Below are 288,358 nucleotides of genomic sequence, written 5' to 3' on the forward strand. Positions count from 1 at the left end.
TGAAGAATATATATTGAGGACGGTATGAGAATATGACGAAGATATCAGCACTAATGTTGGCATCCAATTTTCACTTTGTATTCGTCCTCAATCCAAGTTTTTATAGTTGCATCTTTGACTTTGGAACACTGAAGTAGACAATCCATACGGACAAGTTGTCTAATTTTTGAAGAGCACAGTTCATGAAGAACCCACAGAGTTTTCTACAGATTTGAAATATTTTTGGCACAGGTTTAATTGATGTGGTATTACATGTTACACATAAGATGCTATTACTTGCAACAACCAGTCCTTTCAGCTTGGTTTGGTTAAACAATTGTTGTATTCCATAGTAATAAGTGATGAACCTCAGTGCAGTATGTGTCTAAAGACAACTAAGTATATTTTCATACTAAAACTGGCTACAAAGTTTGGAATGCAACTAGCTCTATGCATAGCCAGTACAGTTGTATCGTATGTTTTCAGTGGATTGACTGATGCTACTCTAGGATACTTGGGCCTCATAAGCCTATTTTGGCAGCCTCAGTCTCTACAGTAGGCGCGTATTTTCAGACTTCCGTGGCGATCATCGTTAGTGGCAGTGTTGACTGCTCAAGACAGATCCCCTTGATGGTAGCCTACTCAACTCTGATTTTAATTACCTCTGACTAAGTTTGATTGCTGTTCAAATCAAGAAACATGTTTTGGCATTCTTTTGGTTATTTGACTACAGTGTATAGAAATGTATCAATTAGGTAGAGAGGGGCTATAATAGTGGCGTATTATTCGAACGTCTTAGAGCCAATAAAATTATCATAGATGAAACAAATTAGATCTTCAAAAAGAAAATTCAAGTGTTTTTCTCTCCTAATCCTGTGTTAGATTTGTAAATAAGTAGAAACAAGGGGAAATAACTACTTTGAAACTTGTTCAATGATTTTGAGACCATTGGACCAAGTAATGCGTTCTTTATATGATTATGAAATATCTTGAAAACAAAATGACGATACAGGGCTGTAATTTAAACGTTTTTGCTTCTCGTTTGCCAAAGAATGTCTGTACCACAATAAATAGCAAGATTCGTTCATAAGTGCTCCTATGAATCACAGAAAACTTCGCAAAATCTTGTGGTATACATTACTTTCTTACAAGGATGGAAATAGTCACTCTAGGGATTTCGTATTATAAACACTTTGCCTTATGGATGGTAAGCAATTAACTTTCTTTACAAACATTTAGATCTGCAAATGGTAATTCTAATTGTAGCTTATAATTGAGCAAGGGTCTGAAACTAAAACCCAACTTTGCATGGTAAGAGACTTAGCAATGAAGATGCTAAGGAACTTGGTTCATCGTTAGAGTGACTTGGCTCAAACTGGCCTTTCATTGAGTTGATCAAAACAATCATTAATCATTACACTTTGTAAGAGCAGAACATTGAAGTAGATAGTACATCAAAACATTATACCAGATTAAAAATCTATAATTCCGTATGCTTAAGCAGTTTTAATAGGGAAAATACTTAAACAATTCTAGAGAAATCTATGAAATAACGTACTTGCTATTCCAATTTGAGTGCACATTATTTATTTTTAGCTAAGACATTCAAAAGAAAATCACCATGATAACTGAAGAGAGATAATTGGACAAGCTCGACTTTGATCATTAACGTCATAAATAACAATATTCCATAATCTCGAAGACACAACACTTAAATATAGAATTTCGATGAAAAATCTGTCTGGGCCAGAGGGATTGGGAAATATGAGCATATTTTACCATGGTATTTATAGAATTATGATTTACAAGTAGAAATGACACAAACAGGGTAGTGTGGGAGTGACCGTTGTGTCATAAATGTCTCCAACCTTTATGGGCTGATATATGGCCCGTTAAACGAAACACATACACCGAGCGTGCAATAGGTTTTGTAAATGACCTCAGCTTTGGCTCATTCTGTCGTGTGAGTTGCAGTATGTACCCTCAGTGCTAAAACTCGAACCTGTGTGAATAAACTCGGTATTCAGGGTCATAGTAGCAGCAAAATGGCGAAATAATATTTTCCTGTATTTGATTACTAAAAAAAAATTACCCTCCCTGATCCAGCAAACCTAAGTACTTGTTAAACTAATTATATTTAAATAGAAAATAAATGTTATATTTTTAAGTAGACATTTTAGTGTAAATCCCATCAGGCAAATGGAAATTCGTTTAGTCTGCAGGTTTGCTGCGGCGGGGGTATTTGATTCTCTTTCGTCTATTTCAAACAGTTGTGAAACAGATAATTTTTTTCAAAATTTGAACAAAAGCTAATTGAAAAAATGTAATAATTATGGTTTTGTTTTTTTTCTATTTGGAACAATCATTATTTACTTACAAAAGCTAACCCTCGATACCTTTGACATCCCGGTGGCGTCGTATGAGAGGTTTTCAGGGAAACGGACATTCTCAAATTATTACCGTGTCCATGATCCTTTGTGTACAAGGTAAACCCAGTCGGTTTAGTATGCATTATTGTGACTACGATGAAAAATATAACAGTTTGATATACAGAAACCGTCTCTCTCTTATTATTATAAATATTAACTAGCTTTCCTAATCGAGCTGGGGTAGCTGAGTCGTTTGTATTCCTCTCAATCCTCCAATGCTACCCTGAGAAACGTCAGTCGGCTTTCTTTTTATGCTGCAATAATGTTCCCAGTTGTCACGGATCATTTTATTAATGGTTCTGTCTTCTTTACTAACATATATTCACAGATCATCATTTGACTCCATAGTACCCTATTCCTGCTGTCAGTGGATCAATTAGACTTTTAGTGTGTCACAAAGCACCTTTTTCAAACTTTACATTTCTTGGACCTACTTTTTCTCAGCGGAAACTACCGAGTGTCTTTTTACCTCTAGAGTTTTAAACACATGAGTAAGTCTCCGCTATCAATGGAACCATGTGACTCCAACGGTTATTCCTGGAGAAATATTGTCACCGACATCGCGTCGTGGCTGTGCGCCAATGGAGGGAACTCCGCCACATTCCCACACGGAAATAGGCTCTTCTTCTTCTGCTATACAGGAAACATGCCTCTCAGCCACTGCCACACTGATTTTGATTCATTTAGTCTCGGTTTTCAAAAGGACTATATTTAAATCGATTGTCTCTAGGACCATGTTTGTGGGTGGTATCTTTCCGGTTGTTGTTAAAGCTTGAATGTGGTTACATTGGTTTATAGGTACGTTATTAACGTTAATTTGAGTTAATGAACTTAAGTTATTGAGTGGTTGAATCAAAACTGTTGATTTTAACAATTTGAGTACTCGATTAAATTTTAATACAGACGTTGGTCTCGGTAGTTTCTAATGGTTTCTGTGTAATATCTTCATGTATAAAGAACAGTTTCCTAAAAAGCAAAAAAAACAACTTGTTATTGCAAAGTTTATGTTGTTTATGGTTTAAATTGTCATCTCTATAGCTTTACTCGCCTAATTTAGATTGACACATTATTTGCCTTTGAAATATGTATGAAGTAATTATTTAATTGGTCTAAAACTTTACGTTAATGAACATTTTGACTTATAGTTCATAAAAAGAAAACAAACATTAGTATTTAATTAACTAAATACTTATTTTTGTTCTATTTAATTTCAAGGTATTGTCGTTAAACAAAATTTCAAAAATGTAAAATGTTAATCATAAGAAAATCTGTTTAAACGTAAAACATACTTCACCACCTTCACATTGTTGATTGCAACTTTTGTGATCCGTACAAACTACAGTATTTCATTCACACCAATATTTTATTTATATTCTCATAATATTAAAATTAAAAATATCGTAATATTAACACAAGCATCTAACTTTTTTTATGTAGCAATGCAACATCACATGGATTGAAAACGATTACATAATAATATGTCGTGGGAAAACGGGAATTTCCGCATTTGCTAAAGTTAAAATCGTAATTATTCATTGAAAACTTGCATGTTAACTTATATCAAACATCTGACAAACTCATTTAAACTTTGTTAAATTTTTTAATGTATATAACTAAACATCGAAACTTGTAATAATTGTACATACATTGGTTACAAGATTGCCAATTTTGCGATTTTCATTTGGAGAAATAACACACTGCAAGATTTTCTAAAATAATAATGTATTACAAAATTAACTTGTGTGTGAAACCTAACACAGTTTAATCCATCGTAAATCAACATCCAAACGCACAAACGTATAAACTAAAACATAAGTCTTTGATTAAGTAGATTGCAACATAATTCACCGCGATGTTGTCTCTGTCAAAACATCTTCTTTATATTTGCCTCCAAAACTGCTGGCTTATGTTTATGTCTCCAGGGGAAGTTGTAGATAACAGTGGCAGAATCGTTGCACTAAACGGATCCTCTATGACATCATGAATTATAATTCTTCTACTGTGTATTCCATTACTTTTAGGAACCTTTTTAGCCTTCGTCGAGTTTGCTTGAGTTACCCATTCAAAGTCCGTAGATGCTGAAAACATTTGGCTGTTGATCGGATACTTGCTGGCCGACTTTATCCTGGGCCTTTGCAGTGTTTTTGTTTCTTCTGTAGTTACTTCATTGGTGTACTTCTTCGTAGGAGAGCTGTTGTATTTGTGACTCCCCACCTCCTGCGATTCTAAACTATCAAACGGATATGTTGGTATTTTGTGGTACATCTCGGCAAATATCTTCCCTGGATACGGATCAGTCGGCGTGACTTCATCGGAAGAATCGTCAATGCTATACTCTTGGGTACCATCTATCGTCTCGTTAGTCTTTCTATTATTAACTATCCTGCTTTCTGGAACTAAATGATCTTGTGTCGGTTCTGCAACAATTTTTGAACTGTCTTTAGGTTTTGGTTCATATGAACTGTGATACCCTGCGGTTCCGTTATTCTTAGCTCTTCTAGCAGGAATCAACTTCTTGGTCGGTTTGCGAGTTGAAGTATAGTCCAAGTACAAGTCTTCGTCGTCATAACTACTTCTGTGTTCTGGAACGTCATCGTCGTCTCGATAATCTCTAAACCCTTCTTGGTCTAGTAGAGGTTTCCTGGCTTTGACCAGCACTGGGAACGGAATCATCATTTTCTCCCCGGAATATCCGTCTTGTCTGGCCTTTACTGAACTATCCAACACGAGAGCCAAAGGTTTTGTCAGAGGAATAATATACGGGTTGTCAAACCTGATGTTGAAGTCCTTATCCATAACCAACCGAGGGCTTGGAGGTTGGTAGTCGTCCGACCTGATGCTTCTTTCGGAGAAAGAGTTTCTATTTATGTCGAACCTGACTGGTAGAAAGTACATCTCACCGTGGTTGAATCTTGGAGTTCTTTTCAGCTGGGGTTCCTCTTCCTCCCTCTGGACTCTTGCAGAGTAGACTCTCGGAGAGTCAGGTGTTCGATGTCCTGGCCCTGGGAAGCGGAAGTTCTCCTTGCTCCTCTGCGCTGGAGGTCTCGCGTACAGTCCACTGAAGGGGTTGCTGATCATCTCCAAGACATCTCCTTTCTTCTCTCCTCGCACCAACACCACAAGACACACCACCACCCACACGCTCGCTGCAGATGCCATGATTCGACTGTCTCTCTAGACCTTCCTCACTACGTTTTGTTTGATGGTTATCACTTTCTTCACCGCTTCCGTCATGTTTCCTTCCTCGGTTTCGCCACGGGATCAGAAGTCACTCGACCAATCAGGAGCAATTGCCCGAACCTCCTTGCCTCGTTGACGGCGGATTTGTTTGTGATGGCTTGAAAAACGTCCATGCATTTGTTCACTTTCTGATCGTAATCGTCTTCCTGATTCCCTCTCGGTTGCTTAGCAGGAAAAGTTCTTAACTGTGCACAGTAAAATACAAACAGGAAACAAAGGCAATGTGTTATGGTCGTTCTTTAACTGTCTTTTTAATTTTATTTAATATGTATTCGTGGTTTAAGAAAGTAAACGGGCAGCTGATTTTGCAGCCCTAGGGATGTATAAAACCTCGGTTCCTCGCCTCGATCGTAAAACTTGAGCTTGTGCCGAAAAGAGTCCTTTTAGGCCCTAGTCATGAAATATACTATCACTAGCCGCTATACAAGTGCCTTGCAACGGGGTCAAGATGCAGAAGAGACAATAATTTTGGTTCCTTGAAAATAATGACAAGCAGCTTGTGAAAACAATTATTATGTCCCCAAGATCTGCTGTATGTAACTTATTTAGACTTTTATTAATTTGCTATTAGTACTAGAGTGGTCTGCCGTTACACTTTAGACGCATAAATGAGCGAAGCATTATTTAAAGATTGTCAATGGCTAAGGCAGCTAACACCCTTCAATATGTTCCCTTTCAACAGATTCACCGTTTGTTTGCCCGATATTATTTACATTCTAAAGAATGACAAATTTATCTGATAGTTCATACTGTACCTTTGTAGTGAAACTGGCCATCATGACCATTTGCTTGTACTTTGTAAATGGGCATAGCAGGATGTACTCGTGCAATCAACATTTGTTCTACAATCGTCAGGTCAGTTAATTCGTTCAGGACACTTGACACATCCATATTATTTAACGCCGTGAATTTAGTTGCATTTGAACGACAACGCGAACAAATCGGTGGTTGGTTTGAAGCTGTTAGTTGTTGGCGATGACAGTTAGTGCTAGTGTAAAACTGTTGTGCATCTAATTCATGTTGGAATTGATTAGCTAACTGTCTATCATTAACAGCTTCTTCCACCACTGCTTCATCTGGTTCTTCTCGTTCACGACACCACTCTCTTTCAATATTTGCATTATCGGTGCGACAACCAATATTATGACGTGGCCTTTGAGGCATGCTCAAAACAAATATAGCAAAACTGTTACTTCCATTGTTAACTGTTACATTCCAACTTTAACCTATGATGAAAGTAAACATTGAAATGTAAATAAAACAGTTACAAACAATTAACATATGTTTATCTTTTTTAAATGAAACGAGATAAACCCATATGTCATAAACCCAATATAATTTTTCTCTCAACTTACATTAAAATAACAAGCGAAATTGCGTGACTCGTAAAATAAAATCCAGAAGGAAATTAGCAAATATTTTTTACCAAAACATTGTGCTCAGTATTCTTTAGCTGTTGGCCAAATTTCATATCAATTAATTGGTCAAGCCATTACATTCTGATGCCCTTACAAAGAAGTTACAAAGTGAGGGGAAGTGAGCTTCGCTCAATTAACTGGCTACATAAACATAACAGTAAAAAATCCTACTTTGACAGTTCTCATTTTTAACCGACTTCCCCACTACCAACAAAAGGAGGAGGTTCTCAATTTGTTTGTGGCGATGTTTTTTTTTTTCTATGTATGTTCACCAATTTCTCTGTGATTCTTTTACCGATCAGTGTGGTTCCACCACCAAAATAACCAGGAGAGTTTCTATTTGGTACCTTATATATTATGTTTAAGTATAATATTTGTTTCGGTGAAAAATTCTGAAAACCTTAAATATTCAACATTTATTTTGTTTACATTTGTGCAGATTGTTTACATTTGTGCAGAGAAGGCAATAAATAATGATAACATTCCTACAGCTGTTAGTTGAAACCATTTAAATGAAGCTAGAGACAATTCTTCATGAAACAGTTGCTTCATATTGATCAATAAACTATTTCTTGCCATGCATTTTGTTTTGGTTACTATAAAAAATGTATTTTTAACGTTTGATCTGATAATATTATTTATATTTTTATTTATTTATTTATATATTTATATTTATATATTTATGTTTTTCTGATAATATTAGTAATATATTCTCTACCCAGTTACTATAACATTTCAATAATATTATGCCTACTTCGGAAAGTCCTAGAGGAAGATGATTTGCAATTTCGACTAGGCTATATCTTGAGCAAACAAAACCCCCTACATGACTTACACCACTTTTAGCTGAACCAATCTTTCATATAATATTTTCCAAAGGTACTATACGTGTTATCAACCAATTTTCCACTTTTGAGAGATTTTTTAGTGCTGGTAGCTGAGGAATAACTTTCATATTGTTCCAAAACGCTTGAGACGTTACTGTATTTCTTTTTATAATGTAGAAGAAGCACACCGATTTCAGGAATTGATGATGTCTGACATTTCAATGTATCAAGAAAAGACAATTAGTTTTTCATTAGGCCTAATGTAATGGACAACACTTTCTTTCTTAAGGAATATCTAAAAATGTTCATTTTTATACCCATTGATTGTAACCTGAACAGGTGACTCAAGCAGTTTTAAAATAATGATTGTTCTGTGGAACTTTTGATTGTTTCAAATAGTTTTGCTTGTCAAAAAACCTCAAGTAATTAATATATAAAAAATTATACAGTCACTAAAAATCATGAAATAATTTATTTTTGTAAAAAAATACAACCGACTTCAAACGCTCTAAAAAGAATGAAATAATTTCAATAAAGTAAACTTATGTATTAGGCAAGATCACGTATTTCAAGTCGGCGCGGCTCAAACTGCAAATATGATTGAAATTAAATATTGTGTGTGTATTTTGAAAATCAATAAATTGCATCTGGATAACATAAATATATATAAAACATACTGAACTGTTTTGTTTATATATTAAAGGAAATATTTTCTTGTATTTTATGTTTACTTCACAATAAATGCATTATGAAAATAACACACACAAATGTTCTATATGAATAGGAAAATAATTTAGTTTGATATTATGATAGGGAAAAGAAGCTAGTTTGGTATTAAAACGTTACTTTTCCATGTTAGAAACATTTAAATGCGTTATAATCTTTTTAAAGATGCTCGTTAATACCACTATAATGCCGATCTCTGATTACGGTAATAAAATAACACTTAACGCATAACTATGAAAAAGACATGCAGATTAACAACTTTAGTTATAGATAGTCACCTCCCTCTTTCAATTTTGTATCAAAAATCATCATAGAGCCGCGCCGACTTAAAATACGTGATATTGCCTAATACATAAGTTTACTTTATTGAAATTATTTCATTCTTTTTAGAGCGTTTGAAGTCGGTTGTATTTTTTTACAAAAATAAATTATGTATCACAGCTTTTTATTGCTGCTTGGTATAAATTAGCTGTTGTCATAAATTTAAACAATTAGTAGTACTGCACCCTGTTGGTAAACCTATTATCTGTTTAATGCTATTGAACATCACAGAATCAAATTGTTTAGCTGAAACAGCTTTTAAGTTTCTTCAATTCCATTTGCAAGTACTCATAAGGTTAAAAAGGGGAAACACCAAGGCGACTGGGACGGAGCCGTTTGGACGGATCACTAAATTTATGGTGTATAATAAACCTATTGCATGAAATTCTACACGTATGTACCAAGTTTCGTGGCCATCGGTCCAGCAGTGTCTGAGATTATCACTGGCAAATATACAAACACACAAACAAACCAACATCTTCTTTTATAAATATAGACAAATCTAAGAACCTTAAATAAACAATTTTACGTGGATAACAAAAATATTTGCAAACAACATCTATAAAAAATCAAAAACAGTTTGCTAACAAATTACTGTTGTGAGAGTTCCGGCAGTGTGTAGGGCAGGTGGGACGGTGGGCGGAACGTGGGTCTGCACGTGGGCCGGGGATTTCGGCAAGGCGCCATCCGCACCACGAACACCTGGGGGTGCAGAGCCCTCGGGGAGGGTGGAGGATGATCTGAGGAGTGGCGATGACCCTCCGGAGGTCCTGTAAGGGGTGAAACTCCCGGAGTACCGAGCGTCATCCTCCTAGCAACTCCTGGAGCCGAGACGTGCGGCCGAGGTCAACACTCTGGAATGTACGCGACACGTGTCAAGACCTGCACAGATGGTACAACAAGAGAAGATGAACAACTGGTGAGATAATACGTCGTAGAATTGTTAATCCAGGTAGTTCAAGGGTTCACTTCGTATACTAAAGTAGAAGTAGATATCCCTAGCTATTTTGCACTCGTAGGATGTGCTGCTACTGATATTGGTGGATTCGGAATAAAACGGTGTTTATGGTTTTTATCGGTGGCTTCTTTGAACGTAGGCTACAAATTGAAACGGGAAACGCATTTTATCTTTTGGACGTTTATTTAGTTATAGGAAATAAATGGTAACACAAAACTGCTCTAAAATAAAATTTTCAGAATCTTACATGTTCAGGAGTCAATTATACATTATTTTTGTAGCATAAAGAACTATTCAGCGTTATATATATGACAGTCATACCAGCTATGAACTTGATATTCTAAATAGGTTAAGTAATGATATCAAGTAGTGACATGTAATTATTTGAGTTTTAATTCTCAAGTGGCAAGTTATTTGGCATACCTGTTCAATGACTGACAAGAGGTACCTAGTGAACTAATAATATTACATAATTAAACTGGTAAACATTCAATTATTAGTACAAAAGTTGAATGGTGAAGAGAAAAAGAATTTGCTCCTGGTAAAAATGAGTCAAAAATAAACATAATAGAACAATATTGGGTAGAAAGAGCAATATAAGTGAAGTTATGTGGTGGCAAAAAATAAAGCATTTCTCGCCTCTCTGCCTTGTAGATTTGTTATACAACGCACAATGACCCTTTGAAGATTTGCAACGGTACTTGTTATAAAATCACAAAGACATCAACCTTTGAACAGACCAAATTGAACTTTACACTTCTTCACAGCTCATATCAATGTCATCGCAAATAAATTTTATCAATGTGTTTTCCCGTGCTCCAGAGTCGCGTAAATATTACCCATCTGCCACAGTTAGATATTTCTGGACGTCTTTGATATCACGAAATATCGGTAAATTCCCGGCCAAATATATACTACGGGATATAAGGTCCTCCAAAACTCTAGCATCAACTATATTCACTACTGAATTTAGTAAAAGTTCATCTCAAAAGCCATTGTTATCTGTACAAGTTCCAATATAAATTTAAAAAAAATACCTTTAGTCATTGAATATAATATAACACTATATTAAATAGTGTTGTATAATCAATGCCTTAGTGTAGAGGCGAAGTTATCTAAGGCTAGCAAGACATTGCTACCACTTGAAATATGAACCTGGTACAAGGACTTTTCGCTCGCTGAAGGCTGTTGGGAATTCCGTAGTCATGTAATTGATCACCAATTCACAGTAGTTAAAAGAGAGTCTTTAATATTAGGTTCAGTGATAGATACCCAGCAGAACGTTCAATATTGTGAACAGCAGAACGTTCAATATTGTGAACAGCTTTAAGAGCTTGTATCAAAGATCTGAGAGAGAGCTTCAAGATCTGAAGCCCCCCGCACTGAAAGCCCAGGAGGGGTAAATGAAATCCACCTCCGATCGTTGGATATGTCACCACGTCCTCGATACGACGAAGTATTTTAGAGTGAAGCTGTAAATGTTGTATTAGACCGATTATGCAAGTAAACTTGGATGTATAAAGATGTGGTAACAGCCGACAATATAACTATAATGTTCCGACTAGTGAAAGAGCCGACTCTGTCCTTCCGATTCAGGAGTCGGCGTCCAGAATCAGAGTTAAGTGATTCTGAGGTTGATTGATGCTTATTAAAGGTGAGGCGGGAGCTGGTGCCACCGGCGAGAAAAAGCCAACAGGTTTACTGATTGTCAGGTATCTGGGCGCCTCGGTAGCGAATGTGTAGCACGTGGGTAGAGTCTGCTACCTACACTTGACACACACACACACACACACACACGTGTCGGTGGACCGGTCTCAAGTACGTGGTACAGATCACAGATCCTGGTGGGCAGAAGAGGCGAGGGGCGCCCTGTATCTCGTCACTCGCCCGTTGATTCACTCTTCGCAGATACTAAACCTTTAGCCTACAAATGTGGTTAGCTTCACACGTCCTTTAAATGCAAGCTATAATTGGCGTGATTTGTCTAAGTTTTATTGTAGTACTCAATTTTTTCAGTGTATCTATTGGAAGACTCTTGTTATCTTAGGATCAATAATTGGTGTATCGGTTACTAAGCTACTTTAACTTGGGTCAATGCCACAATTTACCAAAGAACGATTGGCGTTGAAACTATCAAAGTAAGTAGGTATAGGATTCGATACTTTTTCTTAATTCATAAGATTTCTTTTAATCCAGAATAAACGTGGAACTGAATATGATATAATAATATAATCCAGAGTGTAAGAGTTCTGTTGGAACTGCCTACGATCCATAAGAAACGTAAAAATCACGCGATAAAAATGAAACATGAAGGAACACGGCCATAAAATAGAGTTCCAAGATATCAATATGAAAAATGGACATAAATAGCATTGAAAGGTATTGATATCCAATCCAAGCAGGGAAATTATTGATTATACAATAAATTAGTTTAACGTAGAGATCTTTGTTACTCTATAACAGAAATCCACCACCAAATTACATTTCATCCATACCATCTTCGACTCCCCGTGTCAAATATACATGGGACAAATTAAACAAGAGAATTAATCGTAGACTCATAATATCTGAATAAGTAGTTTCATATCCATCATGCTAATCTCGCACAGTCAAAAATTAAACACCTCACTGATCAAACCGCATAATTTCAATCTCCAAAAATGTTTAAGCCAAGTTACAAACCAATTATGGATGTCTGGAAATCCTACACCTTGACTATGCTCAGCTGTCACTGTCATATCATCAGTAGAGCGCGAAACATATAATAACATACAAGGGTGCCTTCAGCGACAAACTGACCTTTGATAACCAGACAGGCGTTGGTGTCAGTAATGTGATGTGGCTTACAGCGATTTCCTACGTTTTGGGAGAGATTGGTGAAACAGCTGACGGATGTGAGGGTTGATCAAAAGAACGACTCCGAGAGAAGGATGCTGATAAAAGGATGGTGGTTCGATCAAAAGGTTTGTAAAGTGGAACTTGGCAATCTTGGGTAAGAGAACATTGAAAATGAGAATTAAGCACAACAATTCTTACTAATTGTTTTACACAGTAGGAAATGAACGCGCAATATACAGATTAATGCATCAGGAACTTATAATTTGTATAATGCCTCCACGAAATTAACTCTGATATGTTGCTATCTTTAGGAAAATAGACGAAGGGGAAATGCTTTAGGTCATCGAATAAGACTGTGAGCGTATTTTGAAATCCGATTCTTGATAGTATCGTTTTAAATACATAGAAAATTGTCGCTGAAAGATTATACTGTGATTAAGACTACTCAAAATAGCATTAACATAACTTGAAGACCAAGGCGAGTATTTTTAACTGTTTCGAAATCAGGGCTATTGTAAATATATATTATATCAATAATAGAATGACGAGGATGAAATTTGGAGCTTTGCTTTTGGCTATAATCAGCTTTTAGCTATGTTCATTTTAAAGCCCACTGATCAATGACAGCTGGGTCCAGTTTCGACCCATTAAAACCCACTGGCTTGACTACTCATCATGGATCACATTACAGCTGGTGTAAATGAATCGATCCTCTAACTGGTCACAAAGCATAACCAGCAACACAGTTTTCTTGCTCAAGCTCTTTATCTCCTCCCGTATAATAAAGTTTGCTCAAGACTAACGACTGTGACAATCCACAACATCCGGGCAAGTGTAAATAGCGACAGGTGGAGGTCGCCACCGGCGCCGTGTGACGTAATAAGGTCAAGTGTTTCATTCACAGAGTTGTGGTAGTTGTGAATGAAAGTGGAAGGCAAGGTTGGGTGTGTTGTGCCCACTACCGACCTGGATATACTGTTGTGTGGGCAGCGACTCACTGGGGACAGCTTTCTACCAGGGAGTCGACTGAATGACAAGTGATTAGGTAAGTGAAGAAAAAGGATCATAGCCAAGATAGAGGAGGTATTTGAAATCCAGTCACATTAAAAGCCTAGCAATTCTACTGAGGTGTTTGAGAGAGCTGCGTGAAGAAACTTGAAACTCGAGAAGAAGCTTGGGTATCAAATGACGTTTCATAGTTTCATGTAGTTTCTTCGTAAACCTTAAAATATTCAGTCCAATTGTTTATGATCGCTTAAATGTGACAATCCTTTTTTCAGACAACCGCGAATCTCGCTTGGGCGAAGATCTTCACTTAGCCAAAAACTTTTCACATTCACAAAAAAGATCAATCCTTGTCTTACAGTCGTACTGATGGTACATCTTCTGCAAAACCTAAGAGACAAAAACTTTCATATGAAATAATATTTCGGATACTAGCTGTGTGCCCGTTCTACGGACGGGGATCTTGTAGTCAGTTGAAACCTTCTTATATTCAGAACAGTAGTTGGTATGCATAGACTGGGACGGGTGGAGTCGTCCTGTAATCCAGCTACTAGGAGGTCACGAATTGTGGATATTTGTAGGCATGTATTGTGGATGCGATACTCTCTGGTGTGGATTAACGTCCGCACGAGTGAGTACTACGACTATCCGCAGTACTATCCTTATAATTAGACCAATTCGTTTATACCAAGGCGAAAATGTGGTTTCGGATTCCACTACAAACTGTAGGTCCCTTAGTTGCCATTAGCTGTATGGGCTATTAATTAACAGCTGTGTCTAAGGAATATGTCGGCCTTAGTCACTAACAAGACTACAAGATCGCACCACTCATCCTACACTCATCTCCATTCATACTTGGCTTAAAATACCTACTTTGTATGGTCGCCATTTCATCGTAAGGTATTAAAAGTATTAAGTATTAAGTTTGAATTCTTCCAGATATGCTGGCCAAACTATTACAGGAATACATATACACCTTTGCAAATACAATATCTGACCGTTTCAAGACAAAATAAATGCTTTGAAAAAACAGCTTTATAGATATAAGAGGCATAACCCTAACCCATAACACTGAGAAATAAGGACATTAATGCGTTACCTACAGACATACACACAAAAATACAGAATTGAATTAGGACATTTGCTACGCTTTAACCAAAGCAAAGTACGTATAAAATTAGTATTTGAAATCTTTGTTATACAACAAAGATATAAGATATCTTATAAAGATATATAAAGATATCTTATAATTTGTATAAGAATTGCATTCAACATCCTCGTTAGACATAAAAAAAGGATGAACCATAATTATTACGAATCAGAAAGACTTTGTGAAAGTTAAGTCCCTTCTTCCACAATAATGACAAATTCAGTGATGAACCATTATAAAGCTGTCTTAAAATGTAATTTTTCAATTGAAAAAGGACCAAACCCAAACTACATTCGGACTAATCAGCTCTTCACTTGTGCGAGAGTGTAAGACGCTCATTACAGGTGGGCTTGAACGTTGACAACAGGAACTATTAGCATGCACGGCCACAATCAATTGTCGGCTTTCAACGCTACAATGATAAGTGTTGATAAGGTGAACAATGTGACAAGAGGGAGAGGCGAAGGCCGTTCAGTTATCACTGTAATCTATGTGGGGCTGCAGCGACGGTAGTGGTGTTCCTCAGGGTTCCGTCCTTGGCCCATTCCTCTTCGCGGACATCTTCACCGGACATTGGTGTGTTCATAGAGAATGGTATTTTGTAACAAATTATTGTTCTTAGTTGGGTAAACAGTGATTTCAACCTATCCTTACTTGCCAAGCGACCTAGGTGGAGTATTTGTGTTGTATAATTATTGTTCTGTGACTAAATGGTAGGGTGGAGGCACACGTAACTGAAAAAAGCTTTCCTTCTGAAATTTCCTTGTGATTTATCACATATGGACTAATTAGGTGGGTAGCTGAGTTATTACAGTGCTTGCCTAACGTAAAAAATGCCGTTTCCATTCTTAGTTATGAGCTGTTTTGATGGATCGAAACTGGGACCACTTGCACCTGATCACTGGGCTTTTACTAAATTTTCCTAGCAAAAGAAGCAACTGATCTTAGTCACAAAGCTATATAGGTAGCCTAACTCCATTCTACACTCACTCTTCATTCATAATCATTTGAAATACGCACCCAAGTGTGGGTCTTAGTCTAAAGTAGTTTATTAATTAATTCCATTGAAAGGGGGAAATGGTTGTACAAATCGAAATAACAATAACGCATCCACATTTACGTAAATAACCTTGACCTTCCAGGGTAATAAAGTGTTGAAAGTTATTAAATCGTATGTTTTCACAATTTTTTAAACTAGGCTAGGTATTTACCAAATTCAAAGTATCGTCAGGTACCTCTTTGCAGTAAAATCGGAGGGAATGTTATCAGAATGTTTAATCAAATTAGTTTCAATTTTTAGGAATCAAACAGTTACATTTCTAATTGTGTGTGTTGACCAGAAGACCACCCGTATCACGGTGTCCAAGAATAGTCGGTGGACGGAGCGTGACCAGAGAAACGTAAACATTCGCCGGACTTGGCGACGCTACGTCAGTCTCACTGCTTGACCTGAGTAAACAAGCTGTGCAGAGGGAAAATTGTACGTAAAATGTATCATAAATACTTTAAAACTTTGACGAGTTTCCAGCATTTTAATTTAAGGCGTGGTTTTGATGCCAAAATGTTCCAAACACTCTTCAAGAGTTTCGTCCTTTCAGTAACCAGGTCTGATATTGACGGGGCTGCGACAGAATCTTAACAAAAGGTATTTGTATTTAACATCACAGTTGAGGGTGTAAAATTCTAGGGCTGGATTCTTGTAGCATGTTTGAAGGGGTATGGTGGTTTTCTTGACGAACCCCCCAGAAAATCAAATTCAAAGGTCTTACATCTGAGGAATGGTCCATGAATGATTTAAACAAGCGGAGGTGTTTTCCTAAACATTTTTTTGGTCTAAGACTTGAATTGCACATATTTAAAGTCATTGTCCCTCATTTATGATTTTTGATTGAGTAATACAGTATCCTAAACACAACTGATTCAAACGATCAATAGGTCAAATTAAAGCCTATAATTTACTGATTATTTTAAGTCTAAAACATAAACAATGCTGGACCTATTGACTTTTAATTATAGAAAAAAATATATATATATTTTTATGTTGGTTGTTTACCCTGTGTTTGCTTGGAATTCATCAGATTTGAATAACTAAATGAAAGCCTGTATTTCACTGAAGGTTCTTAGACCAAAAATATAGGATTTTATAATCATAACCGGTGAAATACATCTTAAATTCAATGTTATTCATTGGGACCCTTGGTTGGAATGCATCCAAACTGGAAGATCTTTCAAACAAAGATTTTAAGAACATATAGCCTACCTAAAAGATCACAACATCAGCTATCCAGTTATGCCGAACATTTAATATCACAATCACACGACTACACATCTATTAATAAAAACATGAAAATAATTGCAGTTTTATCACTTTTTATTCAATTTTAATTTTAATTTGATCAACATGACTAGTTTTTACTATTGTGATTCTGACAGTGTTTTAAAGAATCTTTTGACATACCACAATGTGTTAATACCGGTACATTGATGATGTGGTTGCATACAATGACCTGACTATGTTCTAAGGAACGAAACTAGTTGTCATACCAGCAACTGTGGTTGGATAAGGTAATTATTATATTTTATCAATTTAAATTCAAGTAATAATTCGAAAATAAATTAACTTGACTTTTTGGTCGAGCAATACAGTAGGTAAATATATTCTGATGTTTGATGTGAAATCTATGTGTGCATACATTCAATTTGGGACCTCAATCATAAAATCGGTCGGGTAGAAGAGCCAAACGAATTCGGAAAAGAAAACCCAATTTCTTAAAATATATAAGATTTAGCATGTTTATTATCTCATTAATTTAGTCTCAAAGAGTGGTGGAGAGTGGTTATGTTGAAAAATACAGTTTATTGCAAGTGTTAGTGTCTTTTCCAACCTAGTTTTTCCTCAGTTGGTTGAATTGCAATAAGATCATTCTAAAAGAGACACAGATGGTGATGCACTATACTATTTATTTTTGTGATTTCTGAAGCAGCTTATGTAGTATAAACCCGTCGTCCAATTCTGTAGTAGAGAACAACAAACTATCTTGATCTTAGAGTGGTGGATTGGATGTCCCAGACCGTACACATCAAAGTAACACATTTTTGACACTTCATAATGTTTCTCGCAGGTTATATTGAGATGAATATTAAATTCGGAAAGTCGGTCCACTCAGTTATTTATATTCCGGTTGACTAAATTTGTTGACAAAACTGTGTTGGATTTCAACATATTAAACAATTCACATTGTGAATTTGGATAGTAAAGTTGTGTAAATGGAAACAAATTTGCAAGTAAGCTGAAAGTACCGTGGATTTTAAAATCCTATTAATATAATTTTGTTTACCCATAAACAATCATAATTTTAAATCTCGAGGCGGGAAAATTGCTTCAGTCGCTAAATGAGGTGGAATCTCATCAACGGCGGCATTGTCGAATTAAAAATGTAAATTAAGATGTATCCAGCAGGCTACTCAGTGGTCAGTCTTGCATATTGATGAGTGGCCAGGCGAGGAGTGCTTCAAGGATACGCGCTAGGTCCGATGTTGTTTTTGTTTCTAAATACTAAATGAAAACAAATCTAAGAATGTAATTGAGAATTCTCATTCCTCTAAAATTTTATTCAATGTTAATAGTCAGAATACATAAGATTCCCCATCCTAATACAATAACAATAAATCTTTATTGGAATATAAATATGGCACAAGTGCAATGCCATGCAAGATAAAATACAGTCAAAACCAATCGTAAGGTACCTAGATTTTTACACACGAGCTACTTGTATACACTTCTGCAAACCGTTTCAGAAACATATTTTTAAAAATCGGAATATACTAACAGTGCGTTTCGATTTGGCTAAACACTATCATAGCTTAAACATACTTAGCCTACACGTCCAAGGAGCGTTGAGGGCAATTTTAAGCTGATAGTCTTATTTTTTTCGTAGAATATTTTACATTCTATAAGGTCAACAAATATTGTTGGATACTACTTGTCTTACTCTAGTTATTGCTGGAAATAGTGGAACAATTAGTCGACATCAATACACCACAGCGATGTCATGGAACCCACGTGAAATCAAGCTGCTTCATGTTTTAAAATATGATGAAAAGACTACATTCAGTAACCAAAAGCAATGCAAGTATTGCAACTACTATTATCAATGCTTGAATCATTGTTTAATCATCCGATGGACCTGTGTGCATAAACGCATTTAACTGAGTACAAAACTCTTTACGAGGCAAAACTAGCAAAGCAATACTCTTCTACATTTCAAATACTATAGCTTAAGACAGTTGTTGATGAACAAAACTAAATATTTAAAATCATATTGCAATAAACAATAAAAGTAGCCTAGTTAAAACCAACTAGTGTCGTCTCTTTTCACATACGGATATTCAACTAAAACATTATGTTTTAAATTACATTTCACATTTTAAACCACTTTAAGCTGGTCAGCATCTCTGAATCTTTAGTACCTTTTATAGAAATAAACTAAAAACAAGGGGGTGCAAAAACAAAAGTTTGAAAATGACACTTCAATCGTATAAATTGGTTAAGAAGAACGGGGAAAAAAGGTATGTTACAGAGAACCCCCCTTTGTATTAAGTTTTTGGATGTTTTCTTCGCCATATGGTAATCTCGTACAACCTTCAAACTTCGCAGGAACAGAAGTATAAAACATGTAATGTAAAACAAACACAATGTTTACAGTCCCACTCACATTTCGCAAGATAACAAAACATCAGCTACCATTTGCTCAGCTGTTGTTTTCTCTGTTGGGAACTATTAAATTTCACAGTAGTAAATTTCAGTGCGAAACAGGTCTATAAAGTATTGATACGGAGAGTGTAGGAGGACGGGGAGCGCCGGCCCATCCCTCCCGTGACGTCACACCGGCCAAGTGATGCGATGGTCGAACTCGAATATCGAGAACTTGTACTCGCAAATCCGGTTCCGACTTTAATTTGTTACAGTATATCGTGAATGTACTACTCATTGAACGCATCCAAATATTCGTCTGTTTTGATTAATTTAATTCACGTGTCTCAGCTGGTCGAATAACATAAATACACATTTTAGGTCTAAATCCCTTACAAAATGATATAATTGATATTTTACGAAAAACTACAGAAAATAAGTGATTAGTACATTTTACCCCGTGTAGTGGGTAAAAAGAGCTTTAAAATGACACCTCAATTGTGAAAATTGATGAAGAAATAAGGAAGTTATGGCCTACCGACAAAACATCACTTTAGCAGTTACAATATATATATAGTTAGTTTAAAATGAGATGAAAATATATTGACTTCAGCTGATTCATAAGGATAAAACATATAAACAGTGCTCGATTTGTAAAAAATGAGGTGCCGGAACTGTAACCTATTTAATGTAATTAGTACCTATTTATGCCAATATGTTATCTTTCGTAAGAGAGGTACCGTAACTCCGTTCCGTCGTGTTCCCCCTCAAATCGAGCACTGCATATACATGCTTGATCACATAACATGCCAGTATGCCTAAACTGACAATTGAGGGATAAAAAATAAATAAATAGTTGAACACATTAATATACAGAGGGTAGTACAGAAGCACGTTTATTTTGTCGAAATGGTAAAAATAATATGAGGTCATAGTGGATCATTGCAACAAATAATAGAACGTTATTAGAATGTCAAATAGAAAATACCCCCGCCGCAGCAAACCTGACGCCTAAGCGAATTTCCATTTGGCTGAATTGATTTTCAATTGATCTATTTAAATAACATTAGGTTTAACGAGTACCTAGGTTTGCTGATACAAGGAAACTAATAAAGTGTGTGTTTTAAGTAAAATAATTATTGCTTAGTATAAAATGAATATATTTGCCAAGTTTGATCAAAAGATATCCATAAACAAGCAAATTACAACATTTTACAATATTCTCCATAAGAATAACATGGGAATTTTAAATTTACCATTTTTTTAGTTTTCTCCGTAACCAATAACCGTACAAAAACACTTTGATATACTGAATTGTTTGTTTTTTTAAGCTCTTAAAGAAGGTTTAGAGAAAAATTGGGAAATTTTGTGTTTTGAGGGTCAAAAGTGAGAAAAACCAATTTTTACCCCATAAAACCCTGTTCCCATGGTCCGATCATGCTGGATCGCGAACTCATTCAAGTTTATCCCGCCTTACACCTTCAAACCAAATTTCATCAAAGTCGGATAAAAATTACTCAAGTTATCGTGTTCACGGACACACACACATATATATATACATATATATATACATATACATATATAAAAATTTGAACGAGTAGTGTTTTTGGCCTCTGGGGACATCAAAATGAAAAAGTAAATCGGCCCCGGGCCTAAGTCTTACCATGAGACCTACGGTAATAGCTACTTCCCTATAGGGAAATTCGCTAAAACCAACAAAAACAGCTGTATGATATAACGAACGTCTTTTAAAGTCACAGTTGTACAAGCAATGGTACAAGTTTAATCATAATAAAAAGACAATTTATATCAACAACTAACCACGAATACTAGAAAAATACCGGTACGGATCATAAACATCAACAAATGACATTTTTGATCCGAAAGTAAACAAACCCCCTATACTAATAGCATTAATTATCATAAGGTTTTGTTTACTTTCGTGCCAAATACGTCATTTGTTCAAGCGGGTTTTTTCTAGTACACGTGCAACTAACTATTTGTGTTTGTAACTATTTGTTCTTTAAAACACTTTTAAATCAACATAAAAATTTGAAAATTTAATACTTCAAATCTGGTTTAAATCAAAGAACCGATCCATAATCTATAATCAATTGGATACCATTTTCCTATCCATTCAACGGTTCATATTAGACAAGAATTTTAACAATACATTTAAAATTCAAAATCACAAAAAAGAGCCCAAAACATATGTTTCTGGCGCCTTACTGCAACAATAGGAAACTAGCTCCGCCTCTCTCACACACAGCTGATTAATTGCTACGATTTCTTTATTTAAAAACGACGTGTGGGTTGATTCTGATTGCTCAAATCCACCTTTCCTCTGCCCACTCTTCGCCTTGTCCTCCTCTACTAAGATTTTAAAATTATCTGCTTACTTTTCTCTCTAGTTCTGCACGTAGGAAGCACGTATAGTGTTCAACTCTATGGATATTCTACATTTGCAAGTTTGCTACTTATGAATGATGCAAGTTTTGTTGCAATGCATCATTAAAAAATAGGATTTGCAGCATTATATTGGGGTTGGAACACATGCTGCTAATTTACTCATTTATTTATTTAGCAAGATTAACATTACAAATGCATTAGCCAAGTCAAATTTACTAAAAATAACTATTAACTAACTTTTAAAATAATTAAAATTAAAATTCATTAGGACTGTCCGTCAGCGAGAAAGGCGCGGACACTGTAGTAGCCTTTACCCACGAGAAATGACCTCAAGTGCCTTTTGAAGCATCCCGGATCTGATGTGGACTTGATTTGAAGTGGGAGAGCATTGAACAGTTTGATGGCATTATAGTTTAGATGTCTTTCAAAGAATGTGGTTGAATGGGCTGGAATTCTCAGATTGAAAGTATTGCGAAGCAGATACGAGTGGGTGGATGTGGTGTGGAAATGAGAATAATTTGACTTCAGAAAAGTGAGGACTTCTAGAATGTAAATACAGGGAAAAGTTAGAATTGCGGATGATTTAAATACAGCTCTACAAGTTTGTTTGTAGGGAAGGCCATGAATTATTCTGATAGCTCTCCTTTGAAGGCGAAAAAGGAAATGGGTTCTTGTGCTTTCACCTCCCCATAGTGCAACTGCATATATCATGTGTGGATAAAGTACACCGTAGTAAGCAGTAAGAAGTACATCTTTGTTTGAAAATTTTGCTAGTTGGCGCAGAAGAAAAATTCCTGAACTGATCTTTCTACAGACAGAATCAATGTGGGGTTTGAAACACAAGTTCTCGTCCAACAACAAACCCAGGAATTTTACTTGAATTTAACCTGAATGGTGTAAACATGTGAAAAAACGTGTAAGAATAATTACTATTACTGATTTAAAACGACTTATTTACATTACTAAAGTGAAGTAAAGACCAGATAAATAACATCTATTAATAGTTCGTCATTGCAGCAAGGGAGGGGTCTTGGGGCTGGACTTTGATATATTAAACTGTCAAGCATCACAGGCTTTGACATTACCCATCCTAGACTGACTGTTACATGCTGTCACACATATCATATTCAATTTTCCGGAGTTTGAACATGTTCAAAGCGATCCAACGGAAATTAGTTGACAGACACTAAGAGAGAAACTGCAGATTGACGTAGGATTACAGACGTAGAATACGAAAAGCAAGTGAATCTTTTATAACTATAGTTCGGCCGCTTAGAAAACGACCTCCTCCAGCATTGGTTTAGCATTAGCGCGCAGGTCGTTTTCTAAGGGGCCGAACTATAGTATTGATTCCATTTTAATACTCTATCCTATATTATGATTGTCATTATTACCGAAAACATTACTTTTGAGGCAGTAACGCCACCCAGGTGCGTATATTTTTATCTGAATATTAATGCATGATTGGTTTAGACCCATAGAGTAAACATACTTCTTCAAGATTGATTATCACGGAACGAAGACTAATTAAAGTTGATTCCATCCGGTTTAAGCATAGTGTGTTTTGTTGTTTAATTGTTTTGTTTTTTGTTTCAAATCTAGCCTTAAACTTTCACCAACTAACACGATTTTTATATGAACTAATGTGATTTTGTTAAAACTAATGTTTTATTTTGTTTACATTAGTTGTCGTACGACCATTTGGCGAATTTCTCCTATAGCGAAGAAGCTATTTAGGCCTACCGTAGATGACACGGTAAAACCTAGACCCAAGACTGATTCTTATTTCATTTTGATGTAAGAGGCAAAAAACACTATTTGTTCCAATTTATGTGCATTATACATGTAGGTGTGTGTGTGTTAGTGGACACAATAACTGGATAACTAGATTAATTTCCGGTCCGATTTTTATGGAATTTGACATGAATGAGATTTTTCACTTGAGTTCGCGAACCAGCAAGATACGAGTCATAGGTATTTGATTTATTTTAAATTAGTTTTTTTTCCAATTTTACCTTTTGTAACATGACACAGTTTTACCATATCTTAGAACTTGAAACAAATATTTTAGTACAACCAGACGAACGGAAAATGGTTTAGTCTGTAGGTTTGCTGCGGCGTCATGGTTTTCCAACTGCTGGCTTAGCTGACAGTTATTACTTCCTCAGCTACAGACCTACGACACAACAGGTACATAGTTACAGCTGCTCCCACCTCACTCAGCTGTGCTGTAGGCAGCTGTGACGTCACTGGTGGCTACCAACAGCAGACCCACGGCCAGTGAGGAGGCACTAATCGACAAAGAGAATATCAAGTCGTAAAAATGGTTTAACACATTTGTAACGTAGAATTTTCTATATAGATTTTGAAAACGAACACAATTAAACCCATTAAACGCAAAATACGTTATTTCAGACCAACCTTATCTAAATACATGTTATTTAGATATCAATTGATCGATTGAATTTTGCCAAGATTTTCACCATCCTCTCCTTTCTATTCCAGGGGAGCGAGCTCACACAATGGCAGAGCACGGGACATCGTTCATTGAGGTCCAGGCAATCAACAAAGGGTTAGACGCAGACTCAACCAAACGTTGAGGCGCGTGGAAGTCTAGGGTAGACCGGGATTGCGCCAGTTATATAAGGGTTAAGAAGATCAGCCTGGCACGCACCGGGATTGCGCTATCACTATCCCAGGTTGCCAGGTAATAGGGCGGAAGATGGAATGTAACATAACCTAACCTGATAATGAAGGGAGAAACTAAAGTTTAACTTGAAGTATTTTCTGAACTGAAGAAATGCATCATTGATGACGGTGCGTTTTGAGAGGGTAGATTTGGCAGTGGCACTTTGCCGGTGACTACCTGGCACTAGTGGCGCAATCCCGGTGGACCAGAAGTCTACACTCTCGGTCTGTATTGGAATCTTTCGTTCTGAAAGGAAAGTAATCTTTCATGTAATTACTGAAAATTTGGAATAAAATGTTTAACTTGATTTTTATCTTGAAGCGGTCTGCAGGCTTCACGCGCCCATGATCGCTGAGTATTTTGGCCGGGGCTGGGCGGCGTGGGCTCGGCCACCATATGGTCACATGACCTTGAGGCGCCCACCTTAAGTGCTTAGTGCATCTCCCACACTGGTAATTGATTGTCCACCCAAAACGCGATATATTCAACAAATAAATCAACTTACAAAAGGAATTGCGATTAGTGTTGCGGGGTTAAAAAAAAGTCATTTTGGTCTATTGTTATTTGTGATTTCTAAAACACCGTGGTGCTCTACGCTGAATTTTTATTTCAGGTTTAGTGTTGCCTACAGTATTATTTTGAGGCTTCTGATTGGCTGAGGGAACATCATTACCGCAACGATACGGATTTACGCTAACGGCCTCGGTGGTGTAGTGGATAGAGTGCTGGGCTGAAAATCAGAAGGATCTGGGTTCGAATCCCACCAGTAGCACTATTTTTTGTATTGGACTTTTTCATTATCAACACGTTTGGTTGGTTTGGTTAGGTTATGATTGTTTAATTTTATAATTAAAACATTATAAAATTGAATTTGACCTAATTATAGTTTTATTTTATGAACAGAAACATATTTTCGAATAAAACCTTCATTCGATTTTTCATTATCAGCAAGTCTGGTTAGTTTGGTTAGGTTATGATAGTTTAATTTTATAATTAAAAATTATAAAATAGGATTTGAGGCATTTATAATTTTATTTTATGAACACAACTATTTTTTCGATTAATAAACCTTCATTAGATTTGTTCATTGTCAGCACGTTTGGTTGGTTTGGTTAGTTAATGACGTTAATTTCACAATAAAAAAAACTATAAAATTGAATTTGAGGCATTTATAATTTTATTCTATGAACAAAACTAATTTTTCAATTAGTAAACCTATATTATAGTCAATCAGAAGCCTCTAAATGACACTGTTGGCAAAATAAATCCTGAAAAACAAATTGTGCTTCCTCTACAGTACACGTGTCTCTAAACGTGGTTGAAGTGGAATGTTGGTTGATGCTTGGGTGGATTGAATTACAATATTTTATTTAAACTATGGTTTAACCATAGAATAAACGTATTGATTTATCGTTTTTAGATGACAATTTTAAGGTATGTTTCGGCCCAGTATCTAGTGGGTGTTTAGTTTACTATTTATATCTGCATTGGGTTTGACCAACGATACAGTATATTGCTATACCGTTCTGTAGTATAACCTTATGCTGATGGTGCAAAAATTGTGATATCCACTCTAAGACGACAGACACATTTCAGAGCACTGAAATGTAACCAGCATTCAAACAAAGATCGAAAAGAATTCATAAATTACAATAGGATGAGCAGTAGAGCAGTTTAGGAAATCAACTGCCCAACTGATTCAAGTAACATGACATTGATTATATTTCCAAAAATAATCCATACAAAGAAATCTAGGTTGTAGGGCTATTAGTCAGACATTCCAGATAAGTGTTTAATAGAGAAAACTTAAACCTTCAAAATATTCATGGTAATAATTACAGGAGAATTTAATCACTAACAACAGGATGAGATGTTAAGTGTTGACATTATTTTTGTAAATATGATACGGGAGCAGGGCACAAACACAGACTGGGGATTAGCTAAAGGAAAATTTTGTGTTGGAAAAGCCTTATGTACAAAACAGCACACCAAAAGGCCAAAATGCTGACTAAATGCTATTACTGTGTTCTAGAAATATGTTCAAACAAGTCCTTGTTTAGTTGGAGGATAGGATGTAACTTTAATTTCAATGTATGGAAGTTATTGTTCAGTAAAACAATAAAACCTAGTACTAATAGCGACTTCAAATTCAAAGTAGCTACACATAAATAAGCCAACTAGTGTTGATCCCTGAGGAACCCCCTGAATGTGGGACGTGGCCGCAGGGATTTTGTCACGGGAGTTATAAAATCAACAACTGGACGACTGCCACAGTCTTGGCTCATTTGGGCTTGATAAACAAGAGCGCTAGCTGACACGCGAAACTTTCCTGCTGTCTCCAGATTTTGTTATTTTTGTTTATATTGTATGAAATGTATTGGGAACAAGTAAGTGCCATCAACGTTGAATACTGCTTACTTAAACGACTACTCTTCCTTTTGGAAAATCTGAAGCTTGCTTACATGAACATTACTAATCATTACTATTGATTGCATGGTAAACATTCTTTTTGTGTAGTAAACAATGTAATGATGGATTTTTGCAGGTGATAAAACATATAACAAAAACAGGTCGTCAGTGTCTGCCTGCATGTCTGTGAACATGGCTGCAGACCACTGTGATCCGATAATTTTGATGAAATTTGGTATCTGGGTACTAGTCCTTGTTATTCCCATCCTGGTGTTCTTTCATTTTTTTTCTATAAACCCTACAAAATAACGGAAAAATCTAATTCTAAATCAAACAATCCAACGAGTTTTAATTAAAATTTACTATGTTATAGCTCATTCTATTAAAATGGTACAACCCAAATTGCTGTGAAAATTACAATTAAAAAGTTGTTGCAACTGTTGTGATTTTCCCCATGAAACACCATAGTTGCTCTCACCGCTTACCAATGATAAGCGTTGTTGGCAAGCCAATGGCTGAGAGTATGTGTCGATTGATAATACCATTTATTTAATATAATATCAGAGTATAATCGATGGTTTACAAATAGAATGTTATGTGAAATTCTGTTTTGAAGTTGGTTGGATACTGTGACTAGAAGCAGATAACAAAACACACAATAAATGAACCAGACAGAACTAACATGTTATTCAGCTGATCCATAAGGATGGAAAATCTATAAGAGAATCTATCTATAATATTAAAACGAAACAGTGTTTTTTTATTTCACGATTCTGAATTAACCACTCGACGGATTTTCATGATTTTTGTGATGAAAGAAAGATAATTTTGAGAACTAGGGAATTTCGAAGCCATAATTTTAGTTTAGGGTTCCAGTTTTTTAGAAATTAAGTTTTAATTTTCAAAAAGTCTAGCAGCCGACGGACGAGTTAAATTCGTTTTAGTGGTGGTTTAACTAACAGCTGGTTTCTTAACTGTCATTGAAATGTTTATGTTACAATTTGTTTGTATACAAAAATATTGATCCAGAGTTTACCTACTCACTATTTCACTTTAAAATGCAGTTTATTACCTACCGTAAAAGATCTATGTTATCAGGAGATTATGTAATTTTGAACTAAACATTTTAACGTATAATCAAGTTTTGTCATAAATACAATCCGTCTAAGTATAAGTGCTTAATCCTTTAAGATATGAGTGGTTTACGTGTTGATACATCTTTTTCTAGATGTTTGAATATAAGTATGACTGCATACAGTAGCCTACACATGAAAAATGTCAACCGGTGTAGTAGGTCTCCAGAAAACTGACCAGTAAGCTGCAGGGTGTCAGTAGAAACCAAAATCAATTCATACCATATCATAACTATCCCAGTAGTACTTAATGATTCAGAAACTCGATAAAGGGGTACATTCCAAAAGGCTCGGATCTCGGATGGGCTGGGCAGGCTTTGCATGGCGGAGAGAAGATACTTCAACTTTTAAAAGTGTATTCCAAGGAGTACTACAAGGTAGACGACCACTTTGAAGACCAAGTAATGAAAGAAATCTTCAGACTGGTATCTTCCTTAGAAATGGCAGGGATATAAGAGAACGGGAGGCCAGGATTATTTTAGAGGTTTCAGTGGCCAAGGTGGTAAAATAAGGTACGGTAAGTGATAGTAGGCCTATGCAGTGGAAGGTGGTATGTAGCAACTGTACTCAAATCCAGTGTGTGTGAATCGGCCACCAAGTTGTAAACTAGCTGTTCTGAATCATATACAGTTTTAATGGACTACTCGATTCCCGTACGTAGGACGGGCCAAACAGCTCGTACTTATAAAAGTCAAATACCATTCACCGACTCACTTGGGATGGTGAATTTTCTTTTTGCTACTGACTCAACATGAAATGGAAGAGGAGTGTAAATAAATCACAAGATAAAAATAATAATGGATATAGTTAACATATAGAAAACATAATCTATACAAAATGTATTTATCGCTTGGGCTGAACGTATCTGAAGTTGGGTTTGGATTTGTCGTTCTTGTTCAAGTTGTTGTAAAAGCCAAGCCCTCCACCTCCCGTCCTCTTACGTGGTCTTGAGTTCTTGGAGTTTAACACTTCTGTAAAAACTCATTAAGGAAAACTCACGGAGATTGTTTAAATGTTCTTAGATCTAAAAACTCTAACAAAGTTTGGTAAACGGGTTGGGTTGTGTTACAGAGCTGATTTCTGAGCTATAATTGATTAGACGGCTACATGTAACATGTGTGTGTGACCATATGCATTATCCAGCTTTTGTTTTAAAATTTCTCTAAACGATACTGTCCCTAAAAGGTATCACACAATGGCATGATTCAAAACACATTTCTTTGAAAGTAGTTAGCTAACAGGATTTTACTAACGGCTGTACTTTCTTGTAAGCTAATTTTGGTGATGAATTTTCACGGAGATAACTTTTAAAGAGAAATCATTAGGTTGATCATCAACTGGACTAATGTCCGATCCAATTTAAATACCTGGCAAGATTTCTGGCATCCTAAACGTCAACAGTCTAACAGTCTGTCTAACCACTTTGTTACTGAAAGCTACCAAAAATTTCCAATACAAATATAGACAGCTTAAAATTAGCTTTAAAATCTGGCCGATGTCATCAACAATTACCAATGGTTATTCTGGCTATTTGTGGTGAACAAAAGGATACGCAGATCAACAGCAGGAGGCACTGTGAAGCCGAAGGACTTGGCAACCATAGCCAGGTCTAGGGTGGCCACATCGAAGATGAGCTTCAGATGGTGGGAGTCGTAAGCTCTCACATATGCCTTAAATGCCTCCTTTGCGGACTGGTTCAAGAAGTAGTTCTTGGCAATCAGCTTCTCCAACTGAAACAGATAAAAGAATATTTTACTCTTAACGTCTTCAAATGCAAGAAAATTAAAATTAAGATCTACTGGACAGATGCAATCATAAAATACTAGTACTGTAACTGTTAAGGCTTTACGACAAACCAAGATCGTAAGTAAAACATTAAGGAAAGATGGAAAGAATATACATTTACATGTTTTTATCAAATGCAACACAAAAGGGAATTTGACTAGAACGACTTCAAATGGCTCTAAATAACTTAAATCATTGTCCAACCGTAATTTCAAACACTGATATGAGGCCAAAGATGGCCAGGATTTCATAAGTAAAATAAAGAAAAGAGAGTTTTTATGGATTGGACATAGGAGGTCAGCGATAATTGTCACAGAAATCCACTATAGGATCATTGTCCCCGAAAATCATAACATCATTATGATCATCAATATTGCAATCATCATGATTGCAGCAAAACACGTTCCCTATGATTCCCTATGATAGTTCCCTATGATCAGAATAAAACGTGATATCCTGCGACCGCAGCACAACACAAAATATATTATCTTTGACATACAACAACATTGAAAAATAACCAAAAGTTGTTAATACTTGGACGTTTGACCTAAGGCTATTGGAAAGTTTTCCTAATTTTCCGGTTCCATGCAGTATTCCTGTAATATTCAGAGTCCTGAAAATGTATTTTTATCAAGTTTATTTACAGTATTAAGTTCGGCTGGCTACACCATGTCTCAACCAGTGCTACCGTTGCTTCCAGTAGCCAAGTTGTGGCCGTGGTTGTTCAGTAAGCCAAACGACTGTGACGGTGACAGAAACTACCTCCCGAGTTGTCATTTCCTGCCTGACTCCACCCTTCCTGCGTCTTCCCCTCCGCCCACCTTGACGTGAAATTAAATCAAGATAATCACCATTCCACCATCTATATGCTGATTGCTCTACTCTGTTGCTGTACTCTGCTCACTTCCATTATTTTCAATGCCACAAATTTTTCTTAAGGCTGTGGTTTCCTAGACGCGTAATAGATGCGCTGCGTGTGCGCATCTAAGACGCAGCACACTTGTCTTATGGAGTTTCGTTTAAGCGGTTTCCAAGGCTGCGTATCTAATGCGCGCGCATCTAATACGCGCGCACCAATAGCTGCGTATTTGACCGACTGCTTTCAGAGCAGTCGAATCTGAGTTACGCTGCGTTTTAGACATGTCTTGTGCAATGGATTCGGAAGTAAATGTTGTACAGAAGGCAAAATTCTGCAACAACGACGGAAAATTGATTGAATTTGTCTCTTCTAATGACATATTATGGAAGTACTTTGTTCATACAATTAAAATGTTATAGTATTATATTTCATATCATTCGTTATGTAGTGTTAATTTCCCCATAATGTGTAATTTCAATATTCAATTCCCTTGTTACATGTTCCCTACAATTAATTAATTTGTCCTCACATATTTTCTTATTGTTGTTATTAGTAAATAAACCTAATCTTGACAAATATTCTTTTCAAGTCAGCACAACACCAACTCCCAAATATAAGAGCCCCCATAATTATTTTAAGAACTCCTGAACATCTTAGTAATAAGCCTATACTGTATTAATTACTATCATTGTACCCAAACTTCTTACGGGGTTGGCGTATACGTATAAAATGCTTATTGCAGTTATCTTGTAAAAGGTATTTTCATCGATTCGGTAAATCCCGAATAGGTAAATATAATAACAGTAAAAGCAAAGTTGGATAGGGTAAATTAAGATTTATTGTTTACATTTTAAATTGACATGTTTGCTTTAACAGTACAGCTAAAAGATCCACGAGGGCCACGTACAGTTCCTAATCATGTACTTTTTACTGCTTACGCTTCTTAAAAGCTTTTAATACCAAAATATCCATGTAATTATCTAAATCATCGTATAACATCATAGTAGCCACTAGTTATCTCTCCCGTGACCTACGCACCAACCATGTGTATTGTACGCAGTCTAGGAAACCACTCACGGCAGCTGCGTTTTTGGACCTTGATAAAAGACGCAGCGCATCTAAACCGCTGCGCATCTATTACGCGTCTAGGAAACCACAGCCTAAGAACAAGATTACCTATTCAATTGTAATATTTAAAATGTGTATTGTAAGATGTGTCATTTTATGTAGTTAGCTATATTTTATCTTACTGTATTTATTAACTGACTATGCTATAAACCTTAGCAGTTGTATGACTTTGTCAATAATTTGAGAAAATTCTAAGGACAATAAACACATTTAATTTCATTTCATTTCTGTAGTCTATATGCTTCATCTAAACACATTCTTATGTCACTTTCTACAAAAACAGGCTCTGTATCTTTTTGTGATACATTGTAAGTTTTAAAAATATAGTTTATGGTTGGATCCAGATTAAAATTGTATACGAGCATATAAATTAGGCCTACTGTTTTATTCACCATTTCAATTTTAAAAGCTATAGAAAACCTAATATTTTGAATTGAATAAATTAAAAGACGCACCTCAAAGCAAACAATGCAGTAGGCCTGTATGAGTATATTATGTTAAAGTACTTGGGGGTTCTTCAAGTGGTACACAGATTGTGTTTATGAGTTATTCTTGCAGTGTACATCAATGTTGATATCTACATAAAATTTAGTTCTTTATATTCTACTATTTTTAAGATTGTTGAATTGTTTTCAAGGTTAGTCTGATGTGCTATTATCATAGACAAAAAGAATTAAATTAAGACCGTCAGCTGTGCTGCGGTTACCATAGGTTCTGGCGCACACCGCTTGGAGCACTATGTAGTTACTTCGTACACGCTACTTAAACTACAGCGGTGTGCGCTGGAACCCATGGTAACCATGGTAACTGCAGCACGGCTGACAGTCTATTTAATTCTTTTTGTCTATGCTATTATTGAAATGTAATAAATATCCCCACCAGATTTCAATTTATTCTATATTTTTCTAGTTAAATTTTGTTATGAGGTGGTTAAATTTGTATAAAGGTCAGTTTATTTGTGCCTTGAATTCAGTGGACAGTTTGCCAAAACATACTGTAGCCTAGTTTTTTATTACACAGTATTTTGATCAAGTTTCATTTTGTAATCATAATAATTTTAAACGTAATTTAAAAATCATATACACTTGATTCTTCATCAATTTAGGGTTTTGTAAATAAGAGTAAAATTCAAATTGTTTAAGCAATATTCTTTATCCTCACACCAAGTGTGCATTTATACAACATAGTTGCAGCATGTAAACCTAATTAATGCCGTTCGTAATCCTGTCCACCTCTGCATCTGCACGGCTAGTGGCTACAAATACTCTACATCCCTGTAGCTGTGACTGGACAGATTACACCATAAAACACCATAAACCTGTCACACGGAGGTAATTGGGGGACTCAGGTGTCTTGACATACGGCTTCCTGCTGCATTACACTTACACTGCATGGTCAAATAATGCACACATAAATCTGGGTGACTCAACTCGTCTATTTAGGCCGACTTATAATACAACAGATCGGGTTTTATATCATTTTGATATTAGCGAATTTCTTATATAGTGTATAAGCTATTACTGTAGGTCTCGTGGTAAGAGGTGGACCCAGGACCAATTTAATTTTTTGATTTGAAGTCCCCAGGAGAACAAAAACACCATTTGTTCAAATTCATATATGTGTGTCCATTAGCGTGATAACTTAGGTAACATAAAAATCACCTTATTTTAAAGAAATTTGGTACAAATATGTAAATTTACATTCAAACATTATTCAAACAAATCCAAAGAACCATCATGATCAAACTATGGGAATGGGGTTTAATGGGGTAAAAATTGAATTTTTTGTCCCCCCCCCTCCCCCAAAAATTAAATTTTACAACTTCTTTCTATAAAACTTTGTAGGGATTAAAAAAAAAAATTGTACATCAATGTGTTGTAAAATTTAAGGTTACGGATATACTTCCCAAAAAATGTACATTTAAAATCCCTTGTTATTGTTATGGATAAAAAGTTTTAGGTAATTAAAGCAGGAAACTGTTTTAGTAAGATTATTTATAGATATATTTTGATAAATTCATTTATTTCATACAATATTTTTCCTTCCCTGTAGCAGCCAACTTAAGTATTCGTTAAAATTAATGTTATTTAAATACAAAATAAATCTGACAATTCCCAACATAATCAAACCTCATTATGTGCTAAGTATGAAAACACAATTTCAACACACACACAATATCAAAATTTCAGCGTGGAATGTAAATGTAACACGTTTGCACTTAAAGCTTGAAAATTAAAACTACGAAAGAGAATGATTCATTATATAATATCACTTTAATAAAGTGGTGACATAAACGAGTTGCCAAGCAGCTTCATTAATGACAAAAATCAGCTGTTTTGAACTAGAGACATTTATTACAAGCCTAATGATAAAGGACTTGCCTGTTTCTTGACTCAAAACTGCTAATTAAGGTAATCAAAAAATGCCCATACAGTTTTTTTACCAAACATGAAATTATTTTTCAGTCAATCCATTTTTTGAAGCTACCTACAAATTGAACCAGGAAAATGGCCAAACTTTTTGGTCCTGGTTCATAAGGACCATCAGTTTACATCCTTACATGATAATGTTCTGGGAAATGCAATATCTTTTATGGAAACTACTTTTTCTATGTAAAAAACTTACCTTAGAGACACTTCATTAATAATTGTTAATATGATTTTTCTTCAGATAAAGCAATTTTTAAGCAGATTTCATGGTATACTGTTTGACACCAATATACATTTTTTTCATATTAGATTGTTACCTGATTCAACATTACATAAGCACACCTGTGAGGTACAAATGAAGACATCAAGTGGTAAAGCTGCTAAAGCCGTAGAAGACTGCCTTACTGGGCCACTAATTGGCTGCAGCCAGCTAATGTAGGCGTCTCTATTGGTTGAATTGTTATTTATAGCTGAGTGTTTATGTTTCCTCAGATGGGCTGTAGGTGACGCCACTAAATCAATGTGTTGTAACATGCCAAAGGCGGGCTACAGGTTGTACTGAGGCAAGTGTCGTGTTCTGACATGTTTAGCCAAACAAGTTAGGTAATATTGTGGTAATTTAGTAAAAGGTTAATTGATTAATTAAAAAATCATAATGTGAACGGTATTCACATACACATTTCAGATGGTTCTTATTGCTAGGGGAAAATATTTTATCATTCACAGCCCCGCTAGTCCTATAATGCAAAAGGAATAACCCTAGGTAAAAATAACCCCTATAAGATCACAAAAATCTTTTCTTTTCTCACAAATAAAGCTTGAGTCAGAAAAAGATTCTTATGTTTGCTATAGAATAATTTGAAACACTAATGGCAGTAAAAAATTCAAAAAAATTCAATAATTATATTTTAACCGTTTTTCCTACTCCACTGAAGAGGGTTTCCTTAAGGGGGTTTGGTCGAAAATTTTCATGTCTGATTTTTTGTTATTGTTCAGTTGTACTAAAAATTAGAGATACAAATATATAAGAAATTTTTTATTATTTTGCATATTAAGCGAGATATGGAGCTTGAAAGTAGTGAATTTTTCATCTTTGGTACCAATTCACAGGGAGAATGGGTAATGCGATTCTCACCAAAATTGGCATTCAGGTGTGGAAAAATAATAATCACTGGCTACGTATTTCAATTTATAAATTCAAAATTTGTTTAAAATTTTTGTCTTTTAAAATTTTTTTTAAAAATTGAATTTTTTTTTAAAAATAGCTGTTTGTTTTTGGGGAAAATTTATATGTATGTTGGAATTTAAAAAATGTGATATGTCAACTAGTTTGGGCTGTGAATTCGACCCTATGATGCCTTGCGCTGTCGGAGCACCACTTGGCTTGATCAGTTAATTGATAGACTTCAAATGTATTTTAGCTATGTTTTGAGCAAATAAGAAAATCATAATCGGTTTTAGACAGTGACAACGGGGGGTTCTTCCGATTAAAAAGAGAAGAAGAGTGTTTGGGGGACACCGCTACCACCATCTAATTCTGCATATTAGATTTAGTTACTTATTTGCAAATGACTTGTTTTTATAAGATCAACAAACTAGTTCATAGAGATATTGTAAATTTTTTTGTTAAAAGTCACCAATGGGTAACCAACATTTTAACATTATAAGCCCCCAAATATGAAACCCCGTTCCCATAGTTTGATCATGCAGATAGGCAAACTTGTTCAAATAAACATAAGTTTAAACGTTCAGACCTACTCTGTTCCAACCCAAAAACACTCTCATACACTCATCTGTAATTTGGGTACCCGAGGCTGCACCATGTGCATTTCACAAATTTTGTCAGAGTTTCACAATTTCCGAGGTGATGCAACAGTGTTAAGTGCGAGGAGCTAAATGAGGCATGCCGCTGGACATGACACTTCCCCCCGGCATAACTGTCCGACACTTACATATCTCACTCAGTTTAATTATCCGGTATACATTGAATGTAAAATGTGTGAATCTTCACTGCTTCAAATAGATTGCTTTGAAATATCTATTTACAAGTTAGTACATACATTACCAAAAGTTTAAAAATAAGAGCCGCTAAACATAAAATGAAAATTGGTAACAGCCCCTTCATTTACTTTCTGGTAGCAGAGAGTCCTAAATTAATGGCTTATCAAACATATTTGTGGTTATTGATAAATTATTGTAATTGGTAGAGGGATACAAATCCAAAAAGGAAATATCATTGTCTCCTTCTGCATTATATCATTTAGTATCTATGCAATTCCATTGTAGGCCTAGGCCTACTTTAGTCAGATAAAATAATATCATAGGCCGTAGAATCAGTAAAAAATTTAAAGGGGGGCCACCAGTTGACCGACAAGATACTTGGTCGTCTTGCCACTAGACCGTCTTTTTTAATTAAATAGATAAATACTGAAAACCCGTACGTCGACAAGTTATTTCATCGTCAGTCCAGTTGACCGGCCTGTAAATCTAAATTATTATACACGAGAAACCAACTTGTCGTCAATCCTCCCGACCGACTTACCACTTGCTCGTCTTTTAGGTGGGGATGTGTTGAGCGGCAGTGCCGGCGGCGCGCGCAGCTGTGGAGTGCACTGCAGGCGTACCAACTTCTGTATCTTGTAGTGGCGGTTTTCATTCCGACGATTTTCAGCTATCACAATGCAGCGGACTAGCGAGGTTTTTATTACGTGTAATTGTTTGTTTCTCAATCGATATTTTGTTATACACAGTACAGTGAATATAAATAGGCCTATATTAGTTTACTTCAATGAAATAAATGTTTTATTTAGCTAAATAAATAAAAATACGCCGATTGAACAAATAAAATTGTTACAGACAACAGGAAGTCCTTAATATGATCAAAAAAGTGTTTATCTTTATTAAAAAATTACTGAAATTTGTAAACTTACTGCTGGCGACAAGGGTGGTGCCATGCATAGGTTTATCAATAAATAAGATAAACATGGACAACCTTATGCAGCTATAAGTCAGGAAACATTTGTAGAAACATTAAAATGCAATACCAATTTATGAAATATGATAAAATATTTACAGGAAATGTTGATTACTGTATATACATCGTGAGTATCTCCAGCAGTTACACACTGGTGATCTTTGAGTTGACTCTTTTAAACTCATTGAATATTACTTTTTTCGTTTTGAAATAAATTCTGTAATACTTTGAAATTGCTCGAATTCGAGCAACATGTACACGAGTTTGAATATTAAATTAACTAACATATTTATGTAATAGGAGGGTCAAATATTGTGAACAGTGGTGAGGTAACTACCGTTACATTTATTCAATTGAGAGATAAATACAAATTGATAATACCGGTTATTTAAAGCTTTGTTGTATATTTTTCCCTCTCTTAAAAAAATAAAATAAAGAATGAATTTAGACTTTTGGTGACATTAGTTTGTACTATTTCTCCTTAAATGACACTGCTGTCTTGGTAAGCAATAGTTATCTCGGTAAACTATTTATTTGCTGAAGTGCACAGTGTGCTACTTAGCCTGAGAAACATCTTTTGTTTTATGATTTTGTTGTAGGCCTATTGAAAACCTTGTCTAGAAGGAATTCCCATTGCCTGTGTTACCGGGGAGAAGTTTTTCTTAGTAAAGTCTGTAGACGTCTTCGGTTTTACACAGAAACATGTAATTATAATTGAAGAAGTACATGTTTTATCCTGTCACGTTGTTGCGTGGACAATACTATGGTGATTCAATTCTGTGTACTTCAATTGTCTAACTGGCCCTAACTGACGCATCCTTGTTCTTTTTTTTACTAAATAATGTAGTCTTTACTTCCGTGGATCTTTGCGTTTTATTGTGTAACTGTCCTCAAGTAAGTCTGTGTTCTGAGTAAGTACTTCAAATGCACGGCACTACTGTATATTCAGATTTTCTAATGAACTAATATAAGGATAAAAGGAGTATAGACATGTATGTATGACAGAGTATGTCTACTCCTTTTATCTATGGTACTATTTCCAAGTTCATCTGGACGACCCTGCAAAACGTTTCTAGTAAAAAAAAATTATTTGGTTTATGTTTATGAACTTGTATGAGTGTTGTTAACTAAAGCTAAATTCACATCAAATTAATTTATTTAATTTATTTTAATAGTATTTCTAATTAATTTCAGTTTTAAGAACATATAGTAAATAAATCCTTGTTGAAACGGCTGTACTATCCATGCAATTATTGTCAAACTATATGTTCAAAGATTCCTGGACGGCAATGTTATAATACTAGTTGGAGCAGAGGTACTGGATCCAGGGTTAATACAGTTTTGTGACGTAAGGTATATCACTGCAGAAGTAGTTAGCTCAAGAATTATGACGCGGATGACAAAGATTGGTAGTTTTTTCTATAATAATCAAAAAAATTATCAAACCCCAAGTACATAAAATCATTCACAGTTTTTTTTTCACAGTCTATTGAATAGCCTGCAGTTAAGTTCACTCTAATGAAGAATATAGACGTGGCCAGAGTTCCAAACTATTTAAGTAACAACTGTTTACATGAACTATCCTAGTGTGCAATGTACTTATTGAATTTTCATTAGTAATATATCATGGCTATATCGTAAGTATCAAAAAAGTATCGTAAAAGTATCAAAAGATAGTAAAACGAAAACGAAACAATCAACCAAGACCAGTGACCGAAACAAGTGTCGAGCTGGCGGCGCCGCGCCTACCTCGGGATTCCCCGAGGGCATTAATTCATCTTTGAAGTAACACCGGTAACACTGACTCACTGGCCGACACGGATACCCGCCTACCACCCCCTTTGTGTCGTCACCCTATGACCACCGGTCGGTCAGCCACCCATCCAAGGAAACTCTAGACATCGGCGGCTCTTTGTCGTTCGTTGACCAGCGTATTTTCTAGAGTTGAATGTAGGCCTATACCCTCACTCACACCAGGGAATAAGTAAACTGTAGTAGTTTTCTTGTTTATGAAAATATTTGCATCAAATTAGAAAAAAATCATTTATTTATTTATAAAATGTTATTATTTTACACACAAAAAACACACTTTTACCCTCCCTGTTGCAGCAAACCTAAGTACTTGTTAAACTTATTCTATTTAAATATGGAATAACTGTGATATTTTCAAGAAGTCATTTTAGTGTAAATCCAATCAGGCAAATAGAAATTTGCTTAGTCTGCAGGTTTGTTGCGGTGGGGGTATATTTCGTCATAAACTCTTTTTCCACTTAAGAGTCTTCAATAGTAACCGACGAAAATTATGACTGTTATTAGTTTTTTAACAAGTCATTTGTTTATATGTAACTCCTGTACTTCTTTGCAATTGCTCGATTTCGAGCAACATGTACACTAGTTAACCTATAATTTTATACAATAGCTAAAATATTCCACATTCCAACCAAATTTCTGGCCGAAAGTAGTTTTTAATTGCATTTTAATTGAATGATTTGTAACGAATCGAATTAAACCATAACTGTGGTTAATACTTGAGACTAACAATTAAGGGACACTAGGTTCTAAATACTACAAGTGCAGAAGGGCACGGTACCCATTCGAGCCGTGTCCATATTTTGTTAAATTAATAGTAGTTTACAGCAACTGGATAAACATTTTACAATACTTATGTAGAAATATGTGCATGATTTAGAAAGTCATTAAGCTGGAAAACTGCAATATACTACAGACTTTTCAGAGAGGTTACGTATTCATTCAGCTTAGTGAAAACATAATATAGATACGTATACAAATAAGAACTTGAACTCTTTGAGAGCCATTGAATGTTATTAGACGAAAAGGGTTGCGCATGTTTACTAGCGCTACTCAGCAACAAAAACCATTTAATTTATCTCTAAAATGTATATTCTTAAAGTGCACTGAGCAGCAGCCTAAAAAATCTATGTAACTTACCTATATAGTTACAAAATACTCAAACTCGCATTGTGACATTATAATTCGGCTAATATTTCTCCAACAGATAATTCATCTACAGAGAAGAATTTTATTGTACTCTTACCGTGTCTAATAACATCCAAAGACAAAAACCTTGCCTAAAAATGGTACCTGTCTTAACAAATTATTTGCAGTGGCCTATATTACGGACCGTGGCTCACTGGTTGGTAACATTATTGAAAATAACACGACATTTTGGCTGTAAAAATGGCCCAATTAGTAAATACTATTTAAGCAGCTACTGTCATAACAGAAAGGTCATATTCCTTTTAAACTAGATCACATCATCCTTTATAAGATACGTTGATTAACAATGCATGTAAACGTCAATAAATTACGTAACAGCCAATTTATTTTTTTGCTTTTTGGAAATGCCAAATTTCTATGTAATTTCCATTATTTGTTGCCAATGAAGCCACACACCCATATAAATGAGGAGACCCCTAACAGTTCAAGAATAAAAGCTAACTTCACTTCAAGTATATTCCACTACACCTAACATTCCGTAGAGAGATTATATTGACATCTTTATGAAATTGATAAGGCTGAGACAATTAACTGACATCCCCCATGTCAAGGAATTCCAGTTTTAACAGTAACCCCACAACCAATTAATTTCTCAAAACTGTGCTAGAGGGTTATTCATTGGCATAGAAGTACGATATGAACTGACGCGACGTGACGAAGGAAAAATCAAACTTACGCTGTAACTGATATACCTTCCTTTAAAGTTAAAACATGTCTTCCCAACAAACAGATATATTTTTCAAATAAAATCATAGATTAATATGCATTAGGCTACACTGATGAAATCACGGAAGTGTTTAGCTACAAAAGATCAACCAATACTATTTTAATACTATTTAAAGGTTCTTTCAAAGGAAGAGATACCAGATTAACATATTAATAAAAACTCCGACTACGTACAGTATGGGAAATATTTTATTCATTGAATGATCAACTATATTTGGCAACTAACGCAATTAATATCATTTTAGCGAATTTCCCCTATAGGGAATAAGTTATTAACGTAGTACTCATGGTAAGACCTGGACCCAGGACCGATTTACTTTTTCGTTTTGAGGTCCCTAGAGACCAAAAACACCATCCGTTCAAATGTATATATATATAGATATATATATATTTATACATAAATATACATGTACATATTTATATATATATTTTTGGATTGGTTTTTCTATGATTATTCTAAAAAACTCCCTCCAAAAAGTTAACATAAAACAATATAACGAATAGAGACTAATCACACTATAACAATGGAACAGTTCCAGAATTTGTGTAAAACTGGTTTACAAATTGTTATACTGTACTGTATATACAACTTTGTTTTACTTGGGGTTTTCTACGAAATAAACTAAAACAAAACTATAATGCGACAAGATGGTAAGGTCATAAGAATACTAGAATGATAAAATCGTCCATAAAACAACCACAAAAAAAAAAAAAAAAAAAAAAAAAAACTAAAAACCCCGCCTATGCCGTTTGAGTTCCAGTAGGGGATGGGACTGGTTCTGAAGACTAGGAGTTTCCTTGTTTGTTAGGCATTTCTAGGAAGAGGCACTTTCTAGTTTACAGCCCCAATGTGCGGCTGTTTAGTTTGATCACATTGTTGCCGCCCTTTTCGGGACACTGGGGCGGTTTGGGAGCTCGAGCCCAGCTAGTACGCGCCTAGTGTTGGACGCGCCTAACTTTAGTCCCCGGACCAGAAACCAGGCTTGGGAGCTCGCGCCTAAGTTGAAATGGTCGTAGATCAAGTATAGTCGCGCCTAAGTTGCAGCGCGGCTAGATGGACAGGGAATCGCGGGTAATTCAGGTTTTGACGTTGGCAACGGCCATTGCAGAACCCGTTACCGTTGACAACAACAAAAGATGAACACTTATTGAAGATGGATAGGTCTACTATTTAATCGTGGTATATCAATGGTGGCTAATTAGTAGACTATGGTGTATGTTTCTGCATTGTACCATTGCAAAAATGTAGTTTTGTAAGATCGTTGTTTTACATCGCAATGACTGAAGAACCGTAATTGTTTATATTAAATTCTTTTTAGATCTAACTTTATTTTCACTTTACGATTTATAATTATTTAATCAGTTGTCCTTAAGTACTACTAGTTGTCTTTTAAGTACTACACCTTATAAATACGTACAGAGCAACATAATATTAACATCGGAAACTCGGTTTCATGCAATAAAAAGCTCAAAATTAAACAGGAATTTCCCAGTATAATATAGGGGTATTGACAAAAAAAATAATAAAAAGTAATTGCGGAGGTTATGATTGTCTGAAGCCAAGGTAAATGTAAAAAAATCTTTTAATACAGTACTTAGAAAAAATTGTTGTCAATTTAATAGTATATTACGTTACTAGTCCTGAAAATAAGTGTTTACCGGACGAGTGTGGTCGTTCCCGTGCGAGACGAAGTCGTGTACGGGATTACCATACGAGTACGGTAAACACATTTTGGACGAGTTACGTACGATAGTTTACGCCATACTACTTAATTCGTAGAAACCCTTATATATTTCCACCAACTAAAGGACTAAACATCACCAGTCATAACCTCTAAGAGAGGTTATGTTTTTGTTTATAACCAATCATTGCCACGCAAATACAGTATAATCAGCAGATTGGTGTCCGGTAAAACTCATTGCAGAACAGTATTAAGCAATGAAACCCCATTTGAATAAGCTGGCGGCAAACAGCTGTTTTCTGGACTAAATCCTTGCGTGGGAAGTTCGTCAAAATAATGTAGTGTGGCTAAAAATCTTTTTTTACATGACACTCTTGTATCCAATTTTCCTAGGGAAGTATCTATTACCGTAGGTAGCACTTATTTCCGGGACCGATAAACTTTTCCATTTTGATGTCCCTAGAGGCCAAAAACACTGTTCGTTCAAAATTTTATATATGTATAGCCTATATATAAATGTATTATATATACGTCCATAAACGTGATAACTTGAGTAAATTTGTCTGATTTTGATAAAATTTGGCATGAAAGTGTTAGGCGCGATTCTCCTTAATGACTTCGCGAACCAGCATGATCAGACCAAGGGAATCCGGAGTATAGGATAAAAATAGTTTTTTTCTCAATTTTAACCCCTATAACATAAATCATTGTCTTTAAAATATTTCAAAGAGTAAAGAGTATTTCAAAGAGTATAACAAACAAATTAATATCTTATAATGTTTTGTACGGTTATTGGCTACAGAGACTATTGGTAACATTTTAAATTTTAAATTCCCATGTGATTCTTATGGAGAATAAGTTAATTGTTCTAGTGTGGTCGTTTATGGATATATTTTTATGAAACTTGGCAAATTTATTTATTTTTTATAAAGCTCTTAATATTTTGGTAAAAAACACACTTCATTGCCTTCCCTGTAGTAGCATACCTACACGTAGGTAGTTTTAGTTACTTGTTAAACCTAAATATTTAAATAAATTTAATTGAAAGTCCTGTTAGATTATTGGATATTCGCTTTTCTGTAGGTTTTCTGTGGCGGGATTATTGATATACTGTATTTATTTTCTTATACTCCAAACAATCTAGGTACTACATTTCGATGTAACTAGCACTAGTCAATGACACTAAACTGAGCTCAATCACAACTCAATAAAAAGAAAACGAAAATGACTGTGAGCTATTTGCAGTTTTTTATGTTTTGTTTATTACCTCTTCACTCTTTCGTAGGGGGCGAGTGGGGGGGGGGGGGGTATGTACGTGGTAACTAATTTTTTCATAGCTAATAAAATATTTATAATTAAGGCACGGGTGCTTATAACCAAACTGTCAGTTGAAATAAATTCTATTCAGGCTCCATATTTTATTGAAGTTAACAGTAAAAACAAAAACAAAATAATATTTCGTTAAATTACTTCCCGCGAGATTTTTTTTTTTAATTTTGAACAACAGAAACATAAAAAAAACTTTTATCAAATATACTTTGAGGGTAATGAAATTGTTCGGAATTTAATAACGAATTTTAATATAACATTCTTTTACTTAATATGTAATCAATTAACTTGCTAATGAGCTAATACCGGCATGATGTCGACTTAGACCTGCCCCCTGGCAGGACTAAAGTTGGGGACTAAACTCACTGATTTTTATGACGAAAACATATCACTTAGTCCCGAAATTGGTCTCCCAAACCCACCGAGACTATCTCTTAGGCTGGCACCTAAGTCTACTTGACTCCCAAACCAACAATATTTAGGCGCGAGATTATCCCTGCACAAGTTAGGCGCGCGCTTTACTGATCCCGAGCTCACAAACCCGTTTTCGAGGCGGCAGCCTAAAATACCGGAAATATCCGGATTTAGTCGCGGACTAGCGCTAATACCGAGCTCCCAAACCGCCCCTAAATCATAATCTCCACAAAGGCAACACACAACACTACTAAACTTACCCATATTCGAAACAGATGGCTTTTAAAAACATTGGGCCCAATCAATAGATTTTAAAGTACAGAATTTAATTATGACATTTAATATGATTAAAATCTTAATCTAATTAAATTAAATTTTAATTAGAGTACAGGTAAAATAAGCATCGCAACGTAAACAATGTCAAGCGTAAGTATTTTATGACGGTTTGCTAAAAAAATGTTAATTTAAATGTGTTAAAATTTTGGTAGCATGAACTAACGTTTCGGAATCCAGACAGATAACGCAAAACTTATACAGTACGGTATGACATAAATTATAAATTAAATGTAACATGACTGTAAAAAATAAGATGGGACAACAACGATAATTAAGTTGTAAATAGTGATTTTGTGTTGTCTTCACTTGATGTTGATGTTCATTATCTGACAAGGTTTAAGTAATTTGTTTCTGTTTAGTAATGTAAAATGTGACAATGTTTGATTAAAACACAAGTATCAGGAGACCAAGCTTGCTCGAGGTGTCAGGTTATTTCATAAGTAGCGATGCATATTTGGCTAAATACACTCTCGCCAATTCAGTCAATACAAAAAGACTATTTTAATGCCTATCGTATTTCGTATTCGTATTTCAGGAGAAGACCTCTCGTTCATCTTTACATGCAAACACTACGTAAAATACCTTCTGGGCCGTGACAGACAGACAGAAATTGAGATAAAACACTAAAAGCTTTTTAATGTATAAACGCAAAAATAACCGAAAATAAATAATTCTGAACAGTGTACAGACAAAACTCTAATTTTATTTGTGATCAACTACCGTACATTAAAGTAAACAAAAATCAGCTGTGTGTGGTTTCTAATGCTATTCTTATGGAGACAATGTTACGTTGTATATAATTTTGTGTTGAAATTTGGGTAAATTAACTATTTTTCCCGCCGTCACGGGATCGAGTCCTTTAATTTGAGCCCTCTCCCGTCCTTCTACGACTTCCCAGTCACCCACAATTTTGAGGTAAAGACCCGCGGCTTACGTAATAACGTAATTAATATATAGATATGAGGAGTCTACTTGTATGGTATAATGTACCAATCGTAATAGATGAAATGATTGAATCCATTGCTAAACAGCTGCTTATTTGCTATAGCAGAATTGAAAACAATCTCATTTCGATAGGTTATCTATACACAAAACCTTATTCGTTTTCTAGTTTAGTTTGTTTATTAATGATGCATATGACGAAAAATATAGTTCACCACACGGGCAATTTTCAACTCTCGCTCATTTACCGACCTCGGCTTTGCCTAGGTCGTAAAACTTGACCTCGGGTCAAAAAGAGTCACTTGAGGTCCTAGTGATTAAATATTCTAATAAGATAATTGTTTTGACGCTATTATGCAGTTTGTAACAACTGTAAAAAATAAAGATGTTTGAGTAGCCGACCCTGTAAGTCAACATAAAGTTTAAATGAGTGTTTTAAAGTTTGTTTGATATTTATGCCTATGTTAGTAATTAACAATGTTTAATATTTAGAAAATCGTAAAAAAAATTACTTTAATAAAAACTATTGTTATTGTAGGCGTACCACTATCACACACTGTACACTACTGCAATGTCTTGTTTGTGTTTTTATGCCATATATTAGGGTCTTTTGTTTTATGTATCCTTTTGTGTTCCTTGTTCACTTATAATAAATCAACATTAATAATTAATTATAATTAACAAGGGAAATCTAATTTTTTAACACCTTTTACAACTAAAATTAAGTCTATTTGAATGATTAGCCAGCTGTACACTTTAATAACCCCAGTATTATGTATTCGATATTGTTACTTATGCATTGTAATTACATTTTAACGTTGGTCAATTTTAGGAAAGGGTTTGTCAATCATTAAATTTTAAGTTGTTATTTCATGACAACGTAATACGAAGTTGACGTACCACTTTAGCATTGCTCTGCATTTTACCCAGAACTGAAAGAGTAATATTTTTTTTATTACAATTAAATAATATCTCATGAACTGTCATGCTGTAATAGCTAGTTTCCGGCGTAGGGCTATGGGAGTAATAACACCCTGGATGCCCCAAACTCGTGCCGATTATTAAGTATTGTGTGAACCCAAATCAGCTATTATTATTTCTTTTTCTTCGCCTCCATACTAGGTACATGGCTAAAACCTTCTTTTGCCGTGGTGTTAGCATCGCAACTACTGAGCCACAACTGAACAGAAAATAATAAATATTCAGGCGTGAATAATATTTTAATTAATAACTATAAACTTTTTAAAACCTCATACCATCAAAAGAGTACCAGTTGGAGCAAGGTAATAAGAAAAAAACCTATAGTTTACCCAAGAATTGAGAGTTTTAAAGCAGGAAAGAGCTAAAGACCACCTACAGTGACAGTTCCATGTGACGTCAGGCCTCTGCCAGACCATAGGACACTATACATACAACATACAACCATGATATGAGTCATGATGACATACTGTTTTTTGGTCAGATATTGTAGAGATTTAAATCATATACATTGTATACTTATTCCCATACTGATGGGTTGAGGCGTTCGAAAGTTATGGGACTTTGAAATCTCAAATTTAGACAACTTTCTTTACCCAGAAAATCATATTTTCAGTCTTACAGTATTTTCAATTAAATTCTCAACAGTTGTTACAATTTGTCCTCTTGATTTAATGTTTAAAAATATTTCAAACCTACATCCTTATTCCTTATAAAGTAAAATTCAGAGACATGCCGGGAGACAGCTATAGTGTAAGAGTTCCTTATCTATTATCAGGCTCATGTAACCTATATCCTTGTCCTTCTACTGTCTGTGCTGTAGTTTGACCAAGTTCATACAGCACAGGTCAGTTTCATACAGCACGGACAGGATATAGGAATATTCTCAAGTCATTAATTAAACAAGCCAAGTACAGTTTTTTTCAAAAATAAAATCGAAGATGCAGACGGAGACTCCAGAAAATTGCGGCACATCGTAAATAAGGTTGCAGGACGTCCAAGTAGGAAGAAGAAATTCCCAATAGAAGCATTCTGCGCGCACGATGGCACTGTCACCTCTGACCAGATAATAATTGTATGCAATAATTTAGATTCAATTTAATTATTAATTAAATTAATTTAATTATTAATCATTCCCTAAGACTTTTGAAGCATGGCTTTGCATAATTCCATATTCACTTGACATTTCCCACCCTCCAACTTGCCTCCACTTCCTCTACGTCGTGTACCTGTTTCCATCATTCCCTAAGACTTGTTAAGCATGGCTTTGTATTATTCTATAGTTACTTGACATTTCCCACACTGCAGACCTTTTGCCCTTGCAACTTGCCTCCATTTCCTCTACGTCGCGGACCTGTTTCTATCATTCCCTAAGCCTTTTTAAGCATGGCGTTGTATAATTAATTCCACAGTCACTTGACATTTCCCACACTGCACACCTTTTGCCCTTGCAACTTGCCTCCATTTCCTCTACGTCGCGGACCTGTTTCTATCATTCCCTAAGCCTTTTTAAGCATGGCGTTGTATAATTAATTCCACAGTCACTTGATATTTCCCACACTCCAGACCTTTTGCCCTTGCAACTTCCCTACACTTCCTCTACGTCGTGGGCCTGTTTCCATCATTCCTCAAGCCTTTTTAAGCATGGTGTTGTATATTTCCATAGTCACTTGATATTTCCCACACTCCAGACCTTTTGCCTTTGCAACTTCCCTCCACTTCCTCTACGTCGAGGACCTGTTTCCATCATTCCTCAAGCCTTTTTAAGCATGGTGTTGTATATTTCCATAGTCACTTGATATTCCCCACACTCCAGACCTTTTGCCCTTGCAACTTCCCTCCACTTCCTCTACGTCGTGGGCCTGTTTCCATCACTCCCTAAGCCTTTTTAAGCATGGTTTTGTATTATTCCATTGTCACTTGATATTTCCCACACTCCAGACCTTTTGCCCTAGTAACTTGCCTCCATTTCCTCTACGTCGCGGACCTGTTTCCATCATTCCCTAAGCCTTTTTAAGCATGGCGTTGTATAATTCCATCGTCACTTGACATGTCCCACACTCCAGACCTTTTGTCCTTGCAACTTCCCTCCACTTCCTCTACGTCGTGGACCTGTTTCCATCATTCCTCAAGCCTTTTTAAGCATGGTGTTGTATATTTCCATAGTCACTTGATATTTCCCACACTCCAGACCTTTTGCCCTTGCAGCTTGCCTCCACTTCCTCTACGTCGTGGACCAGTTTCCACCACTCTGATACGTCTCAGGAAGCAAGTGATACAAAATATGCCACAGAACATGAACAAGACGCAAGTGATACAACTAACTACAAGAGAGCTCAATGACGAAACTGACGAAAAATCCAACGCAAAACCTGGTACATATATATATATATGTATATACTAGCTGTTGTACCCGTGCTTTGCAACGGGAAGAGGACACAAAATACAAACATTTTGATCTTTACATTTGTTGTATAAAATAGTTACACATATAGGCTACCACTTTTAGAAACAAAATTTGGCTGCACTTTAGTATCTGTCCTACACTCATAACAATGAAAAATATCGATATAGGCTATGGATTATTCTATATATTCATTTAAATTAATAGTACTGTACCCTGTCAGTAAACTTTATAACTTGTTAATGCGAATTTAATATCACAGAACCAACTTGTGTATTTGAAACAGCTGACGAAATTCTTTTATTCGTTTTAAATATTACTCATAAGGTTAACATGGGAAATTCCAGAGCCACTGGGGCGGAGCCCGAACGGACTTTTGAGATAAGAATGTTTCTATATGTTAATCGGGAATGTGAGCTATCATCACACCAAATTTCAGCCCAATCCGGCCAGTATTTTCTGCGTTTACTTGTCACAAACATACATCCATACATCCAAACTTTCTCATTTATAATATTAGTAGGATTAGTAGGATATATATATATACTATAATACCATATAACCACACTACAAATTTAATTCTACAATATACGGTACGTAGTTTTATCCAAACAAACGATCAAAAACCCCGAATGAAATTTTTAATTTACTCAATAGTCAATGCATATAAGCGAGTCTTATCTTTCGATGCAGATTAAATAATACAAAGGCAGAGGAATGCGCGAGACCAAGGACAATGTCACGGCACGGTTGCTATAGAAACGACGCAACGAGAATTAATTGCGCGCCAACGTCAACTTAACGCCAGACTGTATAAACACGCCGCGTGTGTAGTGTTCGACGGAGCTATAGTACTTTCAGTTGGCAATACTGGCTTCTAGCCTCGAGTGAGGTGGTTCAACCATGAGAAGCGCCTCAAACTCCTGGGTAATCCCCGGTTAGCTCCTCCCACTCTGCCCCCTATCCCCACCTAAAAGACGAGCAAGTGGTAAGTCGGTGTGGAGGATTGACGACAAGTTGGTTTCTCGAATATAATAATTTAGTTTTACAGGCCGGTCAACTGGGCTGACGATGAAATAACTTGTCGACGTACTGGTTTTCAGCATTTATCTATTTAATTAAAAAAGACGGTCTAGTGGCCAGACGACAAAGTATCTTGTCGGTCTACTGGTAGGCTCCCAATTTAAAAGCTTAGAGCATTAACTTTTTTTATAAAATCACTTTGTTGTTTAGAAGATTTTTAAACTTGGCAAGGCCATGTTTTATTATAAATAAAAAATACCGGTACATATGAAAAAAAATGTCGTCAAACTAAAATTCTTTGTATTTGGCGTGGTTAACGGAGCCACATATGAATGAATAATGGAGTAATCTAAAAACTAGTGTTCTAGAATAGTTTTAAATTACCTGTTCTGTTAAAAGATTTGTGTTTACTAGTGACACTTTTATAGATTCAGATTTCTATAGAAATTTATTTGTGTGTGTTAAATCTTGCATATATTTTTAATAGTTCTGTCCTATCTTGCAACATTGTCTAGGTGACATACGTATGTTTCTGGGACTTGTAAAAAATGAAGTGTGATCCAACATGTCATGTAATCATTAATCAGAACCATTTCCGATTAATCCAGTGATCTAGAGGCGACTAATCATGAATCTTGATTTCCGACCAACATGCAATAAAATTATACAGCCGTAAAATTTATTCGGTTATACAATTTTTTAATATGAATATTAGCTATCTTTTTTTGCCCACACTTATTTTCATTAACGCCTCACCGTCCGTGTAAATTTTAATAACATGGCACAAGTTGCCATTTAAACCCTGTAAATTGTACTCGATGGCGGTATTTAGCAGCAATTTATTACTTTTTAATGCTTCTAAATAAGGCTTGCATTCTTCTTCACAGACTCCTGCTAAGAGTGCTGGTAAACAGCACAATTATTTTGACATAAATTTGCATGGATGATGCCAATGATTATCAGGGTAGGATATCAGGCTGATGTTAAGAGAGATGTAGATTGTATCTGGGGGCAAAATTTAATGTGATTCTCCACAGTCTTGTTAATTTGCATAATAACTACAGTTTAATACTCTTAACACGTTATGTCTTCAACAGCAATAAAAAGGCTAAAATAGGCCCTTGAACCATAACACTAATAAAACAATATTAACTGCATATTGAGACAGAGCCGTGCAAATGTGGCTTTGTTTTTTTATATGATTTTATACATGTGAAGAATATTTAGTGGAAACACTTTTGATCCAAACAATAAAACCATTCTTAAGCCTAGTTTAATATTTTTTTGTGTGAATGGACCTGACTATAGCTTATTCCTAAAGTAGAAAAATTGTATTTCAAAATTAGTGAGGAAATGGCTAAATCTGTTTCCAAGAAGAAATTCAAGCAATTTAAATTTACTTAAATTACAAGTAATATAACTAAATTGTTTCCCAGTAGGTTGTACCATAGATAAAACATACCTATGGTTGTACCATCAACACTACAACGTATTAACATGTCAACCAATGAAAACTAAACCTCGAGAGTGGTGACTCAGAGCTGAACAAACATTAAACCTATATTGGTAAATGGAACAAAACACAATCAACACACGTTTACGGTTATTAACGTAGTTATATTAGCATAGGTTGCTGTAAATAACACACAGTAATAAGTTACGGTGTTTCTAGTAGTCAAAGAAGTTAACATCCGTGGTGTTTAGTACAGTAATGTTAAGTGGTTTCCGTTAATACAGAAGCAGTAAAACGTGTTTCACAAGCGACAATAAACTATTCTGAGTAGTGTGCCACTCGTGGTATAAATAATGCAGTTTCCGTAACTTCTCACATTACATTGTATAAAAAGATATTTTAGTCTGTGTGAGGTACTAAATTTATGTTGACTGCACCGTTCTAGTTGAGTAGATTTTGTACATTGTTTACCTTTATGTCCAAAAATGTTTTCCTTCTTGTTTTCATATTCATATTAACATAAGGACCAGTGACGCACATATGCAACGGCTGGTTTCTATCCATAGTCTACCGTCGCATATATGTGTCGGTGTTCCAATGTTTTTAAAAAGCTTACATCTTTGTAACGGTCTATTTTAAGGCACTAAATTATCTGCAGTGGTCAAAGGGATGTCTGTCGCATATCTGCGTCGCTTGGTGCCGTCATACGATAGTTGGAAAAACTGTTCTTTACTTTGCTGCATCACTGTATGTATGTATGCTGCATTATCCCATGTAGCTTTTATATTTGTTCAATTATAAACTGTTCTTGAAAAATATGGTTATTTTACTTATTTTCACCTAAAAACATAACCAAAAATGAACTTTTGCATATATTACATGCACATATATTTCATGTAAATGTTTCGCATATCATATTTCTAAAGAGATTTAGTTTAAATAACATATTATTTAAGAATAAAAAGAAATAAGTAGAAAACAAGTAGATTGGATTTTTAGTTCGAGACGAGACGAGATTTTTTATTTCTCATCAAATTTCGAGACGAGATCGAGACGAGATTTCTCTTCTCATACACAACGGGAAATGCACGTTCGAAATTTTTACCTGATTTTGTAACATTGTTAGATGACTGTTTAATACAAAAATAATGATAATAGGCAAGAATATTTACAATCTTTTATTAAATAACATCAGCATAACATTTTTTTATTAATCACGCCTAACTTATTAAAAATGCCTACGATTAGGAAACATGGTGATATCAGTTAGGATAGAGTTCAACTTATCCTAAAATAAAATAAATCATAAAATAAAAGCAATATTAATTTTTATAAAATAGTTACTTGTTTTGACTTGTTTTATAGTAATAAAACATTCCTCACACTGCTTACACTTAACAAAACTTCTCAAATGTTATTAAAGTAATATTATTAAAATAATTAAAGTAATATTTACATTAAAAGAATTAATTAAATAAGAACGCCTTCGCAAAGGAAACGCAACTACAACACGCTCCTGTATTGCGGGTATTGCATTGACTTTCTGCAGGCGTTTTTAATTTTTTTTTTTAATTTTTGTTTATTCTCGTCTCGATAAAAATCTCGGCCAAAAAGAAATCTCGTCTCGTGTAACGAGATTGAAAATTTCCCGAAAATTTCCCGAAAATTTCCCGAAATTTTGAGACTTGACCATCCCTACAAGTAACAAAAAGTGTTAAAATATTACACCATTGAAAGTTGTGTTATTGCATTTATATGGAAGGTATTATGTAACAGCTTTTGTTTTTTATTTGTTTTATAAGGCTACAAAAGAATTGTTTTCTTACTCTCCCTGTAATATTAGACATTGACAAGATATATTATTTTCATTTGTACTGTTGGCAATATTGTGCAACAGATGTCATGTGGTTGTTTACGTTCTTGATGTTCAGACGTTTGTGTTTGTACTTTCAGTGGTAATAAGTCATTATAACTTAGTAACGGATTTATTATTATGTTTTATAAATGGGCAGAGTACAAACTCAAATATTACCCGTGCAAACGCCATTTAAAAAAAAAAAATATTTTTATTTTATGACTGTGTTTTTTTTTTGTTTTTTTTTGTGCATGGATAAATAATGCAAACATTTATTTTGAGAAAAATATTTTTGTATCATGTATGGTTTAAAAATTACAGCCATAAACGATCTTCAAACTGAAATAACATAAAAACCAAGTAGGTAAACAAAACTACTGTGTTTTGTGTTTTATTTATAAAAAGTTTTTTCAATTCTAACAAAACCAAATTTAAGAAAATTTTATTTGAACATTTTATGTGAAGTTATATGGTGTGAAGTTTCTTGAATTACTTGGGTAGTTCGAGTAGGCTTGCGATATTTATAAGCTGTACTGAAATATGTCATTGTCCGTGTGATGGTTACATCTAGATAATTTATTTTTATGTTCTGTTCTATTTCATTATAAAATTTTATTTTTCGGTGTTTATTAAGAAACTTGGTAAAAGATTGGTTAGCAGGCATTACCTTTGAGGACGCGTATCCTTTAAGTTAAGTCTTCAGCGTATCTCTGGTAGAATAAAACTTTATCTCTATATATTTAGATGTTTTGTTCATTATGGGCGTTGTTTCTTCATAGTTTCAAAGTTGTTGAGAAATAGTTCAGCTAATATGCTGGATAATGGTGAACCCTAATTGCCAACCCTTCTTTCTGGATGTAGTAATTGCCTTTGGTATTCAAAGTAGTTTTGTTGCAATGTTTTTAGCGAATTTCCCATATAGGGAATAAGCTATTACCGTAGTACTCATGGTAAGACCTGGACCCGGGACCGATTTACTTTTTCGTTTTGAGGTCCCTAGAGGCCAAAAACACCATCTGTTCAAATTCATATGTATATATTTATATATGTGTCCGTAAGCGTGATAACTCGAGCAAAAATCATCTGATTTTGATGAAATTTGGTACAAACGTGTAAACCTACGTTTATTCGAACGAGTTCGCGAACCAGCATTATCAGACTATGGGAACAGGGGTTTATGGGGGGTTTTATGGGGCAAAAATAGGTTTTTCCCATTTTTGACCCTAAAAACTTAAAATTTAGCAATTTCTTTCCAAACCATTTTGTAGAGCTTAAAAAAACAAATAGTTTAGTATATTGAAGCGTTATTTTGCGCCTAATGGTTACGGAGAAAATTCCAAAAGACTGTAAATTTAAAATTCCCATGTTATTCTTATGGAGAATAAGTAAACTGTTGTAGTTTGCTTGTTTTTGATCATATTGTGACCAAATTTGGGAAATGCATTTATTTCATACTAAACTATTAACATTTTACAAAAAACACCTTTTACCCTCCCTGTTGCACCAAACCTAAGTACTCGTTAAACTAATGTTATTTAAATATAGGGAATAAATGTGATATTTTTAAGGAGACATTTTAGTGTAAATCCAATCAGGCAAATGGAAATTTGCTTAGTCTGCAGGTTTGCTGCGGCGGTGGTATTTTTTTTCCTATTAATTCTTTGATTTAGTTTCGGCATAAAGTGTTTCAGCCAGCCTTTTTTTTAGTATTGCAATCAATTTGTTGACAGGTGTGTTAGTGTACCTACATGTTTCAACATCAAGATGATGCAAAAAATGTAGTTTGACCGGATGGACGGTCTAGAATTTTTAAGATTATTTAAAAATCTCGTTTTTTTGAGCAAGATTGAATTTGCTTCAATACTAAAAAAATTAAAATTACTAAGAATGCCTTCGCAACAACAGTTAACGCAACAACAACACGCTCCTGTATTGCGGATATTGCAGAGCCTTTCTGAAGGCGTTTTTTTTTAACTGTGTACAACGGTAAAATAAGTTTATCCGGTAATTTGTTAATCTGTTATGACCCTGGCTATTTATACAGGATATAACGATTTTTACTGTACCATTATCATCGAGATCAGAAGTCCCCCACCCTTATAGACTGTTTTTTGTGATATCGTTAGTTATAGTGTACATATTACAGTTGTACATTTAGGATGTTTTATTTTCATGATATTTTTCTCTTATCTATTTCATAACTATTTAATAGATCCTGTAAGCTTTTGCTATTCTGTAAACATTTTTTGTATCAACCTTTGTAATAAATAATTAGTAATTGCACTTGTAATTAATTAGAAATGTTGTTTTAATACCGGTAGTACTTTATTGTTAATTATTAACCATTGTCAAACCATTTGTTGATTAAATTATTGGTTTTGAATAATTAAATAACTAGTGGCGCTGCGTAGCGGTGACATGAGCAGCACTCGTAAGTCGGCCGCCGGGCATGCACTGGCCGTACGAATATCGCTCGTAAGTCGGCGCCAATGGGTTAACACTAATACCGAAACCCTACCTAGGCTGACGTTAACCGAAACCCCCGGTCTGTGAGACCCCATTTGAAAAATAATGGACCCCGCTTAGAAACACACAAACCAAAACCCCCGGTCTGTGAGACCCCATTTGAAAAATAATGGACCCAGCTTAGACACACACAAACCGAAACCCTCGGCCTGTGAGACCCCGCTTAAAAATACACTAACGATGGGCTTCTGAGACGGGTATGTTATGAACAGACAACCTGTCAAGGTCACGGCACCCATGCAAAATGAACAAACAATATATCAATAGGTAGGGGAGGAAAAGGGGGGAAAGTATTGGGGGAATGGAATCTCCCAAGTAAACAGTGTTGCCAACATGCATTTTTGAAAATTCCCTTGGGCCTGTCAGACCGGGGTTTCGGTATTAGAGTTAAAATCCAGTCTCGTACATCCCTACCTTATATCCAAGAATATTGTAAGATAAAGAAATACTTTCTATCAATATAAATCAATATCCAGAAGTAAACAAATTCTGACATAGCTATTGTGGACTAACCTGCAGCTGGATGTCAGCAATCTTTTTCCATGAGAACTCAAACTCGTTGAGAGGTATCCGAGCCTGTTTGAGGTACCTGAGGAATCCGAGTTCCTCTGGTCGGAGTATCAACAGTGCGTGACCTTTACCGCCCTCTCCTCTGGCTGTACGACCCACACGGTGAATGTACTCCTGCAAACATCACACGTAGTTAATTAATTAATCTTCTAAACTCGAGGGATTATTCGGTTATTTTATTACTATTTTCTAATTTGTTTCTTTCACTTAGCACAAAGTATCCTACAGTAATTTATTTGTAGACACACACATGACAGTAGGCCTAGAGATAACCAAATTGCCTAATTTGATGTGTAACTCACAAAGAAGGAAGAAGTCTTTTATTTGTACATTGAGAGATTAAATAAAGCTTGAAGAGTAACAGATAGAATCCTTGCAATTGTGCCCAATATCAATATCCTAAAACTTTAGTTAATATAGGAAGGTAGAAAAAATGTTTTGCTTAAAGTTGAAGGAAAATCAAGTGACTGATTGGGAGTTTTATAGAAAACTATTAGAGAGCTTGCTTACCTGAGAAAATTGAGTCCAGGAACAGATAAAACCAGGTAACATATACACAAAAGGTCACAAACATAATGCAGCTATTTTTTCAGTTTTGAAGAATACTTTTTCTTACTCTTTAAAGAATTATTGAATTTATGCGTAATATGTGACCTTTTATGCCTATGGTGTATCTAATAGCTTCTGAACCCTAGTTTTCTCATGTCTAACTATAAATTAGGGATGAATTAGGGGAAAAATTAGGAAAATTTCAGGAAAAAAATATTCCCGATTTTCGGGACGGGATTACATTTGATTCGGGAATTTTTTGGGACGGGATTTGATCCGATCGTTGGCGATATTGTCGCTTCCCGAGTGATGATGACGCCGCTATCTCGAAAGATGTTCACGATAGTTCCGCGAAAGTAGGAGGCGAAGTCATTTTGACCATCGCGCCGTAACCGCGAGTCATATATCACAAATGGTAAAAATTTATTTTGTTTGTCTTGTTTGGTAACTGCAATACATTGTTTAATGCACAGGAAAAAATCCCGTCCCGTCCCGTCCTGAAAATCGGGAAGGAAATAAAAATCTTGTCCCGTCCCAAACTAAAAATTCAATCCCGCCCATCCATACTATAAATTAAATCGTAAACTGTATATGGATGTTTTCTTCACCTTGGGGTCGTCAGGAGGGTCAAACTGTACGATCCAGTCTACATCAGGAATGTCTAGACCTCTTGCTGCTACATCAGTACACAGCAGAATACCTTCCGAGGCATTGCAGAACTGGAAGAATGTCGTCGTACGTTTCATCTGCTTCTGCTTACCCTGTTGACAACAGTTCACTGGTCTAAAATTCAGAATCAGTGGTGCAAAGAACAAAGAAATAACTATAAATAAAATAAATCCTATTGTGGCAAACCTTGCCAAAATCTTGATCTACCTACATAATTGTTTAACTAGAATAAATAAACTGTTAATAAAACTTGACTAAATCGAGGCAAGAAGTAAATCAAAGATAGTTGGCAGAAACTGATGGCATTTCCAACCAAGGAAGGATGTCTTTCCATTGTTTTCAAAAATGGAATTTCTTCTTAGATCAAATTTCTTCCTCTGTTGAAAAATGCTGCCAATGACAACAAAATAGTCTACTTAGATTGACAATTCTGTTTCTCGAAACCTCTAATACTAAGACATAAACATTTTGTTAAATAATTTTCTATATAATTAGGTAATCTCCACAGTTACGTTTCCTGTTAATTCCTCGGAGGAACCAGTGTGCCAAACGAACCACATGTATAAAAAATCTAAATTGTTTGTTGAAAGGGGTTTTTATAGCAGAGAAGAAAAAATAAAGTAAGTAATATTGCAGTCATAATGATTGTCCACTGAGTAGTTGCAATTGATTTTTTTTCCTAATAACAATAAAAAGAACTCTTTTAAGTAAAAACATGTTCGCTAATCTATAAACAAACTACAGTAGTAGCAGGTACCCCTATCTCTTTATGAAATTATGAATCTGTGGTGTAATTGTGTACATCTGTGGTCTCAGATGGGTATGGCTTAAATTCCAGTTACATTCAAATAGGTATCAAGAATAGATTCAGGTACTGGTAATGTAATCAGACTCGAGAATTCAATTTTACACTATACTGGTGTTGTCAAAAGTTTATTTTTTTTTTTTAATTGACACGTCGCTACTTATTGGTGATTTTTGTGTATATATAAGTGTTTCTTGTTCAAGATGAAGTCTTCCCCACTTAGGTAAGCCTGGCATAACAACACTCCTCAACACCTATGCTTATGTGCCCTATTTTACATTATTGTTTGCTTACATGGATACACATGCAGTTGAGATCTATGAAGTTAAGCAGCTCGTGGTGGAACTGCACTGAGAGGCAAGAGCTGAAGAAAACCATCACTTTCTTCTTGCGGTTCTTCTTCAAGAAGGTGAAGAGAAGGAGGAATCGCTTCTCTGAGGGGCAGATGACGTAGCCTAAACCAAACAAATATAGATGTAGAGAGACTAGATTACTACCAAGATCACTTTCAGAAGTTGTGAGGCCATGAAGTTAACTCAACACCCCTTCTGACTTGCCCTGGTTTGTTAGGGATTATCCCTTCTACTTTGGTCAGCTCAATTTCCTATGGATTGTCAAGATTTTTTTATAAACTAGGTTGGATTTTTAAATCCCTAACTGTTACAATGCAGCAATTTAATTTAACTATATTTAAATTGAAGTTAATTAAATAGTTTGTAACCTATTAGATGAATAGAATGTTGAGTGTTATTTAAAATCTAAAGTTAGACCAATGTAAAAATTAGGACAGAACATTTTGCTAGAGTATAGGCCCACCTTGCTCCAGCCCATCCACAGTAGCCATGTCAGTTTTGTCCTCCACTCCCACGTACACAGGCTCCTTCTTGAGCGCCAGTCTGGTGAGGGCCTCTGTCTTATCTGTGGTGGTGGCACTGAACAGCATCGTCTGTCGTCTCTCTGTACAACAATCATGGATTAGTTTAGCAAAAAAGTATAACCCTCCGAGTGTTATGTGTCGAAAAATCGACACATAACACACTTTGTGTAGTGTTTTGTGTTGATTTTTCGACTCACAAACACTGTTTACGGCAAAGGCTCTATGACTGACAAAATCGGATTGAACTGGATCGAGTTAGGTATCGTTCTTTTCATTAGATTCTAAGCTTTCTCCTAGTCTGTCTCTAAGCGCTGTATGTTCTCTGAGCCGATCGTAATTGTAGCAGACAGCTGATGTGCGTATTTATGATTTGTAAACAGGTTAGTTAACCTCGGACCGATGACTGGTGTGTTTTATTATGTTTATCATTGTTTTAGAGTTAAAAATCAAAAGTAGTGATATACGTGGTGCATTATAAGAAGATTTAAGTGATTTTGAAGGGCTGGTTGATGATCCTGAAGAAGTAGGTAGTGATATTGATGTAAATTATCAGCCAGATTCCTAGCTATGGTTAGGCTATGCATTCTTAGCTAAACGCTATGTACCGAAATCTGTTTTTTGCCCATAACTTATTTATTTGCAAATCTACTTCCTTATATGATTATATTTGTAATCCTCATAAAATTTAGAACAAAGTGGCTATTTTCAAATATTTATAGGCCTATAATTTATACAATTTCATTGAGCGCGAACTTATTTTTTTTTGAAAATTTTTTTGGAACAAATGTTCCTTATGTTTTATGTATAATATTGAAGCCCATGATTTTCCAAACAAAATGGTATATAGAACAGTATAATTAACATTGTTTTTAAGCTTCTCAGATCCGTTTTAATAAAACCTTGCAAATGCGCAAAAAATAGGTAAACATTAAGGCAAAAACTAGGGACCCTCGGAGGGTTAAAGTTGTTGGAAGTAATCAAATAGTGATCCATACACAATTTTAAAAAAATCTTTCTTCAGTTTACAGGTCTGCGGGTTCCTAATATTTTCAGAATCGGTTGGACAAACAATTGACCTGAGGGCTTGATTTGGACTAGAAATAAATCTTGCAGACCTTGCTTAAATTTTAGCCAATTTATTGAATGACATGGTGGATGTACACAAAACATCTTCTATACTCTTTATTAATCCTCACGTGTTTTGACTTTCTGTCCACCAAAAGACAAAACAACAACAAAACTCATAAGGCTTTTAAAAATCTACATGTAGTATATAGAGTTATTAATACTTCAAGAAGCAGCCAGGGAAATATTTTAGTTTGTTGTGGTGGCTGCACTGTATTTGGAGATGACGTCGCGTCCCCTCTACCGATGCTCGTCCTCAGTCCCACGTCATATGTTTACAAGGTTAGTCGACTTGAATATTATAGTGCCGGGTTCTTTGAGCGTTCTTATTATATTAGTACTAAGTATTAGTTACTAAACTACATTTTAGTAAAACCTTTGACTACGTAAAACTAATGATGTTAGAAACATTGTTTAGAGGGTTTTCAAATAGGCCCTACCTACACTATTTTCTCTATGTATATTTTGAAGTGTTCGTGCTTTTGGTCTGTATAGAGTTCACATTATTTATTACCATATGTTACATACAAATAACAAGGTTGTTTACTTTTTGTTGTCAGTTAGTTTTTACATGATTAAAGTCTCAAGTTTCGTTTTACTAAGTTGTACTTAATTGTATAAGTGAATACACGTTATTGGCGACGAGGAATTAGAACTCACACAATGCCGACATCAGGTAGACATAGACGACATCAAGACGATCCAGGTACCAATCAAGTTCGTAATGAAAAAAGTATTTGTAATTTTAAATGTGACTTGTTCGACCCGGACACAGTAGAGATTGATGTGTGGCACATTAAGTTTACTACAGGTCTTAAACTCAATGGAATTAACGATGATGAAACCAAACGCTTGCTATTCATAAACGCTTTGGGTACAAATGTGTTAAGCACACTGGTTAACCATTGTAGACCTAATGATTTAAATGACTTTAAGTATGAAGAACTTTTTAAACTATTGTTGGAAAATTTTAAAACTAAATACCCCCGCCGCAGCAAACCTGCCGACTAAGCGAATTTCCATTTGTCTTAATTGATTTTCAATTAAATATATTTTAATAACATTAGGTTTAACGAGTACCTAGGTTTGCTGCTACAAGGAAACTAATAAAGTGTGTTTTTTTGTAAAATATTGATAGCTTAGTACAAAATAAATAAATTTGATCAAAATACAAAATATACCCTATCCATAAACAAGCAAACTACAACATTTTACAATATTCCCCATAAGAATAACATGGGAATTTTAAATTTACAATTTTTTTAATTTTCTCCGTTACTATTAACCGAACAAAAATACTTTTATATATTAAATTAATTGTTTTTTTAAGCTCTTTAAAAAGGTCTAAAGAAAAATTGGGAAATTTTGTGTTCTGAGGGTCAAAAGTGAGAAAAACCAATTTTTACCCCATAAAACCCCCCGTAAAGCCCCGTTCCCATGGTCCGATCATGCTGGTTCGCGAACTCATTCAAGTTTATCCCGCTTTACACCTTTAAACCAAATTTCATCAAAATCAGACAAAAATTACTCAAGTTATCGCGTTCACGGACGTATATATATATATATATATATATATATATATATATATATATATATATATGTCTATATTACTAAGCAAATCAAAATACCACAGTACCCTAAAAACATTTTATTTTATATTACTTACATGTTTCGGACATTAATGCCATGATCACAGTATAGTATATAACCTATTAGTTTCTTTTATTTACAAACATTATTAGATATTTCTTATTAAAGAACAGGTGATAATTTTTATGTTAAGGGAAGGAGGTGTTTTCTTTAAGATGTATAATTTCATTGAATATTACGTTTTGATTTTGAATTTGTGTCAAGTTTAGTAAATTGTCTTTGTCATTAATATGATGAGTATAAATATAAGTTTTTTTCTATAAATTTTAGAAAAGTTTAGTATAAATAAACACAAAATTTCTACATTCAAATCAATGGTATTTAGACTACTTAACATACCAATGTCTAAAGACAACTTTGAAATAGAAAAGAAAACTATAAAAAGAATTGCAGGAACAAACGGATACAAAGAAAAAATGATTGAAAAATTAATAAAAAATGAAAAAACAAAAAGAATGAAAGTAGAAGAACAAGAAAACGTATTGAAAGAATTTATATGTATTCCATTCAGCTCATCCTTAAACAAAACCTTAAGAAAGACATTACCGAACTCAAAATTTAAACTAAGTTATAAAACAAGGAATAACGCTTTTAACATCATTCAAAAAAGAACAAATCCGAGACCCAACCCACCAAATTTATATAAGAAATCAGGAATTTACAAATTATCATGTAACAACTGTGAAAAATACTATATTGGTCAAACAGGTCGAACATTCGAAGTCAGGTACAAAGAGCATATACAGGCAATCAGATCAAACAATATGACAACACAAAAATCCTCATACGCCGAACATATACTTCAGACCGACCATACATACTCAGAAATGAATAAAAATATGCACATTCTGGATGTTGAAAATAAAGGTGAAAAAATGAATACAAAAGAAGACTTTTATATTTATACTCATCATATTAATGACAAAGACAATTTACTAAACTTGACACAAATTCAAAATCAAAACGTAATATTCAATGAAATTATACATCTTAAAGAAAACACCTCCTTCCCTTAACATAAAAATTATCACCTGTTCTTTAATAAGAAATATCTAATAATGTTTGTAAATAAAAGAAACTAATCTATACTATTATAAAGAAGAGGTGGTGTCTGTGTGTGTGTTTGTATGAGCTAATCCAGGGGTGCCCACAAGGGGGGGCTGTGACGCAGACTGCGTCATTGAAATTCTTGGGGGGGGGCTCAAAAAATTAAAATGGGGGGGGGGTGAATAAAGTTAGTTGCAACAGTGTTCAAAGTGACGACAATCAAAAATATATTACGAAGTCACCAGATAGAAAGTCGATTAATGACAATAGTTATATTATTGAATTAAATTAGTTAAAATAGGATTTTAGGATAGTTTAGGATTCGAGTATGAAATTATTATTCAAGATTAGCAAGACGTGAGATCTAAGAGGGAGGGCACGCGATGGTTCACATGCTGTGATAGATAAAATATAACGCGTGGTACAGACACGTCCAGCTACACCGCGTCTTAGCACAGAACGCTTTGTTGACATAAAGCTCGTTAAAATACAATCAAGTAGCATAGGCTACATTACTTTACACTATTGTGTAGATACTCGATTACCTGAGTTAATAGGGAGGGTGGGTAATGAAAAATACGGTTAATCGAATATAGTATAAAAACAGATGACAAACCCATTAAAACGTTTTAAACAGCCATTAACGTCACGATTTGCATTTTTATAAACTAAATTCAATATTGCACAATCATTATTATTGTGCAATAACATTATTATTGTACATTTCAAATCATTTATCTTGGTTCAGCTGTACAAACGGCAACGTTTAAAACTATAGCTCACTCAAACTCAATTAATAACCAGCCAAACACTGCATTGCTATAAATAAAGTAAATATTAAAGGAACCTTTAAAAGTATTATAAGGTACTGCTCATGATAGACAGATAGGCTACCGGTAGGTGCTGTACACAGCATAGGAATTGATAGATAAGTAATAAAAAAAAGTGTAAAATTATATTTAGAGATAATAAAAACACTCTTAAAAAAGAATGTAACAAGAACAATCTTTATTAGGTTTATCTTCAATTCATACACAAATTCAACAAGTCACCATATTTAGGCCGACTCATTGGCCAATCACAGCCTTACTAAAGTTACCATGGTTACTTATTACTCAATCACAGTTTACTAAGCATTTATATCGGCATCATTCCCCAGCTGTTGTATCTGAAATTTGTTGTAACATAGCGCCTTTGTTTCCCCTTGGCTGTGATAGCGCACAGCAGACAGTGAAGTGTAAAACGGAGCAGACGATTGTTGGCGCAAGCGTCGTTACATTTTTCGGGAATCTCCGGTTCCCGACCTGGATGATGGCTAGTTATTTAATTTAATTTACAGTTACATATTAGTACCCCGTGATAAATCAAACGCGTTATGTAAGCCAAAGCCACACGGTTATTAATCTCACTTGGTTTTGGATTTGCTTACAAACGTGATCGGAAAAGGTTACAAACGTGATCGGAAGTGGTTAGGGCCTACACGGTATTCGTAAACAACATTTATGAATAAATATCAGTGACAGCTAGAAAAAGGAATCTTTATAAAACATCCGTTCGTAATTTCATATAATGACGTGTTCTCTTAACAGATTATTAGTATTTCATAAATGACGTATGTAGTAAACATGGAGAAAAAAAACTAGAAAAATCACACAAAATTGGATTTTTGATCGTCCGTTATTTTATTTCCAAAATAGTGAGGCCATATTTTAATGGCTATAAGGACACTCTCGCCAATCTTGTGAATACAATTAAACCATTAGAATCATAATCGGTACTCTAGTTTTCTTTAGAGTAGGCTGCGTAAAATGCCTTCTGGGCCGTGACAGACAGAAATAAATTGAGATAATACATGTTTCAACTTCTTCAATGTATAAAACGTAAAAATAACCCAAAATATGTATAGTTCTGAGCAATGTTCAGACAAAACTATAACTTTATTTATATAGATTAACTTGGTTTGAATTTTAGATATCTAAGAAAAATTTATAAAACTTCTTTTAGTTTTACAAATCGTACTGGGCGGCGGAATAATGTTTCTCATGTTGTGTACCTCATTTATGGTGGGGGGGGGGCTGTTGCTCAATTGGGGGGGGGGGTGCGTCATGAGTCTAGGGGGGGATGGGCACCCCTGGCTAATCTCAAAAACTACTGGTCGGATCGGGCTGAAATTTGGCATGATGATAGCTCACATTCCCGATTAACATATAGGCATATTTTTATCCCAAAAATCCTTCGGGGCTCCGCCCCAGTGGCTCTGGAGTTTCCCATGTTAACCTTATGAGAAATGGAATTAATGAATCTTAACAGCTGTTTCAATTAAACAAGTTGGTTCTGTTCTATGATGTTCAATAGCATTAAAAGTTACAAGGATTACCAACAGGGTGCAGCACTAGCACTATTATTTCTTTTACATTTATGACAACAGCAAAAGGTGAGTGAGCGTAGCGAACAAACTTCAACCTGGAGGCGAGTGAGCGTAGCGAACGAGCTAACCTGAAGGCAAGTGAGCGTAGCGAACGAGCTAACCTGAAGGAAAGTGAGCGCAGCGAACGAGCTCCAACCTAAAGGTGAGTGAGCGTAGCGAACGAACTTCAAAAAGAACCGAAATTTCTTAAACCATGTCCTCACTCATAACTGCTATAAGCATTTGATACTTATATGCCAACCCCGTACGAAGGACGGGTACTCTGCTAGTAGGTTATATACTATACTGTGATCATGGCATTAATGTCCGAAACATGTAAGTAATATAAAATAAAATGTTTTTAGGGTACTGTGGTATTTTGATTTGCTTAGTAACATTTAAAGTAGCCCTCATTGATGTATACAATAACAAAATATGTCTATATATATATACATATATAAAAATTTGAACGAATGGTGTTTTTGGCCTCTGGGGACATCAAAATGAAAAAGTAAATCGGTCCCGGGTCTAGGTCTTACCGTGCCACCTACGGTAATAGCTACTTCCCTATAGGGAAATTCGCTAAAAATCGCCATTGCAGAAAGAGTCAAGTTTTTTTCACTGCGTCAGGGCTGCGAGAGTCTGACGGAGTTTGAATGTTTTGAGGAATAAAGTAAATGATTGTCAATTTCCCATTCAATTTTTCCAACAAGCACTTGTTACCGCTTTTGTAATGGGGATATGTGATAACAATATAAGATCCAAACTCATGGAGAAGGATTATGAAACGTTCTCAGAAGTCATTAACGTAGCTAATTCTCTTTTCTCAGTAAAAGATGCTTCATTAAATAGTTTTTCTCAGAGAGAAGATTGTAATGTTTTATCTCTAGGACCATGCTTTATATGTGGTGGTAAACATCTGAAAAGGAATTGTAACATTACAAATCCAAGATGTTACAAATGCGGGAGTAGGAATCACATAACTAGAATATGTAAAACGGGACAGGTGGAGAAACGACACCTTAAAAGCAACATTGTTGAGAATGGTCCAAAGTCAAAGGAATCCGGTAGTAACGTTGTTGATAATGATGTAACTAGCTATAATGATACGAACTCTTTGGGAGGAATACAGGACGTTCTTTCAATCGGAAAGCAGGCAACCTTTTACCCGATACTTATTCTTAATATCTTACTCAATAACCAGATCGTAAGGATGCAGTTTGATACAGGTAGCTGCGCTTCAATTATCTCAGATCATACTTGGAAACAGATAGGAAAACCCGACCTTTTGTTAAGTAAACAGAATTTTACTTCATTTACAGGTCATTGTGTTAAACTTCTTGGTGAGATGGATGTAGAAGTTGTTTTTGCAAACGTTAAAACCAAACTCAGAGCTTTTGTCGCTTCGGGTGTCAAACAAAATATTTTGGGAAGAGATTGGATTACACCTTTATTTCTCCACAAAATATCACTTTCCGGTCTGCAAAGGATATGTTCAGAACCGTATAAACAAACCTTACAAGTAGAAAATACGGATCAACAACTTGCCAAACTTGTGGATGAGTTTTCTGACGTCTTTCAACCCAATGAAAATAAATGTTCAAAGACAACTGCTCATTTGTACCTAAAAGAGGGTGCTACACCAGTGTTTAAAAAGGCAAGGCCTGTTCCTTTAGCTTTAAGGGACAAGGTTAAAGAAGAACTTGACCGGTAAAAAAAAAATGGTATCCTTGAAGAAATAGACCATTCAGAATGGGCTGCGCCATGCGTGATTGTAAGAAAACCGAATGGAGCTATTAGAATATGCGCAGATTTTTCAACGGGACTCAACCAAGCATTAAAGGTGCAGCAGTTTCCATTACCAACTCAAGACAATTTATTGACCAAGATAGGTTCTGGACAGAAATTCACTACCCTTGACCTCTCTGATGCTTACCTTTCTATTCCCATGGACACAGAATCTAAAAAACTCCTTGTCATTAATACTATTTTTGGTCTTATGCGATACAATAGACTGTGTTTTGGCGTAGCTCCTGCTACGGCAATTTTTCAAAAGAAGATGCATTCTATGCTTTCTGGATTAGATGGAGTCGCTTTCCTACTGGATGATGTCATTATAACAGGAATAAATGACACTGAACATCTAAACACGTTAAAAGAGGTTTTGAAACGCATTGAGGACAATGGTTTTTGTTTAAACAGAGCTAAGTGTCACTTCATGAAGGAAAAAGTCAACTATTTGGGTCTATGTATTTCCAAAGATGGAATTTCGACGAATCAAGACAAGATAAAGCCCACAGTAGATATGCCTGAACCCCAAAACATTAAACAGTTGGAATCATTTATAGGAATGGCAAACTTTTACTCAAAGTTCATCCCAAACTTTTCTGAGATCTGTGCACCATTAAACAAACTAAGGCAGAAAAATGTTCAATGGACATGGACAGAACAATGCTCTCAGTCAATTAACCGTATTAAAGATGCTTTAGTTTCCACTCCTATTCTAGTGCCATTTAATAGTGAATTACCTATAGTAGTTGCAGCCGATGCTTCATCAGTGGGGATTGGTTGCGCAATTTTTCATCGATATCCTAACGGAGAAGAGAAGCCGATCGCGTATGCTTCTAAAACACTGAACAAGGCAGAGCAAAATTATTCGCAAATTGAACGAGAAGCTTTAGCTTTGATTTATGCTATTAAAAAGTTTCGCATCTACCTTTGGGGCACACATTTTCTGATCCAAACAGACCACAGACCTCTATTGTCTATATTCGGATCCAGCAAAGGAGTGCCAGTAACCACGTCTTGCAGAATACAAAGGTGGGCTTTGTTTTTAACAAATTTTCGTTTTGACATAGAATACGTTTCTACTAAACTATTTGGGAAAGTTGACTGTTTAAGTCGTTTGCCTTTCGAGGAAGATGTCGAGTTTGACCAAGCCGATGAGAGTTATAGCACCGTAGTTGGATTAATATTCTCAGGTAACATAGATTGTCTACCAGTTACGGCTAAAGAAATCAGTGAAGAAACGTCGAATGATGTCACTCTTAATCGGGTCAAAGAGTTTGTATTAAGTGGATGGCCAAACAAGACAAACAATCTGGAGTTAAAACCCTATGAGTCAAGGAAGAACGAAATATCCATAAATGAGGGCTGCCTAATGTGGGGGGTTAGAGCAATTATCCCAGAAAAGTTCAAGCAGAAATTACTTATGTACCTGCACGACACTCATTTAGGAATGGTAAAGATGAAGGCGTTGGCCCGAGATCGTTTTTGGTGGCCATCGATGGACAGTGACATCGAAAACGTGGCAAGAACTTGTGAACTATGCAACTTGTATGCTGCAAGAGAACCACAGAGAAAGTTCCTCAGTAATTGGCCGAGATGCACTGACCCTTGGACCCGTATACACTTGAACTTCGCTGGACCTTTCCTTAATAGTGTTTTTCTTTTGGTCGTAGATGCATACTCCGGTTGGCCAGAAATTATCAAGTTGAACTCTATGACTACTTCAGTAACAATCAAACAAATTAAGCTGTTAATATGCAGATATGGAATCCCTAAAACCATAGTGACAGACAACGGACCCTGTTTTACGTCCGTAGAATTTGCACAGTTTTGTAAAGCATTTGGAATCGACCACGTAACCACTCCACCTTACCATCCGTGTTCCAACGGACAAGTTGAAAAATACGTCGGTACCATGAAACAGGCGTTGAGAAAACTTTGCCAAGAACAATCCCCTAAAGGTTTGGAAGCTGACTTAAACAACTTTTTATTTAAGTACAGGTTAACACCACACATAACTTCTGGAATGTCACCTTCTGAGTTGTTTTTAGGACGTCAGCTAAGATGTATCTTAGATTTAGTTCAACCCCAAAAAGGAAGTCAGATTAAAACAGAAGAGGAAGAAAATAAAGAAGATAAAACAAAAGAGGAAGAGAATAACGAAGGAGCCACTACTAGCCTAAAAAACTTCAAAATAAATGAACCTGTGTTTTGGGCAGAAACCAGAAACGGAAATGTTGTGTGGAAACCCGGCGTAATCTTGAAGAGACTAGGGCGAAATGTGTGGAAAGTTGAAGGTAACGATAGAAGAATCTTTAAAAAACACGCTGACCAACTAAAGCATAAAAACCTTCTTGAAGACATGGACAGTAGTTCAATCTCGGCGAGAAGGTGAAGTGTTCGTGCTTTTGGTCTGTATAGAGTTCACATTATTTATTACCATATGTTACATACAAATAACAAGGTTGTTTACTTTTTGTTGTCAGTTAGTTTTTACATGATTAAAGTCTCAAGTTTCGTTTTACTAAGTTGTACTTAATTGTATAAGTGAATACACGTTATATTTCATAAAACTAAAATAGGTGAAGCTGATACAAAAACCAAAGTGCAAAACCAATATCTATTAAAAATGTTAAACTAGGGTAGGTATGTATTATAATGTTATATTAACATATCAACATATGTTAAATGTATCATATGTTAGTTGAAGACTTGAAGGTAAACAATATCAGTCATGTTTATGTTTCAGTCTTGAGTTGAATTGTAAATAAACTTCTGAACTTTAAATGTTAAAGCTTCTAATTTTATTTATATTTTCTAACTAAAACATGGTGTCAGGTGTATTTTGAAACCTAGAAGAAATAATGGAAGTATCTGGATTGTTTAGGTTGCCTGAACCTATGAGTTTTGAAGGAAATGTGAGTGAAAATTGGAAAAGATTTCGTCAGAAGTTTGAACTGTACTTAATAGCTACTAGTCATGGTAAGAAACTTAAGGATGAAATTAAGATTGCGCAGCTGCTTAATCTGTTAGGCGATGATGGCCTAGATGTATATAATACTTTTAAATTTGAAGATAATGACAAAGATAGTTTTGATTGCGTACTTGATAAGTTTGAATCTTACTGTTGTCCTCTGAAAAATGTCATATTTGAGCGGTTTAAATTCTATGGAATGAAGCAGGAAGAAGGTCAAGACTTCAGTAAGTTTGTTATGCAGTTAAAAATAGCAGCTAAATCATGCGAGTTTCTTGAACCTGACAATATGATTAGAGATAGAATTGTCTTAGGTATAAGAGATAAAAGTACTCAAGAGCGTCTATTAAGAGATACAAAACTTGACTTGAAGAAAGCTATTGATTTCTGTATGATTGTAGAGAGTAGCAAGGATCAATGTAGGACTATTGTAGAGCACAATGAAACCAAGCTTTCGGGGACTAAGTCGGATCCATACAGTGTAGGCTATGTGTTGTCAATAATGTACCAAATCAAGAACTTTCGTGGAGTATTGCAAAAGAAAAACAGAATGATCTGTGTAGCTTTTGCGGCTACAAACATGTTCGGGGTAAATGTCCTGCATATGGCAAAACATGCTCGAAATGTGATGGTAAAAATCATTTTGCAAAGGTCTGTAGGAGTAAAACTATAAAATCTCATGCTGTTACAAACAAGGAACAACACGATGAAGACTCTTGTGTGAGCGATGTTAGTTTAGGCTCGGTAAGCTTAAACATTAGTGGAGTGAAAGGTCAAAGTGAAAAATCGTGGACGGAAAACTTGACTGTTGGTGGTACACAAGTTAGATTTAAACTAGATACAGGTGCAGAGATCAGTATTTTACCTGCTAGTTATGTACGGAAAATGAACATTACACACGTAAAACGTAGTTCTTGTGTACTCTCAGCCTGGGGAGATGAAAAATTCAAAATCAAACCACTAGGTCTTGTGATGTTACAATGTAAAACAATTACAGGTGTAACTGCAGATGTGAATTTTGCTGTAGTGAATGTCGAACATGAACTGCCAATTTTAGGACTGAACGATTGTGTCAATTTAGGACTCATTAAGAGAGTGTCATCAATATGTTTGAATTTTAAGGATAAGGATGATGTTTTAACCGGCTACAAGACAGCTTTTGAAGGATTGGGACAGTTTCCAAGCACTCATCATATTCAGCTTAAGGAGGGTGCTATCCCACAAATTCGACAATCACGGAGAGTACCTTACAGTTTACAGGAAAAACTAAAGGAAAAGTTGGACCAACTTGAGGAAACTGGGGTGATTCGAAAAGTTGACAAACCTACAGCATGAGTCAATCCTCTGGTGATCGTGGAAAAACCCGATAAGTCTTTGAGAATCTGCATAGATCCGATGCCATTGAACAAGGTGGTAATGAGAGAGCACTTTCTAATGCCACACCCTGATGATATTCTGGTAACATTGAGTGGTTACAAATATTTTACTGTTTTGGATCTTAAGGATGGGTTTTTTCAAATTGTTTTAGATGAGGAGAGTCGTGAACTGTGCACAGTCAGTACCCCATTTGGGAGATATCAATTTTGTAGATTTCCTTTTGGAATCTGTTCGGGTCCAGAATTGTGCCAGAAAAATAACTACAAATGCTTTGGAAACCTGAAGGGAGTTAACATAGTACATGATGATATTATTGTAGGAGGAACGACATCGGAAGAGCATGACGAAAATTTAAAGAGAGTTTTGGACACAGCCCTTAAACTTGGAATCAAGTTTAATCCAAACAAGATGCAATTTAAGAAGAGCGAAGTTAAGTATCTGGGACACATAGTATCGGCTGCAGGAATCCAACCCGACCCAGATTATGTAAAGGCCATAGTTGAAATGGACCCACCCACGGACAAGAAAGGGGTAATGCGGTTATTGGGCATGCTAAAGTATTTATCGAGGTTCATACCGAATTTAGCAAAAATCACTGCACCCCTCAGATATTTGACAAGAAAGGATGTGGACTTCTTATGGACCGTAGAGCATGAAGATGCTCTGAAGATTATCAAGACATTAATTTCCAGTGAACCAGTTTTGGTATACTTTGACTCTCGAAGACCTCTTGAAATACAAACAGACGCTTCTCAAGATGGCCTAGGATGTTGTTTGTTGCAGAGTGGGCAGCCAGTGGCTTTCATGTCCCGTTCAATGACTGATACAGAGAAGAGATATTCGCAAATTGAAAAGGAAACTCTAGCTATAGTTTTTGCTGTTGAGAAGTTTCACAGGTTTATTTATGGCTATAAAGTAACAGTTCAGACTGACCACAAGCCGCTTGTAAATATTTTTCAACAAGATTTGCACGTGGTACCAGGTCGGCTACAGAAAATGAGACTAAGGTGTTTGAATTATGATCTGGAAGTAAAGTACTTACCTGGTAGTAGCCAACTTATTGCTGATACGTTGTCAAGAGCAGCATTAAAATGCACAGGAATGACAGTGTCTTCAGAATTTCAAGTACACAGTTTAACAAGTTCATTGCCTATGACTGAAGAGAAGAAGAAATTATTCCAGCGTTACACTGAAGAGGACCAAGAAACTGCTATCGTGAAGAGATACTGCAAAGAAGTTTGGCCAGAAAGGAAGCAAGACACCCCAGAGATAGTACGCCACTATTGGAACCAAAGACATATGGTATCTGAAGAAGATGGTTTATTGTTTTTAAATCACAAACTGATTGTGCCACGACAGCTACGACAGGACATGCTTCAGCGAATCCATATCGCGCATGGAGGAATTGAAAAGTGCAAAGCTAGGGCTCGACAGATACTTTATTGGCCACGAATGGCTACAGACATTGAAAGTTTTGTGGCTCGTTGCAGGATATGTGAAAGGTTTTCCAGGAGTAATGCAAAGGAAACCCTTATGCCGTATCCTATACCTACTAGACCATGGGAGCGTATCGGATGTGACATATTTTCATATGGAGGAAATGTGTACTTGGTCATGATGGATGCTTACTCAAACTGGTTGGAGCTGGTTAAAATGCCATGTAAATCAGCAACGTCTGTAATATCAGCATGCAAAGACATCTTCAGTAGATTTGGCCCTCCTGATATAATGGTAGCGGATAATGTCCCTTACAACAGTGCCCAAATGAGGGAATTTGCCCGTGAATGGAATTTTGAAATTGTGACACGCAGTCCAGGCTATGCACAATCCAATGGGCTTGCTGAAAGGGCAGTTGGAATAGCCAAAGAGTTGATAAGGAAAGTACAGTATGACAATAAGGATTTGAAAATGGCTTTATTGGAGCTTAGGAACATGCCCGTTAAGCATCTGGGATATTCTCCAGCTCAGCTGATGTTTCAACGCAGGTGTAAGACAACAATCCCTGTTACCGAGGAACTGCTGAAACCAACGCTGAATGATGGAGTACAAGACAGGTTAAATACAAGACAACAGCTGCAGAAAAAATACTATGATCGGTCAGCCAAGGACTTAAGGGTTGTAAGAAATAACGAAAGAGTTGTCTTCAGAAATGAAGGAAGGTGGGAGCAGGGAAAGATTGTTAATCAAGGACCAACTCCAAGAAGTTACTGGGTAGAAGGTGATAACGGAGCTACATTAAGAAGAAATCGCCGCCATCTGAAACCATCACTCACTCAACAAAACAATTCCCAGTCAGTTCCAAGGCAAGACGAGCCAGTACAACTAAGACCGCGTAGAGAAATCAAGCTACCATCAAGATTTCAGAATACAATATAATGGTCTCAAAAGAAGGGAGAAGTTTGGTTGGTTATTGTTTTTAGTTAATTCTTTCAAATTTGTTTGCTGTTTTTTTAAAGGGGAAAGATGTATTATAATGTTATATTAACTTATCAACATATGTTAAATGTATCATATGTTAGTTGAAGACTTGAAGGTAAACAATATCAGTCATGTTTATGATTCAGTCTTGAGTTGAATTGTAAATAAACTTCTGAACTTTAAATGTTAAAGCTTCTAATTTTATTTATATTTTCTAACTAAAACAAGGTACTCACTTGGTAACAGATTGATGATCTGTTTCATATCCTCCTCAAATCCGATCTGCAATATTCTGTCAGCCTCGTCTATCACCAGACATTGCAGATTCTTGTACAGGAAGTCTGGAGTGTTCTGTAGGTGATCCAACAGTCTGCCAGGAGTTGCCACAATTATGTTTATACCTTTGGCCAGTTTCTGTGCCTCGGTGGCTCTGTTGGCTCCTCCCATAATGAGACCATAAGTGTGGTAGTGATGAGCCATCAACTCCTTCAACACTCCAAATGTCTGCATGGACAACTCCCTAGTGGGTGAGATAATCAGACAACCCACACCTGGAAACAATATAAACTAAATGCTAACTTCAGCATTAACAAGTTACTTTAGGTCTATTCAGTACCAACTTGCATTGTAGCTGTAGGTCGTTGGCATCAAAACAAAACCAGAAATATACAGTAGGTTTTGCTGGACTTGATGAAAATAACCTGACATGTGATATCAAAAGTTGTGGCTCTGAAAAATTTCAGCTCAAACTATAATTGATAATTTATGTTCGGTAATAGATTTACTAACAAAATATTGTTAGAGCTGAGAAATAATTTTAAAAAAGTAAATAGACCTAACTAGCCTATAAAAAATTTGTTTGTGGTTGAGGATCAAACTGACAAAATTATTCTATTTAAAGAATGCACATTTTTATCACCCTTAATTGTACCTGTATCGATTGGTGACCACCTAAGTTGATAAAAAAAGTTATAAAAATACAAGAAGAGGCAGTTTCACTCACCATTCCTCGGCATGAACTTGAGCTTGTAGATGAGTTCTATGGCGGGTATGAGGAACGCCAGTGTCTTGCCGGAGCCAGTCTTGGCGCGTGCGACTATGTCTCGGCCCTCCAGCAGCGGGGGGATGGACTTGGCTTGTATCTCAGTCATGTTGGTGAACCCCATCTCCTCCACAGCCTTGAGAGTCTGCTCACATACATGGCCTTGCAGTGTAGAGAAGGAGCTGTCCTTCAGTAGATCCAAAGACAGCGATGAGCCAGGCACTGGACATCAGGTAAACATTAAACCTAGGGATTGTATTTGCATTGTATGTATAATATTTGGCATTTCATTTTACACTGCTGAGAAAAATAACACTTGAAGCTCGTTGGTCTTGGGAGCTCTCTACACTTGCAAGAAACATTCATTAATTTTTAGACTTACTAACCTAATTTTTTGATCCTCAACAGTACAGAATTACCAAGAGCTAAACATAGAAATTATTACGAGAACAAAAATGACCACTAAAGAAGTAAGCTATCACTTTGGGTATCAGGCCATTTTTCTGCGTTTGTCTGTCGTGGTTGCACGCCTGATCTCAGGCAACCATTCAAAAAATCTACCGAACGCATTCCAACTCTGTTGAATGTCCCCAAAATGTTTAGGTACATATAGTTTTAGAAAATCTGTACTGATGAAATTGCAACATTTAACATTTTGGAATCATAATCTAATATAAACATTAAACAATTTAGAGTATCAACACAGAGTTTAAAAAAATATGCAATGTTATTTATAATGTTTAGCTTTGAGTACTTACACAGCAAATTGTTTTCATCGGCCTTTTCTTTTTTACTGGAACTTTCTTGTGGTTGACTTTCTGTACTGATACTTGCATCACTTTCCGAGAGAGTTTTCTTCTTCTTTTTCTTTTTATTTTTCATCTGTTTAGAATCTGAAATCATATGGTAAATTGTTTGGAAAGTAGACTAATATTAATTGTATTTATTGCAATATAGGTTAGAATATATGTTAGAACGGATTATCGTGTGTGTATACCACACGACTTTGCTTGTCTGAATAATTAAATTTTCATTAGGCCTACATTTGATTGTTGAATCTTAGCACTTAAATTACTTAAGGTAAAACACTGACCGAATTACAAGGTATATGATCAGGCTGAAACTGTATTTTAGTTCAATATTTAGTTGCAAATTTTTAGTTCTAATTGTGGTTACAAACTAGACCTATCTGTTACAAGTGACCTATTCATAACAGATGATTGATATTATAAACAAATTAATATTCCTACTAGTCAGTTATATGAGGACCCAGGGAACTTCTTTTTAGGTTAGAATTTCTCTTAGGCATGATTGTTCTAATGTTCTCTATGAAATAATAGACATGATCACTCTGATGAAGAAACTATAGGCCTACCTACTGTACATAGAATACCCTAGAAAATTAACAACTACGAAATCGCTGCTAAACCCCATATAGTTGTCTATCTCATTATATTTTTTCTTTTATACTTTCTTATGAAATGGCGACCATACTATGTAGGTATTTTAAGCCAAGTATGAATGGAGATGAGTGTAGGATGAGTGGCGCGATCTTGTAGTCTTGTTAGTGACTAAGGCCGACATTCCTTAGACACAGCTGTTAATTAATAGCCCAAACAGCTAATGGCAACTAAGGGACCTACAGTTTAAAGTGGAATCCGAACCACATTTTTCCTTGGTATATACGAATTGGTCTAATTATCAGGATAGTATTGCGGATAGTAGTAGTACTCACTAGTGCGGATGTTAATCCACACCAGGGAGTATCCCATCCACAGTGCATGCCTATAAATATCCACAATCCGTGACCTCCAAGTAGCTGGATTACAGGACGACGCCACCCGTCCCAGTCTTTATTATTATATGGTATGTAATGGGATGAGATAATCAATGTCTCGATTCTGTCTTTTCAGTTTATTTAGTCAGGATCATATTTATTTAAGCAAGTTTAATGAGCTTAAGCCCCGTTCACACGGGGCGAGTTTACAAGCTACACGCCGGCTTTTTTACACGCAGCTAGTAAAATAGCTCAGTGTGAACGAAGTACTCGCTTAAAAGCGCTTGTAAAAAAGCTCTGGAAAAAGTTGACGCTGCCGCTACTTTACACGCCAACTCAAAGCGCATGTTACTCAAAGATGTTGGAGGATTTGGTTCGAGCCAGCTACTGAGCGAGTGGAAAAAGCATCGTGTGAACGACTACAAGCGCACTCGCCGGCGTCTTTCTACACGTTTGCGAGTGGACAAGCTCCGTGTGAACGAATACAAGCACACTCCCCAACTCGCCGGCTTCTTACTAATTTTTACTAATATAAATAATGCCTATTTCGATGTAATTGGTTTCAATACTCAGCTGTCAGACCATGATGGTCAACTCTTTGTAATAAATAGTAAAAATGATAGTCCTGATAATGCTGTATATCTTGAATATTCTAGGAACTTTAGCACTGCAAATATAGATCACTTTATTGAAATTCTTAGCCTTGAAACTTGGCTTAATGTATTTTTTGCTCCAGTTGAGTCAAAGTATGATGTATTTCACCAAACTTTTATGTATTATTTTGAGTTGTGTTTTCCTAAGAAATTATGTAGAAAATATAGACATAGAAGCAGGTGGTTTACTGAAGAGCTAAAGATTGAAAAACAATCAATTATTGAGTTTGCTAACAATGCTAGAATGTTAAAAAGCAAAACCATGTACAAACAACTAAGACAGAAGAATAAAATGTTTAGAAATAAGGTTACAGCTGCAAAAAAACTATATTATCAAAATAAAATAAACAACTCAAGTAACATGAACAAAACCAGCTGGCAAATTATTAACTCTGAAGTCGGTAAGGCAAAAGCAGATAACCACATTACTAGTGTTCATATTAACAATCAATGTTGTTCAGACCCTTATGTTATATGTAATTCATTTAACAATTATTTTACTGATTTGGTTGACACAAACATTGTTCCTAATTTGGATTCACTTGTTGGGGATGTAAAGGACAGTGTAAAAGTAGTTGAGTCAGATTATATAATTCCAGGTTTTCATTGTATACCTGTTGATGAGAAAGAGATAGACGAAATAATAAGTCATCTTAAAAACTCATTTAGCACCGGCTATGATGAGGTCCCTGTGGTGCTCATCAAAAAAGCAAAATTACCCCTCAGAAAACCTATAGCTCATTTAGTAAATTCTTCCTTTGTATCAGGCATTTTTCCTAATAAACTAAAAATTTCTAAATTAATTCCACTATTCAAAAAAGGAGATAGATATGAATTATCAAACTACCGTCCAATTGCTCTGCTTCCGGCCATGTCCAACCGTTTATATAGCTTCCTGGAAAGTAATCACCTTTTTGAGGACTGTCAACATGGTTTTCGAAGTGGTAGATCAGTTGTGACAGCTGCTACAGAGTTTTTAGAGTCAGTTATTGATTGTTTAGATGCAAAACAAAAGGCTCTTGGCATTTTCATGGATTTAACCAAGGCATTTGACTCTATAAACCACAATCTACTTTTAAATAAATTGTCAAGCATCGGAGTAAAAAATAAATCTCTTCAATGGCTAGAATCATACATTTGTAATAGAAAACAATTTGTAGAAACTATCCAATTCAATAATCAAATGAAAATTACTCACAAGTCAAAAATTAGAACTATTAAACATGGTGTACCACAGGGATCCATCTTGGGTCCCCTTCTATTCATTTGCTATGTTACAAACCTACCAGGGCTGACCAAATCTAGCAAACTTTACCTTTATGCAGACGATGTAAATCTTACAGTTACCGCTAATTCTGAAGAGGAAATTGAAAAGACAGCTAATGCTAATCTACATATACTTTCAAATTTTTTCCAAAACAATCAGTTACTTTTGAATCCAGATAAAACAAAGTTCATAAATTTTGAGACCCGTCAGACAAGACTTTCAATTAATCCTTCACTAGAAATTAATCAGAAACCTATTGAAGAATTAGAAAATATTAAATTCTTAGGATTTGAAATTGACAAAAATTTAACTTGGAATTCTCACGCAAACAAAGTAATAAAAAAAACTGTATCTGGTCTATTTGCATTAACTAGATTAAAAAATCTTCTTGATCAAGTAACATTAAAATCAATATACTTTTCGTACATACATTCTGTTATTTCTTTTGGAATATCTCTGTATGGCGCTACATCTATCAATAACTTAGAAACAATCCTAAAATTACAAAAACGAGCTATAAGAATTATTTTGGACCTTGACTCGAGAACTTCAAAAGAGCATTTTAGATCATTAAAAATAATGACAGTATATGGATTGTACATCTATGAAACAGTTCTATATGTTAAAAACAGATTTTCTCAATTGGCGTTAACTGGTGAACACCACCACTACAATACCAGAAACAAAACCAACATTGCTCTAAACCGCCACAGATTAGAACTTTACAGTAAAAAACCAAGTTATACCGGCTCCAAATTTTACAACAAAATTCCAAATGAAATTAAATCGGCAAAAAGCATGGTCGAATTTAAGAGGGGTCTTAAAACATTTCTCATCAACAAGGTATTGTATTCCCTTGATGAACTTTAAATTTTTTAGAAGGAGCATTCATTTGTAATTTGTATAAACTTATGTTAGATTTTAAGAACTTTGTATCCATAGAATATAACATTGTAATATAAAAACATTTAAGAGAATGACACTATTCATGTACTTTGTGCTTCAATGAATAAAGAAATATTGAATTGAATTGAATTGAATTGAATTACACGCTGGCGAGTAGCTTGTAAACTCGCACCGTGTGAACGAGGCTTTATATTTATATACAGTTGAACTCAAGTAGCCTATTGTTAAAATATCTACCTGGACCACTGCTGCTCTCGACTGAACCATTAAGGGAGTTTTCTTGAATACTGTCACCGTCTTCTTCGTCACTAACATCATTTTGGTTGCTTGAACTAATTTTTAACTTCTTCTTCTTTTTTTCTGAAAATTTTGGTAGGTAGTCAATTAGTGTTACACTGTGAATAAAATAAAAGCCCAGACAAGTCTAGATTTTTGTTTAGAAATTAGCAGTTAAAACCATCAACCGAGTCATGATTTCCCTCTTAATTGTCTATCTATTTCTTCTTGTTTCAACTCTAACTAGGCCTATTATAAGAGTAGACAAACTTGTATTGCATAGCATTCTTCATTGTTATAGTTCTATGCACAACTTCGTTGTTAGATGAGCAGTTTTAATTCCAGGAATATCCAAAAGGTTTGAGAGGTTTCCCTAAGGCGGTTAGGGAGGAGGGAAATTTAGTAATGAGCTCAGTATTTCCCCAAATCGCAGTTTCCACTGTCGCTTCTAACATGGTGATTAATATGTGGGGCATGGTGTGGGCATGTGTATATACAAAACTATAATAAGACCAGTATTACTATATGGCTCAGAGAATTGGGTGATAAGCAAGAGAACTGAGAAACGACTTATAGTGTTCGAAAACAAGATTCTAAGGAAAATCTTTGGACCAACCTTTGAAAACGGAGAATGGAGAGTTAAGCACAACAGGGAGTTGAGAGAGTTGTACAGGGACCCAGATATTGTGGCTGAGGTGAGAAGTAGGAGATTGAGATGGGCAGGCCATGTGTTAAGAAAGGAAGAGGGATCCTTAGTGAGAAACGCCCTAAACAACAATCCCGAGGGTAGAAGACCTCCTGGAAGGCCCAAGTTGAGGCGGAGAGATCAAGTGAGAAGAGATCTGAGAAGAATGGGAAGAAGAGAGGATGAAGCAATGGATCGTGCAGTCTGGAGGCAGTGTGTTGGAGAGGTAAAGTACCTCCTTGGGTACCAAGAGCCACGGCAGTAAGTAAGTAAGTATGGTGTGGACTGGCCTATTCCTACGCTGAAGGCCATCTAAAAAAATAAAGGTAACTTAGGCCTACCTATCTTCTGGTCAAGAGAAATAAGATATTAACTTGGAAAAATTTCAACAAATATGCTCAAGTATCAGAACTCTCAAAAATTACATAATTTTAATGCTCAAACTGAATTAGTTACTTAGTACGGTATGTTAACTTTGATTTTAATGTGACAAGTTTATTACAATTTTTGAAATTTGTCTTCTTCTCAAGTATTACCGGACTATCGCATACTGTATTTAGTCAAAGATATAGGCTAACTTAATTTTGTAAGACAATTTCAAATTTCCACTTTTGTCAGACCTGTGGTTCAGCCTTGAGGTTTGTACCAACCTTTGCAAAAATTTAATGCTTTCAAGCCTCGTGAGTCCCACATTATTTATCAGAATTATTTACAACAAAACCGTACATTTTAAGTTCTAACTTAATACCTAATCCAATGAAAATAAAAATATTTACCAAACTCCTTTGAAAATCATTAACTTACCAGTAGTTTCCTTCATTTACATTACTAGGCTACTAGTGTGAAAATTATAAAAGATAAAATCAATTTTTTTAATATCATCCAACCTTTAGAAATAGGCCTACAGTAAAATACGGTTCTACTTACTTTTTACACCTTGAACTTGGTCTCCCTTTCTTTTGTTGCTATTTCCAATTTTAGGTGATGTGATTTGACTTTTTCCTCCCACGAATGCATCTGACTTCACATCTGTAAAACGAAATTTTAAAGAAAAAATCTATATAAATAAAATTAGAGTTTTGTCTGTACATTGCTTAGAATAATGAACTTTTTGGTTATTTTTACATTTCATAGGTCAGAGAAACCGAATCAAACCTTATCTCAATTTCTGTCTGTCTGTCTGTCTGTCTGTCTGTCTGTCTATCTGTCATTCTCTTGGTAACGCTAAAATACGCACTTTATTACAACTACTCCTCAATAACTATAGCACTGTCCCGCCTGAAACTTATTTTCCAAATACTATACATATATGAGATGGTTTTAGACGTATTTCATCGAATATGAGACAGTTAGATATTTAACAGTAAACCCTTGAAAATCAAGTTTTTGTCGATTTTTGACGTGGAATTTCTGGAAGCCCATGTTAACCTTATGAGAAATGAAATTATTGAATCTTAACAGCTGTTTCAATTAAACAAGTTGGTTCTGTTCTGTGATGTTCAATAGCATTAAAGTTACAAGGATTACCAACAGGGTGCAGCACTAGCACTATTATTTCTTTTACATTTATGACAACAGCTAATTTGCAACATGGAGGCGAGTGAGCGTAGCGAACGAGCTAACCTGAAGGCAAGTGAGCGTAGCGAACGAGCTAACCTGAAGGAAAGTGAGCGCAGCGAACGAGCTCCAACATACAGGTGAGTGAGCGTAGCGAACGAACTTCAACCAGGACGTGATTGAGCCATGCAAACGAGATCAGATAGTAAAAATAAAAGTAAGCCTACCGTTATAGGATCGACCGGCAGACACAGAGGTAATTTAACCTTTTATTGATTGTCATACCGATCCGGAACAACAAAAAACAACATAAAATGAAGCTATGTATAATAGTTTGGCCAGCATATCTTAAAATATGCAAAACAACTGCTGTTCTTTATATAAGAAGGTTTCAACTGAATATTATAAGATCCCCGTGCGTAGAACGGGTACACAGCTAGTTTTAAATAATAGCAAAGCAGCAAAATCAACTAACTTAGGCTTAAGAAACTTTTACAATATTATTAGGCTACACACTGATTCCTGGTCTCTCACCTCCTTGAAAGCTCCTAAAAAGGCCACTCCTAGGGTTTAGATTACAGTCAAAAATCACTGAATATAGATATTTTATAACATTGACACAGATGCATTGAGTTTACAAACCACAGCATTTCAAAGGTTTTCCCACCACCAACAGGATGCAACCATGATTTACATTACATAGGCCTACATAGGCTATAGGATAATTAATGTTTTAATATGCTTCACCTCTGAAGCCTTAATTCAGCATTAGCCTACTTTAATGTCTGGTAAAATAAAAAAAGAAGTTGTGTGTGGAAGGGACAGGTTCCATTCCTGGCACATTCACTACACTTTTAAAATTTACTTTATCATTAAAAGTTGACAGAACCGGGTGGGGTGGGGGGCGACAGGGATTTTGCCCCGGGGCATCTTGTGCGATGGGAATTCCATGGCGTTTATGAAGCGCCACACACAGGACTGGGTGAGGCAGGGCACGTCAAAAAGACGCCCCTGGGCACCCGCAGGGCAAAATGAGAAGCTATCTAAAATTAGGCTCAGAGGAAAGTCGCTGCCGGGCAGAACTTTCTGCGCATGCACGGTCATGTGATTTATTCCCTAATGGGCTAATTTTGATAAGGATTATTTTACAACTAAAATAATTTACATTATATGACTGTAGCAATTTATACAACCAAATATTACACATTTTATGGGGGCCAAACATTTTACTTTACATGTCCTGCCTCGTTCCGTGTGTGACAGCAGCGGGACAGGGCAAGTCAGGCGTCTCATCATGCCCTGCCCCGCCCGGTTCTGTGTGTGGCCGGCCTTAAACTGGCAACAACATTAAGACGGGGATGAAATAGTTGTAACAATAGTCAATGTAGGCCTAGAATGTTGTTACTGACTAAGATCAGCTGTTTAATTAGCCAAGATATTTTATTTGAAGGCCAATAGGAACAGCTGGGTCCAGTTTTGAATCATCAAAAGGCTTCTGACTCTTCTCTGGAACGATCTAACAAACTTTTGATTGCTAGGCGGGCACTATTAAACAATCAGCAAGGTACCCAGATAAGAAACTATCAATCTTGTTATGTTGATATGAAAGCATTTACTCACAATATTTACGATTGGACTAGGCCTACACTTACAAGATTGATTAGGTAGGAGTAGGCTACCTGGTTGATTCAACGATAAATAATCATAACTAGGCCTATTACCATACTTAGTTACCAGTTAAAATGAGGTCAGATGGATCCAGTATCGAACCATCAAAAGAGCTTTTTAACTCTTCTCAGGATCGAACCAGCGGCCTTTTGATTTCTGGGGGTAGTATTATATTTTATATTTATTTATTTATTTTTTTATAACTACTCAGCTAGGGATGCGCATCGATAGCCGATGTTTTTGAAACATCGAAGTTCGTTGTTTTGTACATCGATGGTAACTTAGCCTAGATTACCAATGTTCTTCATACATCGATGATTTTGGACAAGTATTAAATGTCAAATGTTTTCCATGACTGAATCGTAACTTAGTAGATTTAAGTTAATAGCTTTTCAGTCAATAGAGCAGACGAAACACTGATAAAAACTAAGTTACATTTTAGCCCCGAAAACATCAATTTCGCGGCGATGAAAAGTTACTATCGATAGTTGACCTATCGATGTTCATCCCTACACTCAGCTACCCTACTTTATGAAATACTTAAATACTTATATATTTTTGGTAATCAGCTCTCAGAAAACCACGAGAGAATATTTTTCATCTTATATTTTTTGTACAAAGTTAGGTCTTTTTTATTCCAACATTGATACACCTAGGGAAGCACATGGTGAGCAGTTAACACCTAGTTTACAGTATACGTACTTGTTTCATTTTTACAAGCTTCTTGTTTTAGTTTTAATAACTTAAGTTTCCGCTTTTCGTTCCTTTTTATTTTCTGCATCAAAACCCGATCTTGTAGAGACATTTCTTGATTACATGTATTTCGGCAGGATTTAGGAAGCAATTCAAAATATAACCTCAATTTCAATTAGTGATGGGAGAATCGAATACAGAATCGAATAGTATTCGAATACAGCCCGAGTATTCGTAGATTCGAATACTTCAGATTCGTACGAATACTTTTTTGTGAATACTCTTGGCCTCAGATTTTGCAGGATTTCTTGAATCTAGAAAGCGAATTCGGGGGATTCAAAAATGTATTCAACACTTTTTCAACTACTGAATTCCCTTTTGAATATCTTACGAATCCGTAGCATTCGCAAGAGTACATATTTAATTTTTTTGACTGCAGCATTTGTTTTCATCTATTCGTTATAATTTTACCATTAGCCCTATAATTTACATACGATTATTATTAATCCTTAACATTTAGAATAATATTCTAAATGTTAAGGATTAATAAAATTAATTAATAAATTATATAGAATATTTAAAATATTAGGTTACTACTGGTAGAGGGCTTTTGAATAGAATTTATTATAACTACAACCGATTTATATAGTTCCATGGCAAAATAACATGCATATCTGATGTAAATTATCTATACAAATGAATGAGACATATTATTAAAGATATTAATTAGTTAATATAATAGAAAATAATACATTAATAAGACTGTAACTGACCATGAAATAAGTATAAGTCAAAATAAATGTACCTTTTAAAAATCATATAATTTAAAATTACATTGAATAAATTATATTAATGAATTAATTACTGTAAAACGAAATAACAGTGGCCAAAAGAACGGTTGCATTATGAAATAGTATATTTCGTACCTAGGGCCGAAAATGAGTTTTGCCGGCTCGAGATAGTTTTTAAGTTCGAGACGAAGTCGAGAACTTAAATCGATCGAGAGCTGCAAAACCATTTCGGTCCGTGGTACGAACGCTATTTTTCACCACACTATACCATATTACCACTATTCACCACTATAATAATGCACACTGATAGTCAACACAACTACAACTTTAAGGTTATGTGAAAAAATAATTTGAGGAATCAGCAAAAATAAAAATAAATAGTTGCTAGGCAACGGTGATAATAACATAATTCTACTGCAATGCTACGGATTTTGATTGTGTATTTAAAATGCATTCATGTTTTAATTAAGTAAGCGGACAGCTGATTTTGCGGCCCCGGCCTGTAAAAACCTGCTCGGTCCCCAAATTACGATGACAGCTGGCATGGCCAGCAAAACGTAACTTTCAGCCACCAATTAACGTATGTAATACAGCCAAAAACATCATAGTGTGGTGAAAAAAGAATTACACACTCATTTTCCATGCTTTGCATACTCAAAGGTGTTCGAATACAAGTATTCGTAAAAGTATTCGAATACAGGGGAGGCTACGAATTCACTGTATTCGATTCTTTAAAGTATTCGATTCTCCCATCACTAATTTCAATTCACTTCACTAGTAAAAAATAGTAAATCTGATTCTGAATCTGAATCTGACAAATAAGTTTGAGGGGGGCATCACCACATTACTCACATTCCGAGTTGCGTTCCGGACAGGCTCACGGGAGCCATCCGTGACGTCATATTGATGGTCCGTAGATCTATGACGTCATAAGTTTTACTAAATTTTCAAATTAAGAAGAATTATAAAATTAATGTTTTAACTATAAAATTAAACCGTCATATTATAACCTAACCAACCAAACTTGCTTATAATATAAAAAAGATATAAGATAAAAATTGAATGAAGGTTTACTAATGAATAAAAAATAGTCCTGTTCATAAAATAAAATTATAAACAGTGAAGAGGTAATAGCATTATAAGCTAAATCTCTGACTCTAAACTAAACTCACACTCACTACACAACCAACCAGAACCAGAGTACCACACCATTGATTATACATATCCCCAAGAAAGGAGATATATAAGCGATGCAATGCTACTATAGTACTTTACTACTCAAGACCGCAAATTATAAGGCATTGTTTGATCGTACAATATCCGTTTCCTTGTAACTTAAGTATTTCTAGTAAAAACTTGCAATTTCTCCCCCATGTTTATACTTGTTCTATATTGCTTTACTACATATTGTTGCTGTCTAGTATGGAAAAACTCACTGTTTCTGTTTGCTTAGATCTTGTTAGTGATTGTTATTGCATTGTAAATTAATGTATTGTATTTATTGTTCTGTCTTTGTTCTTGTTTTGCATTGTTATTGCATGTATTGATATTTCTCGTTGACTGATCTGTTATTGTTTCTTTTGTTGATTGTTAAATTATTGTTCTTTGCCTTTGCTTGTGAAATTTGTTGCACAGTATCATGTATATTTTGAATTGTCCATGTATAAATTGGCAATTTTGCCGTTGAATAAATGAAATGAAATGAAATGTACAATGCTGATCAATATGTTATTTATAGTAAACATTGTTTTGTAGTTTTACGGAAGTGTATTTTTGTGGTGTGACAGATACAAAAAAGACAAATTAAAATCTCATTTACAAGTAAATGGTATTTGATATGGTAACAGTAATTTTTAATAAACAATCGCATAACCAATGGTTTAAGTTTGAGTTGAGGTTGAAATCATTGGTTGAAATCTGATAACTCTCATAAGTCTAGTTGGCTGCCATGTGCTCTACTTGCCTGTAAGTAAGTAACTGAAAACTTAATCAGCTGGTGTTTTATACACGTAGCAGACGCGAGTGTTGGCGTTTTGATATTGTGAATTAATCTGTCAGTCAGTCACACTCACTTTCATAATCAGAAATAAAATAAAAACTGAATAAAATCACAAAACCGCATCTCTTTTTCTCTGTCAATATCAATACTGGCTTTTGTTGTGTCTACTAACATTCAACGTTTTACAGGTGTGTAAATTGTTTTAAACTGTATAATTTTGTAACTGTACTTAGTTAAGATGTAGGGCCAATCAAAGTAGATCCTAACATCAGTAACTGCAGTAACTTAACCATTTTTGTAGCAATTTCCGGCACTAATTTTGTTGGTAATTATAATTTAAAATTCAACCTTATTTTGTTATTCCAAACCTGACAACTCGTGTAATACATTCCAAACCACCCAAATTCCCTATCTTACATACTCAAACCATTTTACAGGTTTATAACTAAAAACACAATTACATTGCTGGAATGCCTCTTGTCCTAAGTTAGTGACATCATAAATGTAATGACAATAAAGTATTGTCATTTTTGCAGCCCCTGTCAATATCTTTACTGTTGTTGATAATTATTATTTTTAGGACTAGTATTGCAACACTTGTCTTCTAAGAAACTGTAGGCCTAACTTATATGTATTTGGCTTTGACCATTGAGAATTAAAATACGGCAAATAAATATCCCAAGGTTAGAATTTGTGTGGAAAATTGTTAGGCTGCACTTGAGTATCTGGGGTACAGTTTCTTAACTGGGCTAATATCGATTGAAACTATTGTGATCGATTAGTAAACCTTCATGCGATTTTTTCACCATCAGCAAGTTTGGTTAATTAGGCTAGGTTATGAAAGTTTAATTTTATAATAGGCCAAGATATATTTTAAAATATCGATAATCAATCAATATTTTCAATTCGATAGCTTCAATCGATATTTACGTAGCCCAGTTAAGAAACTGTACCCATTATCTGTCCTACACTCATTCAAATGAAAAATATCGATACTGTATAGATTATTCTATAGCCTATATAACGATTATTTCATTCCAACTTGATATATCGAATGAAATAATCGATGTATCGATCGATATATTCATTAAAATGAGTGTAGGACGGATACCTAAGTGACTAGGCCTACCAAAGTTTTACTAAAGTGCAGCCAATTGTTAAATGCTAATCTACAAGACTTTAATTTTACTTCTACCCTGCTTGTAAACTTAAGTTAGGCTAGGTTATTCTATCAGAAGTTATTAGCAATTCAATTGATTGAGTTTAAATTAATTTGGCCTAAGTTACCTTCATCCAGGCAAAGATTCTCGATCTTTTGAGGCTCAATAGCCAATCAAAGTATAAAAGATTGTTAAAGTACTCTCAAAGTATAACTCACAATAACCACTTAACTAAACTAGCTTTTATGCAACTTTAGTTTTTTCGGTTAAGTAAAGCTTGAAGCTTCTAAGTTTGTGGTTTTTGTAGCCTGAAAATTAATGACTTAAATATTACAGTAGTTTGGTTCAATAGCTGTCATGTCAACAATAAACAAAGCATTTCCTTCCCAATTTCATTTTGCAGGTTATAAGTTAAACTTAATCAATAATTCTAAATTTGATCTACTTTTATAAATATATTCCACTGTTCAGTTTTAGCTTTAATATGGAACTTATTATATTTTTTAGGAAAAGCCTTTGATTTAAATTGCAATGAGCTCAAACTGATCCAGTGCTTTCCCGCTCCGACGCAAAATGTCGTTCATACCAGGGAATGGCGTTTATGTGGTCCAGGGAGAAATGTCGATCCTCTTGACAGCCATGAGGAGAGGTGCTCGCTGGTCGTCCCACTCTCATCTGGCAAGTAGAGTTTTTACCTAGAAAGTTGTGTCGAGCTTGTTTCAACATTAATATAATGCATTTGTCCTAGTAAAATGAGGCTATTTTGATGAAACCATTGTATTTTTTTTTACATTTGTCCACAGTACTCTAAAATTTAGAATTGATCATGAAATTAAACTCAGTTCAAGTATAGATATCCTTCAAACAAAATATAACTGGAGTAGGCAAGTGTAACCTGTGCTATTTTAACTCTCAATAGCCATGGTAGACGGTATAGTAGCTTAAAACTTCAAAATTTCATTGAATTCAAAATTCAATCTTTGACTAATTACTGAAATTCAGCTAGGCTATTATACAGAATTTCAGTACTAGTCAAAGTGGTATTTTTACTACCTGCCTTATTTATTCAATTCATTAATTTTATTTTTAAAGTAGTCCACATAGGCCCGGTCACATTTTTAATATGTAATTTAATATATCTTTTACTTGTAGGATGAAGAAAATGACATCTTGATTAAAGGTTTCTCAGCTCTTAAAGACGTCTTAAATTCCGTCGGTGATCTGAGAGCTATAGATCCACTTCATTTTCTCGGTAAGTTAAGCTTTCTTTACTAATTTTATACTACTTGGCCAGCAACATACTTTGTTTGTAGGCCTACACATTTTAAGCTGGACTATGAGTGAATGGCAAGTGTCTAATGGAGAGGATGCTTTGTGTATATTTCTTACATATAAAGATCAGCTGTTTCTTTAGCCAGGATAGTTTATCAGAAATCTAATTATAGAAAATTGGAACTTTTCATAGCTGATGAAACTGGGGACCTTCTTACTAAAAGGCGAGCACTTCAACCACTCAACTATCTAATTATACTTTGGTATTATAACAACCATAAGACCTATAAATATAGTTCCACATGAGATTTTGGATGGTATGTTTAACATTTATCAAACCGACAACCTTCAGCAAGCCCTCAAACCACTCAACCACCCAATTAGGCTATACTTTGGTATTATAAAACATCCACACCTATAAATGTGAGATTTTGGTTAGTATGTTTACCATTTCTCTACAGAAGTCTCTAGAGTCAAAAATATCAGGCTTTGGCTTATCACAATACCTCTTTCTTTCCCTTCTTCAAGGTACGATACAAAACAAATCTAGTTATGTTATTGTTGTTGGACAGTGCAAGTGTCTGATGAGACAGTTTTTATAGCATTTTAGCGCTAGAGTCTCGTCCGCTGCAGCTGATGTTCTTGTGTTGTTAAAGTTTTGATGCAGTGATGGATGGTAAAATAATCATTTGGGATTTACCCAAGGGTGAAGAGGTGGTAGTCTTTGCAGGACAAAAAATTTCCACCAAAATCAAAACATTGTATTAATTCAATTGACACTTTGTTTTGGACTAGACCTAGTTATTGCACAACTAGACCTAACCTGACCAAATCTACATGGGTGTGGTCAGTACGATCCAAAGTACAATAGACACCCTCTTATCCAGACACCTTTTAACCGGACTACACTTGGCAAAAATGACATCTCTTTAACCGGACAATTTTTATCAGCACATCGGTTTAACCGGACTAGATCGGCAGGAAGTGGGCGGTACTGAACCGACTGTTCTCGTAAGAAATATTTCAGACCAGTGATCACGTGTCTAAATACAATGCTCTCCTAAATTTAAGTCAAATATTTGGGTTACATAACAAGTTTTTGGGGACGTCGGTTTAACCGGAAAACCCGTTATCCATACTGGCCTCGGTCCTCGGTCCGACGAGTCAGGATAAGAGGGAGTCTACTGTACCAGCTTAGCTTAGTTTATAATGTGAAGGCAACAACATTAATAGGCGTACTTAATTGCCTGATAAAATGAACTTTTACTGCAAGTTAGGTCATAAGTTGCAAATACATTTAAGAACAATAGTACATTAGACGCGCTCAAGTCCAATTATCCAAGCTAAACAGGACAGAGACTAGCTTGGATAATCAAAAACTCGGATAACACGGAGGTAAAAATTATATCTGTTGGAATTGCATTTGCCCGGCTATCAATACTGTGGACCTGGAACAAAATTGTAAAACGGCTATATACAGTACTGTGTTTGCTCGACTCTCGAAAGTCAAGATTTATCGTAATCCCGACCGGACATCCGCCACATTAGTCCGGATGAGCGAGAGTCTACTGTATACGTATTCTCTTTGGTACATCTCTTGTAACTAATTATTAAGCTTTTGTGAGAAGTCAAATAAGTCTGAGCTGTTGTACTGTAGTAAAAGTTTATAGTAAGCCTACAAATTTAGCAATTACAGATTTCGTACTACTTCAAAAGTATACTGATGCACATTTAGTTTATTAATTCAGAAGTATACTGTAATTTTGAAGACATTGAACAAAAATCAGTTTAGTACTTTTGTAGGCCTATTTTAAAATGTGTGAAGTTAAAGTTGTTTGAATGCTAAAATTAACTGTAGCGTTCATTGGTTTTAAAATTCTGTGATATACTGTTCCAGAACCATTTTTAGAAGTGATTAAGTCAGAAGAGACTACAGGACCGGTCACTAGCCTCGCACTCTCCTCTGTCAGCAAGTTTCTGTCGTACGGCCTCATTGGTGAGCAACGGGACGTAACATTGCCTCATCAATACAATGATTACATCAGTACTAGTAACTAGATTCCTAAAATATGTAATTGTGCCTGTTGGTTTTCAAATGTATAAATAGCTTGATGAATTACCTTTTTGAATTAATCAAATTCCACTTTTATTGAATAACAATCATACATATTTTTATAAACACAACTCAACATTTTTATTTTTATTTATTTAGGGAAAAAAACTAGTAAATTTAGGACCATTTGCCAATTTAACCCATTGGGGAAGGAATTAATCCGCTACCTGCAGCACCTTCTGGCGGCAATTAATTTTACCGAATTTGTAGACTTTTACTCTAACTGCTATAGAAAGAAAACCTTAGGTAATAAATTAATAATTCTTTCACCATTTTGTTCACAGTAAAATTTTCCACAGAAAAGTGTTAATTGGATAGTCAAAGTTCTAAACTAAAAAAATATCTATATATAAAGATTATAAAAATAAAAATTTTCAGAACAATATTTTGAAAGTAAACTTGATATACAAATTAATTAAAAAAATTAATTAAATTAATTAATCCAGACACCAAATAGCACTACTATTATAAAGGTCGATCGATTCCCTACGTAGAAAAATCAAAAGTTGTGTACTTTTATAAGTAATAACATTTTTTTTAAATTGTTTGTTTACCTTACCGCAGCTGATTTTTGGTGATATGTGGTTTCCATGGCAACACAAAATTGTTTGTTATTCGCTATTAATTTATTAAAATACGCAAATCAAGAAGCAAGATATTTATAAACATTATAATAGTAAGAAGAAACAAAAAGGGCGAAAAATAATAATAACTAAATAAAAAATGGCGCTGCCTAGCGGTGACACGAGCGGCTCTCGTAAGTCGGCCTGCAGCGGCCGTACGAGTAACGCTCGTAAGTCGGCGCCAATGGCTTAATTAACTAAAGCCTATAAAATTGTTTTTTGCAAGTCAAATTCACTTTGTTCACTGTTCAACTTGTCGAATTCTTTCTTTTAATGTAATTCTTTAATATTACACCTTTGCTATTCAGATGATTAAATAATTTACTGTACCAATAAAAAATTTAGTATGTCCAAAATTAATCTGATTAAATAACTTAAGTATTACAACTAATTGTAACAGTTCCAAAGGTTTGTGTTTAAAAAAAATTTTCAACTTAGGCTTGTTAACAGTTAGATAATAAGCCTTGTAATCTGCCTGCTAACTGGCCTGGTGTAAACGCGGCATGATATTTGTTGTTTTTCTACCAGACCCTGGAGGCAAGTCAGTGCCAGCAGCTGTAGAGAGGATCGCAGACGCAGTCACTCACGCTAGGTTTGTGGGGACGGATCAAGCCAGCGATGGGGTTGTGCTCATGAAAATATTACAGGTATTTAGTTACTGTCACTCATCTTATACCATTAAACGATTACTGGTTGGTTGTGAAGGTTAATTTTAATTTACAGTAGATAGATACATAAGCCTACACATTTTTTTTAATTGATGGAAATTGTAAGGACAAGGTTAAGTAAAAGAACTGTGAATAAACTCAGTTACAGGGTAATAATAGGACAAAAGAGTGTAGGCTATAAGGGTTTTCGTCTAAATAATAGGTTAGCCTATAACTTATTGGGCAAGTGTTTACCATAGCACACAACACACTTATAACTTTACTAGATTACATAGTTGAACATAGTTTAGCAATGTTATTAAGTTATTATCTAGGCATTTTAAAGGTAAGCTAGCTGCGGTGCCCTTATTCTATAATTTAAGTATGAAAAAGATGTATTTCTTATAACATTTGTATTATTATTTTTAATGTTAATTTTGGTTAAATAATATTTTTCATAACTTTTACCTACGACTAATTATTAGATTAGCCTTTTCGATTCAGTACTTGGAATAAAAAATATATATTTTCCAGTATTATTTACTTAGTTTACAGTATTGTTTTGTTACTTTACAGTAAAAGTTTGGATCAATGAGGTTCAAAAATTGAGAGAAAAGGAAGTAAAATGTTAATACTTTGAATGCCAACTTATCGGCTGTTAAGACCAATTTAATTGATTAAACAATGAGTGAGTGGTCAATACAATAAGTCATTGCATCACAATCAGTGGCAACGAGAGGTTAAAAACGAAAAAATAACCCATCTTGGAAGTTATGAGTAGGCCTAGTGATTTTTAGTAATTAAGAAACTGTGGTTGGTAGGTAAACTAGTGTACGCACTGCGTAATTAGCCTTTATGACATTCGTAGATGACGTAGTGACTTAGTTACAGTGTATAAGGATAGCACCGTGTCAACGAAGGTACGTCAGGGTGACGACACTTCAGTGGCGACGAGGACAATTGGAGCAGTTTTTAACGTTCGGGAGTGAAGCGTCGGTCTACGTCCGGTACTGTACGCGTGGTGTAAATGGCTTGTTTTAGCGCCTTAAAAAGATTTTCGTTAGTTTGTGTGGGGAAGGAATGAACATAGAGAAGCTATTTAGTGAAGGATTTAAGTTCGGACATAAAATGGCGGGAATTATAGGAAGTGTCGGGGAGTTCGACCAACACGAGGAAACGTGGGACTCGTATATTGAACGTTTCGAGCTATTTTTAAGTTGTAACGAGGTCAGTGAAACGAAAAAGGTTAGTACGTTACTCACAGTAGTTGGTGTAAAGACGTTTAAACTTTTGCGAGATTTGTGTACACCGGACAAACCGTCTACTAAATCGTACGCTGAATTAGTGAAATTATTTAAAGACCATTTGTACCCGACCCCATCTTTCATTGCGGAACGATATAGATTCAGCTGGAGAAATCAGTTAGAAAACGAGAGTGTTTCCCAGTATATCGCGCAATTAAAGCATTTGTCGACACATTGCGAATTTGGCGCGAATTAAATGACTATCTACGAGATCGCCTGGTTAGTGGCATTAGAAGTGAATCAATGAAGCAGAGACTTTTATCGGAATCAAATTTAACATTCGAGAAGGCAGTGCAGATGACGTCACAGTTCGAGATGGCGGAGAAGAGCGCGGCGTCACTTTCGGCGGGAAGCAGCGATGGTCACGGCGGGAGGATCCAACGCATGGCGGCGGCATCAGCATCAGCTTCACCACGCCCATCAGGTCAGCAACCCCGCCCACGAGGTTCAGCGCATCACAACACCGGAAGAGGTAGACAACAGTAACAGCCAACATCGTCTGCAGCGGCATCGGCGTCAACGTCAAATGATAGAGTGTAGTGGCAGTGTTTTTGTTGTGGTGACTTCGGTCACATCGGCAGGAATTGCCGTTTTAAAGGTTCGACATGTCACAAGTGCGGTAAGAAAAATCATTTAGCAAAAGTGTGTCGATCTCAGCAAAACAGTAAGTCACAGTTTTAGTTCCGTAGTAATAAGAGTGATTTTAGATATAATAGAAATAAGCAGCATAACTATGTAGATGAGGTATCTGATGATGTAAGCGTAAATGATGATATTGAGGAGAGTATAGGTAATCTGTTTGAAATTAGTGAAGGGTCCTGGATAACTAAGGTTGATCCTTTCAAAACAGAGGTTATTCTTGAGAACAAATCAGTAACTTTTGAAGTTGACACGGGTGCGTCAGTAACTGTAGTAAGCGAGGCTTATTATAAAGATAATTTGAGTACTTTGAAATTGTTTCCTACTGACATAAAGTTAAGCTCCTACACTAATGTACCAATTTACCCTGTGGGTAAGCTAGAGGTAAATGTTCAGTTCAGGGATAAAAACCGAACTTTAAGCTTGTACGTCATTAAGGACGGAGCTCATCCCCTTATGGGACGAGACTGGATAAAGGAGTTAGGAGTAGACATTTCTTTCAAAAATATTGAGGAATTATTTGTTGCTAAAACTGAATCAAAGAGTAAACATGAAAGTTTAGTTAAGGAACTAGTAAATGAGTTTCCGGAAGTTTTCTCAGATCGATTGGGACAGTGCAATTGTAAGCCCGTAAGGCTGGTTGTAAAAGAAAATGCCATTACCAAATATCATCGACCCAGATCACTACCCTACACCCTTAAGGCTAAGGTAGAAAAAGAACTAGAACGTTTGGTGGAGTCCGATATTTTAGTCCCAGTTTGCAGTTCAGAGTACGGATCGCCTATTGTGCCAGTTCCTAAAAAGGATGGTAGCATTAGGATTTGTGGGGACTTTAGGCATGTTAACGCACTATTAGAAATTGATAGGTACCCCATTCTTAGGGTTGAAGATCTGTTTACAGAACTACAAAAAGGGGAATTTTTCAGTAAGATCGATCTAAGTCAAGCCTATATGCAGTTAAGATTAGACGAGTCATCACAAAAGCTGTGTACAATCAGTACACACAAGGGGTTGTTTGCGTACAAAAGATTGCCTTATGGCATAGCATCAGCAGTAGGTATCTTTCAAAGAGTCATCGAACAAGCTTTGCAAGGGTTGCAAGGTGTGAAATGTTTTTTGGACGATATAATTGTATCAGGACCTAATGACGAAGTACATTTAAATAGACTAAGGGAAGTTTGTTCACGCCTCAAGGCTGTAGGTTTCACAGTGAAACAAGATAAGTGTAAATTTTTTGCATCAAAATTGGAGTTTTTGGGGTTTACTATAGACAAACATGGGCTTCACACCTCGCAAGCCAAGATAAAAGCGATTGTCGATGCTCCTGTACCGAGAAATGTGACAGAAGTAAAATCATTTGTGGGTCTAGTCAACTATTACTCTAAGTTTGTCCCTAATATTGCAGGTGTTTTGAGACCTTTGTATGACCTTTTGAAGAAAGATGTAGAATTTTGTTTTGATGACGAGTGTATGAAATCGTTTAAGAAAGTTAAAGAGCTACTGTGTACGGCTCCTGTGCTAACACACTATGACCCCCAAGCACCAGTAATACTTACAGTAGATGCAAGTAACTATGGTCTAGGTTGTATTCTCAGTATAATAGACAAAGACGGTGCTGAAAAACCAGTAAGTTTTGCATCACGTACATTGAACCAAGCAGAGCAAAACTATTCACAAATTGATAAGGAGGCATTAGCTGTAGTTTATGGTGTTAAGAAATTCCACCAGTATTTGTACGGGAAGCATTTTACCCTTAAAAGTGACCACAAACCCCTTATTAGTATTTTTGGACCTAAGAAAGGCTTGCCTGTGTTCGCAGCCAGTAGATTACAGAGATACGCCCTGTTCCTGTCAGGGTATGATTTTGACATAAAATATGTTAGGTCAGACAACAATAGCGCCGATGCGTTGTCTAGGTTACCGCTTAAAGTGTCCCCAGCAGACGAGGAACCCGAATTGTTGTGGTTAGGTACTTATTTACATTTACACTTTGTTAAAGAGAGCTCAGTACCAGTGACATGTGATCAAATTAGAGTAGAAACACAAAAAGACCCGTTATTACGGAGAGTGTTAGGCTATGTCATGTTTGGGTGGCCAAATTTTGTCCCTAAAGAGGAATTTGAATTGTTCCCATTTTATCAAAGGAGGGAGGAACTAGCTGTCGAGCAAGGTGTTTTGATGTGGGGGTACAAGGTAATTGTTCCTAGTAGTTTGAGAAGTTATGTTTTGAATGAACTTCATGCATCTCATCTGGGCATAACTAAAATGAAGTCTGTTGCGCGTTCTTATTTTTGGTATCCAAGTCTAGACAAAGACATAGAGAACCTTGCTAACAGCTGTTCGTCCTGTCTTCTTGAAAGACCAAATCCTAGTAAAGCCGAATTGCATCATTGGCATTACCCGAGTAGACCATGGGCTAGGTTACATGTAGATCACTTAGGCCCATTCAAGGGAAAGTTGTATCTGATAGTAGTTGACGCACATTCAAAGTGGCTGGAAGTTTTCGAAACTAGTTCGACTTCAGCCAATCACACTATAAATCACCTTCGTGATTTGTTTGCACGGTTTGGTTTGCCAGAGTCAATCCATAGTGACAACGGTCCTCCATTTAGTTCAATGGAGTTTGCCTCATTCTTGAAACATAACGGTATCAAGCACACAACATCGGCTCCGTACCATGCTCAAAGTAACGGACAGGCCGAGAACTCGGTTAAGTATGCTAAGTCAAAGTTAAAATGTGCATTTAGGGAAAATGTAAATACTTCTGTAGCCTTAAGTAGAATTCTTTTTGACTATCGCAATTCTGTGCACATGACCACTAATGAGACACCTGCTATGTTAATGTTTAATAGACCTTTGAGAACCCGATTAGACCTACTCAGACCTAATTTGTCTGAGACTGTAAATAGACAACAACAAGCTCAAAAGATGTATGCTAGGGGTAGTAAGACTCGATATCTGTTTGAAAACCAAAATGTATTGATTAGAGATTATAGATCTAAGGATAAGTGGATTGAAGGATGTGTGGTTAGGCAGATAAGTCCAACTATGTATATAGTTAAGTTAAGTTCGGGTGTTACGTGGAAAAGACACATTGATCAGCTGATAGCTATCGACAGTGGCCCAGTGTTGACATCAGGTGCAGACAACAGGCCCACGGCGACTACAGTCATCGCGCGCCCAGCTGTTCAGAGTACACCAGCTGAGCGTGACGTCAGTCCTATGACGCGCGAGCTTCCGGGACATAGTACGCGCTCGTCCCTCTCTCCCACTACCAGTTAATAATATTTGAATAAACGAATGCTATTGGACGATCGGGTCACGCCACTTCCCCAACCCATGAGTCCATGTTAACCGACACCTCTACACCTCAGTTATAGCCAGCTTCCATCCTGAGTAACTCCGGCGCGTTCGGTCGTTAGCAGTTTTACAGTGTTAAACCGTAGTGCTTATTAACTTCCCGATTCCCGTAGTGTAAGACGTCAGGGTGACGTAGTGACTTAGTTACAGTGTATAAGGATAGCACCGTGTCAACGAAGGTACGTCAGGGTGACGACACTTCAGTAGATGTTTTTAAGGCTCTCACGAAGGCTTGTACCTCAAACTTTCTGCTTGTGTTGTAAAGACTATCAGTACATGATCGTTGCGTAAACTAATATTAACAGTTTCATTTATTGCTCAACATGTGTACAACAACCTCACAGTTACTCCACTCTGTCTCAGGTTCTACGCTCGCTGGTATTGTCTCCTCTCGGAGTGATGCTCACCAATGACAGTGTTTGTGAGATCATGCTTAGCTGTTTGAGGATCTGTTTTGAAGTTCGATTAAGCGGTAAGTGTTTATTTTGATTAGCCCCTTTAACCTAAAACACCAATATAACGGAAAGGGTTACATACCAAACCTTCACTTAAAATAGTATCAGTGAGCATGGTCCAAAAAACCTGACTTGTGATAAATCCTGGGAGTTGAGGTTAGATTCCCCGCACAGCTTTGTCTTCCCAAACAGGAGACAGCAGCTTAAACTGTGGTTTTGATCACCTATTGGTCAGGTATGGAATGCAACTCATGTAGGGTTCACATGTGCTACAGCAGGGCTTCATGGTAGTAGATGGTGGAGTGGCCTACCTGGTTCAGGTGGAAGTTAACAGGACGGGTTTATTATTTATTAATTTAACCTTAAATTAGGCTTGTTACTTTTGACCCGCCATTACTGTGTGTCTCCATTGAACACTTGTTTTATTAGCTTGAGATTTTTCTGTTAATAAGAGTGTAAAATCTGTCATGATTAAATTAATTAAACATCTTTGGCGGTAGGTTGTCAATGCTATTTTAGTTATGGTGGTTATTATCATATCCTCTGAATTTTCAAGTAAATTTCAACATTGTGACCCAATTATTAACATTGCGTATCTTGATATTGTAGAGCTTCTGCGACGGTGTGCCGAGCATTACCTCAAAGACATGGTGCAACTTCTGTTCACAAGACTGCCTTACTTCTCCGAGGACTTGAGGAAACCCATCAATATGAAGGTAATCTGGTGATATTTAAAAAGTTAAATTATTTTTTATGGTGAAAATTATGTAGTCATATTCGATTAAAAGGGAGAAGGGAAACAGAGAAGTGGGATCATGATTCTGTATTCAGATCATATTTGACACATTGAGCTTCTAATTAATGAAACTTTCTAACAACAAGTTCAAAATTAGATAGTAACAACTAGATTTTAAAGTAAAAAGTTGTCATTTTTTGGGTTAAAGTATTTGTTAAAGTATAAGTTAACTGAAAAGTGAAAATGTTTAATAAATTTAACTTTTGGTATTGTTTGTGAAAAATTTACATTTAGACAGTAGCCCGTATTTTAGTACTGTATTTGGATTCAACTTCAATTCAATTCAATTCAATTATCTTTATTAGTTTTTATGTACATTGTACAATAAATAGTGTCAAAATAAAATAATAACAATAAATAGTGTCAAAATAGTTCAACAGGATAAAAAACAGCAAAACATGAGGAATGGTTGTAAAAACAACAAATACATTTTACAAATCTAGTAAGATAGTTTCAACTATCATAGCAACTGAGGGAGGTGAAAAAATCGTCAAAAGAATAAATTGCCAAATTTATTAAAAACTCGTTTAATATTGTTTTAAATTTGTTTGGATCTGTTTCTTTTTTAATATTTTTTGGAATAAATTTAAAAAATCTATTACCTGCATAGGATGGTTTCTTTTCAAAAAATTTAGTCCTGTGTGGTTGTACATTTTCGTTCTTATTTCTTAAATTACTAGTGTCCCTGTTGCTCGAAATCGAGCAATTGCTGAGTATTACAGGCTTTATTTTAAAACGAATTTCAACCAAGTCAGCAAGTTTGCAGCAAACTGTTAAATTAGCAAACTTATTGACTGTTTACAATTAACATATGCTCTTCTTCTCACTTTTGATTTCTGACAACAGCTGGAGTTTCATAACAATTTTTGTTTCCAATGTTAATCTTATGGAGAAATACGAAACTTTAAATGGCCCCAGGGCCTCACTCTCTCATTATTTCCCTAAACAGAAAGTTTCCTGCACAACTTCACGTTACGCTCTTTCCAATGACACCAAAAACATGACAATCGGTTCAGTAGTTTCGGAGGAGTAATTGTCACAAAAAATCTGCTTGCGTATTAAATAAGTATAGATAAGAATGTGATTTTTCTTTTGGTTCTGAATATACTTCCTGTTTTTTTTACAATTATTATTGATATATACTGCCTGTAAACAGTAAAGATTTTTAGGTCCTTAAAATGCTCTTTAGCTGACTCATCACGCTGCAGCTTAAGCATGATTCTAACCGCTCTTTTTTGCTCCTTATAACTTATAATCTGCTTTTGTAAAATTTGTATTAATTTACTCCTTAAACCTAAAGTTGTGTTTACATATGGCCAGTAGATAGGCAGTTTGCCTTAGGTATTTATTTATTTACAATATGCCATTACATCATAAAATGACAGGACTTTTTTGTCTATGAAGTATAATATTTAAAGCTAATTGTGCAAACATGTCTTTAATATAAGTAATTGTGTTTAACAGAAGTTAAAAATGAGATCTGGAAGTATTGACCAATCAAGGGGAAAACGCAAATTGAAATCATCAATGAGAAAAACTAGTCGGCCACAAATCAAGACTGAGGACAAGGAAAAACCATCACACATTCAATTGTCAGCAGGTAAAGCAGTTTATAAGTAATTTAGGTAGCTTTTATAGTTTGATAATGCATCATTTTAGTTTGAAAGTCAATTTGTGCTTACAAACCATATTTTAGTTTTTAGAAGTCGCCATTAAGTAACTCAGTACAGTTGAACCTCTATAAGACGAATTTCAAGGGGTAGGGGAAAATTTTGTACTATCGAGGTATTCTTAATAAAAATATTAGTTTTGTAGAGGTTTAATACTGCAGTCATTCGTCTTATTTTTTCCTCGCTCTGACAACAATAACCGATGAAGGAAGAGGGATGGGTATCATGTTTAGACTAACTACCGTACGTACTATAGATATTAAGATCATGAGAAATTTGTTTCATCTTATGGAGGTTTTTAACCTAATTACTATTTTGAGGTGTTTTTAGCATTGACTATTGACCGTGAAGAAAATTTCAAAGGGATTTAAAAAAAAATTTGTCTCATCGAGAAATTTATTTGACTGAGGTTTGACTGTATAGGATACTTTATTGCTGGGTAGCAGTGAGTGAGAGTTAAAGAGCTCACATGATGATAAAAAGGTCACCAGTTTAATTACTGAGAAAAAATCAGTTTTGTATTTTGACTGTTTGAAACTGGGCACAGCTGTCCATGATCGTTGGGTTTAGATAAATGGCACTGGCTTCAGAAACAGCTGATAATGGTTGCTAACAAAGCCACACTGATTATCCACTCCGTTACATTTAAATGTGCACCTGAGGTGTGTGTCCCCGTCGTAAAAGTCATCGTAATAGTTTTCATTATTTTATATTCTATCAACAAATCTTAGTATGTTTTGCTTACCAAGATCAAAGATTTATTGCCATATCCACTTAAGTGAAAACTTTGGTGTCAATATCATACTAACATTACCGACATTTACTGTTTTTCAAGGACAGTTATTACAAATCTTACGTATTAAAAAAAGGAAGCCAATTAGCTGTTTGAGGTTTTTTTAATGGGATAAAGTTTGACTATATTTCTTAACAAAATTAGAGTTCAGGAGTTAATAGATACACCAGAAAAGAACACTTAACGTTACTGTTATTTCATTTTAACATACCCTTAGTAATATGGGAGTGGCCCTGAACACCAGACGAAATACTTACGTTCAGCGGCACCCCCTTATTGCTAAGGGTATAGGATTTGTTCAGACAGTAGACAAAAGAAAATTTGTATGAGCTAGCTGACCACTACCCAAAAATCTCATTATTTACTTTTTTAAACTATTTAATGACTGTTCAATTGTCTAATTAAGTTAAGTTGTAATAGTGTGTACCAAGTCCATAATTTTGTGAATACGTGTCAATACATAAGATAGGGATTAGTGGTCTGGGGTGGAACCACTGAACTAGAATACCGCGACTCCAAAAGAAAGCTCTAAGAACGCTAGCTGACCTCAGCCCTACGGAAAGTTGCAGGGAAGCTTAATCACTAAAATCATGACTGTGATATCACTATACACATTCTTGCAGTGATTATACAGCACAGAGGGAACTTACAGACGGAGAAGATTTTCACTCCCACAACACTCGAAGAGCTACAGACTACCTTCTTTCAGCTCACCATACAACAGCAGGAATCTTTCATGCATGGGACGAAAGATCTTCAGTAGCCTGCACTTGAGTATCTTAAGAAATCAATATCTGAAGAGGAAACTTAAACACCGGCTTATGGATCAACCATGCTATTCAGTAATGGAATTCTTCAATCAAAATTGTTAAGCAATATGAAAATTCAAATTACAATCTATGTATGACACTATTGTATTTTGTATAGAAATCTCAATAAAGAAATACATTGATTGATTGAACACATAGAATCCTTAGTTTTAAGTTATATGACAACGATGTACTGTACTGTAACCAATTAAATTTTTCAGATAATTTTCCACAAGACAAAGTGAGCACAAGTCTTCCACTGGCTACAACCCCTGTAGAGTTTGAAGGAAGTAAAGAGGCGGAGGTGAAGCTTGAAAATGAAACTCCCACTGTGCAGACGCCCATTAGTGGTAATATAATTTATTTAACTAGCTTTATAACGTCTATTTAGTTATATGTTTGTTATTGTAGGTTGATGGTTGTGATACAGGCCGAGGCCATCCAAATCTTATAAGCATGATAAGGTTGTATCTTGGTGAGCTGATATTATAATTTTTAAGTAAATAATAAAACACTGCTTAAATGGGTCTGAGTGTACATAGCTCCCTGTCATATCCAATTTCCTGGAAAAGTCACTGATATTTTAGTTGGGCCACAAAATTGTTTCAGATATCAGATGTCCGCAAAACACAAGAAATTTTACAATGTATCTCCATTACTTACTGTCAATTTTTACTTCCTTCTTCACAGAGAAGGCAATACATTGTTTGATCATTTTATGCTGAGTACATTTCCACATTTATAGCTAGGTTTTGTGCTGTTATATAGTTTTATTAAACTCATTTTTATATTCAGGAAAGCTGATTCATTTTTTCCTTGTGTTTGAAAATACTACTTATTCTAGTAGGCTATTGTGTATATTATATAAATAGTTAAATTTTGTCTGACAATTTGGTTTATATAACAATTATCAAAGGTAAATTTCACTTCACATAAGTTGTAGCACTGTTTATTTTATGTGATGTGTTTTTCAGATGAAAACGCAAATGAAACCGAAACAGTTAGTGGCGAGACTGAGATAGTAGAGCAACCGCAAAACGAAGAATCACAGATCAATGGAGAATTACAAAGCAATGTTGAAGTTGTCCCAGACAGTGAAGATCCCCAATGTAAAGATGTGAGTTTTGTCAAAATACATAAGGTTTAGAAAAATTGTTTTGATTTAGTATAGTTTTGATCTAGACAGTGTTTGGCAGTCAGTAACAAAGCCATATTAAGTATCTGAATGGCAAGACAATATGTATCATCAAAGTGAGTAACAATGCCATTTGCAGAACCAAACTAAGTAGTAGGACAATTTGCAGTGTCTAACTGAGAGGTAGGACAATTTTTAACATCTATGTACACAGATGTTGTAGGTAGGACAATTTGCAGTGTCTAACTGAGTGGCAGGACAATTTGCAACGTCTATCTGAGTGTTACTTGCAGTGTATAACTGAGTGGTAGGACAATTTTCAACGTCTAATTGAGTGACAGGACAATGTGCAGCGTCTAACTGAGTGGTAGGACAATTTGCAGCGTCTAACTGAGTGGTAGGACAATTTTCAACGTCTAACTGAGTGGCAGGACAATGTGCATCGTCTAACTGAGTGGTAGGACAATTTGCAGCGTCTGAGTGGCAGGACAATGTGCATCGTCTAACCGAGTGGTAGGACAATTTGCAGGGTCTAACTGAGTAGTATGACAATTTGCAGCAAAAACCGATTGACAGGGCACTTTGTAGTAACACCAAACTGAGTAGCACAGCAGGACTATTTGCAGAATAAAGCTGAGCATCATGGCCATGTTTACCTTTAAACTTAGTGACAGAACAGTTTAGAGCTTTTAACTAAATTAAAACAAGCAAATTTTTACTGTTATGCCACAAAAGATTACCATTTTTAGTGTCAACTAACATATTTTGTGGTAGGGAGGAGCTGCACTAGCATTAACAGAACAGACAGAACTGCATACAGAAGAGCAGCCCGAGGATATATCTAGTGAAACACATGTAGCACCAGAGGACAAGGTGGATACTCTACAAATCGAGACCCCCGTAGTAGAGCCCCCTGCAGTGGAGCCCCCAAAGTCCCCTGTAGAGTCAGCCCCACAATCCCCGACCTCCCCGTCATCTGATACTCATGAGTGGTACAACTCTCAAGGTGTCAGGTTCACCCCTCAAGAGGAAGGTAGGGAGAAACTGTCATTTGCTTTTTATTTAAAATACCGTAGGCATTCAAGAACTAAGGGTTTATTGTTATGAAGTTTGATGCACAAAAATACTTATAGCATTCAAACTATTACAATTTATTTATTTTAATTTTAAAGCTAATATGTGACCACTTAAGTAATTTCAATTGGAACTGTTCTTTTTTCTTGTGGTCTATTCTTTATAGTAAAATTTGTTATAACAGTAAAATATGTTTTACATTTATACAGTTGTCAGAATAGTTCATTCGGAGGAGCACCCCTTAAAGCAACAAGAAAGCTAAAAGTAGAAAGTAGCAAGAAAGCAGTCCCTTAAAGACCAGGCAGGTAAAATCAAATGGAATTGTACCCTTTCAACAAATCTAACTTGAATAGCATTAATTAGGATTAAGTTAGGATGGAATAAATTATGTGATAGGAAAAATGTTGTTAGAAGCAATATAGCATGTCATTATGTTGTGTGGTGTTGCAAGGAGCAGGCCCACTGGTGCCATACGGTGTGCTGTGTGTAAGAGAGCTGTTCAGGTTCCTGGTGTCACTGTGTAACCCTCTCAACAAGGAGAACTCCGAGGTGATCATACACACGGGACTGACGTTGCTCACTGTGGCGCTCGAGGTCGGCGCAGACGCCATCGGCAAGTACGCCACTCTGCTCACAATAGTCAAGGACGATCTGTGCCGCAACCTGTTCATGGTGAGAGTAATGATCTTCAGTAGACTTAGATCTGGTGCCATTGAAACACTTAGGGTGTTATCTTTTTTGTGTAGAAAGATTGTTTGGGTAAAATGTGTATGAAATATCAAACAGAATTTAAGGATGGAGATATCTTCAACTATGGATTGCAGTTAATTAGTTGCGACATAAATTTCCCTGATAAGAAAAATAGTTGTTGATTATTTTCAACAAAAGGCAGCTCAGCCTTCTGTGCTGGGTAAATTTTAGGATGTGGTAATCAAAACCGAGAGCTAAATAAAAAAATTTCCCCTTGACTAAGAAATATTCACAAATAATTACCCTAACTACTTAAATTCTTTACAATTAAGTAATCATTTTTGTTAATTTTTTTCAGTTGCTCAATAGCGAAAGGTTGTCCATCTTTGCAGCAAATCTTCAAGTATCATTTTTACTCTTTGAATCGCTCAGAACTCACTTAAAGTTTCAACTAGAGCTATTCTTGTCACGGCTCTCAGAGATAATTGTCTCGGACAACTCCAAAATATCTTTTGAACAAAAGGAACTAGCATTGGGTAAGTCCTTAGGATTGGGTCATTCTTAAATTTACCTATTAATTTAAGAATAAGTTTATTAATTTTAGGACTTATTCTATCAAATAAATTATATTACTTTAGGGAGTTTAACTCAGCAATTTAGCATATTTATCATTGTTTCACAGGGACAATAAATTCCAAGCTAAAAGTCGATAGGTACAAGGGATCATCAAGATCCAGACTGTTCCTCAACGTTAAACCATTTAAGCAATTAGACCTCCAACAAAACAACCTTTTCAACTATTAAAATCAAACAAAAAATCAAGTAAAAAAGGTTTTTTATTAGTGTACCCACTAGTGTTCTAGTTAAGTGTATCCATTAGTTTTTTGGCAATGTAGTTTTCATCGATGAGGTACCAGTAGTATTATTGGTACTTTTTCCAATCAACTGTTCTGTTTGATTTATATTTTAAAACTCATTTTATGTCAGAACCATATGTAAACAATCAACAATGGTATCTGAATAAAAAAAAACTTACAATATTCTAATTTGTAACTTTTGATCATGGAACCTCCGTAATAGTTTCATGTGATTCCGGCCAAATCTTGAACATCTTCCGCGGTCTTGTAGACATCATAATCGTCTCCCATGGTCATGGAAAAGTCATATTTTTTTGCACAGTAAGAAATTGAATTTTTCTACCTCAAAATCCTCACAGACACGTCCTGTGATGGCAATAGTAAGAGCTCGGCTGGACTCGGCCTATTTTCTGTAAAACATTGTAAATTTTTGTAAAAATCAAATTATTTGAATTTTTCACTACCCAAATGTGGTCCCAATTGATTTGGATAGTTGCAGTTGTACTTTTATTTAATACTAGCATTGACATCCAATAATTTTCTCTTTAAATGTTCAAAATATAGTACTTTCTTACTGAAGTGGCCACTCGTATCCCAGTCAGTACTTGGCGTTATCATCAAAGCTTCTAGATCACCTAGCTCATTAAGCCTCAACTTTCTCATATCCCTTCAGACCTGAACCCACAATCTTACTTTTGGTCTTACAGTTGGTTCCCTGTCCTTAGAAACATTTCTCAATATATTTAAATATTGTTATCTTAATTTCTCAGAAAGTTGAAGTTGCCATTTCAAATTGCAGAATGTGTGGTACAGCTGTGGAGGATCCCTGGTCTAGTGACAGAACTCTACCTCAACTACGACTGTGACCTCTACTGCCCCAACGTCTACGAGGACCTGACCAAGCTCTTGTCCAAGGTATAGTTAGAAAATGTAGCTGTAGTACACTCCCGTTTATCCAAGGCCGTTCCCGTTATTGGCCTGAATAAAGATAGATAGTAATTTGTGATTTGTTGAGAATATTTGAAAGAGTTATTAAGTATTATTTTAACGTAAGAATGTTCCACAACAACCTAGAAAGTGAAAATGACACAGTTCTAGGTTAGCCGCCAGCCATTTGCAACCTGGCCGAGCTGTCTGGAGAACGTAAGCAATTACAGTGTCAAACTGAAATAATAACAATTCTATGATGTAGACGAAGTAGACTTGATTGTGTCAAGTTAGCTCAGGTGAAACTCAAACAAAATCTAAATATATGCTTTTCAAACTAAAATGCCTTATTGTTTGGTTTCAATACTGTAGTGTATTGGTTTAACATGATTATGAATAATACTTTATTAAAAGTTTTTAAGACGATTCACGATTGAAGAAGGGTTGTGTGTGTTTCTATTATTATTTTCTATAACGCTACCTTGTTTAAACAAAATACTTGCATGACAATTACATTTTATCAGTTTTAATTTGCTATGTATTGTTAAAACATATATTTTCCAAGTGTTTGTCTTGCTAATGTGGAACTAGTATCCCTAACCTCAAAATCAATGCAAACTCTCTGTTATCCGAGATCCTTGGTAACCGAGGCAGTCTCGGTCCCAACAACCTACGTTAATCAGGGGTATGTATGCTGACAATCTCCAGAGTTTGATATCCGAATGTGGAGGATTCTCGGTCTGGTTACAGTACAAGAACCTGAATTTTACTAAAAATTTAATTATAATGTTAAAAATTGTATTTTTGTTTTTCACAACATGTCTATGTTTTTCAGAACGCTTTCCCCGTGACAGGAGTATACAGCACGCATCTGTTGTCTCTAGACGCACTACTCACCATCATAGACACCATAGAACACCATTGCAACAGCAGAATCCTCAACGAGAAACAAGTAGACTCCCGCAGATCTCCAGGTAGGCCTAATCACTCAATACCTCTGATGAAATACGTAACTGGTGGTGTTTTTGAATGAAATCAGTTGTAGCAAAATATTTTTTAATAGGAAATAATCCAAACAGGCAAATTTTGATGTAGGTAATTTTAGTTTGATAGTTTATTACCATACATTTTTTACATACAGTATGTTTGGAACTAGAATAATTCTACACCAAAAGACCAGTAAAAATAATTTTTTTTTAAAAAGTAATAAACAATTTTAAAAATTATAAATAACATTTCAACTATCAAAAAATAACTGTTTAGATAAGGTAATAAAGAGATAAAAAAGTATTGATTGCACAACAATTACTGGTGATACATGTATTTAGTAAATTTAAGTGCAACTTATAATAATTATTATATATTGGCCTTTTTGAACATTTAAATTTAGTTATAATTTAGTCATTATTAACTAACAATAAGAGTTATTAACCCTTTCCGCTCGTATGTCGCGGTGGCCGCGACATCCATTTTTGACGCTTCCACTCGAATGTCGCGGCTGCCGCGACATTGTTTTAAACGACTCTAAACTCACTTTATATAGTGCAGAAATGTTTAAAATGATAAGAAAGACTGATCAATGGTTTTCTCAATTTATTTTAGCTGCCCTTGGATCAAAGAAAACAACCACGAACGATTTAGTTGGCTTTGAAATAAGTTTGGTTCGTTTCGTGTTTGTTTACTTGAACGTCTGCTTCTGCTAGTTTATATTCTTTGTTCGCAGCGACTGTTATCGCGATTTTTATATTATATTTTACTTGTTTTGGGTAACTATTGTTTAGTAAACATTTTTCAGTGGTTAATTACCGATAATTTAGTAAAGTGAACGGGTAATTTTGTTTATTTCACGTTAAAATGGATGACGAACTTTCTTTGTCAGACTCCTTGACCATTAAATTATTTGAAATGAAAATTATATTTTTGGTTTAGTATAACAATTTCGGTGTATTTATATTTTCGGTTTATATGAATAAATAGGCCTACAGATAAATACTGTTCATCTCAGTTTACTAATCCTGTTTGAAAATTATAGGCAAAAGAACTAAGAAACAGAAGTCGCCGTGGAAACCAAAAATTCCAAAAACTCAAATTTTAGAAATTTACATATTTTATTCATAATAATACAAGTAAATGTTTATGTAATTGATATTTTTTGTTTGTTTTTACATAGGTAAGGAATGTAAATAATATTTTTTCAATACTCTAAAAAAAGTTTTATATTTTTATTTTGCCTAAATATATGGATTTTGTAAAAATTTATTTTGCTTTTGTTTATTTATGACCATACCAAAAATAAAATTTTAAAACTAAAATTGTAATTTTATGTTTATATTGTATAATAATTTATGCTGAATAAGAATCAATAGCTCAACCTTATTAAATAACTAATATTAGATTAAAAAAACACTAAAAACCAAAAACATGCCATTTTTCTTTAAATTAAATGCAAGTGTGAGGGAACAGCCATGCAAAATAATTCGAGTGGAAAGGGTTAAGTGCTTATGTCTCTGCTACTTTTACCACAAGATAAGTTGTACACAGGATTTGCTTTAATGAAGCTTGATCGTTGCAAACATTAAAAATGTCTTAACTTAGTCAAAATTAAAAAAAATACGATGCTCACGCAGTGTTATTTGATTGCCGATTTGTTGTCACATTGATTTTGTTAAACACTAGTTGTCGTACTTAAAAAAATGCACTATCCACAATGATATTCAAATTAGGTACGGTACCTTCACTATTTTGATTTGATCGTAAATGGTAATTGTAAGGAGAAAAACTTGAATTAAAGAGGTTTAAATAAAGGACATTCCACTGTCTTGTTCTCGCAGTATCTGACGGAACCATCAACATAGTGACTCCCTCGTGCGTGATGGTCAGCAGACAGAAAGTTTCTCAGAACATCCCTAGCCATGAACAGCTGATGGCGATTAAGAGGAAGAAGAAGGTGAATATACAACAAAGTTAATTGGAAATTTGGTTTGGAAATGAATGAGACTCGAGTTGAAGAGTCCAGTTACAGTAAATGTTTAGAATTACTTCCATGAATTAACAGGGTTTATACCAGTTACTGAAGACACATAGGTTACTTATTTTAAGTAAACAGATACAGACACAGATATTGTTTCAGTGCCATAGAAATTATAACAGTTGTTAAACAATTGTATTTATAACCTTTTTAGTTTTTAAATAAAATATTTGTTTAGTCTAAAGGAAAAGTAGTTTTACAGTGCATTTATACATTCTTATATTTTACTTAGTAATCAACTCATTGACTTTGAAATTTGCAACATTTTTCTTGTTGTAATTGATAATTTACGTATATTGCAGATAATTCCTTATCACAAAATTCTATAGAACTTAAAGATTTTTAATATATTTAAGGAAAGTGAGAAAACCCCTTTACTGTCAAACCTACCCAACCAGAAACAACAACAGCAATCCAAACAACCACATAACCAAACCACAATCAAAAGTTATACAATCTTTACCATACCATTATCTGGGACAGGTCACTTATTTATGATCAACAATTTCTGTTTGTAATAATTGCAATAACTGTTCTTCTCACCAGTTGCTAGCGACGGGCACGGAACACTTTAACGTGAAGCCCAAGAAAGGGATACAGTTCCTGCAGGAGCATCACATCCTGTCCGGAGGTCTGGAGCCACAAGAGGTGGTGCAGTTCCTCAAGGAGAACCCCCACCTGGACAAGAAGATGATCGGGGAATACATCAGTAGCCGCAACAACCTGGCTGTGCTCGACGCGTTTGTCAAGTATGGAATTTCATAATTTTATCTCCAAGATCGATACAAGATAATATAAGTTACGTATCTTTTGCCACTGTCAATCCACAATCCACTATCATTAAATTACTAGTTTCAAAGAAATATAGCTACATTTTAAAATCTCATAAGACTAAATGCCAAAAACTCATATTGTCACAAGGAACATTAAACACATTAATAAAGGGACTTATTAAAACAAATATTGGAAACATTACCTAATAGCCGGCCAAGCAAAAAGATAGTAAGTCTACTGAAATAAGCTTCGGTTGACAGGCCAGGTCCCTGACCTGCATAAAATACAATTGAATACTGTCAGCCCAGATACCAAACCAAGAGCACTAAAGTTATTTCTACCCGATTGCTTGGTCCTATCAAGTTCCTATACTTGTTTCCGGTTGGCTGCAGCACAGAAGAAAGTTTAAGGAAACTTTTGCATTAGCTCCAAAGTTCTGTATCTTAAGATCATAATTTACAGCTCATACAATATTGCTGTATAATTAGGTTCATTCTAAGCCAAAAACATAATTAGTTAAAACGTAGTCTTGAACTTTTGCTCTCAGGACACAGTGGCTCTTTTGGGCCAGTCAAACTAAATACCAGCATATTTCTGACATAAATATAAAGTTTAATTAATGATTAAGTTGGAGTTTGACATGATATAGGTACTTCAGTAATTTTATTTCTTTTCCAGGTCTTTTGATTTTACAGACCTGAGAATAGATGAAGCTTTGAGGTTATATCTTGAAACTTTCCGTCTACCTGGAGAGTCTCCTTTAATATCCCTGCTGATGGAACATTTTGCAGAACACTGGCATGTAAGTCTAACTCGGTACTTTCCTGTTAAAGGGAACATTCATTATTATCGATGATTTTCAATTGGTATATCGATATTAACGAATTGAAACTTATCAGCTGACAACTACGATAAATAAATATTGTTCAGTATCAATAAATAATTTAAATTAATCTGTTCCAAACCAACGTAACAAAACTAACCAAACTTGCTGTAACATTTAAAAGTTCCGTTTAATATTCCCCACATGCCTTTTCTGTAATCAAACGGAATTTTTAAAATGGTACAGCAAGTTTGGTTGGTTATGTTAGGTTAGCTTAGAACAGTTTTAATCCATAATAGACTAGATTTTAGCCTGAACAAGATCAGTTGTCAATTAATTTGTAATGGATCGTAAAGGGAAACAAAAATATCGATATATCGATTAAAAATCATCGATAGTAATGATTGTTCCCTTTAACAGGAAAGTACCTCTAACTCTTGTATATTTAACCAATCCGCAACTGCAACTACTTGTGGGTTTTCATTTTTATATTTTTATTTTTTTTACAGTTAGTTCTGTTACCTGTGACATTATTGATGCCAAAATCAAATGAAATCAGCACCAAGCACTATTGCTAAATTGAGTTTCTTTCGGTTTGCATTTTTTTAAATCTTAAATCTATCTTCAAGTAGTTGCTCATGGGCAACACCCCATTTAGCGAGATTTAAATTTTGTAACTGTTAAGTACAAACACATTTTCCCAGTACAAATACTCATAATAGCCTAATAAAATGTGTTGGGCGGTAATGTATTTTTCAAATGAAAGAAGACGATTTTAACTGAAAGTTTGTCCACAGAAATGTAATGGAGAACCATTTGCCAACGCTGACGCAGCCTTCACTCTAGCGTATGCTGTGATAATGCTGAATGTGGACCAACACAACCACAACGTCAAGAGACAGAACAACCCGATGACTGCGGACGAGTTCAAACGCAACCTGAAGAAAGTCAATGGAGGCCAAGACTTCGACCAGGATCTGCTGGACGATATATACATAGCTATCAAGTAAGAGGACCTTTGTTTATTGATTTTAGTTACAATTAAACTAGGCCTACTTAGTTGGTCAATATTCTTCTAATCCAGAAATATCTTTCAAGATGTAATAAATTAGCTTTACAGTTTAATACATGAATTATGTGCGTTTATAAATTAAAATGTTATTAAGGTGTAAGATACTAAAAAACATCAGCTTTGTGTGTTTTTATTATTTAGCAAATTAATAGTTTTACCTGTGCTCTAGTCAAAAGATTATGTGTAGTTGCAGGGACCACACATGTACAAAAGGGTTGAGTTATTATTTTTGTTAAAAGAAAAACTTAGGTGGTTTAAGAAATTTATCTGTTCTCCAAGAAATGAACTTGTTGTTAATAAGAACAAACAATACAGTGCCGAAATGTCCAAAAGTACTTATTCCGCAGAGTTCTTTCGTACAAAAACTATTTTAAAGTCAGTAATCAATAAGAGTCCTGGAACAGTTTTTTCTAAAATATCACTGTTTTGGGTCAAAACTCCACAGCCTGTTGTACACGTACATGTTGAACGGCCCACAAATAGCTGCAGACATCGACTGCTGCTCGTCTAACTGTTGTTCATCTCTTATAGGAATGAGGAGATTGTGATGCCAGCCGAGCAGACTGGTCTAGTCAGAGACAACTACTTGTGGAAGGTGTTGCTGAGGAGAGGGGAGGGTAAAGATGGAGTCTACATCCACGCTCCCAATGGTCTCCTCGATCACGACCTTTTCAGTCTCATCTGGGGACCCACAGTGGCCGCCCTCAGCTTCATGTTTGACAAGAGCCACGACCCTGCCATCTATCAGAAGGCCATATCGGGATTTAGGTGAGACAATCAAAGTTCTAAAATATTTATTGCTTTTAGCAAGGGCCTTCATGAACTTTTGTTTGATTGCGACAATATTATAACTCAACAATAGCTGGATGGAGTGAAACAACAGCTGTTCATGGTCTATCAATTTGAATGTCATCACTCCTTTTGTAGACTCTAGACAACTCCAGAATAATGTCAAAGATGGCTTATCTGCATTCCAATAGTTACAGCATTTGTGTAACTAGTGAGCGAAGTGCAACAAAGTAAAAAGTGTGCGGCAAAGTAAGTAATTGCAGCAAACAGCAGCTTTCTGTAGTATAATCAGTGCAAGGAAGCCCACTTTGTCAGGTGACTGTAGGAACAATAAATTGTAATTCCTGGAATCAGTCTTAAGATGGCTGTACACTTACAGCCTTTAAGAGCAGTGATGATAGGCATACTGTAGACTACAGTTGCAGTATCATGCCAATACTGCACAAACTCAACACTGTCTGATACACTAACAGTGTAATACACGTGTCTTGACAGTAGGGTTAAGTAATAAGTACCAAAGTGTGAAACCCTGCTTGTTATAGCATTTTAACATAATTTACTGTAGGCCTAACATGTTTTGATTAACAGGAAGTGCGCCATGATCTCTGCTCACTATGGCATGAGCAATGACTTTGACAATCTCATTGTGTCCCTCTGCAAATTCACAATGCTCATCAACTCAAATGAGGTAAAAACCATTTTAAAACTTTTTTTAGCTTTAATATGATCTACTTTACTTTATCTACGTTACTCTACTTTAATAAAATCACTTGGTCATTAAAGAATATTTACTGAGAAATAGAGACGTGATTACTATCAATCAACTAGCGAATAAGTTATTATTTAATCATTGTCTTCAAATTAAGTGATGGTTGCTTTGAAAATAATTCATTTAATATGAGCAAATATTCAAATATTGAATCTTCTTGCAAAATTAATGTTGATAATTGTATTAATAGAATAATGTAGTTGCTGTGACTGAGATACACATGATAAATTGTTGTGACATAATGATGATTTACGTTTTGTTTGGAAATATCTTAAGATCCAGACTCACCTTTTAAGGGTTTCAAGTTAGGGGTTAAAATTATATACTCTTGAGATGATGAGATAAACCTTTATATAGACTAACATTATGAGTCAACATGCCAGTTTGTTTGTTTTGATTTAACCTCAAAAATTGACATGTGAACATTAAACTCATGATCACACTCACTACAGCCAAAAAGGTTCATCCTCAAAGATATTCCAACACACCTCAACCGCTTCTAACTAAAAAACATCCAACTGTAGGCCTACATATTTTTGGTTGAGTTTTTAACCACTGGACGACCTCTAGTTTACATTATTTTGTGGCCTAAAAATTAGTGTTTTACTGCATGAAAATTGTTGTAATAGTTAAATGAATTTAAAAAATCCAAATATGTATACATTTGTTGATGTTTTAAGATCTGTTCTCAGTAACTAAATAAAAGTATTTAATGTGTTCAGAATAACAATGTTAAAGGAACAATTATTTGGAATTGCGTTTCTTCTAATATTTTAAGGGATTGCACAATGCACAATGCATTCTTCTATCACTATTTTATAATTATTTCTGTGGTTTTTTGGTTTTTTTTTACAGTAGATTTAGAGACCCAAATTATTCTCTTAAGTAATCTTGCCCTGTTGTGAAGCATGCGTAGAACAACTAGTTGCAATAATTTTGCAAGATTCTCGTCCTGAAAAAATCCTAGATTATTTTGATCCCTCCAGAAAAACATTAATAATTTTCTAAAAGAATCCTCAATATTCAGGTCTCAAAATCATACCTTTCTGACCACATCATGTTTACTTTCTTGAATAAACAAACAGGTTATGTTAGTAGTTTAAGTAACATAATATTGATATTTGACTCTCAGTTTCAGCCGATAGAAGCTCAAAGTGAAATTTTTTCCTGTTTTGAGATTCCAATTCGACATCTCTTCAGTAAAAATATTATTGTTTTTTCTTGTTTGTATTTAAAATACAGTAGAACCTCGGTTAATCGAAATAAAGGGGAGAGAGCTGTTTCAGATAACCAATTTTTCGGTTAACCCTTCATATGCTGAAAATAGCCTATGTATTACCACGGTTAAGGAAAAATGATTTTAAACTATGTCTATGTCTATACAATGCAGTGTTTTATTTCAGCTACAAAATTGTTACAACGTGTAAGGAAAGCCCCTTTCTAGAGAGAGGAGCTCGGCGCTACGCCTCACTATTTACATATATTAAGTATTGTACTTTTATTGTAGCCTTGTACTCATTTAACTTATAATTTATGGAACAGTTTTGGTTAACCCGGGTTTTGGTTAACCCGATTTTGGTTAACCGGGGTTCTAATCTAAACAACCCATTTATACTAAAGTCATTGAATGTGTATTGTTTCTGCCAGTCGCCAGACAGTCTGACGATATCCTTTGGTGGCAACCCCAAGGCTATGTTGGCAGCCAGCACTGTGTTCAACCTGGCTCACAGACACGGAGACATCATACGAGAAGGGTGGAAAAATGTGCTGGACTGTATACTACAGCTGTACAGGTGCAAACTACTGCCGAAAATACTCGTGGAGGTAACCAGGCTAAATATTGTGAAAATTAAATGGAACTAACACATTTTAAGAGAAAGCCAAATGAGGTGTTTTTGAAAGGATTTAGAGTTTAACCCTTTGCTTATGTATTTATTGTTCTCTTTTCCTTCCCTATGGATCGGGAAGGCCGCTGAAGGTAGCCCTGTAACTCGTGGCCACATGTAGTGGTCCTGTTCAGCTCGGCTGCCCACCCCATAGTGGCCCCCTGTTTCTCTTCATAATATTTAGCATTGAAATTTTGTTTTCTATTGTCTCTGCTTGAGAGGTGCTGCGCTCCCTCGACAATCATCGGAACTATCTGGAGACAAAAGCAAGCCATTGTTTTTATGAGCTTATAATAATATTATCTTGTGTTATTCTAGAAGATTAAGTAACTAGAAGTAAGTAGTTAGATCACTCCATCAATATTAAGATTATCAACAAAATACATGTGACCAACATTTTTTACAGCGGTTGATGAAAGTTTATGACTTGTTTTCAGGCAGAAGATTTTATTGAGCTCAGTGGGAAAATCTCACTTATGCGTGAAGAAATACAGCTTAGTCAAAAAGCTGAGACGGGCCTTCTAAGTTCAATCTATTCATACATTTCATTAGGCTCAGGTAATATATACAATGCAACATTTTATGAATTACTTTATTTTTAGTGTTTGGGAAATTTGTTAAGAATTAAAATTTTTTGGTTGTTGTTATTTTTTTACCACTTAGAAAATTTATCAGTTTAAATAGAAAATTTAGTTTCAGATTGTACCAAGAATAAGGGCTAGAAAACTATTCTAGATTTTGAAAAACCCCTGTTTGTTAGTTTTTGTTATTTCCATACGGAATCCAAAACATTTTATGGTATTTCAAAGATGTATTTAAACTTATATTGTCTTCTCACAAAAAGTTGAACAAAAATTATTTTAATTGGTGATCAATTAACTTTCTCCATTTATTTTGACCCTTGTGGGTCTTCTTCACTGGCTCTCAACGTTCTCATGTCTTTGGCTACTTTATTCCTCCACCTTTTTTAATGCTCAGACATTTTTCTTCCATCCAGGTTTTACTTCCATGATAGTTTTATTACAATTTCATCTCTTCTCCTTAATACAGTAGAATTCCCGATAGTCCGAAATGGTTGGGACCCATTTCAGATAACCAAATATTTCGGATTAAAGTTTTTTTTTTACTCACTTAAACTCAAAGTGTTATTAAGTGGCATGATGTTTCAGAAATGTCCAGTCACCGAGTCCCTTCTCCTGAAGATCAGGATCACATCAGACAAGCCCAAGCCTGTATCAGGGATTGTCATTTGGAACAGCTAATCACAGAGTCCAAGTTTCTAAGATCTGATTCTCTCCATGAACTCATTAAGGTATATCATTCCAGTTAAATCAAACGTTTTACCTCTTAAATAAATTGTATTGTTAAATTTTGATGTTAAATTTCAAGATCGTATCTGTAGTTATTGGAGGGTTCATATTGTAAAGAGGGATTGTTTAGCATTGTTAAGTGAGTATTCTGTTAGACAATGGTATAGAAAGCTGTTGCTTTAAGTAGATCACTTAACTTGTTCTGGGGTCAGTTGGTGAGATTTGGTTGTGTGGGATTGGAAGACAAGACAAGACATAATCGGGGGAGCTGGAATCATTGTTATTTGTCATTGTCTTTTTTGACAGTTTTGAGTTTTGTTTGTGGGCTATGTCCCCAAAATAATTTTGGGTTTGCTTAAGGAAAGCCATTAGGTTCCTCGACATTTAATGATTAAGATGGTGTTTTATAAACTAGTTTTTGTCTCTACTGGTACTGACTAATAAAAAACACTTACTTTACATCATATCACAAGAATTGAAAAAAACCCATTCTTAGTATTAAATTAATGACATGGTTGTTTTAATCAAATAACTTGTGTATCCTCTTGGAATATGTAATTCAAAATAATTCAATTAACTTTTCCCAGGCACTGATACATGCATCATACGGCCCTGAAGGTCACGTTTCTCTTGGTACGTCATACAATGAAGACACTGCCGTGTTTTTCCTCGAGTTACTTCTGAAGGTTGTGATACAAAACAGGTAAGATTTAATATTAATATATAACAATTACAATTTTTTTCTCTTGGAAAGGCGATTGTATTAAACATTTAGTTAAATACCTTTGTATACGACATTTTTTTTAAGTAGCAGTTTCAGTTTAGTTCTTAGAATTAAAAACTTTCACATAACAGCATTGTTTTCTTACATAACAGCATAGTTTTACTTAACAACACAGGTAACGGACCAATGAGGTTTAAGGATTGAGAGAGAAGAAGTAAGATTGTAATGCTTCGAACTTCAGCTAATCGGCTGTTTACCAATTTAAATGCTGAGTGGTGCAATTATTAGTAATTAAAAACAAAAACCGATTGTAGGTAAAGTAGCGTACGCAACTCGCGTTAACGACACTCGTAGAAGTTTTAAGGCACTCGTTCCTTAAATTTTCTACTTGAGTCTTTAAACTATCTTTACGCGATTGTTGCATAAACTACTAAAAACGCAGTCTTAAAATTTATTGGACTATGTTCTGGAGTTACTATGAAGTGAACCTGATGGAATATAAGACTTGTATATTTAAAATTTAAAAGTGGTCCAATTGGAACGTGCTGTTTGACAAATAAGGTTTAAAAGGATCTACCTGCATCAGCCAGATTGCACTTTTGTCCTGTATTCCTGATACACCTGAAGTCTTAAACTATAGCAGTGCATCACTAAACATTGATCTCTTGACTGATCAGGTAATCTAAACCATATTTGATTAATTGAGAGATCCAGAGGCTTATTCGTCAAATATGTAGTGAAGTAGTAATTTACAATGCTTACTACAGTAACAGTAACAGTGATGTTGTACACAGAGACAGAGTGAGCAGTATATGGCAGAGTGTGAGGGACCACATATACACACTGCTGATGGGAGCAGCTGCTTGTGACCATCACTTCCTGGTAGAGAGGTCAGTGGTGGGGCTGCTGCGACTTGCGATACGACTCATGCGGCGCGAGGATATGAGCCCAGTGGTGAGTAGTAGCACTCGATATACATACGATCTGGGTGAGTTCAGGGGTGAGCAGGAGCACTCGATATACTCTAGGGGTTCCCCAATATTTTTTGGTTGTGTCTAGCATGCGGTTGGTCTGAGGGATCGGTTTTAGCTAGAAATTGTTTTAGGGTCAAGCTCGGGTTCGGTGTAGCCGAGCCAAGCATTATAATTTAATTAGCTGCGATCGCAGAAAGGTTCTGAGAAAATCAAATGTTGAAAATTTCACCGTGTGATGATTCCCACGGTTTTGTCATGACTGCAGAAGATGTTGGCAATTTTGCTTTGGCCATGATAGAAGTTCATGATTTTGTTGTGACTTCAAAAGATGTTCTTAATCTTTCTGTAACTGCAGGAGATAAAAAATTTTGTCAAGGAAATAAGATTATCTAGATTTAGCTGTGACCAAAGTCAAAGATGATGCTAACGATTTCACTGTTATGTATATAAACCAATTATAGGATTGCAATTAATTAATATTTTTTTAAATTATTACTTTCCAAAGGACCAGAGAGGCTAAAACCCAATGGTCCAAACTTTTTTACTTGACCCAACTCGATCTTAAGTAAGAGAGTCTGGCCCACGTGCCGTTAACATCTGTGTGAGTCCATTGGTGACTAGTATCACTTGATATATACACTCTGTGTGCATACACTTCGCCTGAAGAATTTTGCCGAGTACATGGTATATCACCGTGTCTAGGTACTTCAGTCTCTGAGGATGTTACTGCTGCTGAAGGCCTCTACACTAGCCAGGGTCGCCAGACAGGTGTCGTATGGACTGTACGAGCTGCTGAAGACCAGTGCTGCCAACATACACTCGGCCACAGACTGGGCTATCATTTTCACTCTACTGGAGTGTGTTGGTGCTGGAGCCCCTCCTCCTCGGGTGGTTGGCAAACCTTCCCATCATGAGACAGGTTAGGATTGCATCACTATTGTCATACTACTATTGTATTACTTCTTTTGGACAATCAAACCATGAATGTTTTTTGGTCTGCCTTCAACCTTATCAGACCATCACCTTATCTTGTCTTGCATGGATTTCTCTTTTATTCCCATCTTCCTCGTATACCTCTCCACATGGCCCCTCTATCTCAGTCTAGGTCACCGTAAAGATCTTCTTCCTTTTTATTTTCAATGCTGAGTTCTCCTCTATCCTATGCACTTGTACTTCTAAGTTGTCCTGATTTACCTGCTGCTTCCGTATCTACTTCCTTAAACAATTCTCTTAGTTTTTTTTCTATATTCACTATTGTTCTTTCTGTTTTGATTTTGTCACAATAAAATAAATTGCAGTTGTTTCTTGTTAACTAAATTAAATTTAATTGCTGGTTTTCAAAAAGGGTGTTGAATTGAGTATTGACAAAAAGTGACTTGTCTTTTTTTATCTTGGAAAATAACAAAATAATGTGATGGTGTGAGGAATGATTCTGTATGAACTACTTTACTATGTTTAAACACACGATTTACCTATATTCAAACACACAAACTGACATTAAACGGAAAAAAATATGAATTAATAGACAAAAGTACAGCCAAGTGCTATTTCCAAGAGGGGCAACACTACTCTATACTGTCCCTCTGTACTTAATGTCAGGAAAATTAAGAAAATGAATTTCATCTTTAGCTACCAAAAGTAATATTGATTTTTAGTAAATCGTATGTCAATAATTTTTTTCTGATTTTGGTCAACATTTTATGTCTAGGAGCCAAGTCAGACGGGGAGGTGGGACTCAACCCCAAGTTTGGTATTGAGGAAGACAGCGGCCTGGGTAACGAGCGAGGCTGCACTTCTGACTCAGAGCTTAGTCTCAACCAGAATATCCCCTCTAGTCCTAACACCACCAGTCCAGAGCTGTCCCCCAACACTGGCGGAGGGTGGATAATGGTATGTCTATGTCTCACGTGGAAGTAGAGAACTTTGGTGTATGTGATGGGAGGGGAAAATGTTACAGATTGTAGTTGGATTTAAAATGGAGCAACATTTAGGACTTTTGTATCAGTGATGTGTGATGTGTCATAAAATAACATGCTTTAAAAGTTATGTGACACCTATATTTTCAATGAGCTAATGTTCTCTTCCTATTTGCTGCAGGTTGGCCGTGAAGGGGACATCCAGCCTCTGAATCGTCCGCTCTCCCATATGTTCAGCGGAGGTGGGGAGAGAGACCTTGCATCCCATGATCCCTTCTCTCTCGTCAAGTGTTGTGAGAGTCTAGCGTTCCTGGTACGTGATGTCGCGCACATCACTCCGTACAACTTTGAGAACTGTGTACATTGCATCCGTACCTTCGTCGAGGCTAGCCTGGAGTCCAGTGAGTACTGTTTGTTATCTTGTGAACTTAATTGTTTACTTACATTCCCAAACAAAATTGGGTAACAGGCTTTTATAAATGGAATGTAATCTGTCCTACCACAAAAAACAACAATTTACAATAATCATAAAAAATATAATCATCACTGTTATTTAACAAAGAAAAGTTGGAGTTGAAAAAAAAAAATTTTTTGGACCTTTGGAATTTGTTTAAACAAATTATTTGAAATTGCAGGCAGCAAAAGTCGGAAGACAAACAAGGAAGCAGGTGGGAAGCAAAGGAGGCGAGTGGCTGGTCGTAAGAAGGAGGAAACAAGAGCTCGCAGTCCTACATCAGCCTACGACGCTGATGAGAGTGACTCTGAGGAAGTGCCTAGTGGGTATCACCAGGTGCCTATTCAGGTGAGCTGGCCTGCTGTTGTATATCAATGTTGTTGGTACACAATTTATGTAGTTCACCTTGATTATTAATTACTCAACAGTTATGCTGTTAGGATCTTATAGTTTTATATACTCAACAATAAGCTAGCCTAGCCAAAAATATCCATCAGACTTATACAGTCTATACTTCATTCCGTTCAAAATTCTTACCTTCTACAGCTCATAATATATTAATCAAATTGCTTTAATGGTTAAGGAAAAGATACACATCATGTTGAATCAATCTGACCACAATTATGATACACAAGAGTTATAATTTCATTCAAACATAGGCTTGTTTCACCACAGCACATGGAACCTAAAACCTAAAACCTGGAACCTTGTAAAACCTTTTTTACAATTAACTGCCGCTGTACTTAACAAATTGAATCTTAACTAAATTTAAAACTTATTTAGAGGTGTGGATAGATGTTTCCCTTTTTTGCTGGTGTTTTAAAATTATTTATTTATTTAACACTGTTACAATTTAATATTTATAATTTAAAACAATTGTTCATTAATCGTTTTACATGAATTTTTTTTTTTTTTTTAGAAATCTTTATTGTTTTTTCCATACACAACACAAAATACATTTACACATGAAAAAAGAAAAAAACAATAACCACCTTAGGTTAAAAACCTATGTTGGTGGATTTATACACTATCTTATGTTCTAAAAATCGAAGAGGCGGTTTTGTCCGGTCACTTATATCACTTGGTTATAATATATACAGTGAGAGTGAGTTCTACACAGTGATCTTCTTTCTTCAGTACAGAGTAAAAGTCAATACACTTACAAACAAAAATGATACAACAGAGTAAGTATTTATATTACTTATTATCTATATTAGTCACTTCTATACTTCTGTATATATACTAAATTCCATAAAAGTACATTTCAGCATTTTCCAAACATAATAAATAAGGCCACAGCTGCCTAGAAAAATCTGCTTCTGAGATGGTTTTGAGATTGGATGGTAGAGCATTAAACATTTTAGGTGCAAGGTATAAATAAAATTTCTTGAAAGCTGTTAAATTTGGTTTTGGAACTATTGCATTATACCTATTTCTTAATGTTATTCTCCTTTCAGACATAGATTCAACCTCATCTCCACTTCTTTTATAAAATATTCGTAAAACTTTATACATATATAGATTTCTCAAAGGCAAAATTTCTAACTTTTTAAATAGTGGTGCTGCATGTTCTGTTCTACATTTGTTACAAATTATCCTTATAAAGGTTTTTTGCAAGATAATTAATGGCTTAATTGACGAAAAGTAAGCTCCTCCATAGATAGCTAAACCATACTCCAATTTAGAATTTATCATCGCATAATAAATATTTCTGAGTAGGCGTTGATTACACATATTTTTTAACATATAAAATATCCTGACGTATTGTATTAGTTTATTCTTAACATAATCTATATGGCGTTTCCAATTTATCTTTGAGTCTAAGTGTAATCCCAGATATTTAATTTCCTTTACTTGCTCAACAACAGGACAATCACAATTTGTAGATTGGCAGTTTGTTTGGTGGTATTTTATCGGAGTAATAAAACTTATGTTCCTTGATAGATTAAAAATTACATATTTAGTTTTTGGGCTCATTACCATGAAGTTGTTGGTAAACCACCATCGAAGAGCATTTACATCGTATTGAATATTTAATTTTAAAGTTTCAATGGAATCTGATTTGTAAAATAATGCAGTGTCATCCGCAAAAGCCACTAAATTTCCTCTAAAACGGCTATTACACAAGCTATTTACGTATATTAGAAAAAGAGGGCCAGATAGAACAGATCCCTGTGGAATGCCATGTAATACAGTTCCTTGGTCACTAATCACGCCGTTCGCCCGTGTACGTTGAGTACGTCCAGTGAGATAAGAAGCAAACCATTTATGAGGCACACCTCTTATCCCAGCTTCATGAAGTCTATCCAACAAAATACCATGATCTACAGTATCAAAAGCTTTCATGACGTCGACAAAAATGCCAGCACAATATTTACCTTCATTTAAACCTCTATACACTTGACTCATAAAATGTAATAACGCCGAATTAGTGCTTAGTTTTTTCCTGAACCCAAACTGCCCATCACTAAAATATTTGTACTTTTCTAAAAAAATTATTAGTCTAGTCTTAACTATTTTCTCAAACATTTTAGAGAATATAGATAAAAGAGCAATTGGTCTGTAATTGCTTGGATCTGTTTTAACACCCTTTTTGAATAACGGTTTTACAATAGCTGTTTTTAAATCATTGGGAAATTCACCTGAATATAAACTAAAATTTATTAAAAAAACAAGAACCTCAACAATATAAGTAGAAATTTTCTTAATAATCAAAGGAGTAATATTATCATATCCTGGTGCTTTCCTGTTTTTAAGCGATTTGATTATGCCAATAACCTCGTTTTCGCAGGTTGGATAGAAAAATATTGAATTGTTACATGTAGTTGTCTGAAACATGGGTTTATATTCGTTTACTAGCTGAGGAACTATCTGTTGTTCTAATATAATACTTTCTCTCAACTCCGTTGCTATAGAACAGAAGAATCTGTTTAATTTATTTGCAACTGCTTCAGGGCTTGTAATTAACTCTTTATCGTCACCTTTCAATACAATAAGTTCTGCATCTTTCTTATTTTCTCCAATAAGGGTTTTGATTGTGTTCCATTGTTTCTTAGGATTTTGATTATTTTCGACTAATATTTTGCTGTAGTACTCATTCTTTGTTAATCTTACTTGGTTTATTACATAATTTTTAAAAACATTATAATTATTCTTAAGCTCTACATCATGTGGCTGTTTTTTACATTGAATATGCATCTTATTTTTCCTATTTATAATTTTTAAGAGTCTAGTATTGATCCAGGGTTTAAACTTATCATTCTTATTTCTACTTATTCTCTTAGTAACATATGACTCATTTATACACTGCTTAAAAATACTCATAAATAAACTAAATGCTAGTGAAACGTTTTCGGCTAAATAAACTGAATCCCATGAGACACTTTGTAGCTTTAATGCCAATTTATTGAAATCAATTTCTTCTTTCTGTGACACTAAATTTGCTTTACGTGTAGGTAAATTGACCTTCATACAAGTAGCTGTCATCCTGTGATCAGTTATTCCCGTATCAATAACAAAACTTGCACATTCAATATTTAGTTTTCTTTCACTTCTAAAAAATATGTGATCAATACACGAATCAGAATTTTCAGTTACCCTAGTTGGATCAGATATTAATGAAAGTAAACCATAACTAGCTATCGTAATCAAATAATCATCGTTAAGTCGATTTCTCTCAAGAATATTTATATTTAGGTCACCACTTATAACTAAATTATTATTTTTAATTGATGACAAACAAGATTCAAGTTCATTTACAAATCTATCTACTACAAAATCTTGTAATCGATAAATTGCTAACACATCGAGTGTAAATTTGTGGGAAACGGTTATTGATAAATGTAAGCAGTCAGCTGTTTCAAAGTCAAGGTCAGGAATCACGTGACATGCTAGACGGTCTGACACAAATACCGCAACTCCTCCCGACCGATAACTATTAACAACTGGGACTATGACACGGCCTTTCACCAACTGAAAAACGACTTCAAAAGAAGAGGGTTTCACCATCTAATATGCTCACCAATCGGATGTGTGTGAGATAAAATTAAACTGGAAAAATTTACTTCAAACATTGTCGACTTTCAACGTGAAACCGAGGCAGATGTTACTATTGTGTCCTATCATCAAGACTCCCACAGAGAATTGAGAAACGGCTTGTCTCATACAGAATTTCTCCACAAAATGACAAATTTATTGCACATGAAGACACAACTAGTGAGCATAGCGGCACAAGAAAATATTGGTGATGAGTCCCTGACAATACCAACTTGTCATAATCTACCTGCTTCAAAAACACAGCCACCTGACTCAACCACAGTGGTTAGAGCCCAACCTGCTGCATCCCCGGAGTCGACAACTGAGAAATTGTCCAGCCCCCAGGCAACTCCAACCCAGTCAACTGTAGTCACCATTGAGGGAGGGAGAAGTCCTACATCAGCTTCACCAACATCAGCTTCTGTAGTGTCCAGTGAAAGTGCTAATGGTCATTCTAGTGAGTCCCACAGTAGTAATGATGGGATTAGTCTACCCGTGCCCTCTTTAAACTGCTCTCCAAAGGTAACTCTGGTCACATAGCTAAAACTTTAAAATTCAAAGATACAACAATTTTCCATCAAAATATCCAAGGCTTAGCCTCAAAATTAGAGTCCTTACAAATTGTTCTTGATGAAATAAACCCCGATATAATAGTTTTAACAGAACACAAAATAAAATTGCAGGAAATTGATCGTTTGAACATTGAACATTACAAGCTCAACTCTTATTTTTGCCGTACAAGTTCTAATTGGGGAGGAGTTGTAATTTTAAGTAAAGAGCACTTAATTTGGTCACGGGTGGCTATTCCCAATCAGGAATGTATTCTGGAAGAGAAGCAGTTTGAGTGTTGTGCTACAATGTTTGTAATTGATAAGGTTAAATTTGTCTTGTTAGGTGTATACAGATCCCCAAAGAGCAATGTTAATGTGTTTTTGGATAGGCTTGAGAGTATTATCAACTCTTTTGTTTCCAAAAATTTGAAAAATACACATTTAATAGTTGCAGGTGATATTAATATCGATGTACTGGAAACCGACAACAATCGAGCAAAAAACACACTTTGCAGGTTGAAAAACATTTTAAGGAGTTTTCATATGAGTTGTGCTGTAAATTTTCCAACCCGAGTTTTTAATGGATCAACTTCAGCAATAGATAACTTTCTTACTAACTTTAAAAAAGATTAAATTAAAGCAAGCGGTGTAATTACATTACTGTCAGATCATGACGGTCAAATTCTCCAAATTTTAAATTCACAAACTAAACAATGTAATACTGATTATATAATTGACAATAGGAGACAATTTAGTAAAGAAAATAAAGAATTGTTTAAAAATTACCTAGAAGCTGAAAATTGGCAGACAGTTATTTTTTCTCCAGTTGATAAAAAATTTGATGTTTTTTTCAAACTGCTCTTATACTACTTTGACTTATCATTCCCAAAAAGAACAATGAAATTAAGAACTACAAGAAAATCTTGGATAAATGACAGTTTAAGGGAAGAGAAAAAACAGATTATTCAAATAAATAAACAAGCTCGTTTCAATAATGACTTAAATTTGGCAAAATTAGGTAGATTAAGAAATAAAATATATAGAAAAAAACTGATTGAAGTAAAAAAACAGTTTTATGATAGCAAGATTAAGAAATCCAAAAATGTAATTAAAACTACTTGGGATATTATAAACTCAGAAACCAGGAAAAGTTCAGTTAATTGCACAAATAATATATTTTTAGTAAATGGAAACAAAAGAGTTACAGATCCTCTCGAAATTAGTAATTTATTCAATTCTTATTTTATTAATGTTGTGAAGGACAGGCCTATTAATGTGTCCCCTTCTTGTAGCCCAACAGACTTCCAGAGATATCCGTGAACAACTATCTCCAACCGGCTCAACCTGTGTCAATATTCAAAATCAATTCTATTTTCGTGACACTAATAAAGATGAAATTGAAAAAATTATAAATTCTTTTAAAAACAAACTATCCTCCAGCCATGACGGGATTCCAATGTCAGTCATAAAATTTGTAAGAAAGCAGCTAAGTAAAATTCTCTCTCATTTAATCAACTCCTCTTTTGTTAGTGGCATTTTTCCAGACAATTTAAAAATTGCTAAAGTAATACCAATTCCTAAATCTAATGAGGCTACAAATATTGGTAATTACCGACCAATATCTTTGCTATCACCAATATCTAAAATTTACGAGAAAAATGTTTCTAATCAATTAACTGTGTTCTTAGAAGAAAATTCAATCCTAGAAGACATCCAACACGGATTTAGGAAAGATAAGTCCACTATTACAGCGATTGTTAGCTTTGTCGAATCAGTCATTGAGTCAATTGACAAGGGTGAGCACGTGTTGGGAGTGTTCATGGATTTATCGAAGGCGTTTGATAGCGTTAATCATGAACTATTACTTTTTAAATTAGAAAAAATTGGAATCAGGTATAACTCTCTTAATTGGTTTAAATCATACTTATCAAATAGACAACAGTTTGTTGAAATAACTCACATCACTAAAGACAATTATAAATCAAAATACAGTTCAAATATGGGCACAATAAGATCTGGTGTACCTCAAGGATCGGTCCTGGGACCTTTACTTTTCATTTGTTACTTAACAAATTTTAAAAAGTGTCTAAATTTTGCCCCATGTACAGGTTTGTATCTTTATGCAGATGACTCTAATCTTAAAGTATCTGGGAAAACTGCAGAAGATGTTGAGTTGCTATCCACAATAGAAATAGCTTGTATTGAGGATTTTTTTAATAATCACAATTTAAAATTAAATGAAAGTAAAACCAAATGTGTCACATTCAAAACAAAACAAAACAAAAACAATTCCAATCCTAATATTGAAGTAAATAACCAACCAATTGAAATAACAGAAGCCGTAAGGTTCCTTGGCCTGACATTGGACAGCAACTTGTCTTGGGACAAACATTGTAAACTTGTTATCAATAAAATAAATTCTGGTCTTTGTGCGATTAGAAAATTGTCAAAACTATGCAGTGTTGATGTTTTAAAAATGATCTATTTTTCCCATATTCAATCCCATATATCTTATGGCATATGTGTATATGGAGCCACCTCAAATTCGAATCTAGACCAAATTTTGACAATACAGAAGCAATCAATCAGAGCTATGTTAAAAATGAACAAAGATGATTCTGCAAAAGAACACTTTAAACGTCTAAGGATCCTCACTGTTTATGGTTTGTATGTTCTTGAATGTATTATGTTTGTCAAAAACAAAAATTTTATTCCACCAATTAAAGAAAATAATCATAACTACAATACACGTAACAAAAATAATTTTGTAATTGGAAAACACAAATTAGAGCTCTTAAAAAAAAGACTGTCAATGCAGGACATGAATTTTTAAAATTTATTCCTTTGAAAATTAAAACAGAACAAAAACCCAACATTTTTAAAAAACGTCTCAAGGAATATTTAATGGACCTGTCCTTGTACTCGTTAGACGAATTGAAAATGGCGATATCATAGTTTTAAGCATTAGTTTTAACTTATTTGACACTATTCATGTACAACTATGTATACTATGAATAAAGATTCTTGACTATGACTATGACTATGACTATGAAAAATGCCAGCACAATATTTACCTTCATTTAAACCTCTATACACTTGACTCATAAAATGTAATAACGCCGAATTAGTGCTTAGTTTTTTCCTGAACCCAAACTGCCCATCACTAAAATATTTGTACTTTTCTAAAAAAATTATTAGTCTAGTCTTAACTATTTTCTCAAACATTTTAGAGAATATAGATAAAAGAGCAATTGGTCTGTAATTGCTTGGATCTGTTTTAACACCCTTTTTGAATAACGGTTTTACAATAGCTGTTTTTAAATCATTGGGAAATTCACCTGAATATAAACTAAAATTTATTAAAAAAACAAGAACCTCAACAATATAAGTAGAAATTTTCTTAATAATCAAAGGAGTAATATTATCATATCCTGGTGCTTTCCTGTTTTTAAGCGATTTGATTATGCCAATAACCTCGTTTTCGCAGGTTGGATAGAAAAATATTGAATTGTTACATGTAGTTGTCTGAAACATGGGTTTATATTCGTTTACTAGCTGAGGAACTATCTGTTGTTCTAATATAATACTTTCTCTCAACTCCGTTGCCATAGAACAGAAGAATCTGTTTAATTTATTTGCAACTGCTTCAGGGCTTGTAATTAACTCTTTATCGTCACCTTTCAATACAATAAGTTCTGCATCTTTCTTATTTTCTCCAATAAGGGTTTTGATTGTGTTCCATTGTTTCTTAGGATTTTGATTATTTTCGACTAATATTTTGCTGTAGTACTCATTCTTTGTTAATCTTACTTGGTTTATTACATAATTTTTAAAAACATTATAATTATTCTTAAGCTCTACATCATGTGGCTGTTTTTTACATTGAATATGCATCTTATTTTTCCTATTTATAATTTTTAAGAGTCTAGTATTGATCCAGGGTTTAAACTTATCATTCTTATTTCTACTTATTCTCTTAGTAACATATGACTCATTTATACACTGCTTAAAAATACTCATAAATAAACTAAATGCTAGTGAAACGTTTTCGGCTAAATAAACTGAATCCCATGAGACACTTTGTAGCTTTAATGCCAATTTATTGAAATCAATTTCTTCTTTCTGTGACACTAAATTTGCTTTACGTGTAGGTAAATTGACCTTCATACAAGTAGCTGTCATCCTGTGATCAGTTATTCCCGTATCAATAACAAAACTTGCACATTCAATATTTAGTTTTCTTTCACTTCTAAAAAATATGTGATCAATACACGAATCAGAATTTTCAGTTACCCTAGTTGGATCAGATATTAATGAAAGTAAACCATAACTAGCTATCGTAATCAAATAATCATCGTTAAGTCGATTTCTCTCAATAATATTTATATTTAGGTCACCACTTATAACTAAATTATTATTTTTAATTGATGACAAACAAGATTCAAGTTCATTTACAAATCTATCTACTACAAAATCTTGTAATCGATAAATTGCTAACACATCGAGTGTAAATTTGTGGGAAACGGTTATTGATAAATGTAAGCAGTCAGCTGTTTCAAAGTCAAGGTCAGGAATCACGTGACATGCTAGACGGTCTGACACAAATACCGCAACTCCTCCCGACCGATAACTATTATTACATTTTGTAAAAAGATTATAATTTGGTAGACTGTATTGGTTTTGTTCATTGTCCAATATCCATATCTCAGATAAGATAATTATATCAGGGAATGTGTCTAGGCTTTCTAAACTCAAAGCAAATATATCAAAGTTGCTTCTCATACTTCGAATGTTTTGTTGTACAATAATCAAATTACCTGAATAGTCTGCAAATATTTTGTTATCAAAATTAAGACAATCTTTCTTTATGTTTATGACTGGCATAAATGTTCAAATAAAAAAAAATAACACTCACAAACATTACACTGCAAAACAAAGTAATTAATTTTAAATATTAAAATAAACATAAAAATACCACAATGAGGTATTTGAAGCTCTGGTAGTCTAGAGGCTCTATGCAGTCTCCTGGATGTCATCTTCGGTTGTGGTTGTCTTATTGTCCTCCAATTCCGTCACTTGTTCCAGTGTCGTGAGAACGATAACATTTTCATTGTCTTTCTTGCGAAGTAGGATTTTTCCATTGCGAACCCAAAGATATTTGAAGCCCATTTTCTTCTTTAGATCTTTTGCTGCATTTAACACTTTCCGCCTGTACGATGTTAGGTTTTCGTTGAGATAAACAGTTTCCTTCGGTGTGTCATTATATCCAACGTCCCTTGTGCTCAGGTCTTGTTTCTTCCTACGTCTCTTCAGAATTTCGTCCTTAGTAATTCTTCTAGTAAATTTCACTATTATTCCTCTGGAGCGCTTGTTTGATTTTTGTCCAACTCTATGGCATGCATCTACCATTTCGTCTGTAATCATGAAGTCAAGACTAGATCCTACTTTCTTAACTATTTCTAGCACATCTTCGTCTTTAGTTTCCGGTATGTTATTTATTTCGACACAGTTTAACCGACTGGAAGATTGTTCCATATCTTCAAGTCGTTGTTCTAGGGTATTCACTTTTTCTTTTAACTTTAAGTTTTCTTGACACACTACACTATACATATTATCAAAGTTTTTTAAAGCTTCCGATTGTTCCTTTACCACTTTTGTTAGCTCCTCTATTTTCTCATGTCCTGATTCAACTGATTTACCTATGTCCCTCTCCAACTCTGTTATTCGCTGATTGTTTTCTTCGCGCATTTCACGCAGGAGTTCTAGAACATCCTTGATACTAGGGTCACTTTTAGCTAGTTCTGATTCCATTCGCATACTCTTTCGACGATTTTGAGAACATGGTGAACATCTCCAGACTTCACCTTCTTGTAAATAAAACTCAACATCACTATCCGCTAAATTAACACAACTACCATGAAACATCTGTTTGCAGTCTTGGCATTGGATCTTGGCTTTTCTACCGGACACTGATTTTAAACAAACGTTACACTTACTCATTTTTATTAATTTCCTTAACAAAATAACTTTTATAGAAGATACTAATTTCAATTTATAACTTGAATAAAACCACTGCACTATGTTATCTCTAGAGATAAGGGACCGGCCCGCCGAACGTCCGCCTGCTTCGAAGTCTCGATCATTACTGAATGGTTTTTTTGGTTTGATACCTCTAGACTATAACATATTGATTGGCATATTGTGAAGTTAAGAATAAATGTATAAATCTAGCATCATTCTTGTGATTTTTTCAAAACTGAATGAGCCATCTGAGTGGGCAGAATTAATAGGCAGTTGGTCAATGATAGACTTGAAATAAAATCAGAACAAGAAAATATGGTTTCTTTTGCTTTAACCTTTTGTTTTAGTAGTATTCTGCTACAGTGCAATAACGGATATTTTAGACAAAACTCATCAATCCAAATTTTCAGAAATCTCTGTAGGGATGGTCAAGTCTCGAAATTTCGGGAAATTTTCGGGAAATTTTAAATCTCGTTACACGAGACGAGATTTCTTTTTGGCCGAGATTTTTACCGAGACGAGAATAAAAAATAAAAAAATAAAACGCCTGCAGAAAGTTAATGCAATACCCGCAATACAGGAGCGTGTTGTAGTTGCGTTTCCTTTGCGAAGGCGTTCTTATTTAATTAATTCTTTAAATGTAAATATTACTTTAATTATTATAATAATATTACTTTAATAACATTTGAGAAGTTTTGTTAAACGTAAGCAGTGTGAGGTATGTTTATTACTATAAAAAGTCAAAACAAGTACCTAACTATTTTATAAAAATTAATATTGCTTTTATTTTAGGATAAGTTGAACTCTATCCTAACTGATATCACTATGTTTCCTAATCGTAGGCATTTTTAATAAGTTAGGCGTGATTAATAAAAAAATGTTATGCTGATGTTTTTTAATAAAAGATTGTAAATATTCTTGCCTATTATCATTATTTTTGTATTTAAACAGTCATCTAACAATGTTACAAAATCAGGTAAAAATTTTGAATGTGCATTTCCCGTTGTGTATGAGAAGGGAAATCCCGTCTCGATCTCGTCTCGAAAGTTTATGAGAAATAAAAAATCTCGTCTCGTCTCGTCTCGAACTAAAAATCCAATCTCGTCCATCCCTAGAAATCTGAATTGTCGAATGTTCCTATGTGGTCTGTTATTTTCTCTGGATTTGTTTCCTTCTGTGGAGCTTGTATTAGACTAGTTTTAGAGCACCATGAGACGTCAAGATGACTTATTTTGCTATAATTCCTTTTTGGCATTTCTCTTCTATAGGTACTCATTGTTTTACTGTTGTCTTGTATGGTTGTGACAGTTGCTGGACCTGATGCACACTCTACACACTCGTACAGCTCAGATCTACAGGTGGTGGGCTGAGGAGAACGCAGAGACTGAGCTCACCTCACTGTGGGCGCAAGGCTGGTGTCCGTTACTGCAGGGTATTAGCAGACTGTGCTGCGACACCAGGAAACAGGTAAGACCAACTATAGTAGACCACTATGCACTCTGCCCAAGCAAAAATATACTTTTGTTTACACACCCCAAAATTTAAAACTGGTTGGTTGAATTAAATTTTTGTTGGAATCTAGAGGCATCAGTTTTCATCGTTGCTCAAGTAACAAAAGCGTCTTACGTAGTTTAAGAGATCCAGTAGTTAGAGAATGTAGATGCTGTTCTGGGTCTTTATACCAACCACACAAGAAACTAAAACATGGAGACAAAAAGCCATCTGATTATTTCAAGTAAATTTTAAAATGTTTAAAACACTTTAATTATAGGTACTCAGTGTACTCAAGAGAAATCAGTTATTTACATAATCACATTCTGTAGATGGCTCTAAATTCCTTTCTGCTCTAAAACTGGTTACAATTTTAACACGAGTGGAATATCCAGCTTTAATCATAGTCAATGATACAACTGAAAGGATGTAACGATGTAACACTATAATCTAACACACATGCTGTTTACTCCCAGGTCCGTATGAGTGCCATTACCTACCTGCAGAGAGCGTTGTTGGTCCACGACCTACAGACACTCAACGGGGATGAGTGGGAGTCTTGTTTCAACAAAGTGTTGTTCCCTCTACTGTCCAAACTGCTAGAGCCGATGCCCAACAACGACCATTCGGGACTGGAGGAGACAAGAATGAGAGCAGCCACACTGTTGTCTAAGGTGAGTGGAGTAACAAGTCTGTAGCCTACCTTGATTGATGAATAGTTAATTCCACTTAACTACTATACACTGTTGGTCTCATCAAAGTAGACTTGTTTAAAAAATGACACTATTACAGCTTCTAGAAGTCTGTGATGACTGTGACAATAAGGTAAAATAACAACTTAATAAGTTTTATTCATAGGCTATACAGTGGAACCTCAATTATCCAGGGTAATAGGGGGACTTTAAAGTGTACCCTCAGTGCTACACTTTGAGCAATAGCACTGTGTCGTCTAAACACAGCATTTTATGTTTGAATCGATTTACTACTCTCAACTCTATCACTTTGCAGGTGTTCCTACATCACCTGACCCCTCTACAGTCCTTGCCTACCTTCACAGCTCTGTGGATGAGGATACTAGACTACATGGACAAGTACATGCATGTGGACAAGAGTGATCTGTTGGTAAGTATACTTATTATATTGTACAAGAAGGAAGAACAAATGGATACACTACTATCTCATGTTGTAAAATAGATTTGGACCGTCGATAGCACACAAAAACCTCACAACACAATTAAACTAATGTTTTAACCGTCCAAGGGTGATTCTTTAGAATAGTAACAAAACCGACACCGCTGATCTTTTCTCACAATGGGGGCAACATCGTGAGCATAACTTGTAGTCTCAGCCCCACCCCTGATCATTTCTCACGATCACGGCAATACCTGTGAGCATATCTTGCGGTCTAGGCATCGTTTTGTAAGAAACAGAAAAATATCCTATTCATGTGAAAGACTGATGTGGTGATGGTGGTTGTGCAGTATGAGGCTATCCCAGAGTCGCTGAAGAACATGTTGCTAGTGATGGACTCCGCGGGAGTGTTCTCCACGGCAGACCAGAGTCACTCCCAGCTGTGGAGTCTCACGTGGGACAGGATCAACTCCTTCCTGCCTAACCTGCACCAGGAACTGATCAAGAGTCACCCTCCACCACCCTCACAGGACACGCAAGGTATGGTGTAGAAACATTGTGGTGAAATAAACTTGGATCAGTCAAACACCAATGAACCAGTAGGCCTAAACAAAAATTGAATAAGCTAAATTTTGTATTGAAGAGCTTAAAAATCAAAAAGCTATACTTTCTGAAAACCAGAAAAATATGTATGCAGTATTTATAGGGGTTAATAGTTATTAAATTCCTGCAATTTATTTCAGCAAGATTCAAGGTTTGTAGCCTGAGCATTGATGGCGACATTTTGGCTTGATTTTATAAGTTCAAGTTATGCAAACACTAAATACAAATTTGAAACCGAAAAAATGACAGTGCTATTTTACGATGTGTATAGGTTCACTGTGTATAATCATTGATGGACAGTACTGTACAAAAAAAGTTAGCTGGTAGAGAGCGAGGTCTATACTACTAGGGGAAACTACTATCACATTTAAACTAAACGGATACCAAAAAGTAGCAATAGGCCATACAGTTATAACAGTTATGAATAGTTATCATATACAGATATAAAATAAAAAATCATGAGTTGTAACCAAGAGAGCTAAGTGAACGGCAGCTCTGATTGTCGCGCGAAGCGTTAGTGTGTAACGCATTCAACCTGTGAATAGGCCAGAGCTCGGGGGACTTCTTAACTCTCGGGGACAGTAATGTGTAGCGTTAGGTATTATTGCAACTCTTTGCAACATTTAAATTCAGTTTTTTTTGGGCACATTGTTCTTGTTAAACCCTGTCCTCATTATATGTCTTATACATCTGATGCATGCTTCAGCAACCACCTCTGGCGCGCTGTAGTAACTACATAAAACTATTGGCTAAAGAAAGAGTAATAATTTGAGTTTTAATGATTTGAATACAAAAAGTAATAATTGTTTAATGCTCAGGTGGAGACCTAAACAAGCCAGCATCTCCAGACCAGCTGTCTAATCCACCAACTCCTTCTGTCACACAAACACCAGCATCAGCATCTATACCTGTACCTGTACCAGCTCCAGCAACCCCATCAGTCACTGTGCCTAGGTGAGTGGCACTGTTGCTCTCTATCTCTCTCTACTCAAGTGAATGTGAGGAAAGAGTTAGGAAATATGGGTATTGAAGATGCAGTTTGAGGAGAGGGTTGAATGAAGTCTTTGACTCGTCAATGGCCCAATTCGACTACAGATAGCGGGAAAGAATTACAATAATTAGGGGTAAAAACTAGGGTTTAATCTAAATTTGTATCACAAGGAATTGATGGAGCAGTAGTTTTTTTTTTTTTTTTTTTTTTTGAAAGGGTAATTCTTGGCAAAAGTGACCTGCTTTGAATTTTTTTTAACAAAATCCTTTTGGTTACAATTTTTTTAAATATATATAATGAATTCAATTAAGAAAGAGGGGATAACAAAGTCTTAATTCCAATTTTTTACCCTTTAATCCCGCTAGCTAACTCAATTGCCCATTGTGTGTAGTTTACATAAGTCGCACCAAATTCTGATACCTAATGTCGTTGCCTCAAACTTAACTCTCCAAGCAAACTATTCTAATCCAAATACTTGTCTTCTGGACAAGTATTTGATTGATATATCATTGGGTTTTAGCTAAATGAAACTATAAATATGATAAGCCTAACAATAAACACAGAAATCTTAGTCCCCAGCACTCTGTTGAGGGGGTGGGGGTTAAAACCTCAATGTAACTGAATTATTTCCCCCATGATTAAATAAGTCCTTCTAAATAAAATACCAAAAAGCTAGAAATGTGTGTCTTACCCAATAGTAACAACATTTATTTCAGGTTAAATTGTATAGGCTAATGTTTATTGTTGGTTCTGCAGAACAGACAGAGTGATGGGCCCCCCGCCTGCAGCCCCAGTCTCCGCCAATAGACAAAATACCTCTACCACCATCTTCCCCCACATGGGACAGGTACATTCAAGTTAACAATATCGGATAGTCTTATTAAGTCAACATTACACATCCTAAACCTGATACAAATTCAGCTAGTTTCCAGGATGTGTTTATCTTAGGTTGAGGTTGGTGGTAGTTCTGGAATTGATTACATTTATAAATTGTAAATATTGTAATAGGAGTCTACAGGCAAGACGGCAAACATTTTGCTTAAATATTGTGTATTTTCAGAATCTTCTATATAGCAATCTGTAGGTAAAACTTTTTGTACTTTAGGTTGGGTTGAGTATGGTTAATAGTTTTGGCCCTCAATCCTCAAGCCAAAATAAGATCAGAACAAAGTCATTTTTCTCCAAAAAGTATTGATTTGAACAAATATTAATTGTAAATCAACTACAGTTTGTTTATATGAAATGTTCATGATTTCTTTACTGAAGTCTCTGTGAAGTGAAATCATTAACACCTACTGCGGTCACAGCAAAATCTTGAAATTTCTCTGCAGCACAGCAACATCAATTGCGGCAAAACCATGAAAATGGGGAACATCTATGACGGTCACTGCAAAACCATAAATGTCTTCTGCGGTCCCGGCAAAATTTTGTAAATCTTCCTAGGTCAAGGCAAAATCATGAATGCCTTCTGCAGTCACAGCAAAATTGTGAACATCTTTAGCGGTCATAGCGACATTATCATCGCCACCTACAATCTCGGCAAATTCGCGATCATCACCTAGGGCAAAATTGTCAGTATTTATTTAACCATGCATCTTCGCAGAGACTTTCTATGGTCTCTGCGAAGATGCATGGTTAAATACTGACCATAGTGTTTAATAACTTACCTGGGCTTTACTAAGTAAGCAAGCTGCTATTCCTCTAATGCTCTAATATAAAAATCATAATCCTGTCCTAGGGCCATTTGTTGAAAAAACTTATCTTTATTAGGAATTAGCTTAGTGTATTGAATTTGTTTTGCCGCTTATTGCCAAACTGCAATTTAAGTTAAACTCAGCTTTGATGTTTTCAGCTTGTCTCCACTCCTATTGGTCCACCTAATCCTCCACACTCCTCCACATCCCCTGTTATTCTACCTCCCTCCCCCCTGTACCCCATCCCTCCCATGCCCTGTGCAACCCCTGTACCACCAGTACCACCAGTACCCCAGGCCAGTGCGGAGATCACTGATGATCAATCCTCCAGTCTGCCAGTGTATGATGGGTTTGCCACCATTCCATCTGAACCTGCTATTCCACCTTCCGCTCAGTTCTTCTACCAAGATGTGGTGAGTGGGGCTTTGTACATAAAACTTACATTAAGTAAACCATCATTAATGTGGAGTAATTGAGGATCCAATCTGTCCGGGTTTGTGGAAGTCAGGGTCAAAATAAATAAACTTTATAATATGAAGAAAGTTAGCACTATTTCAGTACCACTATTTGGATCTACAGTAGACTCCCTCTTATCCGGACTCCTCGGGACCGAGGCCAGTCCGGATAACGGTTTTTTCCAGTTAAGCCGACGTCCCCAAAAACTCAATAAAATGGACCGTTTACGGTGATATTCGACTTAAATGTAGGAGAGCATTGTATTTAGACATGTGATCACTGGTCTCAAATCTTTCCCACGAGAACGGTCGTTACAGTACCGCCCACTTCCTGCCGATCTAGTCCGGTTAAACCAATGTGCTGGTAATAATTGTCCAGTTAAAGAGGTGTCATTTCCGTTGAGTGTAGTCCGGTTAAACCGATGCCCGGATAAAAGGTGTCCGAATGAGAGGGAGTCTACTGTACTTACTTAATCCAGCAGGAAGAGCTATCAAAGTACAATAGTCGACTGCATAATATGTAGTACAGTAGACTCCCTTTCATCCGGATCCATTTGCTTCTTACTTTAAATCGTTTGGATTGCCTCAATCATATGACTCACACTCACCACTTTTTCAATATAATTTAATTATTCACGACATAACCTAGTTTTTGACCACATGTTCTCTAGCCTTTGACTTATGGATACTAAAGTATTCATTTCATCAGCTGTCATTTTTTATTCAAATAGAATATTGTATTGAATGAGCAACTCGCATAGTGTGCTGTTTATGGTATAGCGCTGTTTACTGCATACATGTGTTATTTCTGCATTTCTGCACTGTTTGAAAACCATTGTATTTTACTAACTGTGCACATCTAATAATAATTTTTTATACTTATCCGTTCAATTTTTAAATTAACTTCTGTCAAGTACAGCCATTTTTTTAGTTGAGATAAAATTACTGTAGCGAGGTTTCTAACTATGTGAATCTCTCCACCATGATGGATTGTAATCCCTTATTTCAACCTTTGATCATTACAATCACCCCTCAGTGCAGTATCAGAGTTCTTAATAATCCTACTCTCAAAACTCTAGTAGGTTGCAGTGTATACAAGCACATGATAGTGTTAAATGAAAGTTTGTTTCCAGGTACAACCTCAAGGTACGGCGCAAAGTTCCTCCCCTCCATCTAGCTCTGGTGAGTCACTGCAGCAAAACTAATAAATTAGTTCTTAGTTATTATTCTTTTAATTTTTACTATAACACATTAATTATTTACCGGTACACATAATGAAACTATTCCATAAAATACTGTTCCATTAGGTTAACATGAAAACATTTTGAGCCTATGAGAAGGTACAAATTTGAGTTCCATATACACTAATTACAATATAAAAATATTTCAGTGATTTTATCTTTTTATTGCATTGATGGTATTATGAGTAACGCATCTGATTTATCTGATGCATGTAACATTCTTAAGGTAGACTATAAAGACAAACATATATACATATAGGATATACACATCAGAAACAAAACGACTATTAATACTGTATAGCAAAACAAGGAGGGTGACAACTTTGGAGCTAACTGGTGATAAACAATCAAATATATAAAGGTTTTTTCGTGTGAATTAGTTAGCTTAAAGAATGGTGTAGCACGATGGGATTTTCCGTCACATGGGGTAAACTGTCTTTTCAACTATTGATAATTTTCCGACCTTGGCTTCGGTCGTTTCAGCTTGTGGCAAAAAAGATTCAATTTAAATCCTATTAAAGAAATACACTGCATAGTTATTTTTATTGTAGTTTTATATAGTTTACACTTATCATCTTTGTCGTAGGTGGAGGTCTACTTTTAGAAAACACAGTGATATCTTCTCTGCCCATAATATCTCCTCCGGATTCTTAATTGTGAGCAACTCTGTAGGTTAATGTTGTTATTGGTTACTCTGTTATTGTTGATTGTATTTGAAATACGGTAAAATATGTCTAACATTATGTAAAGCACAATCTTCTAGTCAAATTCTCACCCCGACTCTGTGAAATATGTAGTGTTATACAAAGTAAACCGCTTGAGTGAGCCACCATTGGTATCTCAGAAACTATTAGATTTAGCAACAGCTTTAAATTGGGAACTTTTCCTTCTTAATGTTTGTAAAAATATGTGCGTAAATGTGGTGGTCAACTTTTTCAAACAAGTTTTTACTTAGGAAGCTATACAAGTCTACCATCAAAATATATCATTTCTCTCCCCTGGTTTTTATAGAGAAAATATTGAATTTTCACAGCTTGTATCTTTGAAATTGATAGATTTGTAATTTAAATAAAGGACAGATGAACAGCATATAAAGTCTGAAACCATCTCATTAAATTGGAATTTTTGTAAGAACTCCCTAGTAAATCTCCATATTACAAAATATACATGAGAATAGGGTTAAGTTCACAACAAGTTTTTTATGAACCTAATAATTCCTAGATACCATTGGTGGATACCAAATAAGCTGTTTACGCTGTATATGAAAAGAAGAATGTCAATTACAATAGTTTATCAAAAGACCAGTTTTGAAATTCACAGTGTACCTGACTAAGCTTGAACTTGAAATGTTGGTTTTCTAACATTTCATGTGAGGAATGTTATAGAAAAATGTTATTTTGAAATTCATGGCTTGCCATTAATAATAATGTATATTATATTGAATATTATTGTACCTAATCACATTTATGAAAATACATATACTAGCGTCACTTAATTGTACCTACCTATATTCTTTGAATGGCATTAGTGTTTTAAATACGAGGTTGTTTTACTTGGTATAGAACGGTTGTCTTTTTTTATTGAATTTTATACGTTTTAGCGTGTATATTCGTCCTTTTTTAATAAAAAAAAAAACATTATGACTTACTTATTACAAAGTCAAAATTTTAATATTTAATTTAGAACTATGCCTTTTAATTTCCAAGGATGTTTATAGGCCTACTTTTGTTCAAGTGTTTTTCCTCAGTACTTCCCTACTTATACAATACTTTCCAATGAACTACTTATTAATCGGCCAAAAGATTATTGTTACTGTGGTATGTGTTTACTGTAGTTTTTGTTTTATTTGTTGTTAATGGTGGTACCATTCCATTTAATGAATGTAAATATTAATGATTTAGATTGTTTGTCCCTATATACAGTATATTATGTTCTTGTATAATGAGATAAACCAAAATTTACTATCCAAGAATGTTGTACATAAAGGTATAGACTTCTTTATAGCAGTTGTAGTAAACACAAAGGAGTATATTTGTAAAGTAAACTCTATAAACGATCCTGTACCAAAAATTGTGTTATGTCATTTCCTCCTCACTAATGTCTATATTTTGGTTCTAAATTCCAATTAGTAGTCAAAAATACAAGTACCACCATTATTGAAAGGAAAAAATAATGGCAATGAAACAGAATACAATAGATATTTTCTCTTCAATGATTGTTTTAAAATCAATATTTTTCCTGAGATCATCGATGTGGTTTCTAATATAGGTTTAAATTATCTACATAATCTTTTTACACAAGGACCATGTAAAAATACTCATTAAATACCTTTTTAAATATTTATTAAATCAAATAAGGTATACACTTTTAGACGGGTTTATCACCGTACATAATATATAAAAGTAGTTGAACGCATTATGCGCTACATACAAGAAATAAAATTGTTTAACACTAAACAAAATAAAAAATCTGTAAAAAATAAAATGTATAATGGATGGAATTGTAAAACTTATCGAGTAAAAAATGTGTAAAAAAAGAGCAGTCCAGCTGCGTCGATGTCTTTTCTTGATCGCATCTGAAAAAGAAAATAATAATCAATATTGAGAAATCAAAATTGAAGGCAGGAGGGTCCAGATTAGCAGGAATGCATGAATCACCTGTTGGAGACTAAATATAAAACAAGCTGGGAGAATAGCCGCATTCTCTCACTCTACCCTACGTCTATTATTATAGCGACAATTAATTATGTCCATCTGGGAACCAAGAGTCGATTGTAAACTTTGTTGTTGTATTGGAGCTCAGGCCGCTATTGTAACAGCAGCATACTGGTAGACAAGTCATTGGTGAATAGTGGTCACACTGTTACAACATACACAGGTAGTAATTGGAAATTTAAAATGGATAAAAACTATAATACAAATTGAGTAGAGGAAATAGTAGGTTAGAACACTGTTGTAGACAAAAATCCGAACTTACAAAAAATATAAAAACCGTGTAATAAACCATCAGTTGTTAGTATTTTGTCTTTGTTTATTTTGTAATTTTCCGTGCTGCACAAATGGTATAATTATTGGATTTGGTATTCATACACATTTTAATGGCTAGGGTCTTGTTATTAGAGATGCAGAGGAAAATTATTTGTGGGTTTATGTATTGTATAATGTACATAATATTACTAAATTTAACTAATGATATAGATTTAATTTACATTCTCATTCCATGTTACGTTGTAGCCAGTTAGGATAAAAAGTTATTGAGTTAACTACAGTAAAATACCAGTAGCCTATTTTACATTCAAATTGTAGGTATACAAAAATTAATAACTGAAAATTAGTTTGAACATTACATGAAAAAAATCATGAACAAATAAACATGAATAAATAACATTTTGGAAATGGAAGAGCATGAGAAAGATCTAATTTAAATTTAAACACTAACTACTAGGAACTTCCTAAAAATATACTTAACATGAGCATTAATAGTCTAAACTCAATATTTAAAAACATTAAACTAAAAAATAAATAATAAACATAGTGTAGTGTTTAGAAAATTTAAACAAGAAGAAATAAAAATCTAACAAAGTTGAAATTCATTCAGATTATTTATATTTATTAACAAATATTAATCATGTATATATAAATTTCAAAATTAAAGACATCATGTATACTTTGGAATAAAAAATGTAATTTAAAATGGGTAGTGAACTTTAAAATACTGTTATTTATTATTACAATAGTAGTAATAATAATAATTTTATTGTAAAACAAATTTTCTATTTCTAACAACATTTAGCGTATAAACAACAATTTACGAAAATTAATATCCAGATGCTTTATGTCTATGATTTGTGCCCACTACATAAATTTCTCTACTCTCACATCAACAAAAGCTTCATGTCAATAATGAGGTTTGACACAGAAAGTGGGACTGAGCCGGATATTAATAGCTGCAAGTTGGGCCTAGACAAGTGTCTTCGCGTGTGGAACGCTTTAGTCAATTGGAAACTGTTGCGGATAAAATATGGTATTTTTAATAGTCTGCCAACAAAACATCAGTGGTGAATAGTAAGCACAACCCAACATGAAAACAGTATAATATAGTTGGTATTTTGTAATCGTATATTTGTAAAATAAAACTTAACACCAGATCTATTGACTCTCGGGTCAATAGATCTAACGTAGATATTACATATTTTTATATAGACCAGTAGTAGCTATTTATTTTTCAAATAGAACATATCTGATAGAGCCATTTAAAGAATGATAGTCATTTTTAAGATGACGAACTGTTGGCCCGTCCTACGTACGGGAATTGAGTGTCCAACTAAAACTGAAGTTATATCAATATTTCCATTTCTAATCCAACAAAGTTCAAGTGGTTAAACATTTACTGAAAACAAAAAAGCTGCCAAGATGAATTAAAACATGTAAACATTGTTATTTTCCTATTCTTTCCTTAAACAGTTGAACAGACAAATAATTTGCATAAGCTTTCCTTTGAAAGCACTTTGTATACCACAGTGGTTTTAGAATCTTACTTATTTCCTATAATCAATGGCAAAATCACAGAATAATAAACTAACCTGATAGTTCTAAAGAATATTTTTATATTCAACCAGCTGTTAGTTAAAACAAATTATATTGTACTAAAACAAATCAAAGATTGCTTTACAAAATAATTTGAACATCCTAGTATTTTACTGTGTATATTTAATTAATCTGTCATCCTCTTACCGAAGAATTTAACGTATCAATGATCAGCATTACACATAGCAAATAAGTCAATCCTTATTATGTCTTTTCATTTTTATCCAAATGCTGAATTTGTGTCACAAACGCTGAATGTTTACAGCTGTTATGTTAAGCAAATTATATCATACCAAAAGCTAGTTTAAATGTTAGCGTCGGCTGCTAGACTTTAAAAAAATTAAAACTTAATTTCTAAAAAACTGGGACCCTAAACTAAAATTATGGCTTCAACATTCCCTAGTTCTCAAAATTATCTTTCTTTCAAAACACAAAAATCATGAAAATCCGTCAAGTGGTTGATTCAGAATCGTGAAATAGAAAAACCCTGTTTCGTTTTAATATTAGAGATAATGATCATACAAAAATGCAAAATTTATGACAATTGACGATTTACATTGAGTACACCTTATGGACAAAGCCGAAAGTCAATGAATTGTGAATTGTAGCATCTTTAGTGTAAAATAAAATATAATAGTATCAAAACCTAAGGGAGAAACTATGATTTTGACAATGTAATAGGTTTAAAGTTTAAAGTCTGTGGCTTGTTAAACTTGGTTAAATTTGAATTGTCTAGGAAATTATAAAATATTATTGCCTGGGTAGCCGAGTGGTTGTCATTTCTTGCCTTCAAATATGAAGGTTGCTGGTTTTATTCCAATCAAGTCAATTCTGGACCAAGATGATATTTGTCATTGGGTCATTAATTGACAGGACCAGAGTTGCAGATGTGACCATCACTTACATTAAAATGTAGGAAATGAAAATTATGTAAATACACAACAAATTAAAAATTGTGTTAACAATCTGACGCATGCTTTCTCCGATTAGCTTGTCAACAATAAGCAGTGGGAGTTATGCTATGTTATGGAGAAGATCACTAAAGTTGAAATAACTTTTTAATCTAATTTTTACATCAATTGGGGGGCTGTAACGTTTTAGAGTTAAAAGGACTATAATTTTGTAATCAAAATCGCTCATGTTGTTTTTTATCTTATTTTCCGTTTATTTTGTGGGTTTTATGAGGAAATTACTATTAAAAATAAAAAAAAATATGGAATAGCCTACAATAGATTAGTAGCCTACCCACCCACATTCCAAATGGCATCAAAATCGGACCACAGGTGTGGTCGGTAGCTTTGTACACATCAACTTTCACACACATACAGACATCACTTTGAAAACTTTTTTCGGGTTCAGGGGAACCCAAAAGCGGTTATATATCCACGCAAAGATTTTGGAGAAAACAATACTTTATAGGTAACAGCCCCGATAAAGTAAAAATTGGCTATAGCTGGTCCTTAAAGATGAGACTTATGTTACCAAAACATTAGTGGTTCAAATCCACTCAGAGATGAATATTTGGATAACTGATCAAGCATGAAACATACATTGAGGAGGAAACCAGTGTCTATCCGCTTGGTCTAGCGGATTGTAGAGGCAGTTCCCTCCTGCAGTAGTATCCCACATACTTGCACTTCTGACACAGGTGCTGAGGATGGACTTTGGACTGGTCAGACACGTCCAGGCCGTCAGGCTTCTCCAGAGGTCTCTGAAACTCCAAGGAAACAGGGGTTCTTTGTTACCATATATCACAAATGGCACATCATGACATCCATCACATTTTAGCGAATTTCCTTATAGGAAAGTAGTTGATAAGACCTAGAGCCCGGACTGATATACTTTTTCATTTTGATATCCCTAGAGGCCAAAAACAATATTTGTTAAATTTTTTATATATGTATATAGGTCCCTGAACGTGATAACTTGAGTAAATTTTGTCCGATTTTGATAGGGGGTTTTATGGGGTCAAAATTGAATAAAGTGGGATATAATGTGTGTAGTTTTTTTCTGGCTAGGACTAGCTCTTTCATAGCCATGACCATTTATTAAAAGCCCAATGATCAAGGACAGCTATTTCCAAATTCGAACCATCAAATAGTAACGGATCAAGTTCTAACATTTGTCAAGACTTTATTTTTAATTTTCCATAATCGTTATGGAAAATGTCAACAATAATTTGATAAAACATAATAGATGTCCATGCAAATCCAGACACTGGTTCCCTGTTTGTCCCAAAACAAGAGCGCCCGACTGATGGTGGTGCTGAATTAATACATAGACAAAAAGAATTAAATATAGACCGTCAGCTGTGCTGCGGTTACCATAGGTTCTGGTGCACACCGCTGGGATCGCCACGATAGTTACAGCGTACGCGCTACGTAAACTACAGCGGTGTTCGCCCGAACTTATGGTAACCATGGTAACCGCAGCACGGCTGACAGTCTATATTTAATTCTTTTTGTCTATGAGTAATATTACCTTAACCAGATGGCCGTGGCTTGGCAGGAGGGCTTGCATTAGGCCTGGGTGCAGCAGAGGGTGTGTGTGTATGTTAGGGAAGCAAACAAAATGCTATGTTATTTGCGATATTTTTTTATGACAAACTTTGTTGTTTTAATTTCATTTTGTAATGTTTTTTTTTTATTGTTCGTTTTCTAGAGGCTAACTGTGAGAAAGGATCATGAGGATAATTTGTTCGCCTCAATAAAGAAGTATTTTCATTTTCATTTGACTTTCTATGCAGAAGAAAGCTGTGAGAATGATGACTTGAGAGTACATTGTCATCCAATTTTTGATCAGATTGGCATTCAAACCATCCTAAACATCCCATGATGTCGCTTAAGTTAAGCTGAGAAAAGTTATCCAGTATTGGCCTGTAAAATTATCGACAGGCCCCCGGTTGAAGTATGTAATTTTCCGTCAAACCCCGTTGAAAAAGAGACTGACCAACTGGATTTTAAGAAAAGTTTGTACTCTCATAAAGGATTCTTTGAAGGCCAAATCTTAGGTTTATAACACTTATGTGTTGCCTTTGCTTCCCTGCATCACAATTTAAATTTTTATGGAAACATTTATTTATTTTCTTTGTGGATGAAAGTGAAGTATGGAAGTACTAGGTTTTTCCAAATCATCTAGCAAAGGATTGTTGTTTGGTGATAAGGCAATAAATAATAATACATTTTATACACTATTTTCAATTAATGTTGTAATGTTTTAAATCCTCAATATTCAAGTTTTGGAAGACTTGGTATTTTTACCTGTTTGTGTGGATACACATTGATGTGACATTTGATACACTGCTGTCCCATGTTTGCCCAACTGTTCCCGGACATCCATTTTCTTTTGCACTTTGGACATTTATACTCTCCAAAACACCTCTTCTTCCCCTGGTATGGTGTGAGGCCCTCTCCCTTAGGCCTCGCCTGAAAATCGAGTATTTTAGTGCTATTAGAATGCTCAAAACGTTGGAACGATGTTATTTCTTGATGGATTTGTCTTTACAGAAAGTAAATAAAAATATGTCTAACACTGTAACACTCTTGGAAAAATTTAATTCCATGTACAATGCTGTCCAAAGAATTATTTAGTGTATTCCTCTTTGTATCAACAGAATGAAACACATTTTTAGGTTACCTGTAGCTAACAGAATGATCTGGTAATAATATAATCCCAGCTGTTTTGTGATACAGAAATTAAATTAAGCTCATCTTCAGATGAGACTAAGCTGATTAAAACTCCCTCATGCTGTATTGTGATGATACTTTTAATTTGAGAATTCTGACTAACTCAATGGATGATGGGTTTTGTTTAGCTTGACATCCTGACCTGAAGATGTGCACAACTTTCTGCAATAGTAGTTAAGAGGAAGGTTGGAAGTAAGTTTAAGTCAAGAAACAGCTGTAGCTAAATTAAACTAGGGTGAGTGCACTATAATTTGTTCACAATATTTAGGCGGTTTTAGGAGAAGAAATTGATCCCCTCCCCTTGACCCTTACCATTAAGTAATACATGAACAGTGGTCATTTACTCAAGTTTTTATTATAACGATTCTGAAATAGTTATTGTAACATAGTGTGTTCAGCACTTATAGTATCAAATAAAATCAGAAGAACCTTATGCAATGATAAGTGTATGCAACAGTTGCAGAACATTGACGAATAATTATTTCACTCAGTGGACAGCAAGTCCGTTGTTGATACATAGAACCTCGAATAAAACTAGGACTTAAGAAATGCTGAATGGTTTCATAATGTTAGTATGAAATCAAAATCTTAATTTCTCAAGTCATTGGACCTTCCTTGTATACAAAACCAGACTCATTGCTTGTAACTTACCATCGGACAGTCTTTGATGTAATGCCCCGTCACAAAGCACAGATGGCACAGGTACGTTGCAGGAGGTTGTTTGGTCGACTTCTGTTTTAAGCTCAGTTCCGCCAAGTTCTCTGTCAGCTCAACTAAAAAAATTAAAACATGATTACAATTTTAATCAGAATTTATTTGTTGATTTAATTATAAAGTCTGTAGTGTGGAATCGTCCTACTTGATCCTGTAATTTTTCGAAGTAACTAGCAGAGTACCCATCCTTCGCCGGGGTTGATGTATGTTAAATGGTGCTTTTTGAAATCTAAAATTAAAAACAGTGTAAAATAAGATTCAATTCCAATAAATGTACCAATCAAAAACTTTTAACTTACTAATTACATAAAAAAACATTTTAAAACAAATAAAAAAACTCAAAGCTTTTACTTACTTTTAAATGATAAAATCAAACATAGACAAACAATAATTAAATTTACAACATCTGATTAATACTACGGTTTGAAGGAAAAGAAACATGTGATCTTACTTCTAAAACGCATTGCTCACTTAGCATTGATTATAAAAATATCTCATTATATACTATGTGAACATACAAAAACATTAACACTCTTACTACTAAAACAAACAGAAATATACTTAGCCCTACTATTTACGGCTCCTTCTATTCACCAAAGGCAAGTGCATATGCAACTTAGTTTTTTATTGTTGTTTTTAAATTGAAATATTTGTATATCAGCTTAGAATTAGGAAATTTAACGTAATTTAAACAATGTTTATGTCGAGGGTAGGTTAAGTTAAGAGGAACTTGGTTGAAAATATACATGCAATGGCCATGAAGCGCTCGTAAAAAGTTATTCATTATTAGAATAGAATGAGAAATCTACAGGAAGTGTCAAAAGTTATAATATAGATAGGTAGTAGCTACCTCTGGATTAGAAAACATCACAACTAATCTATGGGTAGTAATATGAAATTACGATTTAAAAATTTGTGAAAAGGCAAATGATGTGACCAATATTTCTCTCAAAATGACAAAAATATACAATTAATTATCTCCTTGAGAAAAAGTTTCAATTTTTAAGGTGTGTGCCCTACTCTAAACACATGCTAATTGTTCAAAAATGTTAAAATGATTTGAGTTGTCTTTTGAGCCCAGTTGGCAGTTTCTATTTTATATAATTAGATATTCACTGTGGATCTGCATAGAAGCTTTCAAAGTTATTCAACATTTTACAGACATTTGAAAGTTTTCCTCGAGTTTGGCTGTCTTTACTTTATTAACCGTTAGTTTGGTTAGGTCTGCCTGCCAACTGCCTTCATGTGAACGTGGCTTAAGACTAACCAGCCTCCCAAATTGTAAGATATTTTATTGGAAAATTTTCTGAACAAAAGTTGCAAACATAATAATTTCCAATAAATAATCTATAATGCGATTAGAAAATTTAAAAAACAATTTTTGAAGAAGAAATTATTTTCTTCATACGAAAAAAGTTATAAAAAATAAAATATATTTTAACAAACTCCAAGCCTATTAAATAAACTGTTAAATCAACAGAATAATTGTATAATAATAGACATTTTTTAAATCGTATTCTTAAATCCTTAAAAAACACTGAGGAATTTAGAAAGTATGGTAAATGTTACACCCCCCCCCCCTCATTGTAAGATCTGAAACCCCTTTCAACTAGCTTGTAAAGGGTTAGTTTGTCATGTATACAAATAAGAAATGTATTTGACTGATAAGAATTTATGAGAAAATTCTGTTACTAAAGCTGTAAGACTAACCAATGGGATCAGGCTGTGATGGCCACTTGGCGGGTGGAATGGGCTGGTAAGCGGGGGCGGAATAGCCAGTAGAGGGGTACGGGCCCCACAGGTTGGGGATCACCTTCGACTGTGAACAAACAATACTATTATTATCAATTCTGGTCTTGTGGTAGAGCTTATGGTTCCCAAGGTTCTGTGTTTAAATTCCGCCAATCACCAATGAATTTCAGCTAATTTGATGATACCAAGACCACAACCCTCTCAGCTTGAAATGTAAAATGGTTCTAGACCAAAGCCAAGCATCCTAGAATGTGAAGATAGGTCATACAGGGTGGCGCAAAAAGGATGGTCGGTTTTAAAATTAACATAAAACAAATGATTTTATGTATAAATTTTACTGACTTACGTTTCTGGACACTTTCAAACTCCCTATTACAAAAAATAACCTTGTAAGTTGCAAATTTGCTAGTAGGCTATGTCAATAAAACCATTAAAAAAATTCAAAAAATTAATAAATAGAACGTAGCGGACTTTTAAGTACTGACGCTCATATGGTCTCCATGTTTTGTGGAGTAACTGTCGTCCAGTAGATGTACCACAACGGACCCTGTTGTCCGAGATGCAGTAACCCGACGTGATATGATCTGCGAACAGGAACCAGTTCCATACGGGCTACACCAAAATGTTGTCGAAACAGCCATTACAAAGAAAAAACGATTCACTGTTTCTGAAAAAAAAAACTGTTCCACAGCTAAAATGCAGTGTTCGACCGTCCACTGAACCATATCGCTGCAAATTGGGTACCATGGTCGACTAACAGACGGCCGGTAGTGGACCCGAACCTCCCCCAACTACTAATACTACGCAGTTCGAATCCGACCATCCTTTTTGCGCCACCCTGTATAAAATTATAATTAAGGTATACAATTAGGTATTTTGTAATCCAAATATGAATAAAGAATTGTGTATAATGGAGTGAGTTCCTGACTACAACTAGCTGTTTATTTCATCTAGTTTGGCCAGTTACAAACCATCAAAACATTACTGACTTATACCTTTAAATATTGATACAACTAGACATTCCATCCCCATGTTAAAGTTGTCACCAGTTTTTTTTTATAAAAATCGCCGTACTTTATGTGAGCCTCCAACAGATTGAGCTAATCTCAATTTCTGTTGAATACACAAACTTTTTACCAAGGAATAACTTATGCAACTGTAATGATCCATCAACTTGGTCAGTATAAAAAAATTATATAGAAAACGGATTTTTTGAAACTAGTGCATTATGTGACTGGCTCACAGAGGTCTTGTCTAATGAAATATTTTGGCAACCCATATTGGATGGTCTACTTCAGTATAAAATAGTCAGTGCTAATATTATAATCGCACAGTAAAATACACGGTAAAATATGTATAAGTGTTAATATTTTAAGCTGATAAAAAGAGTGAAATGGAATGGATGATTAATGTGTTATAATTACAAATGTTTAAGTGCTTAGCTCAAAAAATGTTGTCTAGTTTTTCCTTTAATCTGCAAATAGAAAAGAAATTTACGGAACAAAGAATAACAAATTACCAGTTAACTTGTTTTAAATGCATTTTTAACTGACAAAATTTAACATCAAGAGTAATCTTACATTATTTTTCCACCCGTTCCACTGATACCAGTGATCTATCACAACATCGTGGATCTCTTCCTCCAAGCCCTTCATCACGATATGCACCCCTTGCTTCTTTTTTGGACCTTTTTTGACGTACACCATTTCAAAACCGCAAAAAGACTTAAGCTACCGAGGAACAACCAGAATAGTTGACTGCTGAAGACAGACTGAGGACTGAGGCAGGACAGGATGTTGGAGGGCGAATGCTGATGCAGTGTCATGGCGGTGTCGCTCCTGTGATGCTTCAGCTCCAAGAACCACACGTGTTTCCTGTCAGTTATCAGCAAAATTAAAAACTCAGCGTTTAGTTCGGCAACTGTCTGTCTGCAGTTGTGTCCCAACTACTGTTTCCTCTGATAAGGCAGCAGCTTCTCTGTTACCCAAAGACTCAAAAAATAGTTTGGAGATTGCAGATTTTAACAAATTTCAAATTAAATGATCAAGTCAAATGTTACAACTAGTTTATAGTCATTGTAAACCTATTTTTATACTGCAAAATAAACAATAATATATAACATATCTATGCTTATTGTATTTTTCTTAAGTTCATGTTTTCAGGATTTTACAAGATTTAGTAATCACAAGAAAATAGAAAATGGAAGGAAAAACTTTTTATTTTGAAAATACACCAGACAGATTTGTTTAAACTTTTAACTGTCTGAAACCAGAGATTACCTTTCCTTAGTCTTATGCAGTCTAATCAAAATAAATACATGAGACCTTAGTCATATTGTTCAGTAAAAGGCCAGCTGACCATATGAGCATATTAAAATAATCCCCACATGTCAACAACAATACAATAATAAAATTTTGAAAAAGTAAACATTCTGGTTAAAAAAGTGCAATTTTTCTCTCTCGTAATATCGTTTCTTTGTGTAACATCATTCATTTCTCTCTCCTTTTATTTTGACTTGTTTCATTTACCTTTTCCTTTTGTGTGCATTTAATAAACCCTTTTTAATTTGACTCTAAATTCTGTGTACTGTGAGAACATTTGGACATTCATGAAACATATCTTCTCAACTAGAGACAACATTCGACCAGATCTTCTTTCAAGACCTTAATAACGTCAAAGTGGTAACATAACTATAGTTCAGTGTTAAAAATTCAACCAAAAGTCCATAATTATTTTCTGTTGTCAAAATTAAATTAAGAACCCATATACAATCCACTTTATTATTTCTACAATAACCTTTTGATTACGCTACACATATAGATCAATCTAAAATATTTCACCCCTGATAAAACTACTGTACTATTGATAAGACTGAGTTAACATGTATTTTACCTCTAATGAAAGAACCACAAAAAACCTGAGAAGTAAAGCTAATTTAATATTTACCCCTCCTGAAATGCTGTGCTACAACACTGAGTCATAATTGTTAACAAATAAATATTTTAGCACTGATGAAAATACTATAAATAAGCCTGAGTCATAAATGTGCTGAAAAACTTATTTTTGAGCCTGAATCATAGAGGTATAAATTTTTTTACCACTATCCTTATAACTGTAAAAGAACTTGAATTGTAAATTACTGTATAGTAATTGTTTAATCCTGTCAACCCGACTATGCAAATAGGCCTGAGTCATAAATTTAGCAATGTTTTCCACTATCTCAATTTGTTTTAAATAAGCAAGAGTCTCAAAAATGAAAAATATGTTATACTTCTCCCCTTAATACAAAATACCTCTAGCTAGGTCCTTTGTTGTTTTAGTTAACCAATTGTTTTACCATTGTCTGCAAATGAGCTCAAATTATGCAGCTTAGTTCTTGATAAAAAGAAATTCTGTTGAGTCCAGAGTCAATAGAAATCCGTGTTAATACAACAAGTTTATTGATCAACATTGTAACCCTTTATATATTATTCTCCTCAATTGTTTGTCTCAACACTCCAGTGAAGTGAATAAAAATAGTAAATTCTTATTAGTATTTTCTAACTAGTTTTAGCTAATTCTCAAAACGAGGTGAATAAGAATTTGCTAAGACTAGTTAGAATATACTTGGATCATTTGGCAATTCCTAGTATATTCTAACAGGTTAGAACAAACTAGGCCTAGAAAATACTAAGATAACACAAACTTTCAAGTGTAAGATGAGGAAAACAAAAAAAAAACGATAATCAATAATTTCAATAAAGTAAACTTTTGTATTAGGCAAGCTCACGTATTTTAAGTCGGCGCGGCTCTATGATGATTTTTCATACAAAATTGAAAGAGGGTGTCCATATTGCAGGTGACTATCTATAACTAAAGGTGTTAATCTGCATGTCTTTTTCATAGTTATGCGTTAAGTGTTATTTTATTACCGTAATCAGAGATCGGCATTATAGTGGTATTATCGAGTATCTTTAAAAAGATTATAACGCATTTAAATGTTTCTAACTTGGAAAAGTAACGTTTTAATACTAAACTAGTTTATTTTCCCTATCATAATATAAAACTAAATTATTTTCCTATTCATATAGAATAATTATTCTGAAGTAAACATAAAATAAAAGAAAATATTTCCTTTAATATATAAACAAAACAGTTCAGTATGTTTTTTTTATATATTTATGTTATCCAGCTACAATTTATTGATTTTCAAAATACACGTACAATATTTAATTTCAATCATATTTAACAGAAGAAACCAAAGAACCCTCACTTCCAGAACTTCAACGTTTGGTACTGCTACAGCAGATCAAACTGATAAAAATTCAAATTAAAAAGGAAACGTTACAGTTGGAACTTGGAAGTACTTAAACACCCTAAGAACTCTATTGGAAGTGACATGATTATGGGCGACAACATTGATGGCACTGACGGCTTCTTTGGAAGTAAATACATTGTTTTATAAACATTGTTAAAGTCTCCCAACTTCTATTTCCTACCCCATATCTAAGAGTTGTAATAAATAAAAAAAAGATTAAAAAAAAAACATAATAAAACTTAAATTTTTGTTCATAGAAGCAAGCACTGTATGGGGGACTTTACAAGTGCACATGCTTCTACTCCAGTAAATGTACTGGTAAATGTACTGCTTGGACTTATCTACATCTAACTCACGCCTGACAGAGTACGTTTTTCTGTTCCGTACATGCATAAACATAGCCACGATGACTGATAACCCCTTTTTTGGCCTCCGTCACCAGAATGCTAGCCTGCCTACCCCTAGCTTAAAAATCTTTAAGAATATACTAGCACTGGCTAGTAAAAACTATCGTTTATTCACCTACAAAGGTTAGAATATTCTAGTCATTTGATGATCTTAGAATTTACTAGAGGTAGTATATTCTTACTACTTTTATTCACCTAAAACTTAGAATATACTTGAAATCAACTTAGTTTAAGCAAATACTAGTTTTTATTCACACCACCCAATGTATCTATCAAAAATATCTCCCTTTCTTCCTTGCCTTAGCAGCAACATACTGTGTGATAAGGATTCTTTACCAAAACATCTTGTCACTTAACGCCACACTCGAGCGTGGGACACTTATCAGTTATCAGCTGTTTATATCAACAAGTTATCAGTCAGCTGTGAAGTGTCTCCAAACACAAGCGACGCAGCTGCGGCCCATGAGCAAATTGTTACACAAATGTCTAAATAGTTAACCTCTGCGTTTACTAGCGGCCAGTGTATTGTCTCGGGCCGATTCGCAATGAGAACTGTCAAGTATTTTTCTTCTGGGTTTCAAATTTCTCATAGTGCTAATATTTTATTTAACAGAAGATACTTATTTAAATAGGACATTTTAATCCATTCCACTTCGGTCTCTAAAGATTTCCATGTTAAACCTAACCAAGCGATTATAGAAAAGATTTATGAATTTTGGTTTGAAAACAAACTATTTTAGTTACGCTTATTCATAATTGTTAAGCGTTGTTATCCAGATCACTTCAATACTTAATTTATAAATAGCCTAAGAGGTTAAATACATATTTGCCAAAGTAAATTAAATTATCCTCTAAGGATTGCTTTGTCAAAAGGTATTTACATATTGTGTAGTGGGTTAGTATATTGATTTAAGTGATCACATATTTTTAACAGCGTTTAATAAATTTCAATTATTTGTAACAAAATTGCAATAATTTATTGTGAACTGATATTGTCTGTTTGACTGTCTAGTTTTGCAAATGAAACACCGCCGAATCTAAAATTTAAATGTTTAATGCCTTTCATATGAAATCATATTTGCATTTCCTAATCTTATATTAACCTTGCTCCAGACGGTCTGCCGCGATAGTCCTGCTGGTAGTTGAGCTGTGTTATTTAGTGTTGAGGCAGCTCAGTTGGCACGATGCCGCCGTGATCGTAGTGACTAAATGACTCAGATATTGGCATACCTCACTAGACCAGAGGCTACCACACGTGCGAAAGTTGAAAACTGTTATAGCTCACTTCACTTTTCCCCCTTTTTAGCGAATTTCCCTATAGGGAATAAGCTATTACCGTAGGTCTCATGGTAAGACTTAGTCCCGGGACCGATTTACTTTTTCATTTTGATGTTCCTAGAAGCCAAAAACACCATCCGTTCAAATTCATATATATATATATATATATATATATATATATGTGTGTGTGTGTGTGTGTCCGTCAGCACGATAACTCGAGCAAAAATGATCCGATTTCGATGAAATTTGGTACAAATGTGTAAACCTACGTTTATTCGAACGAGTTCGCAAGCCAACATGATCGGACTATGGGAACGGGGTTTTATGGGGGGATTTATGGGGTAAAAATTGGTTTTTCTCATTTTTGACCCTCAAAACATGAAATTTACCAAATTTCTTCTTGACCATTTTGAAGAGCTTAAAAAAACAAATAATTCAGTATATTGAAGTGTTTTTGTATGGTTATTGGTTACGGAGAAAATTTTAAATTTAAAATTCCCATGTTATTCTTATGGAGAATAAGTAAACTTTTGTAGTTTGCTTGTTCATGCATATATTTGGATCAAACCTTGCCAATCTATTTATTTTATACTAAGCTATTAATATTTTACTGAAAAACACACTTTATTACCCTGTAGGCAGCAAACCTAGGTACTCGTTAAACCTAATGTTATTTGAATAGATTTAATTGAAAATCAAATCAGGCAAATGGAAATTCGCTTAGTCTGCAGGTTTGCTGCGGCGGGGGTATTATGATTCAGTTTTAGTTCCAAATTGTTGTTGCACTTTGTTGTTGTTGCAGTGAGATGTCTTGTGTAGGGTTTTTAGTGACTATAACCAGCTGTTTCTTAGGCCCAGAACAAAGCCAAATCAAGGGTAGCTAGAGTCCAGTTTTGAAAAATCAAAACAGTCACTGAATTTTCTCGCGATGGAATCGGCCACCAACTGATTATCATACACGAACCACTATATCCAGCTATAAATATTTACCTTCTTTTTCGTTGGTTTACGAAGGTTTTGTTTGATGTGTATTTGGCATCGTAGTGCACATCAGGCGTTGGTTTTATTTCATTCTTTTGTCTATGGTTTGTATTAACTAATCTCCGGTAGCTCGAATACGCTATTAGCACCTTTTACTTTTGTCTCGACTTTTTAGAACGGACTTATAAACCCGAGACTGTTACGTCAACCTTAGACTGAATCTGCCATTGGTTATTGATATAGCAAGGACGCAGTAAACAATGTTCTTTAAATCTGAATTGGAAGGCTAAAGTATAAGTTTTACAGCTTATTTTTCATAGCACTTTCATAGGTTGATTCAATTAGGTGTCAACAATTAGCTTCAAACTATAAAATATCATTTTTGTTTCTATGAATGGGTAAAAATTCTTTGGTCAGACAGAAAAGTTCTAGTTCTTTTTTACCCTTTAACCTCACAGAAACATTATATTTTGTATACACTTCTAAATCAAAAAAGGTCATAATGGTAGTTTAATTTAAGTATTTTGTTTTTGTTTGGTTCAAGTTTTTGGCAAAAGTTTAGTAGAGCATTAGGCCGGTTGAAATTTTGTTCTCGGTTGACAGTTTGACAGTTTTGATCTGAAAATCTTACGTGTAACAGAAACGCTAGCAAATATAAGCTATTTTATTTTAATTCATTCGTTAAAAACACACTCTCAGTCAGCAATGACTGAATCACATGAAACAATCCTTTATTGGCCACGCTATATGGCCGAGGCATACGCTGAAAGTAAAAATTGTCGAGTGCTGCCACAAACCGCGCGACGAAGCATTCTTGGAAAGAATGTTCCTAAAACGACAGGATGTTATGCCTGCAGTACACTATCGCCGAATGTAGACGAACTAAGACGAGCGCGATAGTGTACTCGGTGTGCTCGTGTACATTTGGGGTAGTTCGCATCGCCAACATTCGTGTTCGGGTGCGCTCGCTTTTTTGGCGGTCTCCCGTCGCGAATCAAAGGAGACGAACTAGGACGAATGCCGAGCGCTCATATCTTTACTGTTACGTTCTCCTATGATAAGTCAGGTGATACGTAGACGATACTGTGTGATCTTTTCTCCCTCTAACGACAAAGCTTAAAGTTACTTTCGAAAATATTTGTTAATCTATTATTAAAAGGATTTGTTGGATTTTTGTCTGCAGCAAATCGGCCCATAAATATTTATTTTTATAGGCATATTGGGTATCAATTTAAAGCTCTTATCCTCTAGATGTGCCTTTTTCGGGTTAGGATTATATCTCGTGTCTTCGTCCTGGCTTTAAAAAATGTCAGAGTATGTGCTGAATTATATTGTCAATCATCTGAACTGTTTCTCATTGAAGTTTTTCATTTGTTTACATCAAAACAGATCGCTAATACAATTTTGTTTACATCCATAGAAAAAAAGGGGTTATCTGTAGATGGTGATGTTATAATAGGGCACGCAATGCAATTATATAGGGATATGATGAGAAATAATCGGTTTCACCCTTACTAACCATATCTAAAAACATATATAATGGATTTTGAAGCTAGTATTCTATAATACAAATTATTGAAGTATCATATGATTATTTAGTCATTTGTTTACCACTATTGAAACAAAAATATACTTTTCAAAAGTTCCAACTCCACACTATGGACCTTCACGAGAGTAGTTATATATAGACAATGTAATGGTATGTCGGTTAAATATTCTAGATTCTTGTCCCTTAGTGTGAAATTTCAACTCCTAGGTTCAATAGTTCATGCAGTTTACCAGCAAACTAACTAAAATACAAAACCCCATATTAACCAAATATAACTTAGCAAAACATATAGGTATCATAATGATAAGAGTTATGAGGTCACTTGAAGTTGGTGGGAACATGTTTTAAACCTTCCGGCATTCGCTAGACCTCACTAGATTCTTAAACGCATTGTATCAATCAAATATTACAGTAATTAGCTAAGTTAATCATTATTATTTTTATAGTTAGGCCTACTCAATTTCTCTCAAACAAATAGGCCTATTGCAATACTTTTGTTTTCGTGAAATTTTAAAACGTAGTCTACTATTTTGCTGTGGCACAGTTTAACATGTTATACCATCAAAGGTATGTTATTTTCGTTATTATCTTCATTTTTAAGAATAAACTTAAAAAACCTTTTCATTCGATGTCTTTCAAGCCTGTGACGTGGTGTTTTATTTCACAAAGTTGAGATGGATACATTTCAACATTGACTTTATACACAAAGTCAATGATTTCAAACAGACAAAGATGTTAATCTCATTTCATGTACTGTACAGAACTATAAATATGAAGCCTTGGATATGGATGCAAGGCTGGTAAGCATATGTTTCGCATAGCTTTGTTACTTAGTCAGCTGTTTCTTTAGTCAAAATCGCTTATTAAAATCCCAGCCATCAAAAACAGCTGGGCCTTTTTTCACCATCAAAATTTACTGAATTTTCTAAAGATCGAATTGATGACCTTGTTGAAGTACTCAATCTCAAACCCAGCTAGATTGAATGCGTACGTAAACACTCATTTTCAGCGTATAGTTGGCTAACTAGCACGCAGTCGTACAATTTATAAGACAATTTCACAACATGTTATTGTTAATAAGGTTTTTGTAATTCGTTAAACACAATAGCTGTAGGAGAAAACATGCTCCTAGCGGCACGCCACATTATTTGGCGACGACGAACACTAGTCTGGCATTTCGCCCTCTCACTCTTGTATATGGGACAAAAATAAGATAACAATTGAATCTGTTTTCCACAAACGTTGAGAACCAATCACAAGTAAGTTAGTCCAGTACTGCGGTATTAGCTTTAATTTTACCTGGCTTTGCAGCAGTATATGAGCCTACTTATAAAATATTCAACATAGCTGCTAACGCCTGCGAATACTTGTGATTACAGTGTTGCGCCTCTAAATATTGATATAACTTGACATTACATTCCCATTTTGAAGATGTAGCTAGATTTAGAATAATAAACTGAATAATAAGCTGGATTCAACCACCAACATAGCTAGCTGATGACTATTACCCTACTGGTATCTGTCGGATATCAATCATGGCAAATTAAAATAACAACTCACTGGAAATTAAAGAATTTTTTAATGTCATAAGTGTTAAACACTTAGGAAAAACGGTATCAGCAATCTTACAAATACTTTCTTCCATAAGCTTGTCAACAACCTTTATCATGGATTAAGCGATGGGAGTAACTATGACATTTCATAAGGAAAAATCATTAAAGCTGCAATAACCTTTGAACCGTAATTGTTACAGCAATGGGGGTTTGCACTATTGTTTAGAATTTTAAGGGCTATAACACATTGATTTTAATCAAACCAGTTTTTTTTTATCAAATTTTTAGTTATTTTATGGGAAAATAACCTATGTTGCAATAAATTTGGAACCGTAATTTTTACGGAAATGGGATTTGTACCATTTTGTTCTAGATCTAAAGGACTATAATAAAATAAATAGTTTTTTAAATCGTTTGGGCCATTTTCGAGAAAATCCTATTGTTCCGGTATTTTATGGGTTTTTATGGGAAAATCCCCATTAAAAATAAAAATTTCTAAAATATGAAAAAGTAACGCCTGGAGATACCATGGATTAGTACCTACATACCAAATTTCATCAAAATTGGACTACAGGTGTGGTCTGTACACATACATCCACACACACACACACACACACGCACACACACACACACACACACACACACACACACACACAAACAGACATCACTTCGAAAACCACTTTTTTGGGTTCAGAGAGACCCAAAACGGATATATCCACTCAAAACTCAAACTCGTAAATTTGGAAGAAACCAATACCGTACTTTATCCAAATGGGGGGAAGTAAAAATAATACTTTGACAGTGGTATAGGTTTGACTAAATGATACTCTTTCAACTAAGTTCAGTTTTAATACAAAATAAATGGCTAAAGCTAAAAAGTTGTCACTACTGTAAAAGGATAGCGTGAAAAATGTTTAACTTATGGATGTCAAGTTCTATAGTATGGATTTGAAAATGAAAGTATCCTAAAACCTTCCTATACAAGTATAATACAATGAAGTCCCTTCGTTGTGTGTTGCAAACAAATATAAACCAAGTTTTCGTGTATATAAAGAGAACACTGAAAAAGGTGACGTCAACAATTTCCCGTATGAACAAATTAGGTACTTGGTATTTTACCAACAGACAGACAGAAATAGAAAGTATTCTCGTTTTGGTAAGTGGCAATGTACTGACAAAACTGTATATTTTTACATCGAAATTAATTAGAGAATTTATTTGAACACATAGGTACTATAAGGAACAGATTTTTTGAACAAACTCTACTTTATCAAAATTAGGCCAACAATTGATTGGGATTATTTTCAACGCTTCTTGAGAAATAAGCTTTAAAACGTGGCTGGTGTATAGTTTGGCATCAATTCCCTTGGTATTAACTATCAATTTGGTCCTTGCAAATTAAAATACTACACTGGCTGCCAAACCCCTGTTACAACAGTATCTTTCAATTGGCAGAATCATGTCCCAAATCTAAGGAGCTTAGAATGCATTATTAACAGTAGTTGTTGGACAACAGAGACCTTTTAGTATTCCTCCCTTTGCAAAATTTACAACCTACTTCATATGAATCATCGTTGCAAGTTGGCCTCTTTTACCCATGTAAAACATGCATCTTTTGCATTTATGTATCGGTTCGCTGGCCTGTATGACTTTAATGTCTTGGTTATTGATTTATCTTGTTTTTATCCCTTGTTTTTACCTGCATGAGTACAAACTTGAGTACACGGGTTTTATGTACTGTCGTCGTTTTTTTGTCTGTGACATGGAAATACGTTTCTTCAATTTATTATTGCATTGAATTCATATACAACTTTGGAACAGGTTACTTTTGTATCGTCATAGTCGTATTATTTCAGTGTAATTTTACATGACTTTGGCAATGCATTTACCTTTTTATTCATCCTTTTGCATTCGTACACATAGTTTAGAACACGTTTCCCATTTCTCATTGTTGTATTTGGCCCGTATCACTTTACATTCCTTAGCAATACGTTATTAATTAATTTATTACTTTTTATGTACATACTTCATAATATTTATCCATGCTGATGTTTTATATGTTACATTTCTTGTTTATCTTTTTTTCTCATGGCCGTTGTTGTTGATCTAGGTGTGATTTTACTGGTTTTTCTTATTCATTTATATTATTTGCTCATCAGTATTAAATAATGTAGTTTGACTTTCGTATAAACATCTAATGTTACTGGTCCATATTGACACTATCAATGGCTAATAGAAATTACTTTCTAGGACTGATATATGTGTTGATTCCCAGTTGTGGCTCACTTGTTTTTATCTGATACAGATCATCTGGGGCCCATTTCATAATAAACTACAAACTAATATTATTAGTAAATCAGCTGATCACCCAATGCAAATCTAATGGAAATTACAAGTTACAAGTTGTAACTTGTAACTAGTAGTTTATTATGAAATGGGCCCCAGGTAGGCTATTCCATTCGAGGACGGGATTTGATTCTGTTCCGAATCTTCGTGGAGACGTTTTTACCAGTAGTGATACAAAATTCCCGCAGACTTATCGTGAATTAAATCTAGGGTAGATTTGTGTTTTAACGAAATCTAATGTTAAACGCCAAATAACAACTTCAATCCTACTTTTTTATTTTTCAAGAATAATGTATTATGATATTTTTGCCTCTGGATCACTTTGATGAAATTAATTGACTAAAAATTACTGTTTGATTCTATTTCTATGCTAGACAATCAATGGTTTTGAACCTAAGTGTTCGTCAGGCTGAACAGCAAATGATTTTATAAGTTCATATTCATCGCAAATAGCAAATAGATCACTTAATTTGTAAAAAGTCATCACGAATGCATACATAATTTGGCAAAATTTGTATTGCTGTTTTCGTGTCTGTGTTTGTATTTAACTCATCTTCACAGTCCCAGATATGAAGAAGAAATTGTAAAAACAATTTGGTGTTCTAAACAGAGTGAAAATGGGATCATACTACAGGTATTTCAACTTTTAATTTAAATTATTGATATTCAGTGACATTATTGTTGTAGTGTAGTCGAGTAGTGCTAGCTATCAAATTTGAAGGGGGCTGGAGGTCCGTGAAGTTGGCGTACCCATATTAGCGTATCCACTTTTGATCATACCAATCGTTAGTTCATCGTTAGTTCTCGATAGTTCCCAAATTTTTTCGTTAGTTCTCAAAAAATAAAAAAGTTATAGCCGATTATAAGTGGGTACGCTAACTTCACACTTCCGGGTTCTAGCACGCGCCGTTTTCTGAGGAGAAATGTTTACATCTATATACCAATCGTTAGTTCTTCGTTAGTCCTCGATAGTTCCCAAATTTTTTCGTTAGTTCTCAAAAAATAAAAAAGTTATGAGGCATACAAAGTGGGTACGCTAACTTCACAATTGTACAATTTCCAGCGGGAACAGTTTTTTTACTATAAATGCCTATATCTATATACCAATCGTTAGTTCTTCGTTAGTTCTCGATAGTTCTCCAAAATTAACGTTAGTTCTCAAAAAATAAAAAAGTTACGAAGCATAAAAAGTGGGTACGCCAACTTCACAGTTATAGAATTTCCAGCGGGCACAGTTTTTTTACTATAAATGCCTATATCTATATACCAATCGTTAGTTCTTCGTTAGTTCTCGATAGTTCTCCAATATTTACGTTAGTTCTCAAAAAATAAAAAAGTTAAGAGGCATACAAAGTGGGTACGCCAACTTCACAATTATAGAATTTCCAGCGGGCACCGTTTTCCGACTAAAAACGCTTAAATCTATATACCAATTTTTAGTTCCATGCATTGTAATTTGATTCATCTTCACACAATGAAAATCAAAGTAACACTGACATTAGAATAACTATCACATTATGATTCTCTCGAAGAGAAAGAATTGCTTATCAGTTCCAGGATAGCGCTTATCTGTGATATCCGCAATAGTAGTTGCAGGTGTCACTCGGTTAGATTATTTTTTAGGAATGATAATTTTGATTACGTTATCAAAATGATTAACAGTTGAATATGTTCAGTTAATTAGAACATCCAAAAAAGACAACGCTTCCAAAAATTGGTTTTAGATAAGCAATGAAATCATATTTATACCTACTTAGTTGTGTGAAAAAGTGCATTTTATAAAAAGTCCATCATGGAAACAAAATAAACTATCCATCAAAATGAAAACCAGAGTCTGCTAAGTAAAATGGTATAAAGTAATTTATAAGCAGTGATTATTTGAATTGGATTAAGCAGATAAAATATGTACGATCAAAGAACTTCTGTTTGGTTAATTAAACTAATCGTTTGTATTGTTTGTATTTGTTTGTGTTCGGTATTAGTATTATAAAATTACATCATTAAACGTAACACGTTACGAGTGACAGTTGCACGGATCGAGACTGGAAGGTCATACGGACTTGAACAAACTGGAGACTGGAGTAGTGGATGGAATAAATGTGTACAACACATTACTAGCATGGCGTATTGGGTATGGCGGGGTCGAGACAATATTTATTTAGTTGTATAGTAGTATACTGTAAGCATTTTTCGTTGAATGAAGGTGCGCGCTGGAAATCAGAAGCATTAAATAAGTTTATCTATTGATTATTGGCTATACGTATATTTATTTAATTTTTTTAGAACTAACAAAATAAATGAGTGAGCCCATCTTACGATTAATATTAAGATATAGGCACTTTTAGTCAGACAAGGGTGCACGCTAGGAATGATTTGGGTTTGAGGTTGGCATAACCACGTTTAAGACCTTATTGCCTTTTTATTTTTTAAGAACTAGTAATAATATTGGGGAACTAACACGACATAACGAAGAACTAAAAATTGGTAAATAGATATAAGCGTTTTTAGTCAGAAAACGGTGCCAGCAGGAAATTTTATAAATTTGAAGTCAGCGTACTCACTTTGTACGCCTCGTAACTTTTTTATTTTTTTGAGAACTAACGTAAATATTACAGAACTATCGAGAACTAACGAAGACCTAACGATTGGTATATAGATATAGGCATTTATAGTCAGAAAAAGGTGCCCGCAGGAAATTGTATAATTGTGAAATTAGCGAACCCTCTTTGTATGCCTCGTAACTTTTTTATTTTTTGAGAACTAACGTAAATATTGGAGAACTATCGAGAACTAACGAAGAACTAACGATTGGTATATAGATACAGGCATTTATAGTCAGAAAACAGTGCCCGCTGGAAATTCTATAGTTGTGTAGTTGGCGTACCCACTTTTTATGCTTCGTAACTTTTTCATTTTTTGAGAACTAACGTAAATATTGGAGAACTATCGAGAACTAACGAAGAACTAACGATTGGTATATAGATATAGGTATTTATAGTAAAAAAAACTGTGCCCGCTGGAAATTCTATAATTGTGAAGTGTGCGTACCCACTTTGTATGCCTCTTAACTTTTTTATTTTTGAGAACTAACGTAAATATTGGAGAACTATCGAGAACTAACGAAGAACTAACGATTGGTATATAGATATAGGCATTTATAGTAAAAAAACTGTGCCCGCTGGAAATTCTATAACTGTGAAGTTGGCGTACCCACTTTTTATGCTTCGTAACTTTTTTATTTTTTGAGAACTAACGTTAATTTTGGAGAACTATCGAGAACTAACGAAGAACTAACGATTGGTATATAGATATAGGCATTTATAGTAAAAAAACTGTTCCCGCTGGAAATTGTACAATTGTGAAGTTAGCGTACCCACTTTGTATGCCTCTTAACTTTTTTATTTTTTGAGAACTAACGTAAATATTGGAGAACTATCGAGAACTAACGAAGAACTAACGATTGGTATATAGATATAGGTATTTATAGTAAAAAAACTGTGCCCGCTGGAAATTCTATAATTGTGAAGTTGGCGTACCCACTTTGTATGCCTCTTAACTTTTTTTTATTTTTTGAGAACTAACGTAAATATTGGAGAACTATCGAGAACTAACGAAGAACTAACGATTGGTATATAGATATAGGCATTTATAGTAAAAAAACTGTGCCCGCTGGAAATTCTATAACTGTGAAGTTGGCATACCCACTTTTTATGCTTCGTAACTTTTTTATTTTTTGAGAACTAACGTTAATTTTGGAGAACTATCGAGAACTAACGAAGAACTAACGATTGGTATATAGATTTAGGCATTTATAGTAAAAAAACTGTTCCCGCTGGAAATTGTACAATTGTGAAGTTAGCGTACCCACTTTGTATGCCTCATAACTTTTTTATTTTTTGAGAACTAACGAAAAAATTTGGGAACTATCGAGGACTAACGAAGAACTAACGATTGGTATATAGATGTAAACATTTCTCCTCAGAAAACGGCGCGTGCTAGAACCCGGAAGTGTGAAGTTAGCGTACCCACTTATAATCGGCTATAACTTTTTTATTTTTTGAGAACTAACGAAAAAATTTGGGAACTATCGAGAACTAACGATGAACTTCACGGACCTGGGGGCTGGTGCTGGTTAGATTCCAAATTAGATGTATTCTGGACCTGGGTGTCATTTTGCCATTGGGGTATCAATTAATAATGTTGTTAGTCTATCACCGTTAGGTATAGTCAAGACCAGGCTGTGGACCATTCCTTCACGTTCCTTACGTTAAATAATCGATAAACAAAAATAAAAAAAGAGGGGCATTTTAAAACTTGGTGTACAGCAAAAAGTCCTTCAGGTCCGGAGCCAACTATCATACAATGCTAAATAAATTACTGCCTTTGGATATGTTTAACCTTTTATTTTAATTTATTAGTATCCATTACCGATATTTTGCACACATCTTATCCTACACATATTGCTGCATGCTGTGCGGTTATCACTGGGCACTGACCGGCATAGGTTCGTGTTCAGGCATCAGGTACATCCAGTTGACCAGGGGCTGGTAGTGGTCGGTGGGGAGATCCAGGGCTAGGGTCGGCCCCTTCAGCAGGCGATGGGACGGCATGTCGGTCGTACGGTTAGCGAGCGAACTGACTCAACTAGACTGACCCGGCCAGCAGTCGCGCACGCCCGCTTCTTATTTATAAACTTTGCATCTGTCAAAAAATAGTTTCCGCGTGGTCTGACAGCAAATGCAGCGTTTACAAATGGACTTCCTCTGATTGTTGTGTTTGCGTTTGCATAGTTTTCAGAGATTTCAAGTGCGACTTTTATTGTTATTTTTACAAGTTGTCGTCTCCGCTATTAGATGTGTAACCTGGTTCGTCTTTATACGTCCACGGGGGTTTGGCAGATATATAGCCTATATAGGTATAGGTTTTGCATTATTTCTGATATGTATCCGTTTTGTGTTTCTGCGATCTTGTAACTGATTACTATCAACAGAAAAAAATAAACGCCCAAAGTTGTTTAACAATAAAATGTAACTTACAATAGAGTATTTTGTTTGACTGTTGAACTTGTGTTGCTCAGTTTTCTGGTATTCAAAATCTGCAGGATTTTTTACTATTATCTTTACAATGTTTAGAACACGGTTACGTGTAGGTTTGGCCGAGTAGTAAAATAATTTCTGCTATAAACTTATTTTTCAATTAAAGGGAATGTACTATAGTTCGGCCGCTTAGAAAACGACCTGCGCGCTAATGCTAAACCAATGCTGGAGGAGGTTGTTTTCTAGGGGTAGCGGATTTTTATCCCCCTGGAATTTTACCCCCTGGGCAAACGTGACGTCACAAACCAGGGGGTAAAATTCCGGCGGCGAACTTTTGAGTTTCGCGACATCAGCTCGATTGATTAAACGCGGAATTAAACATATATTTTCACGGTTGGGAGTTTAATCAGAACACGTCAAATTATAAAAACCTAGAATGTACGGTCCGGATTTTTACCCCCGGAATTTTACCCCCCTGAATTTTACCCCCGGAATTTTACCCCCGGAATTTTACCCCCGGAATTTTACCCCCGGAATTTTACCCCCCGGAATTTTACCCCCTGGACAGATATAAATTAGTGAGAATGATTAATTATCGTCATTCAGTTTTAATTTAATGGTAAACATTTTATTATTAAATAGCCTTTCTTAATTTATATGTAACATTAACTAATCGAACAGGGTTTTAATATTAATTTTGAGATTCGAGTGTCAGGATTCGATCTTTGAAGCCAACTGTTGGTTAATATGATCAAAATAAAACAGCGAATTCTGTTTACTTAGTTGAGATTACAAAATAAATAAATAAAGATAGGCTACTAAATAATGAAATGTTTACAATTAATTAAAAACAGAAATAAGAAAATCAATCATTCAATTTCTAAAATCAGCCAGGGGGTAAAATTCCGGGGGGTAAAATTCCGGGGGGTAAAATTCCGGGGGTAAAATTCCGGGGGGTACAATTCCGGGGGTAAAAATCCGGCCCGTACATCTTCAGTTGCCTAAACGCTAGTTATATGGACAGGGGGTAAAATTCCGGTTTTTATCGCTAATCTAATTAATCACGCTCTGACTATTTTCATTAGACTTCCAAATCCGCGGGGGTAAAATTCCGGCCGCGAGCAAACTTTTGGCCACTCAGGTTACTACGTCATAGTGACGTCAGCTTTACGCAGGGGGTAAAATTCCAGGGGGATAAAATTCCGGCGACCCGTTTTCTAAGCGGCCGACCTATATATTGAAATCATAATTAAAGCTTATTCGAATCAAAATCCAAAACTCACAATGTTATTGCTAGAACATCCTTATTTGGTGTAGTGTTGAGGCATGCATTTGGACCACGTGTTCTCGCGTTTTTTTGGTATCGTGTCAAACTACCCTGCAGATATAAGAGTGGTAAACAATTTGTTGAAGTTGTTGAATTTGTGTCACTGAAAATATGTTTAAAATATGCCATAGTCGATTTCTTAATGTAGACAAAAAAATTGGTTTCTACAATATTGTTTTAATTTATCTCCATTTTATCCTGTATAGTTTTTTTGTTTGAAAGTTGTTTTGTTAATTTATGTAACTTTATTTGATTACTTGAACTGTATTATGTTAACTGATATTATTATCAGAACTGTACACGTTTTATTTAGGGATGAACTCGTAAGAAGTCCTATTACTGTTCTGGATTATTTCTGGATATTTTAGATTAGATATAACTGAAAATCTCAATCTGAGGTGTGAATTGGCGCGATTCCATACTATGAGGATACTTGGGATTCTTTTGTCGTATCGGCCAGAGCTCAACCGAAAATGTTTTCCTATATTTCCTCTTAATTAACAACACCTTTGTTTATTAGAGGTGTGAATCGTTCAGTCAACGACAAAACAATAAAAGATTTACAATATTTGAATTACAAAGCCAACAATATTGAAGTGTTACTATATTTACCTAACCCTCCATGTTAAACTTCCCTATCCCAAGCGTGATGTATACAACTTCCTTACTTCTCGAGTGATGTAAAGTTGAAAAAAACTCACTCGGTGATGTAATGAAACCCATTTAAATAACATTGAGTGGATAACTTAAAAAATATACCTCTATGGAGCCAACGACGTTCAACGCTAGATATCAGCTGTGTTTGAATTTTATTGTTATGCTTTGAAGAATTTTCCTAACCTAGCTTTTGTTTGTAAATGAACGTTACTGTTAGAAGATGAGTGAAATTGATAATGAAGCATATTGCTCGTAACCTCCTGAATATTGTCGGGTCAGGTAAAATCTTGTACGTTACACGTTACGCAAGAGCGTGTTTACATCACTTCGGTGAATTATGCAACTCGCCTTCGCTCGTTGCACAACATTCACCTGCGTGATGTAAAAACGCTCTTACTACACTTGTAATGTAAATAGCTATTACCTAACCCTCCATGTTAAACTTCCCTATCCCAAGCGTGATGTATACAACTTCCTTACTTCTCGAGTGATGTAAAGTTGAAAAAAACTCACTCGGTGATGTAATGAAACCCATTTAAATAACATTGAGAAAATAAACTATTCACACACTGTTAACAAGAAAAAGTTCAATATATTTTGGCACAAGGAACAAAACAAAACAAAACTGATACAGAGTGGTAAACACATTATTTGTTTTGTTTTGTGCCTGAAGAAGGCTAAAGCCGAAATATACAGGGTTATTACAATGATGTTCCTGATTTTGATTATTGAGCGGAGCGAGCGAAGCTCTTATACGTCGACTTTTATGCATTTCGTAATACGCAAACTCCTCCTAGACGGCTGAATCAATAGTTTTCAAATTTTGCATGGTGATAAAGACCATATCGGTGAGTGCCAACATCTATATGGCGTTAAAAAAGTCTCTCAGGAATCCGCCCCACTGGGTCTCAAAGTTTCAATGAAATCCTTATGGAAGCAGTATTTGACACATAAACAAAGACATATGATCAGCTGTTGACTTTTGAATGCAGTAGATAAATAAATAGCTGATAGCATTATTCCACAGATATTAGAACATAAACGGTGGAATGGATCATAAATATAATCAAATGACGACACTAGCTTGAGGTCCGTGACGTAGGAAGTGGTGAAAGAAGTAGTCAAGGCGAGCTGCCCGGAGTGTTTGAACTGTTTATGACGATTAGATTAAGGTATCTGCATTCCTAAAATTCTATGGGAAGGGAGGAAAACGGGTCCGCGACGTAGGAAGTGGTGAAGGAAGTAGTCAAGGTGAGCTGTCCGGAGTGTGGAAAGTGTTTATGACGATTAGATTTAGGTATCTGCATTCCTAAAATTCTATTGGGAAGGGAGGAAAAAGGGTCCGCGACGTAGGATGTGATGAAGAAGTAGTCAAGGCGAGCTGTCCGGAGTGTGGGAACTGTTTATGACAATTAGATTAAGGTATCTGCAATCCTAAAATGCTATTGGAAGGGAAGGAAACAGGTCCGTGACGTAGAAGTGGTGAAGGAAGTAGTAAGGGCGAGCTGTTCGGGGTATGGGATCTGTTTATGACCATTAGATTAAGGTATTTGCAATCCTAAAATGTTGTGGGAAGGGAGGAAAACAGGTCTGCGACGTAGGAAGTGGCGAAGGAAATAGTCAATGCGAGCTGTCCGGTATGGGAACTGTTCATGACCATTAGATTAAGGTATCGATCTACAATCCTAAAATGCTATGGGACGGGATTAAAACAGGTCCGCGATATACGAAGTGGAGAAGGAAGTAGTCAAGGCAAGCTGTCCGGATTGTGGGATCTGTTTATGACCAATAGATTAAGGTATTTGCATTCCAATAATGCTAAGGGAACATTATCATTCCGTCCGTGACGTAGGAAGTGATGAAGCAGTAAAGGCGAGTTTTTTGGAGTGTGGGAACTGTTCATGACGATTAGATTAAGGTATCTCCAATCCTAAAATGCTATGGGAATAGAGGGAAACAGGTCCGTGACGTAGGAAGTGGTGAAGGAAGTAGTAAACTCAAATTGTCCGGAATGTGGGATCTGTTTATGACCAATAGATTAAGGTATTTGCAATCCAATAATGCTAAGGGAAGGGAGGTAAACAGGTACGTGACGTAGGAAGAGATGAAGAAAGTCGTAAAGGCTAGCAGTGCAGAGTGAGGGAACCGTTTGGGCAGTTAGATAAATGTATCTAATACTTAAATGCTATGAGAAGGGAAGGAAACAGATTTTTATAGTAAAGTATGAACATATTGTGAGGGGGTAGCGGATTTTTATCCCCCTGGAATTTTACCCCCTGGGCAAACGTGACGTCACAAACCAGGGGGTAAAATTCCGGCCGCGAACTTTTGAGTTTCGCGACATCAGCTCGATGGATTACACGCGGAATTAAACATATATTTTCACGGTTGTGAATTTAATCAGAACACATCAAATTATAAAAACCTAGAATGTACGGCCCGGATTTTTACCCCCGGAATTTTACCCCCGGAATTTTACCCCCCCGGATTTTTACCCCCGGAATTTTACCCCCGGAATTTTACCCCCCGGATTTTTACCCCCGGAATTTTACCCCCTGGCCAGATATATAAATAAGTGAGAATTATTAATTAACTTCATTCAGTTTTAATTTAATAGTAAACATTTTATTATTAAGTACTGTAGCCTATCTTAATTTATTTGTAACATTAACTATTTTGAGATTCGAGTATGAGGATTCAATCTTTGAAGCCAACTGATGGTTAATATGATCAAAATAAAACAGCGAATTCTGTTTACTTAGTTGAGATTAAAAAATAAATAAAGATAGGCTCCTAAATAATGAAATGTTTACAATTAATTAAATCGTAAATAAGAAAATCCATCATTCTATTTCTTAAATCGGCCAGGGGGTAAAATTCCGGGGGGTAAAAATCCGGGAGTAAAATTCCGGGGGTAAAAATCCGGCCCGTACATCTTCAGTTGCCTAAACGCTAGTTATATGGACAGGGGATAAAATTCCGGTTTTTATCGCTAATCTAATTAATCACGCTCTGGCTATTTTCATTAGACTTCCAAATCCGCGGGGTTAAAATTCCGACCGCGAACAAACTTTTGGTCACTCAGGTTACTACGTCATAGTGACGTCAGCTTTGCCCAGGGGGTAAAATTCCGGCAACCCATTGTGAGAACCGTCTGTGGCAGTTAGATTAATGTATCTAATACTTAAATGCTATGAGAAGGGAAGGAAACAGGTCTATGACGTAGGAAATGGTGAAAGAATTAGTAAGGCTTGCAGTGCAGAGTGTAGAAACTGTCTTTGGCAATTACATTAATGTATCTGCAATCCTAAAATGCTATGGGAAGAGACTGTAGACTGTAGGTTCAAATGATTATGAAGCACGAATCGTTAAATAATTCGATACGTATTCAATCGTTTACAATAGAAATTTACAACTGAATTGACAACAGCTGAGTTTTACTTCATAGAGGCTAAAAACGAATTTTATTCCCTAAAGAGTAAAAGAGCTACTTTAGACCCGCAACGCATGCATCAATGACGACTGTTTTTACTGTAGTATGACAAAAACAATATAGGCTAATATGAACCCTTGATGACTCCGCTCAATTTTGTGGATGCATCTGCGAACGCCACCTAGTAAATATTACTGGGATAATTTGTTTTAAGACTGTTTTAGTTGGTACAAGTGGAAACGAAAACTTATAAAGTTCCATTTAGATTGATTTGTGTGCATATCAGCTGTTTATCATGTCAATTGTTGTAAGTGTTGTGTAATGGCTGAGTTTGTAGACAAGAAAGCTTTATGTATGCTGGATTATCACCAATATGTTATTAGTGTACAACGACACTTTAGAACCAGGTTTAACGATGATCCTTCAAGTATCCACTCTATTGGCAAGTGGTGCTTGAATTTTTAGAAAAATGGTTTCATTTGAATGTTACTCTTAGTAGGACTGAACTTAACAATATGTTGCCTGAGAGATGGGTCGGGTCGAATAATGACACACTCCTGAATTGGCCTCCACAGATCATCTTTGTATTGTACCGGCTCACCCCTTGCTTTGCTGTATACATTCTACGCACGGACAAATAATCTATATGGATGGGCAAATGCAAGGTTAAGAGGCCAAAAATTGTTATTATTGATTGCAAAAGGTTCGTAATTACATTGCGACTTGAAATGCACCATAGAAGAAGTAAGGCATAAACAGTAACTTATAATGAAAGGTGGAGTAACATTGAACAATTTGGTAACACAACAATTTAGCTTTATTAAATAGTTTTATCACAAACACTAAGCTATATTTACAATTTAAGTCGAAATAGGGCAACAACAATGGCTTATTTACAAATAATTTCAACATTAAGTGGCCAATAGTATTTACACAAATGGAAGGTTATTGACCACTCTGGAGTGTGGGCTTATGGAGGGAGATCTTGATTTCTGCATCTGAAAACATAAAATGTCACAATATCAGATACTAATAAACATTCTATAAACTCTAAAGAAAAAAATCTCCTACGTAGTCCAGATCTGAAGTACTAATAATTAATATATCCAGATCTGAAGTTCTAGTAATATATCGGTGCAGTTGTAGTTTCTAAAAGTTTGAAGCTACATTATTCCTAAAAGCGTTAAGGTAAACAAAATATTAAATTAGCGCTTTTTAAGTATTTAAATTGTTTTTACCTTGTTTACTTGACAATTTGTAATCACTATTACCCTATTACATAGTAAATCTTTAAACTTGTTAAAATTCAAACATCTCATATCTCAATAAGATTCATATGATAAATATTTATCTACTAGCAGAGTACCCGTCCTTCGTACGGGGTTGGCATAGAAGTATAAAATGCTTATTGCAGTTACGGGAGAGGACACGGTTTAAGGAAATTTGGTCTTTAAATTTATACGGTATCCTATAGTGAGGCACACATCTATTTGTCACAAACATCCATCCATCCACCCATCAATCCATTCATACATCCATACAACCAAACGTTTTTACTTATAATATTAGTAAGTTAGGATAAGTAAACTGTTGTAATATTGCTTGTTTATGTATATATTTTTATCAAACTTGGCAAATTTCTTTCTTTCATACTAAGCTAATACTTAATATTTGCCTATAAATCACACTTTGTTACCCTCCCTGCAGGCAGCAAACCTAGGTAATCGTTAAGCCTAATGTTATTGAATTAGATTTAATTTAAAATAAAGTCACACAAATGGAATTTTGCTTAGGCTGCAGGTTTGCTGCGGTGGGGGTATTATGGAATTTATATTTATGTAGAAAGAAGACATTTGTGGTCGTAGTGATTAACTCTAATTTATATAAGATACTAAATAATCCCGTTGGTCACAATTAGTAGCGCCGGTCGCTTGTTATTTGAACAGCTACTGCAAACCAGCGCTGTTTACACAGAAATAAATCAAAAAAATAAACCTAATAAAACTCAGGATAATGGCCTGGCAATGATTATAGAATCTTAATTATTTCTTATATCCATGAATGATTTATTTTACAACGAATTATTCCCTGTAAAATATTATTACAGCATTTCACAAATATTAGTACAAACTCAGTATAATAGATCATAAACATAAACAAATGAAGTAACTAAGAGAATCATACACTAATGAAATTAAATTAACATATGGTTTGACAGCTCCATTTAAGTGATGTTAAATAATGTTTACATTCGGGCTAGTGACATCATTATTTTAAATTTATAATCCTTACCCTCTCTGTTCTAATATTCGTGCAGTATTTAATATGTTTCAACCAGCTGTGTGGAATTGTGAAATCAAAATTCATTTGACAGTTAGTTCTGCTTGTTTACATTTTTAAGCTTTGTAGGTTTGTTCTTTGTTACCATGGATACCATCAATCAATATTTACTTTTAAATCTCTCACCTAAAATTTTTGAATGCCCACGGGGCAGAGCCCTAGGACAATATCGACAGCGGGAATAGTTCTATATGTATCCTCGGAACTGTAGCTTCATTTGTGTGCAATTTGAGCCCCGTAGGTTCAGTAGTTTTTGAGATTAGCTCATACAAACACACAGACACCACCTCTTCTTTATAATAGTATATAGATAGATTTCTTTCCCTTTGCCAAACAAAATATCCAAGGTACATACCGGTAATGGAAATGTTTTAGTAGACAAAAGTTCAAATGCACATAACATTAAGTGTAATTAAAAAAATATAAATCATCACGTATTATGTATTTACTAGCAGAGTACCCGTCCTTCGTACGGGGTTGGCAAATAAGTATAAAGTGCTTATTGCAGCTCAAACTTTTGTAATGGGGATGGACAAAATTTGGTAAAATTAAATTTGTTTCTTTAAAATTACGCTAAGCTATACTATAACACATCTACCATAGCCATAATTTTCTACCACTGCACCTAAATCATAGAAAAAATTAAGTATCAAATATTCTCATAATATCACAAATTATTCATTAAATTAAAAACATAAACATAACTGTAAACAATCCCATTTTGACACTTCACATGGAGTATCACAGCTTTTTGTTGCTGCTTAGTTCAAATTGGCTGTTGTCATAAAATAATAATAGTGCTGCATCCTGTTGGTAAACCTTATAACTTTTTAATGCCATTGCACATATCATAGAACCAACTTAAATAGTTGAAACAGCTGACTAAATTCTTTTAAATTCCTTTTCAATATGAATACAAGTACTCATAAGGTTAATATGGGGAACAACAGAGCCACTGGGGCGGAGCCCGAAAAGATTTTTGAGATAAGAATAGGCCTATATGTTAATCGGGAATGTGAGCTATCATCATGCCAAATTTCAGCACAATCCGGCCAGTGGTTATTGCGTGATTGAACTTCAAACAAACAAACACAAACTTTCACATTTATAATATTAGTATGATTTGGAAAAACAAAAAATCAAGCTCATCTACAATTTTCTTTGAACATGCACTATATAGTGTATATAACATACTATATATGCACTATATATAGTAAAATGCAGCTTGACACAAGCGTAGCTAAGCCACATGGGATACATGCAGTTACATAATCTTAGAATACCTAGGTCAGAGTGCTTTGATGTCATTTAGCTGGCCTTATCCAGTACCTCATCTTGTTGGGATTGGCATGTAAAATTGCCTGAAAGAGGTTATCTTTTATTTTTACACTTACTTAGAGTTTGGCAATTATTGATAGCACATAAATACTTTTTATTGACCTAGTTTTATTAAGCCAATAAGAAAGTCTGCAGAAAATGTTTTCAGGGGGAAAACCAGTGTCTTGGTTCGTTCAGGGAAACGTCCTCCAACTAAAACTATTTAAATGTGTTTTTTAAATTTGTTGAGCTATCTAAAAATGGATTTATCTTCCAAAAATGATTACAATCAAACTTTTGTTTCTGAGCTGTCATACTTATCAATATTTTGTACTTATCACTACCATCATTGATGATGTATGTGCCGAAATATCAGTTTCCCATTAAAAAAGATTATTATTTTTTAAAATGTCCACTTGTTCATCCGTTTCAAGTGTAATTGTGTTTTTTTTTTTTTTTTTTTTGTTATGTTTTAGTGTAAAAACTTAGGCTCTGCAAAGACAATCATTTGACGCCTTTCTAACAGTTGGTCTCTCTACCAGAACTTAATATTTTTGAGGTTCCTTTTTAGTCATTTAAACTTTTCATTCTTTTTTCCATTAGTAGTGATTACACAGGTACTGGAATTATAGTTTAAATAGATTACACCGATTTTTTTAACATATTGATCCGTCTAAAGCCTTAAAAAGGTTACTTACTTTTTAAATTACTTTTAAATTTTTACTCTTTTAGTTTATTGGCACACGTGATCATTGATGTTTTGGGAATCGTTAGGCTATGACTACAGGTTTGATTAGGTATTCCTTCATAAATATGTATACAAATTGTTAAGCATTTGAAGAAGGAAAAAAATTACATGCAAGACAACAAGTGTGAGCACAAACTTTTTACTGAACCATCATAGACATTAATTAAATACATAGCGATTCATGCAGTTTCCTTAGCAAATTTTACAATCAGGAATAAACATTTAGTTCAAATGCAAATTCAGATATACATCCTTTACTATACAAATGCACAATATACATTAAACTTAACTTAAATGTATCCTACACTATCATTAAGGTTCAGGTATAAATAAAAGTGTTTGTAAAAATTTAGCTAGCTCAGTTTATTTTATTGGTTTACCATCCTGAAAACTGCTGGTGCAAATGACATTTTGTGCTTTGAGTGCTAAAGCTATTGAAAATTGTTGTTTGTTAAAACAAATCAATGTTAAATGGAAACAACAAAACAATATTAAGCATAAAAATCTCGTGGGAAAGGGATGATTTGTTTACTTTATTGAGAAGCTTGCATTTTGCTGTGCTGTAAAAAGAGCGTACCAAGGTATCATTTAAATTATCGGTATGTCAATGTCAATGTCAATGTCAGATTACTTAAGGTTAATGTTGCATAAAAATCTCTTTTAGTGTTGGGACTAATACCCAAGTTAATAATTGTTTACACAAAAAATATCATTTTCTACATTCAAATAAATATTGTAAACATTATTCTGAGTATTATTTGATTTGTAATGTTTTATTCTGTCAAGTGTAGAAAAAACTATTGACTTTAAGATATGGAAGTAAACATCAATATTCCAATTAAAAAAAAACACCTTAATTATTATCTTACCTGTAGCAGCAAACCTAAGTACTCTCATTTAAAGATGAAATAAATCTGACAATTTGAAGGGAATAATTTAGTGGAATTCCATCCGGAAATTCGCTTTGTCTGCAGGTTTGCTGCGACGGGGTTATTTTTTACTAGAATCCAATTATCTCTGCACTCTTACATATTTCAAACCATTACGGACTTACAGGCGAAATGAACGAATCAACATTTCCATGGGAATGAACTGGATTCAATTTCTTCTTGTTTATTTTATGTGGACTGAGAGAAGCTGAAACAAGGTATAACAATAGATAATTTTTCTTTAGCAATTCGAGAGTGATAATTTTCCTACAATAGGTTGTAAACCAAAACTACACCTTCAGCAAATGACAGGAACAAGAACTGTGAAACATAAAATTACTCATTTTTTACAAATATGAACTTTGACAGAGTAACCATTGCTCTCATAATGGTAGTTTATTTTTAAAACGAGTAAAGTTAGGAGAGACTACAGGTTTGAAAAATACAGGAATGAGAGCCATGATTTCTCTGTCAGTGTGAGTACCTCAATACAATCACGTGTTTTATAATTGTTTTCTACATAATAAAGAAAGATAGCTAGGTTAAAATAAAAAAAAAATAACACACAGATCATGACCTCAAGATTGATACAACAGCTTGTTGATATTCCTGCATAAAAACTACAGCAGATGTTGTACAATTGACTTAAAATGATGAATGAAGATCAAGTCAACTTTTTTCCCTATTGTACTATACCTTTGCAAGCATTTCCTTTTTCTCTTATTTTAAGGTAGATTTTACTATTTTGTAGTTTACTCTTTGTTCATAATACCGGAGGACAAACAATAGTTAACAAATATACCTTATCATACTGTAAAGTTAACACCATTTTCATGTTGGTCAAATGGCAACAAACACAAAGTAAACAACAAAAGACCCTTTTTATAAGACAAACAGAAATAGTATAATTGGTACTGTCTTTATCTGTTATATGACAAAATGTTTAAGGAAGAAGTGGATACACATCCAAACTGTCCAACTACAAAGTTCCAAGCACTTGATATCACCTAAAAAGTTCACAAGAAAAATACTCAAAAATTTCTCTCTACAACTCCAAAAGTACCCCTCTGATTAATTTGTACCCCTGAGGCAAATGGCTTCATCTGAAGGAAGCAGTAGAATGGAACCATCCCCTTGAACTTATTTATTGGGTTATTTAGTTATGTATCCATTCTTTCCTTCTGGGTGTGTTCCTAAGCCAAGTGATCTTTCCAACAAAAACAAATCCATAAGAGATAATTTTTTTTTACCTCCAGGTAGGTTGGGCAGGGAGAAGTCATCGAGAGGTCCTCGAGGTCTCCACGCGGGACGAGGCTCCATGTCCATGGTGAGTCTCTGTTCCAGCTTGCGGACGACAGGAGCCCGAGGTACGACTCCCATCCCTGGCTTGGGAGGTCCGATAGACTTCTTGCTATTGTTGTCATTCCTGGGAAAACACATGATTTTGTTAGCTAGGTGTTACTAGTTATATACAGTGGTGTAATAATTTTCTCTGTTTATCTGAAAAAAAAACAAAAACAGGAGAACGTATTTGTAACAAAGGAACTGTATTTGTGGTGAAGTGCTTGCTTTTTCTTTTGGATATACCGTACTTGTACCTTATGCGATACATAAATATTCTGCAAATAGATATTGAAATCAACATCTATGTTTGAAATCAAACAACATTCACAAATTTGATTTTTTCTTATGTCAGCCGCTGTGAAATTTTCTAATTTTGTCGCACAAACCTTTAAGGGTTCATACCTCTTAAATGTTTAGGAATATGTAAGAGATCAAATCTACACCACTTGAACCAAAGTTTCAGACGATAATCACTCTAGGCTTGCAACTTGCAACGAACACCTATAATCATTTTGGACACCATAGCTTCTTACATTGTAGTATTGCAAGTTACTTTGGAACATTACTACATCTAAAAGCTGTTTAGTTCAAGAACACTCGTACAGACAATAGTTTAATTTTAAAACAAACAAGAGGGAATATCAGTTGTCTCATGATTTTACCCTTCCATATTTAATTTGACAATGACAAGTTCAATAATATCCACAAAAATGTTATGGCTTTGGAACGCTTTTCCTTTGGAGCGTTTGTGGTTCTTCTTAGAAAAGTCCACCAGCGCAGACAGTTCAAATGCCATAAGGATTATGGATTAAGGATAAGGATAAGGACAAGGATTAAGGATTACGGATAATGTGCATAAGGATTGCCTAGATAAACCCTGATTTACTTTATGTATGTTCTGTGTTATATTAAAACACAATTCAGATGACGACATAAGGGATTTAATGGGTTTCTAACACACCTGGGTAGATACATTCATAATACCTTTCCCTACATAAAAAGGAGAATAGTTACATCGAACCCCACCTGTAGCTGAGGCTAATGTTGCTGACAGTGACGGCCGGATGCAGCGAGTGTTGCGGGGTTGGCAACTGTGGCTCGGTATGGAGCGACAGAGTGGTGGGGGTGAGAGAGTGATGTTGTGGGTTATTGTCATGGAGAGGCTTCAGAGATCCCAACAATGGAGAGTACTTGTTGAGGAATTTGACGTTGTTGTTGTTCTCACCGACGTCATCATCTCCACCGATTTCCATAGGAGACCCACAGTCCAGGGTGAGCCGCTTACCCATGGAAATGCCGTCTAGATCTCTCTGTGGAAACAGTGGTTAAGGTATTGTTATTGTATTCAGGCTACAGCACAGGTATAGTAAAACCCCTTTTAGCACCCTGATAAACCAAAACCCTGGTTAACTGAAACCATTATAAAATTTTCTAAAAAAATTCTAAAAAACCAGCTAATCTGAGTCAGTAACAAAGCTGTGCATGTCATATCGTTAATTGAAAACGCTCCCTATAGTCATCTTCTTGATATACACACCCTGATGTGTCGGTTGTAGGAATCTGATCTAATGAAACATCCAATGCAACTTACCAGTGTCTGCTGTCTCTCCACCATGGATGTGTTTCCTCCGTAGTTCATCTTCCATCTAGGAGGCTCCACCTGGCTAGAGCGTCTGGGAGGACCGAGTTCTGCGGAACCTGACAACATATTACGGGTTAGTTCAAAATTGTATGTGTAATTATTAATTTGTGTTATAGAAGTAACATAAAAAATTGTTACTGTATGAAACTTAATCACATGCAACGTTACTCCAAGCAAGCCCCTCTTCAACCCTATGAGCAACAGTCTTTGTTGCTTACCCATTTAAAAAAACAGTACCTGGGGACCGAGCTTTGCTCGGGGAAAATCATTAGTTCACTCTGAAAGCACCTTAGTATTGGAGATACATAAATCCATTCCCAAACTCCACACGGCTCGCCATTAGGCTACCACCATTTCCTACGTCATGGACCTGTTTCCGTCCATTCCCATTGCATTTAAAGATTGCAGATACCTTAATCTAATCGTCATAAACAGTTCCCACACTCCGGACTACTCGCCTTGACTACTTCCTTCACCACTTCCTACGTCATAGACCTGTTTCCCTCTCTTTCCATAGCATTTTAGGATTGCAAATACCTTAATCTAATCATCATAATCAGTTCCCACACTCCGGACTACTCGCCTTGACTACTTCCTTCACCACTTCCTACGTCGTGGACCTGTTTTCCTCCCTTCCCATAGCATTTTAGGATTGCAGATACCCTAATATTATCGTCGTAAACAGTCCCCACACTCCGGACTGCTCGCCTTTACTACTTCCTTCATCACTTCCTACGTCACGGACCTGTTTCCCTCTATTCCCATAGCATTTTATGATTGCCTTTATTACTTCCTTTACCACTTCCTATGTCGCGGACATGTTTCCTTCCCTTCCCATAGCATTTTAGGATTGCAAATACCTTAATCTAATCGTCATAAACAGTTCCCACACTCCGGATAGCTCACCTAGACTACTTCCTTCACCACTTCCTACGTCGCGGACATGTTTTCCTCCCTTCCCATAGCATTTTAGGATTGCCCATACCCTTATTTAATCGTCATAAACAGTTCCCACACTCCGGACAGCTCGCCTTGACTACGTCCTTCACCACTTCCTACGTAGCGAACCTGTTTCCCTCCCTTCCCATAGCATTTTAGGATTGCCCATACCCTTATCTAATCGTCATAAACAGTTCCCACACTCCGGACAGCTCGCCTGGACTACTTCCTTCACCACTTCCTATGTCACGGACCTGTTTTCCTTTCTTTCCATATCATTTTAAGATTGCAGACACCTTAATCTAATCGTCATAAACAGTTCCCACACTCCGGACTACTCGCCTTGACTACTTCCTTCACCACTTCCTACGTCGCGGACCTGTTTTCCTTCCTTCCCATAGCATTTTAGGATTGCAGATACCCTAATCTTATCGTCATAAACATTCCCCACACTCCGGACTGCTCGCCTTCACTACTTCCTTCATCACTTCCTACGTCACGGACCGGTTTCCCTCTATTCCCATAGCATTTTATGATTGCCTTTATTACTTCCTTTACCACTTCCTATGTCGCGGACATGTTTCCTTCCCTTCCCATAGCATTTTAGGATTGCAAATACCTTAACCCTTACCGCGCTGTAGACGAATATACTCGCCGAAATTGTCTTTGCTCAAAACGCTATGGACGACTATACTCGCCTTATAATACAGAGTGCATTGGCTGGTCTTGGTAGTACCCAGTTTTGCCGATAGAGTGCAGCAGTTGTTGGGACACATCTCACGTGATGTAAAATCACAATAACAATGGTCCCCGCCCTCCGATTGTTCTCAGGAATGAAAAAATGGCGGCGCGCTACACCAGCCGGCCTCTGCTGTGAGAGACGCTAGCGCTGTGGACGAACTAACTCGCAAGTGTTTAGTTCACTCGCAGACTTGGCGCGAAACACCGTTCTCCGCGTGCGTTCGTTATTACATTGGTTTTATTGGCGGTATAATATTATAATTATATATTTTATACAATATATACATTTTATACAGTAATTATACCATATTTTTTGTGAGTTGTGCGTTTTATATAATTAGTAAAAGTGGATTGTAGTGTGTAAGTTGTATCTTTGTGTGATTGGAGTAATTATTTGTGTGAAATGGAACATCCCGATGACCCAGATTTTGAGGACTTTGTAGTCAACGTTCTGAATACTTCGTTCAGTAGTAATTACAATGATCACCTTTTTGACAGTGACATGGACCAGGACGACATTTTGATCAATAATATTGCCGATGCGAGTGAAAGTGAAAATGAGACTGATATGTGCCTTGATTCCATGGACGTTTTACCACTCCCAGCCCATGAAGATCCCCAGCCAAGTACATCAGCTTCACTGACACAACCATCTCCATTTCAAACACGACCAGATCCTCTCGACGTGTTACGCTTTGACCCGGTCGCCATACCACCACAACCAGACTCAGTCGCCGCGCCTCTGTCGCCACCTGTCACGTCTACAGCGCCGCTCCCAACACCTGTCACCCACCCCGCGCAACCCCCCTCGCCTGTCACCCACCCCGCGCAACCCCCCTCGCCTGTCACTCCCCCGCGTCCTACAACTACCGCTCAGCCACTACGTAATCAAGGTAGACCTACCCGACGACGTGGTCGTGGACGGGGTGGACGGGGATCAAATCGCATTCAGCCAGCGCAAGCCCTAAACCCAGCAGGCCCCCAGCCTATTCATTGGGCTAATGTTTCAGTCAATGACCCAGGACCTAGTGAGACGCTTCCAATTTACAATGTAAATAAAGGTCCTGTTCTACCTTCAACATTCGATTCCTACTCTGAGCCCATTGACTATTTCTCTCTTTTTTTCAATGATATGATTATTGATCTTATTTGCTCTGAAACAAATTTGTTCGCCAATAACAAACTAGCCAGTGGTCCTTCTCCTAAGGCTCGTATCACTAAATGGCAGGATATCACACCAATCGATTTCAAGGCATTTTTAGGTGTGATCATCAACATGGGACTGATGCCTCTTCCAAATATTACCAACTACTTTTCAACAACTAGGGAATCAAACATTCCATTTTTCAGTGACATTTTCTCAAAAAACGAGTTTGAAAGAATTTTTTGGAATTTACATTTTACTCACCGGAACAATGACGAACCTGTTCCCAGAGGTTTCCTCATCGCTCCCATTTTGGAACATATGAAGAAAATGTGTAGACTCTTTTTTACTCCTGGTGACAAAATTGCAATTGATGAAAGTACCATCTCCTTCAAAGGAAAGGTTTACTTTCGTGTGTACAACCCGAATAAACCAGTGAAATTTGGTATGAAGTTGTTTGTTGTATCTGACAGTACGAACGGTTATATTTACGACTTCATTCCGTATTTTGGTAGTGAGGATCTGATTCCTGGAACCAACTTACTAAAGACAACGCAAATTGTCAAAGTGTTGAGCGAGTCGGTGGTGTTCAAAGATCCGCATTGCCCAGCTAAGGGAGTACACGTTTACACTGACAGGTATTACACAAGCCCCGAGCTTGCTGATGAACTTCTGAAAATTGGGTGCTACCTAACCGGTACAGTGATGCCGAACAGAACTGGTTTGCCCCCTGGTATGAAAGCTAAGGGGAAAAAAAATGAAAAAAGGGGACATTCGTGCGTACCGTAAGAAATCCACGGTTGTTGTTTCCTGGAAGGATAAAAGACCGGTACACATGCTTAGTACTAAACACAAGGGAAGCAGCAGCCACATGTCCTATGTGAATAGTAGATGGCCAAACAGACCCCCGGTTTTGAAACCTGATGTTGTCATCGACTACATCAAGCACATGGGCGGGGTTGATAGAAGTGACCACTTCGTATCGTCCTACCAGTTCATGCGGAGGACAAAAAAGTGGTATCGAAAGATGTTTTTTTGGTTTTTGGAAGTGGCAATAATCAACTCGTATTTACTGTACAAAGATGTACAATCGGCCGCTGGAAACAGAAAAGCCATGAGCCACTTCATGTTTAGGAAAAGTTTGGTCCGCAGCTTGGTGCAAGAGAGAAGCACAACAAGACCAAAAGCCAGCAGAAAGAGGGGACGACCAGTACAAGTAAGTAAACTTTTTTATTATTTTCTAACAAATATTATTCGACTCATTTCCTATTTATTTGATAAGGCTTGCAATTACAATACATCAATACACCGTAAAAACTGTAATCCCTTTATATGCATATTTTTTCTTTGTCGTAAAAACTGATTTTTGGCACAAATGTAATTTCCTGAATTATTTTGTTATCTTTACACAACTTGAGTCGGTTTGTTTTGTGATAAAAATAATAAAATGATAATTGGTTTTATTCATAATGTAAATGTGTGAGTAGTTGGTACATTTGCATAGGAACACTTTGTGTTGAGTTGAAGAAATATATATTCGTACATACATACATACGCGCGCGCGCACACACACACACACATGTACACACGCATACCTATACACACATACATATATATATATACATATATTTATTTATTTATTTATTTATATGTAGGACAGATAGCCTTACACATCTGCTTACTCAACAGCTACAACTACATATATGGTAGGGCTCAGTGATCACTAATATATATATATAATATATATATATATATATATATATATATATATATATATAGACATATAAATTTTTTAGGGACCTCCTGATGAAAGATTGGATGGAAGACAGCATTTCATCGCGAGGAGAGAAAAAGGGACTGGCAGATGCGTTGTTTGCACACAGAACGGCCTGCGGAAGGAGACGATTTACGTCTGCGAGACATGCACCGCTCGGCCAAACTTGCACCCTGATGCATGTTTCAAAACATACCATACCATCCCTTAAGAACATAGCTAATTTTGAAAGCTTCTTTTTTCTACAGTAAATTTAACAAAAAAAAACAAAACTGTCAATCTTTTATTTGCTTTCCATTTTTTTGCTTTCCTTTTTGTATCTGTATACTAATTACGTAATTACGTATAATTAAACTAATTTTAAAAGAAAATGACTTTTTTTTCTCCCATAAATCCTTTTTTATTATAAGAAACCAAAAAAAAAAAATTAGCTTTGACTTTTGGGAAAAAATATTTTTTTGGTATATGTAGCCTTATGGTCTAGGCCATCCAACATTTCTGTAGCGCGGTAAGGGTTAATCTAATCGTCATAAACAGTCCCCACACTCCGGATAGCTCACCTAGACTACTTCCTTCACCACTTCCTACGTCGCGGACATGTTTTCCTCCCTTCCCATAGCATTTTAGGATTGCCCATACCCTTATTTAATCGTCATAAACAGTTCCCACACTCCGGACAGCTCGCCTTGACTACTTCCTTCACCACTTCCTACGTAGCGAACCTGTTTCCCTCCCTTCCCATAGCATTTTAGGATTGCCCATACCCTTATCTAATCGTCATAAACAGTTCCCACACTCCGGACAGCTCGCCTGGACTACTTCCTTCACCACTTCCTATGTCGCGGACCTGTTTTCCTTCCTTTCCATATCATTTTAAGATTGCAGACACCTTAATCTAATCGTCATAAACAGTTCCCACACTCCGGACTACTCGCCTTGACTACTTCCTTCACCACTTCCTACGTCGCGGACCTGTTTTCCTTCCTTCCCATAGCATTTTAGGATTGCAGATACCCTAATCTTATCGTCATAAACATTCCCCACACTCCGGACTGCTCGCCTTCACTACTTCCTTCATTACTTCCTTCATCACTTCCTACGTCACGGACCTGTTTCCCTCTATTCCTATAGCATTTTATGATTGCCTTTATTACTTCCTTCACCACTTCCTATGTCGCGGACCTGTTTCCTTCCCTTCCCATGTTATTTTAGGATTGCAGATACCTTAATTTAATCTAATCGTCATAAACAGATCCCAGGTTTCGCACTGCTGCCCTTGACTACAATGTATCGAATCGAGTAATCTAAAGTATAATCTTTGCTAAATATTAACAAGTGATGTTTTTCCTTTTGTACTGTATTTGTAATTTGCTAGTATACTGTGGGTAGTTGGCTTATTATGAACACATGCTACAACCATAGATAAAACATACTCCCTTAGTAGATTTCTCATCCTTATGGAACAGCTGAAGACAATTTTATTGTTAGTACATGTACGGTTTATGTAGAGGTCGTGTTTTGTTTACAATTTGTTTCCCGTTATTACAGCCATTTAAAACCTCGTTTAACCAAATAATACGATCTAATCATAAACAATAACTCGTCCCCTAGTTATATAACCAAACAGTAAAGCACAAATCAAGAAATTAACCCTAAAATAATGGAAACAAAGTTTCATCGACACTACCGCCTTTGTGTCACGTACATGAACTAGACACGAAAAACGTGCTTCAAAATTTACAATGGGATGAGAAGTCTACTTGTGTTGGTTAGTCTATGCTACAACTTCAAGTCTTTTGTTTACTTTATCCTTGTTATTTAATTCATCCAACATGGTTACCTAGCAACCCATAAGACTAATGTTATAAAAAAATGTGATTTTCAGTTTCATTTTTCTACGTAATTAGATTTTTGTTGGCAGTTCTAACTGCAGTAAACTCGTTTTTAGGCCAGAAATAAACTATTTACAACATTTGAAGAAAATTGTCGGAGCCGTTTTCGAGATCTTTTTTGCAAGCAAGCAAGCATACATACGTACAAGCAAACATTGCTCGTATTAGAGTATAGGATACAAGACTGACATATTTGACGCTAGAGACAGCTGTGTCTGGGCTTTCGTTTGTTCAGTGTTGTTAGTGAGTTAAACCATTAGGTGTTATGAGTGATCAATGTAGATCAAGTGACTTATATAGGTTAGGTCTGATATCCATCTCACGAAGAGCTCCCTTGGTGTCATGGTTGGCTAGGTCAGAAGTTGGCATGTGGGTGGATTCTATGTAGCCTATGTTGCCCATAAAATCAGGCATTTTGCTTATCCTTGTGTATCCACTTATCAGTATCCATCCACCAACACAAGTTTTTAAATAATTTGGTTTTTTTATTATTAATCCACAATGTTTTGGCATGAGAGGGAACCCCTTTACACCAAAATGTATTTACCTTTAGCTATCTAGAAAATCAGCTAACAAAATTATTCACAACTGTTAAATAATTTTTTATGCATCACCTTTCTTTTCCAGGCTTGTGTCCACAAGTTGCAGGTAAATTTTACTCAGCAGAGGGTTCCCTTGAAACTCCTGTTCCACTTTTTTTCGCAGTTCAGGAGCAAAGAACTCTGCGAACCTATCGTGAGTGAAGTACGAGTGCTGCAGTAGCTGAGAGCTGGTCGGACGCTGGGATGGGTCCAACCTGGTAGAATAAACTAACCTATAGTTTAATTTCAGTATTACCAGTATATTACCAATTGAGATAGTGGCACAACTAGGTATTTTTTACCCACAGAACGTAACATTGTGTGTTGATGAAATAATAAATTAATTATATAATAAACAATATCTACATAGAGATGGTAAAAAAAAATTGAATTATCTTTCTAAAAATTCTTTTTAAATATTTTTTTCTGTATCCTATCTAAATTTCATTCGCTACGAGCAAGAAATGTGAAATAGGATCAACACTTCATTCATAATAATATTTGAACCCAAGAAAGTAATGTGAATTGCATTGTGGATTTCAAAAGCTTGGTAAATTACACTTACCTAAGGCACAATGCAACAATTTCCAAAGTCAAACTAGGCCACGAAGGGAAGAGTTTATAAAGGCACCTGGAAGGGTTCAACTCATCTGCGTATTCTATGTTGGATTTTCTCATTTCCTTCAACAGAGGATTCTTCGCAATCAGCTGTTGATGTCTTGTGCATAGTTTACCTGAAAGACATACATTACATCAAGAAAGGATACATAAAACTTGTAAAGTACCTAAGTCCTTGTTAATCCAGATCACATCAGTACGGACTTTGTTTATTATGGCCAGCCATTAAATAACAGTTAGAAACTATTTTGTACAGCTAATTTGAAATTTGTCACCTATAATTTACCCTCTTTTTAGCGAATTACCCTATAGGGAAGTAGCTATTACCGTAGGTCTCATGGTAAGACTTGGGCCCGGGACCGATTTACTTTTTCATTTTAATGTCCCCAGGGGCCAAAAACACCATTCGTTCAAATTTTTATATATGTATATATATATATATATATAGATTTATATATATATATATATGTGTCCGTGAACACGATAACTTGAGTAATTTTTATCCGATTTTGATTAAATTTGGTTTGAAGGTGTAAGGCGGGATAAACTTGAATGAGTTCGCGATCCAGCATGATCGGACCATGGGAACAGGGTTTTATGGGGGGTTTTATGGGGTAAAAATTGGTTTTTCTCTCTTCTTACCCTCAAAACACAAAATTTCCCAATTTTTCTCTAAACCTTCTTAAAGAGCTTAAAAAAACAAACAATTCAGTATATCAAAGTGTTTTTGTACGGTTATTGGTTACGGAGAAAACTAAAAAAATGGTAAATTTAAAATTCCCATGTTATTCTTATGGAGAATATTGTAAAATGTTGTAGTTTGCTTGTTTATGGATATATTTTGATCAAACTTGGCAAATTTATTTATTTTATAGTAAGCTATCAATATTTTACTAAAAACACACTACTTTATTAGTTTCCTTGTAGCAGCAAACCTAGGTGCTCGTTAAACCTAATGTTACTTAAATAGATCAATTGAAAATCAATTCGGCCAAATGGAAATTCGCTTAGACGGCAGGTTTGCTGCGGCGGAAGTATTTTTAAAACTTGACAATGCTTCAATATTTTTTATTGTTTGAAAGGGACTGAAGGAAAATACCATTGAGTTTTGTTGGCCACTATAATTGAACACCTTCTTATAGATAGCATGATTACTTGTTGTGTAATATCAACATGTGATAATGAAGAATTAACCTACTTATTAAAATTGTAATGATTTTATGATGATGAAAAATTTACATTACTAACCGAGCAATTTCATTATCTGGTAGAGTTGGTCAATGTCGCTCTCCCCTGGAAACAAAGGGTCACCACTCATCAGCTCGGCAAACAGACAGCCGATGGCCCAGATGTCTACAGGTCTACCGTACCTCGTGTCTCCAACGAGCAGCTCAGGGGCTCGGTACCATCTGTGGAGTAAATTACATAAAATTTTCAATATTCTTTCACCTACCTACTCAACTTAGAGGTCTAACTGAGGTTTTTGGTTTTGCCAACAAGCTGGCTTTACCTAACCGTGCATTGCAATATTCACTCTTCCACTACCATCTTCTTCTATCTCATATCATTCTACCTTCTCCACCTGGTCTCGCTAGCAGAGTTTCCGTCGTCCCAAAGGTCCACTTTTTACTGACGTTATTCTTTTCAACACTAAGTCTTCCTCTCTCCCATGAGATTTTTTTCAATAAGGGGTAAACCGGTATCTTGTTCCAGGGGTAAGAATAAAAGACAATCCTTCACAAACATTTGCAATGTATGACAGTAAAAAAAAGAATTCTTAAAAAAGTTTACAATATCCTTATTTGTCCAGGCAATCTTCAAAAACCTTTCAGAGCTTGGCACATTTTAAATTTGATTTTATATAAGGAAGGATCCCAAGCCTCCAGTCTCTCCAGGTTACATGGTCAGAATGTGATGTAACAAAATGAAATATTTTTGGGGAACATTCCTTCCCAGCAAACACATTTTTTACCATCACTTCATAACTAATAGACAAAACCTATCTTATTTAGATTTGAAGGTGTACAAAATTTAAGTTAAAAAAAAGCTCTTGCTAAGTTTATTCAGAATCTTGTAATTGAGCTTATATTAAATAATATATTACTGGAACAGAACTAATATACCTTGTAGCAACGTAGTCTGTATAAGTTTCTCCTCCTGACGATACAAGGCGAGCGAAACCAAAGTCACAAAGTTTGATCACACCTTGGTTAGACACTAGGATGTTTTCTGGCTTCACATCTCTATGTACAATCTAGTAAATTAGAGAAACAATATTAACATCTGTATCATAAATTATTAGATTGATTGATAAGGTCAAATCCAGTTAACTTTTAATGAATATTCTTAATTGCTTAAGCACTAACCCTTCACAAACAAATATTTGTTTAATTGTTGTATTTATAAATTAAACAAGTTAAGTATGGATCTTTATACAATTAATGGGGTATTAAATTTTTGGATGAAGAAAAGTTTGAAGGTGGAGTCCCTAACTTGAACAAGAAACTATGACTTTATGACACTAAGGAACTGTGAAATCTACCCGCTAATATTAAACAACTATTAGTACTATGAATTATGAGCATACATGACTATTGTTGGGACTTTTACAGTTAGATGGAAAGCAGAAGCACAGAGGATGGTCATTACAAGTAGGGTATTCCAAGAAGTCTAACTAGTAGGGTTCTACTTAAGACTTTTTCTACTAATTACATTGTTCTTATGGCAGAAGTCGATGCCTCGGATGACCTGGAACATATGTTGCCGAGTGACTCTGTCTCCCAGACCTTTAGGGTTCTCCTCCAGTTCGTCCAGCACTGTGTGGTCCATGAACTCGAACACCAGGTAGAACCGTCGCTTGCGGCGGAACACCTCGATCATGTTCACCAGGTTATCGTGATGCAGCTTCTAAAAACAACAATATACAGTAGAACCTTGGTAGAACTCGAAACGGTTCAATAAAATAATAATGGGCTAAAATATAAGTCCGTTTCTATAATACGTAATGTAAAATGCTTTGGTACCTTCAGTTGTTTAGTTTAAAGTATTTTCTAACCCATTGTAACATTTTTGTAACCGAAATAAAACACTGTATTATATAGACTTTTTTTAGCATATGACGGGTTAACTGAAAAATTGGTTATCCGAAATGGCTCTCCCCCCTTTTTTTGTGGTTAACAGGGGCTCTACTGTAAAATTCTTCCTCGGTTTTTAATCATTCTGCGAGTATTGTCAGTGACATATGCAGTAGTATTTTGTGTACAAAAAACATATTTTAACTTAGTTCCTTCAAGATGGGAAGTTTACTTTGGTATCCCAAATTCAAAGATAAAAGGTTACAATACCTGAAGCTATATTTTCAAAAGTTACCTTGAGCATGCGTATCTCCCTCAGCGCCATCTTCCTCACATTGTGGTCGTCCTCTGTCTCTATGAACTTCTTGATGGCCACGATGGTTCCACTCTCTTTGTGCCGACATTTCATCACGATGCCATAAGATCCTTCCCCGACCACGCCGATGCTTTCATACTTTTCCATCTCCTGCGAGCCTCGTCATATTGTCCCTCACTCTCTGACTTCAATGTGACCTGCAAAATACCAGAAACGAATGAGCAAAAATATCTAATGCAATGTTTGAATATAAAATGTTAAATTTTCATATTGTGTTCTTCATCCTAAATTCCGTTGTCAAAGCTGAAAAAAGGTTAAAATTGCTGGTACTGCCTTGTGATTCCTTATTTGCTCCTCAAATAGACAACGTATTTTGATGCTGAGGTAGCTTGAAGAAACTAAAACATTGTAGAGATCTGTGTTACCTGCAATTTCAAAGATACTGGAAAAGATAGTAACCGAACAAATCACTTTATTTCTAGATGAGTATAATATACTGCCTAAGCTACAGTCAGGGTTTAGAAAAAACCACAGCACGTGTACTGCACTGACTAATATGTTTGCTGATCTATTTGATGCCAAAGACAAAGGACTCTACAGCACATTAGCTATTTTAGATTACTTTCAAGCATTCGACTCTATTGATCATGAATTATTATTGGCAAAAATGAAGTACTATGGTTGCAGCGAAAAAGTTGTATGTTGGTTTCGGTCCTATTTGGAGTCCCGACTGCAGGTTACCAAAATTGGGAGTGGGACATCAGATCCGCTTTGCAAATTGCGAGGTGTTCCTCAAGGTAGTTGTTTAGGCCCTGTGCTGTTCAATTTATACACGTCTGACTTGCCCAGAAGTGTAAAATATTGTACAGCACACTTGTATGCTGATGACTGTCAATTACACTTGTCATACAAGCCAGACATGACATCCGCAGCAATTGAACTCATCAATGCTGATTTGCACAGCATTTTTCAATGGTCTGTCATGAATGGCCTTGGATTGAACTTGACAAGTGTGTTGTCATGCATACTGGACCACATATTCTAATGCAGGAGTTGAGAAAATCTGACATTAAAGTCACCCTTGATGGCATGGGATTGTCTGTCTGTGACACTGTCAACACGCTTGGTGTTGTACTTGACAAAGACCTCTCTTTTTCTGACCACGTCACATCTGCAGTCCAACGCGCAGTGGGAAGATTGAGAGGTCTTAGCAGATTCAAAACTCTCCTGCCAGAATTTGCCAAAACGCAACTCATGCGGTCCTTGGTCCTTCCAGCCTTCACATATTGCTTTCCTGCATATGGAAACAGCATCTCTAAGGAGGATATGGCAAGAGTTCAGAGAATTCAAAATTCTGCCATAAGGTTCATTTTTGGCCTTAGTCGCTTTGAACACGTGTCCTCCTACAGAGATGCTGCTAAGCTCATCCCAATGGATGACATGTGCAGAAAGCTGACCTGCTGCATGGTCCACAAAGTGCTCACGCTGGGAGAGCCTCATTACCTCAGCGAGAGGCTGAAGTACAGGAGGGAGATCTGTCTGCGTAGTACTCACTCCGACCGCAAGCTTCACTTTCCTAAAGTGAGGCTTGAGGCTGGAAGAAAGTCTTTTTCTTATTTCGGCCCGCGGTTGTACAATGGCCTCCCTCAAGAGATCAAGTGTTCAAAATCGTACAACACATTCAGGGCCGCAATGAAAAAACAAATGTAAAATGTATATTGTAATTATTCTGTTGTAATTTGTTTGTATATACTTATGTAAATATATTAGGATAGTTTAGATTTAGTGACTTGAGTTAGTTTGAAAACCATGTATTATGAAACTCGCTCGTAAATAAAGGCCTTTTTATTTATTTATTTATTTATGGCCACATTGAAAGACACACAAAACATAGAAAAATGCACCAAAAAATTTTATTGAAAAAAAGAATGAAACCCTGTTGGCTTACATTAACTAGCATGTACATAACAGGTGTCGAGTCTTGGCGTAACCTTCTCAACAATGGTTTAGTTTCTTCAAATTTTGTGTGACGTGATGATGGATGTGTCTACAGCATCGAAATGTGTAGGCCATTGAGGAGAAAATAAATCACAAAGCTGTACCAGGTAATGTATTTTAAACTTTTTATACAGTTTTTGTCAAATTTTGTTTGAAGTCTAATAAGTTGTAATATTTGTTACTTAGGCTATTTTAATACCAGTTTGGTCATTGAATCACCAGGACAGTTGTAATTTTAGGTCTTCTCAGGAAATGATTTTGGGTTCTGGAAACTACTAAACAAATCTTGATTGGTTCCATTTTAAGTGTTTTTACGAACAGTAAAATAATACAAGAAGAGGTTTTAGGTATTAAAGTTTGAAAATGATAAATTTAATTTTACTATACCTATTTTATTACACTGAAATCCTGTTATAGTCATATCCCTTTAATTTCTTTGGCATCTGTCCTACATTAGTTAACACGATATTATGTTTGATATTTTGTTTGGTGTTACAAAACATTATCAAAATTGTATTTTTCCCCACCGGGATTTTCCTACATGGTGCCCCTTCAATCAACAGCCCACAGTTGGGATAGGCAATCTGGGTACAGCATGTAGATTGCGTGTTTGGAATTGAAGGGGCAACAATGTATGAACTACCGGTACTTAAATATTTCTATGGGGGTTTTGACAGACGCTGAAACTTGTAGTAGACTATGAATTATATATTTCTTATTTAATATTGTATGTTTACTGCACAATATAGTTTAACAAAAATTTTACTGTGCCCAAAATGTCACACTTGGTTGTAGTGATGTGTCAAAACTAAATCTCAAATCTCAAAACCATCAAAACTTAGGAAAAGTTTCGGTGTTGAGATTCGATCACCAAGTTTCGAGATTCAGAAGTTTCGAACTTGAAGATTTTGGCAGTTTTATTTTTGAAACTGTTGACATTTTTTGTGCCATTGTTATTGTTTTTAACACTGTTTCCAAACAAGCTGGTAGCAACAGAGCAAACATCACCATTAACAGTAATGAAACAAGTAAATTTTATTCTGAACTTCAAAAGGTATATCATAAATACTATAGGGCCTAACTGGTACAATTCAGTTTCACATCAATATTTACTAAACACAAAGAAATATTGACCACTAAATGTTCTAATTAATCTAATACCTATTCATGTTTATGTTGGTGTTAGAAGTTTAATTTATTTTTTATGTTGGTTGTTTATAAAAAATTGTTGTATTGGGTTTTTAAGATCAGTCACATTCACATACTGTATTTATGTTATGTCACGGTCAGGAGGAGTCGATTTCTTTCAGTTTTTATTGCATACTTCATTCTATGATTATGTCTATTTTATGTAACCTCGACCTTTGTAACCAGCTGAGTAAAAAAGTTTCGCGTTTAGGTTTTGAGATTCAAGATTCGGGATTCGATTTTTTAAAGTTTCGGTTTCGGTTTTGAGATGCAAAATTTCTGGTTCTGACCATCACTACTTGGTTGTATTTGAGCTATTTAGTTGTAGAAAATACATCTTCATACTAAGAATGGCTTCTGGAATGGATGCATGGAAGGCTGCAGTAAGTTATTTAGTTTGAAACCATGCATTAATTGAGCTATCCTAACAACCACCTTTTAAAGATACTCTCAGTAGGCTACATAATAGTTTTTACCTAACCCGTCATGTTAAACTTCCCTATCCCAAGCGTGATGTATACAACTTCCTTACTTCTCGAGTGATGTAAAGTATCAAAAACTCACTCGGTGATGTAAAGAAACTCATTTAAATAACATTGAGTGATTAACTTATAGCTATTTACCTTACAAGTGTAGTAAGAGCGTTTTTACATCACGCAGGTGAATGTTGTGCAACGAGCGGAAGCGAGTTGCATAATTTACCGAAGTGATGTAAACACGCTCTTGCGTAACGTGTAACGTACAAGATTTTACCTGACCCGACAATATACAGGAGGTTACGAACAATATTTTTCATTATCCATTTCACTCATCTTCTAACAGTAACGTTCATTTACAAACAAAAGCTAGGTTAAGAAAATTCTTCAAAACATAACAATAAAATTCAAGCGCACAGCTGATTTCTAGCGTTGAACGTTGTTGGCTCCATAGAGGTATATTTTTTAAGTTAAGCACTCAATGTTATTTAAATGGGTTTCATTACATCACCGAGTGAGTTTTTTTCAACTTTACATCACTCGAGAAGTAACGAAGTTATATACATCACGCTTGGGATAGGAAAGTTTAACATGGCGGGTTAGGTAAAAAAATATACCTCTATGGAGCCAACGACGTTCAACGCTAGAAATCAGCTGTGCGCTTGACTGTTATTGTTATGCTTTAAAGTATTTTCCTAACCTAGCCTTTGTTTGTAAAAGAACGTTAATGTTAGAAGATGAGTGAAATGGATAATGGAAAATATTGTACATAAACCCATGTATATTGCCGGGTCAGGTAAAATCTTGTAAGTTACACGTTACACAAGAGCGTGTTTACATCACTTCGTTACACGTTACACAAGAGCGTGTTTACATCACTTAGGTGAATTATGCAACTCGCTTCCGCTCGTTGCACAACATTCACTTGCGTGATGTAAAAACGCTCTTACTACACTTGTAATGTAAATAGCTATCTTTATTGAACCCTGGCGTGACGTAATCTAAATATAGGACTACTCTAATCCATCGAAAAAAGTAAAAATTTAAAATATATTAATAGCACAATGATCAAAGACAGCTGGGTCCAGTTTTCGTAAGCTGAACTGTGCATAGCATAAAAGTACATGATTTTTATTCAACACAACCGTACGTTTGTTGCAATTGCTCTGACAAACGACTTCTGTTAGCCACACGCCACGGTTATCAGCAGACTCTTTATTTCTCAGCCTAATGGTCGCGTAGCATCACATGGTTCCGTACATTCACCCTCAACTCATGAGTCTATTTACATGCATTTCCATGTTGGATAAACCCAGTGATTCGTTAGCCTGGACAAGTACCTACACTTTACGTGTTCCTGATTGGACAAGAATTATCATAGATATTAAAGTATATAACTTAAAATACGTGGGTTTTACTAATAATTTATATTATTTCTCGAAAACGTTGCGTTACAAATTATATAGCCTAATAAAACTAATTATTAAGCTGCAAAATATACCAAATACAGACCATTAGGCTATTTAGATATAGACCCCTAGATAATTTACCTGCTTTCAAAAAATAAGAAAGTAGTATTTTCCTGCTACTTTCAATATAGAAATAAAAACTTAAGTAACGATAGATCAGCTAATCTAAGTGCAATTGGAAGCTGACCAAGAGTAGATTAGTAGATTAATTTTTATGCTTTCGTATTATGTTCACTAGGTGTTGCTCTACTTTTTTCAATAGGTTATTAAGCTATTTTTTAATCCCTATCAACTTCTGACGACAAGCAAATAAATGTAGAACAGTCATTAAACAACAGTTTTTTAAAAGATATTTAGGAATTTTTAAACTTGTAATTCTTTAGATTTGTGATAATCTAATTTCTTGAGGCTATCATCTAAACTCAGAAGCATATTTTCAAAGATAATTTACCTGTGAAAGGCAATAGATGGGATATATTGTTTTATATCAAACACTTTATTCACTTCACTTATCAAATGAAAAACCAGAACTGTAAACTTCAAATTCATTAACTTTCGTAAGGTTTAGTTTTCAATCGTTGTTTATTTTTCTTTCTGATAAAACAAACATTTTAATGACGTTTCTATCCTACTATTGTAACACAAACAAATAAAATAAATTGTACACAGGTACATAATTATTTCATCTTGTGTGTCTAGTCCAGGTGATTTAGTCGACAGATTATAAGAAAGAGAGGTAACCAAGTAATATTGATTAAAGTTTACCATTCTGGTACTTTCCTGTTAAAGGGAACATTCATTTTTATCGATGATTTTTTTCTCGATACATCGATATTTTTTTGTTTGATCCGATATACCGATATTAATGAACGAGAAATCAGCTGACAACTACGATAAGTAAATATTGTCCATTATCAACAAACAATTTAAAAATACTAGGGGAAACCCGTCGAAATCGACGGTTACTTTCAAGGCTTACGTTAATTCATCTAACTGCGATGAATTGGGTAAAATATACATATTTTGAGCATTTAACATTATTCAAAGAGTAAGTGTAAAAACAATAACAATATTGCGTTAGTTGCCAAATTTGGTTGTTCATTCAATGATTAAAATATTTCCTATCCTGTACGTCATCGGAGTTATTATTAGTATGTTATATGGTATCTCTTCCTTTGGTAGAACCTTTAAATAGTATTTAAATCGTATTGGTGGATCTTTTGTAGCTAAACACTTCCGTGATTTCATCAGTGTTTGAGAAAAAATATATGTTTGTTGAGAAGACACGTTCTAACTTCAAAGGGAGGTATATCCGTTACAGTGTAAGTTTGATTTTCCTTCGTCACGTCGCGTCAGTTCATATCGTACTTCTGTGCCAATGAATGAACCCTCTAGCATAGTTTTGAGAAATTGACTGTGGGGTTACTGATAAAGCTGGAATTCCTTGACATGGGGGATGTCAGTTAGTTGTCTCGGCTCTCGGCCTTATCAATAACATAAAGTTGTCAATATAATCTCTCTACGGAATGTTAGGTGTAGTGGAATACATGAAGTAAAGTTGGCTTTTATTCTTGAACTGTTAGGGGCCTCCTAGTTCATATGATCTTGGCGGCTTCATTGGCAATAAATAATGCAAATGACATAGCAATTGAACATTTCCAAAAAGCAAAAATACTTTAAAATGGCTGTTACGTATATATTGACGTTTACATATTGTTAATCAACGTATATGATAAATACTTTAATCCTTTAATACGTTTTTTTTATGGCGACCATTCATAGTAGGTAAGCCAAGTATGAATGGAGATGAGTGTAGGAAGAGTGGCGCGATCTTGAAGTCTTGTTAGTTACTAAGGCCAACATTCCTTAGATACAGCTGTTAATTAATAGCCCATACAGCGAATGGCAACCAAGGGATCTACAGTTTATAGTTGAATTTGAACCAATTTTTTTTTGCATTGGTATTTATGAATTGGTATAAGTATCAGGATAGCACTGCGGGTAGTCGTAGTACTCACTCGTGCGGACGTTAATCCACACCAGGGAGTATCGCATCCACAGTGCATTCCTATAAATATCCACAATTCGTGACCTCCTAGTAGCTGGATTACAGGACGACGCCACCCGTCCCAGTCAAAGGATTATGTGATCTAGTTTAAAAGGAATATGACCTTTCTGTCATGACAGTAGCTGCTTAAATAGTATTTTCTCTTTGTACCATATTTTACAGCCAAAATGTCGTGTTATTTTCAATAATGTTACTAATTCAGTGCGCCAAAGTCCGTAATATAGGCAGGTGCAAATTATTTGTCAAGATAGGTACCTTAGGCAATGTTTCTAAGTTTGGATTTTATTAGACACAATAAGAGCAGATATTTCTACATAAATATTTGATATTTTGTAGAATAATATGATAAAATGTAGGCAAAAGTGGCGAAAAAGGCACATACCAACCCGTACAATAGATATAAGATAGTTCAATAAGATATAATTTAAGAATTGCTGTGATAAAAGGATTTTCCACTGATTTCGTAATGGAATGTTATATTGCAAAACATGGCATGATAAAGAAGAAAATCAATTTTAAATTCAGAAAATAACATTGCAAATACTTATTTGGTAGAATTCAACTCCCAATAAATATGTGTTGTTTGAAATACAATTTTAAAAATGAACAGCTGTTTCATTAAATAGTTATTTGTGTAACTAGTGGTGAAAGTGGCACTTTGCTGCACACGAGAGCAATGTTTACGCACGAGCCGCAGGCGAGTGCGGAATGATCTCGAGTGCAGCAAAGGCCTTTTTCACTCGTGTTACACATTATATTTTTCCTACAGTCACTATAAAACATAAATAATTAGTCTTTCAAACACTATACAACACGTTTTTAGGTTCAGCTAGCAACACAATTACACAAATGGTGCCCTGGAGAAAGTAGTACCCGTGGTCCGTATCACTCCGCTATTTTTCCTCGGCAAGAAATGTGCTCCGTCTTTTGAGAATATAGTTCCGTATGTTTTTGTAATTTGAAGTGGTTTCCGCGCCTAAAAAAAATGCTTTAAAGGTATTTTCTTGTTTATTAAGACCGTAGGAATGTTTTAAAAACGTTTAAAAGAAAAGTCCAGAAAGTTCAGAAATACCAAAACTATAAACACGAAATGACAGGTTAAATCGTAGTTATAATAGTCAATCAGCTGTTCATAGTATTATTATCTTTAAGTGTTGCCAACCTATTTCCAAGCGTACACGGATTACGTGCATAATAAAACCACGCTGTTTTGTGTTGTTTGGTTGGAATCCTGATGTGCGGCAAAGTATAAACCGTGCGGCAAAGTATAAACCGTACGGCAAAGTATAAATATGCAGCAATTAGCAGCTTTCTGTACTATAAACAGTACAGGGAAGCCAACTTTGTCGGGTGACTGTAGGAAAAAGTATTATTCTCATGGCCAAAATGTAAACAACTCTGTGGAGGGATCTTTAAAGGCTTCTGGGGCAGAGTCCTAAGGGATTTTGCTTAGTTTTTCTGTTCATAACTCATCTACAGACCAAGACCTTTCTTTGGACACCTCTACCAAGTTTCTACGCCCAACCGTTCTCTCAAATTAGTGGGGACAAAGTTTCCAATCAAATATTTAGATTCCCCCATGTTAATCTTATGGGAGAAACTCCAACTTTGATGGCCTGTGGGGCAAAGCCCGAGGATTTTTACTACATGAATTGGTGAAAGGGGGTGTCTACACAAAAAATATTTTATTTTGACACGTCGTTTGTAAAACTCCGTCCATTATTAACGGAGGAGTAGTGTTTTCAAGAAATCGCCTTCACGTATTATATATAAGGATTATATTGAAATGACACTTTTCTAAACTAACCTTACCTAACCAACCAAACTTGCTGTAACATTTCCAAATCCCGTTTCATATTAGGCTACTCACATGCCTCTACTGTTATCAAACAAAAGTTTGAAATGGTACTGCAAGTTTGGTTAGTTATGGTTAGTTTAGTTTAGAACCTGGATCCACATAATATATTATTTTTGCCTAAACAAGATCAGTTGTCAATTCGTAATTTAATGTGTTTGAAGATACTAAAACAGAAGGAATGGATCGTAAAGGTAAACAAAAATATCGAAATATCGAAAGAAATCAGATCGATAATAATGAATGTTCCCTTTAACAGGAATGTACCCACATGGTACATTAATAAGTACTGTAGTTTTTTTTACCGATTAAGTCCGAAATAAGGTATAATTAGACAAATTTTGAAGGTAGTTTTTAGTCTACCGACTGCCAAACTACCAATAGCCTTTTTCTGACATTTACGTAACCTCAAGGGTTTATTGATAATCCGACATTTAAGTGGTCAGGGAGTTGTAATCTGATATTTATGTAATCGGGAAGTTAATGCATTATTTACGTGGTCGGGAAGTTGAAAATGCATTATTTACGTGGTCGGGAAGTTAATAATGCATTATTTACGTGGTCAGGAAGTTGAAAATGCATTATTTACGTGGTCGGGAAGTTAATAATGCATTATTTACGTGGTCAGGAAGTTGAAAATGCATTATTTACGTGATCGGTATGTTGATGATACAGTATCGTTTTTGAAAATTGTTATACATATATAAAACATTAAGAGGTTTATTGACTATAATGAGAAATCATATTTGGAAAACATCAAACTTAATCAGTCTTTTAGCTGTTTTAATCATTCATTATATTTCAGTGTATATTTTCTGTGTCATTAGCAACCTTATTTTTTAAGACAGACTTAATTATTGTATTAATAAATTCATCTCTCATGACCAGGAGAGTGATTATTAATGTGACATATACGTGACCGAGAAGGATTTGGGAGTACAAAACAAAAACGATTAAGTTACTAAATTTTAGCTCTACATAGTAATGTGATAATTAAATGTGATGTCCCGAACCCGTAGTGCTGAATAAGGTTTTGTATTACTGTACCTATATAATTTAAATCCAATTAGGCCTACCCGTATTAAATAGATTTAACTGTTGCAAAAGGTCTTTAAGTAGGCCAACTGCTAAAACTGAACTGACAAACAACCAAGCAAACCATAGTGATGTACATATATTTACTGTATTGACCACCGCACCAAACTGAGAACGGCGACCCGAAAATGCAAGAAGTTAAGTATTGAACAAAAAAATCGGCTAGTGACCAATTTATTACAGCGTCAGCTTACCCAGTGTATCATACTATCAACGGATCATCGAGTGCCAACGTATTCCTAAATTCATTTTAGTAATTTGATAAATTAAATTATTTGAACTAAAACGTAATTAAATCATTCTTGATCAATTCTACAAGCTATAAACCTACCCATGTCACTGAACACCTCCATCGCCAATAGTCCTAGGCTACTGAGATGCACGAGTGTTGTGTTGGGAGGAGGTTGCTAGGAAATACTGACCACAACAACAACACAGGGGTGATTGACCACAGGTCAGAGCTACACGCACTCTGCACTCTCTCTACCTCGGCCACCGTGACTGACCACAACAACACAGGGGTGACTGACCACAGGCCAGAGCTACACGCACTCTGCACTCACTCTACCTCGGCCACCGTGACTGACCACAACAACACAGGGGTGACTGACCACAGTTCAGAGCTACACGCACTCTGCACTCTCTCTACCTCGGCCACCGTGACTGACCACAACAACACAGGGGTGACTGACCACAGGTCAGAGCTACACGCACTCTGCACTCTCTCTACCTCGGCCACCGTGACTGACCACAACAACACAGGGGTGACTGACCACAGTTCAGAGCTACACGCACTCTGCACTCTCTCTACCTCGGCCACCGTGACTGATCACAACAACAACACAGGGGTGATTGACCACAGGTCAGAGCTACACGCACTCTGCACTCTCTCTACCTCGGCCACCGTGACTGACCACAACAACACAGGGGTGACTGACCACAGGTCAGAGCTATACGCACTCTGCACTCTCTCTACCTCGGCCACCGTGACTGATCACAACAACAACACAGGGGTGATTGACCACAGGTCAGAGCTACACGCACTCTGCACTCTCTCTACCTCGGCCACCGTGACTGACCACAACAACAACACAGGGGTGATTGACCACAGGTCATAGTTACACGCACTCTGCACTCTCTCTACCTCGGCCACCGTGACTGACCACAACAACAACACAGGGGTGATTGACCACAGGTCAGAGCTACACGCACTCTGCACTCTCTCAACCTCGGCCACCGTGACTGACCACAAGTCAAAGCTACACGCACTCTACACTCTCTCTACCTCGGCCACCGTGACTGACCACAACAACAACACAGGGGTGACTGGCCACAGGTCAGAGCTACACGCACTCTGCACTCTCTCTACCTCGGCCACCGTGACTGACCACAACAACAACACAGGGGTGATTGACCACAGGTCAGAGCTATACGCACTCTGCACTCTCTCTACCTCGGCGACCGTGACTGACCACAAAAACAACACAGGGGTGACTGACCACAGGTCAGAGCTACACGCACTCTGCACTCTCTCTACCTCGGCCACCGTGACTGACCACAACAACAACACAGGGGCAGGTCAGATCTACACGCACTCAGCACTCTCTCTACCTCTGCCACCGTCTCTAGCGCTGCTAGAGACTACTGACCACAACAACAACACAGGGGTGATTGACCACAGGTCAGAGCTACACGCACTCTACACTCTCTCTACCTCGGCCACTGTGACTGACCACAACAACAACACAGGGGTGACTGGCCACAGGTCAGAGCTACACGCACTCTGCACTCTCTCTACCTCGGCCACCGTGACTGACCACAACAACAACACAGGGGTGATTGACCACAGGTCAGAGTTACACGCACTCTGCACTCTCTCTACCTCGGCCACCGTGACTGACCACAACAACAACACAGGGGTGATTGACCACAGGTCAGAGCTACACGCACTCTGCACTCTCTCTACCTCGGCCACCGTGACTGACCACAACAACAACACAGGGGTGATTGACCACAGGTCAGAGCTACACGCACTCTGCACTCTCTCTACCTCGGCCACCGTGACTGACCACAACAACAACACAGGGGTGACTGACCACAGGTCAGAGTTACACGCACTCTGCACTCACTCTACCTCGGCCACCGTGACTGACCACAACAACAACACAAGGGTGACTGACCACAGGTCAGAGCTACACGCACTCTGCACTCTCTCTACCTCGGCCACCGTGACTGACCACAACAACAACACAAGGGTGACTGACCACAGGTCAGACTTACACGCACTCTGCACTCACTCTACCTCGGCCACCGTGACTGACCACAACAACAACACAGGGGTGGCTGACCACAGGTCAGAGTTACACGCACTCTGCACTCTCTCTACCTCGGCCACCGTGACTGACCACAACAACACAGGGGTGACTGACCACAGGTCAGAGTTAGATTTTAGATTTAGATTTAGATTTGTTGTCATGAGAGCCGAAGCCCCCTGACTGCTTACCCGGTACCTATCCTCCAGGACATACCCGGGCCCCATGATGTAGGCCGAAGCTTACGCATCAACCTTTGGCACATCATGGGCGGATGACTTAAGGTCATCAGGCTCGCCGGCTGCCGAAGCAGACCCTTCGGAAAGAGGGTTGCCCCTCAATCCTAACCAGGGATTCCGGCTGCTTGTTTAAGCGTCACTCAACCTGGGTTCCACTAGGTCGGAACCTAGAGGTCCATAGTAGAGCGCCCCGACGCATTTAGTGCAAGCAACACTCGGGACCTATCTCATCCCTGACAGGCAGAACCCGCCATCAATAGCCAGGAGGAAGGGGACCATCAGCACGCTGACGGGGGGAACCCCAACCTCCCATTTACACCGCTGCCCGATCGAGGCCTGACCCATTGCTGGGAACCAGAGATATCCAGAGCGATAGATCCCCAGATACCCCTGGCGGGCTCGGACCCAGCACCCGATCTACTTCGTTTGCCCGTCAGACCCAACATCACTGCCAGGCCATCAGGGTTTCCCAAAAGGAGGCAGGTATAGAAGTGGGACCCACCCGGATGAACCTATCCACCAGAGGTGGCGACACCCTTGACTCAATTGAGGTTCCGGGAAGAACCCCCCACACTCAAGATAACCATACCGTCCGTGCTCAGAGACAGGGATAGGTTTGCATAAGTACCTACAAACCGTTGCCCTCACACTGCGGAAAGTTACGTTGCCCTTGAGTGTCCCCGTGAGCTGCGGGTACTTGCCCGTTTTCACCTCCAGGAAAGGTTACTTCCAAAGTCGAGGATTTGCCCGCTGAATGCTGGTCGCACACAACAAGCAGGCCGAAGCCCAAAGAACCACAGACACAGGTAGGTTAGAGATTATGATGTACTTCCATCTCTCCTAGAGCTAAACACCCCTCCATCCTGGATAAAGGAATGTCACTGGGACCCGATGCCCAGTCGACCATGTCTGTGGCCAACTTGAAAATGCCGATACCAACACGGAGCATTTACCTCCCCTCTGGGGGCTAGGTATTTCACCTCCCAGGACGAGGCTACTTCCAAAGTCGAGGATATGCCTCACAAAATGTCAGTCGAACACAACAGGTAGGACTCAGTCACAACCACAGTTACAGGTAGATGAGGAGAGGCGGAATTAACGGCATCACTGAGAGCTAAACACCCCCCCCCCCACCCTGAATGGAGGGAATGTCACTGGAGGCTCCCCCTAAGGGGCTGGCGCTTACCAGTCGTCCATAACTGTGGTCTACCTGAAGTGCCGGGTCTGACACCGGGCAGTTACCTCCCCTCTGGGAGAGCTAGGGTCCGCGTGGTCGCCCAGGCCACGAACCCACGCAAGCGTGAGCCCCCTGCGGTTGATTGAACAACACAGGGGTGACTGACCACAGGCCAGAGCTACACGCACTCTGCACTCTCTCTACCTCGGCCACCGTGACTGACCACAACAACACAGGGGTGACTGACCACAGGCCAGAGCTACACGCACTCTGCACTCTCTCTACCTCGGCCACCGTGACTGACCACAACAACACAGGGGTGACTGACCACAGGCCAGAGCTACACGCACTCTGCACTCTCTCTACCTTGGCCACCGTGACTGACCACAACAACACAGGGGTGACTGACCACAGGTCAGAGTTACACGCACTCTGCACTCTCTCTACCTCGGCCACCGTGACTGACCACAACAACAACACAGGGGTGACTGACCACAACAACAACACAGGGGTGACTGACCACAGGTCAGAGTTACACGCACTCTGCACTCTCTCTACCTCGGCCACCGTGACTGACCACAACAACACAGGAAACTCCAGAGCCACTGGGGCGGAGCCGATTGGACGGATCACGAAATTGATGGTGAATAAACCTATTCCATGACATTCTATACGTATGTACCAAGTCTCGTTTCAATCGGTTCAGCGGTGTCTGAGTTTATCACTGCCAAACAAACAAATATATATACAAACATCCTCTTTTATACTTATATATTTTGTAAAACTGTGTAAAAGGTTGTTTATTCGATGATGACGTCAAGGATAGCATACAAAATTAGAATTCTATAATCATTGATGGTACTATAACTATATGTTTTAAGTTCTGGAACTACCTTCCAAACTTTAGTCAACCTGTGACATTAATTCTACCTTACTCGTACAAAGATTTACCAAAGATTCAGTTTTGCAGCGCAACAAGCTAACCTTGATTCAAGCTCGATATTCTTTCCTAACTCGTCAGCTGTCAAGATGGCGACGTACGTCAGCTGAGGCTCTCTATTTTTATTCCGGTCAATGGGTAAAAGGCGAGGCAGCGTTGATAATTTATGCTGAGGTCGCGGATATCGGTATATTGATTGTGGTCGTGGGAGTGTATCGTGCTGAGACTACTGTATAGTGTACGGTGCCTAGGCAGCTGCTCTCTTACTCTTGTAGCAGCGGTTCGTTAAATACCTTTATATACGTACAAATAGAGGCTGTAATAGCTATCATGAATAAAACATACGTAAAACACCAACTTCGCCTACAGTAAGACAGCTGTGTACTTTTGTAAATATTATGCACGGTGAGAGTGTAGAATCCTTATATATAATACGTGAAGGCGATTTCTACGAAACACTACTCCTCCGTTGATAATGAAGAGATTTTTACAAACTACGTGTCAAAATAAAGTATTTTTTGTGTAGATGCCCCTTTCACCAATTCCTGTAATAAAAGTCCTCGGGGTTTGCCCTACAGGCCATCAAAATCCCAATGTATTTCTTCTTATTAAAGAAAATCTATAAGTATAAAAGAGGATGTTTGTATATATATTTGTTTGTTTGGCAGGGATAAACTCGGACACCGCTCGACAGATTGTAATGAAACTTTCAGGCATTATTAAGCATTATTCAAGGAAGGTTTGTGTGAAGTTTGGTGCTGATCCGTCAAAAGGGCTCCGCCCCAGTGGCTCTGGAGTTTCCCATGTTAACCTTATGAGAAATGGAATTAATGAATCTTAACAGCTGTTTCAATTAAACAAGTTGGTTCTGTTCTATGATGTTCAATAGCATTAAAGTTACATGGATTACCAACAGGGTGCAGCACTATTATATCTTTTACATTTATGACAACAGCTAATTTGCAACCAAAAGGTGTGTGAGCGTAGCGAACGAACTTCAACCTGGAGGTGAGTTAGCGTAGCGAACGAGCTAACCTGAAGGCAAGTGAGCGCAGCGAACGAGCTCCAACCTAAAGGTGAGTGAGCGTAGTGAACGAGCTCCAACCTAAAGGTGAGTGAGCGTAACGAACGAACGTCAACCAGGACGTGATTGAGCCATGCGAACGAGATCATCTTGAAAATTAAGCGTAACGGTACTTAAATTATAAATAGTCAAAGGCAAGACAACGTCTGCCGGGTACAGCTAGTATTTTGTATAATTAAACTGACGAATAATTTGTATTAATTACAGCTGTTCATAGTAAACACATGATACACACAAAAGCATTCGTTTTCAGTTTCAATAACTGGAGTGGAGTGATTGATTGCATTATCTTGGAGTTGACTCTTTTATATCGGAAATTATGACTGTTATTCGTTTTGAAATAACACCTGTATAATACTTTTCAATTGCTCGAATTCGAGCAACAGTTACACTAGTTGTTTACTATTGGTGGAACATTCCATCTCCATGAAGTTGTCGTCAGTTTTGACGCAGTTGATCAACAGATAGCGCTGTTTTTAATTACTAATTGATACCGAGTAAGCAGACTAGTATGATAAATGTTTTTGGGCATCACTCACCTTATTGAAATCAGGAGAATCACAGTCCTTGTCATATCACAGTTGATTGCATATACACACTGATAAAAATACAAAATTAAAAATAAAACTAAATATAAAATCACAGACTAAAGTTCTCAACTCCGACGTTTCGCCACACCAATAAAAACGTGCGGTGTTTTCAAGGTTATTTTGTCTTCTCACGTAACGTTGTGAGCGCCTACCACGACTTGTCACGTTTTTATTGGTGCGGCGAAACGTCGGAGTTGAGAACTTTAGTCTGTGATTTTTTATTTAGTTTATTTTTATTTTTGTATTTGTATCAGTGTGTACGTGTAATGAACTGTGATATGACAAGGACTGTGTTCTCCTGATTTTAATAAGGTAAGTGATGCCCAAAAACATTTATCATACTGAAGTATTGACCTCATCTAAAATACCATGACGTTTAGAAATAAGCAGACTTTGTAACCGGTTAATATTAACTAGTAAACACGTTGCTCGAAATCGAGCAATTCCAAAGCCGTAAAGTAGTTATTTTAAAACAAATAAAAGCCATCATCATTTCCGATGAGTTTAAAAGACTTTGTATTGAAAAATAAATAACAGCAATTAAATTATACAGCTGATCAAAATGTAAACAATTGTGTTCTCCATAAGGATAACATGGGAACTTTCAAAGCCAATGGGGCAGAGGCCAAGGGACTTTTTCAAAAATGTATGACCAGTTTGCAAATCTACGCGACACGCTCTTTCCAATGAGAAGTCAATGGATAAAATCGGCTAAGAAATGGCGGAGGAGTTCAACCGACAAAGTTTCATGTAGCGTATCTATTTATATAAAATGCAAAGCCCTCACTGACTCACTGACTGACTCACTCACTCATCACTAATTCTCTTACTTCCCATTTACCTATGAGGCTGAAATTTGGTACACTTATTCTTTAGGCATTAAATAGGAAAACTAAGCTGTTTTTATTCTGATCGGACTCTCAGGCTCCGCCCCAGTGGCTCTGGAGTTTCCCATGTTAACCTTATAAGTACCTACTCATATAAATGGAATTAATGAATCTTAACAGCTGTTTCAATTAAACAAGTTGGTTCTGTTCTATGATGTTCAATAGCATTAAAGTTACAAAGATCACCAACAGGGTGCAGCACTATTATTTCTTTTACATTTATGACAACAGCTAATTTGTAACCGAAAGGTGAGTGAGCGTAGCGAACGAACTTCAACCTGGAGGCGAGTTAGCGTAGCGAACGAGCTAACCTGAAGGCAAGTGAGCGCAGCGAACGAGCTCCAACCCAAAAGTGAGTGAGCGTAGCGAACGAACTTCAACCAGGACGTGATTGAGCCATGCGAACGAGCTCACTTATAAAGTTAAACGGGGCAAAGCCCGCGGGTACAGCTAGTTAATTATATAGATAGTGATGATATTCAATATTGTTTACCATCTTTTTTATTTTGCTGACGTAAACAAACAAACATTTGTTATTGTTTTGTCAACTGTTCCAATTTGCAAAAACCAAAACAACTGTAGTACAACCAATGTAAATATTAACCTCTAAATTGAATGCATAACCTAAACAATGCTTTGCGTTATTAATGTACCTAACTGTAAAATAGAAATATCCAATGTCTGTTTTAATTAAGAAAATAGCTAGTCTTTGTAAAGTAACGAAAAATAACGTTCAAAACACGAGTGAAGGTGGGTCTATACATATTTTCGGCCATATTTAAAGTGTTCGATAAATCTCGCTCTTCAAACATGGTCTCAAATGTGTAATGACTCACTTTCTACTCTTGAAATATACTATTGATTGAGGCCTAATGATTAATTAGGTAATAAGTTTTCCAGGGAAACTGTAATACATGCAGACTCTTACAAAGGAGTTGAGTTTGTGAAGGAAACGTGAGACGAGTGACAACCCATGAGAGCCTGAATGGGCCTAATTATATCAAATAATGAAAAATACATATATTTTGGTAAATATACTAACGCCTAAACTAAGTTCGTTAAAAAAAGTAAAGAAAATATTAAACCTCTACAAGCTGCTAAAGTCCTTGTTGACACATCGCTTTAAAATTAGCTATGTTTAAGTAAGTATGAATATACAGTGAGTGAAATGGAGTAAGATGATCTATTTTGTTACTGACCATCGACGTATGTTACCATAGACTAAGCAACACAAGTACACTCCTCATCCCATTGTGAATTTTGAAGCTTGTTTTTTGTGTAGTTCATGTACGTCCACACTGATCGCTGGGGTAGACGAAATCTTGTTTCTATTATTTTAGGGTTGTTTTCATGATTTGTGCTTTACTTTTTGGAAGGGAGTATGTTTTATCTATGATGATACTGACTAAGTTACTAAGACCAGCTGTTCCCTTGGCCAGGGCCATTTATTAAACAATCGTGTCAATGACAGCTGGCCTGATTTCAAACCATAAAAACAGTAGTTTTTATGGTTTGAAATTTGTACGGCTTTCCTTGTGATTTAACCGGTGACCTTCTAATTGCTATGCACTAGAACCGGCTAGCTACCAAACTACTGTAAAAGGTGTGTGTCAATCCTGATTTTGTAGGATACCTAATTTACTCAAAATAAAACCCTAAAATTGGTCAATATCCATTAATATAACATTATAACTTGACCAAACGTTTGGGGGAGCCCACCATTGCTTAATAATCCTTTCTTGAAGCTTATCTACGCTACGAAAGGAGCGAGTGTGTATTTTTAAGTCGTGTTATTTGGCCTCGACGTCAATTCCACTTTTGATAACTTATATCATCGATTCTTCAAACACATCAATGGACATTAAACAATTAAAGGGTCTCGTATGATAGCGCTAGTTTGCGTGAGGTCCGGCCGGGTGTTGGGTCTGTCGCGTGTATACAAGTGATAGAGCAACTTTTGTGTTATTTATTGCGCCAAACAATGAATTTACACGTCATAACAAGACGTTAAACCGAGGGGAGGAGTTTAATGCAACACGTGCCTAAGATTGGCTTTGGGGTTGCTAATTGGTTCCTTCGTTTTGTAATTTAATTTCTCCAAAGTTTTTTAAATGATTTCGTTGGTTTACGTACGCATCATTCTAAATTTCTGGATTTGTTCGAAATGAAGAGATTTAAGATTCAGTAGGATGTACTGGTAACGAAGTTGACCTGGGAGAGTTGGTGCTAGCGAGGAACACGAGATTATGCTGATGCTACCCGAGATCTTATCGCTGTTATAGGTTATAGCTATCTTATATGTCAGTCGTTCCACGTCTGGAGTCGCCGTTTTTTCTTATGGCCCTTTAATTTTTGATTTGAGACTCATCAATACACTACCACATAATATTACATTGGTTCACTCGAACCCATTTAGAAAGCTGGTAACTTATTTTACGCAAAGTTAAACTAATCCGTTACTGAGTAACGTATTCAATACTGTTTTTTTTTTTTTTTTTTTTTTTTTTTTTTTCAATCGCTTCTACGTGGGAAAATCTATTTGTATTGTTGATTTGTATGTGTGTTGTTGCCTCCATTTGTATAAATATAAAATATGACATGAGTGAGTTTGCATCATGTCTAAGTTGACTAGCTGTAATGTAATAAAGTAAGCCTGTATCGTAATAAATAGAAAAACTGACAACAAATTGGTTTGCAAAACGCCTCAAGGTCGTTTGATTGTGCTGAAATCAATGAACGCAGTTTGCATGTTCAGATAGGGTTAGTAAGATGATTGCAGTTTGTGTTTGCCAAGAACTTTGTAAAAAAAAATTATTGAGAGCTTGCTGTAAGAATCGCGTAGCTATGTATACTTTAACAAAATAAACTAGAGTAGTTCTAAATATACTTTCGAATCTTGTTCACATGTTCTGGATTTGTTTTTTACAGAGTAGTTCAATGTTTTGAGTTGATGAGTACAATACCATGCTAGTTTATTTCAGTGAGACAGCTATATGACGAATCAGTCAAATTTGCATACAGGGTGTTCAGATGTATGTGTACTTATTTACTTGCTGTAGATTCATAGAACCAAATTGCTGATTTACTAACCTGACAGTCCCATTAATCTGCTGGTCTGTTGATGGGACATTGTCCAGAGCAGATCTGCTAACCTGTTAGGCTCATTAATATTTTTATCTCTGCTGTCCTGTTGATAAGGTATTGTCCAGAGTAGGTCTACTAACCTGCTAGTCCCATTAATCTTTTATCTCTACTGGTCTGTTGATGAGACATTGTCCAGAGCACGTCTACCAACCTGTTAGTCCCATTAATCTTATATCTCTATGCTGTTCTGTTGATGAGGTATTGTCCAAAGTAGGTCTACCAACCTGTTAGTCCCATTAATCTTATACCTTTGCTGGTCTGTTGACGAGGCATTGTCCAGAGCACGTCTACCAACCTGTTAGTCCCATTAATCTTACATCTCTCTGCTGGTCTGTTGATGAGGCATTATCCAGAGCACGTCTACCAACCTGTTAGTCCCATTAATCTTACATCTCTCTGCTGGTCTGTTGATGAGGCATTGTCCAGAGCACGTCTACCAACCTGTTAGTCCCATTAATCTTACATCTCTATGCTGGTCTGTTGATGAGGCATTATCCAGAGCACGTCTACCAACCTGTTAGTCCCATTAATCTTACATCTCTCTGCTGGTCTGTTGATGAGGCATTATCCAGAGCACGTCTACCAACCTGTTAGTCCCATTAATCTTACATCTCTCTGCTGGTCTGTTGACGAGGCATTATCCAGAGCACGTCTACCAACCTGTTAGTCCCATTAATCTTACATCTCTATGCTGTTCTGTTGATGAGGTATTGTCTAGAGCACGTCTACCAACCTGTTAGTCCCATTAATCTTACATCTCTCTGCTGGTCTGTTGATGAGGCATTGTCCAGAGCACGTCTACCAACCTGTTAGTCCCATTAATCTTACATCTCTATGCTGGTCTGTTGATGAGGCATTATCCAGAGCACGTCTACCAACCTGTTAGTCCCATTAATCTTACATCTCTCTGCTGGTCTGTTGATGAGGCATTATCCAGAGCACGTCTACCAACCTGTTAGTCCCATTAATCTTACATCTCTATGCTGGTCTGTTGATGAGGTATTGTCCAGAGCAGGTCTACCAACCTACCGGATTGATCGGTTCGCGTGCGATACCCACGTAAAGCCCGAATCACTGCCGCTGGTTCCTTTATGTCCCACATCGATTGTGCCTACTGCATTCAAATGAAAACGACACAGCGATCGTCACGAACGCGAATTATCAAACAAATACTTTATAATGTAACCGACCCCGTTTGACGTCATCACGATGATCGATTCCTCCTGTGAGAGTTCGCATTTGTGGTTGCAATCACAAGGATTTTGTACTTTCTTACAATAATAGTTGTTGTGTTCGTTTGTAAAATGTCCATAAATCAGATGGATTTTTTATTGTAAATTAGTCGTCTAGTTTATGATTTAAATATTTAATATTCTTACTAGTTATGGGATGTGGTTCGTTCAAAGTTAAAAATAGTACTGGCTGGTGTGTACACAATTAAAACAAATATGAACACAGAAGCGACACAGAATGATTTGTTATCGAAGAAATTCAAACCTTTTCACTATTGTCAAATAAAATAATACATAGAAAAACACAAAAACCTAAACTACTGTATATAGAAAAGATTTAAAAATAAAAAATATAAACTCTACTGATTAAAATATTCCACGAAATGGTATTAGGATTTAATAATCAAATAAACTGTTATATTTTGCTACCCTAATAATCATAGAAAGGGGCTGAAAAAGGTTATTAGGCTATAAAACTGACAAAGGATGTAACACACAGCAAAAATACATAACTTTCCCCCAACTATAAACTGAACAACTCACGCTACTGCTACATTTGTGTATTGTCCCCTACCGTTGTGGGTTTGTACCGGCTGATTCATGCTTTCTGGAGGACCGATATGCGTATCTATACCTAAATACCTAAACTGCACAGTATACCTAATACCCAATCAGGGGTTTCCTTGTTACATTCCTTTCCCAGCCAATCTACTTAACCAATTTTTACGACTGAGGTATAATTTTAAAGCTTATGTTCTAGCTCACCTATGAATAGTGGCACAAAAAGTGATTTCCTTTAATGCTTTGCACCTCATGTTTAATTTGTTCCTAAAGTCCATTTTCAAGGATCAGCTGTGCTGAACAACTTTCTAAAAAGCGGTTACATGTGAATTGTAATTTAACAGCTGTTCCTCGGCCTACAATTTAATGTTTAACAAAAGACTAAACAGTTTAGATAAATTAATTAGGCTACTTATTTCAAACGTTTTTATTAGCACGCTTTCTTAATCCGGTACAAATTTTGCAATCAATTTTAAATTAACTTCCCGATGAGCTAGAGACTTGAAACATAGCTCACAAACATAAACAACAAACATACAAACAAACACACACACAAACTTTCACATTTACAATATTAGTAATACTAGTAGAGTACCCGTCCTTCATACGGGGTTGGCGTGTAAGTATAAAATGCTTATTGCAGTTATACTCGTGCTTTGTGTTTGCAATGGGGTAGGACACGGTTTGAGAAAATATGGTTCTTTTAATTTGCGGTATGCTATGGTAAAAACATCTATCATAGCCATAATAATGCTCTTCCGCTGAACCTAAACAACAGAAAAAAGTAAATTACCAAAAATTCGCACAATATTACAAATTATTTATAAATCAAAAACAAAAGCATAACTATAAAAACTCCTTTTTTGTCAGTTCCCATTGTGTATCACAGCTTTTTGTTGCTGCTTGGTTCCAATTAGCTGTTGTCATAAATGAAGTAAACGGTAAAAGCAGTCTGACACATACTTTCTCCCATAAGCTTGTCAAAAACCTTTATCATGGGTAAGCGGTGAAGTAACTATGACAATTTTGTAGGAAAAATCACAAAAGTTGCGATATCTTTTGAACCGTAATCGTTACAGTAATGGGGGTTGCATTATTTTATTTAGAATTATAAGGACTATTACTCATTAATTTTAATCAGAACCGGGGTATTCCAACATGCGATTTTTTTGTAATTTTATGGCATTTTTAATGGGAAAATAACATAAGTTACAATAAGTTTTGAACCGTATTTTTTACGGAAATGGGATTTGTACAATTTTGTTCAGAATCTAAATTACTATAACACACTGAATTTTTATCAAAATCGTTCGGGCATATTCGAGAAAATCTGAATCTTCCGTTATTTTATGGAGAAATCCCCATTAAAAATCACAATTTCAAAAAAATGAAAAAAAACTCCCGGAGATACCATGGATTAGTACCTACAAACTAAATTTCATCAAAATCGGACAACAGGTTTGGTCCGTAGCTCTGTACACATCCACATACACAGACATCACTTCGAAAACCACTTTTTTGGGTTCAGGGGGACCCAAAATGGATATCCACTCAAAACTTAAACTCGAAAATGTTGACGAAAACAATACTTTCTCTAAATTATACTATGTATAGGGAAAGAAAGTAAAAAATAATAGTGCTGCACCCTATCGGTAAACCCTATAAATGTTTAATGCTATTGAATATGATAGAACCATCCTTTGTAGTTGAAACAGCTGGCAAAATTCTTAACTTAAAAAATGAATACTGATAAGTACCGATGAATACATGGGAATCTCCAGAGCCACTGGGACGGAGCCCGAAAGGATCTTTGAGATAAGAGTAGGCCTATGCCTATATATGTTAATCGGGAACGTAAGGTATCATCATAGTTAATGCGTGATTGAACTTCAAACAAACAAACATACATACACACAAACTTTCACATTCATAATGTTAGTAAGATTATACTTAGAGAACTTCGAGAAATATATTTTCAACCTTGAACAATGGACTTTTTACATAGTGCACTCACTAGTGAATATCTAAATACTTGTGAGTACGTGTGTAGTTTACTAGAATGTCGTGAAGTAGAGCATAGTAGATGGTACCTTATCAGCTGGGTAGCCGCGCAGTATACTGCCACAATTCCTCCGCGCATCACTGTATCGAACCGTCCGACGGGCTGAGTCGTACTGTACACTGAATCTAGCCTTCTGCCACTCTCCTCCTGACTCAAGAAAGTGTTTACCTACGTTAAATTGCATTTAATAAACCATTACGTCCTTCTTCATTATCTTTACATTCCTCCAAAATAAATATCCGTTCTTCAACGCTTGTTTTAGGAGATTCACGATTTTGACGAAGTTGTTTTTCAAGTTCAGTTGCCATTAGCTGTATGGGCTATTAATTAATTGACAGCTGTGTCTAAGGAATGTGACGGCCTTAGTCACTAACAAGACAAGCTCGCGCCACTCATTCTACAATCATCTCCATTCATACTTGGCTTTATACCTACTTTGTATGGTCGCCATTCTTAGGAAAGTATTAAAGAGTAGGAGGAATCATGGTTTTGTGTATCAGTTTTATTTGGATTTCATTTTTGAAAATCGGACTCAATAGGCTTTGGTTGTATGTAGGTTGGTGTTTTTGTTGAAAGGTAATTGGGAAATGGTAGATTATCGGGTGTAGGTTTGTGAAGCATATTGTCAAGCTATGGAGCAAGTTTAGACGATTGTAGTCTTTCAGGTTCCTCGGATTGACTGGTCTGCGTAAAGTGAATCAGTATTTTGATAGATTAGTTCCTTTTATGGCTCTGTGAAATGAGGTGATTGTCATTGGCTGGTTAGTGATTATTGTTCAAATCTTGAAGTGTTTGGTTTTTGGTTCCACACTAAGCGGGATTGGTTTTAAACCCGGATGCAATTTGTAATTTGGTTGATTAATGAATAGATTGGCAACACAACCGTGTTGGACAATACGCTTATTAACTAAAAATACCGATGGCGTTGAAAATTCTACATTTAAATTAGACGTAAATTTAACTCATAACAATCAAAAATTAAAAGAAATTGATTTTAGTATTACGACTATACACAGAATACACTCCCCGTGTGATATAAAAGTTTGAAGCCAAGAAAATAGATGAAGTTTAGGACTATCTCACCACATTTTACTAGTGTATTGGGTTAAATCTATGCAGGTTTTTTGTGACGATTACTCCTCCGAAACTACTGAACCGATTGACATGTTTTTGGTGTCATTGGAAAGCGCGTAACGTGAAGTTGTGCAGGAAACTTTCTTTTTAGGGAAATAATTAGATAGTGAGAGCCTGGGACCCTTTTAAGTTTCGTATTTCTTCATAAGGAACATGGGAAACAACCATTGTTATGAAACTCCAGCTGTTGTCAGAAATTAAAAGTGAGAAGAAGAATATATGTTAATTGTTAAATTGTGACAGAGAGGTTATGCAGAAAATCAGGTTGTTAATGGTTATTTGGTGCTATTAAAATAAAAACTGAAATTTTTAAACGTACTGGCGACAATGGGTGATACCATGCAGACTACATTATCATTGACAAAGACCAACATGGACAGCCTATTGCGGCTATAAGTGGGAAACATGTCTACATTACACTAAAAGCCAGATCAGCTTTTGAAAAATTCATTAGTTACAATCTTTGAGTTGACTCTTTTAAACTCATCGGAATTTATGACTTATATTTTTGTTCTTAAATAAGTTACAGTAGATTGCAACCTGAATATTGTTATTGCATATGAATCATACTTCAAAACCAGAAACTATTTTCAGTAAATGGTAAAACAGTGTGTTTCTGTTTCTAATACTTATTCATAGCTTTTGGATAAACAGTGAGTTGGCAGTTTGTTTGGCTGCTCTTTAGTTTATGTCCTACACTCATTCGAATAAATATATCATGTATTGATTATTTCATTCGATATATCAAGTTTGGTTAGCTAGGTTAAAACCTAACCTAACTAACTGAATGAAATAATCGATATATTGAATAATCGATATTTTTCATTCGAATGAGTGTAGGATGTAAACTAAAGTGCAGCCTTTTATTTGACATCTGATTTAAATTATTTGTTTTAGTTCCAATTTCCAGATTGAATGGATATAATCAGTGCGACTGTCTATTTGAGTTGTATATACCAGCGGTAATTTCCAAATGACCTGTAATACTTTCTACTTGTATTCTTTGATCAGTGGTTTTCACAAGAGTGGTTTTTCCTTTGTACTGTATTTAGATTGTATTTTTATTGTTTTGCTTATAATCATATGCTGTGATTAATTGTTTACAGCTATGTTGTTATTTTGTAACTCATCACAAAGCCTAATGTTAAAACTTAAAACTTGGAAAAATTAGTTTGAAATTTTATAGGCACTTTCCAATTGAAATTTGTTTGTAAATAACATTTGTTGTAACAACAGCTGTTATTTTTTTATGCAATTACAAAGTTTGCAGCCGGAACTCAAGGAGATCCGCTAGCTACCCTAAACAAAATCACCTGGTGGGAATGAGAAATTATGTAGTTTACTTTATCCTTAAGTTGATGACAGTGGTCAGGAGCGATATATGCTGATCAAACTTTCTAAGGATCAATGATGAACTGATTGCTAATGATTAAAACACAGTTCATACTATAGATTTAAATACACGGTATCCTTGTACCCCTTTTGTGGGATTGTTCCTTGCATAGAGAACAACAACAAACAATTTTGCAATATAGCCATGGGAGACCCATATGTTCATAAGAGTATGCCTAGTTTTGCGTCTATCTGCTTGTATTTGTTTTTTACAAATTTCCTTAAAGATTCTTAACGCTTCATCATAGAATCTTTAAATATGGTACATACATGTAAAATTGTGTTACGATAAACTTTCAACAAAGTTATTTTTATATCTTTAACCATTTCAAAATGGCAGCTTGTTAACTGAGAACTCAATTGTCATCCGAGAACACAACCAAACGGGTCACGAAGGGGTGTTAAGAAATACAATATAGGTAACAAAATAGATTTAAAGTTTATTCAATATTTTTCAACAACATTATTAACAACTCATTATTTTCTATTTCAATTCTTGAAAGTATTTAAGTAAATCGGAACTAAGCTCTCTTTAAGTGATGTTCAGCTAATTTATATATCAATCCTAAGTAAAATGCCTCAATGAAACTATAAAAAATATCACCTTTAAACAATTAGTGATTTCAGTCTATCAGTTACAGTTACTTACTTGGGCAGAATTTTACACATTATGTTTAACACCGTGGATCATACTACAATTAATCATAACACCGTTAAATATATGCAAGAGTCCATTTTCTCTTTTTGATCCTTACTTCACACCAAAACAACCTTACAAATATTTAACAACTTTTTGTTCTAGGCTCTCCTAATGAATCTCCTAAAAATAAAATACTCATTGATCAATAAAATTTGTTCATACATTGATCATCAAACTTTAAGTAAACTAAACCGATTTGTTCTTCAATGGTCTTAAATTGAGTGTATGCAAGAACCAGATTTTCAAAATACTAGGCTACTTTAATCTATAGGTTATCTAATAAAAAAATCTAATGCAACTTTCAAAAAACTAAAACACAAAAGTCAAAACTAGTGACATAGACTAACCAACCGCAAGTAGACTTCTCATCCTTTTGTTTGTAAATTTTGAAGCTCGGTTTTTGTGTCTAGAGCTAAGTTTACACTAGCATGTAGCAGTGGCGCCACTAAATCGCGCCAGTTTTAGTGTCATGACACTAGCGGTTTACACACAAATAGGAGTGTTCAAGCCATGCCACTGTTAATGACGCCATTTTCATGGAGACACTCGAGTTTTTTGCACAGAAATGGTTGGTTTTATTTTGTAGCTGTTGTCTCTTATACAATTTATACAACAAATAACATCAAAGTAAAGTAAAGGGATTACCTTCAAAATGTCCGATAACATTGAGAGTGTTCGGAATGTGTTAGGAACAGCGATTGATGTGGTTAGTGAAGAGTTATTGGAGGAAGCACGTGACATTGTGAGTCGGATTAAGCCCGACTAATTAATTAATATAAAATTAAACAAAGATTATACTAATTAACACCGAAAAACACACGTTTATACAGAGATCAAGCAAGGTAAACAAATGAAAATGGAGCTAGACGTCCGTCACTAGCACTGGAACTGTGGTTTACACGGGCCACCGCAAGTGACGTGTCAGTACAGATGGCGCGTCAGTCGCTACTGGCGCCACTAATATTTGTCAAAACATATATTTGTGGCGTCACTCCAGTTGGCTCGCCACTGCGCCTCTCCACTAAAAATGGCGCGTCATTAGGGGTTTACACGGTCCATTTTTGGCGCCACTTTGAAGCCAGTAAAAGTGGCGCCACTGCTACATGCTAGTGTAAACTTAGCTTAGTTCATGTCCCGTGACACTGGGAGTTAGTGGCGGCAAAATTTTGTTTATATTATTTTAGGGTTAATTTCATGATTTGTGCTTTACTGTTTGGTTATATAACTAGGGTACTAGGAGTCATTGTTTACAATTGTATAGTTTCATTTGGTTAAATGAGGTTTTAAATGGCTGAAATAACAAGAAACAAATTGTAAACAAAACACGACCTCTGCAGTGCTCCGGGCAGAGCTAACAAAAAATTGGCTTCAGCTGTTCCAGAAGGATGAGAAATCTACTAGTTTTATCTATCCTAGTGATCCCCATAGAAATAGTGTGGTGCTTTGTGTAGCTTTGTTACTAAGATCAGTTGCTTTTTTAATCATCACAATAAATCCAAATTCAGTGATAAATACCGACTGGGTCCAAAAAACAAAGGTAGGACTAATTATATTTTGAAATCATAGTAAATAATTTTCCCAAGGACCAAATCTTGTGGACCACAGTCAGCAGGAAGACCACATATTCAAATTGTACATTATCCTTGTCAAATTGTGAGTAATATTTTAGCCCTTGCGGTTTGAAAGACTATTTTATGCTGCCATAATAAGTTGGTTGTCAGCTATAATGGGCACTTTTACACAGAAGGGATAAATTTTACATTGGTTTTCCATACCTGAATGGTCAGTGGTACGGGGCATGTTGTGATATCTGCTATGTGACCTAAAAACATCAGCTTATGCACATTGGAAACTAATAAATTTGAGGTGGTAGCAAGATGTTGCTTTGAGGCAGAGAAAATCAGAATATAGTACTGTAGCACGATGATACTGCCAGAGGAAAAATAATGGTACCTAGATAAAAGCCATAATAAGCTAACATGTAAAACATAGTGTTCATATCCAGTTTATATACTATCAATCACATTAATTCACAATATTGTAAGGCTACAACAAATGGTATCTGTAGGTTGCTGAGCTAGCTAACCAAATTTTAAAGATACATTTTAATTGCTTAGCTTTAACTATAGGAACAGAGGGACACAAGTACTTCTAAGATAAAAGGTTGTGGCAAGCATCAATAGAGAAAATACAGAATAATACGTCCTTTAAACTAATTGGAAACCGAAAAAACAATTTTATTTATAAAATAAACTAATATATACATACTTATTGAGCAAGATTTATTAAAGTTATAATTTATCATCATATAATTCAATTTTATGTTGACAAATAAAATACGTCAACAACATAAACCCAAACAATTTCATAAATTGATTTGTTAAAATTAAAATTATGCACCGAGTAAAACAACAAAAACAAATCTCACTTACCAGTGATGTAAAACACCAAAACATTACAAATTCCATACAGCATAACTCTCGTAAAATACTTGTGTAAAAATTTCTAAAACTCTAACCTAGTCATACTATTTGTTCTTAAATGTAAAACACCAGTGATGTCGATAATACAACCTGTCAATACTTACAAAATACTACAACATTCAACATCATATAAAAGCTCTAAAAATATATTACTCGGATCACATAATTGACTTAGTGGTAGGTGAGGAATGGACGGTAGGTTGAGCTGAGGCGGAGGTTACGTGTTCTTGAAGATGTTAGCGGCCTCGGTGGAATAGTAGTCCCAGGTCCAGATCTGCGTGGGGCCGCCACTACACTTGGCGGCTCTCAGAGTGTCTCCCACGGACAGAGTCTCTGCGTCTAGACACAACTCTGTAGCGTCATTCACCAGCTGTCCCGACTGTCAACAAATATCGTTGGATAAGTTAATTGTTAAGGCCAGATTTGCTTTAGATTTTAATATTCTAATTCCTTTCTTTTAAGATTTACTTTTTACCGAACCAAGATCCCATTTATTTTTATTTCTCCAATAAGAGTAACCCAGCTTACCCAATCAGCCTGATTTAATCTCATCAAAATATAAATTAACCACTATATCTCACCTCAACTCGAGAGGACCAAAGAGAAGCCAGCATATCTCATGACCTGGCAGCTTTCCCGAGATGGCTGATACATGAAGACAACTGTGTATTGAGAGATCCTTTATCTTGCTAACTTTCTTAAGCCCATTTCTTATGTATTTCTCTAATCCATTTTTTTTATTATTTTAAATTCCACTTTCATTTTCGTTTTTTGACTATTAAAGATTTTTGCAAACATTTTCCATCACGAGAAAAAAGTAAGTTCAAGCACAAAACTTTAATGCGTTTGGACCGCTTTCTCCCAAAAGTGTTTGAATACTTTGAATTGACTTAATTAAAAACTGCTACTGATGTAAATACAAGCAAAAAGGAACATTTTTCATGGCACATGTTCCTGAATCTGACACCATCCTCAGATAAGAAAGTACCAAAAACATACACAATTGCTACACAAACCCGGCTAATTTAATTTTACATAGGAGTCAAGAGCTATCAGTGTGGCTTATCCAGCAGGAGTTGTTCAGTACATTGGGAGATGTACAGTATGTTGGGTGGGAGTTTATCAGTTGGACAATGTTGTTACTGCAGTAGACTGTTATGTCTGATTCATGGCCAAACTAAAAATAGTATTTTACACTGGAGCACTTGTACATTTGATTCCACAGATATCCCATTTGATGGATCTTCCTACCTTTGTCATCCTCCAAATTTGTTTAGCTGAGGTTGTGGAACACTTCTCCATCCTGATCTCGTAAGTGGAAGTTACAGTGGCACAAGTCTCCTCTCTCCTGATTTGTCCATCGTTACTGAGAGAGAACAGCTGGGCAAAACAAATTATAACAAATATTAAAACTAGCCTGTATAAAAAGTGTTAAGTTACAAAAAAAGGATGAACTACAAGTGACAAACAAAAATTGTTTTATAATGATTGATTTGAAATTGGAACAATAAGTAAATTTGATAACCATATGGTTTGTTAATTACACTCTAACAAGTGTGTTTACAAAAATAGGTTCTTACAGTTGTAATTAACGATTGGGAAGGTTAAGGCGAATGGATAGTGTTAAGTCTTAAAAGTCCCTCCACTGTAGAAGTCAAGTCAAGTAGTTAGAAATAGTAGTCTACTTACTGTACTAAAAGAGGGAATATTTACCTGACTACTAAAGATTTTCTTGTGACAAACATAGACTCCGACATTGTACTCAGAGTCTTCTCCATGTTGCATTGTATCGTAGCAGAGATCCGTTGCCTCATTTCTCACCTTAAAAAGAATTCATACCAATTATAAAAATGTTACGATTTTTTATTTTCTAACTACTTACAATTGATATGCATATTTTTCAATGCATACTTCTTGGTAACATTTTCAATTGTTAATAAAATAATTAATATTTCTCCTATCAAATTCTTCATGAGTAACAAAAGCAAACGCTCACTCGTGTAAAATATTTAGTAGGATATAAATTTAGGGATTTTGTGGCTGTGAAATATGGTTAAAAACTGCATTTTAAATGAATAATTCCTTACTACAGTAGACTCCCTCTTATCAGGACTCCTCGGGACCACAGAAAACATACTACTATAACCCAGAATGCCAACCGCATGGTAAAAAGCATTAAGTGGTTTGAGAGAGCTTTGCCTGTCAATCGTAGGCAGCGCCACCAGCATTGCCATGCACTCAGCATAGCAATGCTGGTGGCGCTGCCTACGATTGACAGGCAAAGCTCTCTCAAACCACTTAATGCTTTTTACCATGCGGTTGGCATTCTGGGTTATAGTAGTATGTTTTCTGTGTCGGGACCGAGGCCAGTCCGGATAACGGGTTTTCCGGTTTTAAACCGACGTCCCCAAAAACTCGTTAAAACAGACCGTTTGAATGCATACTGTATACAGTATTTGACTTAAATTTAGAAGAGCTTGTTTAGCCACGTGATCATTGGTTTCAAATCTTTCCCACAAGAACAGACGTTTCAGAGCTGCCCATTTCCTGCCGATCTAGTCCGGTTAAACTGATGTGCTGATACAAATTGTCTGGTTAAATAGATGTCATTTCCGCAGAGTGTAGTCCGGTTAAAAGGTGTCTGGATAAGAGGGAGTCTACTGTATGTTTAGGTTTACTGCCAAGTAACTGCGAATTTATTTACTACTGACCAGGGCCGCGTTAAGGGTCAGTGGCGCCCTGGGCAAACCCAAAAGCAGCGCCCCCCCTTATATATATATATAAAACTAAAAAGGTTTTGACCACAGCAGTGTAGGGAGGGGAAGAGGAAGGGGTGTTGACTCATCCGTTCGCCGAAATCCACAGTAGGTGGGTTGGGGCCGTTGGGGTGAGTGCAATGAACTTCAGGCCTATGCATATATATTTATACATTAGCGTGTTTTTTTTTACCAGTTTTGTTTCGTGAGGGAGTTTTCAATTCAGTATCAGTGGAAATACTAGGTAATACAGTCGGGACCACAAAAGTTTGCAGTCTCATCTCCATCCATTTAGCATAAAACCCAGGCTTAATATACGTACTTTGTATGGTCGCCATTTCATTGAAAAGTATTAAAGTTGAGGAAGGAGCCTATTTATCACGTGACTTCGAAGAAGCCAATGAGGACAGTGTGGTGTTGCCAAATCTAATAATACCAGCTAATTTGAAAATATTGTTTATTATTTTAATTATTGTCGTCAACGGGCGATATGGCAACGTCGCACTAGCCTTGTTTTGTGATTGGCTGCCACCAACTGCAAACTTTCGTGGTCCCAACAGGTGTGCTATTCCCCACACTTGCTGACGTCACCCAAATTGCAAACAAAAAAATCATTTGATGTATTGCTATATAAGTATTTATTTCATTTTAGTTGATTTGATTGTTATTGTTATTATAATTTTTCAAAATGGTAAAATGGTGTTTGCAATCTGAGTGACGTGTCAGCATATGACGGGAAGCACACCTTTGTATTTTCCTTCCACCATGCAGGCCTACCACCCTGCCTCTGATAGATAGTGAGTGCGCCCGGTTCACACTGCTGCCTTGCCTTTCCCTGACTACAATAGGTATAATCTGAAGGTCGAGTATTTTCAATTTTGTTGCATTTATTTACATTTGCAATAAGGGAAAACCACTTAATAAACTTTAAATCCCCCATTTTAATTTTGAAATCCCGGCTGATCAAAACCAATTTTTTCCTAGTACTGGCGGTGGTTGAGGGCACCCCTCAGGCGCCCCCCGACCACCGGCGCCCCTGGGCATATGCCCAGTCTGCCCGTTTATAAAAGTGGGCCTGCTACTGACATGTTTTAATTTTAATGCAATGCACAAAATATTTGCTGATCTAAATATACTGTCAGTGAAAACATTTTAGTTAAGGAGTTAACAAATAACCATACTACGGTACTACTATTACACCTGAAAAAAGCATAGGAAAAGTGTAGGAATGATAAAACTTAGTTTTTAAAATAGGAAATATAATTCCTCATATAAAATGAAATTGTATGAGACTATTTTAAAAGGTACTAATGCTCAAATAAGTAGTAAGACCTAGGAGGATTAAACATTAAGGAGAGGGCACGCGAATAGGAATACACATGTTGCGGTGAAGCCAGCTTTAGCAGAACACTAGAGGGGCACGCGGTGACGTAGAGTGGCAAAAAGCCGCGGCTATAACATGGGAGAGATAGGGAAAAACACGACACGCGCTGTTTCGAATTAAAATTGTCGCTAAACTAAAACACTTGTGTTATTCACCGATGGCATCCTTAAAGTAAATTAAATTTCCTATCAAATGGTGTCAATAATTTCTATACAAACTATTATTTATTATTTGTTATTGAAGATCAAAGTTGAAAGAATTGTCCCGGACTTTGAACATATGATTACTTTAATTACGTTTTAGAAAGAAATATGATGTATCTATACAAATTAACAATTTATTTGTGTTCCTGAGGAGTTTCTCGAAATAAAAAATATAAATTTTCCTATATTTAAAAGTCGTATTTAGGAAAATATTTACAATAAAATTCTTTTTTACTTTTCCAGTTTATACAAAAATTTTATTAAATATAGGTTTAAATGAAAAATTTAATTTGGATGGAAAAATAAATTTTAAATTTGCATTTTTCATCGTTTTCTCGATTTATAAATACCATTTGTTACTAGTTTTATGTCATTTATGTGCTAGGCAGGTGATTTTAAATAGCCAAAGTTAAGAAAAAAATCAAAGCCGCGCTTACTTTTTTACACTAACAGCCGTTACAATTAAATTATGAACATAAACAGTTAAACAATTTCTTGGAAATAAAATTCTTGATTTTTTAATATCATGTTGAGCTATATTTGATCTGTTTGCCCAAAGAAACTTCAAGTAAAAAGTGTAAACGTTCAACAATCATCGCGTCTTCTGACGCCAAAGTGCGTTTATCATTATTTTAAAGGATTAAACCTTATATCATTTCTCTTTCAGAAAAATTTTCACATGCACATACAGTACTGTTCATGATTTAAATTTAGATTTATGCATAGTATTACAAAATAATACACAATATAAGTATCCCAGTACGGCGCCGGCGCCGGCGCGCGGCCGCGCTGGCTTCAACGAAACTACAGCGTGTCCTCTCCTTAATGTTTTAATCCTCCTAGAGTAAGACCCACTCACTCTGCCATAAGCTTGGACGTCTTCGTTGAGTACAAACTTATCTGGGTAGATGTTCTCCAAGTACCACCTAAAGCTTTTACACTTGAGTCGTTTTCTCAGTTCCTTCCGTTTCGTCAGGTCTCCAATATCTGTTTCCTATGATAAAACAAATGTAGCGTTTGGATGGCATAAAATAATGTAATACCATTGCTCAAATTCTAAAATCATAAACACACTGGGGGAAAAGTGTTGGTGTTTTCTTCACCACTTCACAAAAGTCAGGTTGTGATGCTAAGCAGTCCAGTTAGAAGTTTCTTTAGTAAAAATTATTTCTGGAAAAGCACTCGGCTTTGAAATATATTGAGGACAAAGCAATCTAATCACTACTTATTCATCAAAGTGTTCCTGTCAGTAGGTAACTCACAAAATATTCACGACACAATTATTTTTATATTCAACAACCCCGTTCAAAGGGAAGTAGGCCTAGCAGGGACAGTGGCAAAACTGGCACTGAATTCAATGTTGCAAATACTACTTACAAAACTGTTAACAAACTTGTCAATCACTAGTTTAAATCCGGTCAAAATATTTCATAGAGGCATACAATGGTCTCTTTTACTATGATGCTCAAATTAGTTTTGTGGGCTAGGAATCAGGAAAAAGATTAATTGATTAGAGATTACGTAGTTTGTAGGATTTGTAACACGACGATAATCCTCATTTCATGAGCATTGAATTTTTTAGGAACATCTTTCATAAAATGTATGAAAGATGTTCATTTAATTTGGAATGACCATCTAATGGTCATTCCAAATGAACTAGATAGGTGGATTTGCGAGTCCCATCTCAATCAGACATTTTGCTACTTTTAACATTTCCTTACAGTGTGTATCCACCAAAAACTTGCTTTAAATGCATTTTAATTTTGAGGGATAGTCTTGATAAAAATATACATAGTTAAGTTAATGTTTAATCCCAAGACCTCTATTGTTTAAAGGGTGAAACAAGTAAGTATTTAGAAAGCAATGGTGGTATATAACCTTGAGGTCGGGCCGGTGCATGTAGAAGAGCTCCTTGTACTCGTCCATCCACACCTCCACAGTACGTGCAGTGTTGATGCCGTGAGTGTCCTTGTGTCCGGGGAAGGAGTACGGGTGGAACGAGCGGAAGATGTGACCCACTCTAGAGCAAGGCACTGTCTCCACAGTACCTCCACACTGCCAGATCTGACAAACAAACATACATTGTTCAACAGTCTGGGCAGTTGTAGTATCTTAGTATTTATCTCATTTCATGTGATGAGTTCAATGCCATATGACAAAATATAATCAACTCTTTGCGTTTGAAAAACTATATTTAGGATGTCTTAATCGGTGTGGTTCCCAGCTGTCTGTGTTTTGAACAAGCAACATTAACAAAAAATCTTTTTTTACAAAAAACTTAATTTTTATCAAGATTTAGTGACAACTAGTGTACATGTTGCTCGAATTCGAGCAATTGCAAAGTGTTACAGGATTTATTTTAAAACGAATAACAGACATATTTACAATTAATTTAAAAGAGTCAACTCAAGATTACCGGTGTGTAACTCAGACCGTGTTTATCTTCGTTATTGATAAACCTAAATCATTCCGGCCGTTTTTCTCCATCTCAAAATACCTCGCTGTACAGGCAACACAGGTCATTGATAGAGGGCCAATTGAGAACGAAAAGTCGTTTTGGGGTAGTGTTAGGGTGCATTTGTAACCAATAGTTGAGATTGTCCAGGGTCAGGTGCTGACTGTGATGAGTTAAACCTATTACGCGCCACTGTTCTGTAGCTGCGGTCGTTATTACGATTACGCCTCCTGTCTGTTTCGTTGTCGTCGCGTCGGAGGCATTTAAAAGAAGAAAAAAATAAACAAATTATAGCTACACAAAACAACGATAAATGCACAAATTTAAGTTACAATCATGCTAACACGATCCGTCATAGCGACACAAAACAACAATAAATACACAAATTTTAAGATACAACCATACTAACACGATCCGTCTTGGGGGTTGTTAAAACAAACTCAAATAGTAAATAAACGTACTCAATGTGTTTCATTGAATAGAAAAATAAATAACAGCAGTTAAATTATACAGCTGATCAAAATGTAAACAATTATGTTCTTCATAAGGATAACATGGGAACTTTCAAAGCCACTGGGGCAAAGCCCAAGGGACTTTTACAAAAATGTAAGGCCAGTTTGCAAATCTACGCGACACGCTCTTTCCAATGAGACGTCAATGGATAAAATCGGTTAAGAAATGGCGGAGGAGTTCAACCGACAAAGTTTCATGTAGCGTATTAATTATATAGATACCTATGAGTATTTTTGTAACTAAATAATACCGAGCTGCTACTAACCCCACACTACACCGGACTAAATCAATATTATGATAGCGGTATCTAAATGTTGTATTTGTACCACTTTAATATTTTTTGTGTTTGTGTCGTCCGTGTTTAATTGTGTTTCGACGAGTTGCAAGCTTTGAAAATCTTCCCAACAAATCATGTAAGCTGATGAGAAATATTAATCGTTGGGCTATGATGGAGGTATGTAAAAACCTAGTATTGTCTTAACAATATAGTCCAGGGGCCAGAAACATGAATATTAATACAAAGCTGCTGGGAGGAAGCGGAAATGGTATCTGATACACAGGGAAATGTGGATGGATAGACATTTTTTCCCTTTTATTTTTTTCAAGGGAACAGTCCAAACCTTTTACTATTAAAGCAACTAGACATTCCATCCCCTTGATAAAGTTGTCGCCAGTTGTAATTAAAATCATGGTAGTTGATGATAGCCAGACATATTGTGCAGATCTAAATCACTAACTCCGGTCGAATGACGAATACACTAAAACTGTTTTACCAAGTCAAACTAACGAAATGACTTATTGTGATCAATAGCATCTGTTATGACCCATCTACTTGGTCAGCAACCAAAAATAAGGTAGGAAATAGAATTTTAGATACTAGCGCACCCTGTAACTGGCTCTTACAAGTATTTTTTTTTTATAAAAACTTTGGCGACAGCTGGTACGTATAGATGGAATGTCTACTTCAGTAGCCAATAGGCATTGGTCCAACCCCTGACCTTGGTACTATCATTGACTATTGGATACTGAAGTAGAATTCTTATCTATATGGACCAGCTGTAGCTAATTTTTTATAAAAAAAGAACGTAGTTGTGTGAGCCAGTCACAGAATGCGCTAGTATCTAAAATTTTATTCAAACCTTTTTTTTTTGCTGACATGTTGAGGGCTCATAACAGTTGCTATAACTCATCATACGTCATTCCCTATGTTTGACTTGGTAAAAAGGTATGTGTATTTGACAGAATTTAGTAATTTAGATCAGCACAATCTATACAGGACTCACATTAACTATGACAATTTTGATAAAAATCTAGCTACAAATTTAACATGGGGATGAAATGTCTAACTATAAAAGCGTCAACCTTTTGCTAGAAAGCATCATTAATTGATAGACTTATGAAAAATGGCATCTGGGTCATGGATCAATCACACCCAAGATGGAACCAGCAAACCCCAGATTTGCAGGCTATAACTACAACCACTGACAAAGCAATATACATTTTGTAAAAATTAATTTTTGTAATTGAATAAAACTTGAAAAATATTTTTTCAAACAAGACGACATTCCATGAGTGAGACTTACTCTGAAAGACATCTCCAGGTTTTCACCACCCCAAAGATCCATTTCATCATCGTAGGAGCCAGATTCCCAAAAATAATCAGTGTCTATGGCAAACAAACCTCCAGCCATAGTGGGAGACCTGTGAACAACAATCACTTGGAACAGCGATGTCAATGCGTAAACTTAATAGGTAGGTCTATAACTAATACGTATGGATATTACTAAAAAAAATCATTTTCACAACAATTATTCAGGAAAAAATACTCACTTTTTTTAATTTATTTATTTATGAGTGTCTTGTTTATGTAAAAGTTAATATTAATTCTGTAGCCTTGAGATCACATTCACATAGTCATTTTACTAGACATAGGAATAATTTAGAGTTACCTTTAGTCAGGCTAACAAAGTCACAAGAATCTTTTTTCTTATATAGGGTTAAAGATGTTTAATCGTTTGCCAGCTGAGGCACACTGTGTTGATCTTAAGTTATTTAAAAGTAAACTTTTTTGCTGGTTATCAAATCACCCTTTTTATAGTTTAAGTGAATTTTTTATGTCTGACATTGATATTAGTTTTTAGTTTCTGACTGATGTAGGCCTTAAATCTGTAACTTACTTTGTTGTTTAAATTATTTGTAGCCTAAATTATTGAATGTTATAGGCCCTAATTAATATGCAATCCACTGGACATTTTATCCTTGCAGATTACTGAGACTTCTTAGCCTAAGTTACTCTTATATTGACCTCAACAATACAAAATGTTCTTTTTGTAATTTGTTGCAATAAACTCTTGATTCTTGAAAAAAATAATTTTCACAACATATTTCTTATTAATTCCACATAAATAAATATAATGGCCACACTTTTATTTTAAATATTGTTAAGTAGAAGTTATATTAATCTAAAACAATTTAACAAACATTTACGTTAATTTTATTTTCAAATAATGATGTTGTTCTTGAATCTAAAATTTGATAAACTACAAAGTAATCTTCCGAAGGTAACAGGGTAATGTATTATGCCTTGATGACGACTTTTGAACCTCGTTACAAATGCACAATTTGTGCACAGATTCCCTCATTATTCTTGTTATTTAGTATTTACCACTAGTAACTATTTTTACACTAACTTGCATACTTCAACCTTTCTTTGAAATTTTCAATGAAGATAAAAAAACACACACATACAATATTTGTACATAATTAAACTTGTTTGTTTACAGAAATCTAACTGGAATTGAAGGATTTCGTATGGCGTACAAAACTATCTTTCATCACGTAACAATTTTGTATCTCACCAGGTAGGGGCGATGACAGAGCCTCGTCTCTTGAGCTCTGACTCCGGGATGTCGTGCCAGGTGAAGTGGCCACTCCAGGAGAAGCCTCCGACTTGGAACAGCAGCGAGCCCTCGTTGTGCATGTACTCTAGTGTCCGGTCGTCAATCACATCAATGACAGGCACTACCACAGCTGTCCTCTCCTCCTTGATACGCTGCAGTAGGGGCTCCAGCCTGCAACACAGGTCGGCCTCAGAGGGCTGTGGGTGGATCATATCCAGCAAAGCAAGGGGTGAGCCGGTACAGTACAATAGTGGAAATATACTGATAAATTTAAAATGGTGGCACTGAGGTGTAAACTCACATCGCTGACTTGATTTCACAGATGTCACACTATTGACTGAGGCTAAGTGTTATCATACACCTAAGACTAAGTATTGTGAACATATTTCTACAGCAGTAAACATTGTCAATACAGTTGTGTACTGTTGGGAAGCAACGCTGCATCTTTTGCAAATGCGGAAGGTTATAAGTGTTGTGTTGTTAGTATGTAACATAGTAGTCTCAAACCTGGCAATGCTGCTTACAGGCAAAGAGCAGATAACACAAAGAATAATAAAAATAACAGTTATGAGCATATTAAAAATCATTATATTAATACTCCTTTGGGTTTTTTTTATTTATTGAATTCATTGATATTTTTTGGTACTAAGCCATCTTCAAAAACATAATATAAATTACGGACAAAGTAAAAACACCATTATGTAAATGTAAAATATAAGATACTCTACTCAGCTATAGGCCTATTGTTGCTACTGCTAATAAGAAGTAAGTAGGTACGAGAAGTTGGTGAACTGTGGTGTATGCAGCTCAAACAATCAGGAACAATAGTGAATTGCAAGTACCAAAATCCAAGTGCATATCTTACGAGGACAGATAGGGACAGCAAAAGGGTTTGTCATACTTACTCACAGAAGTACAACATGCTACATCTAAAAATCAAGACTCTACTGAACGCATATTAGATAGGCTGGCCATTACTTACCACATAGTGCCAACTTCGCAGTGTGAGTCTAGGAACACAAGGACCTCCCCATAGGCCAGCCTGGCTCCCTGTAGTCTTGCCCTGATCAGTCCACTACGAGTGGCCAGTCTGTGCAGTACCACCTTACTGGGCAGCCTGGTGCGGATGTAGTACTCTAACTTGCCCAGCAGTTCCTCTGCCACCCAACATATGTTATTACATTCGTACTATTCTAATGTAACACTTTTTGTTTCCAGCATCAGTTGTTGACTGTTGTCTGCTAGGAGCACTGACCGCCTTTATCTATATCAGTTTGGCAGCAACCACAGAAGCTTCTATCCACCAGCTTGGAATTATTTTTAGAAAAACTTTGGAATTTGAAAAAAATGGGGTGTGTTGCTAGCCCAGTGATAAGCATATAGGACTTTAGTGTAAGAGGGACGGGTTCAATTCCTAGGATGAAAATAGAAGAGAAAATAAAACAATTAATCCACAACACATATGGCTTTCCCTTAAAAGTGTTTTAAGTGCTTCTATTTTGCAACTCATCAAGTAAAATGCTGCAGGCGTTAAAACACCAAAAGGGAAAAAATCATATTACGATTTTGCAAATTTGTTTATATCTTTGGTAGCTGGATGAAGTAGCCATACGTACTTCGGTCACTAGCGTCGTCTACCAGCACTATCTGCTTGAGCAGGTGAGGTGGGGAGTTGTTGAGGACACTGTGAATGGTCCTGATCAGTGAACTCCACGCCTCGTTGGTGAAGATTATGACGACACTGGCATCGGGCAACTCTTCATCATACTCCACACTCTTGCATCTGCAGACAATGGTGTGGTTAGCTTAAGTGAATTTAACCTAACATTGATAGAAGTAGTAGATATCCTATTTATTCCAAGTTAAAATATAGGATCAAAACCAACTTCTTTTCTTAATCCAGTCTTGGCACACATCTGGCGTCCCCGCAAACTGTGTTGAACATGTTCGTGAGAGAATAGGATTCTTTGTTGAACCGCCAGTTTAGGTTATATAATATGTGTTGTGTAAAATAAGTGTGTGTTAATGTAGGCCTACTTGATTTTTAACTTCTGACACACCATTTCGGGCAAGATCATACCTTATTTAAGTCTAATGAAGGCGGAATTGCCGAAATAGATGTAATTTAACCATGAATGAAGCTTGGACTGTCAGACATAACATAAAATTTCCATTTGTCTAATAGCTAGTTCGGAAACACCACAATCAAAATATTATTTCATCATGCCCGTCATCGTCGTATTTCTTTTTTTTTCTTATGAATTCAAAATCAGTTAGGTCTATTTTAAAACAAGTTTTTGTGAAAACACACACAGTTTAGATGAAAAAAAGTATTACACTGATCAATTCCAAGTAGTGATGCCAAACTTGATTCCCAATTTCCAGCATAGAAACAACAGCTTTCAGCCAATCTTGTTTAATATTTGCATGGTTAGTTCATAAGTGGAAGTTTTGTTATGTTACTCATAGGCTAAATCAATTCAATTATCAATTATCAATCATTAAGATGCGGACGCCACTTGGGTGCGTATTTTAACCCAAATATGAGTGAAGGATGAATGTAGAATGGTGTGAGATGATCTGTGTAGCTTTGTTACTGACTAAGATCAGCTGTTTCATTAGCCAGGTTCATTTATTAAACCAGTCAGTCACCTATTAAAATAATCAGTGGGACTTGCTTTTATGACCATTGACCATACCATATTAACAGCTCAAAAAAGCAAGTCCCACTAACTGTTTTAATAGGTGACAAAGAGATCTCTTCTTGAAGCAATGCTAGGTTTCTTGGTTTGGTCTTAGACAGGCAGTTCAACTTTCATGACCATATAGAGTTCATATCCAGAAGAATAAGCACAGGAACTTTTGTGATCAGAGGTCTTTCGAAATTTTACCGATTCTCGTGTAACCTTGAGTGCCTATTATGGACTGATTTACCCATTATTATCGTATTTGGTGGCAGTTTGGGGCTGTGAGAGCGTACGAACAAAGTTTGTCTTCCGTCTTCAGAAAAAAGCCCTAAGAGCAGCCGTCAAAATATCCCGTCGTACTTCTTGCAAGCCTTTCTTCAAGGAATACAATATTCTCACATTTCCATCCATATACATACTGAGTTGGCTATCGTTTTAAAAAAGAAATTTTCATCTGTATCAACCGCAGTTCCATTCAATGCAGTACATTCTCAGACAAAAAAACAATATCAAGCTACCTAAGTACAGGACAAGTTTCTTTGAGAGACACCTATTTTATAATAGTATCAGGTTTTTCAATGTGTTGCCTGAACCCCTGAAAGTGGAGCAAGACAAAGACAAATTTGGGAGAGTGGTCAAACGCATACTCTTAGAACAAGCTCCCTACACTGTGAGAGATTTTTTAAGTTGCCGATCGAATTAAGATACTGTTCAGTTACGTTTTAGTTCTAACAACATTTATAATTTAGTTTTGTTATATATTCTTGTGACGCTATTATACAGTTTTTTCTGTGCAAAATAAAGATGATTTGATTTGATTTATTTAAAGCCCAATGATCAGGAACAGCTTGGTTCAGTTTCGAACCATCAAAAAGCTACTGACTTTTCTCAGGATCAAACCGGCGACCTTTTGATTAGTAGGCGAGCACTATAACCACTCAGCTACCCAGCCAGTTACTGGTTCACAGCTTGGAGATGTAAGATAGCTCAAGTCAATAAGATATAAAGTAGACCTAAATATTTATAATTAGCCCCTAGCTATGCTTGCTTAAGAACTCATACTCCAAAACAAGAGGTTAAACTACTTCCGCCGACTCCTAGACCCATGGACTAAGTCATTTAAGAAAATATGATTTGTTACAAATAAATACTTACAATACAAAATTTTAAAAGTCCATACTTCTAGGGCAAGAATGAAAATCTATATATTAATGGGTCTGTACCAATTAACCTGGTCTGTATTAACCTGGGTCTGTACAAATGCCGAACCATCCTACCTGAGACAGCCAAGATTCAGCTGGTCCAATCAATTGTCTTGTCAGTGCTCTACTACTGTTTTCCTGCATATGGCAACAGCATCACAAATGAGGGCATGGAAAGGATTCAAAAACTTCAGAACACCGCAGTAAGATTTATATATGGTCTGCGGAAATGCGATCATATATCTGAATTTGAAAAAACTGCCGGTCTTTTGCCCTCAGCAGCCGTATGCAGGATCCAAACCTGCACTCTGGTTCATCGGGTGCTGGCCAAAAAAGAACCAGCTTACCTGATGGAAAGACTGGTCTCCCGCGATCGGGTGTCTCGGTGCAATACTCGGCAGAACAAGCAGTTTCACTTCCCGAGAGTGAGGCTGGAGATTGGCAGGAGAGGTTTTTCTTACTTTGGGCCCAAGTTGTATAACGACCTCCCCTGAGATCTTAAGTTGCTGGGTGTTCCAGCGTTCAGAAATAAAATAAAAGAAATGTATACAGCTGTGAATGAAGTACCTCAAATTTTGTAAATAGATTGAAATAGAAATGTAAATAGAATTTTTTGCTTGTATACTTTCTGATTAGATTATATTTTCTGTTAGTTTTATATAGTATTAGTTAATTGACAAGAGTTATCCTGTAAAGCAGTTTATACTGAGGAACGCTTGCTAAATAAAGGCATTTTTGATTTGATTTGATTAATTTGAAACTGTTTTTCTTTGTCATAGCTAAATTGAGAGAACGGCTGGGCGTAGAAACTCGGTAGAGGTGTCTAAAGAAAGGTCTTGGTATGTAGATGAGCCATCAAAAGAGAAACGTGGTAAATTCCCTTGGGGCTCTGCCCCAGTGGCCTTTGAATTCCCATCCCATGTTATTCTTATGGAGGAAAAACTGGGTTTTTGTCCCAGCTAATTTGAGAGAACGGCTGGGCGTAGAAACTTGGTAGGGGTCTCTAAAGAAAGGTCTTGGTCTATAGATGAGCCATCAAAAGAGAACCGAGGTAAATTCTCTTGGGGCTCTGCCCCAGAGCACAGATAATATAACCCCTGGGTTATATTATCTGTGCCCAGAGGCATTTAAAGTCCCCTCAGCAGATTTGTTTACATTATGACCATATGTCTAATTTTACATTACTTTTTAATGAAACAGCTGTTAATATTTAAATTGTGATTTACTGCATTTGTCAAAATGAAGTATTTGCAAAGTATCTGATTTTAAAATCAATTTTCTTCTGCATCGTGTCGTGTTTTGCAATATAATGTTGTAATGTTGTAATGTTATAATGTGCAATCCAAATCAGTGGAAAATCCTAATAACTTATCACAGTAACTCTTAAAATTATTTCTTATGGAGTTAACTTAAATATATTGTGTGGGTTGGTTTCTGCCTTTTTTTACCACTTCTTGGAGATTGTACGTAGGTGTGTTGCACGTAAATGATATTCTTTGGCGTATTGCATCCGATACTTGGGTTGGTGTAATTATTACAATGGAAAAAAGCGAGAACCATAATCCTAGTAAAAGTTTGTAACAAATCCACACTCCCCAAAAAAAATTGTAGGCTAAAATAAAAAGTTCATAATTTTACTCACAAAAAAATAAAACTTGAGTATTATGGGATAGTCGGTCCTCAAATCAAAATTTTTGAATCCTATCTAACAAATAGGCGACAAAAAGTTAGTGTTAAGGGTTCAATGTCAGTCGCTACCCAGGTTGAGTACGGTATACCGCAGGGCTCGGTCCTGGGCCCATTCCTATTTTTGGTTATGGTTAACGACTTGCCTGATAATGTCTCTGCTAGTACTGTCATGTTTGCTGATGATGCGACCTTTTTTAGAAGCGAGAAAAATTTTAATGACCTTTGTTGCACCATGAATGAAGTAGTTCTTAAAGAGGCAGCTGAATGGTATGCAGCTAACAAATTTCTCCTTAACTTGAATAAGACACAGAATATAACTTTCTCTCTAGACGTAAGAGCACCGAAAGAGGCAGATGATGACAGTAGCGTTAAACTTTTAGGTGTCCATCTTGATCCTAAGTTAGTTTGGGATACTCATGTTACTAAGGTTTGTTCAAAGCTGTCCAAAGTTGTTCACATGTTGCGTCGCCTTAGATTTAGCCTACCTAGTCATTACTTAAGATCTTGTTATTTTGCTTTTTTTCATAGTGTTTTGCTCTATGCTATTTTGTACTGGGGCAATAGTTCAAAAATAAGTGAAGTTTTAGTGATCCAGAAAAAGGCTGTGAGGATTTTATTTAATGTAGACCCTGATGAGCACTGTAGGCCCTTGTTCAAACAAGCCAAGATTTTAACTGTGATAAATGTATATATTTTTGTGTGTTTATGTTACAGTATGTTAAGAAGAATTTAGATAACCTCACTTTGTCAAACCAAATCCACAACCATTTAACAAGATCTAATCATCATATTTATAGGCAACATTGTAGGTTAAGAAAAAAAAGTCTTTCAATGTTCTTAGTATTAATTTGTTTAACAAACTGCCTCATAGCGCAAAAGAAGTTAGTAATAGTAAATTTGAGAGAGTTTTGTCAGATTGGTTAGTGGAAAACCCCATGTATAGTGTTAACGAGTTCTTGAAAATGACTTTCAACGATTCAATGTTACCATTCTGTGTTAAGGTCTAGGCCTATACATCTGTTTATTATTAAGTAGGCTAAGATATTTTAAAAATGTGACTTTGCCCATTGCATGTACATGTTTAACGGCAATAAACGATTCTTATTCTTATTCTTATTATTCTTATTCACAAGTACACTGTAAAACCATACTTCTAAGAAAAGATTCTAAAAAAGTAAAAAACATTCTCTTAGTTCAAGATTGTCCGCCATGAAGTCCAAACTTCTAAAAGAAAAACTGCAAATAACCTCATACCAGTACTCCTAGAGGTTGCAATATGACCTAGTTCCCCAATCCTAGGATACTCGAAAGAAGAAACATTGCAAACAAAAAATTATGAAATGTGTCTGTAGTAGAGTGTCTAGAGATGTAAAGTTGTTAAAAAAGTATAATATTGTTTTCTGGTCTAAAAATAAAACAGTACTTATATTAATAGTAATTGTAAAAACACCTATGTGCAACAAACGTTTCATATATATATATATATATGTACTAGCAAATCCGTCGTGGCTTCGCTCACAAAAATTTGAATTACAAGTTAAATGTTCAACCTGAGTAGGGCCTATTCTTCTTGTTTTTTAAAACTCATTTATCTATTAAATAATGTGTTATGCAGTAAAACACGTTTATGCCACAGTACACTGTATTAACAAACTTCCCACGCAGGGATTTTTTCCAGAAAACAGTTTTTTGTCACCAGCTTAACTAAATGGGGTTTCATTACGTACTACTTTACTGTAATGAGTTTTTACCGGACACCAATCACCTGATTATATGAGTGGTTATAAACAAAAACATAAAGGGAGGTTATGAGTAGCGAAAGATAATCCTTCAGTCGGTAGGAATATAGGATTTGTACTGATTTTTTATTGTTAAGCTAGCTTAGAGTAGTATAGCGTAAAATATCATACGTCACTTGTCCAAAATGTATTTACCAAACTCGTAAGGTAATCCCGCACTCGACTTCTCGCACGGGAGCGACAACACTCGTCCGGTAAACACCTATTTTCAGGACTAGTAACGTAATATAGGCCTACTATTTTAAGCCACAAAAATAATGTAAATATTTTCATTTTATGTAATAAAATATAACAAGTTCCCTTAATAAATAGTGCAGATTCAAAAGTATTCATGTGTTCATATATAAACAAATCTTTTCTCCATAAGGATAACATGGGAACTTTAAAAGCCACTGGGGCAGAGCCCTGATGGAATTTCTTGACAGTTGTTATTGCACACCTAGAGGTGGATTGGAACCTCCATGCCAATTCCTGTGTTGTTATGGCTTGTAGTTTTGATATACATAGTGATCAGTGAGTGAGTGGTATTTGACTTTATAGAAGATAAATATAGGTAAAAAATTCCACTATGCAAGAATATTAAGTCCAACAATTTACAAAGTTAACTTGCAATTCTATTTCTATTAGGCCTAAGCACAAAGTTGTCTAATGATTGTAATAAATTAATTTAAGTTCCTGGACTTGGTTACTATTAACAATACCGTAGTAACAAAGTAATATTACTTGTAACATAGAAATAACATAGCTGTAAAGATCCAGTTTTACTTTGAGTAATAGTAATAGATAGATAGATAGATAGATAGATAACAGTGCTTTATTTTTCTGAATCGTTTACAAATTTACAGATTGTATTATTTTTATGCACAAAAGACAATAGTCATTTGACCGTCTGTCTGGTTGGCAAAGTCCACTTCCACTATCTAAATAAAATCAACACTGCACTGATATAAAAAATAATAAACATAAAAGCACTCACTTAAAAGCTAAAATAAAATTTAAACTAATTTACATTCATTCCAATTTTTTGAACTGCACCAAGGATTCTAATCTATTGCCTACACATACTAATACACATACCTACACATCATACTAGGCTATACTGTAAATACATACATACACACATACAAACATACAGATATATTCTAACATACAGTTTTTAGAGTTAAACCAAGAATTTCCTTTTACAGTAAACAGTTAAATAATAAATCTTTGAGATAAAAAGTATCATGAATGCTGAAACATAAAATACTGCTCTAATAAAATGAAAGGAAAAAAACAGAGTATATGATTGTTGAGATTCATCATCAAATAGCCTAGTATATAATGTTTTAAACTGCTTAATTCATGTATGCTTATTGTCACCTGTCGTTCAAAAGATTACCCTCGACTCGAATACCTTTAGAACAGAATATTCCCATCAAGTTAGAATTTTTAAAAATTAAATTCATTTATTAGCTCCCTCCTACGGCCCCAGGCTATTTTAATAAAGTTACCCAAACCTCGCCAATCCCTCCCATTTAGATAAGATAAAAACTCATGATAATCAATAGTTAATTTTTGTAAATGACATTTTCTAAGGTCTTTAAACACGGGACACCTTGCCACAAAGTGAAAAACAGTTTCATTTTCATGCAGGTTACACAAGGAACAAAAATAATTTTTATCAACTACCCAGGGTTTATAATTTAAATCTAACATCTCCCCTCTACATTTCATAATCCATGAAATTGTGACGATATCCCTATTATCGGAGAGAAAAGTTCTATCGCCAAGATTGAAGTCCAAATCTATAAATTGAGAGTGAAATGCCGATGTACGCGCTCTGCCAATACATTCCGCCCTCCAGTTATCTCTCAACGCACTCACAACGCTCATCAGCTGGACCTCGACCTGACCTTGCGCAAAGTCTACCGGCAAACCAAACTTGTCACCTAATAATTTCCAGTCACGGTACCAATACACTTTTCTCCTTATCACTTCCCTTGCTAAAATATTTGGCAAACGATCTGCATCCAAACACAACACATTTAATATATATTTTAGATTCATCAAAATAGTATGGAATTGTAATTTGTCTAATCCTGACTCCAAATACAGAAAATAATTAGGCGTATTATTTGGCAACCGAAATAGTTTTTTTATAAACAATCTCTGAACTGATTCCACTGGATCACAATCTAAATATCCCCACACTTGACCTGCATAACACAAAATAGATTTTATTATTGAATTGAAACATACAAATTTAGAATTCAACGGAACTTTATTGTTATTTATAAAACTACTCCACACGGCATTAATAGCTAATTTTGCAGCAGCTGACTTATCATTTAAATGCTTATCCCAGTTAAGAGTTGGTGTTAAAACAACTCCTAGATATTTGTAGGAATTCACTATTTCAATAGGCTGACCTTTGTACCACCATTTATTGTTTCGTGCCAACCTACCACCTTTACGAAATACCATGATTTTTGATTTATTAAGATTCACTTGTAGGTTCCAAATATCACAGTAGGCCTCTAAATTAGTTATCATTTGCTGTAACACTGTGGCTGTTGGTGCTATCAGTACAACATCATCGGCATACATTAAAATGTTTATTCTCTTACCTCCGACTAAACAGCCACCTCCTAAAAATTCTGGCAAGTCGTTAATACTATTACCATAGCATATAGTACCATTACTATAGGTAATACAGTAGTATTATTGCTCCATTAAGTTGATCTGAAAATTATTTTTATTATGATGACAATAATGAAATTTTACAACTTCTCTCAAACTCATCTCATATCACATTAGGTGACTTACATTGATAAGAAATAAGTGATAAGAATGGATGTTACATAAATGTTCAATCATTTGTTCTATTTCAAGGAAAATTTTATAAATTGACATTGTTATTTGAAAATGTATTGGTGAAACAAAAATTAAATTAAATCTGTCACTTAATTGAGACAATAATAAACCTTTGAAAACTAAAATGTTAGGTTATGTAAAAACATGTTTTAGCATTTAACTTTACTAGGCTTTAGTTATGAAACATATTAGCGAATCTTTGTCTTTAACTTTTTGGATTGTTTATTTTATAGTACTATTATTTTCTATAGGCCTACCTATATCTATTTTCTATATCTATGTTGAAATTGTATAATTTTTAACACTAATACCGAACCCCCACCTAGGCTGACGTTAACCTAAACCCCCGGTCTGTGAGACTCCATTTGAAAAATAATGGACCCCGCTTAGAAACACACAAACCGAAACCCTCGGTCTGTGAGACCCCGCTTTAAAATACACTAACGCTGGGCTTCTGAGACGGACATGTTATGAACAGACGACCTGTCAAGGTCACGGCACCCATGCAAAATGAACAAATGATATATCAATAGGTAGGGGAGGAAAAGGGGGGAAGGTATTGGGGGAACGGAATCTACCAAGTAAACAGTGTTGCCAACATGCAATTTTGAAAATTCCCGTGGGCCTGTCAGACCGAGGTTTCGGTATTAGTGTTAAATTGTGTCCACATTTTTCATGGATTCAAAATGTACTCTTATTGCATTAATTATATTCACTCAACTAGACTACAAGGTCTTAGTTTACAAAAACAATAAATCTACAACTAAAAAAGACGTTCCTATAAATTTGTTTTATCTGCATATATTTATTTGTCTAACCGCAGAGTTAGTACAAAGTTTTGAGAAAATATGAATAACTTATACTTATAGAATTCAAATTGTAAATGAATAAATTATATGTTATCATAAGTTATCTAATCAGTGGATACCGGTACCATAAACATCAGTGGGGGAAGTAATATTATAACCAGGAATGTTGGCAAAGTTAGTTATGCCTCCGTGAACGATAGAGAAACTTTTAAAATCAGCAACATATTATCCTCCGCATACGCTGCAGTATTGTCATTATTTCCTATGAAATATTGCAGTTTTAACGCATACATCTTTTGTGTTTGTAGCTACACAAACAAAAGATATCTTGACAATTTTGTTGATGGTAGGCTATTAATTAATGATTCATCAATTGATTAAAGATACTCGCTTAGCCCGCTAATCCAAACAGGGTTTGGTCCCAGTTAGTTCGAAAGGGTCGCCGGAATTCCCCTTGAATTTTACCCCCTGAGCAGAGCTGACATCATTTGAGCACTCTCAAGTTTGTTCTTAGGTGGAATTTTACCCCCGCAGATTTGAGAGTCTAATGATAGGGGTTTAGGCAACTGAAGATGTACAGCCCGGATTTTTACCAGAACTATCACATGCTCATTTCACAATTCCAGACAGCTGATCCAAGCAAATCAAATTTAACATTTCGCACAACTCACAATGTGCTAGTTTTGATTTTCTTATAGAAAGTCTACCGGTAGGCCTAATTGATTATGGAGTTACCTAATATTCCACCCCCTTAGCTATATCATATCCTTTTGGTTAGGCCTATAAAGAAATTTTAAAACTAATAGGTAATTAAAAAGCTATTAAGTAGGCCTTACCTAATTGATTACCTATTTTAATCAATGAGCACACCTCTAAGCAAAGTTTATGCTGAAGTTGAAATTGAACTGTGACAGTGAGTTAAATTACTTAACTTACCTATGGGAAATAATCAAAAATGTAAACAAAAACTGAAGCAAGACAAAGACTTACAATGGATGTCGGGCATCAGCTACAGTACGGTTGTAGGACACTTTATCACTGGCAAGCAGGTTAAACGCTTCTTTCTTCATAATTTCCTCAGCAAGTTTTGCTTCTTCCCCAGAGAACTCCACAGCAGCACCATTGTACCCTAGACCAGGAACTACTTTGGCAAGATCTTTCCTTATCATTGCCTCATATTCTTCATTTATATTACTTTTCACAGCAACATTTCTCGCTCGACCTGACATACAAAAATTAAATTAACTTATTGTAAATTAGTTTGAAACAATGTTACAACAGTTTATTTTGGTTAGAACCTGTTTGCCCTCATCCAACGATTAAAGATGAGTATGCATACTTTTGTGATTAGACCAATTTAGGGCTTTGTAAACTAAATAGGCTACGCCCACCAAGGCTAAGGCTGGATATGTTCTAGCTTTTCTATCCAATGTAGCAAATTTTTGGCTCCACAGAGATAACTTAGCCTACTTATAGGATTTATCACATTACAATCTAACTTAACTTAATTTCAAGTTAAGGCTGAAGCTAAGATGTAACTTAGTTCTAGGAATATGTTATCAAAATATTCAAAATTCACAATAATTTATTTGATGTAATTTGACAATGCCTAAGTTATTCCTATGTAGGCCTACAACTTGGTCAATGGCAATAAACTTTCTTATTCTTATGTAAGTTACCAAAGTACTGGCTGCACTTTACTTTACGTCCTACACTCATTCGAATGAAAATAACGATTATTCTAAGGTTTCATTCGATATATTGTTTGTTTAGTTAGGTTAACCTTACCTAACTAACCAAACGATATAAATTATCGAATAATCGATATATCGATCGATATTTTCATTCGAATGAGTGTAGGACGTAAAGTAACTTAAAGTGCAGCCTACCTACTAATTACTCACCTGATAAGGCTGATTTAGGGTGGATTTTTCTGCTCTCAATTCCTGGTTTTTTGAATAAATTTGAAGTTAGGCTCATCAAATCCACACCAGAATCATCTTTACTTTCATATAGGCTCAATTGATTTTTCAATGTTTGTAATTTATTCTGATGTAAAAACCATAAAATTAAAATTGACAGAGAGATAAATACTAAAGTTATTTTGTACCATGGTCTTCTACGCCTAGGGGCACATATAAATAGCATTTTATTGAATTCTATAAATGGGAATCATCAAAATCTTGTTAACTAGCGAATTAATTGGAACTTGTTTACAGCAACAATCAACTCCAGGAAAACATAACCTCAAAATTGACGTAATGGATCTGTATTAATAAATATTTTATCCTTAAGACATTGTACGAATCGGTCATAAAATAATAACTTGACAATTTTTATTAGATAGTCGTTTTACTCACAAGGGAGTAAATACCCTAAACCATTTTCACTTAGGCATATTTCGAAAACACGTCACCAACCTACTCATGACATTCGACAAAATCACTCACACACAACAGTACAACAGTACAACACAGAACACAACAACCGAACAACCTTGTACCGGTGGGGCACACGGGAGGGACTAAGGCAAGGCTAACATTAGTGTCAGCGTTCGCCGCTAGAACCACTAAGTTGAAAAAATTTAATTTTTTATTTTTAGTTATAAAATTAACTTTTTAATTATAAAATATTGTTTTAAAATTATAAAATTAATTTTTAATTTTTTAAATAAAACTGTCATAACATAACCTAACCAACCAGACTTGCTGATAACTTAATATTAAAACTGTATAAGATAAAAATCTAATTAATGATTACTTATAATTTTTAATTAATTATAAAATTAATTTTAAAATTTAGTATTATAAAATTAAACTGTCATAACCTAACCTAACCAACCAAACTTGCTGATATGAAAAATTTGTTGACAAAAGGTTAAAGTTACCAGCGGAATTCGAACCCGGGACCTCAAGAACGTCAAATCGAAACGCTACTAACTATGCCACGAACGCCCTGAGAACTTAACGTTTCGTTACGGTAATCTTGTTGCCTCAAGCCCCAAGAGTATACATTATCGACTAGAGATATGACGTCACTACACCTTTAGCCTTAGTCCCTTCCGTGTGCCCATTCCAACCTCGGTCCCGTGTACTTACCTTCAGTGTTATAACATAGACTAACCAACACAAGGTAGTATGTTTTATCTATGGTTATAATCATATAAAACAAAAACAACGTAAGAATCAATAGCCTAGTCCATAAAGGAATGGAACAAATCAGCGACAGGCAAATCTATATACCACTGCTGTATAGTACACTCAAAGATGTACATTGTACCAAAAGTCCCCTAAAATCCCCTTTAGTATTTTTACCTCCGCTCCCTTAAATTTAATTGCAAAGTTTTACTAAATTACGCATATAACCGATGTGGCTCATTCGATTACAATAATATTTAATTCGTTGTATTCCTAAATAAAGTATAAATATAATAAAGTATAGATCCAATACTTTCTCCAAAATTTAATAGATCAGTTAGTATTTTTTTAGGAATTTTCTTAGTAATTAGGAGACCTAATGTAGTTTCCTAATGGCTGGTCTCATATTGGCTAATAGTCATACTAATCATACTATATTAAACGTGAAAGTTTGTTTGTTTGTTTTTATGTTTGTTTGAAGTTCAATTACGCATTAACTACAGGAAGGATTGGGTTTAAATTCGGCATGATGATAGCTCAAATTCCGGAATTCCCGATTAACATAGGCCAATTTTTATCTAAAAAATCAGATCGAACTCAGCCCCAATAGCTGTGTAGTTCCCCATGAGTATTCACATTTAAAAGGAATTAAATCACATAGTCAGCTGTTTCAACTAAACAAGTTTGTTCAAAGACATTTGCACGGGGATCTTATAGTAGTCAGTTGAAACCTTCTTATATTAAGATTAAGAACAGCAGTTAGTTTGCATATTTGCAGATATGCTGGCAAAACTATTATATATACACCTTCGCAAATACAGTATCTGACAGTTCAAGCCAAAATAAATGCTTCGCAATTAAATGTCACCCGGATCGTTATGGTCCATATGTCCAATGATTAAACTAAAAAATGTTTTATAGATCCATGAAGCGTAGCCCTAAAGTAGGCCTATAATTGAAAGTTACTTTCCACATCGGTTAACTTAAACGTATTTAAAGTACTACCTCAACCTCACCATTTTACACTTTATTCCGGTTGACATTTTCAGTATCAAAGGTGTTCTTGTCCATTCCGTGAAACACTGAGAAATAAGGACATTAATGCGTTAAAGTCTGTTTGTAAGTTTGTGGAATGTACTTGTTTCCAACATGATGATATGATTACAGTTCGGTTAGCCACGTGGTACACGGTTTAATTAGCATAATTATTATCTTATTTTGTTACTGAAACTGTACAAGTAGTGTACAGTTGATAAAAAGTTAATCATATATAAAATTTCAAATAAACACACTTTTATTTGTTTAAGTCTATAGTAATGTGTACACAAATTACTTTACGTTGGAGCAAACATGTTTTAAATTATTAGATTTCAACTAATTACTACAGAATTCCATTACTAATCAAGTTCGGGTTCACTAGTTTGCAATAAAATATGACCAGTTGCAATAACTATCCTATACTCTTATGTAAGCAATGTTTGATTGTATGTATGCAATGAATACACAAGTATGCCCTAACTGTAGCCCGTCGGCGTCGCGCGACAACCTGTTAGGTATGTTTAACATTTTATAGTTTTAATACAATTATTCATTTTTTAGGTCTAATACCATGAACCCGCTGAAGTTGAGACTTCGCTACAGAACTTCTCACTCTCACATGAACAACTTACATAATATTTTTACCAAAAATATTCTAATTGTTTTATATCCTTTCACTTTATAATAATACCCTTGAACCAAGTTAGGCAATGGCACATTCGGCAAGTCTATTATAAGGTCTTTGGTTTAGTACATTATTTTGACAAACTTCTCACGCAAGGATTTAGTCCAGAAAACAGCTGTTTGCCGCCAGCTTATTCAAATGGGGTTTCATTGCGTACTACGGGGTAGCGGATTTCTACCCCCGGATATTTACCCCCATGAAAAAACGCCTACGTCATTTTGACGTCACGAGGGGCGGGGCCTATACACGGTCGAGAAACAGCCCGCGACTGGAAATTTACCCCCAATATATTATTAAATAATCAACATGTAATTGTTTGATTATAAAGTGATTTGCCATAGCACGGAAATCTACCCCCGGATATCTACCCCCGGACATCTACCCCCGGATATCTACCCCCGGAAATCTACCCCCGGACATCTACCCCCGGATATCTACCCCCGGACATCTACCCCCGGAAATCTACCCCCGGACATCTACCCCCAGACATCTACCCCCGGACATCTACCCCCGGAAATCTACCCCCAGACATCTACCCCCGGACATCTACCCCCAGACATCTACCCCCGGACATCTACCCCCAGACATTTACCCCCAGTGGTTAAATCACAAATATCTGACCCGGAATTATAGAGCATGCGATATTTTATTGTCTTGTTTAACATTATCAATCTTCCTAATTCAATAAGCTGTAACAGTCCTTTTCCACCCGACCTACTTCGCCGATTGTTACGATTGAGGTGTCATTTTAAAGCTTAAGATCTTGGGCAGTGCAAAATTGTAATTAAAGAGGATATTTTGATTAGGGCTTCAAAAGGTTGACCCCTAAGCCTTTGATTTACTTATAGAAGGTGCTTCCAATGGTTGACCAACTTTCACACTATACAGTAATAGTTTTAAAGGTAAAATGTGAGCAGATTACAAATCAGTTCAATTTTTAAGTCAGGTTGAAAACCAGAATAAGGTCTGCGACTGTAAACAAGAGATGAAAACGTTTTGAAATTAATATAATATTGCGCACATTGCACATGGTACTCCTTTAAGTCCTACATCGTACTGAACCATCGTTTTTACACACATTTCTTAAGGGATGAAGTTAATAAGCTGTGGTGAACTTCCGAATTATTTAATGTAGTAGTAATAATTGTCTAGCAAACCAAAACTCAGTTGTAGACTGTTAAATTCAGAAAGAGGATCAACACAAGTCAGGTGTAAAATGGTAGATTTTTCATATCACATAGTGCTTTTAAAAACCAGTTTCTAATATTTTACCATTATTCTTTAAAAACAAAAACGAAACTGCCGCCAATCAGGTTGGTTCAGGAAAATCCCTTAACGTATTACATACATTGAATAATTAATTATTATTTGTAGTCAAGGGTTATAAATAATGCGTCTTTTGAACTGCAATCTATTGTTTAATAAAAAATGGCCTGATAATCGGATAAAAAAGCTCTGCAGACGGGACACGTTATAGGGAGCGGCCTCCCTTCCTGGTCCGTTCGTTCTGTGCTGCGGTGCTTTGTTGCGCATCGAGTGCACAAGGCAAAATGGTTGCATGGCTTCAAGGCGTAGTTACGCCTGAATACCCTGCAAGCGACGCAGGCAAGGTCTCCCTCCTCGGCCAGCTGATCTGGTACGGTAAGCCTGATTGACATCAGGTCCCGTTTTTGGGATATGACATCAGATACCTAAAACACATAATCTGGAGTCAGTGAAACCATAACTATTAACATATGACAGTTAATTGATTCTGTTGTTGGAAAATACAATAAAATACGGATTTTTAGGATGTATGCAGGCATTTATAGCATTAAAAGCAAAATTCTAACAATAATCAGGAGGTTACTGTAGTTATATTACAAAAATATTGCCATTAAATACGGCATATATCAAACATTGCCTGTTTTATAGTTTTATATATATACAGTATATATATATTAGATTTTAATTTAGGATTTAGGTGTTCATGTAATAGGGCTGCTGATATATTAAATTATTGTAGTAAATAAGTACAACTGAGCACCCTGAATATAATATTTTAAAAAGAAGTGACATGTTTCGGACATAAGTCCATTTTAAAACTTCAAATACATTAAATACCTACCTGTTGTTTATATGGTTTGTTTGTACATAAATAAATATAATGTAAATACATATACGAAGAAAATCTAAAAAAAATCCAATTCATATTTTAAATAGCCAAATTCCTTCAAGAAACCCAATCTTTGACCAAATTTTATAGTAATCAGTAACAATTTTTTTTCCAAATCCTGTCTAATTCTATAAATCATCTGTATTTATTATATCTAAATTGTATTTATTTATATACAAACAAGCAATATAAACAACAGTTAAGTATTTAATGTATTTGAAGTTTTAAAATGTCCGAAACAAGTCACTTCTTTTAAAAACATAATATTCAGGGTGCTCAGTTGTACTTATTTACTACAATAGTTATATATTTTTATATTCTATATTATTTTTATATTATATATTTATATATATATACAATATTAATAGTTTATATTCTTGAGGAGATCTTGATAGAGTTTATAGTTTAACAAAACAAATAAATATTTATTTGTTTTGTTCATCTTTACATTTTTTATTAATTTCTCTTTGCTTGAAAACGTTTGTATTAAACAAAAATTTGCAATGTTTCATGTTTCATTCATCATAAACTCTATCAAGATATAAAAGTAATTTGGCATTTTCATCAAGAAATATATATATATATATATATATATATATATATATATATATATATATATATATATTTGTCTGTTAGCGTGATAACTCGAGCAAAATTGATCCGATTTTGATTAAATTTGGTAAAATAGTTATTTGTGCAACTAGTGAGAAAAGTGAGCAATTGACTCACTCGAGAGAAATCCTTACTCACGAGCCGTAGGCGAGTGAGGAATGGTTTCTCGAGTGAGGCAATTGTACTTTGAACTCGAGTTGCACATTATACTTTTCCTACAGTTACCATAAAACAAATAAATTTGTAAAGAAACATAACCTATTTTTACACAGAAGTGAACTTTTAATATAACATTTAATGTGAAGTGACAAATACAACAGTACAACAGCTGACCAGCTGATTTACAGCCAGTGCTGCCAACGTATTTCGCGCGCATACGACGTTGCCTGCATGTTACGCGCTCACTATTTCGTGCCTTCACGTTGCAAATCTGGAGTGAGACAAAGTAATTAGAGTGAGACAATGTTAACATTGTCTCACTGATGAGCGAATTGGCCACTTTGCTTTCTCAAATCAGTGAGAGAACATGTACATTGTTAGGTAACTGTAGGAAAAAGTGTAAACCTACATTTATTCGAACGAGTTCGCGAACCAGCATAATCGGACCATGGGAACAGGGGTTTGTGGTGGGTTTTATGGGGTAAAATGGGTTTTTTTCATTTTCGACCCTAACAACCAAAAAAATTCGCAATTTCTTTCTAAATTTCATTTTGTAGAGCTTAAAAAAGGAAATAATTTAGTATATTTAAGTGCTGTTGTATTATGTTATTTATTATTCAATTCAATGAGACGCATTGAGTACATTTTTATTTACTATTTGAGATTGTGTAAACATAACCCTTAAGACGGATCTTAACGGTGTTACTATGGTTGTACCTTAAATTTGTGTATTTATCGTTGTTTTGTGTTGCTATGACGGATCGTGTTAGCACGATTGTAACTTAAATTTGTGCATTTATCGTTGTTTTGTGTAGCTATAATTTGTTTATTTGTTGTTTTTTTCTTTTAAATGCCTCCGACTCCGACGCGACGACAGCGAAACATAGAAAGGAGGCGTAATCGTGATAACGACCGCAGCTACAGAACAGTGGCGCGTAATAGGCCTAACTCATCACAGTCAGCACCTGACCCTGGACAATCTCAACTATTAGGTTACAAATGCACCCTAACCCTACCCCAAAATGACTTTTCGTTCTCAATTGGCCCTCTAACAATAACCCGTGTTGCCTGTACAGCGAGGCATTTTGAGAAGGAGAAACCCGACTGGAATGCTTTAGGTTTATCAATAACGAAGATAAACATGGTCTGAGCTAAACACCGGTAATCTTTGAGTTAACTCTTTTTTTAATTAATTGTAAATATGACTGTTATTAGTTTTGAAATAACTCCTGTAATACTTTGCAATTGCTCGAATTCGAGCAACATGTACACTAGTTACTATGAAAGCAATCCTAGTGTATAATCATTGACTATTGGGTAGTCAAAGGTATAATGTAATCTATAACTTTGTATCTACGACAGTGTCATAAATTATCGTATGCAAGTTTGCACATAGCATAGGTAAATATTAATTTTTTGAAGAGGGTTTTGTTGATATATCATTGTTGATTGAAATGGCTTGTGGTACAATGCTAAACTTGCCATGCAATGCGCGAAAGTTTGTGATTTACGACATTCACTATCATGGTATGAATTTAAAAATACGTACATTTATTATAGGCGCACATTAAAGTTGTATGTAAAAATCCAATTTATTTAGACAAATGTCTAAACTGTCATAATTTACAAATATTACAAACAGTAAAAAGTATTTTGTCACATGAAAGGTTTTTCCTAAGATTGAAAACACTTCTGAGAAAAAATCTTAGAAAGGTCATTCCCTAGTACGAAGAACATGTGTCAATCAGGTAGACTGACAAACTCTTTAGAAAATTAGAATACTTTCATGAACCCATTAACAACAATCCTATGAAGAACGGGAAATGCCATCAGGTCCGTTTTGGAATGCCGAGGGATGAAAATATTTGAACACCTGCTGCCTTCTGGGAAAGATTACGTAGTACATCACGGTAAGAAAATGTAATTTGGTCTACCAGCATTTCACATGGGGTTTATGTTCCATACCGATAATTGAACGCCTGAGCTGTATCTTGAATTATATTACTGCTACAATAAATGTCCCATCCTATATTATGTAAATAACTGGTTCACCGAGCGGTGCTCGGGAGAAACTCAGTTTTATCGTTATGGAATTTTGAAATGAAGCATAGTTTATTCAGTGGGCAATTTGTAATCAATTGTACTATCACAACTTTAATTACACTCTATTTTTAACATGACAAAACTTTGTAAAATTATTTAACAGCTAATACGATTCTTTATTTATTTGTTAGTTGTTATTTTTCGTAACTATCATGGCAACTCATAAGGCCACACGTTAAATATTTTAAACTTTTAAATTCAATTATCTCAAAAGTTTGCGTTTTTACACGAAGTACAAATTCAAGTTGAATTTGATACACGCACACAGAATCTCCGGTTAACGACTTGACTGATGCCTAGAAATTTAATTTAATTTACAATTACATATTATTTCACTTACGTGAGTCACAACGTTTTTAATCTTACTTGGTTCTCGATTTTATTACAAAACGTGATCGGAAATGGTTGCAGTATTTTGTAAACAAAATGTAATAACAAATTTCCAGTGACAGCTAGAAAAAATCATCCTTATCCAGCTTTTCATCTTTCACAGCTGCTCGTTATTTCATAGATGTCGTATTCTTCAAATAAATTATTAGTATTTCATAAATTACTGGTAAACAATAGGAGTAAACTTGACAAAAATTCAAAAAAATTGGGAGTTTGAACAAAATTTATTTTAATTCAAAAGTAGGGAGGCCATATTTTAATGGCTTAAGACACTCGTGTCAATCCACCGAATCCAAAAAGACTATTTAAATCGAATCACGATCGATGCTCTAGTTTTTGAGGAGAAGGCCACACGTAAAATACCTTCTGGGCTTGACAGACAAGATAGAAATTGAGATAAAGACTTGTTTTGGCTTCTTTAATGTATGAATCGTAAAAATGACCAAAAATATATAATTTTGAGCAATGTTCATACTAAACTCTAACTTCATTTAAATAAATTCGTAAATCCAAAAGAACCATGTGGTAAAAATACCTTCCCTATCCCGAAATATCAAATTTTATTCTTTTACATTATTCTCCGTTATTTCACAACCAGCATTGACAACCAGAACCAATCATAAAATATGTTTATGTTTTATTTTTTACGATTAATTATTTGTGTAAACAACTAGACTTTTTGGCCAATGTAAAACTCCGGATAGTGTCTACGACATAGGGATTATGCTATTTCGTATTACTAGAAGGTAATTGATAGTGAAAATATTATTAATTCATTAATCAACCTGTGTTTTTTTATCAACATTTATTTGCATTTCTTACTACTAGTAATCAAAAAATAACCTCCTTCAGGCTCGTGTTTTAAATTTCACGATCTGCACTCGTACATGTGCCGTTAGCTATTAGTGTATGTGAATATTGGTCAACCATTTAAATCACTGTCTGAAAATAAATGAGATGCTTATGGGTTAAACTTTTGAAGCCCTTTATCAAAATATCCTTTTTAATTACCATTTGCGTTGCACTGAATCTTAAGCTTAAAAATGACACCTAAATCAGTTACAGCTTAATGAATTGGGAAGATAGATGACATTAATTAAACAAGACAACGACATGTCACATGCTTAATACTAGATATTAGAGGGTAATTATTAAACGAAGAGACATTGATTATTTTTATAAACCAATTACTAAAATTTACTGCAACAATGAATATTGGCCGATACGTAGTGTAGCACGGGGGTAGATTTCCGGGGGTAGAATTCCGGGGTCGGACATTTATGATTTGACCACTGGGGGTACATTTCCGGGGGTAGATGTCCGGGGGTAGATGTCTGGGGGTAGATGTCCGGGGGTAGATGTCTGGGGGTAGATGTCTGGGGGTAAATGTCCGGGGGTAGATGTCCGGGGGTAGATGTCCGGGGGTAGATGTCTGGGGGTAAATGTCCGGGGGTAGATGTCCGGGGGTAGATGTCTGGGGGTAGATTTCCGGGGGTAAAGTTCCGGTGTCAGGTTTATTAGCATTTTGATTAATTACAACTGTTAAGTAAACCGTGAAATGCGAGTTGATTGAATAAATAATAATTTATCCATCCTAAAAGTTCGCGGCCGGAAATCTACCCCCATATACGTGACGTCAAAGTGACGTAGGCGTTTTTTCATGGGGGTAAATATCCGGGGGTAGAAATCCGGCGACCCCGTACTACTGTGCTGCAATGAGTTTTGCCGGACACCAATCAGCTGATTATACTGTATTTAGGTGGCAATGAATGGTTATAAACAAAAACATAACCTCTCTTACAGGTTATGACTAGTGATTTTTAGTCCTTTAGTTGGTGGAAATGTATAAGGATTTGTACAGATATAGTAGTATGGCGTACGTAACTCGTCCAAAATGTGTGTACCGGACTCGTATGGTAATCCCGTACTCGACTTTGTCTCGCACGGGAACAACCACACTCGTCCGGTAAACACTTATTTTCAGGACTAGTAACGTAATTGTGTCTTGAAAAGATGACAAAGATTTCAATCGACTTCATTTACGTCGGTTCAATCTTGGAAAAAAAAAATCAGTCACTCACTGATAATGGCCAAGTTAGGGACTTTAGATGGGTCGCTTTCAATCGGCAGATTTTTTTTATGTTGTGGAGATACTAAGCGCAATGAATACACAAACTATAGTTTGTGTATTCATTGCTAAGCGTAAGGAGAGGATAGAACAATAGTTTGTGCGTTGGGAGAACTTGTAAAAATATATAAACCGTAAATACGATTTAATGTTTTTGAATAATACATTTTCTTCATTTTAATTCCATATACAGAAGTAATATTTTGAGCTAATATAAGAATGCATAAATAATATTCAACAAACACTGAAAATACTCAGATACATCTACACATGTACACAATCATTTCATAATAGCTTTATTTTAGTTACCATGCTAAAACCTTTTGTACGAAGCAAAATTAAAATGTTTTACAAAAAGTTACGAAGGAATAAAATCCCTATTAAACAATTTGACTTCCAATATTGATATTTAAAAAAGTTAGTACACATATGGGTAAGCGTAACTTAAAATCATAAAACCAAAAAGGTCTACGTACTATTTTTTTTTTCTTATTACGTAATATTTTAAAAATTCATATGTGCATCGGCACCACTTTTATAACTTCCCAGGGGCCTAAATATGTGTTCACCACCTGAGTTGATAAAAACGGACTTGTGTCGAGGTAAGTGGTGCGGTTGTATTTCGTTTCTAAATTAAATAGTCGATTTAAACTATTTTAAAACTATTTTCATGACGATGGTTTTCAAACTAGTTCAGTCAAACACCGCTAGATGTAGCTACCGTCGAGGCTCGTGACAGTTCACTTAGTCTCCGCTAGATGCATCTTCAATCGATAATACTTAATCCACTATAGTTTATATATTACTGAATGATTTTAAATGTTAAAAACTAAATCAAAAATAGAGACAAAATTGTTTTTAGGTAATATGTAGTAAGCTACACATTGAAAAATGTCTTATTTTCAATCTAAAGCTGAGATATTTGACAATAATACACTTTTATCGGTTGACACTCGCAGTGATTTGTTAGTTTCTCTTACTAGACTACCCTCAACTGGAGATAGAAACTGTAGCAATTTTCAATAGCAGTGGAAGAAAGCTATTTATTATGTGAATCAAAATTCAAACAAACATGTACAATTAGTTGTCTTAATTTAAACCTTGCAATTCCTGACATTGAGTGAGGTGGGGGTCGATCAAGTACGGGATTTTAGGTACATTGTACATCTTGATGTGTATTATACAGTCAGTATATATGGACTTGCTTGTCACTAATTTGTCCTAACACAAAACCATTATTGACTGGCTATTACTTCTTATGTTGCATGATATATTATGGTTATGTTGTTTGACATACAGGGTGATTGATAGATGTGTGCCAGCCGATTAATTCGAAAACTATAAGAGATATAAAAAAAAGTTAAAAGGCAAGCGCCTTGGATTTTTTATTTAAAAATTATAGTCAAGTCCAACAAATTATTTCAGCCGCCATTTTTCCATATCATCAATCACCCTGTATAGTTGGTTATAACAACGCAGCAACGCAGGTGAAGACTGAAGACGCGGGTACCGGTACAAGCTAGTTATATTATAAGCCAATCGTTGGATTCAGAAAAGAGACTCAACTATCGGCTTTTTAAAGAATCATAATTTGTTATAAAAATTCAAGCATAAGGTAAAGCGGAGCAGTTGAGGTTAGTCTTGTAAGAGAAACTACTAAATCACTGCGAATATCAACCGATATAAATGTATTTTTTTCAAATATCTCAGCTTTAGATTGAAAATAAGACATTTTTAAATGTATAGCTTACTAATTTTAACTTTGACTCGTACAAAAGGTTTTAACATGGTAACTAAAATAAAGCTATTATGAAATGAAATTATGAAATTTACTAATTATTAAATTTAAATGAACATTTTTTTACAATTTCACTCTTCTTTATATTAATCACAAATTCTTCAATCTTCAGTATCTTCACTCACAATAAATCATTAGCAAAACTAAGTCAGCTGTTATAAACTTTAGAAATATTGCTGTGCCTTACCAATACAGTTTTTTTTTTTTTTTTATTTAAGAAACTATATCTAGGTAGGCCTACTATGAAAAATTTTAAACAAATAATTTAGCATTAAAGACAATACAGTTTTTTGAAATATTAAAGAAACTATATCTATAGGTAATATAAAAAATTTTAAACAAATAATTTAGCATTAAAGGCAGTAGACAAAACTAATATGATTATAAAAACATCAAGGACTAAAAAATGTAACAGAAAATACAGTATGTTTCACTGCATCTCTGATTCTACTCTACAAAAATATCAACAAACAACTTAATATACAAACCAGTTTTTTTAATCAGTTCCATCGTCCATTGCCTTTACATATTGCACACTTACCATTAAGTAAACATAGTAACGGATATTTCATTGATTTTAGAAACAAAGGAACACAGTGTACTGCTTAGTTTTATGATATTTTCCTTGGTTTAATTTAATCAGTGGAGTGGCAAAACACAAATAATAAATTTATCAAATAAAGTAAATGTGAACTGAAAGCTATGTTAAGATAAAATAAGAGTTTTTTGTATTACCATTTGATAATTAATTATAGTTACACATATACAACAGATTTTAAAAAACAAAAATCAATGACGTACAATTTAGTTATTGATGATATTCTTTAGTTTAATTTATCATATATATATATATTATATAATTATATATATATATATTGTATAATTATATATATATATATATTATATAATTATATATATATATATATAACAATGTGATGTGCAAGTTATGTTAAGTTAATCTAACAGATGTTAAGCAGTTCAAATTTATTTAATTTATTACTGTTTCCATGAAATCATATAAATAATATTATTTTCATAACTTAGACGCTTTAAAAAAATCCAAAGCAGCAGAGCCGGAGTTGATACCAGGAGTTGATACAGCAACGGTTATAGAATCTTTTTTTATATAATCATTGACATAGTTTTAGAATAAATAATCCATGATAAAAGGTTAGATTAAAATAAACCTACCTCATATTTATGGAAAATATTATATTTAATTTCTTTGTATCAGCTGTCTGAAGTTGTGAAATATGCAGTTTAGCAGTTCTTCTTGTTTACATTTAAATGTCAAAGCAAATGTAAACAAACATTGTTAGTGTTCTCATCACAGCCATGGAGACCAATCAATATTTACTTTTAAAATCTTCACATCAGAACTTGTAAAGCAAAAGGAGAAAAGCCTACGGTAAGTATCGAGATGTGAATATTCCTATAATGGTCTTTGGTATGGTAACAATATTTTTGTAAAATTTTAGCCCAGTTGGTTCAGTAGTTTTTGCACCTATTAGTAATACACATACAGACAGACACCATTAGATTTTTATATAATAGTATAGATTAGCGAATTTCCCTATAGGGAAGTAGCTATTACCGTAGGTCTCATGGTAAGACCTAAGCCCGGGACCGATTTACTTTTTCATTTTGATGTCCCCAGAGGCCAAAAACACCATTCGTTCAAATTTTTATATATATATATGTGTGTGTGTGTGTGTGTGTGCGTGTGTGTGTGTGTGTGTGTGTGTGTGTCCATCCGCACGATAACTTGAGTAATTTTTGTCCGATTTTGATAAAATTAGGTTTGAAGATGTAAGGCGGGATAAACTTGAATGAGTTCGCGAACCAGCATGATCGGACTATGGGAACGGGGGTTTATGGGGGGTTTTATGGGGTAAAAATAGGTTTTTCCCATTTTTGACCCTAAAAACACGAAATTTCACAATTTATTTTTAAACCATTTTGTAGAGCTTAAAAAAACCAATAATTTAGTATATTGAAGCGTTATTATGCGCCTATTTGTTACGGAGAAAATTCAGAAAAATTGTAATTTTGAAATTCCCATGTTATTCTTATGGAGAATAAGTCAACTGTTGTAGTTTGCTTGTTTATGAACATATTTTGATCGATTTTGGAAAATACTTTGATTTCTTACTAAACTATTATCAATTTATAAAAAAAATCTTTTTTATCCTCCCTGTTGCAGCAAACCTAAGTACCCGTTAAACTTATTCTATTTAAATAGGAAATAAATGTGCTATTTTTATGGAGGCATTTTAGTGTAAATCCAATCAGGTTAATGGAAATTCGCTTAGTCTGCAGGTTTGCTGCGGCGGGGGTATTAATACTAAACTAGCTTCTTTTCCCTATCATAACATCAAACTAAATTATTTTCATATTCATATAGAACATTTGTGTGTGTTATTTTCATAATGCATTTATTCTGAACTAAACATAAAATACAAGAAAATATTTCCTTAATATATAAACAAAACAGTTCAGTATGTTTTTTTATATATTTATGTTATCCAGCTACAATTTATTGATTTTCAAAATACACACACAATATTTAATTTCAATCATATTTGCAGTTTGAGCCACGCCGACTTGAAATACGTGAGCTTGCCTAATACAAAAGTTTACTTTATTGAAATTATTTCATTCTTTTTAGAGCGTTTGAAGTCGGTTGTATTTTTTTACAAAAATTAATTATTTCATGATTTTTAGTGACTGTATAATTTTGTATATATTAATTACTTGAGGATTTTTGATAAGCAAAACTGTTTGAAACAATCAAAAGTTCCACAGAACAATCATTATTTTAAAACTGCTTGAGTCACCTGTTCAGGTTACATAAATCAATGGGTATGAAAATAAACATCTTTAAATATTCCTTAAGAAAGAAAGAGTTGTCAATTACATTAGGCCTAATGATAAACTAATTGTCTTTTCTAGATACATTGAAATGTCAGACATCATCGTTTCCTGCAATCGATGTACTGCTACATTATAAAAAGAAATACAGTAACGTCTCAAGCCTTTTGGAACAATATGAAAGTTATTCCTCAGCTACCAGCACTAAAAAATCTCTCAAAAGTGGAAAAATTGGTCGTTAACACCATAGTACCTTTCGTATAGTACCTTTGGAAAATATTATATGAAAGATTGGTTCAGCTAAAAGTGGTGCAAGCCATGTAGGTGGTTTTGTTTTATCAAGATATATAGCCTAGTCGAAATTGCAAATCATCTTCCTCTAGGACTTTCCGAAGCAGGCATAATAGTATTGATATGATATAGTAACTCCGTGGAGAATATCAATAAACATTCCACATCTGCAAATGCATGTTTAGTAATTAAAATATTTAACACTTTTAAGACAATTGCCGATTATGCACTGTCACACTTCTTAATAGGTCGTGTAAGGAATAATTGCATTTGATTTATATTTAGACCTGTTTTACGAATGCTTTGGTTTTCACAATACACCTTTATTTGTCAATATCATACAGCTATTCACTGAAACATATATGTTTTTGTAAGTCAGAATATTCAATACTAAAAACAGAATTACTGTATATGTTACACTCAACCTCCGAATTCGGACAATGTCCGAAATTTCTACCCACTTCGCGATGTGGACGGCGTGTAATACCCACGTCGCGGAGTGAGCATTTTATTCGGACATTGGCCGAAGTGAAATGCCCAGACCGCGTTGTGGGTAAATTGATTTACTCAAATGCCGAAGTCATAACGTTCTTCGGCGATTGAGCAAATCCAAAATACCTACAACGTGATGTGAGCAAGAGGGATTGCCCACGTCGGGTTGTGGGTATTTCTAGTTTGTGCAAACGCCGAATTTAAGTTTAGACATGTCACCCCCACCATTTCCACTATCTGCGATTAGGATGGACGGACCTGTACCTGTATTGTGTTTTCTTTACTGTTGCTATCCTGTAGTGATACGCACGTGATCAAGTTAATATAATATGTTCAGTGATTACCTCTTGTGAGATATTGTTTTGGTCTGTTGAACGAGTTATACAAAACGTAAGGGATAGTCTTGTTGCTTGAATGGCTGACAACAACTCCTCTGGCTGGGCAAATGGCCTCAAGATCATACAAAATACTCAGAACAACAGTTAACACAGTGCTATTAAGAGAAACCCGTTCAGCGCACCTCAGAGAAATGAACTAATAGATTCTCCTTTGACATCATACGTCGTGAAGATAATAACAACCGAAGAAGAACTTTAATATGAGCTCTCTAAGCTAGAATGCAGTTTGACTGAAGTAGAGAACGAAAAGGGAACTCCTATGGATGACTACACCAGAAGTCTGACCAACGATTGTAAACAAAAACAAACATGGAGAACAAGAATCTACGTCAATCGAAATAATTTCACAATGTGACAATGATTGCGACAAAGGAAGCAACTTTTTTGAATGTGGCCTGAACATCCATAATGAAGACGTATATAGAGAGCAATGAGACTTATATTTTTTCCTAATCGGTAATTTGCTGTTTTCTTTTATTTTCTAAAATTATATTTATACATTGAATAATTATAACCACAAACATGAATTTTATTGATTTTACCTAGTGATTGTGGATTTCATGTAGGTTTTGGGTATACGGTAGTTTATAAACTACTAGTCGGCGTTTGCGCAAACTAGAAATACCCACAACCCGACGTGGGCAATCACTTTTGCTCACATCGCGTTGTGGGTATTTTGAATTTGCTCAATCGCCGAAGAAGGTTTTGACTTCGGCGTTTGAGTAAATCAGTTTACCCACAACGCGGTCTGGGCATTTCGTTTCGGCCAATGTCCGAAATAAAATGCTCACTCCGCGACATGGGTATTTTGCATTATCCACATCGCGGAGTGGGTAGAAATTTCGGACATTGTCCGAATTCGGAGATTGAGTGTAACATATACACAAATCAGGTCAAACGTTAAAATACATTTTTTATAGTAACCAAAACAAAATGCATTTTTCTCAATGTAATTCATTTAGGCTCCATGGCAAGAAATAGTTTATTGATCAATATGAAGCAACTGTTTCATGAAGAATTGTCTGTAGCTTCATTTATGGTTTCAACTAACAGCTGTAGGAATGTTATTATTATTTATTGCCTTCTCTGCACAAAGGTAAACAATCTGCACAAATGTAAACAAAATAAATATTAAATATTTAAGGTTTTCAGAATTTTTCACCGAAACAAATATTATACTTACACATAATATATAAGGTACCAAATAGAAACTCTCCTGGTTATTTTGGTTTTGGAACCACACTGATCGGTAAAAGAATCACAGAGAAATTGGTGAACATACATAGAAAAAAAAAACATCGCCACAAACAACTTGAGAACCTCCTCCTTTTGTTGGTAGTGGGGAAGTCGGTTAATAAGTAATTGCAATGTCATTTTCTGATTTTAAAATTTATTTTCTTCTGTATCATGTCATGACTTGCAATATAACATTCCATTACGAAATCAGTGGAAATCCATTTATTACAGCAATTCTTAAATCATTTCTTATTGAACTACTGTATCTTATATCTATTGTACGGGTTGGTGTCTGCCTTTTTCACCACTTTTGCCTACATTTTATCATATTATTCTACACATATAAAATATTTATGAAGAAATATCGTGTCTAATAAAATCCAAACATAGAGACTTTGCCTAATATGGTACCCATATTGACAAATTATTTGCACCTGGCTATATTACAGACTTTGGCGCACTGGGTTGGTAACATTATTGAAAATAACACGACGTTTTGCCTGTAAAATATGGTACAAAGAGAAAATACTATTTAAGCAGCCCCTGTCATGACAGAAAGGGCATATTCCTTTTAAACTAGATCACATAATCCTTTATAAGATAAGTTGATTAACAATGCAACGTATGCAATGCATTTTAATGTAAACGTCAATATTTACGTAACAGCCAATTTACAGTATTTTTGCTTTTTGGAAATGTCCTATTGCTATGTAATTTCAATTATTTGTTGCCAATGAAGCCGCAAGGCCGTATTAACTAAGAGGCCCCTAACAGTTCAAAAATAAAACCCAACTTCACTTCAAGTATTCCACTACACCTAACATTCCGTAGAGAGATTATATTGACAACTTTATGTTATTGATAAGGCTGAGACAACTAATTGACATCCCCCATGTCAAGGAATTACAGCTAACAGTAACCCCACAACCAATTTCTCAAAACTATGCTAGAGGGTTCATTCATTAGAACTGAGCAATATGAACTGACATGACGTGACGAAAGAAAATCAAACTTACACTGTAATGGATATACCTCCCTTTGAAATTAGAATATGTCATCCCAAAAAATATTTTCTTTTCAAATAACATCATATTACACTGATGAAACCACGGAAGTGTTTAGCTACAAAAGATCCACCAATACGATTTTAATACTATTTAAAGGTTCTTCCGAAGGAAGAGATACCAGATAACATACTAATAATAACTCCGATGACGTACGGTATGGGGAATATTTTATTCATTGAATGATCAACAAAATTTGGCAACTAACGGAATTAATATCATTATTGTTTTAACACTTATTACTCTTTAAACAATGCTAAATGCTCAAAATATGACGTATATTTCACCCAATTTATCGCAGTTAGATGAATTAACGTAAGCCTTGAAAGTACCCGTCGATTTCAACGGGTTTCACCTAATTATGAATATATTGTACGTAGGTAGTGGTATTTAGTTAGATTATTATTATTATACTCTAAGACAAGCCAATCGTCGGTCTCAGAATCTCAGATAAGAGACAGAGACTCACTCTCGGCTTAATAAAGAATCTTATATTGACTGGAAAAATAACAACACTATTAAATGAGCCTGGGACTAGTTGAAGGTAGTCATGTAAAAGATACTACAAAATCACTGCGAGTGTCAACAGATTAAAATGTTTCATTGTCAAATACCACAGCTTTAAATTGAAAATAAGATCATTTTAAATGTATAGTGTACTGTTTTTGTCTGAAGACAAATTTGTTTATATTTTTTATACAGTTTTAAAATGTAAAGAATATTAGTAATACGTCAACTACGGTGGATTGAGTATTATAAGCCTAAAGAGACATCTAGCGGAGACTAGATGAACTGTCACGAGGCTCGACGGTAGCAAAGCTAGCGGTGATTGACTGAACTAGTCTCAAAACTCCTTGTACATCATCACCTGGAACAAAGATTTTATATGAATTTCATGGATTTTTACCAAAATAGTGTCACGTTTATTTCCTACCCGCGGCTTCGCCTGCAATGGTGTAACCATAAATATTATACATGTTAAGAAATAAACAGAGTCTCAAAACTCCTTGTACATCACCTGGAACAAAGATTATATGAATTTCATGGATTTTTACCAAAATAGTGTCACGTTTATTTCCTACCCGCGGCTTCGCCTGCAATGGTGTAACCATAAATATTATACATGTTAAGAAATAAACAGAGTATTACAATCATTGCAACAATATGATATCGTCGTGGCATCGACAACAATCACAAAAATAAGATATTATATTCATTGCGTTACGCACAGTTAAAAAATGATGTTATGAGTAAAGATTCTACATGGATTAAATTACAATTAAAACTAAATGAAAACCACTTATTTAATCACCAACTAAAAATCCATAGTCATAATGCTCTACTACTGTACCTAAACAATAGGAAAAAATACATTTTCAAGCATTCGCACAAATTATTCATTAAATTAAACACATGAGCCTAAACATAACTGTAAAAATCTTACTTTGACAGTTCTTATTGCTTATTCCAGCTTTTTAATACTGCTTAGTTCAGATTATCTATTGTCATAAATGGAAAAAAATAATAATGGTGCACCCTGTTGGTAAACCTTATAACTTTTGAATGCTTTTGCATAGCATAGATTCAACTTGTTTAGTTTAAACAGCTGACTATATTATTTAATTCCTTTTAAATGTGTATACTCATAAATCATGGGAACTACAAAGCCACTGGGGCTGAGTCCGAAATGATTTTTTTTATAAGAATAGGCCTATATATTAATCGGGAATTTGGTAATCATGCCAAATTTGAGCCCAAGCTGTCCAGCAGTTAATGCGTGATTGAAATTTAGGTACTTACGTATTATACGGAGGCCACTTATTTTACAGCGCGCTGCGGCGGTTGGGTTAAGTTGGGTTATCATAAATATGTTTGTAGAACTTTCCTAGTTTCGTTATGAATCGAACTATACGAGATGAGTCATAAAAACTTATGATAACCCAACCTAACCCAACCGCCGCAGCGCGCTGTAAAATAAGTGGCCTCCGTATAATCTAAATAAGTACCGAACTTTAAACGAACAACCAAACACACACAGACAAACCTTCACACTTATAATATTAATATGATTAGTATAACTATTAGCCACTATAAGACTAGCCATTGGTAGACTATAACTTCCCAGGGGCCTAAATATGTGTTCGCCACCTGAGTTGATAAAAACGGACTTGTGTCGAGGTAAGTGGTACAGTTGTATTTCGTTTCTAAATTAAATAGTCGATTTAAACTATTTTAAAACTATTTTCACTACGATGGTTTTCAGACTAGTTCAGTCAAACACCGCTAGATGTAGCTACCGTCGAGGCTCGTGACAGTTCACTTAGTCTCCGCTAGATGCATCTTCTATCGATATATTACCATCGTATTCGTTTAACGAATATCTTGTTTACTTTCTGCAAAGTGTCATTAAAATGTTTATGATTTAAGTTGTTTACAAAATGTTGACCGTTAGTATATTTTATGACTAGGTGTACAATGCAGTTGTCTGCTTGCAATATTGAGCGGAGCTTGCATATTAATCCAATACTTCTCTAAAGTCAATGGCACATCTGTTCCTCGTAAATGAGATAAAATACTACTTGCAGTATCCTATGTCAATGGTATAATTGGTTCACATAAATGGAATTATTATTTGCTTCATTAAAACTTCATCACTCCGTAACGAAAGTGACCATTTTCGATAACAGCTGACATCAATGAAAGTAGTCGTTTCCCAAGCTATAATTTAGAGCGAGGGAAAATCGATCAGCTGATTTTCCCTCGCTCTAAATTTACTTTCCCTCGCTCTCAATTAGTTCTCCATTTATTCACTACGCGCGCTAGTGTTTTGTTACGGTTTAATTTAATGATTTGAATCAGCTGTATCTATCTATCTATCTATATATTAATAGGCAAGCATGTTTCTTTAAAACCTTTTTTCTCAGCTCGTGTGCATCGTAGGGAAAATCTACGCATACCGTTGGAAAGCTATTTTCCTGTAGGTGTGCAGAATCCCTTTATAAATTTAAATAGGCTCAAAGATAAGCACAAAAAATAAGTTTAAAAGTTGTAAAAAATTAACATGGATCTTATGCGTTGCTATGCTGGTTACGAAATAACAACGAAATATAAACAGAAAATCAAAACAAATGGAGGAAACTCCAATCACATGTTTTATTTACAGTGTGGGGTGAAAATAGTTAAGTGAGTACATTACATATTTTTGGTCGAGTTTCGACCACTGGACGACCTCTCGTCTATATATTAATAGGCAAGCATGTTTCTTTAAAACCTTTTTTCTCAGCTCGTGTGCATCGTACGGATGAGTGAACATGAACGCAATAATGAAAGAGTTTACCCACACCTAGCACACTTACCGGGGTCACTGGTGTACACAATAATGTTATTTGTATGGGCAAATCAACCCATGAGTCGGGGCAAATAATGGTGAGTCGGTGACTCAAGTCGGTAGCGTCACGCGAACTTCGGGCCCAACGCAGCGATGTCGTGAGTTCGGATCCTGGTCACTGCCACTAAATTTTATCAGTACAGTTCACCTTTGTACTGTACCGGCTCACCAATTGCTTTGCTGTAAACGATCCACGCACGGGCGAGGTTAAAAGAGGCTGGACCAACCTCTAAAAAAAACCAAATCTCAGTCAACAACAATCCTAACTTCTCGTCCATTAATTAACCAAAGTCATTGGTAATATACGTAATGTAATTCCTGTTTCCCTCTCTTCTCATAGCATTTTATTATTGCAGATACGTTAATCTAACTGTCAAAAAGAGTTCCCACACTCTGGACTGTTCACCTTGACTACTTCCTTTACCACTTCCTACGTCGTGGACCTGTTTCCCTCTCTTCTCATAGCATTTTATTATTGCAGATACATTAATCTAACTGTCACAAAGGGTTCCCACACTCCAGACTCATCGCCTCGACTACTCCCTTCACCACTTCCTACGTCGTGGACCTGTTTCCCTCCCTTCCCATAGCATTTTTAGAATTGCAGATACTGTACATTATTCTAATTATCACAAAGGGTTTCTACACTCCGGAATGCTCACCTCGACTAATTCCTTCACCACTTCCTACGTCGTAGACCTGTTTCCCTCCCTTCCTATAGCATTTTAGAATTTCAAATAGATTAATTTAACTTTCACAAAGGGTTCCCACACCCCGGACTGTTCACCTTGACTACATTCTTCACCACTTCCTACGTCGTGGACCTGTTTCCCTCCCTTCCTATAGCATTTTAGTATTGCAGGTATATTAATCTAACTGTCAAAAGGGTTTCTACACTCCGGACTGCTCCCCTCGATTACTTCCATTACCACTTCCTACATCGTGGACCTGTTTCCCTCCCTTCCTATAGCATTTTAGTATTGCAGGTATATTAATCTAACTGTCACAAAGGGTTTCTACTCTCAGGACTGCTCGCCTTGACTACTTCCATCACCGCTTCTTTCGTCGTGGACCTGTTTCCCTCCCTTCCAATAGCATTTTCGAATTGCAGTTACACGAATCTAACTGTCACAAAGGGTTTCTACACTCCGGACTGCTCGCCTTGACTACTTCCATCACCGCTTCCTAAGTCATGGACCTGTTTCCCTCCCTTCTCATAGTATTTTAGAATTGCAGTTACACTAATCTAACTGCCACAAAGGGTTTCTACACTCCAGAATGCTCGCCTCGACTACTTCCATTACCACTTTCTACGTCGTGGACCTGTTTCCCTCCCTTCCTATAGCATTTTAGTATTGCAGGTATATTAATCTAACTGTCACAAAGGGTTTCTACACTCCGGACTGCTCGCGTTGACTACTTCCTTTACCGCTTCTTACGTCGTGGACCTGTTTCCCTCCCTTCCTATAGCATTTTATTATGGCAGATACATTAATCTAACTGCCACAAAGGGTTCCCAGACTCCGGAATGCTTGCCTTGACTACTTCCTTCACCACTTCCTAAGTGTCGTGAACCTGTTTCCCTCCCTTCCCATAGCATTTTTAGAATTGCAGATACATTATTCTAATTGTCACAAAGGCTTCCCACACTCCGGACTGCTCACTTTGACTACTTCCTTCACCACTTCCTACATCGTGGACCTGTTTCTCTCCCTTCCCATAGCATTTTTAGAATTGAAGATACATTATTCTAACTGTCATAAAGGCCCCCCACACTCCGCAGCGCTCGCCTTGACTACTTCCTTCACTATTTCCTTCACTACTTCCTACATCGTAGACCTGTTTCCCTATCTTTCCATTGCATTTAAGTATTACAGATACGTTAATTTAACAGTCATAAAGGGTTTCCGTACTCCTTTCTTTTCACTGCTCACCTTTCCGCTTTCTTTACTACTCTCTACGTCGGGGACCTGTTCCCCCCCCCCCTTCGCATAGCATTTTAGTATAAAAATATACCAACATTTTTGAATATTTAATATTCAATGCCAACATTAATTTGAATAATGTAAAAAGCTGCTTTGTTCTAAATACATACATACCTATATACTTTCAATTAAAAGGCGACATTGTAATACTGAACATAAACGGTATATAACTGCCGACTAATATTGTTAAGTTCAATTTATTATTATGAAAGTTGTGATATTTAAGTAGCTTAAATAACATTATTCTGAAATCTGTGAAATTATAATGATATATATTCATAGACACCAAACTGTTTACTCCATGAATGAAAGAGCTTAGAGTAAAAATCGTTCTCTCTGTCTTAAGTAGACAACAAAATTGTTGGTCGCAAAACGTAAACAAATAAAAAGAAGAAGAAGGTCGCTCCTAATGTTATTCTTATGGGACAAATTTAAAAATGTTTTTTAAGTATTTTATAATTACTACTGAGCGGAATCGTCTAGAATTTTAATGGTGTCTTTACACTGGTGTCATAACTATTTGTGCAAAATTTGAACGCTATAAGTGCAACGGTTCTTGAGTTTTAGGTGCGAACACACACACACACATACTCCAGCGGACAACTTTTCTCCGACTCCGCTATATACGATACATAGATTCGTTCACTTCGTTCACTCATCTATTAATAGGCAAGCATGTTTCTTTAAAACCTTTTTTCTCAGCTCGTGTGCATCGTGGGGTAAATCTACGCATACCGTTAGAAAGCTATTTTCCTGTAGGTGTGCAGAATCCCTTTATAAATTTAAATAGGCTCAAAGATAAGCACAAAAAATGAGTTTAAAAATTTGAAAAAATTAACATGGATCTTATGCGTTGCCATGCTGGTGACGAAATAACAACGAAATATAAACAGAAAATCAAAACAAATAGATGAAACTCCAATCACATGTTTTATTTACAGTGTAGGGTGAAAATAGAGAAGTGAGTAAGTTTACATTACATATTTATGGTCGAGTTTCGACCACTGGACGACCTCTAGTGTATTTTTAAAAGTTGTTTTATTCTCATGTTTAAACAACATTTATTGAGAAATATACGTAGGATCCCATTTAGAAGATTTCATTTTGATGTTCAGTCAAATTAATTGAGAAATAAAATAGTTTTAATATTACTGTGGTCTGCTGATAATCTGTGTTTGTGTATTTATGCGTCGTGATGAAAAGTATCGTTCATAACTCGTACCGAAGGTTATTATCCGGCACTTGCTCCATTATTCCCGTCCTCGGCTTCGCCTCGTACGTGAAAAGAGCTCTCACATACTGTACTCGGCTTCGCCTCGCACGTGAAATTGGGGTTCCCTGTGTTCGGCTTCGCCTCACACAAAAACTTGAGCGCGCGCCGGAAAATGCCACTTTCGGTCCTAGTAACGAAATATACTATTACATGATTTACCTTTATCTCCCTTACATACATTTTTCTTTATTTTTGACATTTTAAATTTCAATCTTGAAGTTTCAAAACTACTAATTATTGAATTTAAATTAACAATTTTTGAAGGCCAATCTTCTTTAAACTAAAATTACAAATCCTTACATCCATACACAGGTTTTCTTGAGTTTTGTGGATTTAATGATGAGTTTGAAAGGCCGCTACGTAACAAAAATAGTTCAATCTTGTTAAGATTAACAAGGACCACTAGGAAGCTCAACAATTTTAGCCAAAACTCGACGGCTTTTTCTTCGTCTTCGATCTCTTTCCGATTGATTATAAAAATTATTAACGTGTACGTGTAACACATGTGTTATGGTTTAAACCCAGGGATCATTGCGAATGTGAATGTTAATATAACTTTTGTATAATTGTTTTTATTTTAAAATTATTACATTCATTAAACTCAAAATAAAGTTAAATTGCAATTAGTTTGATTCCATCAATACAGTTGATATTGTAAAAAAAATGTTAAATAGTCTCATATGAAATTTGTTCCCTTATTAACAATAATTAATACAGTACCGGTAAGGGTTTGTGTTCTAACAGAAGGTAATACACGTTTTGTTTACTGTGATATTAAAATGATGAGCTGCAGGTAAAGATTCCGGTACTTTCCTGTTAAAGGGAACATTCATTATTATCGATGATTTTTTTTCTCGATATATCGATGTTTTTGTTTTCCGATCCATTACAAAATGACAAGAAATGAAACTGATCTAAGCTAACCTAAAATAACCAACCATACTTGCTGTACCATTTAAAAATTCCCTTTGGGTTTGAATATAAAAGGCAAGTTTTAAACGCGGAATTTTTAAATGTTACAGCAAGTTTGGTTAGTTATGTTAGGTTATTTATTTTTGAACAGTTTCATTTCATTAATGTTTGTTGATACTGAACAATATTTTTCGTCATTGTCAGCTGATATGTTTCAATTTGTTAATATCGATATATCGAGAAAAAAATCATCGATAGTAATGAATGTTCCCTTTAACAGGAAAGTACCAAGATTCCTGACAAAAGTTCAGTAGTTAGGGTAAAACATATCAATTGTATGTGAAATCCAAAAATACTGTTTTTGTTTTACCAAAATACCCGATGTTGACCGATTCTTTTTTAACTACGAATGTTTTTCAACTAAATAAACATTTAACTTTAAGTACGCTTATCATTTGAAAATTAAATCATAATAAGTTAAATTGATGTCAATAAAAATAGACCGTAAAATAATATTTTTGGGATAGATTTACATTGACCAAAGAATACTCTCAGATTATAGTGATAATGTTCCCCGAGCAAAGCTTGGTCCCCAGGTACTAACAGATTAAAGACGTCCCAGTGTCATCTCCGTTGCGAAGCACAGGTACAGCAGCTGGAGATGGTAGGAAATAATCTGGCAATTGTATGGGAACATTTTGGTACAAATTCAGCCGGATAAATTGAATTTGTTTATTCTACAGACTACGGGGGTCACTTCACTAGCACTAGAGGGCACTGAGGGCCCGGACACAAGAACGTTATTTTATTATTGCTGGCCTCCTGATTAGAGAAGGCCTTCAAAAATTGTACATTGCACGATGCTCATGCAATGTAGACTCTGTAAAACAAAAGCGCCATTTTAAATGTAATGGACCAATTCACCAGAATACCAAGTGTGGCCAAATGTAATATCAAAGGACCGTGCGAGACTCCTTTCTTATTCCCGAAGAAAGAAACGCGAATACGTTATAAAATTAATTGAAATCCTAATTAAATATTAAACATGTCTCTACTTATCAGTTTTTGACTAAACTTAAATTATTTACACTTGTTGTATCACAGATTTAACGTTTTACAATGTCCACTCAAGGGTTTTTAGGTAACTTTCATATTACCCGACATCTAGCGGATCTCAACACAACCATGTGGTTATAGTTGTAATGTGTACCGCCAGGCGCGACCTACGTTGGACATTGGAAGCGGAATTTGACGGTCTGAGTACTGCGCGGAAACAAACACAAGTAGTGCCATCGGGGTAGCGGATTTTTATCCCCCTGGAATTTTACCCCCTGGGCAAACGTGACGTCACAAACCAGGGGGTAAAATTCCGGCCGCGAACTGTTGAGTTTCGCGACATCAGCTCGATGGATTAAACGCGGAATTGAACATTTATTTTCACGGTTGTGAATTTAATCAGAACACATCAAATTATAAAAACCTAAAGTGTACGGCCCGGATTTTTACCCCCGGAATTTTACTCCCGGAATTTTACCCCCCGGAATTTTACCCCCGGATTTTTACCCCCGGAATTTTACCCCCTGTCCAGATATGAAGGGTGCACGGGAAAAACGATCATTGTCAAAATTTGTTTATAGATATTTACATGACAACAATGCTCTTGCATTGGACTATCACACAGCAGTTCAAAAACCAGCGAAAAATGATCGTAGTCAGAGTAAATCTCATTTGAATTCTAGCTATATAATGGAAAAACGATCACAGTCATCTAAAACAAGGGAATATCGATCATGGTCTTTGCGTGCCAGGGAAAAACGATCATAGTCGTCCATGTGTTGGCACTACTGTTTTGCAATAGAAATCATTATTAGTGAGTGAGTTGTTGTTATTATGCTTCACCTCTTTAATGTCCTGTATTCTTTAGTCCACTGTGTAACCCTAAAATAACAAGAAATGTATAACAAAGTCATTTTATTTAATTTTTTATTATTTCTTCACTGTGCTGTATCAAAAACGCGGTCTATATTATGGTAAGAACAACGTTTTAAAAGTGTACAGAAAAATACTATGTAATTACTGTGTAAAATGTATCAGTAAATCTCTGAATCCTCTGTGTTAAGCCAAATTGGAAAACAACGTAAGTCGGCTCACGGCTTTTCAAACAATGATGTTAATGCGATGTAATACTTTACATCTTATTATTCTTATTCATTCATAGGCCTTTTCACCGACGAGACCTTGCCGTCAGACCGTCACCTCGAGCAGTGGTGGACCAGGTGGGCGGTGGCGTTCGGTCGGCAAGGGTTAATTTTACACCTTAATGTTGAGTGTTAGATAAGTGTTGAGTGTTATTTTTGGCTATTAGTACAAAGCTCGTACCACAAACACAGACGAGAACTTAGCTCATGTTTGGAATAAATTTCATTCTCCAACAAATTTTATTATACAACCTATTTGACTAAATGAAATATTTATTTAAGTTGACTTTTACAACAGATTATCAGTAAAAGATTGGTGTTTAATGTGTTTAATTATTTATTAAAAACACATCCAGTGCAGTGAAGTGTGGCGGTGACATACAGCGCTACCTGTTGGTGCAGCAGTGAACTACCATTGACTTAGTCAATGATATTACTGAATGATTTTAAATGTTAAAAACTAAATCAAAAATAGAGACAAAATTGTATTTAGGTAATATGTAGTAAGCTACACATTTAAAAATGTCTTATTTTCAATCTAAAGCTGAGATATTTGACAATAATACACTTTTATCGGTTGACACTCGCAGTGATTTGTTAGTTTCTCTTACTAGACTACCCTCAACTGGAGATAGTAACGGTAGCAGTTTTCCATTTTGGAAATATCAATTACATTCTTTGAAAAGCCGAGAGTTGTGTCTCTTACCTGAGACTGATGATTGGCTTATAATTTAAATAGCTTGTTGCGCCCCAAATAACTTATAGCCGCGTCTTCGACCTTCTACCGCGATGTACGAAGTACTAATCCAGACAATAATGGTTGTGTGTGTGTCGAAACAAATGAAGGGCAAGCAAATCTATATAACGCTATTGCTGTATAACCCATACCATTTCTGTATCGGTTGTCACGCTGGAGATACTAAGCGCAATGAATACACAAACTATAGTTTGTGTATTCATTGCTAAGCGTAAGGAGAGGATAGAACAATAGTTTGTGCGTTGGGAGAACTTGTAAAAATATATAAACCGTAAATACGATTTAATGTTTTTGAATAATACATTTTCTTCATTTTAATTCCATATACAGAAGTAATATTTTGAGCTAATATAAGAATGCATAAATAATATTCAACAAACACTGAAAATACTCAGATACATCTACACATGTACACAATCATTTCATAATAGCTTTATTTTAGTTACCATGCTAAAACCTTTTGTACGAAGCAAAATTAAAATGTTTTACAAAAAGTTACGAAGGAATAAAATCCCTATTAAACAATTTGACTTCCAATATTGATATTTAAAAAAGTTAGTACACATATGGGTAAGCGTAACTTAAAATCATAAAACCAAAAAGGTCTACGTACAATATTCTAAAAATTCTTATGTGCATCGGCACCACTTTTATAACTTCCCAGGGGCCTAAATATGTGTTCACCACCTGAGTTGATAAAAACGGACTTGTGTCGAGGTAAGTGGTACGGTTGTATTTCGTTTATAAATTAAATAGTCGATTTAAACTATTTTAAAACTATTTTCACGACGATGGTTTTCAGACTAGTTCAGTCAAACACCGCTAGATGTAGCTACCGTCGAGGCTCGTGACAGTTCACTTAGTCTCCGCTAGATGCATCTTCAATCGATAATACTTAATCCACTATAGTTTATATATTACTGAATGATTTTAAATGTTAAAAACTAAATCAAAAATAGAGACAAAATTGTTTTTAGGTAATATGTAGTAAGCTACACATTTAAAAATGTCTTATTTTCAATCTAAAGCTGAGATATTTGACAATAATACACTTTTGTCGGTTGACACTCGCAGAGATATGTTAGTTTCTCTTACTAGACTACCCTCAAATGGAGATAGAAACTGTAGCCGTTTTCAAACTTTCAATTTAATTCTAATTAGATTAGATTCTTTTAAAAGCCGAGAGTTGTGTCTCTTACCTGAGACTGATGATTGGCTTATAATTAATTCAAATAGCTTGTTGCGCCCCGAATAACTTATAGCCGCGTCTTCGACCTTCGACCGCGATATACGAAGTACTAATCCAGACAATAATGGTTGTGTGTGTGTCGAAACAAATGAAGGGCAAGCAAATCTATATAACGCTATTGCTGTATAACCCATACCATTTCTGTATCGGTTGTCACGCTGTTATCACTACATTTTTTAATATTTTGCAAATAGGGAATTTGTTTCTGGTCTAAAAACGCAATTGATGCCCGACGTCTGGAACATATCTAATATAACAATCCCATTTCGCTACACAAATTATTAAAAAAAATAAAAAAATTATCTCATGGGTTGCCAACTAGGTTGGTGAAAAAACAAGGAAAAAGTAAACAAAAGACGTGTGTTTGTAAAACACCATCCACAGTATACTAGCAAATTACAATATACAGTACGAAGGGAAAAAACATTGGTTATTATAAAGCAAAGATTGCACTGAAGATTTATTGATATTGTGGAAAGTAGTTTAAATCAAATACCGATTATATTACAGTACTTGGCTCTGCTGAAGTACTGAGGCAATTGTTATCAAACTTTGGTTTAGCAGTGGAATAAAGCTATTTATTATGTGAATCAGAATTCAAACAAACATGTACAATTAGTTGTTTTAATTTAAACCTTGCAATTCCTGACTTTGAGATGGGGGTCAAACAAGTACGGGATTTTAGGTACATTGTACATCTTGATGTGTATTATACAGTCAGTATATATGGACTTGCTTGTCACTAATTTGTCCTAACACAAAGCCTTTATTGACTGGCTATTACTTCTTATGTTGCATTTATAATTACCTATAATGTAATGTCAAGTCCTATAAAATAATTTACCGATCTCTGATTACGGTAATAAAATAACACTTAACGCATAACTATGAAAAAGACATGCAGATTAACACCTTTAGTTATAGATAGTCACCTGCAATATGGACACCATCTTTCAATTTTGTATCAAAAATCATCATAGAGCCGCGCCGACTTAAAAATACGTGAGCTTGCCTAGTACAACAGTTTACTTTATTGCAATTATGACTTTGAGATGGGGGTCAAACAAGTACGGGATTTTAGGTACATTGTACATCTTGATGTGTATTATACAGTCAGTATATATGGACTTGCTTGTCACTAATTTGTCCTAACACAAAGCCTTTATTGACTGGCTATTACTTCTTATGTTGCATGATATATTATGGTTATGTTGTTTGACATACAGGGTGATTGATATATGTGTGCCAGCCGTTTAATTCAAAAACTATAAGAGATATAAAAAAAAGTTAAAAGGCAAGCGCCTTGGGATTTTTATTTAAAAATTATAGTCAAGTCCAACAAATTATTTCAGCCGCCATTTTTCCATATCATCAATCACCCTGTATAGTTGGTTATAACAACGCAGCAACGCAGGTGAAGACTGAAGACGCGGGTACCGGTACAAGCTAGTTATATTATAAGCCAATCGTTGGACTCAGAAAAGAGACTCAACTATCGGCTTTTTAAAGAATCATAATTTGTTATAAAAATTCAAGCATAAGGTAAAGCGGAGCAGTTGAGGTTAGTCTTGTAAGAGAAACTACTAAATCACTGCGAATATCAACCGATATAAATGTATTTTTTTTCAAATATCTCAGCTTTAGATTGAAAATAAGACATTTTTAAATGTATAGCTTACTAATTTTAACTTTGACTCGTACAAAAGGTTTTAAAATGGTAACTAAAATAAAGCTATTATGAAATGATTGTGTACATGTGTAGATGTATCTGAGTATTTTCAGTGTTTGTTGAATATTATTTATGCATTCTTATATTAGCTCAAAATATTACTTCTGTATATGGAATTAAAATGAAGAAAATGTATTATTCAAAAACATCAAATCATATTTACGGTTTATATATTTTTACAAGTTCTCCCAACGCACAAACTATTATGAAAATCCTGTTCAGTCCTCTCCTATCACAATTACACTTATTTTCTTCACAGCATAAAACAAAAATCTGCCGATTGAAAGTGACCGATCTGGAGTCACTAACTTGGCCATTATCAGTGAGTTCCGGATTTCTTTTCTTTCCAAGATTGAACCGACGTCAATGAAGTCGATTGAAATCTTTGTCATCTTTTCAAGACACAAAAATCTTTCAAGGAGGGAATTTAAACTGGAAACTTTGGAACGTAGCCACTTTTTAGAAATACAACTGTACCACTTATTGGACACAAGTCCGATTTATCAACTCAGGTGGTGAACACATATTTAGGCCCCTGGAAGATATAAAAGTGGTACCGATGCACAAATGAATCCTTATATATAATACGTGAAAGCGATTTCTACGAAACACTACTCCTCCGTTAATAATGGACGGATTTTTACAAACGACGTGTCAAAATAAAGTATTTTTTGTGTAGACGCCCCCTTTCACCAATTCCTGTAATAAAAATACTCGGGCTTTGCCCCACAGGCCATCAAAGTTGGAGTTTCTCCCATAAGATTAACATGGGGGAATCTAAATTTTTAATTGGAAACTTTGTTCCCACTAATTTGAGAGAACGGCTGGGCGTAGAAACTTGGTAGAGGTGTCCAAAGAAAGGTCTTGGTCTGCAGATGAGTTTTCAAAAGAAAGGGAGTTATCAAAAACTATGCATAATCCCTTAGGACTCTGCCCCAGAAGCCTATAAAGATCCCTCCACAGAGTGGTTTACATTTTGGCCATGTGAATAATACTTTTTAATGAAACAGCTGTTTATTTTTAAATTGTATTTCTTACAACACACATTTATTGGGAGTTACTGAGTTCTACCATGTTCTACCAAATAATTAATTTTTGTAAAAAAATACAACCGACTTCAAACGCTCTAAAAAGAATTAAATAATTTCAATAAAGTAAACTGTTGTACTAGGCAAGCTCACGTATTTTTAAGTCGGCGCGGCTCTATGATGATTTTTGATACAAAATTGAAAGATGGTGTCCATATTGCAGGTGACTATCTATAACTAAAGGTGTTAATCTGCATGTCTTTTTCATAGTTATGCGTTAAGTGTTATTTTATTACCATAATCAGAGATCGGTATTATAGTGGTATTAACGAGTATCTTTAAAAAGATTATAACGCATTTAAATGTTTCTAACTTGGAAAAGTAACGTTTTAATACTAAACTAGCTTCTTTTCCCTATCTTAACATCAAACTAAATTATTTTCATATTCATATAGAACATTTGTGTGTGTTATTTTCATAATGCATTTATTCTGAACTAAACATAAAATACAAGAAAATATTTCCTTTAATATATAAACAAAACAGTTCAGTATGTTTTTTATATATTTATGTTATCCAGCTACAATTTATTGATTTTCAAAATACACACACAATATTTAATTTCAATCATATTTGCAGTTTGAGCCACGCCGACTTGAAATACGTGAGCTTGCCTAATACAAAAGTTTACTTTATTGAAATTATTTCATTATTTTTAGAGCGTTTGAAGTCGGTTGTATTTTTTTACAAAAATTAATTATTTCATTATTTTTAGTGACTGTATAATTTTGTATATATTAATTACTTGAGGATTTTTGATAAGCAAAACTGTTTGAAACAATCAAAAGTTCCACAGAACAATCATTATTTTAAAACTGCTTGAGTCACCTGTTCAGGTTACATAAATCAATGGGTATGAAAATAAACATCTTTAGATATTCCTTAAGAAAGAAAGAGTTGTCAATTACATTAGGCCTAATGAAAAACTAATTGTCTTTTCTAGATACATTGAAATGTCAGACATCATCGTTTCCTGCAATCGATGTACTGCTACATTATAAAAAGAAATACAGTAACGTCTCAAGCCTTTTGGAACAATATGAAAGTTATTCCTCAGCTACCAGCACTAAAAAATCTCTCAAAAGTGGAAAAATTGGTCGTTAACACCATAGTACCTTTCGTATAGTACCTTTGGAAAATATTATATGAAAGATTGGTTCAGCTAAAAGTGGTGCAAGCCATGTAGGTGGTTTTGTTTTATCAAGATATATAGCCTAGTCGAAATTGCAAATCATCTTCCTCTAGGACTTTCCGAAGCAGGCATAATAGTATTGATATGATATAGTAACTCCGTGGAGAATATCAATAAACATTCCACATCTGCAAATGCATGTTTAGTAATTAAAATATTTAACACTTTTAAGACAATTGCCGATTATGCACTGTCACACTTCTTAATAGGTCGTGTAAGGAATAATTGCATTTGATTTATATTTAGACCTGTTTTACGAATGCTTTGGTTTTCACAATACACCTTTATTTGTCAATATCATACAGCTATTCACTGAAACATATATGTTTTTGTAAGTCAGAATATTCAATACTAAAAACAGAATTACTGTATACACAAATCAGGTCAAACGTTAAAATACATTTTTTATAGTAACCAAAACAAAATGCATTTTTCTCAATGTAATTCATTTAGGCTCCATGGCAAGAAATAGTTTATTGATCAATATGAAGCAACTGTTTCATGAAGAATTGTCTGTAGCTTCATTTATGGTTTCAACTAACAGCTGTAGGAATGTTATTATTATTTATTGCCTTCTCTGCACAAAGGTAAACAATCTGCACAAATGTAAACAAAATAAATATTAAATATTTAAGGTTTTCAGAATTTTTCACCGAAACAAATATTATACTTAAACATAATATATAAGGTACCAAATAGAAACTCTCCTGGTTATTTTGGTTTTGGAACCACACTGATCGGTAAAAGAATCACAGAGAAATTGGTGAACATACATAGAAAAAAAAACATCGCCACAAACAACTTGAGAACCTCCTCCTTTTGTTGGTAGTGGGGAAGTCGGTTAATAAGTAATTGCAATGTCATTTTCTGATTTTAAAATTTATTTTCTTCTTTATCATGTCATGACTTGCAATATAACATTCCATTACGAAATCAGTGGAAATCCATTTATTACAGCAATTCTTAAATCATTTCTTATTGAACTACTGTATCTTATATCTATTGTACGGGTTGGTGTCTGCCTTTTTCACCACTTTTGCCTACATACATTTTATCATATTATTCTACACATATAAAATATTTATGAAGAAATATCGTGTCTAATAAAATCCAAACATAGAGACTTTGCCTAATATGGTACCCATATTGACAAATTATTTGCACCTGGCTATATTACAGACTTTGGCGCACTGGGTTGGTAACATTATTGAAAATAACACGACGTTTTGCCTGTAAAATATGGTACAAAGAGAAAATACTATTTAAGCAGCCCCTGTCATGACAGAAAGGGCGTATTCCTTTTAAACTAGATCACATAATCCTTTATAAGATAAGTTGATTAACAATGCAACGTATGCAATGCATTTTAATGTAAACGTCAATATTTACGTAACAGCCAATTTACAGTATTTTTGCTTTTTGGAAATGTCCTATTGCTATGTAATTTCAATTATTTGTTGCCAATGAAGCCGCAAGGCCGTATTAACTAAGAGGCCCCTAACAGTTCAAAAATAAAACCCAACTTCACTTCAAGTATTCCACTACACCTAACATTCCGTAGAGAGATTATATTGACAACTTTATGTTATTGATAAGGCTGAGACAACTAATTGACATCCCCCATGTCAAGGAATTACAGCTAACAGTAACCCCACAACCAATTTCTCAAAACTATGCTAGAGGGTTCATTCATTAGAACTGAGCAATATGAACTGACATGACGTGACGAAAGAAAATCAAACTTACACTGTAATGGATATACCTCCCTTTGAAATTAGAATATGTCATCCCAAAAAATATTTTCTTTTCAAATAACATCATATTACACTGATGAAACCACGGAAGTGTTTAGCTACAAAAGATCCACCAATACGATTTTAATACTATTTAAAGGTTCTTCCGAAGGAAGAGATACCAGATAACATACTAATAATAACTCCGATGACGTACGGTATGGGGAATATTTTATTCATTGAATGATCAACAAAATTTGGCAACTAACGGAATTAATATCATTATTGTTTTAACACTTATTACTCTTTAAACAATGCTAAATGCTCAAAATATGACGTATATTTCACCCAATTTATCGCAGTTAGATGAATTAACGTAAGCCTTGAAAGTACCCGTCGATTTCGACGGGTTTCACCTAATTATGAATATATTGTACGTAGGTAGTGGTATTTAGTTAGATTATTATTATTATATTCTAAGACAAGCCAATCGTCGGTCTCAGAATCTCAGATAAGAGACAGAGACTCACTCTCGGCTTTATAAAGAATCTAATATTGACTGGAATTGGAAAATAACAACACTATTGAACGAGCATGGGACTAGTTGAAGGTAGTCATGTAAAAGATACTACAAAATCACTGCGAGTGTCAACAGATTAAAATGTTTCATTGTCAAATACCACAGCTTTAAATTGAAAATAAGATCATTTTAAATGTATAGTGTACTGTTTTTTGTCTGAAGACAAATTTTTTTATATTTTTTATAGGCCCTACAGTTTTAAAATGTAAAGAATATTAGTAATACGTCAACTACGGTGGATTGAGTATTATAAGCCTAAAGAGACATCTAGCGGAGACTAGATGAACTGTCACGAGGCTCGACGGTAGCAAAGCTAGCGGTGATTGACTGAACTAGTCTCAAAACTCCTTGTACATCATCACCTGGAACAAAGATTTTATATGAATTTCATGGATTTTTACCAAAATAGTGTCACGTTTATTTCCTACTCGCGGCTTCGCCTGCAATGGTGTAACCATAAATATTATACATGTTAAGAAATAAACAGAGTCTCAAAACTCCTTGTACATCACCTGGAACAAAGATTATATGAATTTCATGGATTTTTACCAAAATAGTGTCACGTTTATTTCCTACCCGCGGCTTCGCCTGCAATGGTGTAACCATAAATATTATACATGTTAAGAAATAAACAGAGTATTACAATCATTGCAACAATATGATATCGTCGTGGCATCGACAACAATCACAAAAATAAGATATTATATTCATTGCGTTACGCACAGTTAAAAAATGATGTTATGAGTAAAGATTCTACATGGATTAAATTACAATTAAAACTAAATGAAAACCACTTATTTAATCACCAACTAAAAATCCATAGTCATAATGCTCTACTACTGTACCTAAACAATAGGAAAAAATACATTTTCAAGCATTCGCACAAATCTATATATTTAATACACAGTTGTAACACTGTTTTCTCAGTAATTACTGGACCGATCCACAAGATCTATGTGTCAAATTAAAGGGGATAATGCATAGATTTGCCGAACTTCATTAGAATTCACGTTTTTAAGACCTACAGCCCTTCAAAGGTTGAGTCAATACAATTCTTATTGAAGAATATACTACAAAGTTTATAAATTATTCATCAGCTGTTTAATGTTTGTCAGACATTGGTTATTATTTTTATAACCTCACTTTGAGTATGAAATTATTAATCTAGGAGTTTCTGTTTATAAACACACGATTTCGATCAAAGAAAAGTGTATTTGATAACTTTTAATACCCCAATGTATAATTTATTAATGTATTTGAACATTATTTATACGTTTTGGTGTAAAATTTGTATTTTTGACATGTTTTAGTTTTCCATGTGACCTGAAGGAAAGTGGTAATTGAGTTTAAGTTTGAGTATGGAGTGTGAAATAATACCCATAGTAAGGGATGGAAACTTATAGTTGCCAAATAAGTGCTAATTAGTGATAATTGCTAATGAGTGGGAAACATACAAATATTTTATCGTAAGTGATTAATCTTACTCAAGATCAGTGTTTGACGTTCAGAAGTACCAAATTTTACCTTCAAGAGATGGCGAGTACGCTGGGTTACGTGGAACAATTTACAATTTATCAGTGAACTATACCCTAAGTATTTATTTTTTCGAGTACACAGGGAAGTTGCTTGAGAAACTATGACTTACGATTTCGGTTGTGGCGAAGAAGTATGTGACTTGATGTTTAATGGCAATGTTGATTTGGGTCATTATAGCGTTATAAAACTTTATCATTAACTCCAGGGTGTGAAAAGTACAAACTGAAAATGTAAAGAGCAGTGATTGTGTCAAATGTCCTCTGGAAGTCCTTACAAAAAAACCAACTCTTTTGAATTGGGGTCGTTAAATTGGATTTGTCCTACTGCAAATCTATGAATTTCGAGTCAGAACGGACTAACAAGGAAATACATATATTCTCCTTATGTTGTTACAAGGGGAAGGTAAAATGAGCTCCTTATCAACATTTTTAATTTATGGAAAACCCTATCAACGGAGCTACAGCGACTATAAAAAAGTATTAAGGGTCAAAAGAAACAAAAAAAACTATTTGAATAATATAATATCATACAAATCTGCATTTGAAATGGTGAGTTCTAAGTCTCACGTGAACCATCATCTTTCTGGTAGTGGTAGTCTAGGCCTGTATAATGTTAAGATCCGAGACTCCTTATACCATCGGATTGGACCGTTAATACCCTCTAACATTGAACAAAGTATGCTCAACTTTATATATATACGACGAAAACACAGCTGTTACTCACAAAATGGGTCAAAGATTCGTGAAATGCGACCAACTGCTGATGCGTGATTTACATGTAAGTGACTATCTTTATACATAACAACAAATGTAATGAAAAAAAAAGAATATAGGAATATACTTGAACAAATTATCTCCATAGCATAAGTAGCTGCTTATTAGGTTATCAGCATTGCGCAGTTTGTATACTACTGTATTTATTTTTCAAATGAAATTCAAATTAATATAAAACATTTTTTTTTACTAATATATCGGTTTTATTAACATAAAATAATTTATACAGGCAAACTATTAGTTCTATTTCATGTAAAAATTAAGCAGCCCCTACCTAAATAAAATACAACGATAACAGTATTTATTAATTATTATGTCTTTTATTACTGATAAATATTCCCGTGGCGGAGCACGGGCGGTTAACTAGTTATTCATTAAATTAAACACATGAGCCTAAACATAACTGTAAAAATCTTACTTTGACAGTTCTTATTGCTTATTCCAGCTTTTTAATACTGCTTAGTTCAGATTATCTATTGTCATAAATGGAAAAAAATAATAATGGTGCACCCTGTTGGTAAACCTTATAACTTTTGAATGCTTTTGCATAGCATAGATTCAACTTGTTTAGTTTAAACAGCTGACTATATTATTTAATTCCTTTTAAATGTGTATACTCATAAATCATGGGAACTACAAAGCCACTGGGGCTGAGTCCGAAATGATTTTTTTTATAAGAATAGGCCTATATATTAATCGGGAATTTGGTAATCATGCCAAATTTGAGCCCAAGCTGTCCAGCAGTTAATGCGTGATTGAAATTTAGGTACTTACGTATTATACGGAGGCCACTTATTTTACAGCGCGCTGCGGCGGTTGGGTTAAGTTGGGTTATCATAAATATGTTTGTAGAACTTTCCTAGTTTCGTTATGAATCGAACTATACGAGATGAGTCATAAAAACTTATGATAACCCAACCTAACCCAACCGCCGCAGCGCGCTGTAAAATAAGTGGCCTCCGTATAATACGTAAGTACCGAACTTTAAACGAACAACCAAACACACACAGACAAACCTTCACACTTATAATATTAATATGATTAGTATAACTATTAGCCACTATAAGACTAGCCATTGGTAGACTATAACTTCCCAGGGGCCTAAATATGTGTTCGCCACCTGAGTTGATAAAAACGGACTTGTGTCGAGGTAAGTGGTACAGTTGAATTTCGTTTCTAAATTAAATAGTCGATTTAAACTATTTTAAAACTATTTTCACTACGATGGTTTTCAGACTAGTTCAGTCAAACACCGCTAGATGTAGCTACCGTCGAGGCTCGTGACAGTTCACTTAGTCTCCGCTAGATGCATCTTCTATCGATATATTACCATCGTATTCGTTTAACGAATATCTTGTTTACTTTCTGCAAAGTGTCATTAAAATGTTTATGATTTAAGTTGTTTACAAAATGTTGACCGTTAGTATATTTTATGACTAGGTGTACAATGCAGTTGTCTGCTTGCAATATTGAGCGGAGCTTGCATATTAATCCAATACTTCTCTAAAGTCAATGGCACATCTGTTCCTCGTAAATGAGATAAAATACTACTTGCAGTATCCTATGTCAATGGTATAATTGGTTCACATAAATGGAATTATTATTTGCTTCATTAAAACTTCATCACTCCGTAACGAAAGTGACCATTTTCGATAACAGCTGACATCAATGAAAGTAGTCGTTTCCCAAGCTATAATTTAGAGCGAGGGAAAATCGATCAGCTGATTTTCCCTCGCTCTAAATTTACTTTCCCTCGCTCTCAATTAGTTCTCCATTTATTCACTACGCGCGCTAGTGTTTTGTTACGGTTTAATTTAATGATTTGAATCAGCTGTATCTATCTATCTATATATTAATAGGCAAGCATGTTTCTTTAAAACCTTTTTTCTCAGCTCGTGTGCATCGTAGGGAAAATCTACGCATACCGTTGGAAAGCTATTTTCCTGTAGGTGTGCAGAATCCCTTTATAAATTTAAATAGGCTCAAAGATAAGCACAAAAAATAAGTTTAAAAGTTGTAAAAAATTAACATGGATCTTATGCGTTGCTATGCTGGTTACGAAATAACAACGAAATATAAACAGAAAATCAAAACAAATGGAGGAAACTCCAATCACATGTTTTATTTACAGTGTGGGGTGAAAATAGTTAAGTGAGTACATTACATATTTTTGGTCGAGTTTCGACCACTGGACGACCTCTCGTCTATATATTAATAGGCAAGCATGTTTCTTTAAAACCTTTTTTCTCAGCTCGTGTGCATCGTAGGGAAAATCTACGCATACTGTTAGAAAGCTATTTTCCTGTAGGTGTGCAGAATCCCTTTATAAATTAAAATAGGCTCAAAAATAAGCACAA

General features: G+C 35.3%; 6 protein-coding genes across 10 annotated transcripts; 2 read left to right on the forward strand and 4 right to left on the reverse strand.

Moving 5' to 3' along the window:
• Positions 1-29,010: 29,010 nt before the first annotated feature.
• On the reverse strand, positions 29,011-85,002 carry LOC128988858 (probable ATP-dependent RNA helicase pitchoune). The gene is made up of 12 exons (XM_054410576.1): positions 84,875-85,002; positions 81,875-81,976; positions 80,224-80,346; positions 76,142-76,276; positions 75,345-75,605; positions 74,578-74,892; positions 59,495-59,635; positions 58,973-59,133; positions 57,813-57,965; positions 56,599-56,769; positions 29,777-29,954; positions 29,011-29,195 (listed from the first exon to the last, which is right to left on the reverse strand). Exons 1-12 carry the CDS (start codon positions 84,975-84,977, stop codon positions 29,068-29,070), a joined length of 1,971 nt encoding a protein of 656 aa, XP_054266551.1. The 5' UTR covers positions 84,978-85,002; the 3' UTR covers positions 29,011-29,067.
• Positions 85,003-87,735: 2,733 nt separating this feature from the next.
• LOC128988596 (Golgi-specific brefeldin A-resistance guanine nucleotide exchange factor 1-like) lies at positions 87,736-142,761 on the forward strand. 2 transcript variants are annotated; one of them, XM_054410017.1, is made up of 39 exons: positions 87,736-87,843; positions 89,323-89,493; positions 89,968-90,067; positions 91,985-92,083; positions 93,352-93,470; positions 99,137-99,245; positions 99,838-99,944; positions 101,489-101,624; positions 103,518-103,646; positions 104,271-104,413; positions 105,206-105,464; positions 105,957-106,177; positions 106,554-106,731; positions 107,852-107,967; positions 108,815-108,953; positions 110,811-110,926; positions 111,554-111,756; positions 112,460-112,583; positions 113,402-113,610; positions 114,208-114,444; positions 115,054-115,153; positions 116,882-117,058; positions 117,558-117,678; positions 118,290-118,432; positions 119,018-119,133; positions 119,949-120,108; positions 120,831-121,047; positions 121,837-122,018; positions 122,226-122,445; positions 122,680-122,846; positions 134,414-134,572; positions 135,073-135,270; positions 135,605-135,718; positions 136,078-136,267; positions 137,149-137,284; positions 138,078-138,168; positions 139,174-139,428; positions 140,604-140,652; positions 141,298-142,761. In XM_054410017.1, exons 2-39 carry the CDS (start codon positions 89,389-89,391, stop codon positions 141,363-141,365), a joined length of 5,712 nt encoding a protein of 1,903 aa, XP_054265992.1. In that variant the 5' UTR covers positions 87,736-87,843; positions 89,323-89,388; the 3' UTR covers positions 141,366-142,761. The 2 variants fall into 2 exon arrangements, with proteins under 2 accessions (XP_054265992.1, XP_054265993.1); XM_054410018.1 differs by having other exon boundaries at positions 105,963-106,177.
• A 324-nt stretch (positions 142,762-143,085) lies between these two features.
• On the reverse strand, positions 143,086-168,490 carry LOC128990170 (zinc finger CCHC domain-containing protein 24-like). Of its 2 annotated transcripts, none has more exons than XM_054412451.1 (6): positions 168,357-168,490; positions 151,408-151,516; positions 149,635-149,756; positions 148,558-148,722; positions 146,848-147,014; positions 143,086-143,286 (listed from the first exon to the last, which is right to left on the reverse strand). In XM_054412451.1, the coding sequence occupies exons 1-5, from the start codon at positions 168,468-168,470 to the stop codon at positions 146,868-146,870; spliced, it is 657 nt and encodes a 218-aa protein (XP_054268426.1). In that variant the 5' UTR covers positions 168,471-168,490; the 3' UTR covers positions 143,086-143,286; positions 146,848-146,867. The 2 variants fall into 2 exon arrangements, with proteins under 2 accessions (XP_054268426.1, XP_054268428.1); XM_054412453.1 differs by having other exon boundaries at positions 143,093-143,286; positions 146,848-147,008.
• A 6,627-nt stretch (positions 168,491-175,117) lies between these two features.
• LOC128990958 (cyclin-dependent kinase-like 4) lies at positions 175,118-218,191 on the reverse strand. 3 transcript variants are annotated; one of them, XM_054413635.1, is made up of 13 exons: positions 199,295-199,402; positions 193,692-193,909; positions 193,035-193,229; positions 192,446-192,576; positions 191,571-191,731; positions 190,270-190,438; positions 189,738-189,919; positions 182,583-182,689; positions 182,018-182,301; positions 180,898-181,073; positions 179,773-179,855; positions 177,937-178,014; positions 175,118-175,311 (listed from the first exon to the last, which is right to left on the reverse strand). In XM_054413635.1, exons 2-12 carry the CDS (start codon positions 193,857-193,859, stop codon positions 177,958-177,960), a joined length of 1,713 nt encoding a protein of 570 aa, XP_054269610.1. In that variant the 5' UTR covers positions 193,860-193,909; positions 199,295-199,402; the 3' UTR covers positions 175,118-175,311; positions 177,937-177,957. The 3 variants fall into 3 exon arrangements, with proteins under 3 accessions (XP_054269610.1, XP_054269609.1, XP_054269608.1); XM_054413634.1 differs by lacking the exons at positions 177,937-178,014; positions 199,295-199,402 and adding an exon at positions 218,118-218,191; XM_054413633.1 differs by lacking the exon at positions 177,937-178,014.
• Positions 186,296-187,548, forward strand: LOC128990959 (piggyBac transposable element-derived protein 4-like). Its single transcript, XM_054413636.1, has 2 exons — positions 186,296-186,673; positions 187,254-187,548. The coding sequence occupies exons 1-2, from the start codon at positions 186,329-186,331 to the stop codon at positions 187,440-187,442; spliced, it is 534 nt and encodes a 177-aa protein (XP_054269611.1). The 5' UTR covers positions 186,296-186,328; the 3' UTR covers positions 187,443-187,548.
• A 3,790-nt stretch (positions 218,192-221,981) lies between the features above and the next one.
• Positions 221,982-247,488, reverse strand: LOC128989667 (polypeptide N-acetylgalactosaminyltransferase 1-like). Its single transcript, XM_054411634.1, has 11 exons — positions 246,956-247,488; positions 246,042-246,273; positions 235,626-235,792; positions 234,992-235,166; positions 233,968-234,180; positions 232,693-232,810; positions 230,020-230,205; positions 229,001-229,135; positions 225,512-225,619; positions 225,050-225,178; positions 221,982-224,177 (listed from the first exon to the last, which is right to left on the reverse strand). The coding sequence occupies exons 1-11, from the start codon at positions 247,197-247,199 to the stop codon at positions 224,016-224,018; spliced, it is 1,869 nt and encodes a 622-aa protein (XP_054267609.1). The 5' UTR covers positions 247,200-247,488; the 3' UTR covers positions 221,982-224,015.
• Between the last annotated feature and the right edge of the window lie 40,870 nt (positions 247,489-288,358).

This window comes from Macrosteles quadrilineatus, unplaced genomic scaffold (genome assembly GCF_028750875.1).
Source record: "Macrosteles quadrilineatus isolate MER2022 unplaced genomic scaffold, UCM_ALF_1.0 Scaffold_3__2_contigs__length_128488019, whole genome shotgun sequence".
Classification (NCBI taxonomy): Eukaryota; Metazoa; Arthropoda; class Insecta; order Hemiptera; family Cicadellidae; genus Macrosteles; species Macrosteles quadrilineatus.

What these genes read in the sequence shown, in the direction of transcription:
- LOC128988858 (XM_054410576.1), bottom strand. Translation starts at nt 84,977, where the DNA reads ATGTCTCTACAAGATCGGGTTTTGATGCAGAAAATAAAAAGGAACGAA. An exon ending in CCAAGTTCAAGGTGTAAAAA is followed by an intron (nt 80,347 to 81,874) that starts GTAAGTAGAACC and finishes CAAAATTTTCAG; the next exon opens with AAAAAAAGAAGAAGAAGTTA. An exon ending in TGTGGATGGGCTGGAGCAAG is followed by an intron (nt 59,134 to 59,494) that starts GTGGGCCTATAC and finishes TGTTTGGTTTAG; the next exon opens with GCTACGTCATCTGCCCCTCA.
- LOC128988596 (XM_054410017.1), top strand. Translation starts at nt 89,389, where the DNA reads ATGTCGTTCATACCAGGGAATGGCGTTTATGTGGTCCAGGGAGAAATG. An exon ending in TGGACAAGAGTGATCTGTTG is followed by an intron (nt 135,719 to 136,077) that starts GTAAGTATACTT and finishes GTGGTTGTGCAG; the next exon opens with TATGAGGCTATCCCAGAGTC. An exon ending in AGTTCTTCTACCAAGATGTG is followed by an intron (nt 139,429 to 140,603) that starts GTGAGTGGGGCT and finishes GTTTGTTTCCAG; the next exon opens with GTACAACCTCAAGGTACGGC.
- LOC128990170 (XM_054412451.1), bottom strand. Translation starts at nt 168,470, where the DNA reads ATGCCGTCCCATCGCCTGCTGAAGGGGCCGACCCTAGCCCTGGATCTC. An exon ending in CTGAACACGAACCTATGCCG is followed by an intron (nt 151,517 to 168,356) that starts GTCAGTGCCCAG and finishes GTTTGTTCACAG; the next exon opens with TCGAAGGTGATCCCCAACCT. An exon ending in ACATCAAAGACTGTCCGATG is followed by an intron (nt 148,723 to 149,634) that starts GTAAGTTACAAG and finishes CTCGATTTTCAG; the next exon opens with GCGAGGCCTAAGGGAGAGGG.
- LOC128990959 (XM_054413636.1), top strand. Translation starts at nt 186,329, where the DNA reads ATGTCCTATGTGAATAGTAGATGGCCAAACAGACCCCCGGTTTTGAAA. An exon ending in AGAGGGGACGACCAGTACAA is followed by an intron (nt 186,674 to 187,253) that starts GTAAGTAAACTT and finishes TAAATTTTTTAG; the next exon opens with GGACCTCCTGATGAAAGATT.
- LOC128990958 (XM_054413634.1), bottom strand. Translation starts at nt 193,859, where the DNA reads ATGGAAAAGTATGAAAGCATCGGCGTGGTCGGGGAAGGATCTTATGGC. An exon ending in TGGAGAGACAGCAGACACTG is followed by an intron (nt 182,302 to 182,582) that starts GTAAGTTGCATT and finishes CTGTTTCCACAG; the next exon opens with AGAGATCTAGACGGCATTTC. An exon ending in TTGATTCGTTCATTTCGCCT is followed by an intron (nt 175,312 to 179,772) that starts GTAAGTCCGTAA and finishes TTATGTTTTCAG; the next exon opens with ATGCAGAAATCAAGATCTCC.
- LOC128989667 (XM_054411634.1), bottom strand. Translation starts at nt 247,199, where the DNA reads ATGCTATTTATATGTGCCCCTAGGCGTAGAAGACCATGGTACAAAATA. An exon ending in ACCTGGAGATGTCTTTCAGA is followed by an intron (nt 230,206 to 232,692) that starts GTAAGTCTCACT and finishes TTTGTTTGTCAG; the next exon opens with ATCTGGCAGTGTGGAGGTAC. An exon ending in AAATTTGGAGGATGACAAAG is followed by an intron (nt 224,178 to 225,049) that starts GTAGGAAGATCC and finishes ATTTGTTGACAG; the next exon opens with TCGGGACAGCTGGTGAATGA.